Raw genomic sequence first — 288,358 nt, 5'->3', positions numbered from 1 at the left:
GTGCCCCAGAGAATCCTTGTGCCGTTCACTTCTTCACTTATGCGAGCCTGCCCAGGGACGACGTAACCATGAGTAACCAGAACTGTATTTACCTCGGCCCACCTATTGCTCACACCGTGACCTCACGCATAATTCCCCTGTTAGGTCTGGCATACCACACAGTACCTTTGGAGGGGGTTGTGATCTTGCAGTCCTCCCGACTCTGACCTTTCAACACTTGTTCCTGGGCGTCACTGAGTCCCCTAAAGTCTAGGCTATTGCATAGCCTCGTGGCCCCTCAGCCTTGCCTAGCTGAGACCACACTGACAGAGCCTCACCGGGCCTCTGTCTGCACACTCTCCAGAGTGAGACACACCCAATTCTAGAAACCAGATTAAATGGAATCCCTGGACGTGAGCATGCCCTAAGTCCCGGACTTGAGCATGGGGAACAGGCACCCACCCAGCACATTGCCTGTTCCCAGTAAAAGCCCGCCCCGGACTGGCTAGAGCCAGCTATTCTAACTATATTGGTGTCCACCAGCTAACTTAGTGGCCACCTATCTAGGGGCCTCTACTCCACCAAGGCCGAGTCCCTGTTGTCATTTGTCCTCAAACGCAACTTTCTATTCGAGGACCAATTTTATTTGCAGACATCCGGGACAGCGATGGGGTGTAACGTAGCACCTACGTTTGCCGTCCTCTATATGAACTCCTTTGAAGAAAAGGTGGTGTATCCCCACGCTATGTTCAATGAGTTTGTCTATTGTTGGGTCCGATATATTGACGACATTTTCTGTATTTGGCAGGGTACACAGGAAGATCTTCTTGTCTTTCATCAGGACATCAACTCCAGCGTCTCCTCCATCTCTCTCTCTGAGCTCCAGTCGGTCCGAAATCTCCTTCTTAGATGTCTGTCTCAAGGTAAGAGATAACACTATCATTACAGACCTATACACCAAACCGACGGATAGGAATAGTCTACTTAGGTTCAATAGCTTCCACCCTCCAGGCCTAATCCGGTCGTTACCTCGATCAAAGCTGATGAGGGTTAAACGCATTGTTTCGGATCCATCGATGGTAGACTTAAGGTTAAAATAAATGTCATCTAAATTCATTGTGAGGGGTTTCCCGGCTCATATCCTACATACACATACTCACAAAGTATCGGATATCTCTAGAGGTAATCTATTGACACCTAAACTACGTACTGAAACACCAACTCAGAAACGGATCCCATGTGTGACTACGTTCTCGCACCAGAGTATGGATATCAAAAGAATTGTAAATAAACATTGGCATATCCTTACCAATAATTTTCCTAATATCTTCAAGGAGATGCCCCTAATGTCCTACAAAAGGGCCAAAAACATCAGAGATCTACTGGTAAAATCTGACCTTGGGAGCAGTAAGGGCACCCCATTCAGACCAACATCACAGGTTCTCCTATTAATGGCACTTACCCTTGCCTTTCATGTGCCCAATGTAGCAATGTCACCAAGGGCCCTACGTTTACCCACCCAACGTCAGGTAAAACATATAATATCCAGGGCCACTTCTCATGCCAGACCAACTTTGTCATTTACCTCATTAAATGACCCTGTGGGCTTGGCTACGTTGGTCAGACTATTCAGAAAATTAAAGAACGTATCTGCCAACATAAGTTGAATATCCGCACAAAAAAGACTGACGCTCCATTAGTCGAACTTCACGGAACACAAACACGCCATCGGCCAATTACGATTTCAGGTAATTGACTGGATTCCTCCTCTGAGAAGAGGAGGTGATCGCCAGGCGGTGTTGCGGGAGAGAGAGATGGCATGGATTCGCCGGTTGTGTACCTTACAACCGATTGGACTTAATAAGAATTACCTTTAGGATGGTTAGTATTAAGCATGGCTTTTACATATATCCTGTATGTTGCTAACATTTCTATCTACTTCCCTTATAGGACCAGAACTGTCCAGTAGCGGGTGGTGACATCCGTCAAGCACATTTTACGGTCCCAGCTTCCTCCATGGTCCACCATTGTGTTAATGTTGCACATATGCTGAAAGTATGGTCAATAATTCCAATGTGCAAAGGGAGCGGGCTGGGTGAAGACAGAAGTAATTTTATTGAACATGTTCTGGTATGAACAAACACATAACCTTCAGTATGGGGATACAGGAAATGTAGCAGTAAATCCTGTCCTCCCATAAACCAAGATCTGCGTTATTCAGTTCCCCTTTGCTGTTTGTAGCTCTACTATTCAAGCTTTCGCTCTGCTGCCATCTACTGGTGGTTAATAGCAATGTCATGAATTTAATATAATACAGTCATACTTGTGGATTGTTGAAGCTAGAAATTATATAGATATTAGTTTATTCTTATGGGTTGCCTATTTTTTGACATCTCTTACACTAAGCATGCAATGCGCCAATTCCAAGTGACCTATTACTTTTGTAGAATGTGTTTCATGCATAGGATAGTGCAGTGTTATTATTTGCACAGAGGACCCTTGGTATTCTAACCCTGGAGTTACATGTAATGATTAGTGCGTCCTGCACTATATAACTCCACGGCCACATGATTCTTTATGTTCCAGTGTTTTCCTCTGTTTATGATGGCCCTGGAGCTATATATTTTTGCATATGCTTTCCTAAATATGTAGTTCCACGGTCATATATACACACATCACAAGTTTTGACACTGATTTTTTGTGTTTACTATGAGTCTCTCCTGATGCTAGTAATCTGCCCTAATGTAAGATGGCTGCCCTTGAATTCTTTTGGGGGGTAGCGCATGCGCCATGCAGGTATGGCCCTCGCTCTTTTGTACCCCATATTTCTTATTCTAATATGGGGCAACATAACATATATATATAGTGACATGTCCACCGATAGGCACTATATTGTTTTTCTTATTGGCACATTGTGACAGCTGCTTTCCCCTACGCTTCAGCGGTCCCGATTACCGACTTTGCTGAGGCGCGGTCACGTGACGGGTTTGCCACGTGATGCGCACGTCACTTCCAATCACATGACGCGCACAGCAGATCCCCGTTGCGCTAGCCAATGCGTCCCTAGCCTCGGTTTGGGCATAATACCGACCACCGAGTACATCACGTGCCGCTGAACCACCAATGAAGACCCTTCAACCACTACTTAACATGGCGCCCCGCATCTCACAGCAGGCGCCGACTGTATATTCATTGTGGTCTCGATAGTGGTGAGTTTCTCGATATTCCTTACATTCTCTGCATCAGTAGGGTCTCACTTGTGTTTTGCTTAATTTTGTTTAATTGAGTACTGTTTGCTCTTGGTCTCTTTTCGGTTTCCCTCCCCATACTTTGGAACATTTTTCCACAAGTATGAGCACTCACTCCCAGGAGTCTTCCCCTTTTTTGCTATTTCCTCATATGATTTCAGCCTGTCTACAATGATGTGGCGTGGTACTTAGAGCAGGCCTGCGGTAGGTTTCTGCCGCGGGCCTTCTCTGACTTCCCCGCCACCCCTCTCCCGTACCCACATGGATTATCCCATGGCCTGATCCTACAGCAGAGACATACTTTGCATGGCATGGTATGTTACCTAGGGCCCATTTACTGTCCCATGTCTGTGGACCCTGTCTCACTAATCATGTTCTTAATTTGGAACAGACGCGGTATAATCATGTCTTATTGAACGCTGAATAGCTTATCAACTACCAATTTATGTACTAGATGGTATACTATGACATGTGGGGGTCAACCTTCCCTTATTTATACTTTGACTTACCAATCATGCCACATTGCTGTACGGATTTTATTTTAACTATATAATCATGTCATTTTCTTACAAAATTCTATAATCATGTTTCATGTATTTATGATGTATTTCCATCCTATGAACCCCTTTTTTTCTATATTATGTTTTGTCAGCCTGATGAAGGGCGTATGTTAGCCCGAAACGTTGCACGCAACTGATATACCACTGACTCCGGCTGAAATAATATGAAACAAATCACTATTTATCATCATCACGGAGTGCTGTCTAAATATTTGTGTGATATCTACAGTTCTTGAGGTGGAGCTACTGAACACAACCCAGACGTGCACCCACCCCTGCCATTATTTGAAAAGAGTGCTGTGGCCTATTTATTTGAAACGATCTATTATTTTAGTCACCCAATCAAAAAACTCAATAAGATTAGTTTGACATGATCTCCCTGAAGTAAACCCATGCTGTTTTTCATCTTTCAATCCATGGAATTTTAGATGTTCCAAAATCCTCTCCTTAAGTATGGTTTCCATTAATTTCCCCACTATTGATGTCAGGCTTATTGGCCTATAGTTGCCCGGTTCCTCCCTACTACCTTTCTTGTGAATGGGCACAACATTTGCTAATTTCCAATCTTTTGGGACGACTCCTGTTACCAGTGATTGGTTAAATAAATCTGTTAATGGTTTTGCTAGTTCACCGCTAAGCTCTTTTAATAGCTTTGGGTGTATCCCATCAGGCCCCTGTGACTTATTTGTATTTATTTTAGACAGCTTACTTAGAACCTCTTCCTCTGTAAAGACACATGCATCAAAAGATTAACTACCATATTTTTCGCCCCATAAGACACACTTTCCCCCCCCCCCAAAAGTGGGGAGAAAATGCCCCTTCGTCTTATGGGGCGAATGCTGCCATTTTACATTGCAGTCTGCGATGCTGCAGCATCGCAGACTGCGATGTATCAGCTGGACGGGGGAGGGAGGAGGTACTTACTAAATGTCCTGTAGCAGGCAGAGCAGGGCGTGCGGCCGGCTGTAACTCACTGACGTCACGTGTCTGCGTGTAGGCGGCGCATGCACGTCACGTGACATCAGTGAGTTCCGGCCGGCCGCCCTGCTCTGCCTGCTACAGGACATTTAGTAAGTACGGTAGTACAGATGGGGCTGGGGATCGGAACGTCAATTAAAGTTATTATTATAAAAGGTTTAAGCAATAAAGCAGTGAGTGAGCGGCGGGGCCGGAGTACAGTGACCGCACCGGCCCTGCCGCTTTTGCATGACACCGGCCCCTCCACCCTCCCCCCTTCCACAGGTTTAGCTATGGTATATTAGGGCATCTGTGGATGCCACTATTATGGGGTGGGGGATATGTGGATGGCACTGTTATGGGGTGGGGGATCTGTGGGTGACACATATATAGCAGTGCCATCCACAGATCGATCCCCCATAACAGTGCCATCCACAGATCCCCCTCCATAACAGTGCCATCCACAGATCCCCCTCCATAACAGTGCCATCCACAGATCCCCCATAAGAGTGTCATCCACAGATCCCCCTCCATAAGTGTCATCCACAGATCCCCCTCCATAACAGTGCCATCCACAGATCCCCCTCCATAACAGTGCCATCCACAGATCCCCCCCATAACAGTGCCATCCACAGATCCCCCCATAACAGTGCCATCCACAGATCCCCCCATAACAGTGCCATCCTCAGATCCCCCCCATAACAGTGCCATCCACAGATCCCCTCCATAACAGTGCGTCATCCACAGATCCCCCATAATAGTGTCATGCACAGACCACCATTAGTTCAAAACACACCAAAAACACACCTTTTGGTAAAAAAAAATTTTTTTCTTATTTTCCTCCTCAAAAACTTAGGTGCGTCTTATGGGCCGGTGCTTCTTATAGGGCGAAAAATACGGTAGTCTTCCTTTCTAACTGAGGTCCTTTTCCTTAATTTTCCTTTGTAAAAACTGAACAGAAGTATTCATTGAGACAGTCAGCTAGTTCTTTATCTTCTTCCATATACCTTCCTTCTTTTGTTTTTAATTTGGTAATTCCATGTTTTAGTTTCCTTTTTTCAGTTATGTATCTGAAGAATGTCTTATCGCCTTTTCTCACTGACTGAGCTACCGTATTTATCGGCGTATAACACACACTTTTTCCCCCTGAAAATAGGGGGCAAATGATGTATGCGTGTTATACGCCGATATAAGGTTAAGAAGCCATGTTTTTACACCGCCGATATAATGTACATACCGCACAGCAGCGAGTGGATCAGTAGCAGCGTGTGGAGTGTGAGTAACGGCAATCGGTAGGCAACGGCAAGCCCAGGCAACCCGCGCCTTCCTCACGTCTAATTCTCGCCGCCGTCTGAGCGTAACCACGGTAACGCTCTGCACTGCGAGAGTTTGCAGACTCGCGAGAGTTTGCTGTCTGAGGTAGGAGAACTTGTACCCGTCAGGTACAAGTAAAGTAGTGAAGTAAACTGGAGTGGGGTTTTATGTACGGCGTAACAACTTAACGAATTAACAACTTACGGTATTAACAGATAAAATATATGGTAATTATAAAATAATTATACAAAGTGCTAACATTATTTACCTTATAAGTGGTAATAATATTAATAAAAAAAAGTTCTGAGCTACCCTTATTTTGCTTCAAAGTTCTTTATTTGAAATTTAAATTTTTTTCCTGAAATTTCCCTCTTAAAATGAAGGTGCGTGTTATACGCCTGTGCGTGTTATACGCCAATAAATACGGTAATTTATCTTCTGCCTGTGCTTTAGAAGCTCTTATAACTTGCTTGGCCTCTCTCTGCCTAATCTTATACATTTGCCTGTCATCATCGTTTTGTTTTTATAATTACTAAATGCTATCTTTTTGTTTTTAATGATTTTGGCCACTTCTGCTGAGTACCACAGTGGTCTCTTCCTTTTTTTGCTTTTACTGACAAGCCTAATGCAATTAGCTGTTTCCTTCAATAGTGCCACTTTTAAGTAGTTCCATTTTTCCTGGACTCCATTGAAACTGTTCCAATCTGATAGGGACTCGTATACCACTAATCTAATTTTAAAAAAAGTCTGTTTTTCTAAAATCTAAAACTTTTGTTTTTGTGTAGTGTGACTCAGTCACTGTACTTATAGTAAGCCAAACTGACTGGTGATCACTAGATCCCAAGCTTTCCCCTACAGTAATATCAGATACCAAATTCCCATTTGTGAATACTAAATCTAAAATGGCCTCCTTCCGGGTTGGCTCCTCCACTACTTGCTGTAGAGATAATCCAAGTAGGGAATTTAGAATATCTGTACTCCTGGCAGAACTAGCTATTTTGGTTTTCCAGTTTACATCTTGAAGATTAAAGTCTCCCATAATGATAACTTCCCATTTCAATGTATTAAATCTAATTTAATACAAGTTAGCTAGACCAATTTAGAGTCAGTTTGGGTTACGTTGCTGCTTGATAATCATAAGGTAACTCGTGTTGGTGTGATATATAGACCACCTAGCCAAGTCAAATAATTAGCTATTTCCTCAACTAGTAGATCATCTAATTCTTTGACTTGGCTAGGTGGTCTATATATCACACCTACACGAGTTACCTTATGATTATCAAGCAGCAACGTAACCCAAACTGACTCTAAATTGGTCTCGCTAACTTGTATTAAATTAGATTTTATGCTATATTTCACATACAGGACCACCCCTCCCCCTTTCTTGCCTTCTCTGTCTTTCCTATATAGAGAGAACCCTGGTATTGTTATATCCCAGTCATTCCTCTCATTGAACCATGTCTCAGCCACTAAATCTATATTCTCAGATGCCATTATAGGCTCAAGTTCATTGATCTTATTCCCTAAACTGCGAGCATTTGTAGACAAGACTCTGAGCTCTTCATTTCTTAACCTATGTGCTACTGGCATCTTCTGGCATTGTTCCGGGGGGCATTCGGATTGCTGGATTATCACTCTTTTGCCCCCCTCTCCTAGTTTAAATGCTCCTTAGAAAATACTTTGAACTGTTCACTGATGACATTCGTTCCCTTGAGAGAAAGATGCAAACCATCTTTCTTGTACAGCTCTTTTCCATTCAAACGAGAGCTAACATGAGACACAAAGCCAAACCCTTGGTTCAGACACCATTCACCAAGCCATACATTGAATTCCTTAATGCGCATCTTCCTGTCATGCTGAAGGTTATGCACAGGCAAAACTGCAGAGAATGAAACAGTCGATGCAACCTCCCGTATATCATTACCAAGTGTGTGAAAAGCTTCCTTCACCTTTGAAACCTCATTGCAAGCCAGATCATTTGTCCCAAGATGGACAATAATATCCACCTCCCTTTCCTGCTTTGCTTGCCTAACAATATTAAGGATCCGTCGTCTATCCCTGCTAGCGGTAGCATCAGGGAGACATCTCGCAAAACTATTTTCCTCAAACTTCACACCTCTTATGATAGAATCGCCCACCAACAGCTGCTTACTATCAGTTCTTACCTTATCCTTTTTGTCTTTGGCTGCAGTCTTGCATACTTTAGGCATAGGAGATGATTGTTCCTCACCCACTGTGCCTGAGCCATCCTCCATGTTGCTCTTGCGCTTTGAAAGTGCTGCAATGAATTATGGAGGGCCACAGACTGTGGGACATGTCTTCTATCCACAACTCTAAGTCTACCAGAACCTGCAGTAACCCATCTTCCATTTCTAGGGGGCCTCTGTGGCAGTGGCATTGCAACATTTCCAGACTGAGTTTGTTTAACAGTTAATTTACAAATCTCAGATTTCAAAAATGGTATTTCCTGCTGCATTATGGAGAGCTGTCTACAGATCAGACAGCATCCAAACCTCCGAAGAGTGGAGCCTGAAATAAAAGCACAATTCCTGCACAGAACCAGGTCTGCCATTTTAAAGAGGGGAAAGATTTTAAACAAACAAATCTTACTTTTTTTTAGGTTGTATCCACCTCCAGATTACCTCCTGAGTATCTCCTGAATATCTCAGATGCACTTAGTAATGCTGCACTTTGAGAATGCAGCAAGGTATAATTAGACAATCTAATACTATGTTGCTATACATACACACACTCCCACAAAAGCTCCCCCCCCCCCCCAACAACAAATTTAACACCTTAATCGCCCCATGCTCATTTGCAATCAGACAATAGCAAAAACTTGTCTAACAAATTCCTTACCTGTTTTGAAGCACAGTGTCTGAGTAGCCACCAAAAACACAGCTGAAGTTCTGCTGTTTTGAAGCACAGGGTCTGAGTAGCCACCAAAAACACAGCTGAAGTTCTGCTACAGTGGAAAAGCTCTCCTGAATATCTCAGATGCACTTAGTAATGCTGCACTTTGAGAATGCTGCAAGCATCAGAGTTAATCAGGGGGTCTTCAAATGTGACACGGCAACTTAAAATTATCCCAGTGAAATCTGCCCTCTAAAAACCATATGGCACTCCTTTTATTCTGCGCCCTGCCGTGTGCCCGTACAGCAGTTTACGACCACATATGGGCTATTTCTGTAAACTGCAGAATCAGGGTAATAAATCTTGAGTTTTGTTTGGCTGTTAACCCTTGCTTTGTTACAGGAATTTTGAAAAAACAAAAATAGGGGTGGGGGGAAGGTATAGGAAAGGCACCAAACCGAGCAGAAAATGTACTAAAAAAAATTTTTGTATCAAGGTGCTAATGTGCTGGCATATTATACATAAAGGTCAAAAACTTTTATACATAAAAAACTTTTAATCTAAATAAAAAAAACTTTTATAATAAAAAAAAAAAAAAGGAGAGGTTAAAAAATAAAATTGTTAAAATAAAATGAGGTCCCTACTGTGGTAAACACAGAGGGTAGAAGGTGGAGGTTAAAAACCAAGGTTAAAAACAAAGAATAAAATGGATGAACAAACATCCAATGAGGCACTTACTTCACTGGGGGGTCGTCAGCAGGATAAGCATAAAACACCTGTGACGATTCCCCCCTAGCCAGGATCGTGTGTAGAGTCTCAGTGAATGATGGCAGCAAGGCAGTGTGCTTCTGATCAAATCACCTTTAATAGCAAATATGTGGCTCAACGCGTTTCGGGGATCAATGTTTCCCCTTCATCAGGAGCAAGTGGCTTTGTTACAGGAAAAAATGTATTAAATGGAAAATCTGCTCAAAAAGGGAAATTCAGAAATGTCATCTACATTTTCCTTTAATTCTTGTGGAGGGTTCTTGTGAAGGGTTAACAAAGTTTGTAAAATCAGTTTCGAATACCATGAGGGGTGTAGTTTTGACAATGGGGCCATTTATGGGTGGTTTCTTTTATGTAAGCCCAACAGTGACATCATAACTGAACTGGTCCTTAAAACTGTGGGTTTTGGAAATTTTCTTAAAAATTTGGGATTTTTTTCTAAATAAAAATGAAATATTTTGACAGAAATTTTCCACTATTATGAAGTACAATGTGTCACGAGAAAACAATCTCATGATATTACCACATAGAGTGGCACATGTCAAATAAAAAAAAAAACAGCCTGGTTCCTAAGGTGAAATATGGTAGGGTCCTGAAGGGGTTAAGGACATCCTCTGGGCTACAGATTTTTGCAGCAACAAAAGACAAAGTTAGTCAGCACAACATGTAAAATATGAATGCGCAGTTGCACATCGCCCAAGGCCAAAACTGCAAAGATACAAGCAAACACAATGCAACAAAACTCTGCGAAGATAGAATATATGGACTAGCTATATTCACTATTATTACATATATGTTCAATATGAGCCTGAAGTTGGGAAAGGTACCACAACTGTGGAAATCATCTTGTGAGGTACCAGTTCCGAAGACAACTTATCTGATGGACCTTAAGAGCTACAGACCGGTGGCATTGACATCCCACTTGATGAAGGTCTTGGAGAGGTTGGTTCTCAAACATCTCCTCCCTCTAGTGAGCTCATACATGGACCCCCTCCAGCCTGCTTATCAGCCTGGCATTGGGGTGGACGACGCCATCATTCATCTTCTACACCAGGGTTGTCAACCTGTGGCACGCAGACTGCTTTCTGCTGGCACGCCGGCTGTCACCAAATGACAGCAAGACTTTTCAGTCTTGTTACCATTTGTTGGATGCCCTGCCGCCGTGCTGTACCTCTGAACATAAAGATCTTCAGACACGTCATGAACTGAATGACGCGTCTGCTAGGCCCGCCCCTCACACTTCCCGATACAGGAGCGATAGGAGAGAGTGGCACTCTGCTACCCTACAGACTGGCTTCTATTGTACCTCGCCGCTGCGCATCTCCTCCTCTTAAGGACTGCCAGAAATGCTGCCAGTGGTATTTAAATGTACTGAGAGTTTGTGTGTGACCAGACTAGGGGTGGGGAGATGAGGGAGAGATGGGGAAGCCAGCATCTGACCTGATTGGGACTGGGGCAGGAAGGTAAGCTTGGAGAGATGAGCATGTCGCCAGATTGGGGAAGGGTGTGTCAGGCGCAGCACTATGAAGTGCCTTTTGCGCTGTGGCATTAGAAGAATTTTGGTATCTCTGACTTTTAGTCTAACCAGACTGTCTGTTACTCTGTAATTCCTTTAGCGCCGTATTATGGAAACAGTAGGTTTATAGAGCAGACCAAATGCTTGAAATAACTTCTTTATTAACTTCAACTTTTCTTCATATAACACTGCCGCCTCCGCAGCAGATAGTCCATGTACATAACACGTGTTTAAAAGATATCACAAAATGGCGGTATGATTAAGATGGTGGTTCAACTGTTCAATCTTGTCATTCAACATAAAATGGTGGATATATTTCTCTCTTCAGTATCTGTATTGTCACTTTAAGTTATTTAAGCACTTTATGATCTCTCTGAGAAGTATATCTGAGATTTAACCAATAGTTCACTTGCTCAACTTGGTTTGCAGTTTGCAGTATGCAATTGCTTATGATCTGGTATAAGCAGTTCGCAGTTTGAGTCGCTTGCTTGAGTCGCAAGTAAAAAATCCTTTGATGGGAAAAAGTTGTCCCGTTCGTGGGTGACATACTCGCCTTTGATAACACTTGAACATTGAGCACAGCTCAAACAGAGAAATGTTTCCTGTCGCTGGCTCTGTAGAAACAATTGTGTAGGTAGTTTAGTGAAGCTTCCCACATCAGCTTTAACAAGTTTATCTGTAATATTATGCGGTCTTTTGTAGCATGTCAACTGAGGTTGATGGAATTCTTCTATGTTCGGTTAGGCTTTTGCGAGTAATGGCCAATGCTTCCTTAGAGCCTGATGGATTTTAGGTATTAGGGGTGGTAGGTGTGACGCAAGCTATTCTATTTTTCTTATTATTTCGTGGTGGAAAAGTTTTTTCTAATTCGGTCAATGCGGTATCCAAAAGGGATTGTGGATAGCCCCTTACAAGAAATTTCATATTATTTCATCTTTCTTTTTTAATCTCATTATTGGACACAATACGCTTTACACGCGTGTATTGTGACCGAGGTAAAGATTTATTTGTGGCTATAGGGTGGCAACTGCTATAGTGGAGGAGGCTATTGCGATCAGTAAGTTTATTTAAAAGGTCTACTGTGATATTTCCCATTTGGTCAATTTTGACCATGGTGTCTAAGAAGCTGATTTCTTCTTGACTAGTATGAATAGTAAATCCTAATTCTATGTATATCTGATTCAAATCTTGGATTGTGGACTCCGGGCCCCTCCATATGCAAAAAATATCATAGATAAAACAAAGCCAAGTAGTGGCATATTGGCAGAATAGAGGATGTATGTATACATAATACTGTTAGCATATGGAAGGGTCACATTAGACCCAATAGCGGTCCCCTTCTTTTGACCGTAGTACGTGTCCCTGTTTTTTATCAATATGATGTTTAGTAATTTAAGGCAGAACTCTTGTTGTATGTCACGTAGGTTGGAGTGGGTGTGTAATAATCTTGCTGTTGCCTGTATGTCCTTTTCGTGTTCAATCGACATCTATAAACTATTCACACCGAGTGTCATCAATGTACAATTGGGTGCCTCGTCAAGTCCCTGTAATTTTGTGAGAAAATCTGTTGTGTCTAACAAGAATGATCTAGATGACTTGATTAGGGGTGTAAGAATATTTTCCATATAAATTGACAGGGGAGAAAAAAAACGGAATCTGTAGAGGCTACTATTGGGCGTCCAGGGGGATTATTGAGTCTCTTGTGGATTTTAGTTAATGTATAAAAAAACTGTGTAATGGGATCCTGTTTGGTAAGGAATGTGTCAGTTTTGGAATCTATGACACCTTGGCATGTATCGTCATTAGTGTATTAGATATTAGTCCCTGTATATGCCTAGTAAGGTCATTGGGTAGGATTTCATATGTCTCTGTATCTGCCAGTTGTCTCCTGATTTTCTCAAGATATTCTGTTTTGTCCATTACTACTAAAGCTCTGCCTTTATCAGCCGGTTTAATAATAATGTCTCTGTTCCTCTGTAATGAACAGTGTGCGGTGCTCCACTTCCACACTATTGGGCAGGTAGCATAGATGCACTATACAGAAAGAGTCATGGCAGGCTATACCTGCTTCGGAAGCTGAGAACTTTTGGAGTGCACTTCTTAGGCCTTTTTTGAACTCTGTGGTGGCATCAGCCATCTTCATTGGAGTGATCTGCTGGGGTAGCAGCATCTCAACATGGGAGAGGAAGAGACTTTACAAACTGATTAGAAGGGCCAGCTCCATCATTGGGAGCCCCCTAGAACCAGTGCAGGTGGTAGGTGAGAGAAGGATACTATCCAAGCTGATCTCCATGCTGAAGAATAACTCTTATCCCATGTATGAGATGGTGATAGCACTGGGCAGTACCGTCAGTGACCGACTGCTTCACCCCAAGTGTGGGAAGTGTGGGAAGGAGCGCTATTGGAAGTCATTCCTCCCTGCTGTGGTTAGGCTGAACAACCAACACCGACCCAAGCAAAGATAGACTGCAGTCATCGCCCACAGGTTCCTGTAGATGTCATTCCATCCAGAGACTGAATTCTATAAGCTGTGATATCTTTATCCCTTATTTTTAACATTTTTTTATATCTGTAATCTACTGTCACTGTAATGCCCTTATTTTGGAGTTTTTGTATTTTCTGTGCTGCTGTAACACTGTGAATTTCCCCATGGTGGAACTATTAAAGGATTGTCTTATCTTATTTCAAACAACTTAGAATACTATAAAAAATTCTATATATGAAGTTATGTATAGCATATAAAAAGGCAATCACGTAACAAAAATAAACATAAAAATACCTATCTCCGTTTTGAATACAGTTCTCGAGCTCATACAGGATTACCTGTATGATGTCATTCCAGCCATATGCAATAGTTTAAAGTACTGTAAACTTGTGATGATATATAGTGCAGACGTTTTTACTACTGAAATGTTGGAATAATAGTACTTATAATGATAGTATTTATAGTAATGGAGCTGCATACTGTGATTAAAAGTACTATGAACTTTTGGTACGGTATGGTATATTTTTCAGCAATTCTCAGTACTAAAGTACTAGAGTTGTAGTACTTATAATATTGATGTTTAAAGGGGTTGTCTCACTTCAGCAAGTGGCGTTTATCATGTAAAGAAAGTTAATACAAGGCCCTTACTAATGTATTTGTGATTGTCCATATTGCTTCCTTTGCTGCCTGGATTCATTTTACTAGTCATTTCCATGCTTACAACTACCCTTAAATCCATCAGTGGTGGTCGTGCTTTCACACTATAGGAAAAAACACTAGCCTATGTGCACATCCACTAGAAAGGCTGGTGCTTTTTCCTGTAGTGTGCAAGCACGACCACCGCTGATGGATTGCAGGGTGGTGATAACCATGGAAACAAGCAGTGTATAAAGTGATGGAAAAATTATTCCAGCCAGCAAAGGAGGCAATATGGACAATCACAGTACATTAGTAAGTGCCTTGTATTAACTTACGGTACTCTACATAATACAGTAAATGCTATTTGCTAAAGTGAGACAACCCCTTTAATTTCTTAATGGTGGGCTATGTTCCATTTATATTGTCACATATGTGTATATATCGCTTTTGTGGATATTACTCACTATCCCCCGCGCTTCTCCAGAATAGGTAAGTACATAGCTAGCGATGTTGTTTGTTGAGTCAATGCTGTGGGATACTTTTACGGTTGTAGGATGATGCTGTATAGTCTCCCAATATGTCGGCCCGCATCCTCTCGGACCTCCGCGATCCTGCATCGGCCGTGCGCACACGCCACTCAGCGGATTGTGTTCCCTAGGATGGCAATTTTTTATATCTCTGTTCGCCGTGTCTTAGAGGTTAGTTGCCTTGCATGTAGTTGCTATCTGTATTATGACCTTTTTGATTGATTTTTCACTGGAGTAAGATATGATACAGAAACTGTGAATAATCTAGACAAGTTTCGGGGACCTGTCCCCCTCCTCAGTAGCTATAGAAGTTTGGGTACTGGGCGCACGGCGGATACAGGAACGCGGAGGTCTGAGAGGATTCGGGCCAGCATATTGGGAGACTATACAGCGTCATCCAACAAGTACACTGCTCAAAAAAATAAAGGGAACACTTAAACAACACAATTTAACTCCAAGTCAATCACACTTCTGTGAAATCAAACTGTCCACTTAGGAAGCAACACTGAGTGACAATCAATTTCACATGCTGTTGTGCAAATGGGATAGACAACAGGTGGAAATTATAGGCAATTAGCAAGACACCCCCAATAAAGGAGTGGTTCTGCAGGTGGTGACCACAGAACAATTCTCAGTTCCTTTGCTTCCTGGCTGATGTTTTGGTCACTTTTGAATGCTGGCGGTGCTTTCACTCTAGTGGTAGCATGAGACGGAGTCTACAACCCACACAAGTGGCTCAGGTAGTGCAGCTTATCCAGGATGGCACATCAATGCGAGCTGTGGCAAGAAGGTTTGCTGTGTCTGTCAGCGTAGTGTCCAGAGCATGGAGGCGCTACCAGGAGACAGGCCAGTACATCAGGAGACGTGGAGGAGGCCGTAGGAGGGCAACAACCCAGCAGCAGGACCGCTACCTCCGCCTTTGTGCAAGGAGGAACAGGAGGAGCACTGCCAGAGCCCTGCAAAATCACCTCCAGCAGGCCACAAATGTGTCTGCTCAAACGGTCAGAAACAGACTCCATGAGGGTGATATGAGGGCCCGACGTCCACAGGTGGGGGTTGTGCTTACAGACCAACACCGTGCAGGACATTTGGCATTTGCCAGAGAACACCAATATTGGCAAATTCGCCACTGGCGCCCTGTGCTCTTCACAGATGAAAGCAGGTTCACACTGAGCACATGTGACAGACGTGACAGAGTCTTGAGACGCCGTGGAGAACGTTCTGCTGCCTGCAACATCCTCCAGCATGACCGGTTTGGCATTGGGTCAGGAATGGTGTGGGGTGGCATTTCTTTGGAGGGCCGCACAGCCCTCCATGTGCTCGCCAGAGGTAGCCTGACTGCCATTAGGTACCGAGATGACATCCTCAGACCCCTTGTGAGACAATATGCTGGTGCGGTTGGCCCTGGGTTCCTCCTAATGCAAGACAATGCTAGACCTCATGTGGCTGGAGTGTGCCAGCAGTTCCTGCAAGACGAAGGCATTGATGCTATGGACTGGCCCGCCCGTTCCCCAGACCTGAATCCAATTGAGCACATCTGGGACATCATGTCTCGCTCTATCCACCAACGTCACGTTGCACCACAGACTGTCCAGGAGTTGGCAGATGCTTTAGTCCAGGTCTGGGAAGAGATCCCTCAGGAGACCGTCTGCCACCTCATCAGGAGCATGCACAGGCGTTGTAGGGAGGTCATACAGGCACGTGGAGGCCACACACACTACTGAGCCTCATTTTGACTTGTTTTAAGGACATTACATCAAAGTTGGATCAGCCTGTAGTGTGTTTTTCCAATTTAATTTTGAGGGTGACTCCAAATCCAGACCTCCATGGGTTGAAAAATTTGATTTCCATTTTTTTATTTTTGTGTGATTTTGTTGTCAGCACATTCAACTATGTAAAGAACAAAGTATTTCAGAAGAATATTTAATTAATTCAGATCTAGGATGTGTTATTTTTGTGTTCCCTTTATTTTTTTGAGCAGTGTATAAATGTATCCCACAGCATTGACTGAACAAACACCAACCCCCAGCTACGGTATATACTTGCCTATTCTGAAGAAGTGCTACAGCTGAAGAAAAAACCTGAGTGAGGCACAGTGAGTAATAGCCACAAAAGCGATATATGTGGCACCGGTGCCTTCTTAACCGCCTCCCGACCGCTTAACGCAGGGATGTGTCCTGCGGGCGGTCGATTTGTTCCTCCTTGACGCATCGGCGCGTCATCTCGCGAGACGCGAGATTACGAGCATAGCCGGCCCGCACATGCGCAGTGCGGGCCAGGAAAAGTTGCAGGACAAGTTCGTCATCGGCCTGCCAGCCAATGATCATCGCTGGCAGGCTGATGATTTTCATAAAAACGAATCACAAGCCAGTTAACACATTATATTTATAAATATAATGTGTTAAATGGCTTCTGTGCTCTCTGCTGGGTCCTTTTCGTCCGTTGGTCCCAGCAGAGAGCACACATCACTGTGAGTACACCAAGCACAACACATTTAGCCCCTGATCACCCCCCATCACCCCAATTAACCCCTTGATCACCCCTGTCAATCACTAGTGAAAGGTAAAAAAGTGATCAGTGTAAACTGTAACTTTTTTCCCCCCACTAGTATTGACTGTTAGGTTTAGGTTAGTTTAGGCCCCATTTGGTAGGTAGGTAGCTTCAGTTAGTTCCCAGCCCACCGCACCGCAGTCACTGATTCGCTGATTAGAGTATCGCTAATCAGCATTGGTACTTTTATAGTATCTGTAAGTGATCAGAACTGATCACAGTCAGATCTATAATAGTATTAGTGTCACCTTAGCTCGCCCTCCACCCAAAACGCAGTGTTTGCCCGATCAGGCCTGATCAGTCACCCACATGTGCGTTCACCCACGCCCGCCCCGCCGCAGTGACAACAATTTTTATTTATTTTTTATCACTGCACAATCACTACACAAGCGCTGCGGCGATCAAAAAATCTGTTTTGATATTTTTTTCAATCGCAGCGGCTTCCTGTACTTCGCTAGCCTCCCATTTGTAGGACAGGCTTGCTTTTTTTCTTGGGTAGTCTCAGGGAATACCCCCTAAATTTAGTTGGCCAAATGGCAAGGAAAGGGTATTCTTCTGAAGAGGCCTACAGGCTTCTGACCCAGTCGGATGAGGAATGGGAACCCTCATCTGACGAATCCAACGGGTCAGAATACGAACCTGTAGAAAGCAGTGGCAGTCTGACCCAAAGTTCGGACGAGGAGGTTAAGGTCCCTGATAGCACCATGCGTACCCGGCCCCGTGTCGCTAGACCACAGGTTGCGCAGGATCCGCTTCAAGGGCAGCAGAGTGGGGCTGGCGCTGTCGGATTACGTGGTGAGGCATACACCAGCAGCGCAGCCCATCCTGGACCTAGTACCAGCACTGCCGTAGAACATGGTGAAGTGGCGAGCACCAGAAGGGCAGTTGAAGCTGGTACGGTGGCACGTGCAATAGTTACCCCGTCGCAGCCACCGCACAGACAGGCCCGTAGAGCCCCTGGAGTCCCCCTTTCACCGCCCAGTTTGGAGTTTGGGTTGAGACAGCTCATATCAGATCGGCACTGGGGTTTTTTGAGCTGTTCTTCACTGCGGAGCTCTTTGACTTAGTCGTGGCAGAAACAAACCGGTATGCCACTCAATTTATAGCCGCCAACCCGGGAAGCTTTTATGCCCAGTCTTTCCGGTGGAAACCCAACCAAGTTTCCGAATTTAAAACTTTTCTGGGCCTTCTCCTCAACATGGACCTGACAAAAAAGCATGAATTGCGGTCATATTGGTCCACGAACCCAATTCATCACATGCCCATGTTCTCTGCTGCCATGTCCAGGACACGATTTGAGACCATCCTGCGTTTCCTGCACTTTAGTGATAATAACACCTCTCGTCCCAGAGGCCACCCAGCTTTTGACCGGCTCCACAAAATTCGGCCCCTCATAGACCACTTTAACACCAAATTTGCAGATTTGTATACCCCTGAGCAAAACATCTGCGTAGACGAGTCCCTGATACATTTTACCGGGCGCCATGGCTTCAAACAATACATCCCAAGCAAGCGCGCCAGGTATAGGGTCAAATTGTATAAGCTCTGTGAAAGGGCCACAGCCTATACGCACAAATTTCGGATCTATGAGGGTAAAGATCAGACCCTGGAGCCGGTCGGTTGCCCTGACTACCTGGGGAGCAGTGGGAAGACAGTCTGGGACTTGGTGTCACCCTTATTTGGCAAGGGGTACCACCTTTATGTGGACAATTTCTACACAAGTGTGCCCCTCTTCAGGCATTTGTTTCTAGAACAGATTGGCTGCTGTGACACCGGGGCTTCCCCCAACGGCTCGTTACCACCCGTCTTGCAAGGGTAAAATGACAACTTTGTATAAAAAAATGGGAAAAGTTGTCTTTTACAGAGATATTTATCTCACCCAGCATGGGTATATGTAAAAATACACCCCAAAACACATTGCCCTAATTCTCCTGAGTACCGCGATACCACATGTGTGACACTTTTTTGCAGCCTAGGTGCGCAAAGGGGCCCAAATTCCAATGAGAATCTTTACGATTTCACAGGGCATTTTTTACGCATTTGGATTCCAAACTACTTCTCATGCTTTAGGTCCCCTAAAATGCCAGGGCAATATAAATACCCCACAAGTGACCCCATTTTGGAAAGAAGACACCCCAAGGTATTTCGTGAGGGGCATGGCGAGTTCATATAAAATTTTATTTTTTGTCACAAGTTAGTGGAATATGAGACTTTGTAAGAGAAAAATAAAAAATAAAAAATAAAATCATTTTCCGCTAACTTGTGACAAAAAATAAAAACTTCCATGAACTCACTATGCCCATCAGTGAATACCTTAGGGTGTCTACTTTCCGAAATGGGGTAATTTGTGGGGTGTTTCTACTGTCTGGGCATTGTAGAACCTCAGGAAACATGACAGGTGCTCAGAAAGTCAAAGTGCGTAAATTAATTTTTTTGCACCATAGTTTGTAAATAGTTTGTAAACGCTATAACTTTTACCCAAACCAATAAATATACACTTATTGCTTTTTTTTTTTCTCAAAGACATGTAGAACAATAAATTTAGAGAAAATTTTATATAGAAATTTAGTTTTATTAGAAAAATTTTACAACAGAAAGTGAAAAATGAAATTTCGATTAATATCAAAAAAATTTAATTGTCAGCAGCAATAAAATACCACCAAATGAAAGCTCTATTAGTGAGAAGAAAAGGAGGTAAAATTCATTTGGGTGGTAAGTTGCATGACCGAGCAATAAACCGTGAAAGTAGTGTAGGTCAGAAGTGTAAAAAGTGGTCTGGTCATTAAGGGGGTTTAAGCTAGGGGAGCTAAGGTGGTTAAACAGCTGATCAGCAGGGGTCCCAGATGTCGGACCCCCACCAATCATATACTGATAACTACGCTTGAGTGAATCAAGCGTCGGATAATAGATCCAAAGTCGGTTCATTCAAAAACTTTGATGTTAATGCTGTTTCCATACATCATTAAAATGTATTGGCTCTGTAGAGCCAAACTTCATCTCGCCCGAAGTCCCGCGAGACTTCGGTGAATTCCGACTGTATTCATATCTGCGTATTTAAAAGCATTTGAAAATAGGACTCCAAAGTGGGCTTTGGTACCGAAGGACCCGCCAGTACCAAACCCGACTTCGGATTCCTATTTTAAAATGTTTTTAAATCCACAGATAGGAATACAGTAGGAATTCACCGAAGTCTTGTGCAATTTCGGGCGAGACAAAGTTTGGCTCCACAGAGCCAATACATTTTAATGTTGTTAGGAAACAGCATTAACATTGACGTTTTTGAACGAATCGACTTCGGATCTATGATTCGCTCAAGCCTGCTGATGACTAATGATGAGCGGCATAGGCAATGTTTGAATTCGCGATATTTTGAAAATTTTTGGCCGAATATTTGCCATAAATTCGAGAATTCGTGATCTCCAGTCATTGTTTACTTGATTGCGAAAATCGGCAATGTAATATATTCGCAATAAATTCACGATTAGAATATTCAACACTATTCACGAATACGAATATATAGCACTATATTCTAAATATTCGCAAATTCTCGAAGTCGCGATATTCACGATTAAAATTCGCAATTCGAATATTCGCGCTCAACGCTACTGATGACCTATCCAGAGGATCAGTCATCAGTAGTAAAGTCTCTAATACCCCTTTAAAGGGAACCTGTCACCTGGATTTTGTGTATAGAGCTGAGGACATGGGTTGCTAGATCGCCGCTAGCACATTCGCAATATCCAGTCCCCATAGCTCTGTGTGCTTTTATTGTGTAAAAAAAACGATTTGATACATATGCAAATTAACCTGAGATGAGTCCTGTACGTGAGATGAGTCCAGCATGAAGGAGCCCAGCACCGCCCCGCATTCTCAGAATCTCCTCCTTGCTCCCAGACGTCAGAAAGCTAGAGCGCCGTAATCTCGAGATGCGTGAGGTAGCGCATGAGCAGTGTCGTCATAGTGTTCCTGTGCTGGCATCAGCCTCAGGGAACAAACTGCGCATGCGCTAGCTCGCGCATCGCGAGATTACGGCGCTCTAGCTTTGTGACGTCGGGGAGCAAGGAGGAGATTCTGAGGATGCGGGTCGGTGCTGGGCTCCTTCACACTGGACTCATTTCATGTACAGGACTCATCTCAGGTTAATTTGCATATGTATCAAATAGTTTTTTTTTACACAATAAAAGCACACAGAGCTATGGGGACTGGGTATTGCGGATGTGCTAGCGGCCATCTAGCAACCCATGTCCTCAGCTCTATACACAAAATCCTGGTGACAGGTTCCCTTTAATACCAACGACTCACTGCCACTGATTCTGGTAATGGAAAAATAAAAAAATGCAATCTTTTAATTTATCTACTTTAGATTTATATAAAGCTTTTAATATCTCTGCTTGTAATCATTGAATGGGAAACGTTATTGCCTGCTTCCAGAAAATAAAAATCTGCTGTGGTCATTCAAGAACAGAAGTGCCGGGCTTGTTACAGTTAACTCTGAATCCATCACACATAGCTGTTCATTGTAGAGGCACTAGATGGCGCCCTTGCTTGTAAGATTTTACATAGTCTGTTCAAAACTAGAGTTGAGCGAACACCTGGATGTTCGGGTTCGAGAAGTTCGGCCGAACTTCACGGAAATGTTCGGGTTCGGGATCCGAACCCGAATCGAACTTCGTCCCGTACCCAAACCCCATTGAAGTCAATGGGGACCCGAACTTTTGGGCACTAAAAAGGCTGTAAAACAGCCCAGGAAAGAGCTAGAGGGCTGCAAAAGGCAGCAACATGTAGGTAAATCCCCTGCAAACAAATGTGGATAGGGAAATGAATTAAAATAAAAATTAAAAAAATAAAAATAACCCAATATCAATTGGACAGAGGTCCCATAGCAGAGAATCTGGCTTCACGTCAGCAGAGAATCAGTCTCTTTATGTCATAGCAAAGAATCTGGCTTCATGTCAGCACAGAATCAGTCTCTTCATGCCATAGCAGAGAATCTGGCTTCATGTCAGCGCAGAATCTGTATTCATGTCATAGCAGAGAATCAGGCTTCACGTCACCCACCACTGGAACAGGCCACTGTCACACATTTAGGCCCCGGCACCCAGACAGAGGAGAGCGGTCCCGTAACAGAGAATCTGGCCTTATGTCAGCGCAGAATCTGTCTTCATGTCATAGCAGAGAATCAGGCTTCACGTCACCCACCACTGGAACAGGCCACTGTCACACATTTAGGCCCCGACACCCAGACAGAGGAGAGCGGTCCCGTAACAGAGAATCTGGCCTTATGTCAGCGCAGAATCTGTCTTCATGTCATAGCAGAGAATCAGGCTTCACGTCACCCACCACTGGAACAGGCCACTGTCACACATTTAGGCCCCGGCACCCAGACAGAGGAGAGCGGTCCCGTAACAGAGAATCTGGCCTTATGTCAGCGCAGAATCTGTCTTCATGTCATAGCAGAGAATCAGGCTTCACGTCACCCACCACTGGAACAGGCCACTGTCACACATTTAGGCCCCGGCACCCAGACAGAGGAGAGAGGTCCTGTAACAGAGAATCTGGCCTTATGTCAGCGCAGAATCAGTCTTCATGTCATAGCAGAGAATCAGGCTTCACGTCACCCACCACTGGAACAGGCCACTGTCACATATTTAGGCCCAGGCACCCAGGCAGAGGAGAGAGGTCGCGTAACAGAGAATCTGGCTTCATGTCAGCACAGAATAAGTCTTCATGTCATAGCAGAGAATCAGGCTTCACGTCACCCACCACTGGAACAGGCCACTGTCACATATTTAGGCCCAGGCACCCAGGCAGAGGAGAGAGGTCGCGTAACAGAGAATCTGGCTTCATGTCAGCACAGAATAAGTCTTCATGTCATAGCAGAGAATCAGGCTTCACGTCACCCACCACTGGAACAGGCCACTGTCACACATTTAGGCCCCGGCACCCAGACAGAGGAGAGGTTCATTCAACTTTGGGTTGCCCCGCAATATAATGGTAAAATGAAATTAAAAATAGTATTGAATGAGGAAGTGCCCTGGAGTAGAATAATATATTGTTAAGGGGAGGTAGTTAATATCTAATCTGCACAAGGGATGGACAGGTCATGTGGGATCCATGCCTGGTTCATTTTTATGAACGTCAGCTTGTCCACATTGGCTGTAGACAGGCGGCTGCGTTTGTCTGTAATGACGCCCCCTGCCGTGCTGAATACACATTCAGACAAAACGCTGGCCGCCAGGCAGGCCAGCACCTCCAAGGCATAAAAGGCTAGCTCTGGCCACGTGGACAATTTGGAGACCCAGAAGTTGAATGGGGCCGAACCATCAGTCAGTACGTGGAGGGGTGTGCACAGGTACTGTTCCACCATGTTAGTGAAATGTTGCCTCCTGCTAACACGTTCCGTATCAGGTGGTGGTGCACTTAGCTGTGGCGTGTTGACAAAACTTTTCCACATCTCTGCCATGCTAACCCTGCCCTCAGAGGAGCTGGGCGTGACACAGCTGCGTTGGCGACCTCTTGCTCCTCCTCTGCCTTCGCCTTGGGCTTCCACTGGTTACCCTGTGACATTTGGGAATGCTCTCAGTAGCGCGTCTACCAACGTGCGCTTGTACTCGCGCATCTTCCTATCACGCTCCAGTGTAGGAAGTAAGGTGGGCACATTGTCTTTGTACCGGGGATCCAGCAGGGTGGCAACCCAGTAGTCCGCACACGTTAAAATGTGGGCAACTCTGCTGTCGTTGCGCAGGCACTGCAGCATGTAGTCGCTCATGTGTGCCAGGCTGCCCAGAGGTAAGGACAAGCTGTCCTCTGTGGGAGGCGTATCGTCATCGTCCTGTGTTTCCCCCCAGCCACGCACCAGTGATGGGCCCGAGCTGCTTTGGGTGCCACCCCGCTGTGAACATGCTTCATCCTCATCCTCCTCCACCTCCTCCTCATCCTCGTCCTCCTCGTCCTCCAGTAGTGGGCCCTGTCTGGCCACATTTGTACCTGGCCTCTGGTGTTGCAAAAAACCTCCCTCTGAGTCACTTCGAAGAGACTGGCCTGAAAGTGCTAAAAATTACCCCTCTTCCTCCTCTTCCTCCTGGGCCACCTCCTCTTCCATCATCGCCCTAAGTGTTTTCTCAAGGAGACATAGAAGTGGTATTGTAACGCTGATAACGGCGTCATCGCCACTGGCCATGTTGGTGGAGTACTCGAAACAGCGCAACAGGGCACACAGGTCTCGCATGGAGGCCCAGTCATTGGTGGTGAAGTGTGTCTGATCCACAGTGCGACTGACCCGTGCGTGCTGCAGCTGAAACTCCACTATGGCCTGCTGCTGCTCGCACAGTCTGTCCAGCATATGCAAGGTGGAGTTCCACCTGGTGGGTACGTCGCATATGAGGCGGTGAGCGGGAAGGCCGAAGTTACGATGTAGCGCAGACAGGCGAGCAGCGGCAGGGTGTGAACGCCGGAAGCGCGAACAGACGGCCCGCACTTTATGCAGCAGCTCTGACATGTCGGGGTAGTTGCGAATGAACTTCTGCACCACCAAATTCAGCACATGCGCCAGGCAAGGGATGTGCGTCAAACCGGCTAGTCCCAGAGCTGCAACGAGATTTCGCCCATTATCGCACACCACCAAGCCGGGCTTGAGGCTCACCGGCAGCAACCACTCGTCGGTCTGTTGTTCTATACCCCGCCACAACTCCTGTGCGGTGTGGGGCCTGTCCCCCAAACATATGAGTTTCAGAATGGCCTGCTGACGTTTACCCCGTGCTGTGATGAAGTTGGTGGTGAAGGTGTGTGGCTGACTGGATGAGCAGGTGGAAGAAGAGGAGGAGGAAGCTGAGTAGGAGGAGGAGGAGACAGGAGGCAAAGAATGTTGCCCTGCGATCCTTGGCGGCGGAAGGACGTGCGCCAAACAGCTCTCCGCCTGGGGCCCAGCCGCCACTACATTTACCCAGTGTGCAGTTAGGGAGATATAGCGTCCCTGGCCGTGCTTACTGGTCCACGTATCTGTGGTTAGGTGGACCTTGCCACAGATGGCGTTGCGCAGTGCACACTTGATTTTATCGGACACTTGTTTGTGCAGGGAAGGCACGGCTCTCTTGGAGAAGTAGTGGCGCCTGGGAACAACATACTGTGGGACAGCAAGTGACATGAGCTGTTTGAAGCTGTGTGTGTCCACCAGCCTAAATGACAGCATTTCATAGGCCAGTAGTTTAGAAATGCTGGCATTCAGGGCCAGGGATCGAGGGTGGCTAGGTGGGAATTTACGCTTTCTCTCAAATGTTTGTGAGATGGAGAGCTGAACGCTGCCGTGTGACATGGTTGAGATGCTTGGTGACGCAGGTGGTGGTGTTGGTAGTACATCCCATGTTTGCTGGGCGGCAGGTGCCAACGTTCCTCCAGAGGCAGAGGAAGAGGCCGAGGCGGCGGCAGCAGCAGCAGAAGAGGCCGCGGCGGCAGCACCAGAAGAGGCCGAGGCGGCAGCAGCAGAAGAGGCAGCAGGGGGAGCCTGAGTGACTTCCTTGTTTTTAAGGTGTTTACTCCACTGCAGTTCATGCTTTGCATGCAGGTGCCTGGTCATGCAGGTTGTGCTAAGGTTCAGAACGTTAATGCCTCGCTTCAGGCTCTGATGGCACAGCGTGCAAACCACTCGGGTCTTGTCGTCAGCACATTGTTTGAAGAAGTGCCATGCCAGGGAACCCCTTGAAGCTGCCTTTGGGGTGCTCGGTCCCAGATGGCGGCGGTCAGTAGCAGGCGGAGTCTCTTGGCGGCGGGTGTTCTGCTTTTGCCCACTGCTCCCTCTTTTGCTACGCTGTTGGCTCGGTCTCACCACTGCCTCTTCCTCCGAACTCTGAAAGTCAGTGGCACGACCTTCATTCCATGTGGGGTCTAGGACCTCATCGTCCCCTGCATCGTCTTCCACCCAGTCTTGACCCCTGACCTCCTGTTCAGTCTGCACACTGCAGAAAGACGCAGCAGTTGGCACCTGTGTTTCGTCATCATCAGAGACGTGCTGAGGTGGTATTCCCATGTCCTCATCATCAGGAAACATAAGTGGTTGTGCGTTAGTGCATTCTATCTCTTCCACCCCTGGTGAAGGGCTAGGTGGATGCCCTTGGGAAACCCTGGCAGCAGAGTCTTCAAACAGCATAAGAGACTGCTGCATAACTTGAGGCTCAGACAGTTTCCCTGATATTCATGGGGGTGATGTGACAGACTGATGGGCTTGGTTTTCATGCGCCATCTGTGCGCTTTCTGCAGAAGACTGGGTGGGAGATAATGTGAACGTGCTGGATGCACTGTCGGCCACCCAATTGACTAATGCCTGTACCTGCTCAGGCCTTACCATCCTTAGAACGGCATTGGGCCCCACCAAATATCCCTGTAAATTCTGGCGGCTACTGGGACCTGAGGTAGTTGGTACACTAGGACGTGTGGCTGTGGCAGAATGGCCACGTCCTCTCCCAGCACCAGAGGGTCCACTAACACCACCACGACCATGTCCGCGTCCCTTATTAGATGTTTTCCTCATTGTTCCCGTTCACCACAATTTTGAGAATGGCAAATTTGGGAATAGTTTTTCAACCCAGAACAAAAAGTGTGCTTTTACGGTCACTACAAATAACTTGACCAGCTAAAACAGTACAGATTTGGTTGAATAGAGATGTGAGGCCTGTTTTTTTTTGCGCTGTGTGACAGGTATAGGTTTAATCACAGAATCAGACTTCTATCTGCACGCTAGCGTGTGTCTTAGGTTTTTCTGAATGACACTATCAGTACCTTCAATGTAAGATATCCTTTTTGGGATAGATTTCAAGTAGGCCTCAAATACCAGAAACTAGTTATTTTGAGAATGGCAAATTTGGGAATAGTTTTTCAATCCAGAAAATAAAAAGTGCTTTTACGGTCACTACAAATAACTTGACCAGCTAAAACAGTACAGTTTTGGTTGAATAGAGATGTGAGGCCTGTTTTTTTTTGCGCTGTGTGACAGGTATAGGTTTAATCACAGAATCAGACTTCTATCTGCACGCTAGCGTGTGTCTTAGGTTTTTCTGAATGACACTATCAGTACCTTCAATGTAAGATATCCTTTTTGGGATAGATTTCAAGTAGGCCTCAAATACCACAAACTAGTTATTTTGAGAATGGCAAATTTGGGAATAGTTTTTCAACCCAGAACAAAAAGTGTGCTTTTACGGTCACTACAAATAACTTGACCAGCTAAAACAGTACAGATTTGGTTGAATAGAGATGTGAGGCCTGTTTTTTTTTGCGCTGTGTGACAGGTATAGGTTTAATCACAGAATCAGACTTCTATCTGCACGCTAGCGTGTGTCTTAGGTTTTTCTGAATGACACTATCAGTACCTTCAATGTAAGATATCCTTTTTGGGATAGATTTCAAGTAGGCCTCAAATACCACAAACTAGTTATTTTGAGAATGGCAAATTTGGGAATAGTTTTTCAACCCAGAACAAAAAGTGTGCTTTTACGGTCACTACAAATAACTTGACCAGCTAAAACAGTACAGATTTGGTTGAATAGAAATGTCAGGTCTATTTTTTAGGCGCTGGGTGACAGGCTCAACTTGCCCCTGATGTAATATATGGCCAAAAAATAACCACACTGTTGATGGTTAAATGCACTTGGGTGACACAGGCTCAGCCTGCACCAGATGTAGTATATGGCCAAAAAATAATCAGACTGTTGATGGTTAAATGCACTTCGGTGACACAGGCTCAGCCTGCAGCTGATGTAGTATATGGCCAAAAAATAACCAGACTGTTGATGGTTAAATGCACTTCGGTGACACAGGCTCAGCCTGCAGCTGATGTAGGATATAGCACAAAATAACCACACTATTGATGGTTAAATACACTTGGTGATAGCTTGTGCTGGCGCACCACAAGTCACAAAATGGCCGCCGATCACCCCAGAAAAAAAGTGATCTAAAAACGCTCTGGGCAGCCTCAAAAAAGTGAGCAAGTCAATATTAGCACTTCAATGATCCACAGCTGCAGATCGATCACAGAATGAAGTCTTTTGGAGGAGTTAATCTGCCTAATCTCGCCCTAACGTCGCAGCTGCAACCTCTCCCTATGCTTGAATCAGCTGAGTGACGTGCAGCGCTACGTGACCCAAGCTTATATAGAGGCTGGGTCACATGCTGCACTGGCCAATCACAGCCATGCTGTGATGGCCTCTTGGGGCAAGTAGTATGACGCTTGTTGATTGGCTGCTTTGCAGCCTTTCAAAAAGCGCCAAGAAAGCGCCGAACACCGAACCCGAACACAGACTTTTACGAAAATGTTCGAGTTCGGGTCCGTGTCAATGACACCCAAAAATTCGGTACGAACCCGAACTATACAGTTCGGGTTCGCTCATCCCTATTCAAAACTAATTATCACTAAAATCATTAGAAAATTCTATAAACCTATAGAATATAGGCTGTGACGACATTTTCCATCACCACTAGCGATAAGATAGTGAATATATTTTTTGCCCAGAGTGTTCCTTTAAAGGGGTATACCGGATATTTAATATTGATGACCTATCCCAGCATCCCCGCCAATCAGCTGTTTTAGGAGGTGGGGAGCTCCGGTGAGTATAGCGGCCTCTTTGCAGCTCTCCAAGCCCAGGACCATCCATTGTATAGTGGCTCTGCTTGTTAGCTCTTCAAACAGCTGATTGGAGGGGGTGTCAGTAGTCAGACCCCAGCAATTTAATATTGATGACCTACCCTAAAGATATGCGAAAAGGCCCACCACAGAAAGTGTGGGGAAATATCCTTTTAAAATATAACTTTTATATGGTATGCAATAAAATACAATACACCAGAGGATGCATCAACATAACACACATACATACATGTAAGGGGTCCAAATAAGGTACCCCACTGCTGGTAGAAAAAAGGTAAGTAAATAGATCTGCCGCGCCTGTGTGGACGCAAGCAGTCTTACCCGACCAACCAGGTGGCTAGGATCAGCTTGGCTTTGGTAATGCCTGGACCGGACGGTGTCTCGTGTTGGCGTATAGTCAGAGGGAGTTGTGGTACTGTGCCCTATCTCACCCTGTATACTTGGGGGAAGGGGGCTGCTCCCATACTGCCTGTCTACTCAGAGCACTCGCCCTAGAAAGTCCGACCCCGTCTGGATACCTGTCCCTAGTTATGGACCTGATCACTAGCGCTATTAAAAAATGCAGATTCTTCAGACCTCCCGACGTGGCACGTTTCTGTTGTGTCGACTCCTCAGGGGAAGATGGTACACATACTGTAGAAAAAAGCAGCATATAACATACCATATACCAGTTGAGGAACCCCTAGAACTAGAGGGACATTACCTTAAGTGAGGATCACCATATCCCCACACACCGACTATCAGAGGAACATCTATCCCTCTGCAGCACAGCACTCCAACACCAGGGGTGTCAGTCCACAGGCTCTCACTATAGTTGATAGAGCCCCCGTTTTAAATTTTCTGACTGCAGGGTCTTTTTTCACCCGCGGTCGCATATGTTATATGCAGCTTTTTTCTATGTGTACCATGTTCCCCTGAGGAGTCGACACGACAGAAACGTGCCACGTCGGGAGGTCTGAAGAATCTGCATTTTTTAATAGCGCTAGTGATTCAGGTCCATAACTAGGGACAGGTATCCAGACGGGGTCGCCCTTTCTAGGGCGAGTGCTCTGTGTAGACAGGCAGTATGGGAGCAGCCCCCTTCCCCCAAGTATACAGGGTGAGATAGGGCACAGTACCACGACTCCCTCTGACTATACGCCAACACGAGACACCGTCCGGTCCAGGCATTACCAAAGCCAAGCTGATCCTAGCCACCTGGTTGGTCGGGTAAGACTGCTTGCGTCCACACAGGCGCGGCAGATCTATTTACTTACCTTTTTTCTACCAGCAGTGGGGTACCTTATTTGGACCCCTTACATGTATGTACAGTACAGACAAAGTTTGGACACACCTTCTCATTCAAAGAGTTTTCTTTATTTTCATGACTATGAAAATTGTAGATTCACACTGAAGGCATCAAAACTATGAATTAACACATGTGGAATTATATACATAACAAACAAGTGTGAAACAACTGAAAATATGTCATATTCTAGGTTCTTCAAAGTAGCCACCTTTTGCTTTGATTACTGCTTTTCACACTCTTGGCATTCTCTTGATGAGCTTCAATAGGTAGTCCCCTGAAATGGTTTTCACTTCACAGGTGTGCCCTGTCAGGTTTAATAAGTGGGATTTCTTGCCTTATAAATGGGGTTGGGACCATCAGTTGCATTAAGGAGAAGTCAGGTGGATACACAGCTGATAGTCCTACTGAATAGACTGTTAGAATTTGTATTATGGCAAAGAAAAAAGCAGCTAAGTAAAGAAAAACAAGTGGCCATCATTACTTTAAGAAATGAAGGTCAGTCAGTCAGCTGAAAAATTGGGAAAACTTTGAAAGTAAGGGCTATTTGACCATGAAGGAGAGTGATGGGGTGCTGCGCCAGATGACCTGGCCTCCACAGTCACCGGACCTGAACCCAATCGAGATGGTTTGGGGTGAGCTGGACCGCAGAGTGAAGGCAAAAGGGCCAACAAGTGCTAAGCATCTCTGGGAACTCCTTCAAGACTGTTGGAAGACCATTTCAGGGGACTACCTCTTGAAGCTCATCAAGAGAATGCCAAGAGTGTGCAAAGCAGTAATCAAAGCAAAAGGTGGCTACTTTGAAGAACCTAGAATATGACATATTTTCAGTTGTTTCACACTTGTTTGTTATGTATATAATTCCACATGTGTTAATTCATAGTTTTGATGCCTTCATAGTCATGAAAATAAAGAAAACTCTTTGAATGAGAAGGTGTGTCCAAACTTTTGGTCTGTACTGTATGTGTGTTATGTTGATGCATCCTCTGGTGTATTGTATTTTATTGCATACCATATAAAAGTAATATTTTAATAAGGATATTTCCCCACACTTTCTGTGGTGGGCCTTTTCGCAAATAGATCTTGAAATATCAGTGAGGCTTTTGTAACTATCAGCCCCACTCAGTTATTGCTACCCTAAGGATAACTGCAAAAAAAGGGGGTCAGTCAGCACATCCCAATGCGCAGGTGCACGCTGCCATGGCTAGAAACACAAAGAAAAGACAATGCAGCAGCACTATGAAAACACAAATAAAGTACAATAATGCCATAATTATAGAAAACATTCTGGTGCTAATGCTACGCTTATTTAGCAAATTTGAGATTCTTGGGAAATAAATTTTGTACATATTTGGGCCTGTCTGCCAAACGTCAAGGCGATCTCTATAAGAGGGGAACCTAGCACTAAATACTACCTGTTATGTGCCAAAATGGCCACAATAAAATTCAGGGAGTGTAGGAGTGTTGGTCTTGCACCCCTGACTAGCCTGTCTGCCCCATAGGCTGATTTTAATTAGAGTAAGTATAAAGCTGTAGCCCGCCCTCATTGTATTTATTGGAAGCCATTTGGCACCAGGAGAAGTATAGAGTGGGCTCAGCATGCATGTTGGTACCTGCATCCCTGGATTTAATGGAGGCCATTATGGCACCAAAAATGGTAAAAAGCAGAGTGGACCCAGCATGCATGTGGAGCCTGCACTCCCTGAATTTTATGGTGGCCATTATGGCACAAAAAGGTAGTATTTAGTGTTAGGTTCCCATCTTATAGAGATTGCCTTGGCGCTGTCAGACGGGCCCAAATAATTTTTTACAAAATGTATTTGCCGAGACTCTTAAATTTGCAAAATAAGTGTAGCATTAGCACCAGAATGTTTTCTGTAATTATGGCATTATTGTACTTTATTTGTGTTTGCAGAGTGCTGTTGCATTGTCTTTTTTTTCTCTACGCTAAGGATAACCATCAATATCAAAATCTCAGAAACCGCCTTTAAGAAGGCATCATAATTTCAGTTGTATAGATGCAAGGTATGGCACTATTTGGGCATTGTATAAGGCTACATTCACACAACCGTGTTGCCTCCATGTCCGTGTTGCGGACCACAAACCGCAGGTTCACAAAACACAGGCACGGCTCGTGTGCGCTCCTCATCGCTGTGCGCACCCAATTAAGGCTTCCGTGTGTTTCCGCGGACTTCCGGGTCCACGCCTCCGCACCACAAGAGATACAGTAGGACATGTCCTATCTTTTGCCACATCTTGCGTATCGTGGACCCATTGAAGTCAATGGACCTGCACCGCAATGTGAGGTGCACCCTGTCGGTGCCCTTGATTTTCGGACCCATGAAATATACTCCAAAATGCTTGTAAATTGAAAGAATATTCCCATCAGGGACATTTACAGCATATCAACAGGATATGTCTTAAAGGGGTATTCTAGTTACATTAAGTTGGATAGGGGATAACTATTAGATTAGTGGTGGTCCTACAGGGGACTCCCACCGATCATAAGAACAGGGGCCTCATACTCCTGCTTTCTCTTAAAATAAACAGAGCAGTATGGCATGTGTAACATCCCAGAGTATGTGACTAAACTCTGTCTCCCTGTTACAACATGTCAGGTGTGTATGTATAGCCATCTTGTGTAATCTAACACTGCATTCATTATTATATGTATTTTCCAGGCCTGTTTGATATATCATGCTGTAATTTCCATGTGCACCAGCAGGTGGCAGCAATATGTTCAGCAGACCATAGCCAGTTTAGTATATCTAGACTGGAATAGTTAATTCCAGTCTAGTTCCCCCCTTTTTGAGGAGGTGTGGAGTGTTCCCACATCCTACCTCATGGGGAGGAGAGGAAGTTAGTTCAGTGTGTACCAGCCCACCTGCTAAGGAAAGGCTGTGTTGGTAGGAGCTCCCAGAAACAGGGATCCCAACCTAGGATCCAGCCTCGGCTGAGGCCAATGATCACTCTTCCCAGCCTGAGTCTTCTACCTCAGCTGGTGACAAAGCAAGCAGCACCTCCAGAACTACAGATCTCCAGGAAGAAGCCATCCCCTGCGAGCAGTCCTGTGAGTACAGATCCAGAGTCCAGGAGAAGCCAAATTCCTCCTCAGCTAGTCAGGCCCATATCAAGCAGAAGACAGACAGAGCAGAAGATAGATACCTGCCAGATTCACCAGGCATATGAATAGAAGCAGAATACATATTGATTCCTTCCACATATTGCCAATACCTGCTGGGACCCAAGACTATCGCTGTAACTCGGATGGATTTAAGCTGCCCTTCAGTAAAGACAAGTTGGATTATATTACCTGTTTGGATCTCATTCATTCCTCAATTACTCCTACTGACCACACTCAATATTTTGCAAGTGAGCCAGGATCCAGGAGTCCAGCCGTACCAAGATAGGAGACACCGTTGACACAATACCTACTACATAGAGACATTATCCCCCTCGGGCATTCCTCACCTGGTACGTGAGTTATTACATCTTAAACGGCCCTGCTACAGTACCTGCGCAAGCTGCAATTGGCATCACGAACTACTCATAGACTTATAGGCACCTATCCTGACCCACTGCATCATTGGCCACCGTACCAGTGTCCTGCTCATTGCATTAAGTGGCGTCACGAACAGGATTGGATTGAATTGTGTGCCACCCCCTGTCCAACCAAACCGGATCCAATTGTGTGTTAAAACGGACCGGATCGCATGTCTCACAGTATTGCAAGGGCTGAAGATTGTGCAAAAAACATTGAAAATTGACAATATTACTTTCATTGCGGGATCAGAGAACGCTGCATTGTGCGCGGCAGCACTGCAAGGGTTAATCGGCCATGTTTCCCTCATGGCGCAGCTTCTTTATGACTTTCAAAAGCGCGAAGATAGCGAATACACGCCCCTTCAAGAAGTTATTGTAACTGCACCCAAGAGATGGGAAGAGACAAAAACACCCCCTCAAGAGCGCGAAACTATCGAATACGCCCCCCAGAAGCGGGAAAACTTAGTAACTCCCCCTCAAGAGCAAGAAGATGCCAAATACGCCCCCCTGGAAGCGGGAAAACTAGAGACTGCCCCCAGTGAACTTTCTATTGTGAGCCGAGGGGATAAAGACTCCACCCTCTGGACTCCACCCTCAGAACTGGCAGTTTGCTCATGCGAAGAAGCAGCGATGGCCTACCCATGCCCAAAATGGAACGAGATGTCCATTGGTGGAGAGACAGTTTACCCAGAGTATCCGCTGGAGATTCAGGTCTCTCAACTATTGAAGTGACGCGGACCCTCCATCTTTGGCACTAGTCCGGAGGCAGTGGATTCCTCCCTGGTCAAAGAAACTGTGCCACCTACCTTGGCCAGTATCCCTGAGGATCCGCTGATGTCCCGGTTCCCGATGCAGAGAGCCCGGACCTAATCAAGTTCCCGGAGGCTGTAGATCCCTCCGCCCTGCCAAGTACCACCGCAGAAGGCGACGTACCAGTAAAGATGGATGTCGACGTCATGCCTGTCCCCGCGGAGGACGCCGCTGACGCAGCTGCCCACGCCATCGACAAGACGGTGTTACTCACAACGATGACACCCCTTGAGGGCAACCAGGAGGCACCGGAACCGGCCGCCCGGCCGCGACTACAGGTAGGAGCTGCCGTGCTCCCTGAGGCCCCGACCCGGTCCGTGTCCGCCCCTGCACCACATCCTGATAACCCAGCACCTGCCACCAGGCCTAGGCCTGCACCGCGACAGTCGCCTACTGGTGCGGCGGAGGCGGCTGGTATTTCCACTCCGCCACCCAGCTCCACTCCCAGCCAGTTAAAGAGCCTGAACCCTGAGGTACCCCACGAAATCACTGCGTTTGCCCAGACGGCCTGGGAATATAAGTCAGCCGTTGAAGAGTGGGTCAAGCAGGTGGTCGATGACCCCCAGCCAGGGGACCCCACCTTAGTCAGGCGAACCGGGACTGTTCTATGGTTTTCTGTGGAACGGGGAGTCGGGTTCCTGCAGGATAACCACTCCGGTTCGGAAGTGTTTGTGGGCTGTCGCTCGGTCAAGCGACACTATCTGCCACAGGCCCGGCACAACTTATATGTGAGAGACCAGGTCGAATACACTCCCATGCATTCCATCCAGGGTCCATTTGCTGCCGGCGTGACCCTGCTGGACAAGCCGTTCAACCCTGCCGTTGTCCCAGAGACCTGGCAGGAAGATCCAGGCTCTGCGGGCAAGGTGAGAGGCCTCCAAGAAACACCGGATGGCTGTTTGCGCTTCAAGGAGCAACCCCAACCTGAGCCAGTACTTCTCATTCTGGATCTGGCAGCGCCACCAACCCTGAGGGTCGGACAGATAAATAACTCAGTCCTCACATTTAACCCCAAGGTACAGCCATATGCCATGCCCCCATACGTCCTGCCCTGGAAGCAGCCCCAGCAACCTGCTTCAACTCTTCCTGGGCCCCTTCAGCCAGAGGTTCTATCCCTCTCTGTACCGGCTGGAGATCCCAGGCTATGGCGAGTAACTGCTGCGTTTTCCAGGCTGTCAGCACAGCCAGTACCTGCAGCCACCAGCAGAGGGCAGTGGCGTACCACAACGGCAGCTACACGAGCTACCACCAGAGGCAGGAGTGTCCTCTCATGAGGTTTAGTAGTTCCAGCAGCGATGAGGAGCTGGATACCTACCTCTAAAAAGTATCCTACAGAAAAAAAAAACAATGACATTTGGGACCGACTCCGTGGACTGATTCCTGACGGGTGAGGACCTGTTGGCCTTGTGTGGTGTTTTAATATTTTTTATGTTTCAGGTTGCCTGTTTAGTCCTCACCCTGATGGTCATTCTCAGTTAGGACTCCCCCCATCAGTATTTAACCCCCTCATGTCCAAGTTCATCATTTTATCCCCTTTCTCAGGTTACTTGATAGCCTGCTGCTCTTATATGACATTTTAACCCTGTGGATTACAATTAACTTTTATCAGTTTCCAGAGGATTCTACAACTTTGAGCACTTCCAGAAAACAGGACTAAAGTTATTGTTGAGCCGCATCCTGCACTAAAATTGCACTATTTTATAAAAATGTTTTATTGCAACATAAAAGCTTGCACCCAAAGAAAAGACTCAAATGTGATACCTGAGCTCTTTGTGATTTTCATATTTTAATATTTCTTGCACTAAGTATCAGTTTACAAGTTATGTAACGTTAAAGTAACATGCCCATTGTGTGTTCTTCTAGGTGCCACAATGTGAAATTATGCACTGTTTATGATGATTGCACTTAGCCTTGCACTTAACAAAAATGTAGCACCTTACTTAAGTGTGCCTTAACTTAACAGCTCTTGTTCTCTCCCCCTTTTGTACGGACTGTCATCATAGGGACGTTGATTACTAATGGCCTACACCCGGTGATATATACCCATAGGTACCCAGGGTAGGACCAAGTGGTAAGTCCAGGCAGATCCAGTTATTTCACAGGTACCCCGGCTGCTTCGGGAATCGTTAGAAGCCCTGGGCTGCTCCTTCCCGCTTGTTGAATGTTGAGGATTTTTCCCATCCTGAGGTGTCTCATTTCCAGGAGTGCACAGAATTAAAGGCCCTCCTCCTGTGACTTGCCAGAAGATACGGAGACGATAAATACCTCCCCTTCTGAGCCTTTGCCTAAGGTATGGTACCTCAAGCCTTAGAGCCATATTTTAGCTTCCCCTCAGTCATCATAGTGATCGTGCTACAAGCCAAATTTCTTCAGGTGCAGGGAAGGGAATACAGGATAAAGCCACCCTTCTATTTGCGGGCTTTGCATTACACAATGGTGGGATTACGGAGTAAAGACACCCCCATGCTTTCTTTGGTGTCTACAGAGCTCAGGACATACAAAGTCAGTCAGTGATGTTTGCTTTGTGCAGTATTCAGGTTACCTGGTTATACCAAGAGAAGGAAACTGTGTGTTGGACACCTTACTCTAGCGGGCAGGAACCTGGGGAAAGCCGTTTCATGTTTTGTCTACGTATGTCATTTTATGTAATTTCACGCAGCACTTTGTATTTATTGGGTACCCAGAGCTGATTCCTCTACTCTCCTAGACGTATGCCGAGGACGGCTGAACTTAAAGTAAGGGGGTATGTAACATCCCAGAGTATGTCATTAAACTCTGTCTCCCTGCTACAACATGTCAGGTGTGTATGTATTGCCATCTTGTGTAATCTAACACTGCATTCATTATTATATGTATTTTCCAGGCCTGTTTGATATATCATGCTGTAATTTCCATGTGCACCAGCAGGTGGCAGCAATATGTTCAGCAGACCATAGCCAGTTTAGTATATCTAGACTGGAATAGTTCATTCCAGTCTAGCTCCCCCCTCTTTGAGGAGGTGTGGAGTGTTCCCACATCCTACCTCATGTGGAGGAGAGGAAGTTAGTTCAGTGTGTTCCAGCCCCCCTGCTAGGGGAAGGCTGTGTTGGTAGGAGCTCCAAGAAACAGGGATCCCAACCTAGGATCCAGCCTCGGCTGAGGCCAAGGATCACTCTTCCCAGCCTGAGTCTTCTACCTCAGCTGGTGACAAAGCAAGCAGCACCTCCAGAACTACAGATCTCCAGGAAGAAGCCATTCCTTGCGAGCAGTCCTGTGAGTTCAGATCCAGAGTCCAGGAGAAGCCAAATTCCTCCTGAGCTAGTCAGGCCCATATCAAGCAGAAGACAGACAGAGAGCAGAAGATAGATACCTGCCAGATTCACCAGGCATATGAATAGAAGCAGAATACATATTGATTCCTTCCACATATTGCCAATACCTGCTGGGACCCAAGACTATCGCTGTAACTCGGATGGATTTAAGCTGCCATTCAGTAAAGACAAGTTGGATTATATTACCTGTTTGGATCTCATTCATTCCTCAATTACTCCTACTGACCACACTCAATTTATTGCAAGTGAGCCAGGATCCAGGAGTCTAGCCGTACCAAGGTAGGAGACACCGTTGACACAATACCTACTACACAGAGACATTATCCCCCTCGGGTATTCCTCACCTGGTACGTGAGTTATTACATCTTAAAGGGCCCTGCTACAGTACCTGCGCAAGCTGCAATTGGCGTCACAAACTACTCATAGACTTATATGCACCTATCCTGACCCACTGCATCATTGGCCACCGTACCAGTGTCCTGCTCATTGCACATGCGCGTAGCCACTTCATTCATTTCTATGGGAGTTTCGGAGCTAGCCGGAATTACCATAGAAATGAATGGAGCGGCACGCATGCACGACCAGCCACTCCGTTCATTGCAGGGGGTATGGGGCCCCATTTTTGTTATTGGTGGGGGTCCCTGCAGTAGGATCCCCACCAATGTAATAGTTATACCCCTTTAAATGTCCAATAAGTGCAGGTCCCACCTCTGAAGAACAGAGCCCCATCACACTCGGCCAGGAATGCATGTATGATTCTCTCCATTCACTTCTGTGCACTTGGCTATTTTCAGAAGTGGTACTGAAGGAAATAGAGAGAGCTGCACATACACGGTAACCTCTCCAATCCTGCTGGGCATGATGGGGCCTTGTTCTTGAAATAGGAGTAGGCAGATGGGATCTGCGCCTATTGGATATTTATGGCTTATCCTATGAAGACGAACCAGGCTGCTGGATTTTAAAAGAAAAATAAGCTGCCACCAGAGGTGTCTGGCAGTGGCTTTGTCCCCTCTCCGGAATACATGCATGCTTTGCCAAGCAGAGATGGGTTGTGATGTCATAGTGTACAGTTAGATCATACTGAGGGTATGTTATCCTAAACAGGTAGATGGCTAAGGCAGTTCTGCTTCATCAGTGTTGATTATACACAGTGGAGTCCCATTATTATGACCACTTCCTACTTTCGCCATCGTCAGCGCGTAGCTCATAAAGGAAGCCCCGTGTGGTGAGCTGGTTTGGTGGGCATATAAGGTGTGTGACAGGCTGTCTGCACACATATTCCTCATTGCGATTTATCAGAGTTGCAAAAAGGGATGATTATTGGCTTTCAGGCCAAGGGTGACAGTATTTCTGAAACTGCGCAGTTTGTGAACTGTTCATGTGCCGATGTGGTGAAAGTGTTTCGCGAGTGGACAAATGGCACCATTGTAAATAAACGACAGGGAAACTGTGCCATTCATGTGAGAGGTGAACGTCACCCACGAAGGTGCATGAGGGCAGACCGACACAGTGGAGAAGCTCACCGCCAAAATGAACCAGGGGACTACCAGACATGTGTCTAAAACAGCAGTTCAGTAAAGCCTACTGCATATGGGTCTCTGAAGCAGATAGATGGTCACTTCACCCCTGCTAACAAAGTTGCATAGGCAGAAAAGACTTGGACCTCCGCTGATTGACAGAGGGTTGCCTTCTCAGACTTTGGCGTGTCAGGTGAGAAACATCAGAGAACAAACACCCTGCAACCATTGCTGGAAGAACACAAGCTGGTGGTGGCAGTTTTATGCTCTGGAGAAGGTTTTCGTGGCATTCTCTGGGACCACTCATCCATATGGAAAGCACTCTTAAGTAATTTGGGTATGAATTTTATCCGTGCAGATCACATACACCCATAAATGCTGATTGTCTTCCTTGGGGTTGATGAGATCTTCTAGCAGGGCAATGCAATATGACACATGGCTAGAAATATCAACAATGGTTGGAAGAGCATGACCAAGACTTCCAAGTACTACCTTGGCCCCTAATTCCCCAAACTTGAACTTGAACAATCTCGATCCTCCCCCATGCATCCACCAGCAGTTGTGAGATGCACTGCAGTCAGCATGGCTCCAGATACCTGTGACAAACTACTAGGACCTTACGGAGTCACTCCCAGCTCATCTAGCTGCTGTTCATGCTAGATATTAGCTGGTGGTCAAAATAATGTGACTTCACTATGTATATGGTATCATGTAGACCATATGCTTACCATTATTGCTGTTGGTAAATTTGGGGCATGTAGGCCCCTCCCCAGGGGCTCCTAAAAACTCATCCAGAACCACCCATTTATGGGCATGGCTTACAAAGTACCACCTATTTTTAGCCCAGGGAAAGCTCAAATTTGCCAGGACTGTCTAGTCCTAAAAACTAGTAACAGTCCCTGTACATTTGGGACTGTTGGCAACTGTAAGTCCCTACAGAAAAATGAAAACATTTTAGAAGCATACTTACTTACCAACACTTAAGCCCTAAGCTCCAGGACATGTCAAGCACCATCCCAAGGGCAAATACATGAGCACCCTCTGTCTGGCTCTGCTAATCTCTGTACAGTCATGATATCGGACATGAAAATGTGATATTTATACATTCATTGGTTTTATAATAATGAAAGGTAATGGCAGTAAGGACTCATTTTTGCTTGGTTTATTCAATAAATCTTTAATAACTAATTTTTTACAAAAAAAATACAACTTTGTGTTCTGTACATTGACTTGTATGTATAACATTTTGCACTATGTATAGTATTTGCAGTTTTTAGCTATTTTACAACGATCAGCTATCATACGTAATGTATATGGTTTCGTCTAGGTAAGCATTGATATAATTTGGGGGTCACTGAATCATTTGTACGGCTTTAATTCTCTGATGTCATTCCCGCTGTGGAAATAATATTCTCTAATCAATGCAGTTACTCAATATTTGCCTCCAGTATGTGATTTACCAGATGAAATACTGTAAGTTTTTTTTTTTTTTTATAAGAAAACAATTCAAGGGTAAAGATAATACATGATCCACCCATGGCTGGTGCCAATGAATAATCAGATCATCGTGAATTGAATTGAGCTTTTACCTAAAGACTGAGGACATATTGGTTCCTAGGGAAAAATTAGCTGACAACCTCAAATGCTGTAATTGTTAGGTGCTGTTTCCCTATGGACACCAGGTTGGTACTGATGCAGATTGACAGTCCTTATGGCACTCCTTATATTAGGCTGAATTATTACATTCTAAAAGTTGGAGAGTGTACCTCTTGAAGGGTATTCGCTAGCAGGTCCACTGGTGTTTTTATTAAAATTCGGGTTACCATATTCACTGTCATAAATTTCTGGGCACAATACATCAGAGATGAAGCTATGATTGCCTTCACCCGGGAAAAGTTGAGTTTAGTGCCCTAGTTACATATCTAAATACCTTGGGCACAGCAAAGTGGCTTGTTACTGCCTCCTCGGGCACCTTAAATATGTTGAGCCCTGAGGCCCTAAGTTTGGGGAAGGTGACAAAAGTGTGGAGGGAACTTCAGAGCCCTATTCTAACAAACATATCTTTCTCTTTGAGTGGCAAGGAAAAGTCAGACGTCTTCAGCCTAACCCAGACCAAGAAGTCCCATTGTGGGATGGAAGCCAAACAGTAAGGCCTCTTTCACACGGGCGAGTTTTCTGCGCGGATGCAATTCGTGAGGTGAACGTATTGCACCCGTACTGAATCCGGACCCATTCACTTCTATGGGGCTGTGCACATGAGCGGTGATTTTCACGCATCACTTGTGTGTTGCGTAAAAATCGCAGCAAGCTCTATATTGTGCGTTTTTCACGCAAAACAGGCCCCATAGAAGTTAATCGGGCTGCATGAAAATCGCAAGCAAGTGCGGATGCGGTGCAATTTTCACGCATAGTTGCTAGGTGACTATCGGGATGGGGACCCGATCGTTATTATTTTCCCTTATAACATGGTTATAAGGGAAAATAATAGCATTCTTAATACAGAATGCATAGTAAACTATGGATGGAGGGGTTGAAAAAATAAATAAAAATTTAACTCACCTTAATCCACTTGTTCAAGCAGCCCGACTTCTCTTCCTTCTTCTTTGATGACCTGGGAGAAAAGGACCTTTGGTGACGTCACAGCGCTCATCGCATGGTCCATCACATGATCCATAACCATGGTGATGGACCATGTGATGAGCCAGTGACGTCACCAAAGGTCCTTTTCCTCCCAGGTCCTCAAAGAAGAAGAAGGAAGAGAAGCCGGGCTGCGCGAACAAGTGTATGAGGTGAGTTTAATTAATTTATTTTTTAACCCCTCCAACCCTATTGTACTCTGCATTCTGTATTAAGAATGCAATTATTTTCCCTTATAAACATGTTATAAGGGAAAGTAATAAAATCTACACAACACCGAACCCAAACCCGAACTTCTGTGAAGAAGTCCGGGTTCGGGTCTGGGTAGCAAACATGCCGATTTTTCTCACGCGGCATGTAAGGCTAGGGCTCCAAATGATCAACGTGAAGCCGTGACAGAACTAGAGTATTACCTCAACCACCTTCTTGTTTAAATGTTACCCTATGGGAAGAAGTGATCATCGCAAAATGTTATCACAACTCTCAGGTACAGCAATGTCACTATGGAGCAGAGCCTTATGGTTCTTAGGCAACCCTGTATGCCTCTATCATGAAAAGAGGTGACTGCCTACAGATATACTGCATCTCTTATTGTCTAGATTCTGATTTCTCTGAGTTGGTAGTCCGTCATAAACCAAGTTTATTATACAATCGGCCAATTTAAGATTAAAGGAAAGCAAAAAAGCGTCTTTTATCTCCTGCACGTATCTGGAGATTTTTGACTGTGCATAGTTATTCAAGGTTCTTATGCTATGGGGCACAAGTATGCCAGTCGGCTCAACCAGTTTTAGGCTTACAAAGGTGAAACATGTCTTTACTCAATATTAGGACATGTTTAAAAAGGTTAAAATCATCTTCACTTGAGCGTGTCAAAAGCAATCTTAGGGTCCATTCACACGACAAATGTCCATTTTGTGGACCACAAACCGCCAATCTGAAAAACACATCAGACGTGTGCACCCCACATTGTGGTGTGGACCCACTGACTTCATTTGTTCCGCGATCTGCAAGATGCGGCCAAAGATAGGATATGTCTTATCTCTTGTGGAGTGGCCGAATGGACCCAGAAGCACACGGGTTTGGTTTTGAACACCTTTTTTAATACAATTTTGACTTAGTGGTTAAAAAACATTTCACCTAAATATATCCTTACACACAGCTGCCAGTAAAATATAAACCGAATGCACAAGTCCAAAGTCATGTCCATCAATAGATGGTGCATGCTACAATCATAGCGTGCATCATCCAGCTCTGATCTTCCCTCAGAATTCATTCACTCAAGTGAGTGAATCTTCAAGAAAAACAGACAGGACATGGACATTATCTGTGAATAGTCCGTATAAAAATGGGTCCATGTTCACAGGCTGGAACACAAATGAATTTAACATCACTTATCTGAATGAGCCTTAGCTCTTTCTAGGTGTATGGTTACCTTTAGGAGCATTCACACGACCGTGTTGGTTTTGCGGTCCGTAAATCACGGATCCGTGTGTTCCGTATGTCTTCAGTTATCTTTCCTTTTCCGTTCCTCAAGTCCGTATAATACGGACGTGCTGCTTCCGTGTGTCATCCGTTTTTCACGGTCCGCAAAAAACTGAAATGGGACTGAAATGGGGTTTCCTAGAATGTTTTCAGTCCAGGGGTACGTTAAAAACGGATGACACACGGATGCATTTCCGTGTGCTATCCGTTTTTCACGGACCCAATGACTTTCTATGGGGCCACGGACCGTGATTTGCGGCCAAGTATAGGACATGTTCTAAAAAAAAACGAACGGACACACGGAACGGACACGGAACGGACAGCACACGGATGAGAATAAAAGGCATACCGCAATTTTCACGGACCCATAGAAATGAATGGGTCTGTGCATTGTCCGTCAAAATTGCGGAACGGACGCGGAACGGACACGGAAGAAAAACACGGTCGTGTGAATGCTCCCTTATTCTGTTGCAACTACATTATTTTTTTATACCGAGGAGCTTTACTGCTTTCTTGTCAGTGCGTGGATTATAGAAAGGTCTGCTGTATGACAGGAAGATAAATCATCTCTGCTAGTTGGCAATGTACATAACGGTCATATACTAGGTTTAACTTTCTCCTCATCTGATTGCTCTGATGTCTCTTTATCACTTACTTTTGTTAACTTGTCTTTTTTCAACTGTATTAACTATGTAACTATGGGATTTAACTCTCAGGCTACTTTCACACTTGTGTTTTGTGCAGATCCATCATGGACGGATTCGTTTAGATAATACAACCGCATGCATCCGTTCAGAACGGATCCGTTTGTATTATCTTTAACATAGCCAAGACGTATCCGTTTTCTATTGTGCTAGATTGTGTCAGTGAAAACGGATCCGTCCCCATTGACTTACATTGTGTGCCAGGATGGATCCGTTTGGCTCAGTTTCATCAGACGGACACCAAAATTCTGCTTTGGTGTCCGTCTCCAAAGCGGAATGGAGACTGAACTGATGCAAACTAATGCATTCGGAGCTGATCCTTTTCCATTCAGAATGCATTAGAATGCAAAACTGATCCGTTTTGGACCGCGTGTGATAGCCCTGAACGGATCTCACAAACGGAAAGCCAAAACGCGAGTGTGAAAGTAGCCTTACACTGCTTTCCTGAAGAGATTACTGTTAAATTAGTTGTAAGTAAGCAGTATAATTCTCCTAACTTGTAAATACAGTACAATAAAAAAAAGTTACTGATAAGGAGACATGAGAAGTTCCGACCCCCTCGACACCCTAAGAACGTGCCCTCATGTTCCTTGTTGTAAATACGGCCCTGGCTTATGTTGTTTATATTAGTGAAGGTACACATTTGAATATGCACTATATCAGTTGTATAACTTGTAATTTGAGGACCAGAATTGCTGAATATTTTGAATTCTGAACACAGAAATTTGTCCAGCTCTGTTCTGCACTTTGTTAACTATCAGGGAGAGAGATGGATTTTATGCAGGTATTAAAATGTATTAAAAGGGTGAACAGCCCAAAAGAATAGGCAATGGGAGGAAGGTTCTCCTCAGTTGTGAAGCATTTTGGATTATGACTTTTTAAGACGTTCCCCTAAGGGTATAAACTTGATTTAACTGAATTTCTATGGATATGTATTGCTTACTTGAGTGTGTTTTACTTGTTTCCCATTCCATTTATATTGTACTTTAGGTTTTCCATGTGCTCTAATGCATTTTTTCCCCAGCGTGTATTTAAACACGTAATCATTATTTTATGTTATGCTCTGACTAAGAGCGCCCTTGACATTCGAAACGTGTAAATGAAGATGATTTTAACCTTCTACATGTGTCCTTATGTTGAATAAAGACAGAATTTTAATTGAGTGCTGAACCGCTTCACCTTTGCTGGGTTGCTTTGGAATCAGCCCTCTGTTTGTGCCTTAAGAACGTACAAGGAATCATCGTGGATAATAGGTACATGTCACTGAGGTTCCTGGCCTCGGTGGAGTAAGAGCTGTTTTTTATTTGTCAGCAGCAGTTACTGTTTGACACCTTGATACTTAGTATGGCTGCAATAGCTGATCTGGGACAGCTCTTACTGGGAGTAGTCAAAGTGCTGGGTGGGTGACTACTCCCCATGTTCCAGGCTGGGTTTTGCCAGGCATAACAACCAGCCAGCACTGCCAGGTGATGATGATTACCTCAGTCTGACAGTGGAACTCAGGAGGTCTGTGTGCTGGGATCTGAGGCCTGTGCTGGGCTGGAGAGCGGAGACCCGTGTGTCAGGGGAACAGGCCGCCTAAAGCCTGTATTTGAACTTTCTGAGGCAGAACTGCCACCAAGGTGACTTTTGTTATATTAACTTGCCATTGGGTGTAAAGTAACACCAACACTGCAAAAGTGATGTTTTGTTTTTGGCATCATGTGTGAATAAGCACTGAAGTTGGAATTACGAACTTGTATTTTGCTTCTGTACTGCGCCCGCTTATCCTAACTACCAGAGCGAATCCCCACAGTGCACTGAGCATTATTTTGAGGTGACTGATCCTACTTCGTTTTATTGTACTTTTAAGCTCATCATTCTTTGGTCCACCCACAATATATTACCATTACCGTCATTCACTCAGGGCCAATATTTTATTATGTTTTCCTCGAAAGAAGATTGTGATGGAGGTCACAAAATAAGAAACTGCCCTGCTCCCTAACTTTTAAGAAAATCCTTGAAAGTATCCACTGATAGTAACAGGGTTGACAACCTCTTTCCATATTACGCATTAGGACATATGGACATCATAAAGGGGGATCTAGCACACAGCGGTTCTCGATCAGACAAACTGAGTTTCTCCTTGAAGGATAAGGAAAATAAGTAACGGTCTTGTCACTCTAACAGAAGAGCAACTTATTACAGAAGACAGAGAGGTGAGCTAGGATTTATTTGCACCGTTCAAAAGATGAGGATCCCCAGCAGAAGAGGAGACTGTATGGTGAGCTAAGGCAGCGAATATGCCAGGAGGAACATTGCCAGGCTTATTGGTCTACTCTTGTTTTTTTGGGTCAATTGATAATCTTTCCCCAAGTTTTCGAATGAGTTCTGCAAGGTCCTCTGTGTTGTGAGTCTTCTCTTCAAGGAGTTCATAGCGGAGACTTGAAATATCTTGTTTTATTTCCTTTAGTTCACCTGTAGAGAACAATGGCATTAATTGTTGGTTTTGCAGATATGCAGTTGTAAGAAAATGGAAGTCTACCCTTTGGAATGACCTGGATTTCTGCATTGATTACTAGTAACATGTGGTTTGATTGTCACAATTATAGAAAAAACACAAGTGAACTAAACTAATGACACGCAAATAGTTGTTTTGTGCCTTTTATTGAGGACTCTGAGCAAACATCCATAGTGCAGGAAGAAAAAGTAAGTGAACCTCTGTGTTAGTAACTTCTCCAAGAGCTAATTGGCAAGAAGTGTTTCATTAAGGCCTCATGCACACGACCGTTGTGTGCACCCGTGGCCGTTGTTCCGTTTTCCGTGATTTTCTGCGGACCCATTGACTTTCAATGGGTCCGTTGAAAACTCGGAAAATGGCCCGTTTGTCATCCGCCTCCGTGATCCGTGTATCCTGTCCATCAAAAAAATATGACCTGTCCTATTTTTTGGACGGACAACGGTTCACGGACCCATTCAAGTCAATGGGTCCGTGAAAAAACACGGATGCACACACGATTGGCATCCGTGTCCGTGATCCGTGTCCGTAGGCTACTTTCATGCAGACGGATCCGAAGATCCGTCTGCATAAAAGCTTTTTCAGAGCTGAGTTTTCACTTCGTGAAAACTCAAATCCGACAGTATATTCTAACACAGAGGCGTTCCCATAGTGATGGGGACGCTTCTAGTTAGAATATACTGAGAACTGTGTACCTGACTGCCCCCTGCTGCCTGGCAGCACCCGATCTCTTACAGGGGGCTGTGATCGGCTCCCTCCCCAGTTTGAATATCATTGGTGGCCAGTGTGCGGCCTCCCCCGGCCCCCCCTCCCTCCCTCTATTGTAATATCATTGGTGGCCAGTGTGCGGCCTCCAGTGTGCGGCACCTGAGGGGTTAATTGTGCGGATCACAGCCCCCTGTAAAAGATCGGGTACTGCCAGGCAGCAGGGGGCAGTCATGTACACAGTTCTTAGTATATTCTAACTTGAAGCGTCCCCATCACCATGGGAATGCCTCTGTGTTAGAATATACTGTCGGATCTGAGTTTCACAATGTAACTCAAATCCGATGGTATATTCTAACATATTGCACCATATTGTGTCAACGTCAAACGGATCCGTCCACATTGACTTGCATTGTAAGTCAGGACGGATCCGTTTAGCTCCGCACGGCCAGGCGAACACCAAAACACCATGTCCATGGATCCTCCAAAAATCAAGGAAGACCCACGGACCGCAAAAAAAAAACGGTTGTGTGCATGAGGCCTTAGGGTATGATTACTGTGACGAGGCCGCACTAGTGATCGAGTACCGTATCACAGAGATCCCTTTACCAGTCACACACTGCTAATTATGTATCGCCGTCCTCAGTGCCTGTAGCCTATCAGAGGCTGGCACAGGTGACGCAATGATATAATCATCTACACACCACCTGAGCTGGGCAGCGTACAGTTCCGGACACGGGTTGGAAGAGGCCTGCATCACACTGCTGTCAACAGCATGGAGGTAAGTATTTGGGTTTATTGTTTTTTATTTGGCACCATGCTGTTGGGCCACTATTGTGGGGGTGGAGCACTATGGGGACATCTACTGGGGGCACTAAATAGGGGCATTTTAGGGGGGCACTAAGGGGCGTTTTTGTACTGGCACACATTTTAAGGGGGCATTTTTGCACTGGCATGCATTATAAAAGGGGATTTTTTTTGCAGTGGCATGCATTTTATAGAGGTTATGTTTGCACTAGCACACATTATAAGGGGGCATTTTTGGACTGGAGCACATTATAAGGGGGTATTTTTTGTATTGGAGCACATTATGGGGGTATTTTTGTATATGGCACACATTATAAGGGGGTATTTTTGTATATGGCACACATTATAAGGAGAATTATTGCTACTGGAGGAGTATGGAGAACATGATTATTAGTATGGGCACAATGGGGACATTATTACTATTAGGGGCACTGTTAACACTAAGTGCACTCTGGCAGATAATTATTGCTATTGGTAGGGACGTTGGGGAGAACTATTACTTTAGGGGCATCACACAGTATCAGCTTAGAACAATTATATTTAGGGGACATTATGTTTGCACTATTAGTGTCAGGGACACCATTTGCTGGGCACAGTTATTTTTTAGGATACTGTATGCCAATAATTATTGCAGGGGCACTATCTGTGTGGTACTAGTATTTTCTGAGGAATTGTTTCAGCAGGATAGTATGGAGGAGCACATTGGGCACAGTATTGGGGGTGCTAGGATGGGGTGTTCAAAAGGTGGGAGATTGATGGAAAAGTAGAAAACTAAAATGTCTGTTTGTCAAACTCTGCAGAGACAAGAGAAGGCTGAAAGAAGTCATCATGGCGGTCTGGTCTGAATGGAGAAGATGAGAAAAGAGAACGTCTACATCAGAGGAGACATCGCTGGATGTAAGAGGTATGGGGTGCTGTATTACCCTGTATGTTTTGAAGTGCTGTATGTAATGTTTTCCAAGTATGTCTTTTAGGCTAGGGCTACACTGGTCGCGGACAGGATTACAGAGTAGCAGTGATTCCATACAAATGAAAGGGATTGCCGCGGCAGTCACAAGAAATCCAGCAGTGCTGCGATCCCATTCATTTCTATGGGATCACCACAACTGTGAGATCCTGGCCATGACCAGTGTCGCCATGTAGTTGTAGCCTAACAGTAGGGTTGGAGGGAAGGGTCTAGGTTAAGAATTTGGCATGAAGGGGGTACTATTTACATTTTTGCCTCAGGCAGGAGAAAGGCTAGGTGCACCCCTGCTCCCTGCAACAAAGCACTGAGGGAAGGGGGACCCAGGTTGAACTCTTGCACCGGGGCCCATAATCCTTTAGCTATGCCCCTGCGTGTGGCCATACTACTAGCCGGAGTGGATTGTAATTAAACTAATGAGACTGCATTGTTTAGTCGGTCTGCATTGTTAATGGCTGCACGGCACCTGCAACCACTCAATGCAGCACCTGAGTGGTTAAACAGAGGGAACACGCTCCCTTGGTCCTCCGACAGGAGCCTCCATCATGTAATCGCAGGGCTTGAACGATACATCACTGCACCGACGTAGCATTTTTATGACAGCATGAAAGCTATGAACACAAAACCTAAAAACACAGGGAAAATGAATTTGCTTGGTTCTTAAGGGGTTAAAAGGGTTTTCTCTTCATGGAAAGTGCTGAAAAATTGTGATCTCTTTCTGATGCTAGGGGTTTGACTGCAAGGCCCTCCACTTATGCCCTGCCGCCCGGTCACAGTCTTTCCCTGCACAGCGACGATCTTCGCCACATGGTACTTGAGACTTTTAGTTAACTCACCTTCATTGACTTCATCGTTCTCCTTGTCCACCTGAGCTTTCAGCACGTATCGCTTGATAAGACGCTTCATTATTTTCTGTGGGAAACAAAATTTCCATAAAACTGATGCAGAGCCCTATAACAGATCCCACCAAATCCTTGCCAAATGATCCAAAAGCAGGACCTTTGTGTATTAGGCGAATCCATCTGCTGTGTGTATTTTACTGCCTTCTATAGGACGCGGGTAAGGCTACTTTCACATCTGCTTTTTTGCTGGATCCATCACGGCATAATACCACCGGCTGCATCCGTTATGAACAGATCCGCTTGTATTGTCTCTAACACAGCCATGACGAATCCGGCACTAAAACCATTGTAAGTCAATGGGTGCCGGATCCGTTTTCTTTTGTGTCCCAGAAAACAGATCCGGCATAATTGATTTACATTGTGTTTCATGCCGGATCCGTCTTGCTCCACATCCCATGACGCACTCAAAAAACGCTGCTTGCAGCTTTTTTCTGTCCGCGATGGGAACGCAGCCAAACGGAAGGGAATGCATTCTGGTGCATTCCGTTCCAATCAGTTCACTTTTGTCCCCATCGATAATGAATAGGGACAAAACGGAAGCGTTTTCCTCCGGTATTGAGATCCCATGACGGATCTCAATAGCGGAAAGGGAAAGCGCAAGTGTAAAAGTAGTCTACATCTACTATCTTACCCCAACTAAGGGTCGCATAGTTACATACGTAGAAAATATGGTTGAAAAAAGACATAAGTCCATCAAGTTCAACCAAGGGATGGTTGGGGATTTGAATTTAGGGAAAGGAAGTGAGATCCTGATTTCTACACATTTTCATAAGCAAAAATCAAAGCCTTTTTTTTTTTAAACTGTCCCCTGTTCCTGCTGTGACCACGTCCTGAGGACGTCTATTCCACAGATTTACAGTTCTTACAGTAAAGAAGCTTTGACACTTCTGGAAACTGAACTTTTTCTTCTCCAGTCGGACGCAGTGCCCCCTCATCTTTTGAGGGCATTTGACATGGAGCAGTTTTTCACCTTATTTTTTGTATGGCTCATTTATATACTTGTACAGGTGAATCATGTCCCCCTTTAGACGTCTCTTCTCAAGACTAAATAAATGGAATTCTTTAATCTTTCTTCATAACTAAGACCCTCCATGCCCCTTATCAGTTTAGTCGCTCTCCTCTGTACTTTTTCCAGCTGCAGAGCGTCCTTTCTATGTACTAGTGCCCAGAACTAAACTGCATATTCCAGATGAGGCCGCACCAACGCTTTGTAAAGCTGTAATATTACATCCCTGCCCCGTGAGTCCATGCCTCGTTCAATACATGACAATATCCTGGTGGCCTTAGAAGCAGCTGATTCACATTGTGCTGTAATTTAATCTATGATCTACAAGGACACCCAAATCCTTCTCTACAAGTGACTCCCCCAGTGTTACATTCCCTAGGACAGTGGTGGCAAACATTTGGCACAGGTGCCTGAGGCGGCACTCAGAGCCCTCTCTGTGGGCACCCGCACCCTGGAAAAAGTCTATGGTGTACCAATATGCCTTAGACTTTTCCTGCCCTTCATCAGCGCAGGGCGCACTATGAACGGCACAGGCAGCGCACTGAATGTAGGCAGGCTAATATAGCTACATGATAAAGTACATGGAAGATATACCATATTAGACTGTAGTATTCAGGATAAAATACCATGTCGGCACTTTGCGATAAATAAGTGGGTTTTGGGTTGCAGCTTGGGCACTTCTCTCTAAAAGGTTCGCCATCACTGCCCTAGGACATATGATGCATGTAGATTGATATCCACATTATCCACTATTGATTATGATGCACAAAATAAGCAGTTGACAAGTTCAGCTCTGCTGCATCTGCACGTTCTTTCTTACAGGCTATGTGATCTACAGTATATGTCTCATCTGGACTATCTCTGTTAATATGTGCTATGAGAGGATCTATGGCTATGGGGGAAGGGGGTATTTTAGACTATATAACCTTCTCGGCAGTTTAGACCACCTTGGGACTCTGACCACTGCTTTGTCCTAAGGGCACAAACAGAAAAATAGCAGACACTGAAGAAAATAAAGAGCAGAAGTATCATTCACGAGGTACAGTAGTGGCTTAAAGGGGCATTCCCATTCTATACAGTCATTGTATATTGCTAAGATGTGCCCTCATTTTATAATTGTGGGGGACAATCAGCCATAGGAATGAAGGTAATGTAGTGTTGATTTAGCAATGAGTCCCCCTCACCCCTCCTGGCCATGCGGCTGTACAGGCAGGGGCGTACATAGAAATCATTGGAACCCATAGCAAGAATCTGAATAGACACTTACTCTTCCCACTAACCACCACCTGCCCTGGATCCTCCCCTGCCACACCCCAGCAGCGGCAGCCATGTAAGCATGAGGAGCGACGCGGGTGCCGGGGAGCGGGGTACGTATTAGGCTACTTTCACACTTGCATTTCTATTTTCCGGTATTGAGATCCGTCATAGGCTCTCAATACCGGGGGAAAAAAAACGCTTCCGTTTGGCCCCATTCATTGCCAATGGGGACAAAACGTAACTGAACAGAACGGAATTCTCTAAAAAGCGTTCCGTATGGTTGCGTTCTCGTATCGGAGAGCAAACCGCAGCATGATGCAGTTTTCTTTCCATCATAGGATGCGGAGCAAGACGGATCCATCATTATCCACAATGCAAGTCAATGGGGACGGATCCGTTTTCACTGACACAATCTGACACTATAGAAAACTGATCCTCTTGGCAATGGTAAAGATAATACAACCGGATCTGTTCATAACGGATGCAGACGGTTGTATTATCAGTAACAGGAGGGGTTTTGCTGAGCCCTGCCGGATCCAGCAAAAACGCTAGTGTGAAAGTTGCCTGGGCACACTGTCCTCTGTATGAGCAATTCATCAGATTTCGTTGGGGGGGCTGGAGCACACTGTCCTGAGTCCTCTATGAGCCTTATATACAGAACAGTGTTCCCCAACCCTGCAAAAACTCTGCTTGCTGAAGCCAGGCTACCTTGTACTGTGGACATTTGCCCCTATTGCTACTATGCAAAGTTATCAACTCATTACTTTACTGCACTTGAAAGGGTTAACTTGCACTATGATTTATGTTGTCGTTTACTGTGTTATATTGTTGAACTGCATTGATATCTTTATTGTAATATATCCGGTTCATTTGCACTGTTATTGCATTATATCTGCACTGCACTGTGGAAAAGGTTAATGCACAGCCAGCTGATACTGAGAGACGCTGGGACTTTCTATCTGTGCACTGAGAAGTTAGAAATCTTCCACGGTTACTATAAGGGACTATGCAAAGTTTTGGAGGGAAAAATACAGACACACTGACCTTTTGACTGTCTGGTTTAGATATGTTGTTTACATCCGAAGACGTGTTTATATGTCTGTAAAAACTGCTTAGTCATTCCCATAGACCTGTATTGAAACGCTATGCAAGTCTGACAGACTAAAATTGCAAAATTGTGTCTGTTTAGGCTGTGCTTCTCCACTCCACACTTCCCACTTGAAGGTTGTAGTTAAGTTAGAAACTGTATAGGAGAGCAGATAGAACCCCTAGATAGGGACCGGTGGTTAGTAGGAGAGAGTCTGCAGATAGGTACCAGTATTTGTTATAAGAGGAGACCCTGCCAGACTACACAAGTGACCAGAAAATGGGGCTCAAGTGACATTGAGATGGGAATACTCTGCCACAGCCCTTTGACCAGAAGGCCAGCTGCCAACTGAGCCACAGACCCTGGGCCACCAGCCCTTGGGCCGGGGTACCAGCCATTTGAGAGAGAGGGACACTAGCTTAGGCCTTTCCGCAGCACAAAGCCATTTTCTGCCAAGGAGGAGACTGGAGAAGCCAGGTCAGTGCATCGTCTATATTGGTTTGTAGTTGAGTTCCTCCAGTAAAGTAGCACACTGCTTTACTGCAGACCCTGACTCTCTGGACTTATTTCCCATGGGGGTGCACCATGCCTTACCATCCCCTCCAGAGAGCAGCAAGATATGGTGACACCTCGATGGTGTCCGGGGAACCCAGCGTGGTAGGGTCCACCCCAAACCTGGCCACTGCACATCCCCTTCTTTTGGTCCCAGCATTCGGAGTGATCATAGTGATGGCATACCCTATGGGAATACCCCTTTAAATATAATAAGAGCAGAATAATTACCTGATATCTTGTGGGTGGATGACTGATGTTGTTTAAGTTGCCATCTTCAGAACTTCTTATGCTCGAGTGTTTACTGTGACCAAGCTGTGATTCAAATGTAGACATCTGCATATTACTGTTATTACATATAATGCATAAAACACACAACATTATCTCTAATATCCTGGCCACTGCTATAAGAGGTGTAGAGATAGGAGTCTCATTTGAGGCCTTGTGCCTGCGAAGGCCCAAAGGACTCTTTGACACATAAGGAGACACTAGTATTATAAATGACACATGGTTGGGGTAAACCTGTAGCACCACATTTATCATCCAGCCTGAGCAGCTATGATAAATCTGCTGCAGGTCTAGACAGCCGGTCTAAGCTTATGCCATCTTTACGATTTAGTAAATCTGTGCCGATGTGTTGAAAAATTACCTGTCACTTTATATAACAGTCACCATGATGGATAGTGGTTCATATTCTTATAACACAACCACAATACTCTGTCTCAGTTACTTCCTCAGTTTCACCACTGGGTGGCAGTCACACACCACTGCTGAGTTACGTACATTTCTATTCTGCATATAACTTCTTGAATGGGAGGAATTGATATTAATTACTGTGCCGGGTGCATAATAATATTACCAGTAATTACTGGCAGTGGCATTATCAATACCAGAGACGCTAAAGACTACCATGGGCCATAAATGAAATACATCACTGATAAATAACTACATTAGTCCTTATTAAAGCTTATTAGTAGAGATGAGCGAACCAAAGCTGACGAAGTGGAATTAGTTTAGAATTGGAAAAAAGATTGTGGGGGAAAAAAAGAGAAAAAAAACGATTTATAAGTGCAGGGAAAGGATAGGAATCATTTCACAGCATCTTAGTGCAGGGAGAGACGTCAGAAGGCGCTAGGGACATTGATAGGAAAGTGATTTACAAGTGCAGGGAACGATTATTTGGGGATCCAAATAGTCATTAGACAGCTCAGTCATTCAAGCTTTTTGTTATTGAGCTGCAAGTCTTTTGTTGAAAAGCCTTTAGAGGCTTATATCTTAGTATCTTACTCAGTACTACAAGAAAAATATACACACATTTCACTTCTACAGCTATTTCTGTTGAAAGCGTATAGGGGCGTAGTTCAGTACAACAAGAAATATATATACGCACTGCACTGTTGCAGTTATTTCTGGTGAAAGCATATAGTGCGTATTTCAGTACTACAAGAAAAATATATATGCACTTCACTCTTTAATTGTTTTCTGGTCAAAGCATATAGTGGCCTATTTCAGTCCAACAAGAAAAATATATTCTCAGGTCACTTCTGCAGTTATTTCTGGTGAAAGCGTATAGGGACATATTTGAATAAAAAAAGACAAATATACAGTGGGATGCGAAAGTTTGGGCAACCTTGTTAATCGTCATGATTTTCCTGCATAAATCGTTGGTTGTTACGATAAAAAATGTCAGTTAAATATATCATATAGGAGACACACACAGTGATATTTGAGAAGTGAAATGAAGTTTATTGGATTTACAGTTTGTGACGCCAGTGCCGGTAACGGTGGCACACCGATTTGTATGGAATAATTGAGGTACACAAAGTTGCAGTGAACCAGAACTTCTTTTACTGAACAGTTCAACTATATACAGTCTTTAGTTAGTTCCATAGGTAAAAGGTTGGTAACAGGCAGGCTTCACATAAATGGCAGGCAAAGACTTTGCAAGATACTCAGAGGGAATAACACTTACAGATCAGGCTGTAGAGATGTCGCGAACATAAAAATTTTCATTCGCGAACGGCGAACGTGAATTTCCGCAAATGTTCGCGAACGGGCGAACCGCCATAGACTTCAATAGACAGGTGAATTTTAAAACCCACAGGGACTCTTTCTGGCCACAATAGTGATGGAAAAGTTGTTTCAAGGGGACTAACACCTGGACTGTGGCATGCCGGAGGGGGATCCATGGCAAAACTCCCATGGAAAATTACGTAGTTGACGCAGAGTGTGGTAAGTTGAATTCGCATTGCGATTACAACTTAGATCTGAGATCCTAATGGTTGTATTGCTAGAATTGACGAATATAACGGATATAGCACTATATTCTCAATCTTCGTTATATCCTAGCAATACAACCATTAGGAACCCAGCTCTAAGTTGAATTCACAATGCGATTAATATAACCTGTAATAATCGCATTGCGATTACAACTTAGGTCTGAGTTCATAATGGTTGTATTGGTCGCGCCATCACGTGGTAAAGGGGAACGGAGGTGTGACTCACTGCAGCCTGGTGAGTGGTGGGGCGCCGCAGCAGCTGCCCTGCAGGAGTCTCTGGTGCCGGGAGGAGGAGGTAGGTAGAGCGGCTCTGACTTTATAGACCAAATTATTTTAATAATACCCCAATAATAATAAGTTAATAACCTAACCCCATTCATAAATTACTGGTGGATTATTATAGAGACGGCCCCAGGCCAGGAGACATAAGGGGTTGGGTTGAACTGTGGGCTGGGGCCACCCGGCCACATTTACTAATCTTTGCTCAGGGGGGCCCTCATAAATATACACTGCTCAAAAAAATAAAGGGAACACAAAAATAACACATCCTAGATCTGAATTAATTAAATATTCTTCTGAAATACTTTGTTCTTTAAATAGTTGAATGTGCTGACAACAAAATCACACAAAAAAAAAAAATGGAAATCAAATTTTTCAACCCATGGAGGTCTGGATTTGGAGTCACACTCAAAATTAAAGTGGAAAAACACACTACAGGCTGATCCAACTTTGATGTAATGTCCTTAAAACAAGTCAAAATGAGTCTCAGTAGTGTGTGTGGCCTCCACATGCCTGTATGACCTCCCTACAAAGCTTGTGCATGCTCCTGATGAGGTGGCGGACGGTCTTCTGAGGGATCTCCTCGCAGACCTGGACTAAAGCATCTGCCAACTCCTGGACAGTCTGTGGTGCAACGTGACGTTGGTGGATAGAGCGAGACATGATGTCCCAGATGTGCTCAATTGGATTCAGGTCTGGGGAACGGGCGGGCCAGTCCATAGCATCAATGCCTTCGTCTTGCAGGAACTGCTGACACACTCCAGCCACATGAGGTCTAGCATTGTCTTGCATTAGGAGGAACCCAGGTCCAACCGCACCAGCATATGGTCTCACAAGGGGTCTGAGGATCTCATCTCGGTACCTAATGGCAGTCAGGCTACCTCTGGCGAGCACATGGAGGGCTGTGCGGCCCTCCAAAGAAATGCCACCCCACACCATTACTGACCCAATGCCAAACCGGTCATGCTGGAGGATGTTGCAGGCAGCAGAACGTTTTCCACGGCGTCTCAAGACTCTGTCACGTCTGTCACATGTGCTCAGTGTGAACCTGCTTTCATCTGTGAAGAGCACAGGGCGCCAGTGGCGAATTTGCCAATCTTGGTGTTCTCTGGCAAATGCCAAACGTCCTGCACGGTGTTGGGCTGTAAGCACAACCCCCACCTGTGGACGTCGGGCCCTCATATCACCCTCATGGAGTCTGTTTCTGACCGTTTGAGCAGACACATGCACATTTGTGGCCTGCTGGAGGTCATTTTGCAGGGCTATGGCAGTGCTCATCCTGTTCCTCCTTGCACAAAGGCAGAGGTAGCGGTCCTGCTGCTGGGTTGTTGCCCTCCTACGGCCTCCTCCACGTCTCCTGATGTACTGGCCTGTCTCCTGGTAGCGACTCCATGCTCTGGACACTACGCTGACAGACACAGCAAACCTTCTTGCCACAGCTCGCATTGATGTGCCATCCTGGATAAGCTGCACTACCTGAGCCACTTGTGTGGGTTGTAGACTCCGTCTCATGCTACCACTAGAGTGAAAGCACCGCCAGCATTCAAAAGAGACCAAAACATCAGCCAGGAAGCATAGGAACTGAGAAGTGGTCTGTAGTCACCACCTGCAGAACCACTCCTTTATTGAGGGTGTCTTGCTAATTGTCTATAATTTCCACCTGTTGTCTATCCCATTTGCACAACAGCATGTGAAATTGATTGTCACTCAGTGTTGCTTCCTAAGTGGACAGTTTGATTTCACAGAAGTGTGATTGACTTGGAGTTACATTGTGTTGTTTAAGTGTTCCCTTTATTTTTTTGAGCAGTGTAGACCCACATGGTGTGGACTGGTCATTTTTACTAAGGAATATAGTTTAAACGTTTATGTGCAAAAGAGAAAATAAGAAGTCAGCTCCAATCAGATATCTGCACATAGACCAAGACTCTGGGTCCATGCAGATATCTGATTGGAGCTGACTTAGTGACTTCTTTTTTTCTCTCTTTATCTCTTTATTATGGCTTCGGGGGGGGCGGGGGCAGGGGTGACACCATTTTCTACCGCACCGGGTGACACCAGCCATAGCAACGCCACTGTAACCATTAGGAACCCAGCTCTACGTTGAATTCGCAATGCGCTCAATATAACCTGTATTAATCGCATTGCGATTACAACTTAGATCTGAGTTCCTAATGGTTGTATTGCTAGAATTGACGAATATAACGAATATAGCACTATATTCTCAAACTTCGTTATATTCTAGCAATATAACAACCATTAGGAACCCAGCTCTAAGTTGAATTCGCAATGCGGTTAATATAACCTGTATTAATCGCATTGTGATAACAACTTAGTCAAATTTGTGACACTGCAGCTTCAGAATGAATCTAAGATGGATGCTGTCCTTGCTATTTGATAGGAGGTGGGAGGGTCTGGGAGGGAGGGTCTGCTGATTGGCTGGAATGTGTCTGCTGACTGTGAGGTACAGGGTCAAAGTTTGCTCAATGATGACGTTTAGGGGGCGGACCGAACATCGCATATGTTCGCCCACCGCGGCGAACACGAACAAGCTATGTTCGCTGGGAACTATTCGCCGGCGAATAGTTCGGGACATCTTTATTAGGCTGCACTTTCCTCAGATCCTGTCTGGCTTTCACCAAGGCCCGTATGCCGTATTGCTGGATTTATCCTTGGGTAGGGAAAACTTCCTCTGGTATATATCCTCTTGCTGTAAATATCCTACTGCCCTTCAGCTTTCTATTTTGCTGGATAAAAGTGGCTCTGCTCTGTACTTTTAAAGGTGCTAGATATCTTCAGGAGGTAACTTCTTCCCCTGGATTAACTTCTGAGCTTCTCTTGCTCAGGGACCTCAGGCAGGCTAGCCTGAGCTACTTAGCCTCCTGGATTAGACTGAACTAACTCTTTCCTGTCTGGGCCTAACTATATATACTAGGGGGTTCCCTACAGCTTGGGAGGAGAAACTACACCCCTAACAGGCCTGGTACACAGGAATTAACATGGCATTACAATGCAATACAAAATACCATTCTCCCACAGGAGGTGGGAGCAACATAACCCTTAGTAGTGCCCACCTTAACGTAGTGGGACACTACAGGTGGGCCAGTCCTTGAGCCTGTCGGAAACTGTCAAAGTGCACGGCAGCTCCGAATTGTGGAGCTGTAACTATGGTCAGGGACAATACATATCCTTTACGGCCCACTGGGTGAATGTGGTTCCAGTACATATAATATTTTCAAATGACCCACTGGACCCAGGAGGTCAAATATGCAGTTCCAATAGTCAGAGACTATAAATCCTGTTTCTGGTTGTATTTTAAAATATAACTTTTAATTTTACTTTTATTAAACAAATATTGCCATACAAAACATAAAGAGAATTTAAAAATACATATGGAGGGCAATAGAGTATTTGGGGCTGAGGGTATATTGTCACTATTTATCAGTAGGTCAGATGATATTGCTACATATCTCTCTGACAATGGAGTGCAGGTGGTGTGGAATATCTTGTGTCTGTAGTGTCAGCCGACACCAGGCACTCTGTGAATTATACTGCACTCTATTGGCTTATTACCCTGCCTAAAGTGCTATTAATATAGTATCTGATCACTGCTAAGACACTATTAGTGGCTAACTGCCACCCGCACTTCAATCTTTTGGCACTGCCCCTATAGTATACTGGTGTACACGGCGTCTGCAGTTCGGCGTGCTTCTATTAGTGCATTTGCCCTGCCATCATTTTTAAAAGGCTAAAGATACAGCTCCCCCGACATGTTTCACCGCGAGATGCGGCGTCTTCAGGGGGAAAGGATTGTTGATAGTAGCTCCTTTTCCCCTGAAGACGCCGCATCTCGCGGTGAAACATGTCGGGGGAGCTGTATCTTTAGCCTTTTAAAAATGATGGCAGGGCAAATGCACTAATAGAAGCACGGCGAACTGCAGACGCCGTGTACACCAGTATACTATAGGGGCAGTGCCAAAAGATTGAAGTGCGGGTGGCAGTTAGCCACTAATAGTGTCTTAGCAGTGATCAGATACTATATTAATAGCACTTTAGGCAGGGTAATAAGCCAATAGAGTGCAGTATAATTCACAGAGTGCCTGGTGTTGGCTGACACTACAGACACAAGATATTCCACACCACCTGCGCTCCATTGTCGGAGAGATATGTAGCAATATCATCTGACCTACTGATAAATAGTGACAATATACCCTCAGCCCCAAATACTCTATTGCCCTCCATATGTATTTTTAAATTCTCTTTATGTTTTTTGTGGCAATATTTGTTTAATAAAGTAAAAATAAAAGTTATATTTTAAAATACGACCAGAAACAGGATTTATCGTCTCTGACTATTGGTACTGCATGGTTCCAGTACAGCCACCCCAGCAACTTGGCCAGGTCACGCCACTTCCGTCTCCATGTTGTCAGGCCGTTGGTCCTGTGACAATGTCCGCCTCTGCCTCCTCATCCTCCACCATGTCCTCAGCCTCCACTGCAGGGTCAAGCCACAGTGCCCCTGTGCACATGTGCAGGGCTCGGCGGTGTCACGCTGTTCTGCACCTGGTTTACCTTGGCGAACTGAGTCACACAGGGGAGGAACTGCTCCGTGTGATGCATCAAGAAATCGAATCCTGGCATTCTCTGCGACAACTGAAAATCGGAACCATGCTGACCGACAACGGGAAGAACATGGTGTCGGTGCTGCGTCAAAGAAGGCTGAGCCATGCGCCCTGCATGGCACATGTGTTCAATCTGGTTGTCAAGCGGTTCCTGAAGTCTTCCACCCATCTGCAAGACATCCTAAAAATGGCCAGGAAACTTTGCATGCACTTCAGCCACTTGTACACATCAAAACACACCCTCCTTGAGCTGCAGAGGCAGAATGGCATTCCCCAACATAGGCTGATATGCGACGTTTTCACCTGTTGGAATTCCACCCTCCATATGTTGGACCAACTATACGAACAGAGAAAGGCCATCCACGATTTATTGATGATGCAAGCAGATAGGAGTACTCCCCTGTGTAACTTCGATGTCAGCCAGTGGCAGCTCATGCGGGACACCTGACATTTGCTCAGGCCCTTTAAGGAGGCTACGTTATTTGTCAGTTGCCAGGGCTACGGGATGAACAACGTCATTCCACTGCTTCATGTCCTGGAACAGATGCTGATAAATCTGGCTGGTCAGGGGACTGGAGACGTGGCGCCCTAGATCTCACGGCCACATGAGCCCTGTGGGGGCTGAACTGGAGGACATTGGAGCACCAGCAATGTGTAGCAAAATGTGTGTTTTTTACACAGAGGTGACAGATAAGGAGGAGCAGGAGCAGCCAGAGGAGCTACAGGGCGATGAGGAAGATGAGGCAGAGGACCCGGACACACCATGGCAGTATGCAGTGGAGATGGAGGCAGGAAAACCCTCCGAGTCACTTGGACAAATGGCCCGATGCATGCTCACTTGCTTGCGTAGTGACAGACGAATTGTCATCATTCGGTAGAGGGATGACTTCTGGCTCTCCACCTTGTTGTACCCTCGCTACCGGTCCAGAATAGGGGCCTTTTCTACACCTACTGAGAGGGAGGACAAACTGAACTACTACAGAGACATCCTATGTAGTCAGTTGGTCGCTGCCTATCTGCGCCATCGTCCATCCTCTCGCAGGTCTGACCAAGGGGGGGGGGGCTTTCTGTGCTCACGTTCCACTGCCATGGCTGCTGGGGAGGGGTGGGGTGGCAGGAGCAGTACCAGCTCCATCAGCAGCAGCCTGAGTCTAGAGTTGCTGATGAGTAGCTTCCCCCTCACCACTATGTCATAAGTCTGTGGACTTCTCATGCTGTTCCCACCATCCCCACTTCATGACTGGTCCACTATTTTGGCTTTCGGCATGGTTGACATCACCCTTTTTTTAACCTTTCTTCTGATCTGTCAGAAGGAAGGAAAAATAAGACGCATAACGGATCCTGTCTGTATAGCAGCTGTAAGGCCTGTATGGTCCCATCAGAATTGGCTTATGATTTGGTAGCCAAAAGCAGGAGTGAGTGCAAAACACAGAAGACATGCAAATATTCCATTCACGTGACATCTCTGTTTTACATCCACTCCTGTTTTTTTTGGCTTCAGCATAACTGATGGATTATTGAGCAAATGCTGATCGAGTGAAGGCGGATGCTCCACAGACAGGATCCGTTTTTTGTGGGTTATTGTTCTGACGGATCAGAGGAAGGGCAAAATAATCTGTGACGTCAACACAAACTTACTGCTGACACTCTGTCCACTCTGTCCGGGGGGCTCTACTTGTATAAGCGTTTAATAGAACAGGTTCTGTAGACATCTATGTGGAATCAGCTGGCGACGGTGTAAAAGGAGTGCACTTCTTCTTGACGCTAACATCGACCTGTAAGGCTGAGTTCATACTTTAGTTATTTGGTCAGTTTTGGCCCCGTAACTGCCCAAATAAGTGAAGTGTGCAGTGATTCTAAGAGCAACGTTTGTCATCTGCATGTCATACTGACTCACAGTATTGCTTCACTACCACAGCAGACTCCCTATGCGTGTTACTGCAAGGCACAGTGTTCTACACCCCTATAAAGGCTCTGCAGCCAGGAAATAACAGTTTTTTTAACGTAATTCGCCATGAATATATTCGGATTGAATCAAAATTTTCCTGAAAAATTCAGCGAACCGGCTAATCGAATTTTTGAAAAATTCACTCATCTCTACTTATTTGGTACATAATAAAATACATGGTTCATAGTAAAATAGTAAGTCATGAGGGTAATGACAAATTATATATAAATATATATATATATATATATATATATATGTATTAAGGCAGATTGCCTGGATTTGTGGGAGGGGCTGAGGTCCGCCTCCAGCCTATTTAGGGCACTCCCCTTACCTGGCTCCTGCATCATTGAGGTCTGAGCTTTTGAGAGAGGAGGTCGCTTGTGGAGTGTCTGGAGAGTTGCCTGCGAGTCACTGAATTCCTGGGAGTTTTTCGTTGCCATCGGTTCTGGATTTGGAGCATTTCGGTTCTATTTTTCCGGCTTTACTCAGGTTCACTGTGGGTCACGTTTGCCCGTTAAACTGCGAGTCATCCATACGGTACAGCCGGGGCCTCACGGTTGCCCCCTGTACCGGTTCAATTCATTTCACCAAACGCTGCACCAATGTCACTGTTTTCTCATACAAGTCACCAGTATTTCATTTCTGTCACGCCTTGTTCATGCACAATTTGTCTACATGGTACCACCATTCCGGTCAGCACCCCTGCGGCAAGCATGCAGTCGTTTCCTGGGCAATCCCCCATTTCTGTTCATTTCATTTCACCAAACACTGCAAATGTCACAGCTTTCTCGCCCAGGTCACCAGCATTTCATTTCTGTCATGTCTTGTTCATGCATAAATTTATCTACACCGTATCACCACTCCGGTCAACACCCCTGCGGCATGCAGGCAGTGGTTTCTGAGTCATCCACACGGTACAGCCGGGGCCTCACGGTTGCCCCTGTACCGGTTCATTTCATTTCATCATACGCTGCACCAATGTCACGGTTTTCTCATACAAGTCACCAGTATTCATTTCTGTCACGCCTTGTTCATGCGCAATTTGTCCACACCGGGCTACCATTCCGGTCAACACCTCTGCAGCATGCGGCATGGTTTCTGGCCTAATCCCCCATTTCAGTTTCATTTCATTTCATAGACGCTGCGCTAATGTCACGGCTTTCTCACAGTCACCAGCATCTCATTTTGTCATGTCTCGTTCAGCAATCTTCCCACAGGCACAACACTGCAGTCAGCACCCCTGGGGTCCAGGCTCGTTCCCCATTTCTTTTTCAGTCCATATCACCCCACAATCATCCACATTCATGCCCCCCCCCCTCCTCATGTTCATGTGCACGGCTGCAGGAGCACAAATGCGTATGAGTTATTTCATACGGTACAGCAGGGCCTCACGGTTGCCCCTGTACCGGTTCATCTCACTTCATCAATGCGCACCAATGTCACGGTTTTCATGCAAGTCACCAGCATTCATTTCTGTCACACCTGTTTCATGCATATTCATTCACAAACCGCACCACCATTCCGGTCAACAGCTCTGGCAGCATGCGACCAATGGTTCGTGGATTAAATCCCCCCCCCCCCCCCCCTTTTTTTTTTTTTTTTTTTTTTTTTTTTTCCATGGTTCTTTTCACACACACTGCATCCATGTCACGGCTGCTCGCAGCAATCACCGGCAGCTCATTGCTCATGCCTATTCTGGCGTCTCCCCACAGGACCGTCACTCCGGTCAGCCCCCTGATGGTTCTAGCCCCATTCCCCATTTCTGGGTTTTCACCCCTCAAACATCCAACATTCATGCCCTCCCCCCCCCCCCCTCCCCTCCCCTACCCTCCCCTCCTCGTTTTCCAGGTACACAGCACAGGGGCCAGCTGCGGTACACCCGGCACACCCCCCATTCATTTCAAACTTCACTGGGCTTGCCGCGGCGCGGACATCCCCTCCCCACCGCCTCCTGCCTGTTTGCCACTCCTCCTGCCGCGCGGCCGATGGCGCCCGGCCGCGTCCTGGGGCCTGGTCTGCACATGCGCGGCCGGGGTTCTGCGCATGCGCGGCGATTTCATCGGCGCATGCGCGGTGTCCCGGCGGCCGTGGGGGGACTCCGGACGAATGGGTTCAAAAATAAATGGCTTTCATTTTTCCTATGCTCCAAAATGTCACTCCTTACAAACAGTCACATAATCCTCCAAGCATGTTCCACATGATTCATTTTCACTTCACCAACAACGTTCATGGTCCCCCCCCCGGTCATTTAGGTGCGCTGTCACGGGGGCAGCGGCGGTGCAACCTGCACCCCCCCCCCCATTCATTTCACCTCCACTGGGCTTACCGCTGCCCTGACATCCCCTCCCCACCACCTCCTGCCTGGTTACCGCTCCTCCTGCCGCGCGGCCGATGGCGCCCGGCCGCGTCCTGGTGCCTGGTCTGCGCATGCGCGGCCGGGGTTCTGCGCATGCGCGGCGATTCCGTCGGCGCGTGCGCGGTATCCCGGCGGCCGTGCGCGCCGCTTCTGTTGCGGGGGGGCGCCGTCGGACGGCAGGGGAGCCTTCCAGCACGCCCCTTACAGTCATATAACACCCCAGCAGCCCACACAAAGAAAAGAAAAAGAAATAAAAAAGAAAAAAAAAAAAAAAACGCCATCAAACACCTTTTGGAATAAACATGAAGATTATAAGCCAGGCCCTCTTGTCCAAAATCAATGCATGATCTTATAAATGCTCTTCTGGCTGAAAGGGCATAACTTCCCATACACACACTCAGCTGCAAAGAGACTGTCTCAAAAGGGTTCTTCACCTTTTGCTAACAATGATCTACCCTTTGGATAGGTCATCAGCTTAAAAAAAAATAAAAAATTTAATAATGGAAGCACTGGGGGGAGGAGTCATCGTCTGGTCATCCGGAAAAAAAATAAAAAAAATAAATAAAATAAATATATATTATAATTGTTTCATCATAATCAATAAATAGGTGGAAATTGCAGGGACACGGTCCAAATATTCCATTAAATTGGGGGCACGCACTGGTCTCTTTTCACACCAGGCGCAAGCTGTGTCGTTTCATGAACAACCGCCATGATCCTCCCGGTCGTGTATATGTACCATATGCATTTGCACATTTCATCACACTATTTTATGTCTACCCTCCCCCTTTCTTTTTTCAGGCGGTCAGCCTATATTGTATTTTGCACTACCATGTATCCGGAGAATTTTTCTTACCACCAGGTACGTTCACCTGCTCATTAACAAAAGTCTTCCTTACATTTCGAATAATCCCGTTAGGGTCAGCGTGCTGGCTTTAGGGGCACCATCATCCCACTAGGTTACCCCCTTCTTGGCTTCGCCAGCAGTTAGTGGTCCCGCGAGGCCGACACCCCGCCTCAAACGTACAGAGGCACCCGCCCAACGCGCCACCTCGTTAGTAAGCCGCCTCGCGTGTTGCATAGAGAGGGCCTCACCTGTCACTCCCTTCCCCTAGTCCTGTCTTACAGTCACCGAGAGGCCAACGCTCCTGCCACTACCACAAGTGGCCTCATTAACCCCTCGCGCCAAATCATAGGTAGAGCCTCTCAAGCCGCTTGGCAATTAGCAGGGCCTCATCTGTCACCATGCAAGTATAATTTTTTCGCCGTCCGGCCTAGCTAGCCAGCACGATCCTGTGTTTCCCCAAGCTAATCAACTGTTTTGTTTTACTATGTCTCTGGAAGGGAAAGAGAACTTCTCCCTACCTGGCACCCCTGCTAGATCCGTCACTGCTACCCAGGGAGACGGTCTAGCCAGTCCAGCACCCATCAGATCCTGGGCAATCCCGCGCATAACGACGGAGTCAAGGTGACGGCATGTTCCCTTCCCCGCCAGAGCTTTTCCAGCTGCTGCGCACGCCAATCGATAACAGGGAGGCAGGGGAGGACCTAGCCAGTCCAGCACAGGGGATATACATACCATGCTGTCCTCCCTAAATGTCATCCATGTCTAAAGTCAACGCCAGGTTGGAGAGGCTGGAATCGGTCACTGCGACCCTCTCCTTGGCGGGGCCACCACCGGCAGCGTCACCGGCCGGATTGCCAGTGATCACGTCGACCGTTAGCCTGGAGGACCAGGAAGTCAGCCCGACGCACATAATACTGGAGGAGGAACCGGGGGTACCCATCGCCACCAAGACGACAGAAGGGCCAGACACGGTCATCACCTTTCCTGGGTACCCAGTTGGATTCAGCCAGTTTGCCATCCGGGAAGATCCAGGACATTCTCGCCCACATAGGCAACTACCTTCAACTCAGCACCGGCAACCGCAAAGAACTGCAGTCCCTGCTGGGCTCCCTGATCTTTGCCATGCGCATCCACCTCAGTGTCGCTCATTTATATCACGGCTCCTGCACCTCTCCCCTTTTCCTACACGACTCGCACAGGTTGTCCCTGGATGCCCACGCTGCAGGCAGGTCTGGGCATGTGGGGGAGATTTCTGTCTACCTGGAATGGCGGGAGCTTGTTTCTCCCTCAGCCGTCGGACTCTTCCCCCTCTATCTGGTCAGATGCGGCATCTACCACAGGCTTCGCGGCCATTTTTGGGAACGATTGGCTGTGGGGCAGCTGGCCTCCTGCGGTCCGGGGTTGGAAGGATTCTCCACTGCCTCAGCGCTTTTCAAGATCTACCCTATCGTGGCGGCGGCCGTAGCGTGGGGTCATTCATGGGCAACATGTCGTTCCGGTGCTATTCAGACAACCATACGACCTGCCAGTTCATCAACAGGATTGTTCCAAATCTCTCACAATCGTGAGGTTTCTGCGGAGACTTCCTTGGTTGGCCGCTTGCAATATTTTCTTCTTGCATTGTTTCTATGTCCCGGGGGTGGGCAATACGGCAGCTGACAGTCTGTCTCGCGTCAAATTTCAGGCATTTCATCCAGCTCTCCCATCAGCGTTACCCACGGCCTCCATCACTCCATCATTTCGAACAGCTCATTCTGGATTAGAAGGCATCATGCGGCATAGCCAGTCTTTGTCCCGCTTAGCACTATCAGACGATACACATAGAACATACGACAGAGCGTTCACACTATTCAACAGGTCCTGTTGGAACACAACATCACGCACCCTTTTTGTCATGACGTCTCTTCCGGGGTTGGCTTCTTTTTGCCACCTCAAACTCATGTCATACAACACCATCAAACCATATCTCACTGGCATTTCAACATCATATGCTAATCATACACCCCAATAACATCAGCTTCATGTCCTCGCACCAGATCAAATCCATACTCAGAGGTATTCAGGAAATGGAACCCGCACGTCCAGCCCAGAGGCTACCCATAATCAATCATATCTTCAAAGCATTATCCGACTTACTGGACGCCACGCCTCTGGAAACAGATACCAACTCCATCATCAATATGGCATTTACTTGACCTTCTACGGATTCCTGAGTTCCGGGAAATTCACTACAGCCTCCTCGACCCGAACCTCACCTTGTCTTCTTGTCTCCCACTTGTCAAAACACATGGTTCACTACATCCTGTCCTTACCTCACTCCAAGAATAGTCAGCACTCACCCGTCAACATTTCATATTACCCCACGCACAACAGATGGTGTCCAGTCAGGGTCCTGGATGCTCACAATCAGCGTCACAAGTTCTACCCTCTCAACCGCTACTTTTACTACATGGTTCGGTACTCACCACCACCACCTTCATGACCCATGTCGGGTCATCCCTCACACAACTAGGCCTCAACGCAGCCAACTACTCAGGGCACTCCTTTCGCATTGGAGCCACGTCCACGGCCTCCAGTGCCAACATCCTCACTCATGGCATCAGGGGATTGGGGCGCTGGGAGTCATCCGCTAACGCGCAATACATTCCCCAATCCAACACAAGAGTTTAAGAGTGGCTTTCCAAAACATGTCGGGTTAAGCATTGATACATCAATTGGCTACAATAAACTGGTTATTTCCATTTTTGCCCTCTTCTTTCTCAGGCCTACCTCATCCTCGGTTTCGGCACACCACAACCGACTACACTTATTCCCTGCTTTCCCAGGGCTCTTCACTGTACTACCGTAAGCCCCTTACACAAGTATTAAGGCAGATTGCCTGGATTTGTGGGAGGGGCTGAGGTCCGCCTCCAGCCTATTTAGGGCACTCCCCTTACCTGGCTCCTGCATCATTTAGGTCTGAGCTTTGACCCTCCCACCACTCCACTCATTTACAACTCATTTCTTCCATATCTTTTCCTTGGGTAGGCCCTCTTCTTTCTCAGGCCTACCTCATCCTCGGTTTCGGCACACCACAACCGACTACACTTATTCCCTGCTTTCCCAGGGCTCTTCACTGTACTACCGTAAGCCCCTTACACAAATATATATATATATATATATATATATACACACACTATATTATATATATATATATATATATATATATATATATATACAGTACAGACCAAAAGTTTGGACACACCTTCTCATTCAAAGAGTTTTCTTTATTTTCATGACTATGAAAATTGTAGATTCACACTGAAGGCATCAAAACTATGAATTAACACATGTGGAATTATATACATAACAAACAAGTGTGAAACAACTGAAAATATGTCATATTCTAGGTTCTTCAAAGTAGCCACCTTTTGCTTTGGTTACTGCTTTGCACACTCTTGGCATTCTCTTGATGAGCTTCAAGAGGTAGTCCCCTGAAATGGTTTTCACTTCACAGGTGTGCCCTGTCAGGTTTAATAAGTGGGATTTCTTGCCTTATAAATGGGGTTGGGACCATCAGTTGCGTTGAGGAGAAGTCAGGTGGATACACAGCTGATAGTCCTACTGAATAGACTGTTAGAATTTGTATTATGGCAAGAAAAAAGCAGCTAAGTAAAGAAAAACGAGTGGCCATCATTACTTTAAGAAATGAAGGTCAGTCAGTCAGCCGAAAAATTGGGAAAACTTTGAAAGTAAGGGCTATTTGACCATGAAGGAGAGTGATGGGGTGCTGCGCCAGATGACCTGGCCTCCACAGTCACCGGACCTGAACCCAATCGAGATGGTTTGGGGTGAGCTGGACCGCAGAGTGAAGGCAAAAGGGCCAACAAGTGCTAAGCATCTCTGGGAACTCCTTCAAGACTGTTGGAAGACCATTTCAGGGGACTACCTCTTGAAGCTCATCAAGAGAATGCCAAGAGTGTGCAAAGCAGTAATCAAAGCAAAAGGTGGCTACTTTGAAGAACCTAGAATATGACATATTTTCAGTTGTTTCACACTTGTTTGTTATGTATATAATTCCACATGTGTTAATTCATAGTTTTGATGCCTTCATAGTCATGAAAATAAAGAAAACTCTTTGAATGAGAAGGTGTGTCCAAACTTTTGGTCTGTACTGTATATATATACACACACATACATACATACACCAATGAGGAACCAGTCAATGCAATGAGAAGTCCCTGTGTCTTCCCAGGGAGTCATTTACTAACATTTTGTAAGGCAGTTTTTGGCGTTAAAATAGGTGTAAGACCCGTTTTACGCTTTTTAATGACAATATTTTTAAACAGGTTTAATTTTTTTTTTTAAACTATTCCACTAAGGACCAGTGGTAGTTTTTTGGTCTTGCACAAGGACTGTCACCTTATGTGTGTGGGTTTCCTTTAAAGGGCATCTGTCAGCAGATTTGTACCTATGACACTGGCTGACCTGTTACATGTGCACTTTTCAGCTGAAGACATCTGTGTTGGCCCCATGTTCATATGTGTCTGCATTGCTGAGAAAAATGAAGTTTTATTATATGCAAATGAGCCTCTAGGAGCAACGGGGGTGTTGCCATTACACCTAGAGGCTCTGCTCTCTCTGAAACTGTCTCCCCCGCTGGACTTTGATTGATAGGGCCAGGCGTTAATATGTTATCACTACCTGGCCCCGTCAGGGAGTGCTGCAGTTGCAGAGAGAGCGGAGCCTCTAGGTGTAACAGCAACGCCCCCGTTGCTCCTAGAGGCTCATTTGCATATATTAAAACTTCATTTTTCTCAGCAATACGGGCACATATGAACATGGGACTAACACAGATGCCTTCAGCTGCCAAGTGCACATGGAACAGGTCAGTCAGGTACATAGGTACAAATCTGCTGACAGATGCCCTTTAAGCAGTCCCATGTAAGACCTCATATTACCTACTATATCACCATATCACTAACTGAGCTCTGCTACATGTGACAAACATAGCTCTTTTACACTGGCGTACCCGTCCATTATTACCGTGAGGTCATCCCTGAGGACTTTACCACTGTAATAGCACTTTAGGGACTTATCATGGTGACAGATCCTTGTTTCCATTGCTGTATTTACCAAAATTGAGCCAAATTAAATAAATTCTAGTCCCTCCACCTAATACGGCAGATGCAGTAATGATGTCGGTCTCACAATGGAGACTAAGCCTCCTTGGTCGTTTAATTTACTGTGTTATAATGCACGTCTCTTCACGCACCGCTGCAGGTTTATCATAATCAGCTGCGGGCAGCTGTCACATACAAGTCCCACTATGCGCACAGCTAATAATCAGTGCGGCAGCTGAATACCTATGTGCGCGGAGCTCTCATCTCCCATGCAGAAAGCAATTTGTACTTGGCTTCGGATAAGCCGTTAAGTAGTTAAATATTTACACCGGCGTGATTGTGCTCCGGGCTCTTTGTTTAGCCACAATGTTCATTTATTCTGATACCGGTTTTATAGCACCGCCATGGCTTTTTATTACTTCCTTTGTTGCCTTGGGGTTATTGTCACGGCTTCTAAGAAGGAGTGGTATGAGATCAGCACAAACATGGCTGCTTTCTTCCAGAAACAGCACCACCCTTCTCTGTAGGCTGTGCCTGGTATTGCACCTCAGTCTCCCTTACTTGAACTGAAATGTTGTGCAGTCCTAGATAGAAATTAAATTTGGGGACGGGGGCATGACTTGATTCTTGGGTCTGGAATTATTCAAGGTTTTGTAGGATAGTCTTCTCCAGTTGTATAGTTGCCTATGGGACCAGAACTCCTCTGGTGCTGGTCACCACGGAGAATGAATGGAGAGGTGGACGCAGGGATGGAATGGCCATAGACCTTACATGGAAATTTCCTGGAGGGCCGATGCCCAGAGGGCCACCTGAGTACCTCTCATGGCTGGCCAGTGGAAGTTTTTGGGGATGTATTTTGTGCTGCTGGCAGTATTTTGTGATGGACTGCAGAATTTGGCTCTGTTGGGGTGGTATAATGTGCCACAACATGGTATCTCTAGTCCCACATGCTTGTGTTGGTCCTGACTTCCATCAATTTGGGCCTGACTACAAAACAGGGCCACTGTTAGTATTTTTTCCAGGGCCACTTTATGTTCCCAGTCCGCCCCTGGGTGGACGTGTACAGTATGTGCATGGCTCTCTCCATTCACTTCTAAGGGAGTTACAGCCAAGCAGAGGAGCAATTAAGAGCTTCACTCCTATTACTGCTGTCCTCGAGGAGAACCACATAAATATGTCATGGTGGGGTATGTGGTTCCATCCTGCTTTAAAGGGGTTTTCCAGGATTGAGATATTGACTAGTGTTGAGCGAATTGAGCTATCTAAAGTGGACTTTGATCCAAATTTCAGGGTAAACTTGATTCGCGGCGAAACCGAATTTCCTCGTGCTTCGTGGTAACAAATCAATTTTCACTGAAATAGCAGTAAAAAAAAAATTTATACTCACCTCATCCATTTGAGAATGAAGAGTCCGCCATGGCCATTTTGAAGGAAGATACCGTGTGCGGTGACGTAGGACATAACTACGCCGGACAGAGACTTTATCACGCACCACGTGAGATTTTGTGTGGGATCTTCAATCAAGAGGGCCATGGCGGCCTCTTTGCGCTCAAATGGATGAGGTGAGTAACCACCGAAAGCCCTGATTTTTTATCTCAGATGCCGCAATCAGCAATGAATGCGACATCTGAGGGGTACAATGACTACGGGCGGCGCAATTACCATTCCCCGTCATTGCGGACACTACCTACAAAGAAATATGCTTCGTGAAATTCGCCGATGCAGCTGAATCGAATTTTTGTAAACTTCGCTCATCTCTATTAATGACCTATGTCCTAGGTACATGTCATCAATATCAGTTCGGTGGGGGTCCTACACCTGGCAGCCCCACCGATCAGCTATTCCATGCATCCGCTGGTTCTTCAAACTATACAATAGATGGAGCTTGAAGCAAAAGGCTCCGTACACTGCGTAGTGGACATGCGGGGATATGACAGCACGGTGAAGCTGAGCTGTAGTCCACCAGTGCCGGAAACTACACAGGGTACAGAGCCTTCTGTCCTCTTCGTAGTTTCTGGTGCCAGTGGCTGCCTGGAACAACTATTTGTTGGAAGTGCTGAGTTTCGATTCCCCACCAGTGTGATATTGATGAACCTATCCTGAGCATAGGTCATCAATATCTAAATAATGGAAACCCAGTCTATGACCTCTGAGCCAGTTTCCTACCCGAACAGTATACTAAAAATGGGTCGGTTGAGAAGGGAGTCCTGCACAGCTTATCGCTACAATAGCAAAGGGAAATTGACCAACCAGGGCAGGGTTCTCTCTTCAAAAGTCTAGCACAAGCATACCTACCAACACTGCAGGTGGTAAATTTAGGTCATACAAGCACCGACCCTGGAAATGTCTCCAAACCTACCGAGGACCGACCACTTATGGGCACTATTTACATAAGCCCCATCTGTTTTTGGCCCAGGACAGCCAAAATTTGTTGGGACTGGCTCCGAAAATTAGGGACAATCCCTGCAAATTCAGGACTGTTGACGACTATGCAGCAGCCTTACACACACCCTTGATGACAATAATTTACTGCACTTGTCCATATAGGATCAGATTGACCCACCAGAGTACCAGAGGATCCTGCGGTGGGCCCAAGCTCTGATACCATGATGGGCCCCAAAGATTCATGAGGGGGAAAAAATGTTGGAACTGCCTTTGGATCCAATAACTTGCCGTTTGGGTCTATTTCTATGATTCAAATCCTATTAAACTTTATTGATGATACAGGGGTTGGGTTTCGAGAACAATTTCCTTTAGTGGGCCCCAGGAACCCCAGTCTGACACTGTTACTGTATTTATATCTTGTCTATGCGGGAAGTATGGCAGTCGAAAATGCTGAGGCAACAGAGACATTCACTTATCCTGTCAGAACAGGAGGTGAATGGGCCTGAAAAGTGACGGCCACTCTTGTAAGCAAGAAAGAGACCTCTGATGTCCTGGTAGATCACACAATGGGGCAGATACACTAAAACTGGGATTACACATGCCAGCTTTGGTATAAAGTCCATCAGCAGGTCTCTTAAAGGGAGCAGTTCTGTCCCTATGACACTGGCTGACCTGTTACATGTGCACTTGGCAGCTGAAGGCATCTGTCTTGGTCCCATGTTCATATGTGCCCGCACTGCTGAGAAAAATGTATGTTTTCATATATGCAAATGAGGCTCTAGGGGCAACGGGGGCGTTACCATTGCACCTAGAGGCTCTGCTCTCTCTACAACTGCTGCGCCCTCTGTGATGATGTTTTCATTGCCTGGCCCTGTTGAAGTGAAAAGAGAGCAGCAGTTGTAGAGAGAGTAGTGAGCCTCTAGGTGTAATGGTAACGCCCCCGTTGCTCCTAGAGGCTCATTTGCATATATGAAAACATCATTTTTCTCAGCAATGCGGGCACATATGAACATGGGACCAACACTAGAATGTAGAAACGTAGAAACCAATGACTAGGACATCATGATAGGAAAAATTCTGAATAAAAAAGGTATGCACAAAAACATTTTCCTATGTATCAGCATTCAGCTCAGGAACGTCCATGGTACTATTGATGCAAATATGAGTATTGATTGGAGCGGTTTTGAAATGATGTCCCGCCGTCTGCTCGTAATCTCGTTTTAAACAAATCACTGTCTTTGTGCTGTAAATCGTATCTCCTTCCATCTCCTCATTAGAATAACGAGCACAAGCATGCCGCAAACATTTGTATTCATCACGTCTCGGCCGGCCCTTCATACTGCGCCGCTATCCGCCTAGCAGCAGACAATGGCTGCTGACAGAAATCATCCTTCCATTAGATGGGAATTCACAGACGTGTGAATGATTTATGCTCCGGACATCTAGGAGGGCATCCGGAATTTACACTGAGCTGAAACCATGAAACCGATACCTTTATATCCAGTGCTGTATGCACCACAGCAGCCGTCCTCGGAGGTGCTCTGGGGCCCACGGAATCGGAGGGCCCCAATTCTCATTTCTTTTGCAAAATTTAGTAGGAACTCCCCTCTCTTGAAATACACCACAATGCCTCATTCATACATCAGTGTTCGGTCAGTGATTTCCATCAGTGATTGTGAGCCGAAACCAGGAATGGAGCCTCCACAGACATAAGGTATAAGGCCTCATGCACACGACCGTTGTGTTTTGCGGTCCGCAAACCGCGGATCCGCAAAACACGGATGGCGCCCGTGTGTGTTCCGCAATTTGCGGAACGGCACAGACAGCCATTAATATAACTGCCTATCCTTGTTCGCAAAACGCGGACAAGAATAGGACAGGTTATATTTTTTTTGCGGACCACGGAACGGAGCAACGGATGTGAATGGGTCCGCATCCGAGCCGCCAAAACTGCGGCTCGGATGTGGACCAAAACAATGGCCTTGTGCATGAGGCCTAAGGGAAAGATCTGCACCTGTTCTGTGTTTAGAGCCGCACCTGGTTTTCGATCAAAATCACTGATGGAAATCACTGACCGAACACTGACGTGTGAATGAAGCATAAGGGTGGCTTCTAGTGTTGAGCGGGACTTCGATACGAGTTTCAGGATAAATTTAATTCGCCGCAAATCCGAATTTCCTCCTGCTTCGTGGTAGAGAATCGATTTAACCAGACATAGCGCAAAAAACATGTAGGTTAAAGAGGTTATCGGAGCCTGGAAATGCTCCCCCATATGCCCGGGCCCGGCATATGGGGGAGCATTTCCAGGCTCCGATAACCTCTTTAACCTACATGTGCTGCCACCCAATGGTTGTTATGTGCTTTGCAGCCTGCCATATTGTATTCAATTGGTTTCATCAGAAATTGGAGTCCTTAAAGGGCTTTTCCGGTATTTTAATATTGATGATCTATCCTTAGGTCCGACACCCGGCACGCTCGCCGATCAGCTAGTTGAAAAGAAGACCACGCTCCATGCGAGCATAGCCTTCCCTTTATTGTTTACCTGCTCGTCATCGACATTGCAGCGATGAGCGGGTGTAATTACAAGAAGGGATTTTGCAGTACTTATATATAGATGGCCTACCTCAGGTCATCAATATCAGGTCAGTGAAGGTCTTTCACTAGCCACCTCCACTGATCAGCTGTTTTGGGCAGCCAGTGGACTATACAGTGGACTGAGCCAGAAGCACAATGTCCAATGTGTAAGGGCTCATTCACACGAACGTGTGATGCCCGTTGCCGTATTGCGGACCGCATTTGCGGATCCGCAATACACGGGAACCGTTCCGTTTGCATTCCGTACCACGGATGCGGACCCATTCACTTCAATGGGTCCGCAAATCCGGAGATGCGGAACGGAAGCATGGAATAGAACACTACGGAAGCACTACAGAGTGTGGGGTTCCGTTCCGTGCTTCCGCACTGCAAAAAGATAGAACTGGCTCTATCTTTTTGCGGAACGGACAGATCGCTGACCCATTCAAGTGAATGGGTCTGCGATCCCCATGTGGCTGCACCACAGACGGTGCCGGTGCATTTCGGACCGCAATTTGCGCTCCACAGCACGGGCAAGGGCTTCACACGGTCGTGTGAACAAGCCTTAAGGCCTCTTTCACACTACAGGTTTTTTTTCCGTTTTGCGGGCCGTTTTTTGCGTTCCGTATACAGTCCGTATACGGAACCATTCATTTCAATGGTATTTCCGTATTTTCATTCCGTTGAAAGATAGAACATGTCCTATTATTGCCCGCAAATCACGTTCCGTGGCTCCATTCAAGTCAATGGGTCCGCCAAAAAAACGGAACACATACGGAAATGCATCCGTGTGTCTTCCGTATCCGTTCCGTTTTTCTCTGAACCATCTATTGAAAATGTTATGCCCAGCCCAATTTTTTCTATGTAATTACTGTATACTGTATATGCCATACGGAAAAACGGAACGGAAAAACAGAATGGAAACGGAAACACAACGGAAACAAAAAATGGAACAACGGATCCGTGAAAAACGGACCGCAAAACACTAAAATAGCCATACGGTAGTGTGAAAGAGGCCTAAGGCTGTGCCACTACACAGTGGACATAACTGATGGGAGTTGTATTCCGGTGCCAAAAACTACACAGCTGTCCAAAACAGCTGATTGCTGGGTTGCAGGGTTTTTGGACCGCCACAATTGGAAATTCATGACCTATCCTGAAAATAGACTATCAGTACCTAAGTCCTAGAGAACCCTTTTAGGGTAACTGGATTTGGGGCATATCCTCAGTTTTCTGGTGTAAAAAAAAAATAATGGTTAATGATTTCCACTCCAGATTTATCACTACAAGGGGTTTTCCAGGATTAGAATATTGATGACCTGTTCTCAGGATAGATTATCAATTTTCACGCAATGCCTGCCAATCAGCTGATCGAAGAGGTCACGACCTAGGGCAGTGTTATCACGATCATCGGTCACATGGCCTATGTGCAGCTCAGTCACATTCAAGTGACTAGAGTTAAGCTGCAATACAAAGCATGGCCACTATACAATGTACCGCGGCTGTGCTTGGTATTCTGTGAAGAGATCGGTGGGGGTGTCGGGAGTCGGACCCCCACCACTCATATAGATAGCCTATCCTGTGGATAAGCCATCAATACTGAACTCAGAGAAAACCCCGGTAGTCATATGTCTAGACAAAAGTGTAATGTTTAAGTTGCGCCAAATTTACCAAACCATGTGCGGCATTTGATAAATTTGGCTCAAACTATTCCAGCGCGCACACAATCAAAAACTAAATTCAGGAAGTGCCCTGATGATAATTAAATTCACCCCACAGTTTATACAGAAATGCTTCTGTATAACATACGACGACTCATCTCCATCCAACTCAGACCTGGAAGCTGTAATCCTGCTACGTGCATGATATGGATTTATGCAAATTAGAGTGGGTTCACATCAGCGTTACGAATTCCGTTATTGTTTTCCGTTATAACATGGTTATGTAGTGTCCCACTACGTAAGGGTGGGCACTACTAAGGGTCATGTTGCCCCACCTCCTGTGGGAAATTGCTATGGTATTTTATATTGCAATGTAATGTATAATGTCATGTTAATTCCTGTGTACCAGGCCTGTTAGGGGTGTAATTTCTCCTCCCAAGCTGTAGAGGGAGCTAGGGAACCCTTTAGTATACAGTACAGACCAAAAGTTTGGACACACCTTCTCATTCAAAGAGTTTTCTTTATTTTCATGACTATGAAAATTGTAGATTCACACTGAAGGCATCAAAACTATGAATTAACACATGTGGAATTATATACATAACAAACAAGTGTGAAACAACTGAAAATATGTCATATTCTAGGTTCTTCAAAGTAGCCACCTTTTGCTTTGATTACTGCTTTGCACAATCTTGGCATTCTCTTGATGAGCTTCAAGAGGTAGTCCCCTGAAATGGTTTCCACTTCACAGGTGTGCCCTGTCAGGTTTAATAAGTGGGATTTCTTGCCTTATAAATGGGGTTGGGACCATCAGTTGTGTTGAGGAGAAGTCAGGTGGATACACAGCTGATAGTCCCACTGAATAGACTGTTAAAATTTGTATTATGGCAAGAAAAAAGCAGCTAAGTAAAGAAAAACTAGTGGCCATCATTACTTTAAGAAATGAAGGTCAGTCAGTCAGCCGAAAAATTGGGAAAACTTTGAAAGTAAGGGCTATTTGACCATGAAGGAGAGTGATGGGGTGCTGCGCCAGATGACCTGGCCACCACAGTCACCGGACCTGAACCCAATCGAGATGGTTTAGGGTGAGCTGGACCGCATAGTGAAGGCAAAAGGGCCAACAAGTGCTAAGCATCTCTGGGAACTCCTTCAAGACTGTTGGAAGACCATTTCAGGGGACTACCTCTTGAAGCTCATCAAGAGAATGCCAAGAGTGTGCAAATCAGTAATCAAAGCAAAAGGTGGCTACTTTGAAGAACCTAGAATATGACATATTTTCAGTTGTTTCACACTTGTTTGTTATGTATATAATTCCACATGTGTTAATTAATAGTTTTGATGCCTTCATAGTCATGAAAATAAAGAAAACTCTTTGAATGAGAAGGTGTGTCCAAACTTTTGGTCTGTACTGTATATAGTTAGGCCAAGACAGAAAGGAGTTAGTTCAGTCTAATCCAGGAGGCTAAGTAGCTAAGGCTAGCCTACCTGAGGTCCCTGAGCAAGAGAAGCTCAGAAGTTAATCCAGGGGAAGAAGTTGCCTCCTGAGGATATATAGCACCTTACCAAGTACAGAGCAGAGCCACTTTTATCTTGCTAAGTAGAAAGCTGAAGGGCAGAAGGATATTTACAGCAAGAGGATTATTACCAGAGGAAGTTTTCCCTACCCAAGGATAAAGCCAGCAATAGGACATACGGGCCTTGGTGAAAGCCAGACAGGATCTGAGGAAAGTACAGCCTGATCTGTAAGTGTTATACCCTCTGAGTATCTTGCAAAGACTTTGCCTGCCATTTGTATGAAGCCTGCCTGTATTCAACATTATACCTATGGAACTAACTGAGGACTGTATATAGTTGAACTGTTCAGTAAAAAGAAGTTCTGGTTCATTGCAACTGTGTGTACCTCAATTCTTCCTACAACAAATCGGTGTGCCACCGTTACCGGCACTGGCGTCACAAACTATAAGGGATCTTGCCACAGGAACACTAAACCTACAACACCCAGGGCACCGCACCTACCACCTGGCCTGGTCCCTATACACAGAGAGTGCCCCAGAGGATCCATGTGCCAGCCTCTTTATCACTGCTGTACGCCTGCCCAGGGTATATAAAAACTGTGAGTACCAAGAACAACCCTCGGTTTGTTAACTACCCCTGTGACCTCACATTCGCTCACCATGCAGGACTGGCGCACTGCAGTTATAACGGAAAATAATGGAATTCGTAAGACGGAATTCAAAACGGAAACCTTTAGAGGCACTCCATTTTGATCCGTCATAATAGAGGTCTATGGGCAAGCATAAAGGACCCGTCTAGTTTCCGTTATGCAGGATGGAATAGAAAGTCCTGTCGACAGGATAACGGAAACCAGACGGATCCGTTCTGCTTGCCCATAGACTTCTATTATGATGGATTAAAACAGAATTGCTGTAAAGGTTTCCGTTTTGAATTCCATCTTACGAATTCAGTTATTTTCTGTTATGTCCATGTTATAACGGAAAACAATAACGGAATTCGTAACGCTCATGTGAACCAGCCCTTAGTATTTGTGCTTGTAAGAAAATAACGTTTCTTCGTGTTCCTGCTGGAAGTAAATTCTCAGCTGTAAAATAAAATTTAAAAGAAATCAGGAGGAAAAAATCTAAAGAACCTCAAATGATATAAACTTCTGAGGCTGGTACTTTAGTTCAGTTTCAAAGTACATTATGAAAGTGCTCGGCCGGACCCCAGCAATCCTGAGAGCGGCAATGGTGTCCATTTTCCTTTTGTTACGAAGAGATACGATCTCCAGAAACTAAACAGGATCCAACTCTAACAAACGGGAAACCCACGAGCGGGAACACAAGAGCCCCTGATTTTAATTACAGAGCGGAGAGCAGAAACAGCTGGGCCCCTGCTTGCTGATCAAACGTCATAGACATGCCATTTCCTTCAGCCAACATGGTGTAAAGTTCAGCGCGGAGATAAGTCAAGTAATTAAGGCCATTGTGTTCTACAGAGAGATGTTCTATAGAGATAAGATTGGACTGGAATTGAAGTGAACCCATCTGTAGGTACAGTGTGGATATTACATGGGAAAATGGAAGGCCTCAAGACAAAGGTCAACAGTTTATGAGATGAATATTCCCACAATGCAAAGAACTGTAGGAGATAGCAGAGCTGGTGCAGAGTAGTGTTGAGCACGAATATTCGCATAGCAAATATTAATCGCGAATATCGCAACTTCGATAATTCGCGAATATTGCGAATATAGTGCTATATATTCGTTATATCGAATATTCTGCATTTTCTCCATCTGAACACATGATTCCTTCCTGCTTAAAATGCTTGTGGGCCAATGACTCATTGGCCCACAAGCAAGAAGCAGGGGTGAATCAAGAGTTTATATGGTAAAAAATGACGAATATTCTAAAAAACAAATATATAGCACTATATCACATATATTCGTTTTATAGAATATTCTTATTTTTTTTCCCAATTAGTACAGGTATTGCCCTTCAGCATATTCCTCCCCGACAAGCGTCCCTGTCAGCATGGGAACACCTGGTGGTTATAATATACCATCGGATCTGAGGTTTCACAATCTAACTCAGATCCGATGGTATATTCTAACCACCAGGCGTTCCCATGGTGATGGGGATGCTTGAAGTTAGAATATACCGCCAGGGTGCTGTGATCCGCGCAATTAACCCCTCAGGTGTGGGTTAATTGCGCTGATTACAGCGCACTGTGCGCCCTCCCCCCCACCTCCCCAGTATTAAAATAATTGGTGGCCAGTGCGCCCTAACCCCCCCTCCCCCCAGTATTAAAATCATTGGTGGCAGTGGCCACAGGGTCCCCCTCCCCCCCTGGCAGTGGCCACAGGGTCCCCCTTCCTCCTCCGCCCCCCATCATTGGTGGCAGCAGGCAGTTTCACTCAGCAGCATTTACTTACCTGCGGGGCTCTCCTCCTTCTGAGAACTCACAGGTCTATGCGCCGCATATGCCTTCAGCAATGCGCCGCATAGACCTGTGAGTTCTCAGAAGGAGGAGAGCCCCGCAGGTAAGTAAATGCTGCTGAGTGATTAACTAACCATGGCAGCCAGGACTTCATTAGCGTTCTGGCTGCTATGGTAACCGATCGAAGCACGGCCATTACACTGGGACTCGATCGGAACTGCCTGCTGCCACCAATGACGGGGGGGGGAAGGGGGACCCTGTGGTCACTGCCAGGAGGGGAGGGGGACCCTGTGGCCACTGCCACCAATGATTTTAATACTGGGGGGGAGGGGGGGGTTAGGGCGCACTGGCCACAAATTATTTTAATACTGGGGATGGGGGGTTAGGGCGCACTGGCCACCAATTATTTTAATACTGGGGAGGTGGGGGGGAGGGCACACAGGGCGCTGTGATCCGCGTAATTAACCCGCACCTGAGGGGTTAATTGCACAGATCACAGCGCCCTGGCGGTATATTCTAACTTCAAGCGTCCCCATCACCATGGGAACGCCTGGTGGTTAGAATATACCCTCGGATCTGAGTTAGATAGTGAAAACTCAGATCCGATGGTATATTCTAACCACCAGGCGTTCCCATGGTGACGGGGACGCTTGTCAAGGAGGAGTATGCTGAAGGGCAATAACTGTACTAATTGGGGGGGGGGAAATTAATATTCTAAAAAACGAATATATGGGATATAGTGCTATGTATTCGTTTTTTAGAATATTCGTCATATTGTAAGACAAGAATACTTAGCAACATAGCGAATATTCGTAAATTACACATATAGACTGAAATTTCACTAATTTAGTGCTATAATCTTTTTTTTTTTGTCTAATTTTTAGACAAAAAAAAAGATTATAGCACTACATTAGTGAAATTTCAGTCTATATGTGTATTTTACGAATATTCGCTATATTTTTATAACTTTGTTTTTTAGAATATTCGTCATATTCGTCATATTCTAAAACAAGAATATATAGCAATATGGCGAATATTCGTAAAATACACAAAATCGCTATACGCAATTAATTAAATCGCATATTATTTATGATAAATAGCATAATGACGAATATTCGATTTCGAATAATATAAGACGAATATTCAATCGAATATTCGCGAAATATCGCGAAATCGAATATGGCACCTCCCGCTCATCACTAGTGCAGAGGGTATGACATAAACAGAATCTGTGGGCTGCATACAAATGTGTCCTTCTTTACCTTTCCTCTTGGCTCAAGATATCCTAAGATGTGTAACACAGGATAACCAGCTTTAAAAAACCTGATTTTTTTGATACTCCGTCACAAGACGTCTATGTCTTTGTGTGGCCACCCAGTGGTTGTCCTGTGAACTGCAGCCTGCCTGAGTTTTTAGCATGCTGCAATATTGCATTGAATTTGTTTTGCGAGAAACTTGGGTCCTAAATCAAATCCAAGAAAATTTAAGACCATGTAGAAGAGAGGGGAGAACAAAAACAAAGGTCAAAGTGGTCCACCATTGTGGTGCCAGATTTTGCCACCCTAGAAGGTTTTGGTGCTCATTTTACCCTTGGGCTATGTCTTTGTTTGCTAACAATGCAGTTCCTTTGTAGAGGGGATTCCTCCACAGATTATTGTCACCCAGTCAAAAAAGAGATGAGACAAAGCAGGGCTGGACTCCGCAGCAGCTGCATGGACTTCCTCTATGATATGTTAACCGTTGCCGAGAAGGAATGACAAACTGAGGTCTGCTTAGTTCGTAAAAAAGACAGAACTATGACAAGAGGTGATCCACTAATTGTAGAGGAAAAAAGGTTTCATCATCAGCATAGAAGAGGATTCTTTACGGTAAGAGCAGTGAGACTATGGAACTCTCTGCCTGAGGAGATGGTGATGGTGAGTTCACTAAAAGAGTTCAAGAGGGGCCTGGATGCCCCGACTGAAATAAATAGTTATTTAAGTTATATGTAGTTGATTCCTAGAGATTGATTGATCCAATCTGTATGTGGTGTCAGGAGGAACATTTTTCCTCTAATATGAGGAAGATGGAGCCAGTCTCATACTGGGTTTCCAGGATTACTACAGTATTTAACAGATATGCCCATGTAGCTGCTTATCTCATCTTTTCCATGCTTTTTTTTTACAAGTTGGACTCTCCTAACCCGTTTTCACCATGTAGCCCAATCCTTCTGGTTTATTACATCCACATCCTGTATGTAGCACTTCCTGTTCCTGTATCCAACCAAACCCATGATGCACCTTAACTTTCTCTGCCACAGCTCCAGCTCCACCCCTAACAATGCCCAGCTAGTGTATAGCTCCTCCCACCCAGCTAGTTACATGGACACTCCCCTATCACTTCCTCTAACAACGCCTAGCTAGTTTATAGCTCCTCCCACTTAACTAGTTACATGGACACTCCCCTATCACCGCCCCTAACACCCAGCTAGTCAATAGCTCCTCCCACCAGCTAGTTACATGGATACTCCCCTATCACTGCCTCTAACAACGCCCAGCTAGTCTATAGCTCCTCCCACCCAGCTAGTATATAGACACTCCCCTATCACTGCCCCTAACAACACCCAGCTAGTCTATAGCTCCTCCCACCCAGCTAGTTACATAGACACTCCCCTATCACTGCCCCGCCCATGGACATAACATCACAGGAAATAAGAAAGAGCTGCATGGACATGGTCATGTGACCACAGCCCAGAATGGGAGACAGTAGCAATAAAGGAAAAAAATATATATTACAAAATTACAGTGACCTCCATAAATGATTATTAAAGGATGTTGACTTTAAAGTCTATAGTGCATTATGACATTTTTGCTTATATGTGTTTTCTCTAGCATTTTTTGTGTTTTTAGCAATATGCAGCTAGCTCCGATCCTGGAATGTCCAGCTGTTTATTATAGCTGGCTCCCATGCCAGGGCCATTTATGTGGTGTACCATCACAGGACAGGGAGGGTTTAAGCCTCCTTCTGGCACACAGCTCTTGGGGCACATGCTAGGCCCTGGCCTGGATGCATACAGTATGTATTTGTAAGGTACGAACAAACATAATGTACATAAAAAACACTGCATAAGTAGAAAAGGTATGAAAACGAGCCTCGTATACCTTGTTCATCTCGGAGTCCTCCTGTAAACCCCTTGAGTGGCAGGAAAGGATTCTCGGAAGAAAGGATTTTATTTTCAACGCAATGTAAACAAAAGACTTAGGACTTGGAACCAAGTTGAATGGCACTGGAAGGGTCCTTCCTTCCTCAAAGTACGAAAACCAAAGCTTGGCCCTGGCAAATTTCCATTCCACATCAGAGTCATCCTGAATAAAAAAAATATATGTATAAAATGTAAAACTATTAATACAAACTATAGTGGTAGGTTGTGGTGGCTCACTAGCAAGTAGTTAAGGTATGGTTCTGCAAGCTCATATAGAGGGAATCACCCCACCCTCTCTTAAAAGGCAAATGTAGTAATAGGATAATGAGCGAGCACTCATACACTTGGCAACCAAATTGACATGTGCAGAAAATATTTATTAAATCCCCATAAAATACAAGTAATAAAATTTATAAGAACAATGTAGCAATAATATACAACATTACAGTCACATATATTGTGGTAGATATGATCGATACTATATTCGATAGAAATATTCAATAAATTGAATGGTAGAAAATTCTATGTTGAAATATTTGATAGAATATTCAATACCACTCAATAGTGTCGATAAATTCAATAATATATATCACACCAAAAAACTTCAAGTATATGCTGTTATTTGGGAAAGAGAGGGTATTATCTTCTAGAGCTCTATCCCAATTTGGGAAACTGAATGTCACTGAAAATGTTGTAGGTGTATTCACTGGGAGCGCAATATGTTCATAAAGTGTCCACAGGAATCCTGATAATATGAAAAGTCTCTTATAGCATATCCTTTTATGGTCGATATGAGCTTTTAATCGAAGAAAACTTTAAATCGATATTTGGCTTACCGTCTAGCGTCTGCTGTCTCCCTATTGCTTCAATGGAGCTTTAAATATTTGCCGGCTTATTCAGTCGCTCCATACAGCAAGCTGGTTTAGATTTTGCGGGAGTTCCAAAGATCGCGGGAGTTGCCACTCTGTTCCGCAATTTCCTTTGGTGCAGCTTTCGACAATAAGAATAGTTAATCCTTTACTGTAGAGATTTTCTTCTGTATGGCCATACAGTATTATCGGAGGCTTTTCAATACAGGTACATCACTTGTTTCACCATACGCGTTTCGGGTAGATTCACTCTCCCTTCCTCAGTGGTCGAGTGTCTGCCTGCTCTGCCTCCATTTTTATCCATTCCTTTAATTGCTTCCCAAATCTCGGACACCTGTTGTTCATACTACTCCCAGTTGGCAAGGGAATCCTCCCACATAATCAGGGGATAATTCTATACAGCCTTGATTTTTTATTTTTTTTTACTTGCAGTTTCCATGCGTTTTTTTGGGGACACATGCGTTTTTTGGCCCAGATATCCCAATTGGTGTGATATATCATTGTGTGAAATATAAACTTGATATCTGATTGCTAACACTTATAAAATGACTTTTTATAATAAAATATTATTAAACAAATTTTCAAGATTAAAATATCAATATATTCATATCGACCTTATAAGGATATGCTATAAGAGACTTTTCACATTATCAGGATTCCTGTGGACACTTTATGAACATATTGCACTCCCAGTGAATACACCTACAACATTTTCAGTGACATTCAGTTTCCCAAATTGGGATAGAGCGCTAGAAGATAATACCCCCTCTTCCCAAATAACAGCATATACTTGAAGTTTTTTGGTGTGATATATATTATTGAATTTATCGACACTATTGAGTCATATGAATATAGTGTCGATCATATCTACCACAATATATGTGACTGTAATGTTGTATATTATTGCTACATTGTTCTTATAAATTTTATTACTTGTATTTTATGGGGATTTAATAAATATTTTCTGCACATGTCAATTTGGTTGCCAAGTGTATGAGTGCTCGCTCATTATCCTATTATTAATACAAACTAGTGCAGTTGCCAATGGTAACCAATCAATACCGTGCTATCACTTCCTAGCCATCACTTTCAGGAAGAAAGTTCGAACCTGATGGGTTGCCATAGGCAACACCGCTAGTGCTGTATTTTGTACAGTATTTACACAATTTTGGTTGTGGCGGTGTTGCCCTTGGCAACCAATAAGATTCTAAAATTAGTAGATGAAGAGCAGATTTCTCTCAGGGGGCCTCTGCTGTCTGTCAGTGGAAATCAACCCTATTCCAGTAACTATTGCCCGTATTAGGGTTGTGCTATCGGCTAACCTTCTGCTACCGGCATCCCGCTGATCACATGATCAGTCACATAACCACTGGGACCACACAGGTGCTGCCCCTATCCCATTGATTATTGGGGCCCAACACCTTTGAGAAGTTTGGGCCCAGGGGAAAGATGATACTGGCTGGCTTCCTAGAAGCCATCGTAGTCTCCTGATGTGTCAATAAAAAACTGGGTAGTTTGTTAAATAATCCACCCAGTTTTTAAAGGGAACCTGTCGCCAGTTTTATGGTGTCCTAACTAAGGGCAACATAAATAAGTGACAGATTCTCTTAGCAAAATGCTGGGTCATCTTCTTTAATTGACCCAGTCAATCTGCCAACATCTTGTATTGAAAAGCTCCAGCTGATAATGATAAGTCATGAATATTCACGAGCTCCTGACTCTCCCCGCCTACCTGCTGCTAAGTGACAGTTATTTTCCATATGAATCAGCAGCAGGTGGGCAGGGGAGTGGCTATAGCTCTGAATTAAATATACGCTGGACTCAATGACATCACGCTGGACTCAAATCAGCTCATTAGCATGCGGCATCTTTGTGTGTATATTATGAGGTAACCATCTGTCACACCAGTAAGTGAATACATCTAAGGTACTTTTTAGTAGTTAATGATTGTATATAATTAGTTAGATTATAATCAAATATCCACATGACAGGTTCCCTTTAAATAGATATAGGCTGGTTGAAATGCTGTGCTAGAGGCCCACCTATGTCAGGGGCCCACCGGGGGATCCACCTGTTCCCTTGTGGGCCAGTCCGAGCCTGCATAGGTCTCACAACAAGTGTTTTTTTTTTTGCTACTGGCGTATTGGTTAATTAGATGGCTTTTTTGTCTTTCTAGCTTTTAAAAAAAACTAGCATGTTGGAGCTCTTGGCAATTTTTGCAGGCATTTTCACATCTTCTCTAAAAACACTAGTGAAAGGACACCGGCATTTCTACAAGGCGCAGACATTATAATTAAAGTAGGCACATCCTCTGGCAGACCGTGTGCCTAGTTTTACTTCGATAAATCTCCCCAATGTGCCTGGTTTATCAGTGAATTAGTACATTTCCTTGTGACAGATTCCTTCTATCTACCTCTCTCTCTCTCTCTCTCTCTCTCTCTCTCTATCTATCTATCTATTTATCTAATATCTATCTATCTATATCTCATATCTATCTATCTATCTTGAGGTGGTACAGTCGTCTTCTGATGTTGTAGAAGGTCTTTCATGCTTTGTCTTTCAGCATCTCAATGGCTGATTTGAAGATCCCAGTCTGGTCAATTATCAGGCCCAGGTAGGTGTACCTGTTGGTGGCTGTAAGAGGGCGGTTGTGTAGCGTGAAGGTAGGGGGCCTGGCTGAGTTTGTTTTCCTTCTCTCGAATACCACAGTGTTGGTCTTTTTTAAATTGATGGGAAGGGCCCATGTGGTGATCAATTTTTCCAGAATGACTAGCTGGTCTTGGAGACCTTTCTCAGTTGGTGATAGTAGGAGAAGGTCATCCGCATACGGAAGAAATTTCACCTCAGTGTCATGGAGGATGAAACCCTGTGTTGAGGAGGACTCCAGAGCCGCTGACCGCTTGTTGATGTAAATGTTAAAGAGAGTTGGACTGAGGCTGCAGCCCTGTCTGACTCCTCGGCTCTGCTGGAAGTAAGTCGTAAGTCCTTTTCCCATTTACCTTCACGCTGCATCAGTTTTCTGTGTAGGAGCTTTTGATGATGTCGTATGTCTTTCCTCCTATTCCGCTCTCCAATCCTGGGTGCCACACCGAGTCGAAGGCCTTTTTGAAGTCCACAAAACAAGCGTATATCTTTCCCTGCTTTGTGTTGTGGACATGGCTCTGGATGAGGCGGTGCAGGGTGTAGACGTGGTCTCTGGTGCGGTGGTTTGGCATGAACCCTGCTTGGCTTTTACCGAGTACATTGTGCTGGGTGAGAAAGCCGAGGATTCTCTGGTACAGGATATTGTTAAATAGTTTCCCCAGATTGCTGCTGACACATATCCCTCTGTAGTTGGCCGGGTCATACCTGTCCCCGCTCTTGTGTATTGAGGTTATGACACCTTGGTTCCAGGCATGAGGGAAGTAGCGAGCACTCATCACAATGATGTACAGTTTTGCTATGGCTGCCTGTATTGCTGGTGGGCTGTACTTAATCATTTCGGGTGGGATGCCATCTGTGCCGCTGGCTTTCTTACCTCTTATGGTTGATATTCTCTCTGATATCTCCTGCAGTGTTATGGGTGAGTCTAGAGGGTTTTGGAAATCTTTAAGTATCTCTTCCATGCTCTTTAGTTTTGACTTCATTTGTTCTTGGTCTGGGTTATGTTCTGCTTTTGAGATGTCTCTGTAGAGGTCTCTGAAATACTGGAGCGTTGCTTTTCTTCTCATTTGTGCCCAGGTGGTTCCATAGTTCCCGGAAGGGGTTATCTTGGAGGGCATCTTCAAGCTGTGTAAGTTTGGTTGAGGTATATTCTTGCTTTTTCCTTCTGAGGAGGGTTTTGTATTGCCCCTGCGTTGTGTCGTAGACTTCCCGCAGGTTGGTGTTGTTGGGATCTCTATGCTTTTTATTTAAGGCCGATCTTAAAGTTTTCCGTACAGCTTTGCACTCCTCATCAAACCAAGTGTTGAGGTTATCTTCTTTTTGCTTCAGGTGGCTGTACTTTTTCAGGTCAGCCATTTTTGCCATGCTGTAAAATATATTAAGGTCTCTTACAGCTTGATTGACTCCTTCTGTGTTTATCCCAAACACCTTGTTGTTGAAGTAGTAGAGCATCCCTTGGACTTCTGGTTTATTGTGCACTTCTTTATATTTCTGAGCTGATATCTTGGACCACTTATAAGATGGAGGTAGTGTGAAGAGCCCGACCTGCTGAGGTGTTTGTCCTCGTGGTTTGTTTGTGGACTTAATATATAGGGATGTTTGGTTGTGATCAGACAGGTGTGATTGTGGGCTGACTATGAAGGCACCAATGTTTGCAGGGTCCATGTCTGTGATGACGTAGTCCACTACGCTGCTACCTAATTTGGGAGTTTAATGTTGTCCTTCCTAGAGAGTCTCCCTTGGTGTGACCGTTGAGGATGTGGAGTCCTAGGCTTCAGCAAAGATTCAACAATTTTCTTGCCACTTTTATTTACCGTGCTGTCGTAACTGTTCCTCTCTGTATGTTTTGAGCTGTCGCTGTCAGTCTGTGCTCCATATATATAGATGTTTCCATCTGTGGTCAGTTACTCTATTTCCCTGCCTGTTCTGGCATTGAGGTCTCCCATGATAAGGACTTTGCCCAGGGTTTGATAGTGGGTGGCTTCCCTTTGCAGGATCTCAAATCATTCTGGGTTGTAGTAGAGGGACTCAGGTGATGGTATTTAGGCCGCACAGAGGTAGATGTCAGACTGAGAGGTGAGGATGGAGCGGTCTATTCTGATCCAGATGTGGCTGTTTCACCGTTTCACTGGTCTTATCTGCTCATGGAGCTCCGCTTTATACCAGACTAGTATTCCTCCCGAACAGCGGCCAAGTTTGGTGGTTTTATTAATCAGGGCCGGGACAGAGATTTCCCTGTATCCAGTGGGCGCCAGGGACTCTCTCTCTGCCTTAGTCCATGTTTCTAGAAGGATTTGAATATCTATGTTTCTCAAAATCTGAGTGAAGTCTAAATCATTTACTTTACATCCAAAGGCTGACGCGTTCAGATCTTGGATGTTTCAGTTGCTGATTATAAAAGATGTCATAGCGGGTCTATCTATCTATCTATCTATCTATCTATCTATCTATCTATCTATCTGTCTCTCTATATACTGTATATCTCATATCTATCTATCTATCTTTTTTTTTGCAGACCTTTCTTTCTGAGGAACTATTATTCTTTGCTGACAACAAGTCTGTCTTAAAATAAGACTTCAAACACCTTGACATCTGTTCATATTTGGACGCTAGATCCAACAATGTTTATTTTTTTGTGCTATTTTCTGGCTTCGGTGCCTGCGCCCAGTCTTGATGCCTCCCTTTGATAAAGGTTTTATTTACCGACTGACACCGAGCAGACCCTGTAGATGTGACAAACCTACTTCCACCTCTTCACCTTCGTCAGTTCCTGGCAGCCATCGAGTATTCCTATTACAAGTGCGGCGTTTTATCATCGGCTGATTCTTATTGATGCTTGTGACTTTTGTAGCATTGTTTTATACAGACGCCGACCAAGCTGCAAACCATCGGGAATGACTTCAATGAGCCAATGTTCCTGGCGTTAATTCACAGGGCCGCAGTGATTTTTCAGACCTGATGTGTACGTTATAGAGCGGCACCAATTATTTTTAGTTCATTGGAGAAGGGAGTGGAGATAATCTGGTGCGACATAAAGTACCTTGTAATGATGTGATCACTATGTGTCATCTCCTCCCCGTGGACTGATTAATAGTCCCCAAAGAGTTTGTTAAATGACATGTATCTGTCACTTCTCCGGCTGAAGAAGATGGAAAATTGGATGTGTACGGATATAAATACATTGAGCACAGCGGGAAAGGGCAAGGACGTCAAATCTGTCTGTAAGGGCTTGTTCACACGAACGTAAGGGCCCTGTGCCTGTGCTGCGGGCCGCAAATTGTGGTCCGCAATGCACGGGCACCGACCGTGGGGCAGCCGCATGCGGATCGCAGACCCATTCACTTGAATGGGGTCCGCGATCCGTCCGTTCCGCAAAAAGATAGTACAAGTTCAATCTTTTTGCGGAACGGAAGCACGGAACGGAACACCACAGAAGCACTCTGTAGTGCTTCTGTGGGGCTCTGTTCCGTGCTTTCGCTCCGTTCCGCATCTCCGGATTTGCAGACCCATTCAAGTCAATGGGTCCGCATCCGCGATGATGCGGAATGCACACGGCTGGTGCCCCGTGTATTGGGGAACTGCCGTATGTGACCCGCAGCACAGGTACGGAGCCCTTACATTCATGTGAACAAGCCCTAATAAGGTTTCTGAATTTCAGAGTTTGAGACATATTTACGACAATGTCCCCCTAAGAATTAAATACAGTAATATCTGAGCAATGAATTGTGCTCCGATGCCCCTGAAACATCTAAAAACCAAAAGAAGCAACTTTGCAAATTATCTTCATTAGAAATCTCATCCCCATAGTTCAAAGGCTCCAGTGGTTCATAAATTTATGGTATATTGAAAAATAATCAATACCCTCATCGATCCCTTGTTCCAAGTTTGACACACAGGAATAACAGGAAATAGCAGGAGAATGATCGTGATTGGCTGAGTAGTGAGGGTATCGATTTTTTTATACCATTCTAGCCATTTGTCTAATTTTGGCCTGCTGAACCCCTTTAAAGGGGTTGTCCGGGTTCAAAGCTGAACCCAGACATACCCACACTTTCACCCAGACAGCCCCACTAAGATGAGCATTGGAGCAGTTCATGCTCCGATGCTCTTCTTTGCCCTGCGCTGAATCGCGCAAGGCAAAGGCATTTTCAGGAGATCTGGTGACATACCTGTAAAACGGCTAGGGCAGCGCTAAAGCCGGCCCATCAGAGCCGGGGACGTCACCGAGCACACTGCTGGGCGGAAGCTTCCGCCTAGCAGTGTGTTATTATAAATAAATAAAAACTTGCCCTGCGCTGTATAGAAATGCTCCGATGCTAATATCAGAGGGGGCTGCCTGGGTGAAATTCTGGGTATGTCCGGGTTCAGCTCTGAACTCCTTTAAAGGGTATGGCTATTTTTTTATTATTGCATTCTACTCATTTTTGGCAAAAATAAATAAATAGATTTTTCAATTTCCAGCTGTTTTACTACAGGGGTTAATAGAGAGTGTATCTGCAGACTATCAGTTGAGTTCTGTCATCCTGCAGAGCCGTCTGCTCAGTCTGTACCCTGTTCTTTGAACGTTTGACAGCTTATAAATACTCATTACAGCTCAGTTCTTGTCACGCTGATAAGAGTATGGCTTAAATAAGTGTTTATGAACTTCAGAAGATCAAAGATTACACCGTTAGGCCTATTTCACACAACCATTTTTTTTCCGTTTATGGGCTGTTTTTTGCATTCCGTATACGGTCTGTATACGGAACCATTCATTTCAATGGTTCCGCAAAAAAACGGAATGTACTCCGTATGCATTCCATTTCCGTATTTCCGTTCCGTTGAAAGATAGAACATGTCCTATTATTGCCCGCAAATCACGTTCCGTGGCTCCATTCAAGTCAATGGGTCCGCAAAAAAAACTGAACACATACGGAAATGCATCCGTATGTCTTCCGTATCTGTTCCGTTTTTGCGGAACCATCTATTGAAAATGTTATGCCCAGCCCAATTTTTTCTATGTAATTACTATATACTGTATATGCCATACAGAAAAACGGAACAGAAAAATGGAACGGAAACGGAAACAAAAAAACTGAACAATGGATCCATGAAAAACGGACCGCAAAACACTGAAATAGCCATACGGTAGTGTGCAAGAGGCCTAAAGAGGACCTTTCACCTGGATATCCTTAATCTAATTATTACTCTACCTTATAGTGCGGCCCCCACTGATGTCTTGGCACTTTTTTTTTTCTAAAGAGCCCCCCGTCCGTCCGCTGTGGTCCCCGTATCTTTTGGCGCCTCATATGCTAATGAGGCGACTCGGTTACACTAGGCGTGGACTTGTATCTCTCCTGGGCGCGGTTATCTTCTCCCTGGCTGCGAGCGCGTCCAATCAGAGCACCCTGCTCTTAGCCAGGGAGAAGGAGCTCAAGTTCTCGCGAGAATTGCAGCTCCTTCTCCTGCAAGAACTTGAGCTCCTTCTCCCTGACTCGCAGACTTCAATGGGAGTGTTTGGTCTGCATCATGGACCAAAGTAGTGCATGTTTCTGACCCATAGGCCTCATGCACACAAACGTGTGCACCCAGTTGGCCGCATTGCGGACCGCATTTGCGGATCCGCAATACACGGGCACTGTTCCGTGTGCATTCCGCATCACAAACGCGGACCCATTCACTTCAATGGGTCCGTGAATCCGGAGATGCGTAATGGTGCGGAACGGAAGCACGGAACAGAACCCTACGGAAGCACTACGGAGTGCTTCCGTGGGGTTTCGTCCCGTACTTCCGTTCCGTAAAAGATAGAACATGTCCTATCTTTTTGCGGAACGGCCGGATCGCGGACCAATTAAAGTGAATGGGTCCACGATCCACTGCGTCTGCCCCACGTTGGGTGTTCGTGCATTGCGGCCCGCAATTTGTGGGCCGCAGCACGGCCACGGGGAGCACACATTCGTGTGCAAGAGGCCATAGTCAGTGGAAAACCACTGATGTGTGAACAAACACATTGAAGTGAATGGATTAGCGTGATTCACTGACATGTAAAAGAGGCCATATCTGTGAACTCCTGATAGCTCATAAACACTTAAAGGGAACCTGTCACATTAAACACAGTGTCTCAGCTGCAGGCTGCATGTTATAGAGCAGGAGGAGCTGAGCACACTGATATATAGTTTTGTAAGAAAAGATTTACTAAAATCTGTTTTTCGGTCATCTAAATGTCTGTTTATTCAGAGCTTTAAAGTGAAGAAGGCGGTCCTATCAGTGATTGACAGTCTTCCCTCTATGGCTGTGTATACAGACCTAGCTGTCAATCACTGATAGGACCTCCTCCTTGACTTCAAAGCTCTGAATAGACTGAAATTTAGATGACCGAAATACAGATTATAGTAAAACTTTTCCAATAAAACTATATATCATTCTGTAAATATGTGGAGTTTGTCAGCTCACCTCCAGTGAGTGCACACGAATCAGGCCGCTTCAGCCTTCCAAAATATCCAATAAAAGGCAAATCCAGCACTGCAATAAAATGTAATAAAATGTAGCGTTTATTCCATATTTGTTGAAATGCGATACATCAAGTCCAAGTGTAGAAACATCACACCGCCTGACGTGTTTCCGACCCCTCCAGGTCCTTAGCCGTAGATAGTATATGACTAAGTACCTGGAGGGGACTTGATGTATAGCATTTTAACAAGTATGGAATAAATGCTACATTTTATTACATTTCATTGCAGTGCTAGATTTACCTTTTATTGAATATACACTACTCACAAAAAGTTAGGGATATTTGGCTTGTGGGTGAAATTTCAGGATGAAACTAAAATGCCCTCTAACCTTTACAGGCGAACTTAATTTCTGAAAAACTTCTGAATGCACATGTCAAACTGTTCAATGTTTCAGTACTTTTTGCACAACTTGCTGTTCTCCAACAATGAGCTTAACAGCAAAATTCTTAACAGCTGTTTGGTAAATTTCCTGGTTCAATTAGATTTGGTAGTTAAACAGTCCTCCTCATCATGCTGTTCACTTTTTGACATCATGAGACCAAGATGACACCTAACAATTGATCAACAGTACCTCGTCATTGCGAGGCTTCAAGCAGGATGTTCTCCGACGGAAGTGGTCACTGAGCTTAGAGTGTCACAGAGTGTCATCAGCAGTTGCAACAGAGATACAGAGAGACTGGAAGAGTCACAGAAAGGCATAGTGGACGTCCTTTGACCACATCCCACACTGATGACTGCTTCATTGTGAACAATGCCCTGGGGAACCGAGGCACTCAAGTGTCACGTCAGACCATTCGTTTACATTAGCATGATCTGCCTGCTAGACGACCTGCAAGGGTACATGACCACACCACCAGGCACAGGCGTCATCGTCTTCCATGGGCTAGGGAGCATCTACACTGGATGAGGCACCAGTGGGCCTCAGTATTGTTCACTGATGAAAGTTTATTCACGCTGAGCAGAAATGATGGCTGCCAACTATGTTGGAGACGTCAAGGAGAGCGCTATGCATCAGCCACTGTTGTCATCAGACGAGCCTTTGGTGATGGTGGATAGTGTGGGCAGGTGTGTCTAGTCAATACAGAACTGCCCTACACTTCGTGAATGGTACAGTGACAAGCCCATACTACTTGAATAACATCATTAATCCAGCGATTGTGCCTCTCATAGAGGTCACATCATTAGGGAATGGCTGCTCTTGACTGGGTTATCTCAAATGGAGTGGCCTGCACTTTCTCCAGACCTGAATTCCATTAACAACCTATGGGATCAGCTGAGTCACCATGTAGAGGCTTGTAACTCTGTACCCCAGAACCTCAATGACCTGAGGGCCTCCCTTCAAGAAGAGTGGGATGCCATGCCTCAGACATTAGGTAGAATTTTGAACAGCATGAGACGCTGTTGTCAAACTGTAATAGATGCTGTAAAGGCCACATGATTAAAGGTATTGAGACATTTTTGTGGGGGTATACCCACCACTGTTGTTGGCTTCTTTTTCAATAATTTGTTTGAGTTGAGGAAATTACCATTGCATGCTTCTACTTAAATGCCTGACTTTCATGATATAATATCACTGGAGCGGGAACTTTTTAAGTTTTCCATAAATTCCACCCAAAAGCCAAATATCTCAAACTTTTTGTGAGTAGTGTATATCAATCTGCTCAGCTCCTCCTGCTCTATAACACGCTGCCTGCAGATTGTACTGCATTTCTTGGTCACAAGGTCACTTTAAATGATGCTGCTTGTAGACTACTCACCAGATCTTGGTAGACCTAATAATGGTACACCTGTAACTATGAGGGGTGCAGATGCAGAATTTGTCCCTAGACCATAGTGCCTGGGGGAGCCCAAAAGCCTCTCTGTTACCTAAGAGAACACAAGTGTCACATTATAAATGGTGCATGGTGGGGCGGAAGCCTATTTCAAGTGGCTCTAACAACAATATACAGTAATTGCCCATATTTACTAATGTAGGGGCATCTACTGTAGATTGTGTCGTAAACTGTGCAAACAACGCAACTGTGTAAATGGAGCATCTAGGAAAATTATCTGCCCCATTTTTCTTAGGTAAAGCTAGCCTTATGTACGCACACTGGAGCCACTATGGACACAGGCACTATTATGTAGAACATTTTATGCACTACAGCCTGTGCTTTTATGTATAACTATTACTACTAGTCCTCGCAACTAATTATTTATCATCATACGATAATTATCTATAGTTTTTGGGGGCCACCATTGACAATGCTCACCTCAATCTCCTGGAAGGAGCTGTTGATCATGGCGATCAGCATGTTTAATAGAACAATGACCATAGTCACATTGTAGACCCCATACAGGACATATCCAATATTTTCTATAAATTTGTGTCCGTAGTTGATGACAACTGACTTCACTTCAGACAGTCCAAATATAGCCCAGAATAACGTCTTAAAGCTTTCTTCAACTCTTAAAAGAAGAAAAAAAAATAAGAAAATCTTAATCAGCTTGTCATCTCTCGGTGGAAATTCAGCAATGTTTGACCATAAGTAGTACAATTTTTTCTGGGCTGTGGTGACATGAACTCTATGGCCCGCAAAAGGCTTATATTACAATGTCATAAGACGCTTTGTAATGATAATTGACTACATTCTGGTGTAGAAAACAAGTAGAGCAGTGTTTCATTGTACAGATGTTGCAGAGCTGATGTAGCAGAGCTGAATTTCCTATTTAACTCGTTGTGGGGTGCAGTCTGTGTGCATTGTGATTAGAATGAGTTAAAGGCATTCTGGCACCAGAAAATTCACTGGTGCCTTGTAGGACTAGCTCAGCTGAATGTAATGATACCTTTCACTTGGCGACCTGTTACTTTATTCTGGAAACAAGTACTTTTAGTCCATATGCAAATGAATAGTTAAGTGTACCCAGGGCAGGCCTAACACATTCTGTACACCCTTGCTCCTCCTGCTTCCTCTGCCAGAACCTCCATCTCCTTTGCTTGACAGAGCCAGGCTAGATGACAATGCAGGAACCTGGCCCTGTCAATCAAAGAGAGGAAGAGGCTGGCAAAGGAAGCAGGAGGAGCAAGGGTGCAAAGAGTGTCTTAGGCCTGCCCTGGGTGCACTTAACTGCTCATATGGATGAAAAAAACTTTTTCTCCAGAATGAAGCACCGGATCACTAAGTGAAATGCATTACTATATTCAGCTGATCTAACCCTAACAGGCACTTTTTAGGCCTGGTTTAATAGTGATTTTTTTTCCTGGCAGACTAATTTTAAAGGGGTGTAAAACTTAAAGAGTTATTCAGAATATGAAAACCATGGGTACTTTCTTGTTCACAGGTGGCGTGTGGTGTTGCAGTTCAGTCCCACTCACTTCTATAAAGTTGAGCGGCAGTACCAGACACAATCAGTGGACAAGTGTGGTGCTGTTTCTTAAAGAAGGTAGCTATTTAAAAAAAAAAAAAAATCTTGACAGCCCCTTCAAGCATCTTTCTAACATAGCTTACCAAATTTCAGCTTTTCACCAATTTCAAAATTTGCTGTCGACAAGTGGAGGAAGAAGTTCAGTACTGTCCCCTTTGTTCCACAGGCCCCATATCAGTCACATGAGGTAGATGTGTGACCCATGGTAGAAATGGGCCGGTACTGAATTACTTTCTCAGCTTGTCGTGACACTACATGCAATGCTGATATATATTTATATAGCTCCCTTTGAATTCAGTCTATGCAAGTCCATATGCAGTTAGCTCCCCCTATTGGTGAACCGATGCAGCCATAATATTATCAATCATCAAGTCAGAAAAACAGAGCCGCCCTGAGATGACAAGGCAGAGAGACATTTTTCTTCCTTATAACAATTGTTAAATCAGAAGTCATCCGTAACTGGCCTGTTGTAGTAAATGAGATAAACTCTTACGTGGTGAAGGCGTCATTTTGCTTGGCTCCAAGATAATAAGAATAGAGGTTAAACATCCCAATCATGAAGGCCACAAAGACCATAATAAAGATCACCATGAACTTGAAGATGTCCTTCACCGTCCTTCCCAGTGAGATCTGTAAGGGTCCAAAGCTTTCATTGGCTGGTAGAATATAGGCAATCCGGGAGAAGCTTAGAACAACAGCAATGGCGTAGAGGCCCTCAGAGATGATTTGAGGATCTGATGGCAGCCATTTTATTCTAGCTAGAAGGAAGGATAACAAGAATGAGATATATGATATATTATCAAAAGCAATAGAAGAAAATGTCAGCATCAATGTTAAGTCAAATGTCTATGTTGGTCACCCAAGCACTACCTTTGGTTGAAGAGCATCTGCTTGGTGGCTTTTCATGCTGGTTATAATGGCTAACCAAGAGAGATCAATGGATTTTATGACAAAAGGTGCCGTAGATCAGGTTGCTGGTTTGACCCTGGAGGGTGCTCACTGTCTTATTATGTAACCTTTCTGAAGGGCCCGACGCATACTTATCAACGTTGTAGTTGGCAAATTTGGGGAAAGTAAGCTTTACCTTCAGCAACACTCAAAACACACGTCTCCGCTCAAAAATCATGTTCTGAGCGGACACCGAACGGACCCTATTATAGTCTATGGGGTCTTTAGGCTCCATTACGCTCAGTTAGGTCTCAGTTTTCTGCAGAATCCGTCCTTTCCGTTCTCCTGCTCCTCAACGAAGCCGGAGAACTGAAAGGAGAAACGGTGATGTGAACGAGGCCTTATTCATGCAGCTGGAGTCCAGCCAAACGTTCTTCTTAGTCAAGTTACAAAAGTTGCCACTAAATGCTCATTTCAAATAATGCTAATTATGCTATTGCTCCCCAAGCCGTGTCTCGACGCGTTTCTCATTCTAGTGATTCCTCAGGAACCCTACAGCAGAGTACTATATAGGAGCACAGTAGATGAGTAATAACAGGTGCACATGTATCTTTGTTGAGGAGTGAATGGTAGCCTATGAACCTATGAACTATTACTGAACTGTGTGGGGGGGGGGGGGTATAAATTAAGCAGTAAATGGTGACATTCAATTGTGTTGTCAATTTTAAATTAGAAAAGAATGGTGGCATGTAATTAAACACAAAATTGCGGAATAAATTGACCGCTACATTTACTGATTAAAAAAAGCCAGAATTAATTAAATTCTGTATGGCATTAGCTGAGTATTAAATAGTAGTAATAATTGAGCACTAAATAGTGGCGTTAATTGAGCGCTAAATGTCAGTATTTGAGAACAGACGAACTTAGTTAAACTGTGTGTGGTATGAGCACTAAATCAGGGTATTATTCAGCACTTAAAGGGGTATTCCGGTGAGGGTCACAAGAACAGGGGCCCTGTACCCCCTTGCAGACCCCTGAAATTGACAGAGCTGACAGGCATGCGTGCTGCCGCTCCGTTCATTTAGAAGGGAATTCCAGAGATAGCCGAGCTCCGTACTTAGTTCTGTACTCCCATACAAAATTAATGGAGCAGCCGCACACATGCCCGACTGGCTGCTCTGTTCATTTCAGGGGGCTGCAAGGGGGTACAGGGCCCCCCACCGATCTAATAGTTATTAATGTAACTGGAATATGCCTTTAGTAGAAGGATTGAACAGTGTTTTGGGGTACTAAATACTGTCACTATACAAATAGAGGAAATCCCAGATCCATCCGCTTTAGAGGTGAGGCTTCCCTGTGAATGTTGGAAACTTTTTTTGTTGCCTTTTTTCTTTTTATACTGTATTATTAGTGAATGCCAGTGGTGTACATTTTATGGAGGCAGACCGCGCAGCTCAGGGAGGAAGGGGAAGCCTGGCACTGAATTTATTTTTCTGTTCCCGGCATAAGAACACTGCATTTTCATGTAGCTACCACTAGGAGGAGCTCAGGGCAAAGAGATTTTTACTGCTTCCATTGCAGTCAATGGTAACTGCATAATTTCCTATTTACTTAGATTCTTATAATGTTGACAGATTTATAATACACTGTATGAGGGAATCCACAGACACAAAGCTGCATGGGGTGAATCATCAATACATCTATGCCAGTTGTCTGGTGTAAGTCAACTGAGGAATATGGTATTCAGAATAAGCGTCATGTTTATGAAGCACTTGTTCCACTTTTTTAATAAAATTTCTTCTGCTAGATAAAAAATAAATAAAGAAAATCATAAATTTGTCAGAAATTACTCTGGGGAGTCATGCTTTGCATTCCTTGTTGCCTGGAAGTGTTTGACAGCGTCCATACAAAGCTTTGCTATGGAGCCCTATGTGTACGCTCCCGATAAATGCTTGATGTATGAATAGGAGCTAATGGCCAGACTCTAGTGTAATAAGCTGTCGGCAGTTCGCCAAAAAACATCACAATTCTTTGACTATGGGATAGTGAAAGGTTAAGATGTATAGTAGGGAGGCTGCGAGACAATACCCTAAATTGGGTGTCCAAATATCTTTTCTAATTATTCTCCAGGCACATAGACCGTATTGCATTCTGCCTCCTTTATTCCCAATTTATTTGTATTGAGAAATGATTTCAGTGTATTCACAATCACTGATTGCCTTTGAAGTAACATAAAGTAAATCCAATTTGATAGACGGTTCATTTCTCGTAATATGTGAGAGCCAGGGAAGGAAAGATTGCATCTCTAAAGTCTTTTTTAGGATTTCACGCTGCTGCTCCTCTAATAGAGGCTGGGATAATAGATGCAGATGCTTATTACAATGCACACAGTAACTAAGCCCTAAGCAATCAGTCAGACAATGGGACACGTTCATCATAATAAATGGAGAAAATGTAACAGCCATGTGACACATGAGCAGGACAGGATCTGGTGCAAGTACTGTATACTGGTGTGCACTTCCATAACTCCATCATTAAAGGGGTCGTCTCACTTCAGCAAATGGCATTTATCATGTAGAGAAAGTAAATACAAGGCCCTTACTAATGTATTGTGATTGTCCATATTGTCTTCTTTGCTGGCTTGATTCACTTTTCACATTTTACACTGCTGGTATCCGAGGGCTGTGACCGGCTTGCAATCCAGCAGCAGTGGCCGTGCTTGCACACTATAGGAAAAAGCATCGACCTCTCAGAGGGCAGGACTGTGAGAGCTCACATGTGAGAGCTCACAGTTTCCTATAATTACAAGCTTTGTTGTAATTATTGGTGCAAGATGAAGAGAATATTTCTTTTATCATTAAATTAAAAATGCCCATACACATATGAGCAAAGTCTGCAGAAACTGACGATTTCGGTGGGACTGGCTGACTGTATTATGTGTATGGCTGTGTGCCAACACTCCTCTAACAGAAAAGGTCGGGGGAAAGAGGGATCAGGCCAACATGCCAATCCTTTGTTCTCAAGGGATATAATCCCATGACAGAGGTGACGTATTTGCCTATCCTCTCTGAGAACATATGCAAGCTTGTCCAAACCAAATGTGCATGTGTATGGGGTGGTGGGAAAAATAGATGTAGGAGTGTTTGGCCGTCAGTTATTAAAGGGTATGGACATCTATAATCCAGCTGTATTGTACTGCTGGAAGTCTAGATAATTGTTGCAGCAGTGGATGCTGAATCACTGTGCCAACCAACTGGTTTGACATTAGGTTAGTCCTAAGGGTGTTATCCTGGCGGTCGTCTGGTTTTCACCTTTTAACTCCAAAAGAGGGATCTGGCCTTCACTGCAGGGGACCCACCAGGCTGCTACCTCTTGAAATAGTCTCGGTGTGGTTGGCTGCTGACCCAAGGGGCTCAGAGATACCGGGGTGAAACGACAAGGGATCATGCAATACTCAAAATCAGAAAAAAGGCAGAGGTCAGGGCAGTCAGAGTTTGTGCAAATCTGTGAAACTAATCCAAGATTAGGAAGGCAGCAAAGGGCAACATGGTAAAGAGACAGTGGTCAGGTCAGGCAGCACCTCTGCTGTCAGAGTTAGTAAACAGGCAGAGGATGGTACATGGGCAGACAAACAGGAACAGCACACAGTCAGACAACCTAAAGCTCAGGCGACCTCCCACCAGGGAAGATGCCTTATATACCTTGAAACAGTCAGCCTTAGGCTAGGGAAGAATTAGGGCATGTGCACGTTAGCCCGTTAATAGCCAGGACGTGCGCTCACACCCTGTGATCGGGGAGAACGGACCAGACAGAGAAGTGCAGGATATGGCCTGCAGGAGAAAAACAAAACTCCATCAGCAGGACCTGCCATGGGGCGAGGATGAGGAGAGGCAGCAGGAAGGACAGGGAAGGTAACTAATGCGGCACCAGTGTACAAGCTGGGTACAAGCTGCCATGCTAACAATAAGGATAGGGTGGTAACACTGTATACACTACATGTTATGCTCAGAGCTATGGCTCTGTATGCAGCTCCTGAGCACTCTCTAGGTCTCTAGGGTACTCCATCACTTCCTGGAGACTTTAAGGATGGGTTTCCCTATGGCAGGCATGGAGCTGCAAAACCACAGTACATTTGTGAATTGTCACACTTTCTTGCCAAGTATAAGTGAAGTGCATGCTTTATTGTGTTTCATTTGTACTTGCTACTAAGTTGCAGCAATTTTCTGTAAACGACTGGTTTTGCCGCAGGTGTTCAGCTATGCAGAACACTAACACCCTGAAGCTGCTACCTGGAAACTCAGCCTAACAATCTGAGATTTCTCTGTCAATTGACTCCCATTCATTTCAGCTGCCATAAAGCACCCTCCTGCTGTACTGACTAAACAGGAAATATAGGAAGGAAGGGGAGTGTCTCAAATATGGCCGCCCCCAGGAAGGCTTTATAAATAAATAAAAAAATTAGATACAACACTTTATGAATGACCAAACATGATTTCTCTTTTACAGACTTACAGCTCATTAATGAAATAAAAATTAAAGGAGTTGTCCCCGAATAACAACTTATCACCCATACACAGGATAGATCATTAGTGTCTGAATCGTGGGGATCCGACCACCAGGACAACCATTGAACGAGAGAGCGGTGGTCCTGTGTTCCACATTCGAGTGGAGCAGCATCTGAGCATGCCCCTTCATTCAAACTAATTATTAATAAAAAAGGTAATTTCCATGAGTCTTGAATTATGAGTTAAGGACTACTTACCTAGAGTATAGTATTTTATTTCAGGAGGTAGGGTGGCACTTGCCACATCCTTGATGCTCTCATCATCATCAACATAGTTCTGCGCCCGGGAGGCATGCCAGAACGCCATAAATCTAGCAATGAATGATGCTGCAAAGATGGCCAACATCCCGAAATCCAGAATATTCCAGAGTTCAAACATGTATTCCCTGGGCCCTTGTGACCAAATTTCTTTACATTCAGACCAGATCATGCCTGCAGAAAGTCACAATAAGATCCTATTTAGAAATACACAATTAACGTCAAACACTTGAGAAAGAGGCTCAGTTACTAAACATAGCCCTAGAAACAAATGCAGCCTAGTCTATTTCAAGAGGATGTAAATCATTTGGGATAGGAATGCTTATGGGGTGGGGAGGGGGGGAGGAGATGGATGCGTAAATATTATGACTAATGTTGGAGATTTTTGGAAGCTACTTTAACATAACGTACTGCAAGGAGAGGACAATCACTAACAAGGCAAACCTGAAAAATGTTTACATGGTATTTATACTGTTAAACCCTTAAAGGAGAAGCCTTCAGCCCTGTCCTAGATACAAGTCATTAGATCACATTAATGGAGACCTTTTTAGAAAATTACACCGACAGAGACCACATCATAACATCTTTTTGATGGACACCAATTAAGCAAATCACATTGATGGAGACCACATCAGAATATCACATTGATGGGGACCATATCACAAGATGACACTGATGGGGACCACATCAGAATATCACATTGATGGGGACCATATCAGAAGATGACACTGATGGAGACCACATCAGAAGATCACATTGATGGGGACCATATCACAAGATGACACTGATGGGGACCACATCAGAATATCACATTGATGGGGACCATATCAGAAGATGACACTGATGGAGACCACATCAGAAGATCACATTGATGGAAACTATATCAGAAGATCACATTGATAGAGACCAAATTAGAAGATCACATTGATGGAGACTAGTGATGAGCGGCAGGGGCAATATTCAAATTTGTGATATTTTGCGAATATTTAGGCGAATATTCTCCATATATTCGAGAATTCATTATCTCCAGTCATTATTTTCTTGATTGCAGATATCGGCAATTGAAAAATTCGCATTACGAAAATTTGCAATCAACACTACTCCTAAAGTCAAATTAGAAGATAGCATTGATGGAGACCAAATACGATTACATTGATGATGACCAAGTAAGATGATTACAAGTGATAGAGATGAAATACGGTACAGAGATCCTGTTGATGGAAATTAAGCCAGAAGATCACATTAATGGAGAACAAATCAGAGGATCACATTGATGGAGAACAAATCAGAAGTTTGCATTGTTTAAGACCAAGTAAGAAGATCACAGTGATGGAGTAAAATCAGAAGATCATATTGATGGAGCTCAAGCCAGAGAATCACATTGATGGAGACTAAATCAGAAAATAATATTGATGAAGTCCTTTACTCCTTAAGCTTGGACCATCACCAATTTCCAGAACATCAGGGCTGAGACACCTTATGGAGAGCCAGAACCCCTTATGTTCCGGTTTCAGCTACAGTAAATGTCTGACAGATGATAAAGGGGTTGTCTAACCAGGACAACCCCATGCTATGAGGCTTCTGAAACCTGCCAGTTTGTCCACATGTAGTGCTAATCTATGATTGCCATAAAACATCAAAAGTTAGAAACACTCTTTGAGGTGGACCTTCACTAAAGTTAATTAGGATGTCCTTTATAATATTTCTAATCCCTAAAAATATATAGACAGAGATTGACCTATGTAAACAATTCCTGTAAGAGATCCACCTTTCACTGGGGAGGCTTACACTCTATACCACTGATTGTGAACCTTAGTACCATGGAGATGTCCTAAGAATGTTTCATTCTTGCTAAACCCCTTGGCTTAGATTTGTAGAATGACCAGGTTTCAAGGAGCCCCAAGTTACCAGAGAACCCTGGATGAGAATTGCTTCTCTATAGTTTTGGAAACTGACCAGAGCTCGCAAATGGGAGATTATTTTTTACAAGAATGACAATCAATATGGCTGCACTTCCTGTCGTAACTTTTTGAACAAATGGCGTCCACTTGCTGATTTGGTCAAGCGGTCACTTTTCTGGGTTAAAATCCTCTTTAAGAAAAAGAAACCCACTGTTTACTGTAGCACAATGTATGGTCTGACACAATAAACTTGGTATAAGCTTAAAACTCCATTAAGCAGGGGTCACCGGGACAGACGAGACCGGAGGACAGGCGGCTGCACTTTCATTAAGTTGCATACAAATGTTATTGAAATGTCAGTTCTCTGGCAGCTCCCTTCCTTCTGACATGAAATATCCCTGAGCGTCTGCTTAGTGTTGCTTGCAGGACAGATCCACTGACACACGATATAAACCTCCATCTCCTGTCAAGTGTTCCTGCCAGCCCTTTTAATTGAAGTTTTGTGGCAATGAGCATCAAAGGAGGAGACTTCAGAGGATGTCTTACGACTTCATACTGCAGTATTCCTAGCATTAACCTCCTTCCATCTGTTTATTACATCACCTTAGAGAAGATATTTTAGGGAAAGGCACTCTGGATATACTGTTCATGTTAATCCCCTTTATGAAGACAGAATTAAAGGAGCATTCCCATCCATAGTATGTGCCATTAATGTGTAATGATAGGTGGGGTCCCCACACTGATTCAATGCCATTGTCAGGGGGCACCTTTGACATCATGATCAATGGAGAGTCCTTTCCGTTGAAATCCTTGGAGGTTATAGGAATAGTCAAGCAAAAGGGTTGTCCCATCTGGGAAATTTATTGCATATCGATCCCATCTCTGATTCAGTCTCAAGATCAGGGGCCCACCATAAATGGACAGCACAGCTATGGGACTTCCGAAAATAGCCGAATGAGCACACATTATACAAGCTATTTTTCCGTCCCCCACTAGGTCACCTTCCTGGATTCAACCCTGGGTAGAGGCACTATACTTGGTAGTAATAGTAGCAGGCCAAAAGCCTAGTCTAGTTAATTCAGTCAAATTTATTAAGAGCAAAGCCTAAAAATGGTGCTTTAGCCTCAGGATGTTCCCCTCAGCCTAGTCCTTAAAGTAGACAGGGATTACTGCTCGGGACCCACTTCCATGACCCTGCAGAGGATGGCAGCTCCCGCTACCATGATTAATTCATCTAAGTAGGCACCATGCTGACCTACATGTATCATCCTCTGGATCAGGGAGCTGGACGATCAGCAGATCGCTGCCTTTTTTCAAAGATTAGAAGACACCCATTTAATGGAGTATTCTGGTTATATGAAACTTAAGGTAGGGGATAACTGTTAGCTTACTTACCGTCAGTTTGGTTGAATTGAGCGACCGTGCTCATGCTCGACCTGCCACTCCGTTCATTTCAGGGGACCTAGCAGGGTAAGAACCCTTTACTGGTGCCCAGTGGTGGTTCCAGTGGTTGAATCCCAACCAATCTAATAGTTATTCCCAATCTTGTGGATAGTGGGTTACTTGATATAACCGGAATACTCCTTTAATGTTCAGATACTGATGTATGAAGGCAAAGAGCATTGATAAATAAACTCCATTGTTTGCACTGCCCCGTTCCACTTCATGCTTTTGGCTTTTTATTCCTGAACTACTGTACAGTATTCTTGATCTTGTCCTTTCAATAAAACTACAGGCCATAAAGAGGACCTGTCACAACTCCTGACATGCCTGTTTTAATAGCTACATGCATTCCCCATGTAATGGGGGTTCCCCCCTGCACAGTCTCACTCTATCCAGTCAGTGCTGCCATTGTCAGACTGTGCAGGGACACCCCCCCAAATGGTTACCACCCCGCTGTACCCTTACTGCAGACTGCTAGCAATTCATTCAGAACTTCTAGTAGAAATAATAAAGGAATGGCACAACATAAAGCCATAAAAATAGTTACATAGTTGATACGGTTGAAAAAAGATATAAGTCCATCAAGTTCAACCAAGGTATAGGTGGGGACGCGAATCCCAGAAGGAAGTGAGACTAAATGTTAATGTTGTTTACTTTTAAGAATTCATCTAAACCCTTTTTAAAACTGTCCACTGTTCCTGCTGTGACCACGTCCTGAGGATGTCTATTCCACAGATTCACAGTTTTTACAGTAAAGAAGCTTTGACGCTTCTGGAGACCGAGCTTTTTCTTCTCCAGTCGGAGGCAGTGCCCCCTCGTCTTTTGAGGGCATTTGACATGGAGCAGTTTTTCACCTTATTTTTTGTACGGCCCATTGATATATTTGTATAGGTTAATCATGTCCCCCCTTAGACGTCTCAAGACTAAATAAATTTAATTCTTTCAATCTTTCTTCATAACTAAGACCCCCCATGCCCCTTATCAGTTTAGTCGCTCTCCTCTGTACTTTTTCCAGCTGCAGAGCGTCCTTTCTATGGACTGGTGCCCAGAACTGAACTGCATATTCCAGATGAGGCCGCACCAGCGCCTTGTAAAGTGGTAATATTACATCCCTGCCCCGCAAGTCCATGTCTTGTTTAATACATGACAATATCCTGGTGGCCTTAGAAGCAGCTGATTGACATTGTGCTATAATTTAATCTATGATCTACAAGGACACACAAATCCTTCTCTATAAGTGACTCTCCCAGTGTTACATCCCCTAGGACATATAAAGCACAGAGATTATTACTAGTGATGAGCAGCATAGGCAATATTCGTATTCGCGATATATCCCGAATTTTTGGCCTAATATTCGCCATCAATTCGTAAATTCTAGAATTCGTGATCTCCAGTTATTATTTTCTTGATTGCAAAAATAGGCAATCTAATATATTCACGATAAAATCTAGAATATTCGCGATTACGAAGATATAGCGCTATAGTCTAGATCTTCGCAAATTCTCGAAGTGCCGATATTCGCAATATAAAATTTGTGATTAGAATATTCGCGATCAACACTAATTATTACTACAAAGATGCATAACTTTATATGTATCCACATTGAACCTCATTTGCCAAGTTGATGCCCAATCACTCAGAGTGTTCAAGTCACCCTGTAGTACATGGACATCTTCCATAGACTGCACAATACTACACAGCTTAGTGTTATCTGCAAAAATAGAAATGGTGCTATTAATCCCGTCCTCTGTATCATTAATAAATAAATTTAAAAATAAAGGTCCAAGCACTGAACCTTGGGGTCACCACTTATAACCCGGGACCATTCTGAATAGGAATCATAGTAACAGTTTATAAGGCTGAAAAAAGACATCAGTCCATCCAGTTCAGTCTGTTATCCTGCAAGTTGATCCAGAGGAAGGCAAAAAAAAAACTGTGAGGTAGAAGCCAAATTTCTTCCCGACTCCAATTAGGCATCAGAATAACTCCCTGGATCAAAGACCCCTCTCTAGTAGCTATAGCCTGTAATATTATTACACTCCAGAAATACATCCAGGCCCATCTTGAACTCTTTTCGTGAACTCACTATCACCACCTCCTCAGGCAGAGAGTTCCATAGTCTCACTGCTCTTACCGTAAAGAATCCTCTTCTATGTTTGTGTACAAACCTCCTTTCCTCCAGACGCAGAGGATGTCCCCTCGTCACAGTCACACTCCTGGAGATAAATAGATGATGGGATACATCTCTGTACTGACCCCTGATATATTTATACTAATAGAGTTAATACTCACGCTTTCTGAGATTTCTGAGATGTGTTATCTAAACTAAGCAAACACCTTCAATTGCTTTTCAATGGCTTTTTTTCAAGATAACACGATGATTTAAGAAATTTGAGTTAAGAGTTTGAGTGCTAACCCTGCTACATCTGTAGTTATTAGATCTCCCCTCAGTCGTCTTTTTTCTAAAGTGAATAACCCTAATTTTGATAACCTTTAACCTCTAACTAGTGATTTGTAAAGTGGCAGGACTATGTTCTCATCACAGGTATCTATGCCCCTTTTGATACAACCCATTATCTTATTGGCCTTGGCAGCAGCTGCCTGACTCTGGTTTTTACAGCTTAGTTTACGGTTCGCCAAAATTCCTAGGTCCTTTTCCATGTCAGTGTTACCAAGTGTTTTACCATTTAGTATGTACGGGTGACTTGCATTATTCCTTCCCATGAGCATAACCTTACATTTGTCAGTGTTAAACTTCAGCTGCCACTTATCTGCCCAAGCCTCCAATCTATCCAGATCCCTCTGTAGTAGTATACTGTCCTCTTCAGTGTTAATTACTTTACACAGTTTAGTGTCATCTGCAAAAATTGATATTTTACTGTGCAAGCCTTCTACAAGATCATTAATAAATATATTGAAGAGAATAGGGCCCAATACTGACCCTTGAGGTACTCCGCTAGTGACACTGACCCAATCTGAGTGTGTACCATTAATAACCACCCTCTGTTTTCTATCACTGAGCCAGTTACTTACCCACATACAGACGTTTTCTCCTAGTCAAATGCTTTGGAGAAGTCCAGATATACGACATCCATTAATTCGCTGCGGTCAAGTCTAGAACTTACTTCCTCATAGAAACTGATTAAATTAGTTTGACATGACCGATCCCTCATGAAGCCATGCTGATATGGCGTTATTTGCTTATTTTCATTGAGGTACTCCAAAATAGCATCTCTTAGAAAATCTTCAAAAAGTTTACCCACCACAGATGTTAAACTTAGTTTCCAGGCTCTGTTTTTTGACCCTTTTTAAATATTGGCACCACAACTGTTATGCGCCAATCCTGTGGAACATTCCCTGTCAGTATAGAGTCCTTAAATATCAGAAATAAGGGTCTGGCTATGACATTACTTAATTGTCTTAGGATACGGGGGTGTATGCCATCTGGTTCCGCCGATTTGTCTATTTTAATCTTTTTAAGACGCTGTACTTCTTTCTGGATCAGACAGGGCACTTTTAATGGGGAATTTACTTTTACATTCTGCATTTCATCTGACCACATTTCATCTGAATCATTGACACGGTCCTTCAACCAGTTTTCAATTCAATGACAAACTATACTTTCCAAGCATATAGACTTTATTTTACCCACTAAACATCTATGAGGGACAGTATTAAAAGCCTTTGCAAAATCCAGAAACACTTCATCCACAGCCGCCCTCTGTCCAGGCTACTACTCACCTCCTCATAAAAACAAATCAGGTTAGTCTGACGACAACTTCTGTCCTTGGTAAACCCATGTTGGTTATAACTTATAATATTATTTTCAGTCACATACTCTTGTATATAGTCACTTAAGAGTCCTTTAAACATTTTCCCACAACAGAAGTTAAACTAACTGGTCTAGAATTACCTGTGGAGGACCTAGATCTTTTTATGAATATGGGCACCACATTTGCCTTGCGCCAATCACCTGGCACTGTACCAGTGCCTAGAGAATCTTGAAAAATTATAAACAGGGGCACAGCAATGAGTGAACTATAAGCACTCTCGGGTGGACCTTATTTAACTTATATTGGACCATATCTACAGTTAGCCAATTGAGTATATTACTGGATGTACTAACAGCCCCAGCACCACAGATATCAGCTCCTTTCTCTTCTTTTGTATATACAGAGCTAAAAACATTTAGTAACTCTGCCTTTTCCTTATCTTTAGTGACTAACACCCCTTTACTATTATTTTGGGGACCTACCTGCTCGAACCTTGTTTTTTTTATCATTTATATATTTAAAGAATTTATGGGGATTTGTTTTGCTCTCTTTGCCACCTGCTGTTCGTTTTGTATTTTTGCAAATATTTTCTCCTTTTTACAGATTTTGTTAAGACTTTTGTAAACTTCAAAGGCTAAGGCTGACCCCTCAGATTTGTATTTTTTAATTGTCCTTTTTTTTGTCATTTATTGCCCTTTTTACAGTAGCTATAAGCCATGGGGGGGGGGGTAATTTTAGCTGTTTATACTTGTTACCTAAAGGAATACATTTTTTAGTGCAATTACTCAATGTGGATTTGAAGCTCTCCCATTTATCCTCAGTATTATTATAGTAAGTAGCTGCACCCAGTCTATGCCCTGAAATGCTGCCCTCAACCCAGGGAAATTAGCCTTTTTAAAATTCAGTGTTTTTGCTCTGCCTGACAGAGTTTACTTCTTATAGTTTAGGGGAAATATAATTATATTGTGGTCACTATTACCTAGTGTTTCTCGAACAGTAACATCCAACAGAGCATCGCCCCTAGTGGGAGCTTCTACAAACTGGCCCATAAAGTGGTCCTGCAGTAAGTTGAGGAATCGTCTCCCCTTTGCAGTTGAGGCAGAACCATGACCCCAGTCAATGTCTGGGAAGTTGAAATCTCCCATTATGACAACTGTACCAGCCTGTGCCGCCCGCTCTATTTGGTTATACTGCTTCTATCTTCTCTGAGATGTTAGGGGGTCTATAGATTACACCAGGTATTATTTTTTCAGTGTTTATATCCCTTTGAACTTCCACCCATAAGGTTTCCACATCCTCACCCACAATTGCCTCTTTCACACTTGTCTTCAGATCACTCCTCACATACAGGAACACACCACCACCTTTTCTATTGACCCAGTCTTTCCTAAATAGTGTAAAACCCTCAATATTAACAGCCCAGTCATGTGAAGAGTCCAGCCATGTCTCAGCCACACCAACTACATCTATGTGTTCTTCTAGTACCATAGCCTCCAGCTCCCCCATTTTGCTAGCTAGAATTCTGGCATTTGTGAAAATACATTTTTAATTACTATTATCTGTAAAGTGAATATCTGGAATTTTTGGGTTACCTTGGTTGATGTTTGTATGTAACAGGTTCTTGTTACCAGCAGCTCTATTTTTCATCCGTTTACAGTTCTGCCCAGTCTACTCCCTACTTTCCTAAGTAACCCCAGCCCCCACTAAATCCCTACTGTCCCCTCCTATATCCCACTCTCTATCTACCCCCCTTATTAGTATGACCCCCCCCCCCCCCCCCAGAAGCCCCAGAATTGTTATTACATTGGGAATGCATGTAGCCACTAACACAGACATGTTAGGAGAGGTGACAGATCCTCTTTAAAGGTGACAGATGACATTGTCACTCTCCAGCAATTATGCAGGACCTTTTAAAGAACATATAAATTGTGTGTGTGGGGAGGGGGGGGGGATAAACATTGTGAGTTACAAATGTATCTTTTAAAAAGTTTCTATGGCAATTCTTCTATTAGCTACTAAAAGAACTATTGCCCATAGGATCTCATGCGATCTAACCCTAGGACATCAAAGCCACCTCTGACATGCACGGAGTTGGTATTACAATCCATTGGCAGACACATATAGCGTAGGGCCCCTGCACATTAACACTGTAGGGGCCCCTTGATCTCCATAGTTATCACTGAGCATCTTCTCTGAGCTATAAAATTAATTAGCTCAATCTCTTATAGGCAATGTAAACATCCTCCTGGACACAAAAATTAGCAATAAATTTGCTGCAAAATCTGCATGATTTCCATCTTGTGCATTGTAAAACCGCAGCATAAACTGACACACTGTAGATGTAAAATCCACATCACATGTCAATTTACAATGCAATTTTTTTTATATTTTGCAGTTTGTATATGATATAGTCCTGATCAAAAGTTTAAGACCACTTGAAAAATGGCAAAAAATCATATTTAGCCTGGCTGGATCTTAACAAGGTTCCAACAAGCAACAAGAAGAAATGGGAGTGAGACAAAACATTTTTTGAGCATTCAATTTAATGAAAACAATGAATAAACTGAAACAGGCTGTTTTTCAGCTGATCAAAAGTTTAGGAACCACGCCTCCAAAAAAAAAATAAACCCCCCCAAAACAGAAATCCAACTTCCAAACATGAACTCAGTAATGAGTAGCTCCGCCATTATTGCTTATCACTTCCAAAATTCGTTTCGGCATGCTTGATGCAAGCGTTTCCATGAGGTGAGTGGGAACATTTCTCCAAGTGGTGAAGACGGCCGCATGAAGGCCATCTACTGTCTGGAACTGTTGTCCATTTTTGTAAACTTCCCTTGCCATCCATCCCCAAAGGTTCTCAATTGGATTTAGATCAGGGGAACACGCAGGATGGGCCAAAAGAGTGATGTTATTCTCCTGGAAGAAGTCCATTCTCCTGCGGGCACAGACGAGGGCCCTCAGTCATGAGGAATGCTCTCTGCAACATCTGGACATAGCCAGCAGCCGTTTGACGCCCCTGCACTTCCTGAAGCTCCATTGTTCCACTGAAGGAAAAAGCACCCCAGACCATTATGGCGCCCCCTCCACTGTGGCGCGTAGAACACATCTCAGGTGGGATCTGCTTGTCATGCCAGTAACGTTGGAAACCATCAGGACCATCAAGGTTACATTTTTTTCTCATCAGAGAATAAAACTTTCTTCCACCTTTGAATGTCCCATGTTTGGTGCTCTCTTGCAAAGTCCAAACGAGCAGTTCTGTGGAGTTCAAGGAGACGAGGTCTTTGAAGACGTTTTTTGTTTTTGAAGCCCTTCAGTCTCAGATGCCGTCTGATGGTTATGGGGCTGCAGTCAGCACCAGTAAGGGCCTAAATTTGGGTCGAGGATCGTCCAGTGTCTTAACGGACAGCCAATTGGATCCTCCGGCTCAGTGCTGATGAAATTTTTTGGGGTCTTCCACTTGACTTTTTTGTTCCATAACCCTCAGGATCATTTAAGAATTTAAGAAATTCCAAATGACTGTCTTACTGCGTCCCACCTCAGCAGCGATGGCGCGCTGTGAGAGACCCTGCTTATGCAGTTCAACAACCCGACCACGTTCAAAAAGGGAGAGTTTTTTTGCCTTTGCCATTACAACTTCTGACTACCTGACAGAAAATGACAATGAATCCACATCTTTGCACAGATTTGGCCTTTTAAAGGCATGTGGTCCTAAACTTTTGATCAGCTGGAAAACAGCCTGTTTCAGTTTATTCGTTGTTTTCATTAAATTAAAGAGGACCTTTCACCTTGAAAAACATTGTGAACTAAGAATGCTGCCATGGAGAGCGGCGCCCGGGGATCTCACTGCACTTACTATTATCCCTGGGCGCCGCTCCGTTCTCCCATTATCCCCTCCGGTATCTTTGCTCACTAAGTTATAGTAGGCGGAGTCTGCCCTTGTCCTGTGGGCGTCTCCTTCTCCTAGGCTGGAGTGCTGGCCAATCGCAGCGCACAGCTCACAGCCTGGAAGAAAAAAACCTCCCAGGCTGTGAGCTGTGCGCTGCGATTGGCCAGCGCTGCAGCCTAGGAGAAGGAGACGCCCACAGGACCAGGGCAGACTCCGCCTACTATAACTTAGTGAGAGAAGATACCGGAGGGGAGAACGGGAGAACTGAGCGGCTCCCGGGGATAATAGTAAGTGCAGTGAGATCCCTGGGCGTCGCTCTCCATGGCAGCATACTTAGTTCACAATGTTTTTCAAGGTGAAAGGTCCTCTTTAAATGCTCAAATTTTTTTTTGTCTCACTCCCATTTCTTCTTGTTGCATGTTGAAGCTCTACTTGGAACCTTGTTAAGATCCAGCCATGCTAAATTAGATTTTTTGCCATTTTTCAAGTGGTCTTAAACTTTTGATCAGGATTGTATTTACCAAAATCTCATCTACATTCTTGATACTGTAAAAAGCATTGTGATCTCGGGGGGACATGCCTATAGACAAGAGGAAGCTGTTTTAAAGGTAATGTGGCCCCCTTACCTAGTGTGATCCTGGGCACCTGCGCAGGTTGCACATATGGTACTGTATGGGCCAGTTCACATAGAGTTTTTGGCACAGATTTTTGCACATTTCCACCTAAAAATCAACTTAAAAATGTGTCTTGTGAACACACCGGGGTGGGCAACCTGCAGCACTCCAGCTGTTGGGAATGCTAGGAATTTTAGTTTCACAACAGCTGGAGTTCTGCAGATTGCCCACCCTATGGTTTCTGTAAGATCTTTAGAAATGTCTCCGTTACCAGCAAAGTCTCAATTGTCATCATCGTCTCCTGAACATCAATACAGTCTAGAGTCCAGGTTACTTGCTCTAGTTTGTTATTCTGAAACTCGGCAGACATGTCACCTCCTCACAGTACATGTTCATCTGATCTTAGGCCACGGTTGGTATTCATAAGGCAGACTGTAATAACCAGCTATGAGTCTAAGTTTACGACTCCATCGGCTTTCTCATTACGAGGAATGGGACACAGAAAAGATTGCCGTTATTTACAGTTCAATGCAATTTATATAGCACTAGTGTTACAAAGAACCAGATCAGAAGCACAGCTCCTAAATATCTGGGGGAGGGGGGCTACTGCTTGTTCCTAGGGTTTTTCTTCATTAAAGGGTTTCTATCACTTCGTTTCACCTATTTAGCTTCCAGACACTAGCGATCCGCTAGTGTCTGCTCTATCTAACCATCCTAATATAAGAGCTTATTGTCCTGCCGTTTAGCTAAAAAAATAACTTATATAGATATGCAAATGAGCCTCTAGGTGCTATGGGGGCGTGATTAGCACCTAGAGGCTCCGTCTACCTTAACAAACTGCCGCCGCCCAGCGCGTCCCTCCAGCCCGCCCATCTCCTCCGGAATGCGATGCTCCTCGTATTCGGCGCATGCGCAGTGAATGTCTGATCGCTTCCCTGCTCAGACATCTCCACTGCGCCTGCGCCGATGACGTCATAGTGCTCCGAGGAACAGGCGCAGTGGAGATGTCTGAGCAGGGAAGCGATCAGACATTCACTGCGCATGCGCAGAACAGAGACGCGCACGGAGAGGATCGCTTCAGCTGGAGATGGGCGGGCTGGAGGGACGCGCTGGGCGGCGGCAGTTTGTTAAGGTAGACGGAGCCTCTAGGTGCTAATCACGCCCCCATAGCACCTAGAGGCTCATTTGCATATCTATATAAGTTATTTTTTTAGCTAAACGGCAGGACAATAAGCTCTTATATTAGGATGGTTAGATAAAGCAGACACTAGCGGATCGCTAGTGTCTGAAAGCTAAATAGGTGAAACAAAGTGATAGAAACCCTTTAATGTTCTGCTATGGAACCTGATCTTCCATGTTACTAATGAGTGACTAAAAACCAGGATATTGCACCGAGTAATTCTGCAGTTGTTGTGGACCTGGCGTCGAGAATACAGTTTTGCAGCAGATACAGATGCATCCTTCTTTACCTTTCCTCTTGGCTCGACATGTGTGGAGTGAGATGACCAGCTTTAAAAGGGTTTTCCAAGATTTTAATACTGATGGTCTATTCTCAGGATAGGTCATCAGTATCTGATCGGTGGGGATCCGACACCCAGGACCCCCGCTGATCAGCTGTTTGAGAAGGCAACGGTGTTCATGTGAGTGCTGCGGCCTTCTCTCAGCTCACCAGGCACAGCGCTGTACATTGTATAGCGGCTGTGCTTGGCATCGCAGCTCAGTCCCATTCACTTCAATGGGGCAGAGCTGTTCCTAGGCCACGTGAACAATGAACGTGTCATCACTGGCTTAGAAAAAGCTGTGAAAAGGTAGCAGAGCTAACAGGAGCGCTTCGGTGGGGTTCCCGGGTGCCAATCAGATACTGATAATAACCTATCGTGAGGGTTAAAATCTCTGAAAACCCCTTTAAAAAAAAGAATGATTATGTGATACTCTGTCATGAGTTGTTTATGTTAAATGTATCTGCATATGGCCACCCAGTGGTTGTGATGTGAACTGCAGCTCCTACAACAGCATTTTGCAATAATGTAATGAATATCATGAGAAATTGGAGTCCAAGTTGTCCAGGATTTTTATATTAATTGGCCTATTCCTAGAATAGGCCATCAATATCAGTTCGACAGGGGTGCGACAACCCTCACTTCCGCCAATCAGCTGTTTGGGAGCAGATCTAGCACCAGCAGTAGGCGCCAGGACTACAAGCTCTGTCCACTCTGTACTGGCCAGAGCTGGTTATTGCATCACTGCGGCCAGTCACTTTAATGGGAGCAGCGCAGCAGTAACCAGATCCGACCCCTATGCAATGGAAAGAGGGGTGTAGTTCCGGCACTAATTTCTATGCTACTCAGAGACGGATAATCATCTAGTACTATTCAGGGTGCAAATGTGAGTTTGATGGAGCCCTAGAGAAAGAGGGTCCTTTGGTCACCACTTTAAAGGGTTGAGAAAAACCTGTGGCCTCCAGGTGCTAAAAGGTTAATGAAAAAAATGGTGTTGGGTGTCCTGTTGCAGGTAGTTAGGAGTCTGATGGTGCCAAGCAGTAAATAGCGGTGGACTTATTTCTAGCTCTGCTATGGACTCAGATTTTTCCTTTAGACCACTGGTTTAGATGCATAAGTCTGCATTGGGGCTGCATACACAAAAGACCAGGAGATTCTTAATTAAAGCGCGGTCGCACAGTAGAGAATTAAAAAGAGAATTAAAAAGCACACTGAAGACACTCTGACATTCAGAAGGAAAAATCTAAGCGTTGGTCACTTGGCCTTTCCCTGCTCTTATAATGAACGGTCAGAGATTCTAAAAATAATTGACGCATTGAGCACTTGGGAACGGAAAAAAAAAATCTTTACCTATTACCCAGGAGATAATGAGTAATTCCATCCAGGAGAAGCAAGACGTTTTCATCCTAAATAGCTGCTTTGCATTATCTGTGATGCTTTCGTTAGGAAGGATCTTGGTGCCTTCGAATCTGTCGGCTGCATTCATCACTAGCAGACCAAGGAAAATAGTAAATGAGGCCGCGTGAGCTACAAACTTCATGAAAGGTCCACGCATTATCTTACCAAGCTGCAAAAGACAAGATATCGTATCACATAAACCAGAGAACCCAATACACAATTATCACTCATACATTATGTATTCTCCATGACAGAATAACATTACTACGGCAAGACATATTTTGCTGTGTTTTAAGCATAAATATACCTCTTTTAAGACAGTTTTGGCTACCCTGTGTCTCCTTTTGTGCTACTGCTAATCTGTGCTGCTAGAAGAGGGCTCTGGATAGAGTCAGTCTCCTTCCCCCTCTGGCAGCAGACAATATAGTCTCTTCATATGTCCAAGTCTACTTTCCCCTCTGGCAGCTGACAATATAGTCCCTTCTTATGTCCAAGTCTATCTCCCCTTTCTAGCAACAGACAATATAGTCCCTTCTTATGTGCAAGTCTCCTTCCCCCTCTGGCAGCAGATAATATAGTCTCTTCTTACGCCCAAGCCTCCTTAACCCTCTGGAAGCTGACAATATAGTCCTTTCTTATGTCCAAGTCTGCCTACTCATCTGGCAGCATACAATATACTCCCTTTTTATGTCCAAATCTCCTTCCCCCTCTGGCAGCAGACAATATAGTCACTTCTTACATCCAAGTCCCCTTCCCCCTCTGGCAACTGACAATATAGTCCCTTCTTATGTCCGAGTCTCTTTCACGCTCTGGAAGCTGACACCCCACAGAGGGAGTCTTAGCAACTATCTTGCCATGCTACTACAGAGTTTCTGCTCCTCTGACAAGCAGGGCAGAAAGCTATTTCTATTGGCTGTATGCAGAGACGATCCTATGGTGGGGTGGGGGGGTTAGTGACTGAGTGTGTGTGACGAGCAAGCATTACGCTTAGTAGCAGGACATGCACAGTGCTATCCACTTTGAACACCAGGTGACACCATACTATGTAAGCCAATGCCATAGCAAGTAAATGGCAAATTTTGTTGTCAATTTTGCATGATATACACAATGAATGACATAATTAATGGTTTCTCATCCCTTATAAAGGGTCTTCATAGGTATGGCTAGAAAATGTGCCTCCAAATGTTGAGGACCCCACTGATTGCTAGAATAAAGGGGTTGCAGCAACCTGTGGAGCATTGTGGCTCTCCTAAAATTTTTCCAGCACAGAAGCCATTATTATTCATGTGTTGTGCAGGCATTGCAACTCAGCCCAGCTACAGACAGCATGATCATGTCCTAACCATACTTCGTCACATCCTTTAAAAAAAAAAAAAAAAAAAACACAACACCATTTTTTTTTATAAAAAGAAAGGATATATGAGCAAGGGCGCACCTTCAATGAGGCCAGGTGAGGCGACTGCCTCAGGCGGCTAGACCTAGAGACAAGAGGGGGCAGTGGCAGGGCCATGAGAAATTAGTGGTACCATTGTGGAAGTGCTCATCTCTCTATATTCATGTGCATCACAGTATGCCTTTATCACTTTTTGCCTCAGGCAGCAGAAAGGCTAGGTGCACCCCTGCATATGGGTTCCAGAACTACCAGATGATCCTTGTAGTACATAGATGGCCCAGCTGCTTATCCTGCTGTGACCTGCATGGAAGCGACTGTATGGAAAGTAGCCTTACTATTAGATGTTTGATGACTGACGGGGCTAGATGGGTGCTGGATACTATGGAGATCCCGTTAAAGGGGGTCTGTTACCTAATCTGAGCCTTTTAGACCGCTCAGATCAGGTTATAGACTTCTTTGCCCTCATTACAATGGTACCTTTATTTGTTCTGTCCCTTACCGAGATCTTCAAAGCCTTATTAACCTTATGCTAATGAGGCCTGGCAAGTGCCCAGGGGCGGCGTTACTGCAGCAAGTGCCCAGGCCCCTCGGCGATGTGCCCATGAAAACCACACCTCTTTCACCCCTCTGGCTTGCCCTTGTTTCCTATTATTACCTCTCCTCTCCATCCAAGATCTTGCGCCTGCGCTGCTCCACACTTGTCCCGTTCCTGCGCACTGCTGTGCCCATTGTGGGAGGGAGAGGAGGAGGTAATAATAGCAAACAAGGACAGAGAAGTGAAAGAGGTGTGGTTTTCTGGGCACATCGCCGAGGGTCCTGGGCACTTGCTGCAGTAACGCCGCCCCTGGGCACTTCCGAACCTCATTACCATAACGTTAAAAGTCTTTTTTTTTTATATCTCGGCGAGGGACAGAACAAATAAAGGTACTATTGTAATGAGGGCAAAGGAGTCTATAACCTGATCTGAGCGGTCTAAAAATTGAAGTTCTCATATCACATACATGCATGAGAGAAAATCACACTGGTAAAAACCCATGATCTTGGACCATCCTTCATTTCCAGAACCTCAAGTCTCTCTAGTTGTTATGATAAAAGCTGCTTCCAGTAACCAGGGGAGAAGCTGGATGACAACCTGGTTTCCCTAGATTTGACTGCACATGCACCCTTACAGAACCTTTAACACTTGTATCTGTAGGCAATGAGTGGGAGCGGCACCCTGCACCGGGCTGCCTACGTCATGCCACAGGCGCCCGGCCTACCTCGCTGGATGACAGCATGCTTATTTCCAGACTTCCTCTCAAAAGCCAAGGCACCTAAACAAGTGATGAGCATTTATTAGCGCAGATAGGGCCTCTTGTAACATATGCTGCAAATCAGTCGGCACTGCAGGTGTAGCGTGGCGGTGCATTGGCGCCCCATGAAAAAAGTTTGACAAAGGCACAGTTCAGTGCCGAAACGCGTCACAGATATTGTTAGGTGGCAATAAGGAAGAATATTTACAAGACTGCGAACAGCGAGTGCCGGTCCTTTATTGCATTGAGTGCCTCTTGTAACGTGAGAAAATGATTACCTTGCTGCAAGGTGCGACCCAGTAAACCATGGCAAGAAATGGTAACCCGACTGCTACAGCCAGAACAACCAGAAATTTCACTGCTGTGGTCTGCTGACGCAAACCGGATAGATTTTCATACCAGATGGAAAGAAGTTGCTGCTGACAATTGGGATGAGCCACAAACTAAAAGACAAAATATAAATACAACATATTAATTTATAAAGATATTAAACAGGTTTTCGAGATAGATATTGATGGACTATCTTCGGGAGAGGTCTTCAACATCAGATCAGCTGGGGCCTGAAACCCGGAACCCACACCCATCCGTTGTTTCGAGCAGCTGCTGGTACCAGAAACGATGCAGCGGATTGAAGGCTTTGTCCACTTTCTAACTTCAGGCGCTGGCGTACTGTAGCTCGGCTCCCATTTATTTGAATGCTACATGCAGACCTCCCAAGTGTCCCTATTTTGGAGCGACAGTCCCTCTTTTTGACCCAAGTCCCCCTCTTTGCTCATTAAATGCCCCTCCTTTTGATCGGAGGTATAGATTTGCATTAATACATTCACAATATTGAGCCAGAAAGTGTTTCTCCGGCTCCTCTCTGAATATTAGAGCCCGTTTTATATATTATTTCATTATTTAATGCAGTTGGGATTTTAGAAATTTCTATATTCAGATTATTTTTGCGCTATTTTGGAAGAGAAAACTATTGAAGTGCAGGAAAAATGTCTCTTTCACACAATGAACCATAAGTGTGCCTCTTTGACCGTGCGTGTTGGGAGGTATGGGTAAGGGTGAGTTCAAACTTCAGTTATTTGGTCAGTTATTCCCATCAGTTTTAGTCAGCCAACTCAGAGAGAAGGTGTAATGGAAAGATCTGCTCCTATTCCTTGTTTTTGACCTAGATCTAGTTTTGGCTCACAATAACTGATGGAAATAACTGACCAAATAAGGCTACTCACACTTGCGGCAGAGTGATCCGGCAAGCAGTTCCATCGCCGGAACTGCCTGCCGGATCCGGCAAAACGTATGCCAACTGATGGCATTTGTAAGACTGATCCGGATCCTGATCAATCTTAAAAATGCCTGATCAGCCTGATCAGGCATTGAGCTCTTTTGACAGAACTCAGTGCTGGAAAAGAAAAACGCTAGTGTGAAAGTACCCTTACTGAAGTGTGAACACGTCCTAAATGAGTTGCAGTATCCCGACATGGCCACCACACAGTGGACAGAGCCTTCTTCTTCTGGTTTCATCCACTGCATAGTTTCTGACACCTACAGCTGCCCAATACAGCTGATCGATGGAGGCAGGTGTTCCCGTGATCGGATTTGGACCCCAGTAGTTAAAGCCCCAAATCTGGATAAAGGAGAAGTGTTGTTTTGGGGAAAACCCTTTTCTCAGAGGATGGTCTAAGGATTTAGAGGCAGAACCTACACCTAAGGGCTCATGCACATGGCCGTTGATCAGCCATTCCGTGCATTGGGAACAGCAATTTGCGGTCCCCAATGCACGGGCAACATCCGTGCGTATTTCGCAGATGGATCTAGGCCCATTCAACTTGAATGGGTCCGTGATCCATCCACACTGCAAAAAAATAGAACAAATTTAGTTTTTAAAGTTCTGGAATGTATTGGATAATGCTGTCAGTGGAAGGGTTACATAGCTTCAAAAATCAATATAATGCTATTCGACCCCATCAGTGCTGGGAGGTCAGGACGGGCTGCAGACTCACCCAGCGAGTCTGGAGTGTGGAATTTGTTTGGCTGATAGAGACTTTACTGCAGTGAAGGGACATTGGTAAGACACCTTCCACTTTGGACATGGTTTGGCCCACCGTATCTTAATCCCCATCCTGGTCTATATCCATATATAACTCTCTGGGAAGATTTGCACTGAGAATTATTTGGAATTGTGTTTTGATACTGTTGGATGTCCTACAACTCCCATTCTACACTTTAGTAAAGAGAGACATTTATCTTCTACAACTGGCCTGGTCACTGACTCCAGCACTATTTGCTGGCCACAGCACCTTCATCTCCTGTGGTCCACCTGTACAACACTCATAACACGAAGGGCACCTCAACTATAAACAGGCAGAAGCCCCAACATCAAAGCATGCCCTGAAGGAAGAAAAGTTGTGTCCTTCTATCACTGCTCTGGCCCCAGGAAGAATCAGTCTAAGGCTAGGTCTACACGACGACATTTTTCGTGCGACATTTTGTTGCACCTATGTCGCACGACAATTTTTATAATGATAGTCTATGGTATCGCAATGTGACATGCTGCGACTGCGACGCGACAGTCGCAAAAAATCCATTCAAGACACCATAGACCAGGGGTCAGCAACCTTCGGCACTCCAGCTGTGGTGAAACTTCGACTCCCAGGATGCACACTAGCTTAGCTGTTTTCAAAACTCCCATAGAAGTGAATGGAGCATCCTGGGAGTTGTAGTTTCACCACATCTGGAGTGCCGAAGGTTGCTGACCACTGCCATAGACTATCATTATAAAAAATTGTCGCGCGACATTGCTGCGACAAAATGTCACGCGACAAATGTTGCTGTGTAGTTGTGCCCTATCTGTCGCGCGACACATGTCGTCGTGTAGACCTAGCCTAAGGCCTTTTTCACACGAGCATGACGGATTAGATCCGGATGCGTTCAGGGTGCATTCAGTGATAACCGCGCGATTTTGATTGCATGTGCAGTCCGTTTTGTATGCGATTGCATTGCGTTATTGCATTTTTTTTCTGCGTGGGTGCAATGCGTTTTGATGCATTTTTCATAAAAAACTGAAGGTTTACAAACAACATCTCTTAGCAACTATCCATGAAAAACACATCGCATCCGCACTTGCTTGCGGATGCAATGCGTTTTTCACGCAACCCCATTAACTTCTTTGGGGCCAGGGCTGCGTGAAAAACACAGAATACAGAACATGCTGTGATTTTCACGCGACGCACAAGTGATGAGTGAAAAACAACGCTCATGTTCACAGACCCATTGAAATGAATGGGTCAGGATTCAGTGCGGGTGCTATGCGTTCACGTCACGCGTTGCACCCGCGTGGAAAAACTCGCTCGTGTGAAAGGGGCCTAAGGATTGCCACTGTGAATGATTATTGCAGCCAGAGCCACTTCCACTGCCATCCTTTACTTCTCTTCTCCAGGGCTTGCTGCACATGTACCCCAAGATAGGGGTGTTTGTAAGTATGTGACTGCTGGGTGGTGTGACTGCTGGGATTGCAAATTGTAAATATGTAATTTATAGTAACTTTTTAAAGTGGCATTTCCATCTAGGAAACTGACCTATCTCCAGAAACGGGACCCCCGAAGTGAACAGAGAGCAGCCGCCTATGTACATCTACCACTATGGGAGTACGGAGGCTGATAAATCTCCGCAGTAGTGTTCAATCAAACCACCAAGGTGACTTGGCAAATTCCCAAGGCTTATCTAAGCAAGAGTTAAAAAACAGACCTTTGCCTGCCAACAAAACTGCCATGACTCAAAACAGTTTTCCTAAAAATATACTATAATAATTGAAGGAACGTTAAGCCTACCTTTTTGACTTCATACTTAATAGCGAGCTTTAATCGGCAGAGGCTCGGCCGGCTGTTGGCTTCTTCAGAGCTGTGGTTCATGTCTACATCACCATTTAATATCGCTTCCACCTCCTCTGTGTTTCTGCACAAATCAAGAAGTCCAACAACAAAGTCCTTGCATTGCATAGACAATTTTTTGTAGTCATTCTAAAAAACACGTAAAACATATTGGAACATATAGTCAAAACATGCATAGTAATAAGGGCAGCTTATCAAAGGTTCCTGCTCATCCAGTGTGCCCGATCTTTTAAAATGATTAAAGGGGTTGTAGGACAAGTCATCGATGTCTGATCAGAGGGGGTCCAGCTCCCGTCACCTATGCTGATTAGCTGTTGGAGGGGCCCACGGCACCTGGTTGAGCGCTGCAGCCTATTTCTCATTCTGGGACGTCACGTTCATTGGTCACATGGCCTTTGAGCAGCTCGGTCCCTTTTAAAGGAGTTCTCCGGGCACCCCCACCAATCAGCTGTTGAGGAGGCCTCCACACTCCCAAGAGCAAGGCGGCCTCCTCGCAGCTCACCAAGCACAGCGCCGTACATTGTATAGTGGCTGTGCTTGGTATTGCAGCTCAGCCCCATTCACTTGAATGGGACCGACCAATGTGATGAAGGGACACCGGGCTCACAGTGCAACATGGTCCCTTTGTACAGCTGATTAGCAAGAGTTAAAGGGCTTCTGTCAGCCCACTAAACCTTTTTTTTTTTTTTGCTTACTTATAATCCCTACACTGCGATTTATGGCTACATGATCAAATTAATCATTTTGGTCCTGTAGATTTAGTTTAAAACAAGCTTTAAAAATATGCTAATTACCTTGCTACCAGCAAGTAGGGCGGCTACTTGCTGGTAGCAGCCGCATCCTCCGATCCTAATGACGCCCCCTCTGCATTGTGATTGACAGGGCCAGGGAACGGAATCGTTCTCTGCTGGCCCTGCCTGTTTGCATTTAAAATCTTGCGCCTGCGCCGCGGCCGTACCTGTCTTCAATTGGCGCAGGCGCACTGAGAGGCGGCCGCTGGCTCGAACGCTCTATCCTCAATGCGCCTGCGCCGATGACGTCACATCTACACCCGGCGCAGGCGCATTGAGGATGGAGCGGCCGCCTCTCAGTGCGCCTGCGCCAATTGAAGACAGGTACGGCCGCGGCGCAGGCGCAAGATTTTAAATGCAAACAGGCAGGGCCAGCAGAGAACGATTCCGTTCCCTGGCCCTGTCAATCACAATGCGGAGGGGGCGTCATTAGGATCGGAGGATGCGGCTGCTACCAGCAAGTAGCCGCCCTACTTGCTGGTAGCAAGGTAATTAGCATATTTTTAAAGCTTGTTTTAAACTAAATCTACAGGACCAAAATGATTAATTTGATCATGTAGCCATAAATCGCAGTGTAGGGATTATAAGTAAGCAAAAAAAAAAAGGTTTAGTGGGCTGACAGAAGCCATTTAAGGAGTCGGACCCCTGTCAATCTCATATTGTGACCTATACTGAGGATAGTTCATCAATATGTAAGTCCCAGAGAACCCCTGGGACTGAGCTGCAATACCAAGCACAGACACTATACAATGCACGGCGCTGTGCTTGGCCTACTATAAGGGCAGCCTCTTCAAATAACTACAAGGTGCAGAAAGTCGGACCCCCTCCCCCTCCCATCAGATGATCTTGAGCACAGGTCATGGATATAAAATTCCAAGAAAGCCCTTTTAAAAACTTTTTCCTAATGAAGCCTAGTGAATATTTTCTATACATTTAGTCTCACTTGCTTCGCTTTTGTCTTATGACAATAACAGAGGTAACAGGTAAGAGCATTGCCGAGACTCAAAATTAAAAAAATAAATGACACTCAATGCCAGGAACCTCATGAAAAAGCCCATACTGTATTCTTATGCAAAATATGTAATTAAATATGCAATCAAGCAATTATTAGGACCTAATGCTGAGTATCTGTCATAACTAAAGAGGAACGAACTTGCATTTTTCAACTTCAGGTTCGGGTATTTGTGCAATTCCGTTATGGATTCAGTTCTTCCGGAATATAAAGAAATGCTACTGTATGACGGAATGCACCATGGACCGGATCCGTTATGCTGCCCATAGACTTCTATGATGACGGAATGCAAAACGGAATGCCTCTGTTAGGCTTCGTTCACATCACCGTTCAGTCCTTCTCCTGCTCCGTTTAGGAGTAGGAGAACGGAAAGTATGGATTCGGCACATAACTGAGCTGAACGGAACCTAAGGACCCCATAGACTATAATGGGGTCTGTTAGGTTTCCGTTCAGAAGATGATTTTGGAGCGGAGAGAAAAGTCGTGCGTGCAGCGGAAACCTAACGGACCCCATTATAGTCTATGGGGTCCTTAGGTTCCGTTCGGCTCAGTTATGAGCCGAATCCGTCATTTCCGTTCTCCTTCTCCTAAACGGGCTGAACGGTGATGTGAACGAAGCCGTAATGGAATTGCACAAATACCCAAACTCAGACCTGAAAAATGCAAGTTCGCTCATCCCTAGTCGTAACCTATAAGAACATGCCAAACCCCAATATGTAGTCATAGGATATTACAAATCTAGTCAATAGATGCTCCAGAAGTAATTACTAAGGCAGGCTGTCCCGGCAGTTCACCATATCTGGCAAAGTCGGATAATGCCAGGAGCCGCCGGATCCCCATTGACTACAATGGGATCCAGTCGCATTCCAGCATAAAAGTCCTACATGCATAACTTTTTGTCCGGCCAAAAGCCGGCAATATGCTGTAAAATGGTCAGATCCCCGTCGGATTGTGTCTATGGAGATCAGGAGGTTCCTGCCATTATCTGGCTATGCCAGATAAAGTGAAATCCGTGAGGCTGTTCTTCTGCCGGAACAGCCTGCCAGATTTCAGAACACGAATGGGAATGTAGTCTAAGGTCTCATGCACACCGGCCATGCGCGCTCTGTATCACAGATGTGGACCCATTCACTTGAATGCGTCCGCAATGTGCAAGATACAGAGCAGAGGCACAGAGCAGAAGCCCACGGGTGCACTGTAGAGCGCTTCTGTGGGATTTCGGTCTGTGCCTCCGCAACACAAAAAAAAAAATTAAAGTTTTGTTGTGGTGCAGAATGAAGTGAACCCCGGGGCCTGTAACACAGCATCCCACTTATATCTGCAGAACTATGCAAGTTCTAATAGGGTGTGCTATACAGTTCCATATTGCACACTGTATTATTAGCCCTAATGCAATTGTCACACCTGCCTCAGAACCTCTTTAGGAAGAAGGGTGTACATCAGTCACTAGCTGTTTGCAGTCATGGGAATGAAGCTGCCCTTTGGCTGGCTATACACATCAGATAGCTGCTATATTCCTTCTAACCCCCTTGTATAAGGAGAGGGCAATAAGCCGCTGCCAGACATACCATCTACCTTGAGAAAGAAAGGATCGGGCATGTTGAAATCCAACTGTCTGATCTTTCTTTCCCTAGATTCTGCAGTTGAAGAACAGTGGGGACACCCTCATATACAGTAGGGTTCAACCGACACGTATTTAATGTGTACAAGCACATGCAGTAGCTGGAGACTTATGACTCCTGATACATGCCACAGCTGCTGAAGAACTTCTTTAAAGGCTACCTAATTACTTTTCATTACTCCAATGCATCTAAAATAGAAAATATATAAAGCATCCAGTTTGTGTATACTTGAGCATAGTCTGATCCTGCGGTCCGTTGTCCCATTTCCCAAGTTTCTTTTGAATACCCCCCACCCAGCGGAACCCGTCGAGGGAACCATACTTACCTGTTCCCTCGATTCTGGCTCTGGGTTTCCACATGAAAAACTTCTAGCATGGACGGGGTCACGTGCACCTCTGTGCCAATGACCAAGTGGCAAATCACCACTGGGTCACATTCCATTTGTGGACAAGTCACTACTGCGGCCAGTCATTGGCTGCACCAGCTCATATGACCTCTGTTAGTGCCTGAACCAGTAAGTATGCCTCCCTTGATGGGAAGCTGTCAACGGTGGGCCACATGCTGTTTGGGGACACCTAACCGCTGCGAGCAGTCATTGCACTGGCTGCAGCAGCACATGTGATCTCTGTTTGTGCCGGAACTTTACATGTTGGGACCGAAGTGGTAATGGCAGTGGCGGACCCACAGAGCCAGAACCTAGCGTCGGAGTGCAGGTAAGTATGCTTTTCACAACAGGTCCCACTGGGTGGGAGGGAAGCTGCCACTGCTTGGTAGGGTTGGCACCCGGTCGGTAACTCACTGGCAAAGCCCCTGTCGGTGTTGGTAATTATTAATTTCAGGTATTTTCCTATAAGGACTGTTACTAATCAGCACTTACATTGTGGAGCTAGTATGGCCTTTAACTAACCCTACCACCCCACAGAAGCTCAGGACAGGACCAGCTTGATGATGCTTCGCAGCTCCTGTCCTACTCATCCAGTCAGCAGCGAGTGTTCACCGCGGCGTGATCAAATGGATGAGGTGAATTCTTTTTTTTTTTTTTGCACAACCATAGAAGGGGCACTAATGGGGGCATTACTATTACTGGGGGGCACAAATGGGGGCATTACTATTAAAGGTGGGTACTAATGGGGGCATTACTATTACTGGGGGCACTAATAGGGGCACTAGTAATTCTGGGGGGCACAAATGGGGGCATTACTATTACTGGGTTGCACTAATAGGGGCATTACTATTACTGAGGGGCAAAAATGGGCGTATTACTATTACTGGGTTGCACTAATGGGGGCATTAATGTAGGGCATTATTCATTCTGGGGGCACTAATGGGGGCATTAGTAATACAGGAGGCACTAATGGGGGCATTACTATTAGTGGGGGCAATAATGGTGGCATTAATATTACTGGGGGCAATAATAGGGGCAAAAATTTTACTGGGGGCTCTAATGGGGGAACTATTCGGGGGGGCACTAATGATGGCATTATTAACTCTGGGGGCACTAATTGGAGCATTAATATTACTAAAGAGCACTAATGGGGGCATTATTAATTCTGGGGGGTACTAATGGGGGCATTATTAATTCTGGGGGGCACTAATGGAGGCATTACTGTTACTAATGGAACTAATAGGGGCATTAGTATTACTGGGAGCCACATTATGACATAGCGACTTAACACCCCATGTTAATCCACACCCCCACATCACACACCCTTTGGGGTGTGGCTTAACTCAGCTGGTATTTTTTTTTGTGAAAGGTGGCAACCCTACTGCTGGGTCATATGCTGTTCAAGAGCATGTCATCTGCATATGTGCTGGAAGCTTACATGTAGGAAGCGAACTACAGCGAAGATAGCGGTAGGCCACAGAGCCAGGAACTGAGTATTGGGAAGGAGATAAGAATGCTTTCCTCGACCAGTCCCGGAGGGTGGAAGGTGTACTTAAAATACTATATGAATTTGGACAACCCCTTGAAGGGATCTATCATTGGAGGACCACAGATTAACCCATTGTAAACGGATGACATGCGCATGTACTTTTACCATATTTCTTTATTACTATTGTGACTCCCTTTAACCCCTTCAGGACACAGCCTTATTTCACCTTAAGGACCAGGCCATTTTTTGCAAATCTGACCAGTGTCACTTTAAGTGGTGATAACTTTAAAACGCTTTGACTTATCCTGGCCATTCTGAGATAGTTTTTTTGTAACATATTGTACTTCATGACACTGGTCAAAAAAAAATATTTTTATTTATAAAAAAATACCAAATTTACCAAAAAGAATTAAAAAATTGCACATTTCCAAGTTTCAAATTCTCTACTTCTACAGTCGTGGCCAAAAGTTTTGAGAATGACAAAAATATTAGTTTTCCCAAAGTTTGCTGCTAAACTGCTTTTAGATCTTTGTTTCAGTTGTTTCTGTGATGTAGTGAAATATAATTACTCGCACTTCATACGTTTCAAAGGCTTTTATCGACAATTACATGACATTTATGCAAAGAGTCAGTATTTGCAGTGTTGGCCCTTCTTTTTCAGGACCTCTGCAATTCGACTGGCATGATCTCAATCAACTTCTGGGCCAATTCCTGACTGATAGCAACCCATTCTTTCATAATCACTTCTTGGAGTTTGTCAGAATTAGTGGGTTTTTGTTTGTCCACCCGCCTCTTGAGGATTGACCACAAGTTCTCAATGGGATTAAGATCTGGGGAGTTTCCAGGCCATGGACCCAAAATGTCAACGTTTTGGTCCCCGAGCCACTTAGTTATTACTTTTGCCTTATGGCACGGTGCTCCATCTTGCTGGAAAATGCATTGTTCTTCACCAAACTGTTCATGGATTGTTGGAAGAAGTTGCTGTTGGAGGGTGTTTTGGTACCATTCTTTATTCATGGCTGTGTTTTTGGGAAAAATTGTGAGTGAGCCCACTACCTTGGATGAGAAGCAACCCCACACATGAATGGTCTCAGGATGCTTTACTGTTGGCATGACACAGGACTGATGGTAGCGCTCACCTTTTCTTCTCCGGACAAGCCTTTTTCCAGATGCCCCAAACAATCAGAAAGAGGCTTCATCGGAGAATATGACTTTGCCCCAGTCCTCAGCAGTCCATTCACCATACTTTCTGCAGAAGATCAATCTGTCCCTGATGTTTTTTTTGGAGAGAAGTGGCTTCTTTGCTGTCCTTCTTGACACCAGGCCATCTTCCAAAAGTCTTCGCCCCACTGTGCGTGCAGATGCGCTCACACCTGCCTGCTGCCATTCCTGAGCAAGCTCTGCACTGGTGGCACTCCAATCCCGCAGCTGAATCCTCTTTAGGAGACGATCCTGGCGCTTGCTGGACTTTCTTGGATGCCCTGAAGCCTTCTTAACAAGAATTGAACCTCTTTCCTTGAAGTTCTTGATGATCCTATAAATTGTTGATTGAGGTGCAATCTTAGTAGCCACAATAACCTTGCCTGTGAAGCCATTTTTATGCAATGCAATGATGGCTGCACGTGTTTCTTTGCAGGTCACCATGGTTAACAATGGAAGAACAATGATTTCAAGCATCACCCTCCTTTTAACATGTCAAGTCTGCCATTTTAACCCAATCAGCCTGACATAATGATCTCCAGCCTTGTGCTCGTTAACATTCTCACCTGAGTTAACAAGACGATTACTGAAATGATCTCAGCAGGTCCTTTAATGACAGCAATGAAATGCAGTGGAAAGTTTTTTTGGGGATTAAGTTAATATTCATGGCAAAGAAGGACTATGCAATCCATCTGATCACTCTTCATAACATTCTGGAGTATATGCAAATTGCTATTATAAAAACTTAAGCAGCAACTTTTCCAATTTCCAATATTTATGTAATTCTCAAAACTTTTGGCCACGACTGTACAATACATAGTAATACCTCCAAAAATAGTAATTATTTTACATTCGCCATATGTCTACTTCATGTTTTGATCATTTTGGGAATGCTATTTTATTTTTTGGGATGTTACAAGGCTTAGAAGTTTAGAAGCAAATCTTGAAATTTTTCAGAAATTTTCAAAAACCCAATTTTTAGGGACCAGTTTAGGTCTGAAGTCACTTTGCGAGGCTTACATTATAGAAACACCCAAAAATGACCCCATTCTATAAACTACCCCCTCAAGGTATTCAAAACTGATTTGACAAACTTTGTTAACCCTTTAGGTGTTCCACAAGAATTAATGGAAAATATAGATACAATTAAAAAATTTCACTTTTTTGGCAGATTTTCCATTTTAATAATTTTTTTTCAGTTACAAAGCAAGGGTTAACAGCCAAATAAAACTCAATATTTATGGCCCTGATTCTGTAGTTTACAGAAACACCCCATATATGGTCGTAAACCGCTGTACGGGCACACAGCAGGGCGCAGAAGGAAAGGAATGCCATACGGTTTTTGGAAGGCAGGTTTTGCTGGACTGTTTTTTTTGACACCATGTCCTATTTGAAACCCCTCTGATGCACCCCTAGAGTAGAAACTGCATAAAAGTGACCCCATCTAAGAAACTACACCCCTCAAGGTATTCAAAACAGATTTTTACAAACGTCGTTAACCCTTTAGGTGTTCCACAAGAGTTATTGGCAAATGGAGATGAAAGTTCCGAATTTCAATGTTTTGGCAAATTTTCAATTTTAATCAATTTTTCACAGTAACAAAGCAAGGGTTAACAGCCAAACAAAACTCAATATTTATGGCCCTGATTCTGTACTTTACAGAAACACCCCATATGTGGTCGTAAACCGCTATACGGGCACACAGCAGGGCGCAGAAGGAAAGGAATGCCATACGGTTTTTGGAAGGCAGATTTTGCTGGACAGTTTTTTTTTACACCATGTCCCATTTGAAGCCCCCCTGATGCACCCCTAGAGTAGAAACTCCAAAAAAGTGACCCCATTTTAGAAACTACGGAATAGGGTGGCAGTATTGTTGGTACTAGTTTAGGGTACATATGATTTTTGGTTGCTCTATATTACACTTTTTGTGAGGCAAGGTAACAAGAAATAGCTGTTTTGGCACTGTTTTTATTTTTTGCTATTTACAACATTCATCTGACAGGTTAGATTATGTGATATTTTTATAGACCAGGTTGTCACGGATGCGACAATACCTAATATGTATACTTTTTTTTATTTATGTAAGTTTTACACAATGATTTCTTTTTTTAAACAAAAAAAATAATGTTTTAGTGTTTCCATAGTCTGAGAGCCATAATTTTTGGGCGATTACCTTGGGTAGGATATGATTTTTGCGGGATGAGATGACGGTTTTATTGGCACTATTTTGGGGTGCGTGTGACTTTTTGATCGCTTGCTATTACACTTTTTGTGATGTAAGGTGACAAAAAAATTGCTTTTTTTACATCGTTTTTATTTTTATTTTTGTACGGTATTCATCTGAGCGGTTAGGTCATGTGATATTTTTATAGAGCCGGTCGATACGGACGCTGCGATACCTAATATGTATACTTTTTTAGTATTTATGTAAGTTTTACACAATAATATAATTTTTTAAACCAAAAAAAATGTTTTAGTGTCTCCATATTCTGAGAGCCATAGTTTTTTCAGTTTTTGGGCGATTATCTTAAGTAGGGTCTCATTTTTTGCGGGATGAGATGACGGTTTGATTGGCACTATTTTGGGGTGCATATGACTTTTTTATCGCTTGCTATTACACTTTTGTGATGTAAGGTGACAAAAAAAGGTCTGTTTAGCACAGTTTTTATTTTTTATTTTTTATGGTGTTCATCTGAGGGGTGAGGTTATGTGATATTTTTATAGATACAGATGCGGCGATACCTAATATGTATACTTTTTTTTATTTATGTAAGTTTTACACAATAACAGCTATTTTAAAACAAAAAAAAATTATGTTTTAGTATCTCCATATTCTGAGCCATAGTTTTTTTATTTTTTGGGTGATTGTCTCAGGTAGGGGCTCATTTTTTGCGGTATGAGGTGACGGTTACATTAGTACTATTTTGGTGGGCAAACGCCTTTTTGATCGCTTGCTGTTGTACTTTTTGTGATGTAAGGTGACAAAAAAATGGTTTATTTAGCACAGTTTTTATTTTATGTTTTTTACGGTGTTCATCTGAGGGGTTAGGTCAAGTGATATGTTTATAGAGCCGGTTGATATGGACGCGGCGATACCTAATATGTATACTTTCCCCCCCCCCCCCCATTTTTTACCATTTTTTTTTTTAACTTTATTTGGGGAAAATTCCGTTGTTTTTTTTTTTACTTGAAACTTTTAATTTTTTGGGGGGAAAACTTTATTTTTTCAACTTTTTTTTTCACTTTATTATTTGTCCCACTTTGGGGGTCTAATCCTTTACAATGCATTCCAATACTTCTGTATTGGAATGCATTGGCTGTATGAGTAATACTGTGTGTATTACTAATACAGCTTCCGGCCTGTGAGATCCAGGGGGCTGAATCTCACAGGCTCGCCACCGGAAGGCAGCGCGATTCCTTCCTTAGGCATCTCGCTACCTTCAATGCCATCAGGTCCCCCCTACAGCCGCATGGGGACCCGATGGCATCGCCGATCGCCACCGCAAACCGCAGGTAAAGCCACAAACCACAGGTCTGAATTGACCTGCGGTTTGCGGCGATCGCCGACACGGGGGGGGGTCACGGGACCCCCCCACGCATTTAGCCAAGGTGCCTGCTCAACGATTTAAGTAGGCACCGGGTTCCGATCACCGCCCGCTGGGCGGCGGTGATCGGAAATACACAAGACGTACCCGTACGCCCTGTGTCCTTAAGTACCAGGACATCAGGGCGCACCGGTACGCCCTGTGTCCTGAAGAGGTTAACGCAAACTGAAAGGGGTCTTCAGGGGAGGAGCCGCCTATAATATTGAGAGCAGCTGCAAAATCAGGTTGAAAAAAATAAATAAAATCGCCATGTAACTGTATAATATCGATTTCTTTAAATTGATACATTCACAAAATAGAGATAAATCTGAAATTTCATATTTTTTTTCTTTCTGCAATTATTTTTACATCCAGGATGCTGTTGCCGCATTTATTAGACACATAAGTTATTATTGCCCTCACAACCCCTATAGCAATTCCATTCTGATCCGACCATAATGGATTCCGTATCGAGCAGGAGCAGAATTGTAATGCAAACATTAAGCCGTGCTCGCATATTAATGAACTACTTTATGTACATCAAATCCCTTCTTATCCGCCCGAGGTCTCTTCAGTCTTGAATGACCTTCTCAGAATCCATCTTGGCGGTAATACCTTTGTAACACCACAGAGTTGTGTTACTACACGCCTCTTCCCTGCTACTATCTCCTAAGAGTCTTTATATTGTCATCTGGTATAATTTATATTACAGTTGTGTTCAAAATTATTCAACCTCCAATGCTGTAAAGGGTTTTAGGGAATTTAGTGTACATTTGTAATTGTGTTCAGAATCTTACAAGGACTTTTTAAAGAACCAAATGCAACTAAAATGACATCAATTGTTTTTGTAATACAGTATTAAATGTTTTTTTTGTGATTTCTTCATTGACACAATTATTCAACCCCTTAAAGACTACCACTCTTAAGAACAGAGGTTCATTCAAGTGTTTTCAGGTATTGAAAACACCTGTGGATGTCAAGGAGCAGAAATCAAGCATAATAAGCACCGATTAGGCAGATTTAAAAGGACTGTGATACTCAGCTCCTTCTAGACATTTACTGGTGTGTTTACAAACATGGTGAAGTTAAGAGAATGGTTCAGGAAGACAAGAGAAGAGGTGATTTCTCTTCACAGGAAGGGCAATGGCTATAAGAAGATTGCAAAGATGTTAAAGAGACACCATAGGAAGCATTATTCGCAAATTCAAGGCAAAGGGCACTGTTGAAACGCTACCTGGTCGTGGCAGAAAGAAGATGTTGACTTCGACTGCTGTGCGCTACCTGAAGCGCAAAGTGGAGAAAAGTCCCCGTGTGACTGCTGAGGAACTGAAAAAAGATTTGTCAGATGTGGGTACTGAAGTTTCAGCTCAGACAATAAGGAGCACACTGCGAAATGAAGGCCTCCATGCCAGAACTCCCAGGCGCACACCCTTGCTGTCTCCAAAGAATAAGAAGAGTCGACTGCAGTATGCCAAAAGTCATGTGGTCGAACCACAAAAGTTTTGGGATAGTGTTCTGTGGACTGATAAAACAAAATTAGAACTGTTTGGGCCCATGGATCAAAGTTATGTTTGGAGGAGGAAGAACAAGGCCTATGAAGAAAAGAACACCTTGCCTACTGTGAAGCATGGCGGGGGGGTCAATCATGCTTTGGGGCTGTTTTTCTTCTACAGGTACAGGGAAGCTTCAGCGTGTGCAAGGTACCATGAATTCTCTTCAGTACCAGAGATATTGGATGAAAATGTGATGCAGTTCGTCACAAACCTGAGGCTTGGGAGACGTTGGACCTTTCAACAGGACAATGATCCCAAGCATACCTCCAAGTCCACTAGAGCATGGTTGCAGATTAAAGGCTGGAACATTTTGAAGTGGCCATCGCAGTCACCAGACTTAAATCTGATTGAGAACCTCTGGTGGAACTTAAAGAAAGCAGTTGCAGCGCGCAAGCCTAAGAATGTGACTGAACTGGAGGCTTTTGCCCATGAAGAATGGGCGAAGATACCCGTAGATCGCTGCAAGACACTTGTGTCAAGCTATGCTTCACGTTTAAAAGCTGTTATAACTGGAAAAGGATGTTGTACTAAGTACTAAGATTGAATGTCACTTGGGGGTTGAATAAAACTGATAATGATGTGAGCACAGAAAAGACATTTGTGGTTATTTCATTATAAATGTTATGCTATATTTGTCTGACTTACAAGGGCCTCATTGATTTAATTGTAAACAAGATGACTGAAATGATCAAAATCAATGTCAAACTGGCCAAAACACTCAATTTCAGTGGGGGTTTTGAACACAACTGTATGTCTTCCACAAATGTGCATATAAATCCATGTTAAATGTAATTGTTCATGTAATTTGCCTGGTTACCAGTAGGTGGCAGCAACTCATTGGCAAGTACAGATTAGTGTTTAGTGAATCTGAGCTGGAATGGATTATTCCAGCTCAGCTCCCCCTCTGTGGAGAGTGGGCTGGTCTCACATCCTGCAGCATGGGTGGAGAAGGAAGTTAGAGTCAGTGTAGCCCACCCCCTGCTAGGGGTAGGGTGTGTGTGAGGAGTTCCCCTGCATAGGGAAGACATCAAGGACCTAGTCCCGGCTGAGACTTGGTCATATACCCAGCTTGAACACCTTCAGCTCAGCTGGATGAAGAAAAGCAGAAACTATAGACAACCTCCAGAGTTCCAGGAAGAAAGCATCCCCTGTGAATCCATCTGTGAGATAAGTCCAGAGACCTAGGAGAAGCTCATTTCTCCTCAGCTAGTCTGTCCCCACAAAGCAGAAGGTTCAGATAAGTGCAGAATCTAACCCTGACATAGTTACAGAGCTACCAAGTAGGCGTTTTATCCTGCAAGCTCCACATTTAAAGCAGAAGTTCTCATTCCTGCCAATCATTGCCAAAACCTGCTGGGACCAAGTAAAGAAACCCAAAATTAAAATAGAAGTGCTCGCGCTGCCAACAATTGTGGAATCCAATCAGGAATCAGTTCTCCAGGTTAAGAGTTCCTTACAATGCAACCACACAATCAGACTCCAGACGTGGGGCGCACTTCCAAACGCCCGAACCCTGGAAAGAAGTTAGGTTCACAATAGTGAAGTTCCACAATGGAGCAATTCCAAAACGTGTTTATTCAACTTACAAGATGGACATTAAAACTGCATATTAAAAGTAGCTTGTCTCGTGCATCCACCCGACCTAGGTTTCGCCATTCAGCTTCGCCCCTTGTAAGTAGAATAAACATGTTTTGGAATTGCTCCATTGTGGAACTTCACTATTGTGAACCTAACTTATTTCCACTAAAAAAGAGAGAGGGTCCAGCTTCCAGATAACGTGGAATCTTTTTAATAATTCAGTGCAGAAAAAAACACAAACAATCCAGGTCTACACGTTTCGGATCCTACGATATAGATCCTTGCTCATGACAAGACTTGTCATGAGTAAGGATCTATATCGTTGGATCCGAAACGCGTAGACCTGGATTGTTTATGGTTTTTACTGCATTGAATTATTAAAAAGATTCCACGTTATCTGGAAGCTGGACCCTCTCTCTTTTTTACTTGGACATGTACCCTCACGCCCATGTTCCCGGCGTGGTCCGTGCATCCTCAATTGGCCTAATGTGAGCGCACCATTTCTGCTCTTTCCTAACTTCTTTCCAGGGTTCGGGCGTTTGGAAGTGCGCCCCACGTCTGGAGTCTGATTGTGTGGTTGCATTGTGAGTAACTCTTAACCTGGAGAACTGATTCCTGATTGGATTCCACAATTGTTGGCAGCGTGAGCGCCTCTATTTTTATTTTGGATATTCAAGTGAACTTTACCCACATCACACGGTGGATTTGCAGCCCCGATAAGTACCATAACAGCGTTATAGAGTAAAGAAACGTTTGAACTTTATCTAAAGGTCTGGACATCATTTCTTCTGAAAAATTCCTCTATTACTACACTCAAAGTTATTGCAAGTGAGCCAGGAGCCAGGAGTCCAGCCGTACCCAGGTAGGAGACACCGTGACACAACTAACATCAAGCTATAGAGACATTATAGGCCATCATACCACTCTGGCATTCCTAATCTGGGACGTGCGTTATAACACCTTGGAAGGGCCCTGGGATAGTACCCTGCACATGCTGCAATTGGCGTCACAACAAATACAGGATATATTATCCATCTGACCCTGCCACTGTATTAAAGTGGCGTCAGTGAACCCGTTCCTGGTCACTACACCTTCTGGGCCTGAAAAATTACATGTCTTCAAATTACATAGAGAGGCATATGAAAGAAACGCACAATTAAGGCTCCTCTGAGAGGTTTGGTGCTAGCAATAAATGTGAAGGGGATGAAGACGTTGATAGGTTAAGTGGCGACTGGTGCATGATTTTCTCTATTTTCAGATAGAAATCACTGGTTTGTAACTGGCTTTGTGTATTGAAATGCAGTTATTTTACAGAACAGTTATTGCTGGAACTGATCATATAATCTATTGTATCTTGTGGATCTGGGAATCTGGGATCAAGGTCCAGGTCATACAGGCTACAACCGTCCGCGCAATCCACACAATGAAACAGGCTGTGACACTTGCATTATTTAGTAGATTCTGGCACTGCCTCTCAGCCTAAGGCCTCTTGCACACGAACATTGTGTGCCCGTGGCAGTATTGCGGCCCGCATATGGCGGGTCCACAATACACGGGCACCAGCCCGTGTGCACTCCGCATCACGGATGTGGACCAAATTACTTGAATGGGTCCGCAATCACGGAGATGCAGAACGGAAGCACGGATCGGAACCTCACAGAAGCACTACGGAGAGCTTCCGTGGTGTTTCTGTCCGTGCCTCCGCACCGCAAAAAAATAGAACTTGAATTGGTCTTGATCCGTCCTGGCCGCCGCACGGACGTTGCCTGTGCATTGGGGACCCGGGGGGTCGGGGGGTCGGGGTGGCAGTGGATCTTGGGTGAGTTCCCACAGGACATAGTGAAAAAACCTTAACCTTTTTAGGAGAGCATCCTGCAAATAATGTAGCAGAAGACTGATGCCTGCCACGAGGGAGAACGCCCTTATAGGATAGCTCAAAGTAAACAGAAACCAGCATATTTAGTACCAGATTAAGATTATAGATTTAGCTTAGAAATATTATAAGAAGTCTTGCCTGTAAAGTGTCAACCCTAAAGAGAAAACTACTCAACTGACTATTGCCTAAACCTGATAAGTGGAATACAATTGTACGTATTTCTGAGTCACCACATGCCATATGAATGCACTTTATTGATGGACTATAACATCTGCCTTGAGACTATTGATTCAAGTAAATGTTCAATTGTTTTACAACAACTGACTCTTCATTACTACTACTACACTCAACATTTGCACCTTATAGTGCTGGCGTCACGAACACAGGGGCCCAGCCACCAAAGCACCTTAAACACCTACACCATCAAGGGCACCTCAACTACCATCTGGCTGGTGTTCCCCGCAGTAGAGCGTGCCTTGGAGGATTTAGTGCTGTCTTACCATCCACTGCACTGCCGGCCCAGGGAGGCTCTGCTAACCGTGAGTAAAAACCACTACTACCCCCACGTGAGCCTCACGTGTTTCCCCAGCGGGCCCAGCTCGTTGAATGTTGTTATGGTGGGGTAAAAACAGCATTGTTATTTATTTTTGCAATGTCTAATAAACTACAGTGGCATAACAGGTCAATTAGCAACCAAGTTTAAAGGGGTTGATCACCCCTGTGGTAATCACACTTTCATTGTTCCCACCGAAGCTCTAGAGGTCCCAGGTCTTCCCACATCAACAACCGATGAGCTGATGACTGCCACAGTGGTCCCATGTCACCCATGAAGCACGTCACTAGGTCATGTGCCCCTTTAAGCAGATTGGTCAAATTCTCCACCTCGGTGACAGCAGTGGCTGCTTGGAGATGCTGAGGATATATAGTGTTCTCTGATTTGATTCTGTATTTTCATGTAAAAAGCTTTTGAAATGCTGCCAGAAAAGTTGTGATTAATTATGTGTGGGCGGTGGATGCCAGGACTCATGGGCTTTCTGTAGAAGTGGGAGGGGGATTAAGGACACTGAATTTTCTGTGTGGGATAAAGCCAAAACTCACAGGCTGTGAAGTATATTGGGCAGACTGGATGGGCCAAATGGTTCTTATCTGCTGACACATGCTATGTTTCTATGTTTCTAAGTGGGTTGAGAAAGTAGGACTAATGGGCTTTCTCTATAAGTGGACGGGTAGCAGGACTCACAGGCATTCTCTATATGTGGGTGGGGTAAACAGGACTCACAGGCTACTCACAGGTTTTCATATGAAAATACTGAATCAAATCGTAGAAAACTATTTTTTTCCCAAGCTCATTGTCTTCTCCTCTATTCTTTTCTCTCTTCAGAGAGTAAACCTGACAGAGTCACCTTAATAAACTTAGCCACTTCCCGACTGCCCATTGACTATAAACGACCTGGGCGGTCGGGTTTATTTCTGATTGGACGTTTTAGAATGTTTTTTCAGAGATAGCAGCTGCACGCTCATCGTGCAGCTGCTGTGCTGGGGGCCCGCTGTCAGTGACAGCAGGGCACCCCAGGGAGAAGGCAGGGACCATTCCTGGGTGTCCCTGCCTTCTAGATTGCTGTATACACAGTGCTGAACGAGCGCTGTGTATACAGCAAGGAAGCGCTATGCTGCTTCTTGTCCCTGCCCGGTGATCATGTGACCGCCGGGGCCGGGGGAGTGCAGGAGCAGTCGGGTCTTCCATAGACCTCAATCAGCCCTGCACTGAGGCTTTACAGTGCAGTATAATGTTGTACAGCCTCTCTGGGGGTATATTTCCACTGTAACTGGGGCTACTTTGTCTGGCCCAGTTACAGGAGAATTCAATAGTGGAAAAAAAAAAAAAGTGAAGTTAAATGTCCCCAAGAGGTCTTGTATGACCTTATGGGGGACGCAAAGTGTAAAATAAAAGAAAAATGTAAAAGAAAAATAGAGTGTTTTATAAAAAAAAAAAGTTTCACATGTAAAAAAAAGAAATTTCCCCAATTAAGTCATTTTAAAAGATGTTAAAAATAGAAAAAAATAAATAAAATAGACATATTTGGTATTGCCGCGTCCGTGACGGCCAACTCTAAAGTATCACATGATCTACCCCATCAGGTGAATGCTGTAAAAAAAAAAATTTTAAATAGACATTAGCCAAAACAACTTTTTTAGTTACTGCACCTTCCAAATAACATAATGTTAATCAAAAAGTCGTATGTACTCCAAAATGGTAGCAATAAAAACGTCACCTCATCCCGCAAAAAATTAGCCCCAACACAAGACCATAGCCAGAAAAATTTTAAAAAATATGGCTCTAAGAAAATTGCAACACAAAAACATGATTTTTTTCTAATCTTATTGTGTAAAACATTAACAAAAAATAGACATATTTGGCATTGCTGCGTCCATAACAACTCGCTCTACAAAAATATCACATGATCTACCCCATCAAGTGAACGGCGTAAAAAAAACTAAAATTATGCCAAAATATCTTTTTTTTGTCACCTCACAAAAAACATAATATCAATCAAACAAAACGTTGTATGTAGCCCAAAATGGTAGCAGTAAAAAAGTCACCTCATCCTACAGAAAACAAGCCCTCACACAAGACCATAGCCAGAAAAATAAAAAAAAATATGGTTCTAAGAAAATGGCAACAAACATGATTTTTTTTCTAAAAATGTTCTTATTGTGTAAAACGTAAAAATTTTTTTTTACATATTTGGTATCTTTGAAATCCATAACGACCGGATCTACAAAAAAAATCACATGATCTACCCAATCAAGTGAACGGCGTAAAAAAAACTAAAATTATGCCAAAACATCTTTTTTTTTTGTCACCTCACCTCACAAAAAACATAATATCAATCAAACAAAACGTCGTATGTAGCCCAAAATGGTAGCAGTAAAAACGTCACCACATCCCACAGAAAACAAGCCCTCACACAAGACCATAGCCAGAATAATTAAAAAAATATGGCTCTAAGGAAATGGCAACACAAAAACATTATTTTTTTCTAAAAATGTTCTTATTGTGTAAAACGTAAAAATAAAAATAGACATATTTGGTTTTCTTGTATCCATAACGACCGGATCTACAAAAATATCAAATGATCTACCCCATCAAGTGAACGGCGTAAAAAAAACTAAAATTATGCCAAAACATCTTTTTTTTTCTCACCTCACCTCACAAAAACCATAATATCAATCAAACAAAACGTTGTATGTAGCCCAAAATGGTAGCAGTAAAAACATCACCTCATCCCACAGAAAACAAGCCCTCACACAAGACCATTGCGCAAAAAATAAGCCCTCACGCAGCTCAGTCAACAAAAAAAAAAAAAAGTTATCACTCTTAAAAACCATGACAGAGAATTCCATGTTAGAAAATCCAGATGCCGCTCCTTCCCGTCTGAGCCGTGGCATATCCCCAAATAACAGTTTATGACCACAATTGGGGTGTTACTGTATTCAGCAGAAAATGGGTAGCAAATTGTGGGGGGATATTCTCCTGTTATCTTTTGTGAAAAAGAAAGTTTGGGCCTAAAGCACCATTTTCTTGTAAAAAAAAATTAAATTTTTCATTTTCACAGCCAAGGGTTATAAATTCTATGAGACGCCTGTTTGATCAAAGTATTCGCTACACCCCTTAAAAATTCCTTGGGTGGTGTAGTTTACAAAAATGTGGTAACTTTTTGGGGGTTTTCACTGTTGGGGTACCTCAGGGTTTCTTCAAATGCAACATAGCGCCCTAAGACCATTCCAGCAAAATCTGCCCTCCAAAAATTATATGGCGCTCCTTGCCTTCTGAGCTCTGCCATGTGCCCATACAGCGGTATATAACCACATATGGGGTGTTTCTGTAAGCTGCAGAATCAGGTTAATATTGAGGTTTGTTTTGTTGTTAACCCTTGATGTGTTACGTGAATTTTCTTTAATTAAAATGGAAAATCTGCAAAATAAAGTGAAATTCTGAAATTTCACCTCTATTTTGCTTTAATTCCTGTGGAATACTTAAAGGGTTAACAACATTTCTAAAACCAGTTTTGAATAGTTTGAGGGGTGTAGTTTCTAAAATGGGGTATTTATGGGTGGTTTCTATTATGTGAGCTCCTCAAAATGACTTCAGAACTGAACTGGTCCTTAAAAAAATAGATTTTGGAAATTTTCTTAAAAATTTAAAAAATTGCTTCTTAAAATATTAAACCTTCTAACATCCTAAAAAGACAAAATTACATTACCAAAATGATGCCAACATAAAGTAGACATATGGTGAATGTTAATTAATGAGTATTTTATGAGGTATCACTATCTGTCTTAGGCCTCATGCACACGGCCGTTGCCCGGCTGTGGTCGTATTGCGGCCCGCAAACAGCAGGTCCGCAATATGCCAGCACCGGCCGTGTGCTCCCCGCATCACTGATGCAGATAGTTTGCTACGACTAACGGTGTTATAGACATCCAAAACGCGTCACAGGAGGTGCGTTTTTTCTGTGCACCATGTGATTGGCATACCTGGATTTTATGACTATTTCTCAATAAAGGATTCCATAGTTTTATCCGGAGGCTGGAATGAATTTTCTCCTCAGTTCCCATTCCTCTGTACACGCCATTTTTGAATACCTCCCTTTGTCAATCTATAATAAGCAATGTTCTTGAATCCTAACATTCTCATCTTATAGGCACATTAGCGCCATCAACCAATTAGTATTCCCATGGTTATACACATTTTTATGAATTCACTTGACTCATGCACTGCACCCACCTTGAATTCTTTTTCTATATTTGCTAATACAGCCAACTCATTGCTGAGCTCTAAAGCCGTCATAACTGGATCTTCACTAGACAAGGACAGATATGCCGGACTCGCAAGACCTTTATATGCGTTAATCCTGGACCTGGAATGGCTAAAAGAGTCATGTTTCTGTTTTTCACTACATTCATTGCATTTACAAAAATAGTCATGAGGCCTCTCAATCCTGGCTCCTTTCCTTAGAAGTGTATGAACAATCTCGTACTCCTGGCAGTGAGCGGCCAAAATGATGGGAGTGATGTCTTGAGAAAACCTTGTTCCATCTTCGTCGTAGGCGTAGAAGTCATCATGTTGGAATTCAGCTTGACTTGGACTGGTGGTAAGCCGTTTCCCTTCAGCAAATGAAGGGTGTCCCAGTATTGCTTCTACTATCCGCACGTATCCTTTGCTAATGGCTAGAAGCAAGGCATCCCCCACCCGTGCCAAGTTCTCCTTCTTAAGTAAAAGTTCTGTAATCTCCAAGTGCTCGTTGGCAACGGCTAATTGCAAAGCATTTTGACCCATGTAGTCCACACAATTGACATTTAAAGTGTGACACTCTTCCATCATTTTCCTAACTACAGGAATGTTACCATATTCTGCCGCGTCCAAAAAACGCTCTTCCTCTGCTGTAAGACTGGTGGAGCGGTCACTAAACATGTAAGCTGGTCCTCTGTTGGCCTGTCTTCTCCCCTTTTCTCGCAGTAATGTTTGCCGTCTATGAGATAATGTATTATCTGTGGCCCGCCTGTAATGACAAAAACAAAAACTATCAACCATGTAAAAAATATATATATATCAACTAGTGGAGTAAGCTACATAGAAACAAGGCACTTGACTACTTGAAAGCCTGTGGAAGGAGGAGCAGTAAGCTTCCCCTAGTGGTGGCTGACTGCATCCAGAATTATATCACTTATCAGAGTCATAAGTAAGAACAGAGCTTTATATTATGGAATGAATTGGCACAGAATTTCGGACAGAAGCGTGGTTTGTCTAGGATTAAAAAAAACATGGTGCCTTTTTTCAAAAACAGTTCCACTCCTGTCCATGGGTTGTGGTGGATTGGGCAGTGATTCTACAAGCACGCACTATGACCTGACGCTGTGTGATGTCAGGTCCCAGTGCAGCACGTGAAGAAGAGGATGGAGGATCTCTGGAGTGTCGGCAGCGACCCTACAGTAAAGATAAGTATTTTAGTTTACTGGCGCTGTGGCTTGGCACTGATGTCTAGGAGGGGGAGTGGGGGAACTTATGGCATAGGGGAGTTCATGAAAGTGGGGGCAGCTGGTTGCACTTGGGGGGAGATAATCGCACCAGGGGAGAGCTAATGGCACTTGAGGGGAGCAACTGATGGCATGGGGGGAGCTGGTGACACTTGGGGTAGGAGCTGGTGGCATTGGAGGGGGCACTGATGGCATGGTGGGGAGCAACTGATGGCATGGGGGAGTTGGTGGTACCGGGGGTAGCTGGTGGCATTGGGGGAGGAGCTGGTGGCATTGGAGGGGGAACTGATGAAACTGGGGGAGCTGATGACACTGGGTGGGGAGCTGATGGCTCTGGGGGGGGCAATGGCATTAGGGGGGAATTGGTGGTACCGGGGGGAGCTGTTGGCATTGGGGGAGGAGCTGGTGGCATTGGAGGGGGAACTGATGGCACTGTGGAGAGCTGGTGGCACTGGGGGGAGCTGATGGCATGGGGGAGTTCATGGCACTGGGGGTAGCTGCTGGCACTTGGGGAGCTGATGGCACTGGGAGGGAACTGATGGCATGAGAGAGAGATCGATGGCACGGGGGGCTGATGACTTTAAATTTTTTTTTCTTATTAGAGTACTCGATTAATCATTGGATTAATCGGTAGAATACTTGATTACTGAAGAACTAGTGATGCCACAGAAGAACCAGTACACGATGTGGCATCACTAACACCGCTCCTCAATAGTACACACATTACGTCAGTTATATGTAATAAGAACGGGCACAGTCTATATACCAGCCTCAACCTTTGCCTGTGTAACAGCACTCCTCCTATTGGTTAACATGTTTGCATATAGGGTGCTATGTATCACTAGAGGTCTGTAGTGTAATATGTGTTCCACATATCAATACAGGGCTCTATATATAGTGCTGGTGCTCCTATTCTCACTAAAGGACTACAGTGGATATAAAAAGTCTACACACCCCTGTTAAAATGTCAGGTTTCTGTGATGTAAAAAAATGAGACAAAGATAATGTGACCTATAAACTGTACAACTCAATTGAAAAACAAACTGAAATCTTTTAGGTGGAGGGAAGAAAAAATATAAAAATAAAATAATATGGTTGCATAGGTGTGCACACCCTTGAACTAATACTTTGTTGAAGCACCTTTTGATTTTATTACTCATGGCACATTTTGACTTGGCAAGATTTGCCCCCTCTTCTTTGCAAAAACACTCCAAATCTGTCAGATTGCGAGGGCATCTCCTGTGCACAGCCCTCTTCAGATCACCCCACAGATTTTTAATCGGATTCAGGTCTGGGCTCTGACTGGGCCATTCCAAAACTTTTATCTTCCTCTGGTGAAGCCATTCCTTGGTTGATTTGGATGTATGCTTTGGGTAGTTGTCATGCTGAAAGATGAAGTTCCTCTTCATGTTCAGCTTTCTAGCAGAAGCCTGAAGGTTTTGTGCCAATATTGACTGGTATTTGGAACTGTTCATAATTCCCTCTAGCTTAACTAAGGCCCCAGTTCCAGCTATAGATAGAAAAGCAGCCCTTTGGCATGATGCTGCCACCACCATGCTTCACTGTGGGTATGGTGTTCTTTTGGTGATGTGCAGTGTTGTTTATGCGCCAAACATATCTTTTGGAATTATGGCCAAAAAGTTCAACCTTGGTTTCATCAGACCATAACACATTTTCCCACATGCTTTTGGGAGACTTCAAAAGTGTTTTTGCAAAATGTAGCCTGGCTTGGATGTTTTTATTCGTAAGAAAAGGCTTTTGTCTTGCCACTCTACCCCATAGCCCAGACATATGAAGAATACGGGAGATTGTTGTCACATGTACCACACAGCCGGTATTTGCCAGATATTCCTGCAGTCCCTTTAATGTTGCTGTAGGTCTCTTGGTAGCCTCCCAGACCAGTTTTCTTCTCGTCTTTTCATCAATTTTGGAGGGACGTCCAGTTCTTGGTAATGTCACTGTTGTGCCATATTGTCTCCACTTGATGATGACTGTCTTCACTGTGTTCCATGGTATATCTAATGTATTGGAAATTATTTTGTACTCTTCTCCTGACTGATACCTTTTAACAATGAGATCCCTCTGATGCTTTGGAAGCTCTCTGTGGACCATGGCTTTTGCTGTGGGATGCGACTAAGAAAATTTCAGGAAAGACCAACTAGAGCAGCTGAACTTTATTTGGGGTTAATCAGAGGCACTTTAAATGATGGTGTATGCTGACTCCTATTTAACAGGATTTTGAATGTGATTGCTAAATTCTGAACACAGCTACATCCCCAGTTATAAGAGGGTGTGCACACTTGTGCAACCACATTATTTTAGTTTTTTTATTGTTTTCTTCCCTCCACCTAAAATATTTCAGTTTGTTTTTCAATTGAGTTGTACAGTTTATAGGTCACATCAAAGGTGGAAAAAGTTCTGAAATTATTTATCTTTGTCTCATTTTTTTTACATCACAGAAACCTGACATTTTAACAGGGGTGTGTAGTTTTTATATCCACTGTGTATATGTAATGACTTATCTAGGTGATAATCCTGCCTGTGATGATAATGGGATAACTGCTGAAAAGTGATCTATACATACCAATTGGCACCTATTATTAGGCTTAGTGGCCAGTGTGGAAAGTGCTGAATTTTAGTATTTTTAAAATATAGTGACATGGAAAATTAGAAATAAAAGACTAAATAACTTAAAAAATATTTATATATAAAGGGTATATATATTACCATCTCTGTGGGATTTTTTTTTTTGTTTTTGTTTTTTTGTGGAGGCACGATGGCCAAAAACCCCTCAGCAATCCTGACAAGTTCTCCATGCAAAAAAAAAGACAGAAACATGCAATGCGACAATAAACTGCAATATAAAGTACAAAATTGCGTAATAATAACAAGTGCTACACTATAAGTGCGAGATACTTGGCAAATCGTTTTGTACAAAATTATTTGAGCCCGTCTGCCGAGCGTCAAGGCGATCTCTGTTAGACGGGTTCCTACGCTAAATTCTACCTGTTAGGTGCCATGACGGCTACCATACACTTCAGGGAGTGTAGGTTCCACGTACCTGCATTGTATACTACCTGTTAGGTGCCATGACAGCTACCATACACTTCAGGGAGTGCAGGTTACACAGCAGGCCCACTCCACGACACCACCGGCGCCAAATGGCTACCAAGGATTGCAGTGAGAGTCCACAAACTATCTCACTCCTGGTGCCATGGCTTCAGTGAGTGAGGGGGAGCAGGCCTGACTATGTACTAACACTAATTAAAATCAGCCTATAGGGCAAACAGGATGGTCAGGAGTGCAGGACTGAGGAGGCAGCCACACCTCCAGTACAAACTGCAAAGAAAAGCCAAAAAAGGGGGTCAGTCAGCACTTACCAAACCGCAGTAGCACATTGCTATGGCAGGGAACAACATTAAAAGACAGAAACATGCAATGCGACAATAAACTGCAATATAAAGTACAAAATTGCGTAATAATAACAAGTGCTACACTATAAGTGCGAGATACTTGGCAAATCGTTTTGTACAAAATTATTTGAGCCCGTCTGCCGAGCGTCAAGGCGATCTCTGTTAGACGGGTTCCTACGCTAAATTCTACCTGTTAGGTGCCATGACGGCTACCATACACTTCAGGGAGTGTAGGTTCCACGTACCTGCATTGTATACTACCTGTTAGGTGCCATGACAGCTACCATACACTTCAGGGAGTGCAGGTTACACAGCAGGCCCACTCCACGACACCACCGGCGCCAAATGGCTACCAAGGATTGCAGTGAGAGTCCACAAACTATCTCACTCCTGGTGCCATGGCTTCAGTGAGTGAGGGGGAGCAGGCCTGACTATGTACTAACACTAATTAAAATCAGCCTATAGGGCAAACAGGATGGTCAGGAGTGCAGGACTGAGGAGGCAGCCACACCTCCAGTACAAACTGCAAAGAAAAGCCAAAAAAGGGGGTCAGTCAGCACTTACCAAACCGCAGTAGCACATTGCTATGGCAGGGAACAACATTAAAAGACAGAAACATGCAATGCGACAATAAACTGCAATATAAAGTACAAAATTGCGTAATAATAACAAGTGCTACACTATAAGTGCGAGATACTTGGCAAATCGTTTTGTACAAAATTATTTGAGCCCGTCTGCCGAGCGTCAAGGCGATCTCTGTTAGACGGGTTCCTACGCTAAATTCTACCTGTTAGGTGCCATGACGGCTACCATACACTTCAGGGAGTGTAGGTTCCACGTACCTGCATTGTATACTACCTGTTAGGTGCCATGACAGCTACCATACACTTCAGGGAGTGCAGGTTACACAGCAGGCCCACTCCACGACACCACCGGCGCCAAATGGCTACCAAGGATTGCAGTGAGAGTCCACAAACTATCTCACTCCTGGTGCCATGGCTTCAGTGAGTGAGGGGGAGCAGGCCTGACTATGTACTAACACTAATTAAAATCAGCCTATAGGGCAAACAGGATGGTCAGGAGTGCAGGACTGAGGAGGCAGCCACACCTCCAGTACAAACTGCAAAGAAAAGCCAAAAAAGGGGGTCAGTCAGCACTTACCAAACCGCAGTAGCACATTGCTATGGCAGGGAACAACATTAAAAGACAGAAACATGCAATGCGACAATAAACTGCAATATAAAGTACAAAATTGCGTAATAATAACAAGTGCTACACTATAAGTGCGAGATACTTGGCAAATCGTTTTGTACAAAATTATTTGAGCCCGTCTGCCGAGCGTCAAGGCGATCTCTGTTAGACGGGTTCCTACGCTAAATTCTACCTGTTAGGTGCCATGACGGCTACCATACACTTCAGGGAGTGTAGGTTCCACGTACCTGCATTGTATACTACCTGTTAGGTGCCATGACAGCTACCATACACTTCAGGGAGTGCAGGTTACACAGCAGGCCCACTCCACGACACCACCGGCGCCAAATGGCTACCAAGGATTGCAGTGAGAGTCCACAAGAGTTCTCCATGCAGTATAAATATACTGACAATTTTATAGTTGGGGTCATTACGGCACGGCAATACCAATTATGTGCAGTTTTTTTTTATTTATTTATTTTTTATTACTTCCAACAATATACGATAGGTATTGATGAGCAGTCTGTATAAAAAAAACAAAAAACTTTTTTTTTGTTTTTTTAGGTTTAAAATTATTATGATTATGATCATTATTATTATTATTATTGTTAATATTATTTTTAGCCCCAGTAGGGGACTTTAACATGTGATCCTTGGTCGGTTCATTCATATGATTCATTAACGGCAATACTCCTGTATTGCGGTATCTTCTACCTGTCCACATAAGATGGCAGACAGCACATAAGGCAATTATAGAATACATACAAACACTCCTGCCAAGTTTCTCTCTCATGTGATTTTAATAAGTCCTTAATAGGTGTGATTGACTGGAGCGTGGCATACGGCTCTGGGCATCACCGACTGTCCTATCTGCATTATGTAATAGAAGCCTGCAGATGCTTTCCAACCTTCACTGTCCCTTGACAGTCATCAACGTAATATCAATGAAAATACCTTCTGCTAACAGGACCAGAGCCCTCGCTCAATTATTGACAGGAGGAGATACACAAAGGTCTTGGTCAATTCTAATTAACCCCTTAAGGACTCAGCCCTATTTCACCTTAAAGACCCGGCCATTTTTTGCAAATCTGACCAGTGTCACTTTAAGTGGTGATAACTTTAAAACGCTTTGACTTATCCAGGCCATTCTGAGATTGTTTTTTCGTCACATATTGTACTTCATGACACTGGTAAAATGAAGTCAAAAAAATTAATTTTAATTTATTAAAAAAATACCAAATTTACCAAAAATTTGTAAAAAATTGAAAATTTCCAAGTTTCAATTTCTCTGCTTCTATAATACATAGTAATACCTCCAAAAATAGTTATTACTTTACATTCCCCATATGTCTACTTCATGTTTGGATCATTTTGGGAATGATATTTTATTTTTTGGGGATGTTACAAGGCTTAGAAGTTTAGAAGCAAACTTCAAAACCAGTTCAGGTCTGAAGTCACTTTGCGAGGCTTACATAATAGAAACCATCCAAAATGACCCCATTCTATAAACTACACCCCTTAAGGTATTCAAAACTGATTTTACAAACTTTGTTAACCCTTTAGGTGTTCCACAAGAATTAATGGAAAATAGCAAGGGTTAACAGCCAAACCAAACTCAATATTTATGGCCCTGATTCTGTAGATTACAGAAACACCCCATATGTGGTCGTAAACCGCTGTACGGGAACACGGCAGGGCGCAGAAGGAAAGGAATGCCATACGGTTTTTGGAAGGCAGGTTTTGCTGGACTGGTTTTTTGACACCATGTCCTATTTGAAGCCCCCCTGATACACTCCTAGAGTAGAAACTCCATAAAAGTGACCCCATCTAAGAAACTACACCCCTCGAGGTATTAAAAACTGATTTTACAAACGTTGTTAACCCTTTAGGTGTTCCACAAGAATAAATGGAATATAGATATACAATTTCAAAATTTCACTTTCTTGGCAGATTTTCCATTTTAATAATTTTTTTCCAGTTACAAAGCAAGGGTTAACAGCCAAACCAAACTCAATATTTATGGCCCTGATTCTGTAGTTTACAGAAACACCCCATATGTAGTCGTAAACTGTTGTACGGGCACACGGCAGGGCGCAGAAGGAAAGGAATGCCATACGGTTTTTGGAAGGCAGATTTTGCTGGACTGTTTTTTTTGACACCATATCCCATTTGAAGCCCCCCTGATGCACCCCTAGAGTAGAAACTTCATAAAAATGACCCCATCTAAGAAACTACACCCCTCAAGGTATTCAAAACAGATTTCTACAAATGTCGTTAACCCTTTAGGTGTTCCACAAGAGTTATTAGCAAATGGAGATGAAATTTGCGAATTTAAATTTTTGGGAAAATTTTCCATTTTAATCCATTTTTCCCAGTAACAAAGCAAGGGCTAACAGCCAAACAAAACTCAATATTTATGGCCCTGATTCTGTAGTTTACAGAAACACCCCCTATGTTGTTGCAAACAGCTGTACGGGCACACAGCAGGGCGCAGAAGGAAAGGAATGCCATACGGTTTTTGGAAGGTTTTGCTGGACTGTTTTTTTTTACACCATGTCCCATTTGATGCCCCCCTGATGCACTCCTAGAGTAGAAACTCCAAAAAAGTGGCCCCATTTTAGAAACTACGGGATAGGGTGGCAGTATTGTTGGTACTAGTTTAGGGTACATATGATTTTTGTTTGCTCTATATTACACTTTTTGTGAGGCAAGATAACAAGAAATAGCTGTTTTGGCACCGTTTTAATTTTTTATTATTTACAACATTCATCTGACAGGTTAGATCATGTGATATTTTTATAGACCAGGTTGTTGCGGATGCGGCGATACCTAATATGTATACTTTTTTTTATTTATGTGAGTTGTACACAACGATTTCTTTTTTGAAGCAGAAAAAATCATGTTTTAGTGTTTCCATAATCTGAGAGCCATAATTATTTCAGTTTTTGGGCGATTACCTTGGGTAGGGTATGATTTTTGCGGGATGAGATGACGGTTTTATTGGCACTATTTTGGGGTGCGTGTGACTTTTTTATTGCTTGCTATTACACTTTTTGTGATGTAAGGTGACAAAAAATGGTTTATTTAGCACAGTTTTTATTTAAATTTTTTTACGGTGTTCATCTGAGGGGTTAGTTCATGTGATATTTTTATAGAGCCGGTCGATACGGACGCGGCGATACCTAATATGTATACTTTTTTTTTATTTATGTAAGTTTTACCTGATTTCATTTTTGAAGCAAAAAAAATCATGTTTTAGTGTCTCCATATTCTGAGCCATAGTTTTTTTTATTTTTTGAGCGATTGTCTCAGGTAGGGGCTCATTTTTTTGCGGGATAAGGTGACGGTTAGATTGGTACTATTTTGGTGGGCAAACGCCTTTTTGATCGCTTGCTGTTAGATCATGTGATATGTTTATAGAGCCGGTCGATACGGACGCGGCGATACCTAATATGTATACTTTTTTTTTTCCTCTACTTTTTACTAATTTTTTTTAACTTTATTTGGGGAAAATTACGTTTTTGTTTATTTTTACTTGAAACGTAATTTTTTGGGGGGAAAACTTTATTTTTTCAACTTTTTTTTCACTTTATTTTTTGTCCCACTTTGGGACTTGAACTTTTGGGGGTCTAATCCTTTACAATGCATTCCAATACTTCTGTATTGGAATGCATTGGCTGTATGAGTAATACTGTGTTTATTACTCATACAGTTTCTGGCCTGTGAGATCCAGGGGGCTGGATCTCACAGGCTCGTCACCGGAAGGCAGCGCGATCCTTCCTTAGGCATCGCGCTGCCTTCCATGCCATCGGGTCCCCCCTACAGCCGCATGGGGACCCGATGGCACCGCCACACGCCGCCGCAAACTGCAGGTCTGAATTTAGCCAAGGTGCCTGCTCAATTATTTGAGCAGGCACCGGGTTCCGATCACCGCCCGGCGGTGATCGGAACAACACATGACGTTCCCGGTGCGTCATGGGTCCTTAAGGACTCGGGAAACATGCCGTACCGGTACGTCCAAAGTCCTTAAGGGGTTAAGTGAGATTTACAGCCCTTACCCTGAGACTTCGCATCTAAGTAAACACTAGAACATAGAATTCGTACAGCACCCAAGGGACTCTCCTCTACAGGTCCTTCACATTAAAAGGATTGATCAGGAATAGAAAAACATGGCTGTTTTCTTCCAAAAACAGTGCCACACCTGTCCATAGGGTGTACATGGTACTGCAACTTAATTTCATTGAAGTGAGTAGAATTCAGCTGCAATTTACCTTTTTAGAAGGAAGCATGCATGTTTTTGTAATCCTGGTCAGCCCCCGTATCCAGGGGTGCACCTAGCCTTTCTGCTGCCTGAGGTGAAAACTGAAACGCTGCCTCGAACCCCCCCATGCCAATTTCTTAACCTAACCCCTTTGCCACAATGAAAGCGCTCATTGCCCATCCGCTGCCCCCTTTTGTCCCCACCTGGTGCTGCCTCAGGCGATTGCCTCACTTGGCCTCATTGGTGGTGCACCCCTGCCTGTATCTAACTAGTACAGTCCCTTGTTTAGATTAATGACATCACAGTGGATGACAACTCCTGTCCACATGCCTTATTTAGACGTGGACATCATGGGGAGGGTTACCTCACTTGAGACTCCTGCTTTCTAAGACTGCCTGCCACTCTGGCACACTCAGCACATTAAAGCATTAAAGGGATATTGGAAGACCCACCTTATGTGGCAGCCATAGGTGGCCACGCCCATTGAAAGAGTCGAGCGGGCTTTGCTACACTATTTCTGTAACCTCAGCCACGTCTGGTCGCCACATAAGACGGGTATTCCAATCTCAGCCAGGCATGACAGACAATGGAATACCCCTTTAAAATGAACGGTCACATAACTCTACACTTCCCCTGCAGTAGTAATTATGGCTGATCACCAGATCCAACCAGGGATGCCTCAAAATCCAAATTTGCAGATCTGCATAAGCCAGCTTCAGATGAGGTACTGGCTTAGCTCTAATCCTAAATTATGTCTCAAGTACTGTTTCAAAGGTCAGATGATGACTTATAGCAGGGATGCTCAACCTGCAGCCCTCCAGCTGTTGCAAAACTATGTCCTGATAGATGTAGGCTGTCCAGGCATCCTGGGAGTTGTAGTTTTACAACAGCTGGAGGGCCGCAGGTTGGGCATCTCTGACTTATAGGATGGCTACCTTGGTAGCATCAGATGTTCAGCTTTCTTTTATTTTTGGAAATAGAGCAAATTTGCATATTCAGTATGTTTTTATTTTAATTCTGTCAAATCATTAGGTTATTACACAGACTATTAAACATTTTATTGGAAATTTGTATAGAACAGATGTGTCCATAGAATTACAAACTGCGGTAGGTATGGTATTCAGTACATTATGTTTCAGGCTAAAGAATATGGGCACAGAGCCTCGGAAGAAAGTGCCAAAAACGCCATTAAATTTGAATGACGACATGATCTATGTGGGAGCAAAATTGTTTCACAGCGTGAAATCTACGATCGCACATTCATGCTTCTTCATTCAGATTTATGGGACATTTTCGCCTTTTTATTGGAGCAATGTCTTCTCCTGATTAGTTGAACATGACCTTCTACGTTTTTAACTATATTTTCATTATGTAATCATAAGACAAAGATAAAATGCAGTTTGAAGAACTGAGCGGCTATGGTTAGAAGATTCCATTTACGGTGGAACATATGGCCATTTGAGTGCATTATTATTTGTTAAAGGGAATGTGTCCTCAGAACATTACCTACTGTCTAAATCACGTTTTTAGGTTAAACATTTTTTTTTATAGAATTGTTGGTGTTTTTTTCATACCACGATCTATATTTAAAATAAAAATGTATATCATTTGGCAATTTTCACACTGGCCACAAGGCCTAAAATATGTTAAGACTTGGTGTTCTTTTGAGAGCCGCTACATGGGCCATAGACACAATGGACAGGAGTGGACCCCATTGGCTTCTATGGGAGAATGTTCTAGGCATGCTCTGTGACCTGTGCAGAGGTCAGGAGGGAGTAGATATCACCTATTGTGAATGGTGAATCCTTTATCGATACAGAGGTGTTACTTTTCATTTCATTATCAGACCTAGTGACCAGTGTAAAAATTACAAGAATATATATATTTTTAGGAAATATAATAACATGAAAACATGAATAACAGTTGTTGTGATGCAAGATTTTAAGAAGGTAGGCTCCATAGGTATGGTTATTATCACCCGTGTGCCAGAAATGTTGCATCAAAAAGTCATAATTTGCTGTGCAAGCACCAAAGGGGGAACTTATTAAGACTATGGTGCATAGTCTCCCTGTTACGGATGAGGTAAAGGAGTAAACACCACACTGACAACCAGGGGGAAAGGGAAAAGCCACTAGGCCTCAACACTAGGGAAGGGAGAGGTCACCACCTAAATAACCCTACTCCTGGCCCTGACTCCTAACCGTATGGGCACCCCTTGAAGGTTGAAATGCCCATACACAGAAACCTGGAAGCCCTGGAGACCCTGAGGAGCCCTAAAGATATTGGCAGGGCTGAGATAACCCGTTCCTTCAAAGATGAAGGAACAAGCGTCTCCCTGAGGCCTAGTAACCACAACCAAGGGGAAAAGACAAAATACAAACAAGCGAGACACTTAGCTTCTGTTGTGGAAGGATGAGCAGGAACTCAGGGAGAACCCCACTCCAGCTCTTTCCAAAACCAAATGAAACAATCTACCGCATAGTCAGAAGGGTGGGGTCAGACTATAAAGGGTAGAAGTGATGACCACTGAGCAACAGCTGAGACAAGGGAAGTGGTCATTAACCCTATCAACACTGAATCAAGAGAAATCAAGGAGGCTGTTAGATTCCTCCACGCTCAGCCAGTCTTCTTGATCTCCTGACATCAGTCACCTGAGGGACCATGACAGTTCCACAGTCCGGAAAATTTACCATCTCACTCCAGAGGCCTCGTGTATGAAAAGCCAATCTTGACAATTTCCCCCCAGTTAGTGCACAAGTTACTGCTGCCACACTGTACACATAAATAACACTGCCATACTGTACAAATAAATAATGCAGCTACACAGTAAACAGATTATATGCTAATATAACAATAGCCAGAGTACCACCAATGATAGCTTCATCATAATAGTGCCATTATCGCCAGCAGAGTACTCCTCGAAATTCGAAAATAACAGTAGAGGGTTCTCTACATTTAGTACCAGTTGAGGAGGCATACATGCAAACATGTAAAATTGGCACATGGAAGACTTTAGAGTGAGGCAGGCAAACCAAAATATGTGTGGACGTGTCCATTTTCAAAGTGCACGCCCCCTTTCCATGACAGGCCACACACCCTCAGAGTTTGATGACAGCATCCTGGCACAACATACACTTACAGCTCATAGAGGGCTGCTTTTCAGGACAGCTCTCCATGCGCTGCTTGGGAGATATGCCATCTCTTCTCAGAGTCCAGGAGGTCTCACATTCTTCTAGGATTCTCCCAAACGAACCGGGAGATTTGGCAATTATGGTTAAATGGAACTTGTCATCTATTACATGCTGCCCAGAAAAGGTGTGGCATGAAATCCCAACAGGCTTCCTCAATATATGCTGCGGTGTAGGGGAAAAGACCTACCTATTAAACTGTTTGCATAGACACAGAGCTGTGGGTTCACCTGATTAAAACACTGTTTTTCTTTTGTTGATCCGAAACGCCCTTTCTGAGTTATGATCTTCTTTTTAATATGCAAATTAGTCCCTTGGTGCAATGAGGGCGTCACCATTGCTCTTTTTGCACCCAAGTTCTGCTCATTTGTGTGGCCAGCTCCTCCCTCACTGCTTTGATTGACAGGGGGCAGGCAGTGACAAAGCAGCGAGGGAGGAGCTAGACAAAAGAGAGCAGAGCTTGACTACAAGAGCAACGGTGACTTCCTCATTGCACCAAAGGCCTCATTTGCATATTAAGAAAACGTATCGTAACTCAGGAACGGAGTCTAGGATCAATAAAAGGAAAACAGCGTTTTAATCAGTATATATCTATACCAACAGTTTGCTGGTGGCAGATTCCCTTTAAAATTGTGCAGGACACAAGAAGAAGGGTCCGGGTATGGGGAAAAGAGTCCACTGTGTGACTTCTCTCAACACTGCTCTGCTTCATAAGGTAGGTCTTTCCCTAAGAAGGGAACATAGCTCTAAAGTATATATACTGAGGGAGCCTGTCGTGGTTTGGACATCATAGAAATAGATGACAGACTATTGTTTAAAGATGTCTCAGGATAGACACTGGAGGCACATTACTAAGATATTCTATCTTCAGTGATCTGATCGTGGTGAACCCTGTGTCACGCTTCGGTGTGGAAGGGAAACACCACACCTGTCGCGGGAACGTCCGTGACACCCTGCCTATGGCAAGAACTAAGTAGCAGCAACAGCATAAAATGTTTCTAACCTCTGTAAATGATAAAATTCTAGCCCCTTACAGCCACCACTAGTGGGACCTCTGTTCATTTAGATTTCTAACGATCCAGCTGAAATCACTGGGATCTGTATAAATACATATCTGGACAACTCATCCTGTTGGGGGGCTGCCTGCAGAGATGCTGAATACGATTTCAGAAAGGACAGAGGAGTAAAACGAGAAAAGGTTAAACTATAATATATTCAATATTTTGTTCCCAGTGTTATGGCAGGTTTATTATGTTTATTATATTTTTGCTGTGATTTTTTTTTAGCTGGTGATAGTGAATGTTTTATCAAATTTGCAAACCAAATGACGATATTCACATCCACTGGGAATTCCACTCGGTATCTTATTTTCACCGTCCCGCAGACAGCACCATTAGATGAATACATGAAGGATGGCTGCTCGCAGATATACATCTGTCCAGTTGCATCAGGAGCTTTATTTCTCCATTATTTGCAATACAAATTCCCCTGCCCCCGACAGACCGCAATCAGTCACTGACTATCCAATCTATCATCTTAGGTCAGCCATCATTTCAGCAGAAGAAATATAGGCTCCTCTCCTAGTATGTTGCTGACAGGTTTCTTGTGAAGCAGATTGGAGCTGGGATGCAATAATTTTTACGGGAAATCTTTATTTATTTATTTTTATCCAGTGTTCAGCTAATGGAATTATGTAGAGGCAAACATTTTACGTCACAGATGATCTGTATGTCTCCCCAACCACTAGTGTGCCATCCTTTTAGATTTACGTAGTGAGAGAACTGCATACAGGTGCAGGGAAAAAACATGAATCTCTGCGACCCCTTAGTTCTTTATGTTTATGGGGATCCCAAAGGTTGGATCTTCACTGATAATTAATGGGGATGAGAATAGCAGATTGTGCTGCAGGGTGGATTTGATTTAAATCACGATTTAAATCACTAGTCAGTAAGGCTTGATTTAAATCATAGTTTTCTACATAAAGACTAATTCTTGCTGGTATAACTTAGAATATGCAAGTAGATGAACATTTTTAGAATAACAACTTTTCATATTAGTTTGATTCTGTATTCATAGGTTTGTAGAAGTTAGGATTAAGGTCTTTTTCTCAACTCTGTTCATGTTATAACATTTTTGCTGTGAAGAAGAGGCATGTGATCTCTGCTGAGTCAAATTCAGTTTTGAGAACTGCAAAAGTAAACCAAGCATTTGTGATAATATCTTGTAGGTAGAGAAACTGCCCAATAATCCTACAAAAACCTCTGGAAGAGCATGACATTGTGAATGGATTAATGGAATTTATTTACCAAAAAAAATTAACATATACAGCCTTATTCTACATAATTAAAAAACTAATTTTTATTTCATGATGGAATAACCTTTGGATGTTAATATATTTTCCTCAAAAAGCATTTTATATAAAAGAAAATCTGATTTAAATAAATAAAAATCTGATTTAAATAAAAAAAATCGATTGGCTTCTAAAGTGGAATTCAATTAATTGTATTCTGTGTTATATCTGTTAAACACTATACCTAGTGTACTTTGCTGCCATCTAGTGCCCATTGTTATATTTGGTCTTATGAAGTTATCTATAGTTGTAATTCATTACTTTATTCATCCTGTAACTCCTCCTCTTCTGTAAACTCACACCCTGTGTCCTTCAGTGTTTTACTGTTTGTCAGACATGCTTCATAGAGCTGGAGAAAGGGATTTTCCTATGACCTCTATCATCATTTCTCAAGGTAAATTCACTAGAATACCTAAAGACATATACATTGTATCTCCCCTACTGGAATTCTACATGTAACTGGTGTCACTAGGGGAATGATTATAGCGAGTTCGCTATCTTACATTGCTTGTACAAGAGATTGCCACTTACACTAATCCGAGACATCTCTCATGTACATTGGCGGCAGAATACAGATATTAGGTGCTATAATACATCCTATGGCCAGGTGTGGAGCTGTTTAGGGAAGCAATAATCCATGTGGTAATCTTAGATCATACTGTACTCTTTTTTTTTTTTTACAGAAACCAAATCATATCCCTACAAGTAGCAGTTTGAGCCCAATTCAGAGTTCTGCCAGTTGGTTGTGAGATCCCCACCAGGGCTATTGTGATCCTTCAGCTCATCTGACATATCATCTACAGCTCATGAGGCTTCTGGCTCCTTCCACATGTCCTGTTGATGGAAAGTAAGAAACAACGCACCATGGCAGGGCTTTTATTGTTGTGTGCATGCACAGATCCAGTAGACAGGAGCAGTAACCAAAAATTCTGTGGTTACCCTGTTCTAGAATAGGTTTAGAACAGGAAGTGAGATGGGGCGGTGCAGTGACTACTCAGATGTTGTTTCAGTATCAAACGGAAACCATAGACACTCCCCATAAGAGATGAGCGAATCAAAGTTGACGAAGTGGAATTCAATTCAAATGTCAGGAAAAATTAGTTGTGCCTTTTTTATAAGCGTAAACAATTCGCACCAAATCCAAATTTCCTCATGCTTTTTCTAAAATGGCTGCTGCATATGTTAGGACATGGAGCAAAGAACTCTGGGACCGAGGGATCACCCACAATGCCATGCATGCAGCCAATCAGCAGCCAACCAGCCCCTGTGATGTCACAGCCCTATAAATAGCCTCAGCCATTTTGGATTCTGCCATTTTCCAGTGTACTTAGTGCAGGGAGATACGTCAGCAGGCACTAGGGACAGTGCTAGGAAAGAGTTCATTGTGCTGAAAAATGATTTACAAGTTCAGGGAAATATTAGTCAAGGTGTAGGGAAAGCATAGGGAGGCATCATCTACACTATAAAAGGAGAACAGGGTCTAATAGGGGAGTGTACATCCTGCGTAATAGGAGCGAAATTTGGATCGAATCGAATCTTTTCCGAAAATTCGGCGAATCGACCAAATCGAATTTTTGAGAAATTCGCTCATCTCTACTCCCCACTAATTCAGCACTGGATGTAAAGAAATGGAAAGAATACAAATGGTAGTAAGGGGGAGGGGGGGGGGGAGAGACTATCATCTATCATTTTATACGACAAATGTTATGTCTCTACGGTATATGATGCAGACACAAGATTTTTCTTATATTTGGTTGAACACCCCTCTAAAGGGTTAGTCAAGGTTAACAATGCTGATAACCTCTCCTCAGGAAAGTCATCAATATCCGTGCCTGTGCCTGTGCGCGAGCTATCTGAAACAAATGCGGTCACCGGGAGCAGGCAGTTCCGAGAACAGCCCGATGAAGGCCACCGGAGGCTGTTCTCGGAACTGCCTGCTCCCTGTGACCGCATTTGTTTCAGATGGCTCGCGCACAGGCACAGGTAAGGACTTACCTGTGCATCGCCGGACTTGTGAGTTAAGATGGCAGCCCGCATGTGTTTGCGGGTGAACACGGCGAACTGGCCATAACTGGTCATCTGTATCGCCATCCTCAGGACAGCGATACAGATGGATGCTGGGGGGCAGGAGAGAGGCGTCTCCCTTCCCCGTTCTTCTGATAGGCTGCAGGCACTAGGCCTTCAACCTATCAGAGGCCGGTGCAGGTGGCGCAATGACGTCATTGCGCCGTGTGAGCCGTGCAGCGCGGGACGCAGGCTGGAATAGGCCTGCATCGCATTGCTGCCAGCCTGATGAAGGTAAGTATAAGTGTTTATTTTTATATGTAATACTTGTTACTGGCACATGATTGGGGGGCATCTATGGGGGCACTTCTTATTGGCACATGATTGGGCGGCATCTATGGGGGCACTTCTTACTGGCACATTATTGGGGGCCATTTATGGGGGCACATCTTACTGGCACATTATTGGGTGAACTGTGGGGGCATCTATGGGGGCACTTCTTACTGACACATTATTGGGGGAACTTTTTACTGGCACATTATGGGGGCATCTATGGGGCACTTCTTACTGGCACATTATTGGGAGCATCTACGGAGGCCACAAGGAAGGGGTATTTTATATGGGGGTCTCTGTATAGGGGCATTTTCTACTGTGACACATTATGGTGGGTACTATGGGGAAGGTGGGAGAGGAGTACTATGGGGTCATCTATGGGGGCACTATGAAGGGATATTTTATACTTGCAAATTATGGGGGACACTGAGGGCATCTACTGGGGCACTATATATGGGGAATTTTATACTGGTACATTATGGGGGGCACTAGGAGGAAGGGGGGAGAGGAGCACTATGGGGGCATTTACTGGGGGCACTATATATGGGTATTTTATACTGGCACATTATAGGGGCACTATAGGGACATTAGCTCAACTGGGGACATTAAAATGGGGTATTATTTTTGCACTGGCACACATAAGGAGAATTATTACTACTGTGGGGCAATATGGTGGGCTTTATTACTACTGGGGGTCTAGGGGGAACATGATTACTAGTATGGGCACTATGGGAGCATTATTACTTCTGGGGCACAGTGGGGACATGTTGGGGGCACTGTAGGAGCACTCTTACTACCATGGTGTGCTCTAGCCACAAATTTTTCCTATTGGGACTTTTGGGAGCACTATTACTGTGGGGGCGCCTTGACACAGTATCAGCTTACCACAATTATTTTTGGGTGACATTATGTTTACACTATTAGTGTCAGTGGCTCTATTTGCTGGGCACAGTTATTTTAGGACACTGCGTGCCAATAATTATTGAATTATTGAAGGGCACTATCTGCATGGTACTACTATTATCAGGGGATTTATCTGTTTCTGCAGTATAATATTGGGGAGCACAGCGGCACAGTATTAGGGGTGGTAGGATGATTTGTCCAGAAGATGGGACGATGATGGAAACGTAGTAAACTAAGATTTTTTTTGTCAAACTTCAGAGACGAGAAATGGCTGAAAAATGGTGTCTGGTCTGAAAGGAGAAGATGAGGAAAGAGAACATCTACATCAAAGGAGACGTCACTGGATGTAAGAGGTATGTGGCGCTGTATTACCCTGTATGTTCTGTAGTGATGGGAGGGTGGATATAGAATTTGGCCCACCCTGTAGCAGCTCGGCCCCAGACTTCAGGTCACACTGTGCGTGTTCTGAATTCTGGGGGCTCACACCCATCTACTACATTGTCTGTACTCAGAGAGTTATTACTGTGTTATCTGTGGTGTTACGTATGACTGCAAGTGATATCTACTACATTATCTGTAAAAAGGGGGCGTGGCCACACTTTGGGGGGGGGGGGCGCACAATACTTGGCTTGCCCCGGGTGCTGGCAACCAACGCTACGCCACTGGGTGCCACACCTCAATTATTGTTCCTGGGCAGCAGATTGCACTGTCTAAACAGCAATCTGCTGCCCAGGAACAATGATTTTGTATGGGGACGAGCGATAGCAGCAGCCATCACTCGTCTTCATACTGTGGAAGTGATTGCTGCATGTAAAGGGTTATGCCATGATTGATATAAAAAATTAACATCAGACATCATATAGTACATGACAATGCCTTTCTAACATGCTAGAACCAGCCCTGTACCTCACATGGGTCCAGAGATCTCCACATTCACTGCTCCAATTGCTCTGCTAGATTATCTTCAGCCTTCAGCACCAGGACAGAGGGATCCACCTCCCAGGATAGGAAATCCACAGGTATAAATTTTCACAGACGCTCCTCCTCCTCAGTGGTTTTATAGACGAGACAAGGGACATCTTCAGTACATCCGGACCAGCTCCATCTCATGGTTTCGGTCATTATCCGAGTTTAGTATTATAATTATTATATATATTTATATATTTTTTTTTACTGCACACCCAGTGATGCAGGATCCAACACCAAAAAGAACAGAATGGAAGAGTAAGGTGGAAAGGAAACAGGGGGGGGAATTAATGTGGTGCTGTCATGGACTCCGGAAAACAACATTACCGGTACGTAATGATCATTTATCCCTTCGTCCTATGACAGCACCAGGAGATATCCCAGAGAGTGAAAAATTAGGGGGGGCCACAGCCTGAAGGACTTTGCGTTCAAAGGAAAGATTAGACACTTCTGACAGGTTTAATCTATAGTGTCTATAGAAGGTAGAAGCAGAAGACCACGTTGCTGCTCTGCAAATGTCTTGTATAGAAACCTCTGCCTTTTCTGCCCAGGAAGTTGCTACCCCGCTCTTGTAGAATGGCCGACCAGCCAGACGGGACAGGTTCCTGCATAGAAAGATATGCCAAAGAAATAGCCTGCTTGATCCAATGGGCTAAAGTACTTTTACTAGCTGACTTCCCCTTATTCTGGCCTGAAAATAAGACAAGCAATGAAGAGTACTTCCTCCAACCTTTTGTAGCCTCCAGGTACCGTAGGACACATTCTCTAACATCTAAAGAATGGAAATCTGCCTCTTCCTCGTTCCTCGGATTCTCATAGAAGGAAGGAAGAATCACTTACTGACTTATTTGGAACTCCGATACTACTTTGGGTAAAAATGCTGGGTCTGGCCTAAGACGGACAACAATCATCTTGGAAAATCGTATATGGAGGGCTAATGGAAAGAGCCTGAAGCTCACTAATTCTCCTGGCTGATGTAATAGCTACCAAAAAAATACATTTCAATGTCTTAATTGGCAGAGAGTCTACAGGACTAAAGGGAGGTTTAACCAAGGCCCTTAACACCAGATTAAGATCCCAAAGAGGAGCTTTGAAATTCCTGGCAGGGAGACTCCTAGATATTGATTTACAAAGGATGACACGCCAACCTGTAATCGAATAAAACACTGAGAGCGGCCACCTGGACCTTGATAGTACTTAGTGCTAGGCCCTTCTCCACACCTCTCTGAAGAAAATCCAAGATTTTACTTAACTGAAGAGGGCAGGATGTGCAAGGAGAGACTCCTAGAAACTTAAAAAGGTAATCCAAGCTCTAGCATAGATATTGGTAGTCACCGGCTTCCTACTTAACAGCATGGTAGCAACTACCGATTCAGAAAGGCCTCTATCTAGTAAAAGGCGCCGTTCAAAAGCCACGCCGTCAAATGGAGCCTTTTCACAGGGGGGTGGACAATAGGACCCTGAAAAAGAAGATCTGGGATCTCCGGAAGGACCCAAGGATCTGCTACTGACATCACTCTCAGCCAATAGAACCACGCTCGACGTGGCCAGAAGGGAGCAATCATGATGATTCTGGCTTTGTCTTCCCTGACCTTCTTGAGAACCCTCGGTATCAACTGAAGTGGAGGGAAGGCATATTAGACACTGAGTCCAAGGCTGAACCAAAGCGTCTATCGCATCTGGTCGATCCCTGGGAGACAGTGAGTAGAATCTTTTTACCTTCCTGTTCTCCCTGGTGGCAAAGAGATCTACTTGAGGCATCCCCCATAACTTGACAATCTTGCTGAAAACATAATGGTTCAGAGACCATTCCCTCTGATCCAGAGATCGACGGCTTAGAAAGTCGGCCTTCCAATTGTCCACACCTCTGATATGAAGGGCCGAAAGGGACAAAGCTGCCCCCTCCACTAGGGAAAAAATCTGAACCGCCAGGGACTGCAGGGACACGGACCGGGTACCACCCTGATGATTCAGATATGCCACGACCGAGGCATTGTCAGATAAAATTCTCACGTGTCGACCCCTGATCAGAGGGAGCAACTCCTGAAGGGCCAGAAAAACCGCCATAAGCTCTTTTAGATTTGAAGAACTGTCCAACATCCGGCAGTTCCACAATCCTTGAAGCAAGGTCTCTCCCACATGAGCCCCCCACCCTACTGGGTTGGCGTCCGTGGTAACTATAAGGGGATCTTCGATCCTCCTAGTGACAGCCACCACTTCAGTGTCTGACAAGTCTGGGCTGCTATCACTATATGGTTTTCCAGGTCCTCCATTTTTCCTGACCAGTTCCCCAAAATTTCCTTTTGGAGGGTTCTGTAATGGATCTGAGCCCATTGAACTGCAGGTATACAGGCGGTCAGAGTTCCCAGTACTGACATCCCCTTCCTTATGGACACACACAGATTGTTTATCAGGGTGCGAACCACTGACCTTATTTTCAGAATTTTTTCTGAAGTTAGGAAGGATCTCTGAGACACTGAATCCAGTAAGATTCCCAGGAACTGTTGTTTCTTTTCTGGAATCAGTCTCGATTTCTCTCTGTTCAGGATCCAGCCCAGGGTTGTCATGATTTCGACCACCTGTTGGACCTGAAATAAGCATCTCTGGTAAGACAGTGCGACAATCAGAAAGTCGTCCAAGTATGGGACAAACAGGATATCTCTTCCCTGATATGGGCTGCCATCTCTGAGATTAACTTCGTAAAAATCCTTGGCGCCATCGAGATTCCAAAAGGTAATACCTGGAATTGAAAGTGCTTCAGCTCCCCCTGGAATCTTAAGGCCAATCTGAGATACTTCTGGTGCCCTGGAAAAATCGGAAGGTGATAGTAGGCATCTTTGATGTCTAAAACTGCCATAAAACAGTCTTTGTAGAGAAGCTGAGTTACCGTCTTTATAGTCTCCATTTTGAAGCGTTGGTATAACAGGTACTCGTTTAGAGACTTCAAGTTTATGATAGTCCTGTATTCTCTACTTGGTTTTCTTACTAAAAACAGAGTAGAATAGTATTCTGTGCCCCTTTCCTCTTTCGGACACTGAATGAGCTCACCTTTTTTAATGAGTTTTGAAACCTCCTTTTGAATCGTTGCGAAGGAACTTTTAAACTCTAGCTTGAATCCCTCTTCTAATGAACGCAGGATCCACGCGCTGTTGGATATTTTGGACCAGGCTGGGAGAAAAGATTGTAATCTTCCTCCCACCCTGGTGTCATTGGGAGCTGTCTTTCTTAGGGGGGTCCCTGGATTGATTTTTGAACAGCAGCCCTTTGGACCTGGAGAATTTCCATCTGTCATTTCAATTTGCTGGACTCCTATTCCTATCCCTATTTCCTCTTCCTCTCTGGGGAAAACGGTCCTGTTTACGAAAGGACGACTGAAAAGAAGACGGGAACCCCTTCTTTTTATCGTCTGACTTCTCTAATATGTCGTCCAAGGAAGACCCAAACAAATATTTCCCCTCACAAGGGATACCACATAAGCGATTTTTTGAGGCCACATCCCCTGACAATTCTTGAGCCAAATAGCCCTACGAGCAGAATTAGCCATGGATGAAGCCCTAGCGGACAACCTAACTGCATCCGCAGAGGCGTCTGCCAAAAAAATCGGCTGCTTTTCCATAGCCTCGACCGATTCTAATAATTTATCTCTAGGGGTTTTATCCCGGATATGCGTCTCCAGCTGTTTTATCCACAATATTTGGTGCCCTAGCCGTACAGGTGGAAGCTATATTAGGTTTAAAAGGATGCACCTATGGATTCCCATGTTCTCCTTAAAAAGGTGTCAGCCTTTCTGTCCATCGGATCCTTAAGATTGCCCAAATCATCAAAGGGTAGGGATGGCCTTCGAGACACTTTAGCTATGGGCACATCACTTTTGGGGGCCCTATCCCATAGAGAACATTCACTTCTTCAAACTGATATTTTCTTTAATTACTGATGGGATAAAGCTTCTTTTATCTGGATGTTTCCACTCTCTATTCATCATGGCCCCTACATTCTTGTGGATAAAAAAGGCTCTTTGTTTCTTAGTCTGCAGGCCCCCAAACATGATATCCTGAATCGAGCGAACCTCTTTGCATTCTCCAGATTCATAGTTGCCCTGACTGCCTTGATTAACTGATCTACCTCCTGAACAGGAAAAAAGGGCCTACCACTGAATTCCTCATCTGAAGTGGATGTAACGTACTCCCTTTCACCGCTTTCAAGTTCTTCCTCTGAACTAGAGAGGTCAGAATTTCCAATTGAAAAAAATGCGTTATCTTTTGCGCTCTTCGCCTGCGTTTATTTGACATAAGACTCAACTCTTCTCTGATCATTTTCTTCATACATTTGACCATACTAGGGGATTCTTCTGCTATGGTACTCTCAATACACCCTTTACATAGGGGCTTAGTATATGAAGCATCTAGCTTAGCCTTACAGATACCACATTCCTTATGACGTATCTTAGCGGTAGCTTTTCTGGGTTTCTCAGTTACACCCTGGATCAGGGATGGAAAATTCTCTCGCATGTCATAGAGGTAATAGAAGAATATGGCAAACTATCAGGTTATAGAATTAATTGGTCAAAGTCATCGCTCCTCCCGCTGAACCGCAAAGCCTTAGATGAGGGGAGGCGAGTTCGTGTTTTGGCCCCTAGTGATACCTTAGATTATCTGGGGGTTAAGATTGGGGTCCCTATAAATAGGTTTTATGATCTTAATCTGGGCCCCGGTTCTGAATAAAGTCAGAGACAAAATCAGCGCTTGGCGGAAATTGATATTGGCACAAACGGACCGAATAGCTTTGATTAAAATGATTATCCTACCGATAGTTTTGTTTCCGTTGTGTGCCTCCCCCATCTGGATCGATGATATCTTTTTCATAGGTTGGAGACTATGATTACGATCTAATTTGGGGAAGGAAGAGGGTGCGTATAAAAGCAGAGGTATCTATGGTTGTCGGAGCAGATGGTGGGCTGTCATTACCTTTTTTCAAGGTTATTATCTATGTGCACAGATTCAGCGCTGTTGTTATTCAAAAGAGAGTTTACTTTCACGATATTGACAAAAGTTTTGATAAACCAGTTGATAATATTTTTGCATGTTTGGAGACTGGGTTTATGGGAATGGGGAGGTCCTTGTTGGTCCCGTGCTCACTGCAGAGGGTTTGGAACAGACTGAAGAAGATCCTTAATCTTCCGGACCGTTTGTTTTTACCCCTCTGTGGGGGAACAGGGAGCTGGAGGAGTTCTTCAAATTACAGATTTTGGTTATTGGTCACGTAATGGTATTAATAGGGTGTCTGACCTTTTCTATATGGGTCGCTTAAATCACTTTTGGAATTTGGTTTTACCGATAGCTCACCATTAGATTTATTTATGTATTCACGTTTGAAACATATATTTGAAACCTCTAGGAATAGGGGTCTTATTTTCTACGAGAGAATTTATTTTTTGATTTTTGTGATGCCCAGAAGTATGAAAAGGTGAAGTTATCTAGACTCTATGGCGAAACTCCGAATGGCACTGGCAACTGTAACGCCTTTCAAAAGTACAGATAAGTGGGAGCAAGAGCTGAATGCCCCCACTACAGTGGTCTACCATTTATAGGAACGTGAGGAAGGCGACAGTTTCCATTGCGCATAGGCTAATTCAATTTAAGATACTCCATAGACTGTATTATACGCCGAAAACACAGGGAAAATTTCCCCAAAATAAAGATCGTGATTGCTGCTGCTCTAAATGTGGATATGTTAATGCCAACTATGTCATGTGCTCTGGAGCTGCAGCAAAATAAGAAGTTATTGGATGAGGTCTTCACTACCCTGCAAAAGGAGAGTTCAATGAACTACAACCCGGGAATTTGATAGTGATCTTTGGAGATTATGGGTCAGAAGTGGAAGTCCCGCCCAGTTAGACGGATTTGGATGCGGGGATTGATGGTTGCTAAGGCTATATTGATAAAGTATTGGGGCTCTGTCTCCCCGCCCTCAGCAAGGGAGTGGAGTTCATACCTCCAAAAAATTAGGGTATATGAGGACATTGAAAGGAAACGGAGAGTTGCACGCAGAGCTGTATAGCTATAATAAATACTGATACTATTCCATATAATAATGATGGAGTGGACGGCAGCCAATGGGGGGGGGGGGGGGGTTGATATAGTTTTTTTTATATATTATTTTGTGGGTGTCCTTAAGATGCTGTGTAGAGTTTTTCTTGTAAGGATGTCTATGATTGTCATGCTGGCACACCGCTGAGATTGATATTGTTTTATGTATTAATATTTTGATTTGGAAAATAAAATATATATTTATATAAAAAAAAAAGTTACACCCTGGAATTTAAACAAACAAAAAATCCTGATCTCTAGAAACAGAAGATAAATGTAGATCATTTACATTTCTTCAGGCCCATACCCATTCCTACCATAGGTGCAGGGTGACTGGGTCCTTAGGGGTTCTCTCCAGAACTCTCCATGCTGGAAATATCCCTATAGCCCTGGATCTGGAAGACCCCAGCAAAGATAACAGAAGCTGTGTGCTGCTCTGGACGCTCTGCGCTCCTTCCTTTTCAAACTTGCCGCTTCTTCGCTAAGCTCCGCCCTTCCTGCGTCATGGATCCTCACTTCCCTGTTGTTTCTTCCGCCCTGCGCTCGCTGCCCGCTTCGCACGTGTCCTCGGGATGCCGGTCCTTTCCAGGTACAGAGCGGGGAGGGTTGAAAGGGCTTCCGCACCCGGTATTTTCAGCCGTCTGTCTCCCTCCACGGTGTGTGGAGCGGGGTCACCAGGCGCACACCTTCTCTAGCCAGCCTGCAATGTCAAAAGGGAGAAACTACTCCCCACCCAAAATAACAAACACCTGTAGGTTGTCCTCCTAGGACAGGAAACCACTGAGGAGGAGGGGGCGTCTGTGAAGATTTATACCTGTGGGTTTCCTGTCCTGGGAGGTGGATCCCCACTCCCTGGTGCTGTCATAGGACGAAGGGAATAAATAAGGAAAAGAACAAACAGGTGGCGCTATACAGATGCATTTTATTGAATAGCTCAGTGCCTATACTAAATTTTTAAATTACATTCAATTACAAAAGTATTCTGATCCATTGCTGGTTTGAACAATGGAGAATATGGTTCGTGACACAACCCCTTTAACAAGCAGCCGATTGTCGGGAAGGAACGTTTCTTTTCCGACAATTGACTGTTCCTTGCAGCATCTAAATATTGGCTTTACTCTTTTAAGTTAAAGTTGATTAAAATAAATGTAATTGAAATAAAAGCTCATTGTTTGTACACAGATTAGTGAAGGTAAATCTGAGAATACCAAAAAGCAAACATCATCTTGTATCAGGAGTAAGCAGAGAATTCATGTCTCAGTGTAATTAAAACGAAAAAAGTCTATCAGATTTTAATTTAGTTTCTGCTAATTATATCATGAAATGAAGCGTCGCACAATGAGAATACACAGTAATAAGATTGTGGAAATTATAGCGGTCGCACATAGACCTTATGGGATTTTAACACAACTTTTAATTAGAAATTTGCAATAAAAAGGGATATACAGTATTTACAGTCGTGCCGTCCTCTGCTCTTCATGCCTCTATCTAACTAGAAGAGCAAAGATGTCCCAGCCTTATTATGCCCTTTGTTTTAAAAGTGTATTCAGTTCATTCCCGTTTTTTGGAAGGGTGCAAGTGGTCAAGTAATAGTGTCACACTGTGCCAGAACTTAATAGCGCCATCCAGTGAACAGAAAAACAGTTTCCAACTAAAAGTGATATATAGAGATTGTCCTTGCGGTTCGCCCGGCGGTTCGTATTCGCGGCGAAGTTTGTGTGTTCGCGATTCACCGAACATGCGAACATATGGAGATATTCGCGCCCGCCATATTCTTTTACATTGTGAAGAACTTTGACCCATGACACATCCATCAGGTGGTACAGGACAGCCAATTGAGATGTTTCAGCCATGGACACATCCCTACCTTATAAATTAACCTGATCTGGCCGCCATTTTAACTTCAGTCTTTTGCCAGTGTAGGGGAGAGGTTGCTGTGTGGAGCATGGACAGACTCTTAGAGACACCAAACACTAGCTAATAGGGCCACAAAAGTCTTTTTAAGGACTGGTATAGGTGTGCTATCGATAGGTGTGCAGTACAGAGGGGTGTAATACACTTATATTATACTTTTATAATGAGTCAAAAACACATAGATCTATATAGTGATCACCTGGGGTCTAGGGGCTTACTAGGGCCATTTTATATAGGTTAAGGTCCGGACGGGCTCTTATCAGGGCGGTGGTCTGTGGTTAGGCTATCAGTGCCAGAATAGCACCCCTGTAGGGCAAAACAGGACAGTTCTTTGTCCACCCTGTCCTTCAATACCACATCATCATCTAGCCCAGGGATAGATGTTTTTTGCATTCCCTCCCGGATTCATGGATGTGCACTGGAAGCCCCCGGATTGTGGTAGGACATATGGTTTCTGATTTGGTGCCGCTGACACCTGTTATTACCTACCACATCTATGCTTTTTGCTTAACTTTAATAATTAAATTTATTTCCATTTTGAGGGATATCTTTTCCATTCACACGTCCGCAAAATGGGTCCGCATCCGTTCCGCAATTTTGCGAAACGGGTGCAGACCCATTCATTTCAATGGGGCCGGAATGTGCTGTCCGCATCCACATTTGCGGATCCGCACTTCTGCATCCGTGCTTCCGTTTCCGCAAAAAAATAGAACATGTCCTATTCTTGTCCACAATTGCAGACAAGATTAGCCATTTTCTATTATAGTGCCGGCGATGTGCGTCCGCAAATTGCGGAATGCACATTGCCGGTGTCCGTGTTTTGTGCATCAAGACAGCTCTGGCTAGTTGAGGCATAGACTCCACAAGATCTCTAAAGATATCACATGGTATCTAGCACCAAGACATTAGCAACAGATCCTAAAAGTCCTTTAAGTTACAAGGTGGGACTTCCATGGATCGGGCAACACAATATTGAACCTGGGCCCATGACCCTGTGACCAGTTCACCAGTTGTCTCTACTTGGACCACTTTGGTAGGTACTTACACACAAGATCCTTCTGGAAATGTTCTGACCCACTATTTGGCGTTATCAAAGTTGCTCCGATCCTCACACTTGGCAATTATTTCTTGTTCCAATAGATCAACTTCAAGAACTGAAGGTCACCTGCTGTCTAATGAATTCCATCTCTTGACAGGTGCCACTGTTAGGGGCCATCCACACAGTTTTTTTTATCGCCGCATTCTGGAGCGGACAATCGGGCCAAAAGTCCACTGAAATCCCGCCATTGGCTGTGTCCTTTCTCCCTCCCATTCTTTACAATGGAAGGCAGCACTGAAGAAAGCAGAGTAGCGGTTTAAAGCTGTGGCCACACCAAGAGGGACATGTCCGTTCTCGTGTGGCCACAGCTTTAAATGTAAACTACCGCTCTGTGATCTCAGCGCATACTACCAATGTAAAGAATGGGAGGCAGAAAGGACGTGGCTGCCAACAGGATTTTGGCGAAATTCCACTATAAAAAAACACAGTGTTGACTATGCTACATGTAATGGTTTTGTAAAGGTGGTGAAAGCCCTATATGATGGATGCACAAGGGTAGTTGTCCCTTCTTCACATGCTAATTCCTGACCCTGCACAGAAGGGACAACTACATTAAAGGGGTTCTCTGGGCTGCATATATTGATGACCTCTCCTCAGGATATGAATATCAGATTGGCGGGTGTCCAACATCCAGCACCTCCACTGATGAGCTGTTTTGGGTTGCTGCAGTGCTGGAAACGATAGTGTATGGAGCTCAAGAGGCAGACAGCTCCGTAAACTATGTTGTGACCATGCCATGGTACTGCAACTCAGCTTCCAACCAAGTCAAAGGGCGCCGAGTTTACGTATGCCAGCGCCGGAAACTACACAGTGTATGGAGCCTTCTGCTTCAGCGTCATGCACTGTATTGTTTCCAATGACGAAGCAGCCCAAAACGGCTGATCGGTGTGGTGTTGGTGTTGGACCCCAACAATCTGATACTTGATCACCTATCTGGAGGATAGGTCATGAATATTTGTAGCCAGGAGAACCACTTACCATTTTTAACATTATGCTGGTAGTATCAGTCATATGAATGGGATGAGGCAGAGCAGTAGTCTCAAGAAGAGCAGATCTGGATTCTTCATATATCTGCTTTGTTGTGGGCCCATGAACGATCAAGTGATTGATCACAAGACCTAATACAGGTAGCAAAAGTACCAAATAACTTCTGTTCAAAACACAGCTACTGCACACATCCATATCAGACAAATGGGTGCCTGAAACATCAAGGTAAAGGAAGAATCACTAAGGCCCCATTATATAAATTGTGCTGCTACCACACACCGTTAGATGTCACTCAATAATAAAGAGGTCACCCCCAGGGCCAGCTCAATTTAGATATTGGCAGTAGTTTTCTTATTACACTCTTTTATGGCTTGCTTGACCTGTTCCATCTGTCTTCTGTGCATCAGGATGGTGAAGGCACCATATCACACCAGTGAATGTTTTTACCACATTATATAATGGTAAGAGGCAGTAGCAAGAGTAAACCTGCAGTGAACCCATAAACCACCAGGGGCGCCAGCTGCAGTAGCCGTTGATTGATGCAAATTGAATATGCCGCAATCTGATTGGATTCTATAGTCTCCTACACGACCGGTTTCTGAGCACTAGCAAAAGTCGAAGACAGACTTTCCTTGTTTGTATGGCTTGTAAATACCCCCAAGGCACCCAGCTCCCAATGTAAAACTCATGTAAGAATTAGCTCTTTAACCTTGGACAATGAAGACCGCTATAACCCCCAATGACCTGAATTTTTTTTTATCCCAAATGATCAGACACTTTAGTGATTTTGATGCATTAAACTTTTTTTTTTGTGCTAATAAAATGCCTTTTACAAACTTTTTTTATTTCTGGACCATAGAGCTGTTTTCCCATACATTTTTTTTGTATAATAATTTTTGTAAAGTTATATAAATATATATTTATACATCAAATAAAAAAAATTGTATATTTATAAAAAAAAAATATAATATATAATTTTATAATTATGTAATATTAATTATAATTAGAGATGAGCGAATCGAAGCTGACGAAGCAGGTCGATTCGCACCGAATATAATTTACTCGCGCTTCGTGGTAACGAATCACATTTTTTCCTAACATGGCTGCTGCACAGTGAGGAGGACATGGAGAAAGAAACTCTGGGACCGAGGGATCACCCACAATGCTATGAATGCAGCCAATCAGCAGCCAGTCCTGTGATGTAACAACCCTATAAATAGCCTCAGCCATCTTGGATTCTGCCATTTTCCAGTGTACTTAGTGCAGGGGGAGACGTCAGCAGGCGCTAGGGACAGTGCTAGGAAAGACATCATTGTGCTAAAAAAAACGATTTACAAGTGCAGGGAAAGATTATTCAAGTGTAGGGAAAGGATAGGGAGGAATTTTCCACAGCATTTATGTAGAACAGGGGTTCAGTAGGGGAGGTTATAGCCTGGGTAATGGGAACAATCCTATTACACCTTGTCTGCACCGACTGCGGGATCCAAATTAACCATTATACAGCTCTGTTATCTGTTCTAAAGCCTTTTGTGTCGTGCATAAGTCGAAAAAATTAATGTTAATGAAGCCCTTTTTGGCGTGTATTGGTGGCACAAAAAAGTATTTGCCGTTGTGTGGTGAAGTGAGAAAATTACAGCCCTTTTTGGCGTGTATTAGTAGCAAAAAAAAAAGGGCTTAATTAGTCGTTTGAGCTGAAGTGAGACAATTACAGAGTTTTTTGGGTGTATTTAATTTCTTTATTATTTATTTATTTGATCTAACAGTATGTCAGACAGAGAAAGCCAGGCCCTGCACAGAGGAGTGGCAGAGGCCTAAATGTTTCTGGCGCAGGCAGAGGTCACAGCAGAGTAAGAGGGCGTGGCAGCAGTAGTCACAGCGAGAGGCCTGAGCTCCCGGTGTCATCTAGCGGTTGTGTCTTGACCAGCAACCCAGTGGTTCTTGAATGGTTGACTCGGTCATCCACTTCGTCCCAAGTGACATCAGACACCCCCAGCCAAGAGTCGGTGGGTTCGTCAGACCAGGGGCGTACACAGAAATCACTGGGCCCCATAGCAAGAGTCTGAATTGGGCCCCCAACCCTGCCCACTACCCACCCCTGGCCCATCCCACCTCCTGGCTCCTCCCCTGCCACACCCCCATTTGCCAATAAAAAAATGTATACATGTTCTACTGAAACCGTTAGAAACCTTTAAGAAATAGGTGCTGAATTCAGGTGCTTATAGCGCTTTATAATCCATACTCTCTCTGTATGGGAGTAAGGATCTCCGCCATGTACAGCACACATCACTGCTCCTGCCTGTCTGCTTTGGTAAAGTTGGGCATAAATGGGCGATGTCAGGCTTTAGCAGAGTGGGCACAGGGCGCCATATGTATGCGAGCACAACTGAACGAGTGCAGGGAAGGAGCCCGCATATATATCACTCCTCCTGCCTGTGCCCACTGCGGTAAAGCCTGACACAGCTTTGTTACCAGCGCCATTTTTTCATCACTTCTCTCACCCCCAAAAATGTAATAAAATGTGATTTAAAAAAAAGTCACACACACTCCAAAAGGGTATCAATAAAAACTACAGTTCATCCCGCAAAAAATGAGCCCCCACACAGCTCAGTAGATCATATAACTATAAAAAAGTTATGGGGGTCAGAATATGGTGATGTAAAAAAGTACATTTTTTTTTTTTTATCAAAGTATTAATGTATTTTTACACTATTTAGACATAAAAAACCTATACATATGTGGTATCGTTGTAATAGTACTGACCCAGAGAATGAAGGGAACAGGTCAGTTTTGCCACAAAGGTAAAGCTGTAGGAACAAAACCCCTAAAAAGGTGGAAAGATTGTGGGGTTTTCCCACAAAAAAAAGTTATGGCTCAAGGAAGATAGGGAAGGAAAAATAAAATGCAAAAATGAAAAAACCTCTGGTATCCTAAGGCTGGGTTCACACTTGAGCGTTTTACAGCTGTAAAACGCTCAACACATGAAAACCAATGCTTCCCTATGGCCCTGGTTCTCACTTGAGCGTTTTACAGCGCTGAAAAACGCGCTGTAAAACGCCCTACGCTCAAACAAGTACTTGAGCTTCTTTGGGGCGTTTTGACGCGCGTTTGTGGCCATAGGACATTGCAGTCAATCACACAAACGCGCGTCAAACGCGCGTTTACTATTGCAAAAAACGCTCGTCAAAAACGCGCGTCAAAAACGCGCGTTAAACGCGCATATCAAAGACGCTCAGGTCTGAACCCAGCCTAAGGGTTAAAGGGGCTATCTAATCCCTATTATGTCCCCCAAATTGCCCAGGCACCGCATACAGTTAATACTTATGCCCAATGGGGGGGTGCAGACAATAGCAGGCTGCGTTTGAAATGAGCCTCCCTAGCGTCACCCGCGATGCTAGGGAGGCTCGTTCCCATTGTGGCCTGCTATTGGCTGCTCCCCCCTATGTCGCTGGATGCATTAATCTGCGTGACGGGAGGGAGGCAGTGGCGGCTGTGTGGGCATCAGGAGCAATGCGGGTGCTGGGGAATGAGGTAAGTAAGGTGCCTGGCCCGAGCATTTTGGGGGGGCATTATAGGGGTTGGATAACCCCTTTAACTCATTGCTGCTGATGCTAAGTGTGCACATAGCCTCCAATCATATTCTTCCCCCGCCCCTGCAAGGTGACTGATATGCTGGGGGGTCCTGTAGGATCATAGAGGACTCAGGAGGACAGTGTGCTTCCACCCTCTTCTCCCCGGGGGGGGGGGGGGGGGGGGGGGAGTAGGAGGAAAGCACACTGTCCTCCTGAGTCCTCTATGATCCTACAGGGCCCCCTTCCCCCCAAACCCCACTGCTTGCTGCTGCCCTCCCCCTATCAAGAACACCCATATCCAACCAATACCATATATGAGCTTTATATTAAGTCTGCTGCTGTCCTCTTACTGTGGCACACTTCTGTGTTCACTGACCAGTCCTTCAGTATGGGCCAGGGGTGTGGGGCACTCACTGGCTGATGACTGTCTTGAGGGCGGGCGGCAGATGGCGGGCAGCACGTGAGCGCAGAGGATAACTCTGCCACGCCGGGTGCAATCCTCTATTAGGATGACCAGACGTCCGTTTTTTAGACTCCTGGTCCTCCGTTCGGAACAAGGCCAGGACGGACAACCAGAAGTCCTCCTTTTTTGTGGTCATCAGCGACTCTAGACTCGACGAGTACGGGGCACTTTAAGGATCACTCACATCACGGCGTAGAGCGCACCGACATCGCGCCAGTCAATTCTGGTTTGTGCAGGCGCGGCCACGCAGGAAGTGGAGGAACAGACTCGGAGGAGCGCAGCTGCGCTGAGGTACTCCCTGGTCTGTGCTGTGGGCCGTCGAGGATTGCTCAAAGGGGGGAAGGGCAGGCACTGGTAATTTTGAAAGGGGTTAATAATACCTACTGTGTGGGTCCTGGGAACAGCTGAAAGGGGGAAATAAATAAGTGTGAAGAGGGGACTGAAAGGGGTTAAATACTGTGAATGAGGGACTGCTGAAAAGGGTTTATGTGAAGGCCCTTCACACTTTCACAGTATTTATTAACCCCTTTTCAGCAGTTCCCCATTCACAGTATTTATTAAGCCCTCAGGGTACTGCTGAAAGGGGTTACCGTTAATAACTACTACTGTCCCTCCAGGACACCCATGACCCCTCCACAAGTTCTTACCTCTCCTCCGCCCGTTTCCCGGCAGGCGATGGGGGGCGCGGCTTCGCGAAGGTGGGCGTGGTTTGTAAGTTTTGGGGGCGTGGCCGGCGAGATCCGTGAAGCCAGTGGCCACCCTAGTCTCTATGTGTGCCTGGCTGCGCTGCGCCTGCTGCCTGATACACTGGCCAATCAGCAGCAGCAGGATCCTTGCCTGGGAGGGAGATGCAGCCCGAACAATGGGTGGGGTTGGAGCCGGAGGGAGAAGTTCAAGAATGCCGCCTGAAACTATGAATAAACTGTCACTGTCTTGTGCAGAGTAGGGGGCGGAGCCTTTCATGCGCTCCTGGCCCCCCTGTGCCGCGGGCCCCATAGCAACGGCGTGGTCTGCCTATATTGGCAGTACACCACTGCGTCAGACACAACCCTTAGTTGGCATGTCCCGGGAGAAGGCCCTGTGCCCCCAACTGTCTTCAACTTTCCTCTGTCATTTTCAGTTCCCTCACCTCTAGAAGTGTTATATGCTGTAGGCTCGGCTCCACTTTTCAGCGAGGACGAGCTACTAGAGGACAGTCAGCAGCTACTGCCCAGCCAAGATCTGGAGGAGACATCCGCCGCTTCCTCCACTAGACGGGCAAGTAGTGATGAGGAGAGAGGTGTGGGAGCTGGTGTTGCGAGCGGTCAGGCTCCTGATCCAGAGACCGTTGAGGAGGACATCAGTGACGTGCAGACAGTACTTGATGATAATGATGTAGCTGATCGCACTTGGGAGTCGGGTGACGAAGGGGCTTCATCATTGGGAGAAGAGGGTGGGCAGCTTGCCTGTGAGGCAGCAGCGGAGCCAGCAAGTAGCTAGCGTGGCTGGGAGTCAGCAGGGTGGCAGCAGTGGGAGGTCGGGAGCCAAACGTGCCCGGGGTAGACCACCCGCTTTGCAGGAGCCTACCTGCCTGGGAAGTAGCGGTGCACGGGTTCACAGAGGCAGCGGCGGTAGCAGTCAGTCAGTGCGTAGTGTTGTGGGTAAAGTTACTAATCAGCGGTGTGGCAGTTTTTTGTTAAGTCGCCGGAGGAGGTGAACATGGCCATATGTAGAATCTGTGGGCAGAAGGTGATGCGTGGCCCTGCGTCAACATATGCAGCATCACCATAAAGTGGCCTGGCAGAACTGTGTTTCCGATGTGGTGGTCCAGCCTGCCGCAGCAACCACTGCATCCCCCAGTGGCACGCACCCGGTTTCAGGCAGTCAAGGCTCCATCACCTCAGCCGAAGGGAGCTGTCTGTCCTTCCCATCATCTGCTGGTCCTGATGCTCCTGCTCCTCCTCCTCCTCGTCAGTCAACAGTATGCGTGCACTCATCCAACGGCGCAGAAGCTGAATGTGCTCCTGTCCAAGTTGCTGGTGCTGCAGTCCCTCCCTTTTCGAAGTGGTGGACTCTGCACCTTTCAGAGAACTGATGGCTTGTGCCGAGCCGAGGTAGAGAGTCCCAAGCAGTCATTTCTTTGCCAAAAAGGCAGTACCAGCCCTGCACACACATGTAGAACAGAAGGTGGGCCAGACCTTGAGCCTGTCGGTGTCTGCCAAAGTGCACGGCAGCGCTGACGTGTTGAGCCCACTGGGTGAATATGGTTCCTGCACAGCCACAACTTGGCCAGATGACGTCGCTTCCGCCTGCACGTTCTCACGCCGTTGGTCCTGCGACAGTGTCCGCCTCTGCCTTCTCATCCTCCGCTTTGTCCTCAACCTCCACTGCAGGGACAAGTCACAGTGCCCCTCCAGCATACCATATGTGCAGGGCATGGCGGTGTCACGCTGTTCTGCACCTTGTTTGCCTGGGCGAACGGAGTCACACAGGGGAGGAACTGCTCCATGTCCTTCATCAAGAAATCGAATCCCGGCTTTCTCCTTCGACAACTGAAAATCGGAACCATGGTGACCGACAACGGGAAGAACATGGTGTCAGCGCTGCTTCAAGGAGGGCTGAGCCATGCGCCCTGTATGGCACACGTGTTCACTCTGGTTGTCAAGCGGTTCCTGAAGTCTTCCACCCATCTGCAAGGCATCCTAAAAATGGCCAGGAAATTTTGCATGCACTTCAGCTACTCGTACACTGCAAAGCACACCCTCCTTGAGCTGCAACGGCAGAACGGCAACCAACATAGGCTCATATGCGACGTTTCCAACCGTTGGAATTCCACCCTCCATATGTTGCACCGACTGTATCAACAGAGAAAGGCAATCAACAATTTCTTGATGATCCAAGAGGACAGGAGTACTCCCCTGTGTAACTTCGATGTCAGCCAGTGGAAGTTCATGCGTGACACCTGCCGTTTGCTCAGGCCTTTTGAGAAGGCCACGTTATTTGTCAGTCGCCAGGACTACGGGATGAACAATGTCATTCCACTGCTTCATATCCTGGAACAGATGCTGGTAAATCTGGCTGGTCAGGGGACTGGAGACGTGGCGCCTAGATCTCACGGCCACATGAGCCCTGTGGGGGCTGAACTGGAGGAGGAGGAGGACATTGGAGCACAAACAATGTGTAGCAAAATGGGTGGTTTTTCTACACAGGTGACAGGAGAGGAGGAGCAGGAGCAGCAGTGGTGTTGGAGGCAGGGAGTCCCTCCGAGTCACTTCCACAAATAGCCTGACTCACTTGCTTGCGTAGTGACAGCCGAATTGTCACCATTCGGCAGAGGGATGACTTCTGGCTCTCCACCTTGTTGGACCCTTGCTACCGGTCCAAAATGGGGGCCTTTTTTACACCCGCTGAGAGGGAGGACAAACTGAACTACTATAGAGACATCCTATGTAGTGAGTTGGCCGCTGCTATCTGCACCATCGTCCATCCTCTCGCAGGTCTGACCGGGGGGGCCCTCTGCGCTCACGTCTGCAGGGGAGGGGTGGGGTGGCAGGAGCACTACAGCTCCATCAGCAGCAGCCTAAGTCTAGAATCGCTGATGAGTAGCTTTCTTCACCGCCTAGTGATAAAACTACTCACCAGCAGCAGCATCTAGACCTGGAGCAGAACCTGAACCATCAGGTGGTGACATACTTGGACTGCACCCTGCCCCCCACATTGAAGATCTGCTAGAGAGGACTCCAGCATAACGGAAACGGGACGGATCCGTTATGCAGGCCATAGACTTCTATTATGACGGAATGAATAACGGAATGCCTCTAAAGGCATTGCAATTCAGATTATACCACAACCCGAACCCAAATTTCAAAATATGAAGTTCGCTCATCCCTAATAATGTCATAAAAGGCACAATACTGGCTGAGCTATAACAGAGCATACACTAGTCTGTGATGGCTAACCTCGTAAAACTACGACTCCCAAGATGTGCACTTGCTTGGCTGTTCTCAGAACTCCATAGAAATGAATGGAGCATGCTGGGAGTTGTAGTTTTACCACAGCTGAAGTGCCGGAGGTGTAGCTCCTCAGGCACAAGTGATGGGGCATACAGAGGCAAATGTTATATCATCAAGACTACTGCTACCGGACGAACGGCCATGTAGTTGTAAGACTGCAATCTTTCCACTTGGTGGCACTGCAACATTTCTAAGATATAGGGCTATAAAAGATCAAGGTAAAGGTGTCAGACTGGACAAAAATGATGCCAAATGATGCCAATACTGCCTGCCGCAGTCAGGTAGATCTAAAAATACAACTGCTAAAGTCTCTCTACAACTTTCTTTGCCGTTCGCCAACACAAAAAGGCAAAGCTCAGCATTTTACATCTCAGCTATTACCTGTACTATTTCCTGTGAAGAATCTGAGAATCAGCGAGCGGTGGAAGGGTCGCTTCGGAGTCATCGCCTTCCATTGTCAGAAGGACGGTTCCCCATTATTAGAAGGTAGACAGCTCCTGACAGCCATCCTGGATTCCTCTGAGCAGAATAGATGCAGACATCAGGATGACAGCTGAGCATCACATCACACAGAGCGCGGCGCGAGCCGTCACAGGCTATCATAGGAAGAGCCGGGATACATAGAGGGGATGGATTGGAGCTCTCTGCACAGGGTGACACATATCGGGAGAGGGTAAAGGATAGTCTGGATGAGGGGCAAGATCAATAGGAGATGGAAGACTGAATGCATCTGTCCAGGGGGCGATCCTTGATCGATGACTGAGATTAATGTTAGACATGTAATCAGATAGGAAATTCGGACAATTACTGTACCAGCAATTGTGAGACACTATGAACCTGAGAAGAGGCTGTAATTTAGTGGATAATACATGTAGACTGAGGAAGATTGACTACTGCCGAGTGGGTGTATCCAGGGCACAAGGCTGACTAAAGCTCCTAGGCCTCAATGCAAAATGTGAAACCAGGCACTTAAAGGGGTTATCTAGGAATTGATAATGAGGACCTATCCTCAGACAGGGCTCCCGCCAATCAGCTGTTTCAGGGATTCGCCACAATTACCGGAGCTCTGGTAAGTAATGCAGGCTTCTGTAAGCTCACCAAGCACAGTGCCGTACATTGTATAGTGGCTGTGCTTGGTATTGCAGCTCAGCCTCATTGACTTGAATGGGGCTGAGCTGCAACTAGGCCATGTGACCGATGTAGGAAGAGGCCGCGGTGCTCAGAGAGAGCCCGGCCACTTCTGACAGCTGATCGGGGGGTCCAGTGAATTTTTTTTCAAGTTCGGCTGAACCTGCCGAACCCGAACATCCAGGTGTCCGCTCAACTCTACTCATGACATTAAAGGCATTGTCCCACAAAAATATTCTACAGTTTTCAACCAAGCACCGGATCTGAATACTTTTGGAATTGCATGTAATTAAAAATTTAGCATAGGCACTGAGCTATTCGATAAAATGTATCTGTATAGCGCCACCTGTTCTTTTTTTTGTTTCTTTGTCCAACTCACTGAGATGGTCGCAAATGCTCAGTTTCATGCTTCAACTGCCTTCTGAGCTGTGATCGGATGGAGATTAGGCAGAAAGGACACGCCCCCTGAGCTGCAGCAGAAAGGACATTCTCCTTGAGCTACCAGCTTGATATAAATCTAGCAGAGCAATCGGAACAACGAATGTGGAGATCTCTGGATCCACGTGAGGTACAGGGCTGGTTCTAGCTTTGTTAGAAAGAGATTGGCATGTCCTATATGATGTCTGATTTAAATTTTTTACATTAAACATGGGATAAAACCTTTACAGTAGACCAACTGTCAGACAGGAACTCACAGCATTATAAGTAATTATGATGCTGTGAGTTCAAGTCAGAAAAAAAAAAGAAACCCTTTTGCAGGGAACGAGTGCACTCCACATCCTCTGTCCCAATTTCTTGCTAACCCACACCATACTAGAAGAGGGCAGATACAAGGAAAAACCAATGACAGCAGAATCAAAACCACATAAGGGTGTTATTTGTATGCTGTAACCATGGAGACACATTGTACTGCATAGGACATGCATACAAAACAATACATTTTACTCAGAGTATTGAAAAAACAACAACATATATATCTATATATTGATTTTTTTTTGTTTGCAATACCCTTAGGATCACATTTAAAGGGAACCTGTCATCAACTTTGTGCTGCCCATACTAACAGCAGCATTAGGGTCCATTCACATGTCTGCATTTTGCGGAACGGAATTGCGCATCCATTCATTTCTATGGGGCAGCACGATGTGCGGTCCGGATATTGAAGTGCGGACCCGCACTTTCCGGGTCCACATTTCCTTTCCCGAAGAAAATAGAACATGCAATTGCGGACAAGAATAGCATATTCTATTAGTGCCCGGCGATGTGCGTCTGCAAAATGCGGAACGCACATTGCCGGTGTCCGTGTTTTGCGGATCTGTGGATCTGCAAAACACACACGGGACGTGTGAATGGACCTTAAAGTAGAGACAGTGAGTTGATTTCAAGGTCTGTCATTATAGTTTAAAAGTAAGTGGTTGCCGAGAACCAAAAACACAATCATGCAGACTGGCCCTGGAAAAGAGTCACAGCCACCTGAGAAGAGTCACGGTTATTCATAATCCCCTCTCTCGCCTTCCCACCTGCTGATGACTGACTGTCTTGTACCTAGTTTTCCTTCCTCCTTTCTCTCTAAGAGAGAACTGCCAATCATCAGCAGATGGGCGGGAGAACAGGAGATTAGGAATAACCAGGACACTTCTCAGGTAGATTTTGACTCTTTTTAAAGGAACCTGTCACCCGGATTTTTGTGCATAGAGCCGAGACATGGGCTGCTAGATGGCCGCTAGCACATACGCAATACCCAGTCCCCATAGCTCTGTGTGCTTTTATGTGTAATAAAAACAATTTGATACATTAACAAATTAACCTGAGATGAGTCCTGTATGTGACTCATCTCAGGGACAGGACTCATCTCAGGTTAATTTGGCATATGGACAAATCGTTTTTTTACACAATATAAGCACACAGAGCTATGGGGACAGGGTATTGCGAATGTGCTAGCGGCCATCTAGCAACCCATGTCCTCGGCTCATGCACAAAATCCCGGTGACAGGTTCCCTTTAAGGCCTGAGCTGCAATGATTATGATGCTGTTCTCGGCAACTACTTACTTTTAGCTGATGTGTGACACACCGCGACATCAGCATTTCTGTCACTATTTATGCTGCCCTCAGTGAGGTCAGCATATCGTTGATGACAGGTTCCCTTTAATACAGGCCTTATTAGCTGCCCACCTGTCACTGCGCCTCTTCTTTCACTCAGCTACAACTTTTATGTACTCGAGCAGTTCTGTTTCTTGGCGGTTATAAGAAATTTATCTCGTGGCTACAATCAACCTGATGAGTTGGAAGGGGCAACCCACTGAGCAGATTCCAGTTTAACAGCCAGTATGATGCTTTACATCCAACACCCTGGATAGAAACTCTTACAGGAACGACTATTCAATGCCTTCTCATGTTCACTGATACCATCTGAACAAATAACCATCTGTCAAAAAGATTTTCCAACAAGTCAATGAGGTCGATTAAAAATGTTGCCCATTACCTAGACATAGTACAATCTTACAAAATTCATGCTCCATGTTAGTATATTGTGCATTCATTGGATTATTGGGAGGCAGAAAGGGCAAGTTGACTAGGGGTTCCCACCAATTAGGGGCCTTCACCTTCCGAGTTCTCTCCAGAACTCCCTGAAACTCTCGACAGCAAGACACAGATAGGAGTAAGCAGATGCCATACGCCTCTGGCTTTGCTGGGTCGACCAAAGGAATGTGCATGTTAAAATTAAACATGCTAAATCCAACTCTGTTAATTTATACTGTTATATTTCTTGTTTTACAGACAGAATAAACTGAGAATATTGACATATGTTGGAAATATTTAGGGCTTCTGCCCAACAGAAATGAACTGTATGTATGTGTTGTAATAAAAGGAACTCTGCAGACACAACAGATTCTCTGTGTTATGTTTAGCACAGGGAGTATGGGCTCTAATAGTCATAAATGGTATTATTACATGGCTGATGCAGGCCAAGAACAAGTTCTGATCCATGACATTGAGTGTCCCCACTAGGTAAATGTGGGCACTACGCAAGTGGTCAATTGGTCCACGTGGTACTCTTACTCCTGAGGGACAGTGGCATTGTATTTCACAGTACATTTTAATGCATTTTTAATATGTATTTAATGTGTATTTTTCCTGTGATATGTGCAGCTAGGCCTATTTTGGTGTAGTTTAGCATCCTGGACACTAGAGGGAGCTAGGGAACCCCTGGTATATATATTTAGACCCAGACAGGGAGGAGTTAGTCTGTAGTCAGGAGTCTGTGGAGAGACAGAAGTGAGAGGGCACCAGCCAGAGATATGCTGAGGGCCTCCTCCTGACATGCAGCTAGACAGCCCAGGCTTCTACTTGCCACCAGGAGGCTAGTGAAGGAGCATAGCCTGCCTGAAGTGTTCCTGAGCCTATGTTAGCTCAGAAGATTCACCCCAAGAGAAGAGTTTGCCTCCTGGGAGAACCTGCAGTTCCCACAAGCCAAGCAGAGCCAGAATACCAGCTAGACAAGTAAGCTGAAGGTGCAGAAGGATTATTAATTGTTGAAGCAAGGATAAATACCTGAGGAAGATTGTTTACCAAGTATAAAAGCCAGTATTAGGGCATCCGGGCCTTGGGATGAGACCAGACAGGAGTTCTGAGGAACAGTGTACAGTATCTCTGAGGAGAATGTACAGGCCTGATCTTGTGTGTTGTTTGTTGTTACCCTCTGAGTAATCTTGCAAGGAACAGTATACCTGCCATTGATGTGAAAGCCTGCTTGTGAAGAGAACCTGCTTTATGGAACTGTATTGACCACCAACTGTACAAAGTTGAACTGTTACTAGTAGGGATGTCCCGATACCAGTATCGGTATCGGGACCGATACCGGACATTTGCACGAGTACTTGTACTCGTGCAAATGTCCCCGATACCACTGCCGATACCTGTGCGCCGCTGCTAAATGTGTCTGTGTCCGTCCGCGGCCTGCCCCTGCATCTCGCACAGCAAAAACAGCTTCTTCTTGCTCCCAGTCTCCGCCCCTCGCCCTGATTACCAGCGGCCTCCGCTATCCCCGGCTCCACGAATGTTTAAGACTCCGCCCACAGCCATCCGACGTGACCAGTTCTGCATGTGATGTTAGGAGGTTGTCTGGAAAGAGACTTTTCCCGCGGCTGCTCTGATTCACACTTTTTGCAGCGGCCGCCACCGTCCCCGACTCCTCCCCCCATGTTCCCGATGACTCCACCCACAGACATCTGATCTCCGAATCGGAGCACAGGAGCAAGCCAGGCCGCGGGAAAAGCCTCCTGAGTCCAACACCCTCCGGCCTCCTCAAGACAGAGTTCGCCTGCCAGTAGTTTTAAAAGTTATAGAACCGACCTAGTAAGTGTATAAAGCTTAGTTAGAAGATTATAACCAGCCCAAGTGGTCACAGACAAAGAAATAAAGGTGTTGTGTCTGTCTTCTATGGCCCTGGTCCTTCCCTTCCTGCCTGCAAGCTGCACATTGATCTCTAAAAGCAGGCATTAGGGCAAGAAGAAATATACATTACTGTATGATGGCCACAAGACTATTATACTGAGGAGGGGGGCTTCAAAAATTGTTGCCTGACTCCTTACAGTAGCTTCTCCTTGTGGCCCCATACAGTATAACGTCTCCTTGTAGTTGCCCCCCATACAGTATAACGTCTCCTTGTGGCTGCCCCCCATACAGTATAACGTCTCCTTGTGGCTGCCCCATACGGTATAACGTCTCCTTGTGGCTGCCCCCATACAGTATAACGTCTCTTGTGGCTGCCCCCATACAGTATAACGTCTCCTTGTGGCTGCCCCATACAGTATAACGTCTCCTTGTAGTTGGCCCCCCATACAGTATAACGTCTCCTTGTGGCTGCCCCCCATACAGTATAACGTCTCCTTATGTGCTGCCCCCATACAGTATAACGTCTCCTTGTGGCTGCCCCCATACAGTATAATGTCTCCTTGTGGCTGCCCCATACAGTATAACATCTCCTTGTAGCAGCCCCCATACAGTGAAACGTCTCCTTGTGGCTGCCCCCATACAGTATAACGTCTCCTTGTGGCTGCCCCCATACAGTATAACGTCTCCTTGTGCCTGCTCCCATACAGTATAACATCTCCATGTGGCTGCCCCCATACAGTATAACGTCTCCTTGTGGCTGCCCCCATACAGTATAACGTCTCTTGTGGCCCCATACAGTATAATGTCTCCTTGTGGCCCCCATACAGTATAACATCTCCTTGTGGCTGCCCCCATACAGTATAACGTCTCCTTGTGGCTGCCCCCATACAGTAAAACATCTTCTTGTGGCCCCCATACAGTATAATGTCTCCTTGTGGCCCCCATACAGTATAATGTCTCCTTGTGGCCCCCATACAGTATAATGTCTCCTTGTGGCCCCCATACAGTATAATGTCTCCTTGTGGCCCCCATACAGTATAACGTCTCCTTGTGGCCCCCATACAGTATAACATCTCCTTGTGGCTGCCCCATACAGTATAATGTCTCTTTGTGGTGCCTTACAGTATAACGTCTCCTTGTGCTGCCCCCGTACAATATAACATCTCCTTGTGGCTGCCCCCATACAGTATAATGTCTCTTTGTGGTGCCCATACAGTATAACGTCTCCTTGTGGCTTACCCCCATACAGTATAACATCTCCTTGTATCTGCCCCCATACAGTATAATGTTTCTTTGTGGCCCCCATACAGTATAATGTCTCGTTGTGGCTGGCCCCATACAGTATAACGTCTCCTTGTGGCTGCCCCCGTACAATATAACATCTCCTTGTGGCTGCCCCCATACAGTATAATGTCTCTTTGTGGTGCCCATACAGTATAACGTCTCCTTGTGGCTTACCCCCATACAGTATAACATCTCCTTGTATCTGCCCCCATACAGTATAATGTTCTTTGTGGCCCCCATACAGTATAATGTCTCTTTGTGGCCCCTATACAGTGTAATGTCTCCTAACTCTCCTGGAACCTCAAGTGTTTTTTTTAATTCATGTTGCCCGTGACTTTGCCCACAGACATCTGATCTCCGAATCGGAGCACAGGAGCAAGCCCAGCCACGGGAAAAAGCCTCTCCAGAGTCCAGACACCCTCCTCACACAGAGTTTGCCAGCCAGGAGTTTCCAAAGGTAGAGGAACCGACCCTAGTAAATATTAATAAAGCTTAGGAGAAATTCTGTAAAAAGAGAATATAAAATAAGGTTACATAAATAGTTGATACACTGCCTCTTGTACTTAAACAACGTTATAGTTCTGTTTTTAAGCCTTTTGGTTGGTCAGTGGTCACAAAATACATGTGTGTGTATTTATTGTTAAAATTGGTATCGGTAATTGGTATCGGTGAGTACTTAAATAAAAGTATCTGTACTCGTACTCAGTCTTAAAAAAATGGTATCGGGACATCCCTAGTTACTAGTAAAGAAAAGTTTGGTTCACCACAACACCGTGTTCCTCACTTATTACTACTACCAACCGGTGTGCCACCGTTACAGCACTGCGTCACGAACCTTAAAGGGACCTTGCCTAGGCACATTAAACATCTGCAACACCCAGGGGCACCTCACCCACCATCAGGCCAGGTCCCTATACAGAGAGTGCCCCAGAGGACTATTGTGCCAGCCTCTCCATCACTGCTGTACGCTGCCCAGGGTCATCCTACAAACTGTAAGTTAACCCATAGAAAACTCTTGTTTGCCTAAGTAACCGCGACCTCGACAATCGCAATACCCTGCAGGCCTGCGTACTGCACATGTATGTCGAGCCCCTACCACTAACTCCTCTCACTTCTCAAACCTCATACCTGACACTGCTCCACCAGTCTCTTTATACAGACCCTTATGGAACATTCCATTTGCAATAAACTTTCCTAACATCTACAACCTCGTTGTTTTCCAGAACCTTATTTTCCTTGATGTCAAAGAAACAGGGCTGACACCCACCGAAACAGCCTGACATGCCACACTCCTCGCTCAGACAGACATGGAGGTGGTGGTGTTGGTCTCATCCCGTCAGATAACCGATCCTACAACCCATCTCCTCCCTTTCAAACTTCCCTTCTATTGTCAGCATCTTCTCTCCCTCCAACCTCCAAATGGTCATCTACCAGGCCCTGCAAACTGCCTTTTTTCACAATTTCAATATCCGCTTCCACACTTCTACTCCATGGACATCCCCACATCATCATGGGTGATTTCAACATCCCTACACTCCACTCAACTGCCTCAAAACTCCTCTCATTTCCTCCTTTGGCCTCACACAATGGTCCTCCAAAGCCACCAACAGAGATAGACACACACTAGAGCTTGTCTATAACCCACTTCTCTCCATATCTAATCTCTTGAATGTTCTTCTCCTCTCTGACAACAATATTCTTACATTCTCAACACTCTCTCTTCACTGAATCCTTGTAGAAACCTCAAATACTCTCCATTCACACACACACTCTCTCTCACACTACTGTCCACCATATCTTCTCTTTACGATGCCCGACAGAGCTGCTGTTTTTCTACAACTACACAATTACTTCAGATCTTGACTAAGTCACTACTCCTCTCACATAGAACCCGGCAAATCATCGACAACACTGGTACACTCACCAGACAAAAAACTGAGAACAACACTGGAAGAAAACTCACTCCAAGAAAGACTTCATCACATACAAACAAGCTGTTCTCAGCTTCAAGTCTGCACTCAGTCTGCTAAACAGGAATACTTCTCTACTCTTATATCATTCCTTTCCCACAACCCAAACATTAAAGGGGGTTGTTTCACTTCAGTAAATGTCATTTATCATGTAGAGAATGTTAATACAAGGCCCTTACTAATGTATTGTGATTGTCCATATTGCTTCCTTTGCTGTCCTGATCCATTTTTTTCCATTGCATTAGAAACTGCTGTAGTGTCCCACTAGGTAGCCGGTGGGCACTACACAAGGTCAATTGGGTCACGCGTTACTCCTACTCCTAAGGGACAAGTGATATTATATTTAACCATGTCTTTAATGTATTTTTATATGTGCTTTTGTCTATATTGTTCCCCCGTGACATGCATAGCAGGCCTATGAGGGTGTAGTTAGGCATCCTAGACACTAGAGGGAGATAGGGAGCCCCTAGTATAAATGTTCAGACCCAGACAGGGAGGAGTTAGGCCTCTTTCACACTTGCGTTGTCCGGATCCGGCGTGTACTCCACTTGCCGGAATTACACGCCGGATCCGGAAAAACGCAAGTGTACTGAAAGCATTTGAAGACGGAACCGTCTTCCAAATGCGTTCAGTGTTACTATGGCACCCAGGACGCTATTAAAGTCCTGGTTGCCATAGTAGGAGCGGGGAGCAGTATACTTACAGTCCGTGCGGCTCCCGGGGCGCTCCAGAGTGACGTCAGAGCGCCCCATGCGCATGGATGACGTGATCCATGTGATCACATGATCCATGCGCTTGGGGCGCCCTGACGTCACTCTGGAGCGCCCGGGGAGCCGCACGGACGGTAAGTACACTGCTCCCCCGCTCCCCGCTACACTTTACCATGGCTGCCAGGACTTTAGCGTCCCGGCAGCCATGGTAACCACTCTGAAAAAGCTAAATGTCGGCTCCGGCAATGCGCCGAAACGACGTTTAGCTTAAGGCCGGATCCGGATCAATGCCTTTCAATGGGCATTAATTCCGGATCCGGCCTTGCGGCAAGTTTTCCGGATTTTTGGCCGGAGCAAAAAGCGCAGCATGCTGCGGTATTTTCTCCGGCCAAAAAACGTTCCGTTCCGGAACTGAAGACATCCTGATGCATCCTGAACGGATTTCTCTCCATTCAGAATGCATTAGGATAAAACTGATCAGGATTCTTCCGGCATAGAGCCCCGACGACGGAACTCTATGCCGGAAGAAAAGAACGCAAGTGTGAAAGAGCCCTTAGTCTGTAGTCAGGAGTCTGTGGAGACAGAAGTGAGAAGGCATCTTAGCCAGAGATATGCTGAGGGCCTCCTCCTGACATGCAGCTAGATAGTCCAGGCTGCTAGTTGCTACCAGGAGGCTAGTGAAGAACTATAGCCTGCCTGTTGATAAAGCGAGCCTCAGTTAGCTCAGAAGATTACCCCAAGAGAAGAGATGTACTTCCTGGGAGAAACCTGCAGTTACCCTCAAACCAAGCAGTGCCATTGCATCCAATTAAGATAAGTAAGCTGATGGGCAGAGGAACTATAAAGTAGGAGCAAGGGTCAATACGGGAGGAAGATTATTTTACCAAGGATTAAAGCCAGCATTGGGGCATCCGGGCCTTGGGATAGAAACCAGACAGGAGTTCTAAAGAACAGTGTACACTATTTCTGAGGAGAAGGTACAACCTGATTCTGAGTGTGTTGTTGATTACCCTCCGAGTATCTTGCACAGAATTATACCGGCCAGTATCTGACATAAGCCTGCTTGTGAAGCACATGATATAAGGGACTGCATTACCATCTTGATGTACAAAGTTGGACTGTTTTAAGTAAAGCAACGTTTGGTTCACTATACCACCTGTGTACCTCACTTATTGCTACTGAAAACCGGTGTGCCACCGTTACAGGCACTGGCGTCACGATCCTTAAAGGGACCTTGCCCCAGGCACTCAAAACACCTGCAACATCCAGGGCACCTCATCCACCATCAGGCCGGGTCCCTACATACAGAGTGTGCCCCAGAGGTCTACTGTGCCAGCCTCTCCTTCACTGTCGCATGCCTGCCCAGGCAGGGTTCTCCTATGAACAGTGAGTAACCCTCGATTGCCCATAACCGTGACCTCACTATCGCAATACCCTGCAGGTCTGGTGTGCTGCACTGCTCGTATCTGAGGGTTACAACCAACCTGCAATCCAACAGTGACTATGGCATGCTCACTATAGGAAAAGGCACCGTTCTCTCTGGTGTCTGGCACCGCGGGAGTGCACATAGGCCGCCACTTTTTCCTATAGTGTGCAAGCACGACCACCTTTGCTGGATTGCAGGATTGTGTTAACCATGGAAATGAGCAGTGTATAATGTGATCTCCAAATCACACCTCACCACCTGTACCCTGGACCCAATAGCATCCCACCACATCCTTAACTTAACCACCATAGTTATCCCTGCCCTAACCCTCCTTTTCAACCTATCGCTAACCACTGGCCTTTTTCGTTCCTTTCCAAACATGCCACCATCACACCCATACTCAAGAAGTCCTCCTTGGACCCATCCAGCTCTCTATTCAGCTACTGCCTCATCTCACTACTTCCATTTGCATCAAAACTCCAGCAGTACAGATAGCGGCTGGTGACTGGCTCATGCAGCTCCCCTATTTTCCCAAGATGGCTGCAAGCACTTTTACCTTTTGTGTCACGCCTACCTCCTCATAGATTGTAAGCTCCTACGCGCACCCCCCTCATTCCTCTATTTTATTTATGAGTATTTGTACATGAACCCCTGAACTGTAAAGCGCTGCGGAATAAAGATGTAATAACTGGAATTGGTGGACTACAGTACCCTGAAAGATTATCAAAATTAGAGTTATTCACTTAAAAAAAAGACGACTGGGGAGATCTAATTACTATGTATAAATATATCAGGGGTCAGTACAGAGATCTCTCCCATCATCTATTTATCCCCAGGACTGTGACTGTGACGAGGGGACATCCTCTGCGTCTGGAGGAAAGAAGGTTTGTACACAAACATAGAAGAGGATTCTTTACGGTAAGAGCAGTGACACTATGGAGCTCTCTGCCTGAGGAGGTGGTGATGGTGAGTACAATAAAGGAATTCAAGAGGGGCCTGGATGTATTTCTGGAGCGTAATAATATTACAGGCTATAGCTACTAGAGAGGGGTCGTTGATCCAGGGAGTTATTCTGATGCCTGATTGGAGTCGGGAAGGAATTTTTTATTCCCCTAAAGTGGAGAAAATTGGCTTCTACCTCACAGTTTTTTTTTGCCTTCCTCTGGATCAACTTGCAGGATAACAGGCAGAACTGGATGGACAAATGTCTTTTTTCGGCCTTATATACTATGTTACTACTATTATAATTATTATTATAAAGTGGGGACCAACTCCATATTATTCTCTATGGGTTTAGAATGGAATCTCCTAAATGCTCCTGTAGATGAAATATGTAGCAGTCCCAATACTTTTATCCATATAGTATATTTAGTAACAGGCTGTTCAGATTGACACTGGCTGCTTACCCGTAATTGCCATTATAGAGGTGTGTCTAAAAAATGGAAACTTAATATATAGTAAGGTGCCTAGCTTTCAGATACACGTACATCAGGCAGACTACATGGCCGTCAAAAAGAATCATTGCATATTATTCCCCTGCTTTTTCCCCTTTATTATCCTAGAAGTCGTCCATGAGCTGAGTTGCAGATGATGGATGACAATTTACCATCTATTGATCCAGCTCTCTTCTCTGTTACTCCTCGGGTTTTGAAGAGCCCTTTCTTTGAACTGTATTGTTCATTTGTTTTCATCTACGAGACGGTTATAAATTGGAGGGGGAGTTGTGCATCTGCCGTACCACAAAGCCATTATCCATCGAGAAAGTTTTCATTTTCTGGTCATGTCTGTGAACGGGGCACTAAATGTTTGCAATACATTGTTGCCATGCATGAGCGGAGAAGCCTCATCAAGCTTGTAATGAAATATTATGGTCATGATTCCGAATTCAGTCCGAGGATTTTTAACCCATTGTAGGACCCATTTTAATATCTATCCTTCCATCACAGTGAGCAACATGAAGGCAGGAAACAATGCCTACATCACCCAGCAGAGGACCACTAGGCATCACCCTAGACCTGTGATGCCTAACCATCGGCACTCCAGCTGTGGTGAAACTACGACTCCCAGCATGCTCTATCAATTTCTATGGAGTTCTGAGAACAGCCAAGCAAGTGTACATCTTGGGAGTCGTAGTTTTACAACAGCTGGAGTGCCGGAGGTTAGACATCACAGCCCTAGACCACCAGGGAGGCATTCTCCATTACCCTAGACCAGGGGTGCACAACCTTTTCTGGTTGGGGCCACATTGTCAGACTGAAAGAATCCCAAGGGCCTAAAATAAAAGTTAAAGGGTTAGAACCGACTTATGGCGTATTGTACATATAATATATACTACAAATGTCTGGGGAGAATACATGAACAATGTATGTGAGCAGCCACAAGACATAGACATGTCTGTCACCAGATGGTGGGGGGCCGCACAGAATGATATTGAGGGCCGCATTTGGCCCCCGGGCCTTAGGTTGTGCACCCCTGCCCTAGACCCTATGCTTCCAATGGGTACATGTCATGTCTCTAGGGATGCTCACATATATGCTATGATCATAGGCATGGAGTATTGTTAAGTTATTTCTTTGAGCAAATTGTACTTGGTTTGGAAGGTAAGAAAGGCTGTCCTAGGCCTAGACCATCGGGGAAGCAGATTTTAGCCCTTCCACTACCCTATATTGCAAGGAAATCAGGCTTTGACTAGATAATCAGATTAGTTGTGCATTATCCTCTCCATTACTCAGGAAACAGTCATTAGAGGGGTTTCTCAGGGCAACAGATATTGATGACCTATCGTCAGGCTAGGTCATCAACATCAAATCGGTGGGAATCTGAAACCAGGTGCCCCCGCTGATCAGCTGTTTCGTGCTGATGCAACCCCAGAAATTAACAGTACGTAAAGCAAGCACAAGACTCCATACAGTAACCCCAGCACAGCCACTACACAGTGTACGGAGCTGTCTGCCTGCAGCTTGTAACAGCTGAACGTGGTCGGACCACCACCGGTCTGATACTATCCAGAGGACATGTCATCAATATTTGCAGCCCGGAGAACTCCTTTGATTATTCCAAAACTCTAGGCCACCAGGGTAGCTGAAATTAACAACTCCCCTTGATGATCACCAGGATATCAGACATGAACCCCTCCTTTAACCTAGACCCACATGTTTTCATGTACCCTAAGGGGTACTGACTAATTTTTTAGGGCTATTGGACTGTCCTCATCACAGCCTTGGGGGTATTTTGAATTTATTTGAGTAGTGAGTACTATCAGGGAAGCAAGCATAAACCCCTCCACTAACCTACCCTTAATGTTTTGTTGTGTCATGTTAGGTATCGTATGTCTTATATTCTGCTGCGTCCAATATATATATATTGTGGGGGGATAAGCTCGGGATCGCCTTTGCTGGGGTCAAAGGACACTTGTCTGTTTCACACAATTCCGACCAGCCACCAAGGTATAAGTTTTCAGCTGGCCTGGAGCCAGGTTTATTGAGCAGGTTGCATAAATAAAATAAAACAAAAAAAAGAAAAGTCTTGCCTGTCCGGCACTAAACATTAAAGGTTCCTATCTATCCGCTGGAGGGCTTCTCCCAGCCAGCTCACAAAACCAGGCTTCAGCAACCTAGGACTCACAGTTTGCTCACTCACACAGACATGCTTTCTGTGTCCCCAGCCAGAGAGAGAGAGACTGACCTCCTGGCTCTGTTATATCCCCACCCTCAGTGCTGCTTCATTAATTACCTCACAGGTGAGAGTCTTTCACCTGCTACTTACATAGGAGAGGAATCTTGGGGAAATATACATCTTCCACACCAATCCAGCATTGGTATCACATATCCCCCCCCCTCAGCAGACAATACACACGTGACAACACATCCGCATTTCCTTGCCACTTTCCTGGCCTGTGCTCAACTGTAAGCCTGCAGGGCCAAAAACCATCTTGTCACTCTGCTATTTTTCTCTCTGTTCAGGTTCATCCACTTCAGAGGGGCATGATCAGTGACCAGGCGAAACTTCCGACCCAGCAGTATTTGAGTGATTCTAAGGCCCACTTGATGGCCAAACACTCTTTCTCTACAACTGCATAGTTCTTCTCATGCTTTTTAATTTGCGACTCAAGTAAAGCACGGGATGCTCCTCTCCATTAACAGTCTGTGACAACACTGCCCCTATTCCTGAGCTGGAAGCATCTGTCTGTACCACAAATTCATTTCTAAAGTCAGGGGTCATCAATGCTGGTTGGGAACAAAGAGCCTGTTTTAGAGTCTGAAAAGCTTCTTCTGCCTCATAAATCCATTTTACCATCACCGACCCATTTCCCTTGGTGAGATCTTTAAAGGAACTGCTATAGCTGCAAAATTGGGTATGAACCGCCTATAATAGCCAGTAATCCCCAAAATGCCTTCACTTGTTTTTTATTTACAGGCCGGGGCCAGTTCTGTATAGCTTCAATCTTGTCAACTTGGGGCTTGACTACCCCTCTACCAATAATGTAACCCAAGTACTTGGCTTCTTCTAGGCCAATGCTACATTTCTTGGGGTTTGCAGTCAACCCTGCTCTCCTCAATCATCAATCATTGCCTGTACTTTGAGTAGGTGTGTTTCCCAGTCTGCACTGTGTATCACTATATCATCAAGATAAGCAGACGCGTACTGTCTATGTGGTCTCAACACTCTGTCCATTAGCCGCTGAAATGTTGCAGGAGCCCCATGTAGTCCAAAAGGCATAGTTACATATTGGAATAGGCCGTCAGGTGTGGAAAATGCTGTCTTCTCTTTGGCAGCGTCCGTCAGGGGTATTTGCCAATAACCCTTTGTCAGGTCTAAGGTCGTAATGTAACGGCTGTACCAAGTCGGTCTATAAGTTCGTCCACTCGTGGCATAGGGTATGCATCGAATTTGGACACAGTATTTAACCTCCTAAAATCATTACAGAACCTTTGGTACCATCAGGCTTTGGAATTAACACAATCGGGCTTGACCATTCACTATGAGACTCCTCAATTACTCCCAACTCCAGCATATCTTTTACTTCTTTTGAGACTGCTTCTCGTCTGGCCTCAGGAATCCTATAAGGTTTTACATGGACCTTAACCCAGGTTCAGTTATGATGTCATGTTTTATGAGTGATGTTTCCCCGGCTTCTCTGAAAAAAATTCTCTGTTCTGAGCGACCAACTGTCTAGCTTCCTTCTTTTGGACATCGGACAGAGTTTCGGCTATTCTGACAGCAGGTATTGCTGCCCCATTATTGATGGGTGGAGCAAGTGCTGCTGCCAGGACTGGCCGGTCCTTCCAAGGTTTTAACAGATTTATATGGTAAATCTGTTCTGGCTTCCTTTACCTGTTGGTATACTTTGTAGTTCACCTCACCTATTCTTTCAATTATTTCAAACGGACCTTGCCATTTAGCCATGAATTTACTCTCCACGGTGGGGACGAGAACTAGTACTCGATCCCCTGGCGCAAATGTTCGAATCTTGGCCCCTCTATCATAAATCATTTTCTGTACTCCTTGAGCCCGTTCCATATGTTCCTTAACAATTGGCATGACTGATGAAATCCTGTCCTGCATCTGGGACACATGCTCTATTACACTTTTGTACGGTGTGACTGTCCTTCCCACGTTTCTTTAGCCACATCTAATAAACCACGTGGATGTCTACCATATACAAGTTCGAAAGGTGAAAACCCTGTGGATGACTGCGGTACCTCCTTATAGCAAACAGCAGATATGGGAGCAAAAAGTCCCAATTTTTGCCATCTTTATCTACCACCTTTTTCAGCATTTGTTTTAGGGTTTTATTAAATCTTTCCACCAATCCGTCAGTTTGGGGGTGATAGACTGACGTACGTAGCTGGGTAACTTTAAAAAGCCTGCAAAGTTCCTTCATGATTAGACATAAAGGGCGTCCCTTGGTCTGTGAGTATTTCTTTTGGAATACCAACCCGACTAAACACCTGGACCAGTTCTTTTGCGATGGTCTTTGACGAGGTATTGCGCAAAGGTATGGCCTCGGGGTAACGGGTAGCATAGTCCATTATGACTAAGATATGCTGGTGACCCCGAGCTGACTTTATTAGGGGACCCACCAAATCCATCCCAATGCGCTCAAAGGGTATTTCAATAATCGGCAGGGGCACCAAAGGGCTACGGAAATGGGGCATAGGGGCTGTAATCTGACACTGAGGGCAGGATTCACAATATGCTTTAATGTCTCCATGCATTCCAGGCCAGAAAAACCTCTCTAAAATCCTTTCAGTAGTTTTCTGGATCCCCAAATGGCCACCCATAATGTGTCCATGTGCCAGATCCAGAACAGTTCTCCGGTAGGGCTTTGGGACCACTAACTGCTGTACCACCTCCTCTCCCTTTTGTCTATCTGATACAACAATTCATTCTCTAGAGCCATGTAGGGAAAAGCCAGCCTAGCACCGGACTCCACAGGATTCCCATTTATCACTTTTATATTCTCTCTGGCTCGTGTAAGGGTGGGGTCCTTCATTTGCTCACTTTGAAAGTCGTCTTTCCTAATCTAGGTCAGGCATACCCTGAAGTGTTACCCCTTCAGTCTCAGTCTCTGATGTGGACTCATCTAGGTCCCCTGCCATAACAGAGAATGGAAAAGGGGTGGAGCTATCTGCGATACCTCAACTACATCCCCTAGTGGGGAATCCTCTAATAGTTCTGGGCCTATATCAGATGCTGTCAATATCTGGTGTACTTTTTTTTGTTTCCAACTTGGATTCCCATAATTTCCAAAAATATGGAAAATCTCTCCCAAGAATAACCTCATGCAGTGCTGGGACTACTCCAACTTTATGACACACAGACCCATAGGGGGTGGTAATATAAGCAAGAGTAGTCTGGTATTCACATGTATCCATGCACACAAGTCACAGTGAACGTGTCTGATGACTGTCAGAGGGGGCTATAAGGCCTGCTTTCACCAGAGTTACTACACTCCCTGAGTCTAGCAGCGCAGTCACACTCTTATTATCCACTTTTATTCACACAAATGTTTTTTCGCACTGTCTGAACCTGCCGCAGCAAACACACTTGCGCAAACATAGACATGCGTTTTTTCATAAAGGCAACATCACATTGCATAGGTTCAGTAGTCATAGGACAGTTCACTGCAATGTGTCCCAACCCATTACACCGAAAACATCTTATGGGACCTTTGTTTAGTCCAACATTATACCCTTTGGGCTTTCCTGAGCCCACAGTCTCATTATCTTCTTCACTTAAAGTCTTTACATTTCTCCCAGTTCCCTTAAACCCTGGAACAGTCTTACCCGGAACCCTTGGACTCGTGGGGTTGAGAGCTGAGAGTTATTTAGAAGATCCTCAGCCGCAGAGTATCGCTCCACCAGGTCAATAAGCTGGTCTGCTGTATTAGGGTCCCCGTGGCTCACCCACTTCCTTAGGGCTGGGGGTAGCGACCTAGGAACTTGTCGAGGACCACCCGCTGCACGCGTCAGGTGCTGATAGCATCTCGGGTTGTAGCCATTTTCGGGCCAAATGGATGAGATCGAACATCTGCGAGCGTGGAGGTTTATCCATTTTATATGTCCACTGATGTACTGGTAACACCTAGCCGAGCCAGGATCTCCGATTTAAGTTTATCATAGTCCTGGGCAGCCTCAGGTTCCAGGTCAAAATAAGCTTTTTGCGCTTCACCTGCAAGAAACGGGGCTAGCAGTCCTGCCCACCATGGCTTTAGCCACGCTTCCCGCACTGCTGTCCTCTCAAATGTAGCCAGGTAAGCTTCCACATCATCCTCTGCTGTCATCTTTTGCAAAAAATTACCCACATGGAAAGTTGTCTGCTCTTTTCCTGGCTGTACCACTGGAAGACTTGCCACACGCTGCACCACTTCCTGCAAGATTTGGCGGTCTTTATTTGCGGCCTCTATCAGGTGGTTAGCTGTGCAGACAGTAAGCGGTTTGCTTCTTGCTGGGCTGCATTTGTACGCTGTTGTTCTCTGGTTGCCTCCTGCTGGGCTGCTGCAGACTGTATCAGGGCCTTTACCACGTCATCCATTTTCAGACTTTAAACGTGTTGCCCGCATCCTCCACCACTTGTGGGGGGATAAGCTCGGGATCGCCTTTGCTGGGGTCAAAGGACACTTGTCTGTTTCACACAATTCCAACCAGCCATCAAGGTATAAGTTTTCAGCTGGCCTGGAGCCAGGTTTATTGAGCAGGTTGCATAAATAAAATAAAACAAAAAGAAAAGTCTTGCCTGTCCGGCACTTACTAAACATTAAAGGTTCCTATCTATCCGCTGGAGGGCTTCTCCCAGCCAGCTCACAAAACCAGGCTTCAGCAACCTAGTACTCACTGTGGGCTCACTCATACAGACAGGCTTTCTGTGTCCCCAGGCAGAGAGAGAGAGACTGACCTCCTGGCTCTGTTATATCCCCACCCTCAGTGCTGCTTCATTAATTACCTCACAGGTGAGAGTCTTTCACCTGCTACTTACATAGGAGAGGAATCTTGGGGAAATATACCTCCCTTCCACTACCAATCCAGCATTGGTATCACAATATATATTCAATATCTCAAGGAGATGGATACTGGTTTTTCAAAAGTATTATAGAAAAATCCATAAAAAAAATAAACATCAAACAATTTATGGAACGTTTTCTACAAAACTCCAGTGGGTCAAAATGTGCAGTACACCCCTTGATAAATGTCTTGAAGGGTGTAGTTTCCAAATTAGGCTTTATTCACACAACCATATTTTTTTCTAGATCTAAAACGGACACATTCTTTTCAATGGACTGCAAAAAATGCAGACAGCACAGCATGTGTTGTCTGCATCTGTATGTCCGTTCCGCAGCACCACAAAAAGATAGAACATGCCCTATTCTTTTCTATTTTGCAGACAAGAATAGGCATTGTCACAATGAGTCTTCAAAAAAAATTATGCATCACGAATGTCACACAGACGTCATCTATATTTTTGGCGGACCACAAACTACATATGGTCAAGTAAATGCAGCCTTAGGGTCACTTTTAAAGGGGTCCTGGAACTCCAGATCCTCTGCAATTGTTAGCACAGGCTGTGCAATCATCACTCAAATGTGACATGTTGCCCACAAACCATTCTACCCAAATCTGCCCTAAAAAAGCAAAAATCACCCTTCCCCTTCTGAGCCCTCCTATTTCCCCAAACCACATATGAGGTATTTCCATACTAGGGAGTATACTTTTTCTTCATATTACCTCCTGTGAAAATTACATTTTGGGGGCTAACACACCGTATTACTGGGAAAAAAATGTAATGTTTCATTTTCACGGCCCAGTATTAATAAATTCTATCAAACAACTGTGGAGTCAAAGCCACCACTACATCCCTAGATCAATTCTTTGGGGTATAGTTTCTAAAATAGGATCACTTCTTTGGTGTTTCCACTGTACAGGTACCTCAGGGGCTCTGCAAATGTGACATAGTGTCCAAAAAATATTCTAGCTAAATCTGCCCTGCAAAAGCAAAATGGAGCTCCTTCCTTTCAGACCCCTGCTGTGTGCCCATGCATTACTTCACAAGAAATTATGTAGCATTGGTGTACTTGGGAGAAATTGCTTTGCAATATGTGGGGGGGCTTTTTCTTACTTTTATCCCTTGTGAAAATGAAAAATTGTGAGCCACAATTACTTATTAATGGAAAAAGGTAAATTTTTTATTTCCATTGCTCATAAATATTAATGAATTTTGCGAAACACTTGTGAGGTAAAATGGACTTTGGACAACATCCAAATAAAAAGATAGCCCCAAAATCCCTAGGGACTTTTTCTACAGATTCCACCACATGGGCGGACCTTCAGTGATACTTACCTGATCCCCGCTGCTGGGTTCTGGCTCCAAGCTCCATTGCTGGCCCACCAGTTCTGAGAGTCCTGGGTCTCCCTGGGTCAATGACTGGCCGCAGTGGTGATGTGTCCCCCTATACATCATGTCAGTGGGTCACGTAACACATGGGTAACACATCACTGCTGCAGCCAGTCATTGGATGGTGGGGCAGTGATGGAGTTGGAATCCAATGGTGGGGGATCAGGTGATGCTTGTGTTTAAGTCATGCTGCACACTAGGGCAACATATGGGATACTTGGAGACACTGCAGAATCAGGGCGTAATTATCGCAAGTCTAAAACTCAACATATTTAGATTTAGTTTTATTTGATTCCTGTGAAACGCCTAAAGAGTTAAAACATTTCCTAGAAATGGTTTCGAATACTTTGAGGGGGGGTTCAATTATATAGACCTGACCCCTCAAAGCCACTTCAGAATGGAACTGGTTCCTAAAAAAAATTTGTTTTAAAAATACTCTTGAAAATTTGAGAGACTGCTCCTAAACATATAGGCCTTATAACATCTCTTAAAAAAAATGTTAATTGTTAAAGGGGTTATCGGGGAAAACATGTTGAAGACTTATCCTCAGGACAGATCATCAATATCAGATTGATGGGGGTCTGACACCCGGAACCCCCCCCCACTGATCAACTGTTAGAATAACTCTGGCGCTCCATGAGTGCTGCAAGGTCTTTCTAGGCCATGTGGTGCCACCGTACATCGGTCACGTGGCCTAGTTGCAGCTCAGTACCATTTAAGTGAATGGGGCTCAGCTGTGATACTAAGCACAGCCGCTATACACTGTACGTCGCTGTGCTTGGTAAGATGTCAGGAGGCTGCAGTGCTCACTAGAGATTCTGTGAGTGCCGCAGCTTCCCGAAACGGCTGATTCGTAACCCCACCATTGTGATATTTTTTCCAGAATAACCCTGTTAACCTTTTTTGTGTGATAGGATTATCTGTATCAAAAGAAGGAAAAAAAATCATGTTCAAAATTGCTAATTTTCTAAATTTCTGTGGAAGTTCAGATTTTTATTTTTTTTTGCAAATTACAATGCTGATGAAGTACAATATGTCATGAAAAATAATATTAAAGTGACATGTGAAATTTGAAAAAAAGGGATGTGTCAGAAAGGCCAAAACTGCGGCGTGAAGGGGATAAACATATGTCTAGCCCAAGAGAAAAATAAAAAGGAAATAATTTAAGGGCAAACTACAGATGGGCCATGTGGTCTTTTACTGATGTCAGTCTTGTATATTTTCTCTCTCCTCGCATGAAAGCAAATGTCTCCCTTTCATTTTATATGACACATCCTACGAGCCAATACTGTCATTTTTGACACTACAAGGTGATACTTACAGCGCCATTCACATGCACTGAAGTGACGTCGATATCAGATGAGTAATTTGTGTCAAGTAGTAGCTGCAGACAATAACTCAACGCATTAATCACGGCATCATTGGGTTACAATCAATTATTTCAGATTCTGACCGGACAACGCTACCTAAGGCTAATTACTGTTTTTCAGGGTTTTCCGCTTGGCCACTTATTTCCAGGGGAGAAAGGCTGATTGAAAGCTGCATCTAGCATCAGTACCTGCCCCCAAAAATGCTCTTTTTGGCTGAATGTGCTCCAAAAAGCCACAAACATAACCCAAAATCTAGTGGAAACCATCCCACGGTGTGTCAGCACCACGTTGTACGAAGGGTAGGGGCACATCACCCATCTCCCTCCCACTCATATAAATAAAACGGAGGATAGCGGAAGCGCAGAGTAGAAAATGAAGCATCCTGTGTAATCCAACATTTGACATTTCTGCCTTGATAAACATTGCATATTGGATTACAGAGGATTATCACTTAAATTAAACTTTCCGCTGTGTGCGGCTGATGTTCTCTCCACTGGACATAACATACATAGTAACATAGTACATAAGGCTGAAAAAAGACATCTGCCCACCCAGTTTGGCCTGTTATCCTGCTAGTTGATCCAGAGTAAAAAAACCTGTGAGGTAGAAGCCAATTTTCCCCACTTAAGGGGAAAGAAATTCCTTCCCGACTCCAATCAGGCAATCAGAATAACTCCCTGGATCAATGACCCCTCTCTAGTAGCTATAGCCTGTAATATTATTACACTCCAGAAATACATCCAGGCCCCTCTTGAACTCTTTATTGTACTCACCATCACCACCTCCTCAGGCAGAGAGCTCCATAGTCTCACTGCTCTTACCGTAAAGAATCCTCTTCTATGTTTGTGTACAAAACTTCGTTCCTCCAGACGCAGAGGATGTCGTCTTTTTTCTAAAGTGAATAACCCTAATGTTGATAATCTTTCAGGGTACTGTAGTCCCCCCATTCCAGTTATTAGATTAGTTGCCCTCCTCTGGATCCTCTCCAGCTCTGCCATGTCTGCCTTGTTCACAGGAGCCCAGAACTGTACACAGTCCTCCATGTATGGTCTGACCAGTGATTTGTAAAGTGGTAGGACTATGTTCTCATCACGGGCATCTATGCCCCTTTTTATTATCTTATTGGCCTTGGCAGCAGCTGCCTGACACTGGTTTCTATAGCTTAGTTTGCTGTCCACTAAAATTCCTAGGTCCTTTTCCATGTCAGTGTTACCCAGTGTTTTTGTCACGGAACCATGAACCAGACGTACAACAAGAGATAAGTGAAAATAAGAAGGCTTTATTGAAAATAAAGCTGTAAAGCAAAAGTCCAAACGGATGGTGAAACCGAGCAGAGTCTTTGCGAAGCCAGAGGTCAGGAACCAGAAGGGTAGTCAGACGAAGCCAGGATCAGGAACCAGCAGGGTAGTCAGACGAAGCCAGGATCAGGAACCAGCAGGGTAGTCAGACGAAGCCAGGATCAGGAATCAGCAGGGTAGTCAGACGAAGCCAGGATCAGGAACCAGAAGGGTAGTCAGACGAAGCCAGGATCAGGAACCAGAAGCAGCAGCAGTCTTAGAAGCATGTGAACACAAGAGGACCAAGCAAGGAACTGAAGCCACAGACCTCCTATATATATGAGCTAGGCATCCAGCTCCTCCCAGGGGAAGGAGGAGCCGCAGGGTGGAAGGCTACAAGAAACCCAGAAACCAAGATGGCCGCCAGCACATGTCAAACGAAGGAGAGCAGCAAGCAGGTAAGACCATGACGGTACCTCCCCCTCAAGGGCCCCTCCTCCGCGGAGCACAAAACGGTTTCTGAGGGAAGCGTGCGTGGAAGGCTCGGAGCAAGGCAGGAGCATGGACATCTGCGGAGGGAACCCAGGAACGCTCCTCTGGACCATAACCACGCCAATGGACCAAAAACTGCAACCGACCGCGGACCAGGCGTGAGTCCAGGATATTGCTCACCTCATATTCCTCACGATTGCCCACTTGGACCGGACGAGGGCCGAGGAACCGAGGAAGTGAAACGATTACACACCAGTGGCTTCAACAGGGAGACATGAAACACGTTGGAGATCCGCATGCCAGGAGGAAGCGCAAGGGCATAGGCTACCGGGTTTACCCTGCGAAGCACTCGGAAGGGACCAACAAAGCGAGGCGCCAGCTTGGGAGTGGGCACTCGAAGGTTGAGGTTGCGGGTGGACAGCCATACACGGTCTCCGACCTGGTAGGAAGGAGCAGGCGCTCGTCTGCGATCAGCCTGGAGTCTCTGGCGCTGCGCAGAGACCTCAAGGGACTTCTGGATCTGTACCCAAGAAGCACGTAGGACGGAAAGGTGATCCTCCACAGCCGGAATATCCTGGGGAGAGAATACCTCCGGTAACACGGCAGGTTGGAACCCATAATTGGCCATGAAGGGAGACGTCCCAGAGGAAGAGTTCACCGCCGTGTTCCTGGCAAACTCAGCCCAAGGCAGGAGGTCAACCCAATTGTCTTGGTGATCGGAGACATAGCAACGAAGGAATTGCTCCAAGGCCTGATTGGATCGTTCTGCGGCCCCATTGGACTGAGGGTGGTAGGCCGAGGAGAAGGAGAGATGAATCCCCAACTGGGAGCAAAAGGCGCGCCAGAACCTGGACACAAACTGACCCCCCCGATCCGACACAATCTCCTTAGGCAAACCGTGCAACCGGAAGACCTCCCTGGCAAAAATCGTGGCCAACTCTTGTGCAGAGGGTAACTTCTTGAGAGGAACACAGTGGCACATTTTGGAAAACCGATCCACAATCATGAGAATGACCGTATGGCCTCGGGATGCAGGGAGGTCCACAATGAAATCCATCCCCAGGTGTGACCATGGACGCTCCCCGGTGGCTATGGGTTGCAGAAGGCCCAACGGAAGGTGCCGAGGGGACTTACTCTGGGCACAAACGGAGCATGCCGCTACATATGCGGCGATGTCGGAACGTAGGGAAGGCCACCAGAACAGACGTGAAACAGCCCAGGACAGCTGATTCTTTCCAGGATGCCCCGCGGTCTTGGAGTTATGGTAGGTTCGCAACAACCGAGTGCGCAACTCCTCAGGCACAAAACATCTGCCGTTGGGTCTCCCAGAGGGAGCACCAGATTGAGCCGCCAAAATCTGCTCACCCAGGGGAGAGGTCAGGCTGGTGCGAATGGCGGCCAGGATCTGATTCGGAGGTATGACCGAAGTCGGAATCGACTCCTCCCTGGACAGCTCGGAGTACTGCCGTGATAAGGCATCCGCCCTGATGTTCTTGGAACCGGGTAGGTAGGAGACCACGTAATTAAAATGTGACAAGAACAGAGCCCATCTGGCCTGACGTGGTGTCAATCTCTTGGCCTCAGAAAGGTAGGTCAGATTCTTGTGGTCCGTCAGGATGAGAACCGGAACCACCGAACCCTCGAGCAAGTGCCTCCATTCTTTAAGGGCCTGCACGATGGCCAATAACTCCCTGTCACCAATCTGATAGTTGCACTCCGCGGAAGACAGTTTCCGGGAGTAAAACCCACAAGGAAGCAGAGGACCCTCTGGTGTTCTACGCTGAGACAGAAGGGCGCCTACTCCCGTCTCAGACGCGTCCACCTCGAGGACAAAGGGCAACCCAGGGTTGGGATGCGACAGAATCGGAGCCGACACAAAGGCGGACTTTAGGGCCTCAAAAGCTCGGATGGCCTCGAGCGGCCAGACCTGGGAATTACTGCCCTTCCTGGTCAGATCCGTGAGAGGCTTGGCCAGCATGGAAAAGTCCCTGATGAACTTCCGATAATAATTGGCGAAGCCCAAAAAAGCGCTGCAGGGAACGAAGACCACTGGGCTGGGGCCACTGTAAGACAGCCGAAACCTTCTCAGGATCCATGGAGAACCCCTCAGCGGAAATGATGTAACCTAAGAAGGTTACCTGGGATCGGTGAAATTCGCATTTCTCAAGCTTACCGAACAGCTTGTTCTCTCGTAACCGTTGCAACACTCGTCTGACATCCAGAATGTGGGCCTCCATGGATTCAGAATATACCAAGATGTCATCCAAATAGACTACCACACACTGCTGCAACAGGTCACGGAAAACATCGTTGATGAATTCCTGAAAGACTGCGGGCGCATTGCACAACCCAAAGGGCATAACCAAGGATTCGTAATGACCGGTCCTGGTGTTAAACGCGGTCTTCCACTCATCGCCCGCCTTGATCCTTACCAGGTTATATGCCGCCCTCAGGTCGAGTTTGGTAAAGACCGTGGCCCCTTTAAGGCGATCGAACAGCTCGGAAATCAAGGGTATCGGGTAAGCGTTCTTGATCGTGATGCGATTGATACCCCTGTAATCGATGCAAGGCCTCAACTCACCGCCCTTCTTTTTCACAAAGAAAAATCCAGCCCCTGCCGGGGACGAAGATTTGCGAATGTGTCCGCGTGAAAGCGCCTTCCTCACGTACTCCTCCATGGCCTCATTCTCCGCTACCGACAGTGGATAGACTTTGCCACGAGGAGGAACGGCACCAGATTGTAACTCTATGGCACAATCATATGGGCGGTGCGGAGGTAGGGCAACCGCGCGCACCTTATCGAATACATCCCGGTACTCCTCATATTCAGGAGGCAACAGAGAGTCCGAGGAAGTACACAGCAACTTGACAGACCCATGGATGCAACTAGCCCCACACTGCGGTGACCACGAGAGGATCTCGACCGATCTCCAATCGAAAGTCGGATTATGCTTCTGGAGCCCAGGGGTACCCCAAGGACCACCGAGTAGTGTGGAGACGAATAACCTGTGAGTGCAGGACCGCTCTCTGTGAACGGCACCAATTGCTTACCCCACTGGAAGGGTCTCATGAGTCACGTGTGGCGGCAGAAGGGTCTGCCGTCTTTCGCCTCAAGAGCCAGTGGGGAACCTCGAGCCTGCAGAGGAAATGGAATTGGCGGCAAGCGAACACACTAATCAATGAACAAACCACCAGCCACCAGAGTCCACCAACGCCTGGTCGTCACCGAGCCCCCGACCCAGGAGAGGACAACAGTGATCAGTGGTTTGTCAACACGGGAAACCGGTGGACGAGGAGACTCCACCCAAGATCTGCCCCCGACAGGATGCTCAGGGTACGAGCGTTCCCGGACGGTTCGGACATGCCAACCGAAAATGCCCACCGAGACCACAGTACATGCATCGGCCCTCACGTCTCCGGAGTGCCCTCTCCCCCTCGGACAGGCGAGCAAACCCAGCTGCATGGGTTCACCCCCAGACAAGTCATCCCCAGGAGCGTGGGAAGAGAGGGAGGCACGGGTGGGACAGCAAACGTAGGCACCAATCTGTTAGAAGACCCTCCGCAGGTTCTCCTTAAAGGATGGTCTCTCCCTGAGTCTGGTGTCAATCAAAATCAGGAAAGAAATAAGAGACTCGATTTAACTGGTAGGTCCTTAGCTGCAACCTCATCCTTCAAGGCATCCGAGAGGACCATGAGAGAAAGCAGCGACCAGAGCCTCATTATTCCAGCCCACCTCTGCTGCCAGGGTACGAAACACATGGCGTATTCAGCTACGGATCGTGAACCCTGTCTGATGGACATAAGGAGCTTCGCAGCAGAGGCAGTACGAGCCGGCACATCGAATACCTTCCGAAGAGAAGCAACAAAACCGGAAAACTCGGCAACCACCGGATTGTTGTTCTCCCATAAAGGGCTGGCCCAGGCCAAGGCCTTGTCCGACCGATCAGCGAGATCAAGAAGCCCACCTTTGATCTCTCAGTAGGAAAGGCATGTGGCAGCAACTCGAAATAATGCCCACCTGGTTAAGGAAACCTCGGCACTGAGTTGGCTCTCCCCCAAAGCGCTGTGGAAAGGGTGCAGAACCGGTCATACCCGAAACACCGCAGCGCGCAACAACAGGTGTCGGGGTAGACTCTGGCGCAACAACCGGAGCGGCAGTAGGAGCGAGCCCAGGAGCGACAACCGACCCATCGGCAACGGAGAGCGAAATGAGCCGTGCGTTCAAGCAGGGTTTGCAACGCCACAGCGAACCGACCCAACAGGTGATCCAGCCTGACTCAAGTCTGGCAACCAGCGTGGGTAGCGAGGATGGCCCTGTACCGTCAGAATTCATGGCTTGGTCCTAATGGTCACGGAACCATGAACCAGACGTACAACAAGAGATAAGCTGAAAATAAGAAGGCTTTATTGAAAATAAAGCTGTAAAGCAAAAGTCCAAACGGATGGTGAAACCGAGCAGAGTCTTTGCGAAGCCAGAGGTCAGGAACCAGAAGGGTAGTCAGACGAAGCCAGGATCAGGAACCAGCAGGGTAGTCAGACGAAGCCAGGATCAGGAACCAGCAGGGTAGTCAGACGAAGCCAGGATCAGGAACCAGCAGGGTAGTCAGACGAAGCCAGGATCAGGAACCAGAAGGGTAGTCAGACGAAGCCAGGATCAGGAACCAGAAGCAGCAGCAGTCTAGAAGCATGTGAACACAAGAGGACCAAGCAAGGAACTGAAGCCACAGACCTCCTATATATATGAGCTAGGCATCCAGCTCCTCCCAGGGGAAGGAGGAGCCGCAGGGTGGAAGGCTACAAGAAACCCAGAAACCAAGATGGCCGCCAGCACATGTCAAACGAAGGAGAGCAGCAAGCAGGTAAGACATGACAGTTTTACCATTTAGTATGTACGGGTGACTTGCATTATTCCTTCCATGTGCATAACCTTACATTTGTCAGTGTTAAACCTCATCTGCCACTTATCTGCCCAAGCCTCCAGTCTATCCAGATCACTCTGTAGTAGTATACTGTCCTCTTCCGTGTTAATTACTTTACACAGTTTAGTGTCATCTGCAAAAATTTATATTTTACTGTGCAAGCCTTCTACAAGATCATTAATAAATATATTAAAGAGAATAGGGCCCAATACTGACCCCTGAGGTACCCCACTAGTGACAGTGTCCCAATCTAAATGTGTACCATCAATAACCACCCTCTGTTTTCGATCACTGAGCCAGTTACTTACCCACATACAGATATTTTCTCCCAGTCCAAGCATTCTCATTTTATATACTAACCTTTTATGCGGTACAAATGCTTTGAAGAAGTCCAGATATACAACATCCATTGATTTGCCGCTGTCAAGTCTAGAACTTACCTCCTCATAGAAACTGATTAAATAAGTTTGACATGACCGAACCCTCATGAAGCAATTGCTGATATGGCGTTATTTGCTTATTTTCATTGAGGTACTCCAAGATAGCATCTCTTAGAAAACCTTCAAAACAGTTTTTCCACGACAGATGTTAAACTTACCGGCCTACAGTTTCCAGGCTCTGTTTTTGGACCCTTTTTGAATATTGGCACCATTTGCTATGCGCCAATCCTGTGGAATGCTCCCTGTAAGTATAGAGTCTGCAAATATCAGAAATAAGGGTCTGGCTATGACATTACTCAATTCTATTAGAATACAGGGGTGTATGCCATCTGGTCCTGGCGATTTGTCTATTTTAATCTTTTTAAGGCGCCGCTGTACTTCTTCCTGGGTCAGACAGGACACTTTTAATGGGGAATTCATCTCACAGTTTATTTTCCTCAGTCAATACAGTGGAGAAAAAAAATATTTAATAGCTTTGCTTTCTCCTCATCACTCTCTGCAACTCCCCCCTCATTACTCTGTAGAGTGCCGACACCTTCAGATTTATACTTTTTACCAATTATATAGTTGTATGACATTTTTTGGTTAGTTTTGCTCTCTTTGGCAATTAATCTCTCGGTCTCTAGTTTTGGATGCTTTTATTAGTTTTTTACATATTCTATTTTTTTCCTTATAGTTTTTCAGTGCTTCCTCACTACTCTCCTGTTTTAGTGATTTAAATGCTTTCTTTTTGTCTTTTATTGCTTTCTTTACAATTCTATTAATCCACATAGTTTTTTTTCTTGTTCCTTAACCTTTTATTCCTATAAGGTATGTACTAGTGTTGATCGAGTACCAAAGTGCTCCGGTGCTCTGGCCGAACACATCGGGATGCTCGGGTGCTCGGTAGTATAATGGAGAATCCGAGCATTAAACCAGGCACCCCCTGCTCTGAAGAGGGGAGGGTGCCTGGTTCATAGGAAAAGGTCAGAAATTGATGGAAACACCACCGAAATGGTTTGGGAACAGCATGGGGAGGATGTCTAGATGCATCTTGGACTCCCAGGTTGCTGCTGGGAACGATGTTGTCCCAGTAGTACGCCACTTTTACAGACTGACAATAATACGCACAAAACCAAAGATAAAATCGATTTTAGAAGAAAAATTGTTAGGAAACATTCTTTCCTGTATATCACATAAAGGAGGCCCTCATTCACATTGTGTGTGTGCAATTGTTCATGTATTCGGACTCCTACACTCATAAAGCCTATGCACTAAGTGAAAGGGCTGCCAAAAATTACAAGAAACCGGCACTACAATACACCATTTGTTACACATAAAGGAGGGCATCATACACACCCTTGAAAAATTATGATTTATGGCCTGCTGGTGACCCTCTAAAACATTTGGAGCAAGGGCCTGCTGATCTGACCATCTAAAACATTAGGGGTGAGGGCCTGCTGCTGAGCTGACCCTCTAAAACATTATGGGTAAGGGTCTGCTGCTGAGCTGACCATCGAAAAAATTATGGTTGAGGGCCTGCTGCTGAGCTGACCCTCTAAAACATTATGGTCGAGGGCCTGCTGCTGAGCTGACCATTTAAAACATTATGGGAGAGTGCCTGCTGCTAAGCTGATAATTGAAAAAATTTACAGTGTTCAAAGCAGGCTGGGTCGCTTGAATACTTCAGCTAGGAATAATGGAATAGGACTCTGGTTCTATTTTGCTGGTTTTCAGGACTGGGGCCAAGATTAAGAGCGACGGCCGGGGGCATCCGTATTGCGCCGCTAGAGGTGAAATTCTTGGACTGGTGCAAGACGAACCAAAGCGACAGCATTTGCCAAGAATGTTTTCATTAATCAAAAATGAAAGTCGGAGGTTCGAAGACAAATACAGTCGTAGTTCCGACCATAAACGAAGCCAACCCGGGATTCGGCGGCGTTATTCCCATGACCCGCCGAGCAGCTTCAGGGAAACCAAAGTCTTTGGGTTCCAGGGGAGTATGGTTGCAAAGCTGAAACTTAAAGGAATTGAAGGAAAGACACCACCAGGAGTGGAGCCTGCGGCTTAATTTGACTCAACACGGAAACCTCACCCGGCCCGGACATGGAAAGGATTGACAGATTGATAGCTCTTTTTCGATTCTGTGGGTGGTGGTGCATGGACGATCTTAGTTGGTGGAGCAATTTGTCTGGTTAATTCCGATAATGAACAAGACTCCTTCGTGATAACTAGTTACGCGACCCCCGGCGGTGAGGATTGTGTTGACCAGACTCTTGGATAGTGAGACTGGACTTGTAGGTGAGGGCCTGCATCTCTAAAGCGTAGAGCGCCAGTTCGTACCACGTGTCTAGCTTGGACACCCAGTAGTTGTAAGGCACTGAGGGATCATTGAGGACGCTGACACGGTCTGCTATGTACTCCTTTACCATCTTCCAAAATTTTTCCCTCCTTGTGACACTAGGCCACGCATCAGCGTGAGGGTGTTGGCGGGGTGTCATGAAACTGTCCCAGGCTTTGGAGAGTGTTGCCCTGCATCTTTTGAAACTGCTATGTGTTCCCCTTGTCTCCTTTCCTCGTTTGGCCAAGGAACTACGGACTCTGCCGCCAGAGTTGTCAGATGGAAATTTTTGGAGCAATTTTTCAAATAGGATCTTCTGGTATTGCACCATTTTGCTCGTCCTCTCCACCTGAGGAATGAAAGATGAGAAGTTATCTTTGTAGCGGGGGTCGAGAAGGGTGAACAACCAGTAATCCGTGTTGTCTAAAATGCGTATAACGTGCGGGTCGCTGGAAAGGCAGCCTAACATGAAGTCAGCCATGTGTGCCAGAGTACCAACAGGCAAGACTTCACTGTCGTCATCAGGAGGATCACTCTCAATCTCCTCATCCTCTTCCTCCTCTTCTGCCCACTCATGCTGAACAGATGGAATTAAACTTCCATTGGTACTACCCTCTGTAGCGGAGGCAACGGTCTCCTGCTCCTCCTCCTTCTCCTTTTCATTGTCCAATTCACGCTGAGAAGACGAACTGAGGGGTGGTCTGGCTATCACCCTGTGCAATGTCTTCCCCCATTTCCACCTCTTCCACATGCAAAGTGTCATCCTTAATTGTGAGCAGCGAGCGTTTCAGAAGACACAGAAGTGGGATGGTTATGCTGATAATAGCGTTATCGCCGCTCACCATCTGTGTTGATTCCTCAAAGTTTCTTAAAACCTCACAAAGGTCAGACATCCATGCCCACTCCTCGCCTGTGAATAGCGGAAGCTGACTGGAAAGGCGACGACCATGTTGCAGCTGGTATTCAACTACTGCCCTCTGCTGCTCACAAAGCCTGGCCAACATGTGGAACGTCGAGTTCCAGCGTGTGCTCACGGCGCACAACAGCCGGTGAGCTGGCAATTTCAAGCGCTGCTGCAGCATTGACAGACCGGCTGAAGCGGTCGATGACTTGCGGAAATCTGCACACACGTGGCGCACCTTCACCAGTAGCTCAGGCAAATTGGGGTAGGTTTTGCGAAACCGCTGAACCACTAAGTTTAAGACGTGGGCTAGGCATGGGATGTGTGTCAGCTTGCCGAGCTCCAAAGCTGCCACCAAGTTACGACCATTATCAGACACAACCATGCCTGGTTCTAGGTTGAGTGGCGAGAGCCACAGCTCAATCCGGTCTCTTATCCCCTGCCACAGCTCTGCAGCGGTGTGCTGTTTGTCCCCCTAAGCATATCAGCTTCAGCACAGCCTGTTGCCGCTTCCCCACTGTAGTGCTACACTACTTCCAGCTACCGACTGATGACTGACTGGTGCTGCACGCGGATAATTCGGAGGTGGAAGTGGAGGAGGAGAAGTGGGGGTTGGAGCCATTAACGTAGGTGCTGGTGGAAACCCTGATTGATGTAGAGCCCGTAGTCCTTGGTGTCGGTAGCACCTGTGCCATCTCAGGGTACGACTCGCTCCCGAGCTCCACCACATATACCCAGTGTGCCGAATGCACTTGTCCATGTGCCTGTGTTTAGGTGGACCTTCCAAGTAACTGCGTTGGTCAGGGCACGTGTGATGTTACGGGACACATGTTGGTGTAATGCGGGCAAGGCACACCTTGAAAAATAGTGGCGGCAGGGGACTGTGTAACGTGGGACGTCCGCCGACATCAGGCTGTGGAAGGCCTCAGTGTCCACAAACCTAAATGGCAACATTTCCAGGACCAGTAATTTGGAAAGCTGCGCCTTTAGTGCTATGGCCTGTGGGTGGGTGGGTGGCTGGGAATTTGCGCTTCCGTTCAAAGGCCTGGGGTAAGGACATTTGGATACTGCGCTGGGACACGGAAGTGGATGTGGTCGCTGATGGTGCTTGCGAAGGTACAGGTACAGGGCGGGAGGCATCCTTGCCTGCGCCTTCGACAGGGGATTGGCCAGCATGTAACATAAGGGAAGAGGAGGCAGTGGTGTGACCCGCAGACAGATTGTGGACCCAGGCGTTCGGCCCACTTATTACGCTGCTTGGATGCCATGTGGCGGATCATGCTGGTGGTGATGAGGTTGCTAGTGTTCACGCCCCGGCTCATTTTGGTGTGGCACAGGTTGCAAACTACTATTCTTTTGTCGTCCGCACTTTCCTCAAAAATGCGCCAGACTGCGGAACACCTACCCCTTGGCAAGGGAGATTTCTGCAAAGGGGTGCTCCGTGGAACAGTTGCAGGCCTGTTTGGTGTGGCATGCCTTCTCCCTTTTGCCTCTTCCAGCCTGTTGCGGTGCTGCAAATCCCTCCCTCTATGTACTGCTGTCACGGATGTAGTAGGGGAGAACACCAAAAGACAACAAGAAGGAAGGGAAAAGACACTAGGCCTCACCGCTAGGGAAGGAAAAGGGTCACCATCTATAAAACCCTGCTCCTGGCCCTAACTCCTATCCGTATGGGCACCTCTCGATGGTAGAGATGTCCATACACAGGAACCTAGAAAACCCTGGTGGCCCTCGAATGCCCTAATGTTAATGACAGGGCAGAGACTACCTGCTCCTTCCCTGGTGAAGGAACCAGCATCTCACTGAGGCCTAGTAAACAACAAAGGTGGGGGGGAATACAAAATACAACAAACGGAACACTTAACTTCTGAGGCTGATGGATGATGGCTGAACAGGACTTCAACTAGAACCACACTCCAGCACTTCCAAAAACCAAATGAAGCTATCCAGAGCAAGGAGCGATGGGTAGAGTCAGAATAAATAGGGGGAGATAAAGGTCACATGATCCACACCTGGACAGGAGGTGTGGACATACAAACAACACACAGACAAAGTGAAACCAAAACCAAAAGAGGCTGTCAGATCACTAATATGCAGATAATCTTTCAGACCTTCTAAAACCTGTCACCGGTGTGACAACTGCTTTCCTCGCTCGGCTTTCCACCTTCCCAGGTTGGGTCAGTGACTTCATCGTCCATCACCTCCTCTTTCACACTCTGCTCATTCTCCTGACTTGTTGACCTAACCACAACCTCAGTAATTGACAACTGTGTCTCATCCTCTTAATCAACCTCTTGAGACACTAACTGCCGTGGACTTATTGGCAACTGTGTGTCATCATCATCATCCACCTCATTTAACAGTAATTGCCGTTCCCCACCGTCATCTTCTTGTGACTGTGGATGCTCAAGAAGTTGGGAATCAGGGCACAAGATCTGTCCCTCTTCAAGTGTGCTTGGCGAGAGGGCCAAATCAAGGAATGGCGATGAAAAGAGGTCCTTGGAATATCCGAGTGTGGGATCACTTGTTTGGCCAGACGCTCCATAGTGGGAGGAAGGAGTATCAAGACTGGACTTGGTGGAGGATAGGGTGGTGCTTAACCGACTGGAAGCATTATCTGCTGCAATCCAACCGATCACCTGGTCATACTGGTTTGACTTCAAGAGTGGTGTCCTGCGCCGCCCTGCAAACTGGGACATAAAGCTAGGTATCGTGGATTAGTGTGTTTCTTGTGCTCTGGCATCAGGCACAGTTTCACCTGTGGCCTTTGCGTGCACCATCAGCATTACGGCCACTTCCCCGTCCCTTACTGCTTGTCTTCTTCATATTAAATGTTATATATGCTTGAAAGTATGTCACATGTACAGTAGCGTAGGATTTGGAAGTGTATGCGCAAATTTTTTTAAAAGGTATTTGGGATGTGGAAACGTCACACAGGAGATATCCCGCAGATAATGTCAATGCTGTCCCCAGCGGCTAATAATAAAAATTACAGGGAATGTCACAGGTATTTGGGATGAGTAAACGTTATACAGGAGAGGTACCACCGGCAGTGATGGCCAGTTCGCAGTGTTCGCCCACGAACACATGCGGGCTGCCATCTTGACTCACAAGTCCGGCGATGCACAGGCACAAGTCCGGCGATGCACAGGTAAGCCCTTACCTGTGCCTGTGCCGGGAGCCGTTCTAAAACAAATGCGGTCACCGGGAGCAGGCAGTTGCGAGAACAGCCCGATAAAGGCCCCCGGCGGCTGTTCTTGGAACTGCTTGCTCCCGGTGACTGCATTTGATTTCAGACCGGCTCCCGGCACAGGCACAGATAAGGGCTTGCCGGACGGGTGAGTCAAGATGGCAGCCCGCATGTGTTCGCGGGCGAACACTGCAAACTGGCCATCACTGACCACCAGTAATGTCACTGTCCAAATCGTCTACGTATAAAGTACACTGTATGTCACAGATACATTTTTTAAGTGCACACTTTACACAGGAGATGTGGCGCAGCTAATGTCACTGTCAGAAGCGGACACCATCTATTGACAAAGTACACTGGATATCACAGAAAATTTTTGGGATGCGCACACTTTACACTGGAGATGTGACCCAGCTAATGTCAGTGTCCGCAGCGGACACCGTCTATGGAAAAAGTACACTGGATGTCACAGATATTTTTTGGATGCGCACACTTTACACTGGAGATGTGGCGCAGCTAATATCGCTGTCTGCAGCGGCCTAACTACTGTACGCTATTTAGCGCAGGATGCACTAAAAATAGATATTGCTGCCATGCACAATAGTACTTAGAAGGACTTTTGGGTCTGTAAAGTTTTAGCTTTATAGCGGAGTTTGCGCTAAAAAAAAGATATTGCTGCTGCCACACACAATAATCCTTAAAAGGACTTTTGGGTCTCTGAAAAGTTTTGGTGGTAAAAATATTCTTAAATCACTTCCTACACTGTCTGTTCCTTCCTCAGCACAGCTGGCCCTGACTGAGGCCTCATGCACACGACCATTGTGTGCATCCGCGGCCGTTCCGTTTTCCGTTTTTTTTGCGAACCCATTGACTTTCAATAGGTCCGTGGAAAAATCGGAAAATGCACCATTTGGCTTCCGCGTCCGTGATCCGTTTTTCCAGTCCGTGAAAAAAATATGACCTGTCCTATTTTTATCACGGATAACGGTTCACGGACCCATTCAAGTCAATGGGTCTGTGAAAAATCATGGATGCACACAAGAAAGTCATCCGCGTCCGTGATCCGTGTCCGTTTTTCCTATTATTTTCAATGGAAACTTTTTTTTTACTTTTTATGTCTGTGGATCCTCCAAAAATCAAGGAAGACCCACGGAAGAAAAAACTGTCACGGAACAACGGAAATACGTTTTGCGGACCGCAAAAAAAACCGGTCGTGTGCATGAGGCCTAAGAATGAGCTGAACATGCGTCATCGGGTGCTTTATAGCACCCAATGACGCATTCCGGCCAGCCAATCACTGTAATGCCAGCAACCAACATGGCTATGGCTATGGCTATGGCATTACAGTGAGGGCAGTACTTACGTGCACGTTTATTGGCTGCGTAGCAGGGGCGGAGACTCGAGCATTGCGCTCGAGCACATTCGGTAACTGGTGTTCGGCCGAGCATGCTCGATAATCACTAGTATGTACCTCTCACAAATAGATTTTAGGATGCTTTTAAAACTATCCCATTTTGTGGCTGTATTTCTATTTGTGAGGACTTTGTCCCAGTTAGTTAGGACTATGGCCTCTCTTAGTTGGCTAAATTTAGCTTTTTTGAAGTTTGGTATTTTTGTTCCTCCCTGTAGAAACGCTCGTTTAAATGATAATTGGAAGGTTATTACTTTATGGTCACTATTTCCCAGGTGTCCCCCAACCTGGACAACCTGGTCTATTGGTTAATACTAAGTCCAGTATGGCCGTCCCTATAGTCGGTTCCTGAACCAGTTGGGAGAGGTAATTGTCTTTGGTTATTGCCAAGAACCTGTTTCCTTTATGAGATATACAAGTTTCAGTTTCCCAGTCTATATCTGGGTAGTTGAAGTCCCCCATAATAACCACCTCATTATGATTTGCCGCCTCGTCTATCTCGTTTAGTAGCAGATTTTCTGTGGACTCTGGTATATTAGGTGGTTTATAATAAACTCCTATTAGTAATTTATTGTTCTTTTTGCCTCCATGTATTTCTACCCACAGTGACTCCACATGTTCATGTCCCTTAACTTCTTGGACTGTGGGCTTTAGACAAGACTTTACATAAAGGCAGACCCCTCCCCCTCTCCGGTTTTGACGATCCTTTCTAAACAGACTGTAACCCTGTACATTAACTGCCCAGTCATAGCTATCATCCAGCCATGTCTCAGTTATTCCCACTATGTCATAGTCCTCCTCACACATCACTAATTTCAGTTCCCCAGTTTTATTAGTCAGGCTTCTGGCATTAGTATACATACATTTGAGAGGTTTATGTATATTTTTTACCCTACACCTTTCCTTCTGAACTGTTCTAGTCCCTCCTTCCATTCCTCCCCCAGTCCCACTACCTCGCCCCCGGTCTCTATTTGCACTATCTTCCCCTCCTATAACGTAATTTCCCTCCCCCCAGCCCTTAGTTTAAACACTCCTCCAACCTTCTAGCCATCTTCTTCCCCAACACAGCTGCCCCTTCCCCATTGAGGTGCAGCCCGTCCCTACAATAGAGCCTGTAGCCGATAGAGAAGTCGGCCCAGTTTTCCAGGAACCCAAACCCCTCCTTCCTACACCAGTTCTTGAGCCACTTGTTAACCTCCCTAATCTCCCGCTGCCTTTCTTGTGTGGCTCGTGGTACAGGTAGTATTTCGGAAAATACTACCTTTGAGGTCCTTGCCCTAAGCTTGTGACCTAAATCCCTAAAATAATTTTTAAGGACGCTCCACCTACCTCTAACTTTGTCATTGGTTCCGATATGGACCATGACCGCTGGATCTTCTCCAGCCCCTCCCAGTAATCTGTCAACCCGATCCGCGATGTGTCGAACTCTAGCGCCAGGAAGACAGCACACTGTTCGGCGATCACGGTCTTTGTGGCAGATTGCCCTATCTGTTCCCCTAATAATGGAGTCTCCCACTCAATAAAGGAAATCTGTCACCACACACTGTACCTCACCAGAGTAGATTTGTTATGGTCTCCTTATTCAAATGTCCAGATTGTTGCCTCTGTTGGAGAGAAATCGTCCCTTTTGTGATATGCAAATGAGCAGTTTGGTGCAATGAGGGCGTAACTATTACACCTCGTCGCACCAAAAGCCTTATTCTGTATTGTGGAGTGACAGAGCAAGGCTCACAAAGTAATCTCGTCTGACTGTGTTCTCACACATACAGCGGCACTTTAGGGATTGGCGCATGCGCAGTATAGACTACTTCTGCCTGGGAAAGCATCAGGCTAGTAACACTGCGTGAACAAAGGGCCAAGAGAGATTACGTTGCCGCCTGGCCCTGTTACTCACAGCTGGAGTGCAAGGCTTTCCAAAATACAGAGCAAAGCTTTTGGTGCAATGAGGTGCAACGGTGATGCTGTCGTTGCACTAAACAGCTCATTTGCGTATCACAAAAGACTTGATTTCTCTGCAACTGTGGCATTGATCTGCATGGGGACAAGACCACTTGAATAAGGAGACCATAAGTTCACTTGGATTACTACTGAGGTATCTGCTGACAGATTCTTTTTAATAGGCCTGAAGATGCCAGTACAGAAGAAAACTTTTTCTTTGCTTACCATACCTCAAATCCAAAAACTCTATGATGATCTTAGAGAGAGTTGACTATCTAGATCAAACGAAACCTCAGGCTGAGATGTGATCTAGAAATTTAGGCATAAAGCCATCATTTAAAAAAAAAAAAAAAAAGATCACACATTTTTGGGTAAATCCAAGTCAAGAATCTTTTTTTTTACCAAAGGTCACCCAAATGGACACTAGGTGAGGACACAGGAACTGATCCTGTATTTCATATTCCTGGTCAACTACATATTGTAAGACCTACAGTATATCTCACAATAGTTGTAAGCAAATATACAAAGCATCCAGTCTGCTTCATCACAGATAGAAAGTGTACAGATAGATGGATATATAGATAGATAGATAGATAGATAGATAGATAGATAGATAGAGATAGATAGATAGATAGATAGATAGATAGATAGATAGATAGATAGATAGATAGATAGATAGGAGATAGATAGATAGATAGGAGATAGATAGATAGATAGATAGATAGATAGATAATAGATAGATATTAGATAGATAGATAGATAGATAGATAGATAGATAGATAGATATGAGATAGATACATAGATACATAGATAGATAGATAGATAGATAGATATGAGATAGATACATAGATAGATAGATAGATAGATAGATAGATAGATAGGTAGATAGATAGATAATAGATAGATAGATAGATAGATAGACATATAGGTTCAGATAGATGGATATATAGATAGGAAGTGTTTAGACAGATAGATAGAAAGAAAGATAGAAAGAATAAAAGATAGATAGATAGATAGATAGATAGATAGATAGATAGATAGATAGATAGATAGGAGGTATACAGATAGATGGGAATATAGATAGGAAGTGGATAGATAGACAGAAGATAGAAGAAACTGTACAGATGGACACATCTAAACTGTATAGATAGATAGATACTGCATGGAAAGCAAGACAGAAAGAGAAAGAAAGATAGTGAAAGAGAGAGAAAAAACAAAGAAAGAGAGAAAAAAAGAGAGAAAGAAAGAATCCACAGATACAGCTTACAGGTGTCCTGTCTGGGAGTTCACGTCTCCAGGTACTTTTCCTAGAGATCCTTCGTTCTTCAGCGCTGCTACTAATAAATAATGGTCAGATCCTCCGGAATGACTTGGATTTTGAAGATTTCTCTACCTTCCGCTATCTTACAGGATGTCTGACTGCTGCCGACCTCTCCATGTGCCGCGGCATTTTTCAGCATATGCTTTGAAACCTAACTTGGCACAACTAATTGGCATATCATCCTGGCGCACACACGGGTAAAACATATGTTACGTCGCTGGTAGCTTTCGCTCTAATTGTTCTGTTCTCCCCGAGCAGATACGTGGAGACACAAATCCCCTTCACTGGGGGGTATTTTCCACCTCTGTGAATTTATTTTGGGCTTGTTTGTTTCTCTCCCCTCTCCACAGGCCGAGTGATTACAGACATAGAAGAACTGTGGGCTTCTGTACTTCTAATGGTTCTGCCACCTTCAGCTTCTGCGGGGCCCGCACCAGTTACTGCATTATGAATCTGAACGTCGCTCAATCCCTGGCGTTCAATGCGGGACCAGCTGAGGACTGAATGGATCTGGAACAGCAGGGAGACTCCTGTAATTACTGTACCGCCCAATGGGAAGCAATTCATGAAGACGTGGATTATTTGTACATAAAGAGAACCTTTCCTACGTGACACGTGCGTCTCATAAAAAGAGGACATTAATTGCAAACCCAATCAAGGCCGTACTTTACAGTTTGTGAATTGTGGGCCTCACTATCCTTTGTTGCACAAGATTATTTGGCCCTGGGTGCATACTATAGCCTTATGTTCCACAGCCCACTCCCCTAATCCATAACTTCTTAAAGGGGTTGTATCATGAAACACATTCTACATTTTTCATACCAGCACCTGGATCTGAATTCTTTTATAATTGTATGTAACTAGAAAATGTAGTATAGCCGCTGAGCTATTCAATAATATGTATCTGTATAGCGCCACCTGCTGTTTGTTAGTTTCCTTATTTCTTGTCCACCTCACTTAATTTAACTCTTCAACTGCCACCAGCCATATCTTCTCTTAGAAGCTGTGACAGTTAGGCCCCCTGCACGCGAACGTGTGCGCCCCGTGGTCGTGCTGCAGCCCGCAAAATGCACGAACACAGTCTGTGGGACAGCCACAGCGGATCGCTGACCCATTCTCTTGAATGGGTCCGCAATCCGGCCGTTCCGCAAAAAAGATAGGACATGTTCTATGGCCAGTGTGGAAGTACGGAAGTACGTAACGGAAGTACGGGACGAAACCCCACGGAAGCACTCCGTAGTGCTTCCGTAGGGTTCTGTTCCGTGCTTCCGTTCCGTACCATTCCGCATCTCCGGATTTGCGGACCCATTGTAGTGAATGGGTCAGCGTCCGTGATGCGGAATGCTAACGGAACGGCACCTGTGTATTGCGGATCCGCAAATGCAGTCCGCAATACGGCAACGGGAAGCACACGTTCGTGTGCAGGGGGCCTTAAAGGAAGAGGAAGGACATGGCCCCTGAAGAGAATCTAGCAGAACAATTCGAGCAATGAATGGGGAGATCTCTGGATCCATGTGAGGTACGGGGCTGGTTCTAGCTTTGTTAGAAAGAGATTGTCATGTACTGATTTTCATTTTTTTAACCTGTCACGTACAGGAACTCACGTGACCCAGGTGCGACTGCCAAGGGTCGATCTATTTCACGCACTCAGTCTCTCGCTCCCCAACATGGCACTCTGTACCAATGCCCAGGGGGGTCTTGTGACCCCCCGATGTCGGCGATCGCAGAAAACCGCAGGTCAATTCAGACCTGCAGTTTTCTGCTTTTCCGAGTTATTCGGGTCTTTGATGACCCGATAACCCGGAAAGGATGGTGATCGGTGGTAAGTATGATGCTTCTAATATTGCTAAGTAACCATGGCAACCAGGACTGCAGTCGCGTCCTGGTTGCCATGGTTACCGATCGGAGCCCCAGCGATTAAACTGGGACTCCGATCGGAACTCTTCACTGCAACCCATGATCGGGGGGGGGGGGGGGGGGGGGGGGAGGCCGCACACTGGCCACCAATGATATTAAAACAATAGAGGGGGGGCCGGGGGGTGGGGCGCACACTGGCCACCAATGATAATACAATAGAGGGAGGGGGGCCACACACTGGCTACCAATGATAATACAATAAAGGGAGGGAGGGGGGGCCGGGGGGCCCGCACTGGCCACCAATTAAATTAAAACTGGGGGGGGAGGGGGGTCTGCCCCCTGCTGCCTGGCAGCCCCTGATCTCTTACAGGGGGCTATGATACGCACAATTAACCCCTTCAGGTGCGGCACCTGAGGGGTTAATTGTGCTGATCACAGCCCCCTGTAAGAGATCGGGTGCTGCCAGGCAGCAGGGGGCAGACCCCCCTCCCTCCCCAGTTTTAATTTAATTGGTGGCCAGTGCGGCCCCCCCTCCCTCTATTGTATTGATATCATTGGTGGCCAGTGCGCCCCCCCCCCCCCCCCACCCCCTCTATTGTATTAATATCATTGGTGGCCAGTGCGGCCCCCCCGGACCCCCCTCCCTCCCTTTATTGTACACAGTTCGCAGTATATTCTAACTAGAAGCGTCCCCAGACTCCCCATCACTATGGGAACGCCTCTGTGTTAGAATATGCTGTCGGATTTGAGTTTTCACAAAGTAAAAAACCCAGCTCTGAAAAAGCTTTTATGCAGACGGATCTTCGGATCCGTCTGTATGAAAGTAGCCTACGGACACGGATCACGGACCCATCCGTGTTTTTTCACGGACCCATTGACTTGAATGGGTCCGTGAACCGTTGTCCGTTAAAAAAATAGGACGGGTCATATTTTTTTGATGGACAGGATACACAGATCACGGAGGCGAGTGACAAACGGTGCATTTTCCGAGTTTTCAACGAACCCATCGAAAGTCAATGGGTCCGCAGAAAATCACGGAAAACGGAACAACGGCCACGGGTGCACACAACGGTCGTGTGCATGAGGCCCTAAGCAAAAAAAAAAAAAAAAAGTGCAAAAAAAGATTTTTTTTTGTCACGTTAAATAAAAAAAAGTGTAATAGCAAGCGATCAAAAAGTCATATAGCCCCCAAAATTGTGCCAATAAAACCGTCCCCTCATACCGCAAAAAATGAGCCTCTACCTAATACAATCGGCTAAAAAAACTTAAAAAAAATGACTCAGACTATAGAGATACAAAAAATGTCTTTTTTTGTATCCAAAAAGATAATAGTCTAAAACCTAAATAATTGTAAAAAAAATACCCCATGACTTAACCCCCCAGATTAACACAGTCAAAAAAAACGGTGCAAAAAAAGAATTTTTTTGGTCACCTTACATAACAAAAAGTGTAATAGCAAGCTATCAAAAAGTCATATAGCCCCCAAAATAGTGCCAATGAAACTGGCCCCTCATCCCGCAAAAAATGGGCCCCTACCTAATACAATCGGCTAAAAAACTATAGTCTAAGGCCTCATGCACACAACCGTTTTTTTTTGCGGTCCGCAAAAACGGGTTCCGTAGTTGCGTGATCCGTGTCCGTTTTTTCTTCTGTGGGTCTTCCTTGATTTTTGGAGGATCCACGGACATGAAGGAACGTAAAAAAAAAGTTGTTTTGGTGTCCGCCTGGCCGTGTGGAGCCAAACGGATCCGTCCTGACTTACAATGCAAGTCAATGGGGACGAATCCGTTTGACGTTGACACAATATGGTGCAATTGCAAACAAATCCATCCCCCATTGACTTTCAATGTAAAGTCAGGAGTCCCTAGTAATATACCATCGGATCGGAGTTTTCTCCAATCCGATGATATATTTTAAATTGAAGCGTCCCCAGATTTCACAGGAAATCTTGCGTCTCGCGAGAGGACGCGCCGGCGTGTCCACTCAGAATAACAGGGCCGCCGCAAAGATGCAATCCTGCGTACCGAGGTCCTGTAGTGGTTAAACTGAAAGAAATTTTAAGGAATAAAATCATCAATTACTAGAAATCATTGTCCCAGGACACTGGACAAAAGATCCATGGGTCGTGCCACTAGTGCCTGGAACCTAACCATACCTCAGTGACAGAACTAGCTGACTGCCTCAATGAATACTTCTGTTCAGTTTTTTCAAAGGAAAATTAAGGAAAAGGACCTCAGTTAGGAAAGAAGACTAATGAATCTTTTGATGCATGTGTCTTTACAGAGGAAGAGGTTCTAAGTCAGCTGTCTAAAATTAATACAAATAAGTCACAGGGGCCTGATGGGATACACCCAAAGCTATTAAAAGAGCTCAGCGATGAACTAGCAAAACCATTAAAAGATATATTTAACCAATCACTGGTAACAGGAGTCATCCCAGAAGATTGGAAATTAGCAAATGTTGTGCCCATTCAGAAGAAAGGTAGTAGGGAGGAATCGGGCAACTATAGGCCAGTAAGCCTGACATAAATAGTGGGGAAATTAATGGAAACCATACTTAAGGAGAGGATTGTGAAACATCTAAAATCCCATGGATTGAAAGATGAAAAACAGCATGGGTTTACTTCAGGGAGATCATGTCAAACTAATCTTATTAATGTTTTTGATTGGGTGACTAAAATAATAGATGGCGGAGGTGCAGTAGACATCGCTTATCTGGACTTTAGTAAGGCTTTTGATACTGTCCCACATAGATGGCTTATCAATAAATTGCAGTCTTTGTGCTTGGACTCCCATATTGTTGAATGGATTAGGCAGTGGCTGAGGGACAGACAACAGAGGGTTGTAGTCAATGGAGTATATTCAGACCATGGTCTTGTTACCAGTGGGGTACCTCAGGGATCTGTTCTGGGACCCATATTGTTTAATATCTTTATCAGTGAAATTGCAGAAGGCCTCGATGGTAAGGTGTGTCTTTTTGCTGATGACACAAAGATTTGTAACAGGGTTGATGTTCTTGGAGGGATACACCAAATGAAAAAGGATTTAGGAAAACTAGAGGAATGGTCAAAAATCTGGCAACTAAAATTTAATGTTGATAAGTGCAAGATAATGCACCTGGGGCGTAAAAACCCAAGAGCAGAATATAAAATCAGTGATACAGTCCTAACCTCAGTATCTGAGGAAAGGGATTTAGGGGTCATTATTTCAGAAGACTTAAAGGTAGGCAGACAATGTCATAGAGCAGCAGGAAATGCTAGCAGAATGCTTGGGTGTATAGGGAGAGGAATTACCAGTAGACAGAGGGAGGCGCTCATGCCGCTCTACAGAGCACTAGTGAGACCTCATTTGGAGTATTGTGTGCAGTACTGGAGACCATATCTCCAGAAGGATATTGATACTTTGGAGAGAGTTCAGAGAAGAGCTACTAAACTGGTACATGGATTGCAGGATAAAACTTACCAGGAAAGATTAAAGGACCTTAACATGTATAGCTTGGAAGAAAGACGAGACAGAGGGGATATGATAGAAACTTTTAAATACATAAAGGGAATCAACAAGGTAAAAGAGGAGAGAATTTTTAAAAGAAGAAAAACTGCTACAAGAGGACATAGTTTTAAATTAGAGGGGCAAAGGTTTAAAAGTAATATCCGGAAGTATTACTTTACTGGGAGAGTAGTGGATGCATGGAATAGCCTTCTTGCAGAAGTGGTAGCTGCAAATCAAATTCTTAACAAATATACACATTTAACCCTCTAGATGCCGTGGCATGACAGGAAGAGCGCTGTGTATATGAGGCATTAAAAGGGTTGTCTCATCTCAGACAATGGGGGCATATCGCTAGGATGTGCCCCCATTGTCTGATAGTGGTGGGACCCGCACCTATATCGAGAATGGAGCCCTGAAAGTGGTTCAGGCGCAGCAGCCCTCAATTCATTGTCTATGGGGCCGCCGAAAATGGCAGAGCACTGGCGGACCCATAGAAGTTAATGGGAGCTGGGCCAGTCATGTGCAGTGCGCTCCCATTCACTTCTATGGGAGGAGCGCTTGGTAGTGGCCGGACTGGAGTCCTCCAGCCACCACTTTGAGGGGCTCCATTCCTGATAAATGGGACCTGCTACTATAAGACAATGGGGGCATATCCTAGCGATATGCCCCTATTGTCTGAAATTAGACAATCCCTTTAAAAAAAATACTGATGAACTGAAACACATTTGCAGGGAGGAAGGGTTTAAAATTCCGCCTCAACATTTTGCAAATCTTTGCCGCTCAAGGGGGATCAACAGGTCATTAAATTCAAGGGATCACTTACTTTTTTCCCTGGGCTGTCAACGTTTACTCAATGTCCTCAAAAAAAGACATACTACTTTAGTTAGATTGTGTCTATAACTGTACCATTTGTTAGTAATCAATGCAGAAATCTGCGTAGTTTCAAAGGGTTCACTTACTTTTTCCCCTGTACTGTGGATGTTTACTCAATGTGCTCAATAAAAGACATGAACGATACAAATTATTGTAAGATCGAGTCTATAACTGTATCAATGATCAGACCACATTTTATTAGTAATCACTGCAGAAATCCGGGTAATTTCAAAGGGTTCATTTACCTTTTCTTACAACCGTGCATCTTATCATATAGATAACATAACTTGCAAATGAGCGGTTAATAGTATCGCCACATCCATATCTTAGATGTAATATTCAGCAAATGTTCCTTCTGTAAGTGGAGCTTAATGTACCAGTGTCTGACAGGACTTACGGTGACAGCGATGAACCCTAAATGGATTATGTTAGCATCGTGACAGGCCGTGATCAGCATTTACATTACTGCTAAACATAGCAACTGCAATGCAATTAAAGCAAATGAGCTACAGAACATCATATCTGGTAAAGAATATGTAGAAAATACATCATTGGCGTCAGTACGGGTTATAGTGCATTTTTAGGGGTAGAATTTGCAATATTTTGTATAACAAAAAAAGTAATATTTGAAGGGGTATTCTGATAATTTCAAGTTATTCCCTGCCCACAGGATAGGGGATAACTATTAGGCTGAGTTCACATGGGCGTTGCGGGAAAATGTGCGGGTGCGTTGCGGGAACACGCGCGATTTTTCCGCGCGAGTGCAAAACATTGTAATGCGTTTTGCACTCGCGTGAGAAAAATCGCGCATGTTTGGTACCCAAACCCGAACTTCTTCACAGAAGTTCGGGCTTGGGATCGGTGTTCTGTAGATTGTATTATTTTCCCTTATAACAAGGTTATAAGGGAAAATAATAGCATTCTGAATACAGAATGCATAGTAAAATAGCCCTGGAGGGGTTAAAATTTTTTTAAAATAATTTAACTCACCTTAGTCCACTTGATCGTGCAGCCCGGCTTCTCGTCTGTCTCCTTTGTTGAACAGGACCTGTGGTGAGCATTCATTACAGGAACAGGACCTGTGGTGACGTCACTCCGGTGATCACATGATCCATCACATGATCCATCACCATGGTAAAAGATCATGTGATGGATCATGTGATCACCGGAGTGACGTCACCACAGGTCCTGTTCCTGTAATGAATGCTCACCACAGGTCCTGTTCAACAAATGAGACAGACGAGAAGCCGGGCAGCGCGATCAAGTGGACTAAGGTGAGTTAAATTTTTTTTTTTTTTTTAACCCCTCCAGCGATGTTTTACTATGCATTCTGTACTCCAGCGATGTTTTACTATGCATTCTGTATTCAGAATGCTATTATTTTCCCTTATAACCATGTTATAAGGGAAAATAATAATGATCGGGTCTCCAGCCCGATCGTCTCCTAGCAACCGTGCGTGAAAATCGCACCGCATCCGCGCTTGCTTGCGATTTTCACGCAACCCCATTCACTTCTATGGGGCCTGCGTTGCGTGGAAAACGCACAATATAGAGCATGCTGCGTTTTTCACGCAACGCACAAGTGATGCGTGAAAATCACCGCTCATGTGAACAGCCCCATAGAAATGAATGGGTCCAGATTCAGTGCGGGTGCAATGCGTTCACCTCCCGCATTGCACCCGCGTGGAATACTCGCCCGTGTGAACTCAGCCTTAGATTAATAGGGGTCCTATTGCTAAGACCCCCACCAATCATGAGAACAGGGGTCCCAGAACAAAGCAGACTGCAGCATCATTCATCTCTATGGGCCTGCTGGAAATACCCAAGCACCTTATACTCCTCTATCTCTGGCAGAGCCATAGAGATGAATGGAGAGGCAATGCTGCTCTGTTTTTTTTCAGGGGGATATGTGGGGTATAGGGCCCCTGTTCTCATGATCAGTGGGGGCGCTACTGCCTGATCTAATAGTTATCCCTTATCTACTGCATAGAGGATGACCTGAAATACTGTAATACAGCTTTAAGTATTAGTATGTTACTATTTATTAAAGGGGTTTTCCAAGCTGAGTAAAAAAAAAATTTGCCTTTTTGGACAAAACAATAAAAAATGTGAGAGCCCCTGAGGAGCAGAAGATGGGAGTGGTAGTGGCCCTGATGTTGTGTCACAGTGTACTGCCTCAGGACGTCGCTCTCTTGGGTCAGTGCAGTAAAGAAGGCGCACCCCCTGTGTTCTGTCAGGGCACTCACGGAAGCTGTGGAATCTCTGCCTGATGGTGGTTCAGGGCCCTCAAATCCACAAATCTGGGGTGCATTGGGTGTCTTAACTTGTTTCCCCAAAACAGCAGCAAATTCTGTAATGCTTTACGCTGCGTACCTTGCTGTATCTCACGTTGTAGCCATGAAAATTCTCCAAAATCTTCTCTCTTTCTCTCCCTGATAGTAGCGGAAGACACACAGGGCTCTGTTAGTCTCCGGAAGCTTTGAAGCTGAGTGCTTGAGAAGGGGAATAATAGAAAAAATACAGCAGCACTATTTATCTTTCCAATATCAGTGAAGGAGGTTTATTCACCAAGTGAGCACTGCAACGTTTCAACTTCAAACTGTCTTTGTCAAATAAACATCCTTCACTGATACTGGAAAGACAAAGAGTACTGCAGTATTTTTTCTATGATTGTTTTTTGCGGGCTCGTGGGTCAGAGCCTAACACCGCAAGCACGGCCACGTAATGATCTATTAGAAGTGTTCCATTGACCCGTAAGTGCTGCTACTTCTTTATACTTTTGGATTGCTTGATAAGAGGAACACATGCTGTTTGCTCCTGCTTCCTCCAGGTCCATCCTCACACTTCCTACTCCTACAACAACTAGAATCTTCTCCTGGAACTAGGGGGAGGGTCCAGCCCACACCCTACGATCTAGAGAGGACTGGGCCAGGATTGTTAACTCTGGCCATGCCTGTCTCATGCTTGAGCATACTGGGTATGTCCCATTACATAGAAGTATAGAACATAACATTACACTACAGTACATTACCAAACAATTGCAGACACCCCTGTCCTCTAGGGTACTGCATATTATTTACCCATTTATTCTCACACTTCCAGTGCCACCACTCTCAGCCAGTCACTTTCTACTAGGAGGCAATAGTCTGCCTTCTTAACCCTTTCCCGACCAGTGCCGTAATCGTATGGCGCTGGCCGGGTCTTTAAAGATGACACCCTTTACAGCAGACACCCACGGTTAATGTCAGCGACTGGCGGTAATGCCAATCGCGGACGTTTAACACTTCAGATGCCGTGGTCAATCCTGAGCTCTCTAAATACTGGAAGCGCTCGCTTCTGGTTATGCTTCGGCTCCACTGTGCAGTGATCGGAGGAACCGGAGCTTGTGTGCAACAGCCCCTGTCAATACATTGGAGTCTATGAAAATACTGTAGCAATCTAATGATTGCTTGTTATTGTTCCCCATGAGCCCCAACACAGTTCAGTACACATAATTACAAAACAGTTATAGGGTCAATATATGGAGACAAAACAAGAAAACAGATTTTTACATTTTTTTTAAATTATTTTATAAATACCAAAACACAAGAAAAACTATACATATAGTGACCTGTAGAATGAAAGTTACTGGTCAGTTTTATCGCACTTCGAATGTTAAAAAACTGGTAAAATTGTGTCGGAATAACTTTTTTTTCTAATTTCACCCCATTTGGATTTTTTTCCCCCTACATCATATGCAATATTAAATGGTGGCGTTGGAAAGTACAACTTGTCCAGCAAAAAAAAATCCCTCCTATGGCTATGTGAACGGAAAAATTTAAAAAACTGATGGCTCTAATAAGGCAGGGAGCGCAAAGTGAAACCGCAAAAATGCTAAAAACTCTGGGGTAAAAGGGGTTAAATCAGCTTCACTTGCAGTGGCCATGCAATATGTAGTCTTTGAAATGAATCGACAAAATCTATAACACGGCTGGTCCCACCAGACCAATAGCCGATGATGTGAATCCCGGCTCCCCAAACAGGCACCCCCATCTTTCATGTCCGTATGCCCCGAAGACAAGCCCTTTCAATACAGTGCCGTCCTCATCCACAGGCCCCATGGCAGCATCCTGTTGCCTACCCTATGATATCAGGAGGAGCGCATGGCACCATCAGCGCAGTCGTTTTCTGTCGTTATATATTATGTGCAGACGCTTTCAATCTAATTGCTTCAAATAATGAGCTCAAGGGAATACGTGAAGTGTAAACTTGTAATCCAAGTGACCGGGAGCGGCCGGAGCGGCTTTGACATTTAATAACATAGAAATTATTATTATTAAGCCTTAGCAATAGTCATTATATCAGAGGGCGAGTCACTTACTGCCCTGTGTGCATCCTGCAGCTTTTACAGCATGCATTCATCACAATTATTGTCCTGCAAGGGGACATGGAAGAAAATACAGTATGGGAAGAGGGCTGGGTATTATATAACATGGGAGAGTAGCTGGCAGACAATGCTGCTTCCCAATGAAATAAATAGGAGGTTTTTTTTTGGAGCTGGTTTTAAGGCGGAAACAGTAGAATGTGTGTGTGAACAGGCCCTAAGCCTTTAGACCTCATGCACTCCGCCGTTGGTCGGCCGTTCCGTGCATTGGGGACCACAATTTGCGGTCCCCAATGCACGAGCAACTTCTGTGCGTATTCCGCAGACGGATCCAGACCCCTTCAACTTGAATGGGTCCGTGATCCGTCCGCACCACAAAAAAACAGAACATGTTTTATTTTTTTTTGCGGTGCGGAGGCATGGAGAGAAACCCCATGGGAGCACTCCGTAGTGCTTCTGTGGGGTCCTGTGCCTCTGTTCCGCACCGCACCTTCCGAATTGCGGACCCATTAATCAGGGATGTGGTGCAAAAACGCCCGGGGCCCGTATATTGCGGACACGCTGTTTGCCGGGCACGGCCGGCACACGTTCATGTGCATGAGCCCTTAACCAGAGGTGGATTGGGAACTCAAAGTGGCCCTGGAAAAAAACATAGAAGTGGCCCCATGTTGTAGGCCAGGCATCCTCAAACTGCGGCCCTCCAGCTGTTGCAAAACTACAACTCCCACAATGCCCTGCTGTAGACTGATACCTGTAGGCTGTTTGGGCATGCTGGGAGTTGTAGTTTTGCAACAGCTAGAGGGCCGCAGTTTGAGGATGCCTGTTAGCCAAACTGGCAGAAGGTGTGGCCAACACAAGTTTTTGTGGGGCAATCTGTAGTTTTTATTGATACCATTTTGGAATATGCCTTTTTGACCATTAATTTAATTTTTTTTGGATGCTAAAGAAACAAAAATGCGGCGAATCCGCAGATTTTATTTCCCATTATGAAGTTCACCATATGGAATAAATGCATTTATATTTTCATAGTATGAGCGTTTTGTGCTCAGCAATGACAATGATCTTTATTTTTATTGTTTATTTTTGTTATTCATATGGGGATTTGCATTTTTATACATTTTTTATTTTTTTATAGTTTTAAAAACTTTTTTCATTTATGTTCATTTATTTTAAGTCACCCTAGGGGTCTTTAACATTCGATCATTTATTTGCTGCTCCCACAGACTGTACATGTATAGCAGAGGACGGGAAGGGGTTAAAACAAAAGTCATTCTCCATATAACTAGGGCCTTGAGCATTAAAATATTGATTAAGAACGCCCCTGTGTATTTAAAATCTTCTATTCCTCTTTTATCCAAATTGTCACTGGCAGGTCTTAAACAATGGACCTTCTGTATCAGAAGCAAATGCCTTACTAGCTGAGCCACAGGCTTGATAGCTGTGGGTGAATGTCATTTCTCTAACTAAAAACCTTTACTGGTATTCCTGTACAATGCACTGGTATCTACAGATACATCTCAATATACCAGGACTAGAGAGCTAAACTTTGTTTATTGTTAATTTTTTTTGCTCCATTACATTTTTGTGATTAATAAATAAATAAATATATAAATAATTTATTTTGCTACAGAGTATTTGTGTGATTACTAAATAAATTAGTCTTTTGCTCCTACCGTGGGACTTGAATTTTGTGTAAAAAACTGCTGCCTTACCAGGTGTGCTACAGTTTGACCGAATTTTTCCAGCTAAAATGTACTGGGATATAGAGCATTGTACAGGAATACTAATGAAGGTTTTAGGCTACTTTCACACTAGCATTTTTGCTGGATCCGGCAGGGTTCAGCAAAAACGCTTCCGTTACTGTGAGTCATGACGGATCCGTCTTGCTCCGTATCCCAGGACGGAAAGAAAACTGCAGCAGCTCTCCGGTATGAGAACGCAACCAAACGGAACAGAATGCATTGACAATGAATGGGGACAAAACGGAAGCGTTGTTTTTTCTGGTATTGAGACCCTATCTATGACCAATCTCAATACCGGAAATAGAAACGCTAGTGGGAAAGTAGCCTAAGTTAGAGAAATTCATCCCCTAGACGACAGTGTGCTTTGTGGCATAACTGGTAAGGCTCCTCTTGTGAGTTCAAACCCTGCTTATAACCAGTGATGCATTCATTGGGCTGTTCTCGGAACTGCCTGCTCCCAGTGACCGCATGTGTTTCAGAGCGGCTCGCGGCGCAAGCACAGGTAAGGACTTACCTCTGCATCGCAGGACTTGGGAATAAAGATGGCAGATCGCATGTGTTCGTCGGCGAACACTGCGAACTGGCCATCACTGCTGATAACCGCTCAAGAGTAGAAACAGGAAAAATATAGAGGGGTGTCCTCATACACTGTGAGATAAGATGAAGAGGCCCACTGAAGGGTAAAAAGCCCTGGGAAAATTTACAGTAGTCCAGCTCTGCCTTTCACTGTTCCAGTAACATATTCCAGCCATGTTATCTTTATGGAACAGGGAATTAGAATTAGCAGATAATTTGAAGGTGAAATTCAGGTCAGATGAGTCAGGTGTTTTCCGTCAGTGGTGTTTGTGGAACTGTATCGTGGCACAAACAAAGGACATTTCTGAGGACCTCAGAAGAAGAGTTGTTGATGTTCAAAGGGCTAGAAAAGGTTCCAAAATCATCTCTATAAAATTTAGCCTCCACCAATTCACAGTCAGACTGTGTACAAATGGAGGAAATTCAAGACCAATATTAACCTCCCAGGAGAGGGCGACCAACAAGAGCAAGGTGTTCTGAAACCCTGGACGCTGGCAGCCGTGACTATCAACAAGTGGCAGCACTGGCATCCAGTTTCCGTAACAACCAGGCCGGATCTCAGAGCTCAGGAGATGCATATAATGTCATGCAGGTCATGTGACTCATGGTGCATCATGTGAACTGCAGGAAGGGGTATTTAAACAGGCAACTACTGGCCACAGTTCCATGTGATGTGTACTTCTAATCCACGCTAACCTGTTTGTCTCATTGTTATTCTCTGGTTTTGGACTTTGGACTGCATTTCTGAACCTCCCTCTGACTGCCGATTTTGCAATTGTGAATCCTGTTGCCTGACTTCTTCCTGGATCTTGACGCAGCCTCCTTTGAGACCTTGAACGTGACCCTCTGTGTTTGACCTGGCTTGATAACATTACTCTTTTTGTCTATTGATCTGGCTCTGTTGTTATCTCCTGGATTTGACCCACCCCGTCAGTTTATTCCTCCTGGTTTGCTATTTTCACCTGCCATTTTAGGTGCCTGTCTGTCTTTACGTTTTTCTTCCTATAGGCCCCTGCACCCAGTCAGAAAAGGACCTCCATCTAGTTGTGGGTCATTGTTTAGGACGGATCGTGCAAATAGGTTGGGACAGTGGTGTAGACAGAGCTTTAGGACTGCACTGTACCCTACCGTGACACAAGGAGTGTAATAGTCTGCGCGGTCACAAAGGAACCCAAGGTAATCTCTAAACAACTAAATGCCTTTTTTACATTAGCTAATGTTAATGAGTCCACCATCTGGAGGACACTGAACGACAATGATGTGCATGGCAGCAGGGCTGGCTCCAGGTTCATGTGCTGTAGCTGGCCAGCTAAGACCTGTCCTAGGTTGCTAATATAGCTTATATGTTTATACAGCTAAACCTGCCAATGACCTTAATACAGTTCCTATGTTTGTGTGTTAAAGACAAAAGCAGAATTATTTACAGTGACTTCATGTTTGGATGTCATATAACTGTTATATATATTGTGTTCACAGAAGCAGAAAAGATAATATGCCTTTAAGATTCATTATATTAATGTGAGGTAAGCTCAATGACACAGCAGAAACAACAGAAAGCATAGAGTTAAACTGTTGCTGCTGGGCAGGAGTCTAGACTAATCACAGCCAGCTTCACACAGCTCAGGAGTTTTGACCAATTACAGCCAGCCTCACACACAGCTTGTGTGGGAAATTCCCCTAGCAGGAGCTGCTGGAATTACTATTCACCAGAGAGAGAAGCCTAACAGACACACACTCCACTAAGAGCTGTGTTTTATGGAAGGAAGAGGCCAAAATTGTTTTTTTTAAACAGGTATATAATGTTCCTACTGTTAATATAGTGATTAGAACTGTATACTGAACCAGTTATATTTGTGTTTTCTTACAGTTCCACCAATTGCAAGCTACAAAGTTCACATACAAATTCAAATTCCATATTGCAATCCAAATTGCATACAACCATACCAGATCATACTCAAACAATCTGCAAATAGTTGCTGCTAACGTCATACTGCAAATTGCGACCAAATTCAGCAAGTAGAACTATTGGTTAACCTCAGATATACCTCTCAGAGAGATCATAAAGTGCTTAAATAACTTAAATTGAGAGTACAGATACTGAAGAGAGAAATATATCCACAGTTTTATGTTGAATGACAAGATTGAACAGTAGAACCACCATCTTATGCATACCGCTATTTTATAAATCTTTATGCAACACGTGTTTTGTACATGGACTATCTGCTGCGAAGGCGGCAGTGTTATATGAAGAAAAGTTGAAGTTAATAAAGAAGTTATTTCAAGCATTTGGTGTGCTCTTCAAAGGGTTTCTGTCACCTGAAAAATGGGTATTAAGCTGGCTGACATTAGCGATGTGCTAATGTCAGCTGAACATAACTATATTAGAAAGCCTTTATTGAGAAAAACAAACGTTTATAATATGCTAATTAACCTCTAGGCGCAGTGGGGGGGGGGCGTTGCACCTGCTCCTAGAGGCTTCATTTGCCCACCTCTTTTCACGCCCTTCTCTTGATTGACAGGGCCAGGCAGTGCTGCTATCCTCCCGCTGGCTGTGTCTGCAGTGTAAATCTCTGCGCAGGCGCAGTGAGGAAAGGACGCTCGGCGGCTGCTGGCTTCCTCACTGCGCCTGCGCCGAATACTGAACGGCGGAGATTTACACTGCAGACATGGCCGGTGGGAGGAGAGCAGCGCTGCCTGGTCCTGTCAATTAGCATATTATAAAAGTTTGTTTTTCTCAATAACGGCGGCAGGCAGTGAGATGGCACTAATATAGTTATGTTCAGCTGACATTAGCACATCGCTAATGTCCGCCAGCTTAATATCCATTTTTCAGTTGACAGAAACCCTTTAAACCTACTGTTTCCATAGAACGGCGCTAGAGGAATTACAGAGTAATAGACAGTCTGGTTAGACTAAAAGTCAGAGATATCAAAGTTCTTCTAATGCCACAGCGCAAAAGGCACTTCATAGTGCTGCGCCTGCCACATGTGGGTCCTTGGGCGATAAATCTCAGTGGGCCCCCCACACAGTATAATGACCCCATAGTGGCCCTCCATTCAGAATAATGACCCCCCAGTCGACCCCCTTTCAGAATAATGACCCCCAGTGGCCCCCACACTGAGGGTTAGGCCTCATGCACACAAACGTATTTTGTTTCCGTGTCCGTTCAATTTTTTTGGCGGATAGGATGCAGACCCATTCATTTTAATGGGTCTGCAAAAAATGCGGACAGCACACGGTGTGCTATCCGCATCCGTATGTCCGTTCCGTAATCCCGCAAAAAAAATATAACATGTCCTATTCTTGTCCGTTTTAGGCATTGTTACAATGGATCCGCAAAAAAAACGGATGCCATACGGATGTCATCCTTTTTTTTTTTTTTTGCGGACCGCAACACACATACAGTCGAGTGCATGTAGCCTTATACTGTATGGAGGGGGCAGTGGCGGTCATTATACTGTATGGGGGTCACTGGGGGGTCATTATAGTGTGTAAGGGGCCCTCACTAGCTAGAACTGACTGGGCCCCACAGCAGTCCAGTAAAAAAATACATACGTTAATAACATATATGTTTTTTTTTACTATGGGACTGTATGGTGAACAGCTGCCACTGTATAGCATCAGTCTGAGGCATCTGTTAATGTATATGTTTTTGGTATACATTAACCCCTTAAGGACTCAGCCCTATTTCACCTTAAGGACTTTTTTTGCAAATCTGACCAGTGTCACTTTAAGGCCTCATGCACACGACCGTTGTGTGCATCCGTGGCCATTGTGCCGTTTTCCGTTTTTTTTTCATTTTGCAGCCGCATCCGTGATCAGTGTTTCCTGTCCGTCCAAAAAATATGACCTGTCCTATTTTTTTGACGGACAACGGTTCACGGACCCATTCAAGTCAATGGGTCCGTGAAAAAACACGGATGCACACAAGATTGGCATCCGCGTCCGTGGTCCGTGGCCGTAGGCTACTTTCACACAGACGGATCCGCAGATCCGTCTGCATAAAAGCTTTTTCAGAGCTGAGTTTTCACTTCGTGAAAACTCAGATCCGACATTATATTCTAACACAGAGGCGTTCCCAATGTGCAATGCGCCGCACAGACCTTTCACTTACAAGTAGGAGGAGCGCCCGGCCGGTCACAGACATCGCAGCTCGCAGGTAAGTATAATGCTTCTAAAAATTGCTAAGTAACCATGGCAACCAGGACTGCAGTAGCGTCCTGGTTGCCATGGTTACCGATCGGAGCCCCAGCGATTAAACTGGGACTCCGATCGGTACTCTCCGCTGCCACCAATGATAGGGGGGGAGATTTTAATTAGGAGGGGGGGGCCCACTGGCCACCAATGAATCTACAGTACTACAGTATACTTTTTTTTATTTATGTAAGTTTTACACAATAATATCATTTTTGAAACAAAAAAAATGATGTTTTAGTGTCTCCATATTCCCTATTTTTTACCAATTTTTTTTAACTTTATTTGGGGGAAATGACGTTTTTGTTTATTTTTACTTGAAACTTTTAATTTTTGGGGGGGAAAACTTTTTTTTTACTTTATTTTTTGTCCCACTTTGGGACTTAACTTTTGGGGGTCTAATCCCTTTTACAATGCATTCCAATACTTCTGTATTGGAATGCATTGGCTGTATGAGTAATTCTGTGTGTATTACTCATACAGCTTCCGGCCTGTGAGATCCAGGGGTCTGGATCTCACAGGCTCGTCACCGGAAGGCAGCGCGATGCCTTCCTTAGACATCGCGCTGCCTTCCATGCCATCGGGTCCCCCCTACAGCCACATGGGGACCCGATGGCACCGCCACACGCAACCGACAGATGAGGTAAAAGCCGCAAACCGCAGGTCTGAATTGACCTGCGGTTTGCGGCGATCGCCGACACGGGGGGGGGGGGGGGTCACGGGAATCCCCCCCGGCGTTGTGACAAAATGCCCGCTGAATGATTTCAGCGGACATCCTGTTGTGATTAACCCCCGCCGCGCCGCAATCGCGATTCAAACTTAGGATGTAGCGGTACGCCCTAAGTCCTTAAAGGGTTAAACAGATGGAAAAAATGTGATGTGAGCCCAGCCTTGGTGTCAGAATAAGCACCAGTACACAGCGGAGTAGAGAGGGAAGGCCGCCATGTACTGACAGAGCACACCCTGGTCCTGGTGGTCGGCAATCTGCAACTTTTCTCCGGTCATGCCAGGTCTAAAAAAGGTGGCGTGGGCAGGGAAGGGTATACAGCTATGGCCATACAGTGACCAGATAAAACCGCAATAGAGTAACTGGATAACACTGCCATACAGTGACTGGATAGCACCACCATATAGTGATCGGATAAAAAGGTATAAGAGGGCACAGTACAGGGAATGACTAGGGGCACTGTACAGGGTATGGTAAGAGGGCACAATGCAGGGTATAAGGGGCACAGTACGGGGTGGGGGGCACAGTGACGTGACCCTGTGACATTAGAAGGTCCTTATGGTGCATGCAGTTTAGACACCACCACAATGAGAGTCAGAGGAGTGAGACAGGTGACCAGGGTCCTGGATGGATAGGAGGGGTGGACACAGCACATAGGTGGAAGAGGCTGTGAGGGGGAGTGATACAAGAAGTAGGGGGCAGGAGGTCTGTGCAGGGCAGCAATAGGAAATAGGAGGGTGGAACAGGAGCTCTGGATACATGAGGGAGGAAAGTAGGTGGCAGGGGCCCCATGAGGATGAGATAGGACAGGATATGGGGGGCAGGGGCAGGTGTCATGGAGGCAAACTGCTTAATGAGGCAGTAAAACAACTAAATAGCATGAAGCTGCTGGTCTACTACAGCATCCAGCAGCAGCTCCAAGAGTTCCATAACATCCCCCTCCTGTCCCACAGAGAAGAGATAGTCACAGTGCAGACTCACAGACTGTCTGCATCTCTTCACACTTCCGCTCCGCTGGGGTCTCTCTCCTCCTCAGGCAGTACGTCCTGTGTAGAGGGGCGTGTCTGAAGCTGGTAAGGTAATGTGCTGCTCTGCTGGAGTGAAGAGGGGGACGTGTCTGAAGCTGGTAAGGTAATGTGCTGCTCTGCTGGAGTGTAGAGGGGGCGTGTCTGAAGCTGGTAAGGTAATGTGCTGCTCTGCTAGAGTGAAGAGGGGGCGTGTCTGAAGCTGGTAAGGTAATGTGCTGCTCTGCTGGAGTGAAGAGGGGGTGTGTCTGAAGCTGTTAAGGTAATGTGCTGCTCTGCTGGAGTGAAGAGGGGGCATGTCTGAAGCTGGTAAGATAATGTGCTGCTCTGCTGGAGTAAAGAGGGGGCGTGTCTGAAGCTTGTAAGGTAATGTGCTGCTCTGCTGGAGTGAAGAGGGGGACGTGTCTGAAGCTGGTAAGGTAATGTGCTGCTCTGCTGGAGTGAAGAGGGGGCGTGTCTCAAGCTGGTAAGGTAATGTGCTGCTCTGCTAGAGTGAAGAGGGGGCGTGTCTGAAGCTGGTAAGGTAATGTGCTGCTCTGCTGGAGTGAAGAGGGGGCGTGTCTGAAACTGGTAAGGTAATGTGCTGCTCTGCTGGAGTGTAGAGGGGGCGTGTCTGAAGCTGGTAAGGTAATGTGCTGCTCTGCTGGAGTGATGAGGGGGCGTGTCTGAAGCTGGTAAGGTAATGTGCTGCTCTGCTGGAGTGAAGAGGGAGACATGTCTGAAGCTGGTAAGGTAATGTGCTGCTCTGCTAGAGTGAAGAGGGGGCGTGTCTGAAGCTGGTAAGGTAATGTGCTGCTCTGCTAGAGTGAAGAGGGGGCGTGTCTGAAGCTTGTAAGGGGAACAGCGACAGCCGGACTCTGCATGCCACTGAAAAAGGCTTTCATGTGACTCCAGCAATGAGCACTTCCATCTGTATTCATGGAAGCGCTCATAGCAGCGCAGTGGGACCCAGAACTTGCCCGAGTATGCCGGGTGCTGATGCCGACCCTGCATGGCAGGATTGCAAGGAGAAAGCAGCTGCTGTCTGAAAATAAGTCTGCAGTTTTCTAAAGATCACCTGGACAAACCAGAAGGCTGGTAGAACAATATTTTGTGGATGGATGAGACCAAAATAGAACTTTTTGGTTTAAATGTGTAATGACCCAGAGTGCCATTACCACTCTTTTGCACCTTGCTGCTATCTCTAATACGCTAATAGAGATGGTGAACATATGGTGATATTCGCCCCCGCCATATTCTTTTACATTGTGAAGAACTTTGACCCATGACACATCCATCAGGCGGTACAGGACAGCCAATTGAGACGTTTCAGCACATGGACACCCCCCCTACCTTATAAATAAACCTGATCTGGCCGCCATTTTACATTCAGTCTTTTGCCAGTGTAGGGAGAGGTTTCTGTGTGGAGCAGGGACAGGCTGTTAGGGCCACAAAAGTCCTTTTAAGGACTGGTATAGGTGTGCTATCTATAGGTGTGACATACTGAGGGGTGTAATATACTTATAATATACTTTCTAACATAGAAAGTATATTATAGTGCAATTGTATGATAGTGCAATTGCAGCAGTTGTGTGCAGTTCTACTGCGATACTGCAGCCACACAGAGTGACAAACACTATTTGAACAAATAATTTCTACTGGTGTGATTTACCAGTTGCCCCCAAAGAACCTTATTGAGGCAGGGGTGTGATATACCTTCTTCCACAAATACTGCTCTTCTATAGGGACTTTGTCATAGGGTCATTTTGAAAATGACAGGCAGAGGAAGAGGCAGGCCATTCCGCAAGGGTGGTAGGGGTCGGGCAGGTGCACCAGGCCGGAGCCTAAGTGGGAAGTTGCAGAAGGTGCGTACGATTATGTCAAAGGACGCACCAGACTTTGTTGAGTGGCTCACTCAGCCTTACGCTTCTGCACCCTCCTCATACTCTCTATTTGCACCCTCTTCACTCTCTGCTGTGTGCACCCCAAAGACCACCATATCCCCTCCGCTCGAGTCAGAGTAATTATCTTCCCATACATTCCAAGACCTTACCAATGCGCAGCCATTCTTGGCATCGGATCAGGAAGAGGAGGTATCAAAGGTTGCCACCCAGCGGTCTGACGACAGTACCCAGATCAGCCCAAGGAGGGTGGTCCCCGCTGTTGCTGTCTACTCCGAGATCTCTAATGTCAGTGGTGATGAAGGTGACGAATCCGATGATGACGTGTCGATGGACGTCACGTGGGTGCCCACAAGAGCGGAAGAAGAGGGGAGTTCAGAGGGAGAGACGGAGCAGGAGATAGGGAGGAGACGGAGGCAGAATTTACAGTGCACAGGAGGCAAAAAACAGACTGCTAATGTATCTGGAACGAAACATCCACCATGCACGGTCACATCTGGCGCTCCCAGGACGTCGGCACATGGCTCCGCAGTGTGGGCTTTTTTTTAACATGTCAGCTGCTGACAATAGTGTTGCCATCTGCAGCCTGTGCTGTCAACGCATAAGTCGCGGTAAGCCCAACACTCACCTAAGGACGACCGCCTCTTATCACCGAGCCCAGTGGGAGCAACACCGTCAGAACCCACAAAGCCACACTCCCGGTGCCCCACGTCCTGCCTCTTCTCCTTTTCCTCTCTCCTCCCATTTGTCCTGCACTCCACCTTCTACCGTGCCGTCGTCGCGTTCATCTGGCAAAAAGCAGGCTTCCTTGCCCCAAATGTTCGAGCGAAAAAAGATGATGAAGCCGGATAACCCTCTTGCCCAGCGGCTGACCGCTGGCTTGTCAGAACTGCTAGCCCGCCAACTACTGCCATATAAACTGGTGGACTCGGCGGCCTTTGGAACACCACAATGGGAGGTCCCCGGAAGGAAATATTTCTCCCAGAAGGGCATCCCAGAGCTAAATGGCCACGTTCAGCGACAAGTGAATGTATCTCTGGCACACAGTGTCTGTGCAAAGATACATCTGACCACAGACACGTGGTCTAGCTAACATGGGCAGGGAAGGTACATAACTTTTACTGCCCACTGGGTGAACCTTCTGACGGCCGTCAAGCATGCAACCCATGGCACCCGTGTACATTTGGTGTTACCGCCACGGATTGCATGCAGGCCTGCCTCTTCTTCTCCTCCTCCTACTTCATCCTCCCTCTCCTCCTTGGCTGACTCCTCCTTTTCCGCTGCTACCGTCTCTTCCGCTGCGCCCCCCAAGATTCCCAGAACCTATTCGACGTGCCAGGTGAGACGTTGCCATGCTGTGCTGCTGCTGTTATGCCTGGAAGCCAAGAGCCACACCGATCCTGCACTCTTTTTCAGCTTTGCGTTCACAGGCAGATCAGTGGCTAACCCCGCTCAATTTGACAGTTGGTAAAGTGGTGTGCGACAACGGTGCCAATCTGCTGAGCGCGCTGAAACAGGGGATTTGTGACTGCCCGATGCGATGGAACTCCACTTTGTATATGCTTGATAGGCTGCTCCAGCAGAAACATGCAGTTAATGATTACCTGTACGAACTCTGCGGCAGGACAGGTTCTGGGGAGCTTGTTTTTTTTCACCGCGCCAGTGGCTGCTCATGCGCGATGCATGTAGACTTCTGCGGCCATTTGATGAGATCACCAAACTGGTGAGTCGCAGCCAGGGCGCCATCAGGGACGTCGTACCTTACGCCTTCTTTCTGGAGCGTGCATTGCGTTGTGTCATTGATCAAGCCGTCGAGGAGCAGGAAGATGAGGAAGTCGCAATGCTGAATGAATTCCGAGGGGGGCTACTCCATCTGAGACAAGTCAACAACAGGAGTCTGAAGAGGAGCAAGAGGAGGATGGTGCCGGGGCGGAGGAGGAGCAAGAAGAGCATGCTTTAAACGTTACTGGGATCCCTGGTGTTGTTCGTGGATGGGGGGAGGAGAACGAGGACGACATTATCCTGGATGATGAGCAGGAGCCAGGCTACTCCACCGCTTCCAGTTTAGTGCAAATGGGGGCCTTCATGCTCCAATGTTTGAAGAGGGACCCCCGTATAAAAAGCATAAAGGGCAAGGACCAGTACTGGATGGCAACGTACTTAGACCCCCGGTACAAACACAAAATGGCGGAAATGTTACCACCATCACAGAGGGCTGTCAGAATGCAGCACTTCCAGGCGTTGCTTCGAGAAATGCTGCATTCTGCTTTCGCGGGCGCTGGCAGAGGAATTTCCGCTCACAGAGAAACAGTTGCAAGTACCAATCCAACAGCGCATGGCAGAAGAGGGCGGTTTGAAGATGTGTTGGTCACTTCGGATATGAGATCATTCTTGCAACCAACCCATCGACAGCCGTCCGGATCCAGCCTCAGGGAACGCCTACACCGACAGGTGTCCGACTACATCGGGTTAACGGCCGATGTGGACGCTCTGAGAAGCGATGAACCCCTCGACTACTGGGTGTGCAGGCTTGACCTGTGGCTAGAGCTGCTACAATTTGCCATGGAACTGTTGGCTTGCCCCTAGTCCAGTGTCCTGTCCGAAAGGATGTTCAGCGCAGCAGGGGGGTTCGTGACCGATAAGTGCACTCGCCTAGCTCACGACAGTGTGGACTACCTCACATTTCCAAAAATGAATGAGGCATGGATCTCAGAGGAATTCAACACATGTGACGAGTCGACCATGTTTGATTGAAATTCCTCATGACAGCCCACAAATATCCGCCACCACCCAGAACAAATCATGGTCCCTGTCTTAGGTAAATACAGCAGCATAAAAGGCCTTTTATGTCAGATGAATGCCTAATTTTTGAGGCATGTACTGGCCGACAGTTACATATTTATCCTGTAAACGCCTAATGTACCTTCAGCCACAGAATCCCAAATTCTTTGCTGTCAGGTGAAGCCTATCGGCTAATTTTTGGGGCCTGCACTGTCCGACAGTTACATATTTATCCTGTGACCGCCTAATGTACCTCTAGCCACAGAATCCAAAGTTCTTTTCTGTCAGATAAATGCCTATCGGCTAATCTTTGGGGCCTGTACTGGCCGACAGTTAAATTTTTATCCTGTGACCGCCTAATGTCCCTCCAGCCACAGAATCCTACAAAGTTGTGTGCTGTCAGGTGAATGCCTATTGGCTAATTTTTGGGGCCTGTACTGGAGTGGCAAGTTCTCACAACAATACTTAGTGCACCAATCACTAATATCTCATGAGACCTTAAAAAAAATGTGAAGTTGTGTGTACCGCACAAAAGTAAATCGTATCATTAGAGATTTTCGCAATGCTGCTTTTTTAAACACTCGATCTGCATATACAGCGATTGTTATAACATGCATGTGAAATGTAATAAAATACACTGCTTTAATGTCAAATTACTTACAGTGATCAGAAATTCTTCCTCAACGTCGCGAAAATTGTTGCCAACCATCTTTTCTGATCGCATCTAACTTCGGTCTGGTGGAAACCCAGTTGCTGTAGTAGGCCGCGCATATTTTGTGCATGCGCATAGGCGAAAATTACATTGCCGATATTTCGCATTGATAAAAATAATGAATGGAGATCGCAAATTCGAATAATACATCTGGTATGTCACTGTCCATATTGTGGGACTATTTGTGCACTTCTAGTATTTGGTGGCTGCAAATATGACCTGAAGGTATTCCAGGTTTGCCTGCCTTTAAAGTGAATGGGGCCCGCCGCGAACTTGCGGTTCATGAACATTTGATCGCGTTCGCGAACCGTCCCGGACGATGTTCGTCCATCACTATACGCTAACTTATGTCATCTAAATGTATTTTATGTCATCCCTGAATAATGTGCATATTTATCTCTATGTAACTGTTAATGTTCATGAAATTGCCAAGTTCACCAGCAGGTGGCGGCGACATTGGCAGTGTGATAGTTTCCCTGGAGAGGAACCTTCCAGTTCCTTCCAGCCCTCTCTAGAGAGGGAGAAGTTTAGTATTAGTGAGTCAGTGTCCAGTCTACCCTCCTAAGGGAGAGGTTGTGTGCTGGCCAGCAGAGCACTGTCTGCTCTGCTGGGCCCACAGGCTCTGCCTGCAAAAGTTCTCCATGGTTGCTTGTCCCCTCCTGGGCTTGCATTGCCTTAAACCCCAAGCTAAGAGAGATTGATGCCAGGAAGAAGTTCCTAGAACTAAAGCTAAAGTAAGAGACAGACTACAAACAGCTAAGTTCCAGCAGAGGAGGAAAAGTTCCTAATTAACCTAGCTAACATAGCAGAGCTGAGAAAGCTACAGTATAGAAGAGCTGAGATTGTTGCAGAAGTGTTTGCCTGCCAAAATTAAGCCAATACCTGCTGATGACCAAGATACAGTTTGGAAACTGTTTGAATTACCATTCATGCCAAGTAAAGCTGTGTTCAACGTTACTACAAAGTCTGGACTCCATTTATTCTACTCCCTTGACCATCCAAGTTATTCATCCCCTTTTTGCACTGCTTCGGACCACCACGTCTGGGATCCAAGGATATCCAGGTAGGAGCACAGTGACACATGCTTATCATAGCTACAGAGACACTGTAGACCACTCTACACCACTCTGGCAATCCTACCCTGGGTACCAACACTACCATCCACAAAGGGGACTCCATGTCCTTGTTGCTTAACTGCAACTGGCATCACGATTACTTGCTCTATAGGGACATATTTCGTAGAAACCTCCTAAGGGGCAAGGAATACCTCAGACGACCCTGGTCGGCTCATTGCAAATAAGAAGCATTATGTTTGGAGAAAGGAAAACACTGCATTCCAGCAGAAAAACCTCATCCCATCTGTGAAACACGGTGGCTGTAGTATCATGGTTTGGGCCTCTTTTGCTGCATCTGGGCCAGGAGAGTTTGCCATCATTGGTGGAACAATAAATTGTGAATTATACCAGCAAATTCTAAAGGAAAATGTCAACACATCTGTCCATGACCTGAATCTCAAGAGAACATAGGTCATGCAGCGAGACAATGACCCTAAGTGCACAAGACGTTCTACCAAAGAATGGTAAAAATATTTGAAAAAGTTAGGCCATGGTTTATGTGAGGGATACCACCCCTCGTGCCCGCTTGATGTCAACTACGTTGAGCTCATGAGACGCGGTATGGTCACTGGTTACCAAGACGTGACGTTACACCCTCCCAGAGGAGCATGTAAGGTCCGCATGGTACAGTTTATACCGACTCCTTCTATCCACACGGGCACAGAGTCAACAAGCTGGGGGAGCCTGGTCACTGCCCCAGTGAAACAGTGCTTCCTCAGCCAGGGAAATCTGCCACCAGCTTCTTGTTTGATATAAGCCCGGTCCGCTAACGGGATTATATAGGGTGAGAAACCAACCCGCGGTATCTTATAACTAGGCTGAAACACGGACGTAGGGATTTGTAATCGAGATACAAGACAGCACAAGATTAAATTATCTATTTAATCGCCTTAAGGGCACACTAGATAACACACTATACACAAAGAATATATACAGTGGTCTGAGGTTACGAATACAGGTAGTATGGTACAAACAGGATTTCACAGAGTACAAGTCAGTTACCGGGTAGATGAATGTTCCTTTGGGTTATGATGGTGGAATAGTCCTTAGGCTGCGGTCACGTGGGGGGCATTGATGTCAGCAGTTTCCAGGTCTCTCCAAACACATGGCACGATGTGACCCCCTTTCAGAGCAAGACCCCGCCCGCTGGCTTGCATGGGTTTTTGACCTGTAGCCGGTCGCACCCCTCCCCGCCTCTGGGAAGGGTCCCCTCCTCCTCTTCTGGGCTGGCAGCCAAGGACCCACAAAACCCATTAGGGTCCATAGCTCCAGACCAGGAGGTCACAGGAAGATTGTTCTGTGACCAACAGACCTGCCTGGGTTCCGGCTACAATTTCAGTCCAAGCATGGTATCGTTATTGGGTTTCTGTGGGGAGATATGTATATCTCCCTTCCCTGGCACCCGACCTCCAACCTATGACCATGGGCATGTTCATCGTGGCCACAAATATATATCTGGTTTATGCCTGTGATGGCCGGGCGATTCATAATTTCTTATAAATCGCCGGTTCCATGCTGTCTGCTAGATTTGATTGAACTGGGGAATGGACTAGACCTCATGCTGAGAGATTCTTCCTGTCACATCATCTTGGTTCCTTGCTGACTGGTTAAGGTGTGAATTTGTACGCATGTGGCCGCCTTGTAGCCAGAACCCCTGTGGAGTTCACTACCTCCGCTATCTGACAAGCAGAGGGTTGAAGCGAGAACTTATTTTGCATATACACTGACAAAGGTGAATCAGATGAAAATCATAGCTGCCAGTAAATTATGATCCATATTCCTGACAGTTTATAAATTCCCTTCTTAAAGTTTTGGAATGGTCAAGTCAAGATCTTGACCTTAACCCAATAGAAATGTTGTGGAAGGATCTGAAAGAGAAGTTCATGGGAGGAAACCAGCAATATAACAGAGCTGAGGCTGTTTTGTAGGGACGAATGGGCTATAATTCCTCCAATCTGACATGCAGGACTAATCGACAATTACCAGAAATGTTTAGTTGCCATTAGGCTTTAGCGAAACGGGTTTGGATAGCTGTATCCGAACCCAATTTGTTTGAAGACTTAGTTTTCAATATCTCCTTCGTAGCGCGCTAAAATGTATGGCCTCCGCTGAGACCTGGCAAATCTTGATGCAAATAATGCGAGACTTGCTTCGTTTCGCGTCTATGACATTACAGTTCGTTTGTGCACATAAATTACAGTTCCAAAATCCGAAGCTGAACTCGGCTTCATTAAAGGTGACACTAGGGAGGCTTGTCCCCGTCTTCCACAATGTTTTCATCTGTGTACAGGGAGAAGCAGCAGCGGCGGTGCGGGGACCAGGAGCGCCGCGGGGAGCCGGGTAAGTATATTTCCTCTGAGGGGCCCGGCACATGGCCTGATTTGATCAAGCCTAGTTGCAGTTATTGCCACACAAGGGGGTCACACCAGATACTGAAAGCAAAGGATCACATACTTTTGTTACTCACAGACGTGTGATATTGGATCATTTTGCTCAATAAATAAATGACCAACCTAATATTTTTGACTCATTTGTTTGATTTGTTTATCTTTATCTGATCTTTGTGCTTCTATAAAAATCTGTTGTAGTTTTAGATCAAATTTATGCAGAAATACAGAAAATTCTGAAGGGTTCACAAACTTTCCAGCACGACTCTATGCATCAATATCTATGTACTAGTTTATATTATCACTCCCATAATTAATTCAGTGGGAAAATCCATTTGTAGCATCCCCCGAATAAAGATAAAACAGTAGTTTAACCGGCAGTCCTATGTAAAACTCAGATAACACACTCATTTTAAAGTAAGCTGTGACAAATAACTGCGACATCAGTTTAGGCCTCATTTACATTTCCATGTCAGTGTCACATCCGTGAAAAAAAGCTTACGTGTTTCATCCGTGATGATGTCCGTGAAGGTCCATGTGTCCGTTTTTACCATCCGTGTGTCATCCGTAATTCACGGAAGTTGCTGGGGCTGAAAACTCATTTCCAAAGAATCTCCTATTAGTCTTCAGCGAAAAACAAACGCAACACGGATGCCATCGGTGTTGTGTCCGTGATTTTCACGGATCCATAGACTTCAATGGGCGTGCTTGGTCCGCATCACGGATCAAAGCAGTGCATGTTCCCGTGATTTTTTTACTGACCCACGGTCAGTAAGAATATATTGAAATGTGAACAGACACATTTAAATCAATGGGTATGTGTGCTGTCCGCAGAAAATGCAGACAGCACACGTCAGTGAAAAACGGAAATGTGAACGAGGCCTTATAAACCCTTCCCCCATCCTGAAATCAGATGTTTCTCATCTCAGAGTCTTATGGGAGAAGATTGGAAATTCTCAGCGTTTCTAGCTCTGTTTATCAGAGAGTGACCATTGACGTGTCTGCTCCTCAGCCGATTCCTCCCCAGCTCCCTGGACGTCTCTGTTTCCGAAGAATAAAAATACTTCATTTGTAGTCATTTATGTAGAAGCAAAACTCATTGTGGATGTGTGATGTCTGCGGAGACGGCGGCGGGTTATTTGGATTCATTCTGCCATTAGAATAGAGTGTAACACAGAAATCTGAGGGGAGGAATGTTTAAGGGAGGGTTCACACATACTGCAGGTATTTTGTGCAGTTTTTCTGTACCTTTGCATTTTTAGTGCCATTTTGGTGTGTTTTTGTTTTGTTTTTTTTCAGTAAAAAATCTATCTCTAGTCCAGATTCCAGCTGAAAGTCTGAAGGAATCATGAAACATAGAATAAACATGATTTTCTTTTGGCTATGGGTGTATTTAATTATTAGGTGGCAATTTTGTGGTCTCTGACAGCATGTTGCAGCTTTTGGCGTTCTTTTTTTCTGTTTCTGTGTTTTGACGTCTCCTTCTCTTATAAGGGAAAAAAAATGCCAGAAAGAATAAATATGGTTCACATACTGTAGTCATTTGGGAAGAAACGCCATACAGAAAAAAAACTGCAAGCAGTTTCTATGTTTTTTTTTTGTTTTGTTTTGTTGTAAGAAATGGCAGAGAAAATTAATGTGATTTGGAACCCCAAAAGCTTATGTAAAATTTACAGGAGTTTTCAGTTTTTTGGGGGGTTTTTTCCCCCACAAAATCCATACCCAAATAAAAGCAGCCAAACTAGAGACCGAGAGATTAAGGTAATTGCCAAAGAGAGCAAAACTAACCCTAAAATGTTTTTCAATTATACAAATGGTAAAAAGTATAAATCTGAAGGTGTCGGCCCTCTACAGAGTAATGAGGGGGGAGTTGCAGAGAGCGACGAGGAGAAAGCAAAACTGTTAAATATTTTTTCTCCACTGTATTCACTGAGGAAAATAAACTGTCAGATGAAATGCAGAATGTAAAAGTTAATTCCCCATTAAAAGTGTCCTTTCTGACCCAGGAAGAAGTACAGCGGCGCCTTAAAAAGATTAAAATAGACAAATCGCCAGGACCGGATGGCATACACCCCCGTATCCTAATGTCCCTTTCACACGGGCGAGTATTCCGCGCGAATGCGATGCGTGAGTTGAACGCATTGCACCCGCACTGAATCCTGACCCATTCATTTCTATGGGGCTGTTCACATGAGCGGTGATTTTCACGCATCACTTGTGCGTTGCGTGAAAATCGCAGCATGCTCTATATTCTGCGTTTTTCACGCAACGCAGGCCCCATAGAAGTGAATGGGGTTGCGTGAAAATCGCAAGCATCCGCAAGCAAGTGCGGATGCGGTGCGATTTTCACGCACGGTTGCTAGGAGATGGGCTGGAGACCCGATCATTATTATTTTCCCTTATAACATGGATATAAGGGGAAATAATAGCATTCTGAATACAGAATGCATAGTAAAATAGTGCTGGAGGGGTTAAAAAAATAATAATAATAATTTAACTCACCTTAGTCCACTTGATCGCGCAGCCCGACATCTCTTCTGTCTTCATCTCAGCTGTGTGCAGCAACAGGACCTGTGGTGACGTCACTCCGGTCATCACATGATCCATCACATGATCTTTTACCATGGTGATGGACCATGTGATGACTGGAGTGACGTCACCAAAGGTCCTGTTCCTACAATCAGCAAAGAAGGAGACAGAAGGAGATGCCGGGCTGCGCGATCTAGTGGACTAAGGTGAGTTAAATTATTTTTTTTTAAAATTTAACCCCTCCAGCGCTATTTTACTATGCATTCTGTATTCAGAATGCTATTATTTTCCCTTATAACCATGTTATAAGGAAAAATAATACAATCTACAGAACACCGATCCCAAGCCCGAACTTCTGTGAAGAAGTTCGGGTTTGGGTACCAAACATGCGCAATTTTTCTCACGCGAGTGCAAAACGCATTACAATGTTTTGCACTCGCGCGGAAAAATCGTGCGTGTTCCTGCAACGCACCCGCACATTTTCCCGCAATGCCCGTGTGCAACCAGATTAAGGGAATTAAGTAATGTCATAGCCAGACCCTTATTTCTGATATTTGCAGACTCTATACTGACAGGGAATGTTCCACAGGATTGGCGCATGGCAAATGTGGTGCCAATATTCAAAAACAGAGCCTGGAAACTATAGGCCGGTAAGTTTAAAATTTTTTGTGGTTAAACGGTTTGAAGGTTTTCTAAGAGATGCTATCTTAGAGCATCTCAATGAAAATAAGCAAATAACGCCATATCAGCATGGCTTCGTGAGGGATCGGTCATGTCAAAATAATTTAATCAGTTTCTATGAGGAGGTAAGTTCTAGACTTGACAGCGGCGAATCAATGGATGTCGTATAGATTCTGGACTTCTCCAAAGCATTTGACACTGTACCACATAAAAGGTTAGTATATAAAATGAGAATGCTCGGACTGGGAGAAAATATCTGTATGTATGTGGGTAAGTAACTGGCTCAATGATAGAAAACAGAGGGTGGTTATTAACGGTACATACTCAGATTGGGTCACTGTCACTAGTGGAGTACCTCAGGGGTCAGTATTGGGCCCTATTCTCTTCAATATATTTATTAATGATCTTGTAGAAGGCTTGCATAGTAAAAAATCATTTTTCGCAGATGACACTAAACTGTGTAAAGCAATTAACACTGATGAGGACAGTATACTACTACAGAGGGATCTGGATAGACTGGAGGCTTGGGCAGATAAGTAGAGATGTCGCGAACATTTAATTTTCCGTTCGCGAACGGCGAACGTGAACTTCCGCAAATGTTTGCGAACGGGCGAACAGCCATAGACTTCAATAGACAAGCGAATTTTAAAACCCACAGGGACTCTTTCTGGCCACAATAGTGATGGAAAAGTTGTTTCAAGGGGACTAACACCTAAACTGTGGCATGCCGGAGGGGGATCCATGGCGAAACTCCCATGGAAAAATTACGTAGTTGACGCAGAGTGTGGTAAGTTGAATTGATTAATATAACCTGTATTAATCGCATTGCGAATTCAACTTAGATCTGAGTTCCTAATGGTTGTATTGCTAGAATTGAGGAATATAACGGATATAGCACTATATTCTCAATCTTCGTTATATTCTAGCAATACAACCATTAGGAACCCAGCTCTAAGTTGAATTCACAATGTGGTTAATATAACCTGTATTAATCGCATTGCGATTACAACTTAGTCAAATTTGTGACACTGCAGCTTCAGAATGAATCTAAGATGGCTGCTGTCCTTGCTTTTTGATAGGAGGTGGGAGGGTCTGGGAGGGAGGGTATGATGCTGATTGGCTGGAATGTGTCTGCTGACTGTGAGGTACAGGGTCAAAGTTTGCTCAATGATGATGTATAGGGGCGGACCGAACATCGCATATGTTCGCCCGCCACGGCGAACAAGCTATGTTCGCTGGGAACTGTTCGGGACATCTCTACAGAGAAGTGGCAGATGAGGTTTAACACTGACAAATTTAAGGTTATGCACATGGGAAGGAATAATGCAAGTCACCCGTACATACTAAATGGTAAAACACTGGGTGAGGCCTCATGCACACGAACGTATTTTGTTTCCGTGTCCGTTCCGTTATGATGCAGACCCATTCATTTCAATGGGTCCACAAAAAATGCGGACAGCACACCATGTGCTTTCCGCATCTGTAGGTCCGTTCCATAGCCCCTCAAAAAAAAATATAACATTTCCTGTTCTTGTCTGTTTTAGGCATTGTTACAATGGATCCGCAAAAAAAACTAATGTTTTTTTTGCGGATATGCAATTTGCAGACCGCAAAACACATACGGTCGTGTGACATGGAAAAGGATCTAGGAATTTTAGTGAACAGCAAACTAAGCTGCAAAAACAGTGTCAGGCAGCTGCTGCCAAGGCCAAAAAGATAATGGGTTGCATCAAAAAGGGCACAAATGCCCGTGGTAAGAACATAGTCCTACCACTTTACAAATCACTGGTCAGACCACACATGGAGTACAGTGTACAGTTCTGGGCTCCAGTGAACAAGGCAGACATAGCAGAGCTGGAGAGGGTTCAGAGGAGGGCAACTGAAGTAATAACTGGAATGGGGGGACTACAGTACCCTGAAAGATGATCAAAATCAGGGTTATTCACTTTAGAAAAAAGACGACTGAGGGGAGATCTAGTTACTATGTATAAATATATCAGGGGTCAGTACAGAGATCTATCCCATCAGCTATTTATCCCCAGGACTGTGACTGTGACGAGGGGACATCCTCTGCGTCTGGAGGAAAGAAGGTTTGTACACAAACATAGAAGAGGATTCTTTACGGTAAGAGCAGTGAGACTATGGAGCTCTCTGCCTGAGGAGGTGGTGATAGTTAGTACAATAAAGGAATTCAAGAGGGGCCTGGATGTATTTCTGGAGCGTAATAATATTACAGGCTATAGCTACTAGAGAGGGGTCGTTGATCCAGGGAGTTATTCTGATTGCCTGATTGGAGTCGGGAAGGAATTTTTTCCCCCTTAAGTGGGGAAAATTGGCTTCTACCTCACAGGGGTTTTTTGCCTTCCTCTGGATCAACTTACAGGATAACAGGCCGAACTGGATTGAGAAATGTCTTTTTTCGGCCATATATACTATGTTACTATGTTACTTCCCACTGCTCTGTTCCGACTCCCTGATTCTCTTCACTGGTCTTCCGATCCCCGCCTGTCACCTTCCATGTGGACAAGGTGACATGTGCCGGTGCAGCCAATGACTGACTTCAGCGATCAAGTGGCATGTCGCTGCTGGTTCACGTGTCTCTTGGGACACGTCACCGCCGAGGCCAGTCTTTGGCTGCAGCAGCTCACATGACCCCGTGAGCTCCCAGCTTGATATAAATCTAGCAGAGCAATGAATGAGGAGATCTCTGGATCCATTTGAGGTACAGGGCTGGTTCTAGCTTTGTTAGAAGGAGATTGTCATGTACTAAAAATGTTTTTTTTTTTTACTTCATTTTACCACTGTCATGAAGTACAATACAGTATGTGACGAAAAAACAATCTCAGAACGGCCTGGATAAGTCAAAGCGTTTTAAAGTTATCATCACTTAAAGTGACACTGGTCAGATTTGCAAAAAATGGCCAAGTCCGTAAGGTGAAATAGGGCCGAGTCCTTAAGGGGTTAAGGGGTTAAAAGGTATGTGGCCTATGTGGACAGGGACGTTGTTGACGGAAAGGGCATATTTTTCTGATTCATTAGGCACAGCACATCTCCAAGATGGAAAAAGTTGACAAGAATTATTTAAGCACAATATGGCACCATTATGTGAGACATGAATCTCTGTTACCGTATGTTAGAAATACATGGCAACAGCGTCGGACTGAATTTCGTTGGGCCCACCAGAGAAAATGATTCTGGAGGCCCTTCCCCTTCTAGACCTTAGCGGCCCTGCTTTATAAGGGGCCCTGTTTTATGAAGGGCCCATTATTGTCAGCGCTTGGGCGCACCGGAGGATCCTTTGGCACTCTGGTGGGCCATTCCCATACCTCCCAACCATCCCGGATCTGGCGGGACAGTCCTGGATTTCAGTGGCTGTCCCACTGTCCCAGTATGGGAGAGGTATGTCCTGCTTTCTGGCAGCTCTCTCTGCATCCATAGGCTCTCCACACCTCTGGTCTGTGCGGGGGGTCGGGCCGGCTGGCAGTCAGCCTCGGCTCCACCTCCTCCACAGACCAGAGCAGCCGATGTCCTGCTGCTGCTGCTGCTAGGAACAAGGTAAGTATGTGGTGTTTTGTTTTTTATTTTCTGTGAGGGGCACAATGGGGGCATATTACTGGGGGCACAATGTGGGCATATTACTGGGGGCACAGCTGGGCATATTATTGGGGACACTGCTGGGTATATTACTGGGGGCACAATGTGGGCATATAACTGAAGGGCAATGCTGGGCATATTACTGGGGGCACAATGTGGGCATATTACTGTGGGCACAATGTGGGCATATTACTGGGGGGCACATAACTGGGCATATTACTGGGGGCACAATGTGGGTATAAATACTGTGGCAGTGGCATGAAGGGGGAATAATTACTATGTGGGGGCATTAAGGGGACTGGGTGGGATTAGGTGTATAGTTATGTTATGGGGGGAGTTAGAGTCGTGGCCTAGTGTGGAAAACATTTAGTGCTCATTCAGACGGCCGTGCGCTGTCCGCAAAAATGCGTATCCGTTTTTTTGCGATTAGATGCTGTCCCATTCATTTCTATGGGGCCCTTTTCTTCCATTGCACGGCTCAGCAAAAAAATGAAATATGTCCTATACTTGTCAGTAAAAATCAGGACATGGCTCTATTGAAGTCTATGGATCAGCAAAAAAACGGAAAGCAATCCGTTTTTTTGCGAACTTACCGAACTGTCCGCAAAAAAACGGATCCGCATTTTTGCGGACAGCATACGGCTCATCTAAATGAGCCCTTTTGTGTCCCTCTTTGTTTGTTTACCAACTTGGGAGGTATGCAGTCCAACCCTGCATGGCAGCATTCATTTGTACTATAACTAAGATTTGTCCACCACAATTTAGGCATTAGAGGGAGATTTATCAAAACTAGTGTAAAGTAGCATTGGCTTAGTTGCCCATAGCAACCAATCAGATTCCACCAATCTGATTGGTTGCTTGGGGCAACTAAGCTAGTTTTCCCTTATACCAGTTTTGATAAATCTCACCCTTAGTCCATTCACACGTCACATTCATTCTCTATGGGCCCGGATGTGAAGCGGAAAGCACACTATGTGCTCTCCGCTTCCGCATTTGCGGAGTGCAGCCCCGAACTTCCGGGTTTCGGCCCTGAAATTCCGGTCCGCAGCTCCGCAAAAGATAGAACATGTCCTATTCTTGTCCGCAGCGGCGGACAAGAATAGGCATTTCTATAGCGGGTGCCGGCCGGGTGTGTTGCGGGTCCGCAATACACCACGGACGTGTGAATGGACCATGTCACTAATGTCTGATGTCACTAAGGCTGGATGAGGTCCTTTTGCAGGTCCTCAAAGAAGAAGAAAGAAGACGATGCCGGCTGCGCGAACAAGTGGATGAGGTGAGTTATTATTTGATTATTTTTTAACCCTCAATTGACCTTTTACTTAGCATTCTGTATTAAAGAATGCTATTATTTTCCCCTATAACCATGTTAGAATGGAAAATAATAAAATCTACAGAACAACAAACCCAAACCGGAACTTTAGTGAAGAAGTCCAGATTTGGGTACCACATTCTTTTTTTTTCTCTCACGCGTGCAAAACGCATTGTAGTCTAAACTGACTGCAATTGCGTGCCTACTGGCGCGGGTTTCCCGCAATGCACCCTGAGCGCATCCGGCCCTCACCCGCGACGCCCGTATTGAAGGGGGCCTAAAGATCAGTGTAGTATAGGGAAGAACAAGAAGTCATACCAGAAATAATAATTGAGCCTTGAAACCAACATAATTAGAGGCCTCATTAGATCATCTCATTTCTCAATTAGTTGATTTTAAGAAACATTACTGTACATTACAGAATCGGACGCCCGCTTCCTGCCATTCGTAGGCTGGGTACAAGTAATTTCTACCACAATATAAAAAAAAAATATTAATGGGATCTTTGCAATTTACCGTAATCACAAGAAAACCATAATCTGAGTATGAAAGACAAAGCGAAAGAAAAGCCATGTGAATACAGTGTATTGAAGGTTAGCTAACCTATATAAGATGTCCTACTAGTACAGGTTGTCCAGATGTCATTGTTATTTCAGAAACAGCGCCACGCTTCTCCATAGGTTGTCGCGGGGATTGCAGCTCGGCTCCATTCACTTCAATGAGGATGAACTGCAATACCGGAAAAAGCCTATGTATGAAAATCCAACAATTTATTCTAAGCCTGGGCAACACCTTTAATAGAGGGATGCCCCCAGTTTGGGATGTTCTGCCACTGTTCCAGAATAGATCAATCGTTCTCAGTAAAAGCACAGCATGAGGAATATTATGAGGACAAGTACCACGTACCCTCTGGGAACCTAGGTGCTGGGACCCAGACCTATACATTACATGTTACATGGGCTCTATGTAATTTGTCATTGACATAAACAGCTGTCAACAACAGCTTCTCAGGGGTTCTTGCAGCGCTCCGGCCAGCATGGGGAAGTGCTAGGGCGGTGGAAAGCAGAGAAGATGGGAGTGGTGTACATGAGGGTGTTTGTAGTCCCCAAAGTGGCTAACCCTGCTCCAGTGCTCTCACCCAGGCCAGGAGTTTAGTTCTTGGAGGAGCGCAACCCCTCTTCCCTCGCTGGGCACACCCAGGACTTTGGGGTCTCCTGCCTTGATATTGGGTTAATGGGTAGTGGGGTGCAAGGCTAGAAAGCAGGGTAGCGGGTGGAAAGTGGAACCCATTGACCAGGTCAGCCTGGTCATAGTAAAATACCTACAGGAGGCACATTTCTCAAGTAGGTCACAGAGTAGGTTTTTGCCAAAGCCTGTATGTAGGGATGGCTAGGTTAGTAGTCCTCCCTGAGTCTTTTTCTATGCATACATGCAATTTTCCCGAATGGCCAAAGGAATGTAATTACTCTCAACATTTCTCTGCAATGCCCAACTGTGGGGTTCAGCATTCGATTGGATGGGAAGTCCATCTCAGTTGTGTGGCGGGCGCCAGAAGCAATTAATCCTAACAGCATGCAGTAAAGTCTACAGCTGTATGTGTTCATTACCTGTCTGTCTCCAAGCACTGTCCCTTCAATGGTCCTCAACATGCTGCAAAAATTCAATACCTCTTTGCCTCAGAGGTTAGGTCTTAGTAAAGTTGATTCTCTGACAGCTTTCCCTCACAGGGATGGTGTGTCTCTGGAGAAGAAGTCTTTTCTCCTGCTTTAGCTTGTCTGGCTTTCACACCAACACGAGCACAAACGTCTATGCTCTTTGCTGACTTACCAGGAAATCATTACTAGCCAGAGGAAAAATGGGGGCAAAACACTACCCAGAAACTATTACAAAGGACTGCCACTTGACTATTTCCTCCCCATAGCTAGCCTTTTGGAATACCGGTGCATAGACCATAGTTAGCATCACAGTAAACATGTTATCGGTTATAGTAGTGAACCATAATATTAACCCTTTAGCAGGGAACCAGTGGATGACATTCTTAACCAGCTATATGGTCTTCACTAGTCTATGAATAGCACTGTCACACATCACAAATATCACACATTGCCAAAATTACTTATTCAGCTCTGCTGCATCTGCACATATTTCAAATGTCTATTTTCTATCTGCGTCAAGTGATCCCTTGCTGATTGATTTAAAGGATATAGTGATATTTAAAATGTCTGCTAGGAGCATAGTTCATGTCCTGTGAGCCTCAATGCAAGATATGGATTGGAGCACCAACGTTGCTATGGGCACTGGTTAGTGGTCCTCTTTACACATCATAGAGATGCTCACAATACCATACCAAGGTTTGTACAGCAAACTGGGACTCTACCCCTTTCCAGTGCCCACTTCTGGCTGCTTCTAAGCTCATGTGTGTCCATAATGGGAAGCACTGAGGAAAACATCACCATTGCCACAGGTAGATATTGTGGCAGAGACATGCCATTCCCGAAATACTCAAGAACTATGTCTAGGGTGATGATGCTGAACTTGGAAGACAGGTGTCTAGGCCGTACAACAATGGTCAAGTCATTGCCAACATGTAAGGGCATAACAAGCAACCACTGGGCTCCACAGCAAATCTTGTAATGGGTCCCCACTGCACCAGGACCACCTGCAGAAGCATATTAAGTACACAAAAAGCTTATGATTACTTTGGTTTCCTTAATGCACAGGGACAATGTACACAGTTATGTCAGAATAGTTGGATATTTCATACAGTGATGTCACTTTAGAGGGATAGCACACATCATGACATCACAGAACAGGCATATTGCACTCAAAAAAGGTCATGATGTGCACACAGGATCAGGCAGACATCACAGCGCAAAAGAGAAAAACATAATGATGTCACAATGCTGGTATAATGAACACATGAGATCACAGTACAAGGACAATGCACATAGTGATGTCATAATAGTGGCATTATCCACACAATCATGCAGTGATGCCCTCTGGTAGGCGTCTTAGAGCCCTACATGCCCACACCACTAGGCTGAAGAACAGCTTTTACCCCAAAACAATCAGTCTCCTAAATGCTCGGAGATTATTGCCCCTTACTAGGATAGAAACTACCACAGACTAAAAAATTGACTGCTGCATTCATGAACCCATGATGATCTCTTGTCTGCAGTGGTGTCTGAATCAGTGTGTATATATACTCATAAGCACTTCATACTTTGCTCTTGCTATATACACTCACCTAAAGAATTATTAGGAACACCATACTAATACGGTGTTGGACCCCCTTTTGCCTTCAGAACTGCCTTAATTCTACGTGGCATTGATTCCACAAGGTGCTGATAGCATTCTTTAGAAATGTTGGCCCATATTGATAGGATAGCATCTTGCAGTTGATGGAGATTTGAGGGATGCACATCCAGGGCACGAAGCTCCCATTCCACCACATCCCAAAGATGCTCTATTGGGTTGAGATCTGGTGACTGTGGGGGCCATTTTAGTACAGTGAACCCATTGTCATGTTCAAGAAACCAATTTGAAATGATTGGAGCTTTGTGACATGGTGCATTATCCTGCTGGAAGTAGCCATCAGAGGATGGATACATGTTCTCATTCTGTTTACACCAAATTCGGACTCTACCATTTGAATGTCTCAACAGAAATCGAGACTCATCAGACCAGGCAACATTTTTCCAGTCTTCAACAGTCCAATTTTGGTGAGCTTGTGCAAATTGTAGCCTCTTTTTCCTATTTGTAGTGGAGATGAGTGGTACCCGGTGGGGTCTTCTGCTGTTGTAGCCCATCCGCCTCAAGGTTGTGCGTGTTGTGGCTTCACAAATGCTTTGCTGCATACCTCGGTTGTAACGAGTGGTTATTTCAGTCACGTTGCTCTTCTATCAGCTTGAATCAGTCGGCCCATTCTCCTCTGACCTCTAGCATCCACAAGGCATTTTTGCCCACAGGACTGCCGCATACTGGATGTTTTTCCCTTTTCACACCATTCTTTGTAAACCCTAGAAATGGTTGTGCGTGAAAATCCCAGTAACTGAGCAGATTGTGAAATACTCAGACCGGCCCGTCTGGCACCAACAACCATGCCACGCTCAAAATTGCTTAAATCACCTTTCTTTCCCATTCTGACATCCAGTTTGGAGTTCAGGAGATTGTCTTGACCAGGACCACCCCCCTAAATGCATTGAAGCAACTGCCATGTGATTGGTTGACTAGATAATTGCATTAATGATAAATAGAACAGGTGTTCCTAATAATTCTTTAGGTGAGTGTATATGCTGTGAACTGTGAATAGTAATGCTTTCTAGTGCAATGTTTTTTTTTTTTTCTAGTGTAATGCTTTAGTTTAAATGTCAGTTCTTGTTCCTCTGTCCATGGCATCTAGGATTGCTCCAAACAACATTTCATTGTATTGTACAGTGACAATAAAGGCATCTTATCTTATCTAGAGGGATAACACATCATGACATCACAGAACAAGCATATTTCCCACAAAAAGGTCATGATGTGCACACTATGACATCACAACACAAAAGAGAAAAACATAATGATGTCATCATGCTCAGATAATGAACACATGGTGTCACAATACAAGGACAATGCACATAGTGATGTCATAATAGTGGCATAATTCACACAGTGATGTTATCATACAGTCAGTACTGGAATCATACAGTGATGTCACATTAACGCACATCATGATATTGCACACAAAAAAGACATGATCTACATGCGTCGAGCCCCTGAGGAGCCAGTGCAGAGGATCGGAGTGGTAGTGACCCTGATGAGATGCTGTGTCACAGAGTATTCCTTCAGACTGTCAGTCTCTCGGGTTCAGTGCAGTGAAAAGGTGGTGAAAGGATCAGGCAGACATAGAAGAACATGAAATGTTTTTCTATACTGAGTGCAAAGGATGAGTTACAGTACATCCAACTGTCATCTGTACAAGGTGCAATGTCTCTATCCCCAGATGATGAAGTATAGTGGCAGGCAAGATGGCAGACAGTAGCACTCTAGAGTAGTCCTTTTCTCTCTTCTTATTTCCCTTTGCTAACAGCAATAAGCTGGCATTTGTGGCTTCCCTGAACTGTGGTGACGGGTGTCTTAACTTGTTATCCCCTCACCTGCATCGGATTCTGTATAGCTGTAGTGTTGATCACTCAGTTGTCTGTGAAAGCTGCAGCTTGCAGATCTTCTGGGACCTTGCAGTCTCCCTGGAGTAGTGGTCAAAACAGAACAGCTGTTTTCGTAGTCCCAAAGACCCTTGGAGCGGGAGGAGAAGGTTGTTCACCCTCACTTCAGGCTTGCTAAGCTAACTCTGAAACTCTCTAGAGCTCCCCCTCGTGGCAGGAAGTCGGACCAGCCCACTCCTACCAAGAGGGAAGGGATGAAATTATAGGTTCCATTCCTAATGCCAACCATACCTTATCATTGAAGCATACAGCAGATAGATAATATGACATACAATATCTAATAAACAATTGCAGATACCCCGTTTGGGGTATTTTATGCACACTATGATGTCACAGCACAGGAGAGAAAATGTTACCATGCTTGTATAATGAACACATGATGGATAATGCATAAAGCAATGCCTCTTGACATGGCTGCATCTTATGTCTGAGAGGAGATGGGCCCCCTTAGTTGTTGGGCCCCACAATAGTTGCTACACCTAAGATGCACAGGGCACCATGTCCTTCTCACAACCAGTCGTTGTCTCTTTAGTACCTGCCACAGAGAGATTTGGCCATGATGGGAGGCTTAGCATACACGAGTATAAAAAAACATACAATTCCCATGGAAAATTGAATTTTGGTACTGCCCCTACAAGGGAAGTCGCTACTATTAACATCTGTCTAGACCGATTGCCATAGAACAGGGATCAGCCACCTCCTGCTCTCCACAACTTCTATTGAAGTTATTAAAAACAGTCAAACATGTTTGCATGCTGGTCATTGCAGTTTCCCAGCAGCTGGATTGCCGAAAGTTGTTGATCCCTTCTATAGAAGATAGGGGCTCATGTAGGTCAATGGTTAGCACCTTGCTATAGGTTTGAATCTGACCAAGGGCAACATCTGCTTGGAGTAGAATCTAGGTTGTAAGCCCCACTGCAGACAGTGAGTAATGATAATGTCAGCAAAGTACTGCGAATATGTTGGTGCTAGAAAAGATCAAGTTTCCCCCCATCAATCTGGACCTCATAATGAGAAAGTGAAAATTTTGGAAATGTTTGCAAATTTATTAAAAAGGAAAAACTAATTTAGCACGGACATTCAGACCCTTTGCTACGACACTTGAAATTTAGCTCTGGGGGCCTCTGATTTCTCTTGATCATCTTTGAGATGTTTCTATACCTTGACTGGAGTCTACCCGTGGTAAATTCAGTTGATTGGACATGCTTTGGAAAGTCACAGCCGTGTGTATAAGGTCTTACAGCTCTAAATGCATATCAGAGCACAAACGAAGCCACGAGGAGGAAAGAGCTGCCTGTAGAGCTCAGAGACAGGATTTTGAGGAAGCACAGATCTGGAGAAGGGTACAAACAAATTTATGCTGCACTGAAAGTTCTCAAGAACACAGTGGCCTCCACAATTCTTAAATGGAAGAAGACTAAAACATCCAGGACTCTTCCTAAAGCTGGCTACCTTGGTAAAAGAGATTATCAAGAACCCAATGGTCACTCTGGCTGAGCTCCAAAGATTCTTTGTGCAAATGGGAGAAACTTCCAAAAGGTAAACAATCACTGCAGCACTCTACCAATCTGGACTTTATGGCTGAGTGGACAGAAAGAAGCCTCTTGTCAGTAAAAGACACCTAGAGTTGCAAAAAAAGCACCTAAAGGACTCTCAGACTGCAAGAAACAAGATTCTCTGGTCTGATGAAACCAAGATTGAACTTTTTGGCCTCAATTCTAAGCGTTATGTTTGGAGGAAAGTCGACACTGCTCATCACCTGCCCAACACCATCCAGACAGTGAAGCATGGTGGTGGCAGCGGTATGCTGTTGGAGTGTTTTTTAGTGGTTGGGACAGGGAGACTGGTAAGGGTAGAGGAAAAGCTGAATTGAGAAAATTACAGAGATATCTTAATGAAAACCTGACAAGAGAGTGGTCTGGAACTCAGACTGGGCCAAAGGTTCATCATCCAACAAGACAATAACCCTAAGCACACAGCCAAGTCAACACAGTAGTGGCTTATGGACAACTCTGTTAATGTCCTTGATTGGCTCAGCCAGAGTCCTGACTTGAACCCAATGAAACATCACTAGAGAGACATAAAAATGGCTGTCCTTTAACGGTCCTCATTCAACCTGACAGAGCTTGGGAGGATCTGCAGAGAAGAATGTCCGAAAACCCCCAAATCCAGGTGTACAGACCTTGTGACATCATACCCAGTGGCATAACAATCATGGTCGCACCTGGGCCCGATAGGGGGAGGTCGATGCTGCTGCGATGAGCGCTCTGATGGGCCCCGGCATGAAGTAGAGCAGGCATGCTCAAGCTGCGTCCCTCCAGATGTTGTAAAACTACAACTCCCACAATGCCCTGCTGTAGGCTGATAGCTGTAGGCTGTTCGGGCATGCTGGGAGTTGTAGTTTTGCAACAGCTGGAGGGCCGCAGATTGAGCATGCCTGAAGTAGAGTGACAGTGCCAGGCCCCGTTACATGTGAGTGAAGACTAGGGGAAAATTACTGGGGGCACTATAGGGAGATTACTGGGGGCAGTGGAAGGACATTACTGGGGGCAGTGGAAGGACATTACTGGGGGCAGTGGAAGGACATTACTGGGGGCAGTGGAAGGACATTACTGGGGGCAGTGGAAGGACATTACTGTGGGCGCTATAGGGACATTACTGGGGGCAGTGGGGGACATTACTGGGGTCAGTATAGGATATTACTGGGGGCAGTGGAAGGACATTACTGGGGTCAGTATAGGACATTACTGTGGGCGCTATAGGGACATTATTGGGGGTAGTGGGGGGATATTATTATTACCAGTGACCAGGGGTGTAACGATCGTCGTCGCAGCAGCGCGTAAGACAACTACTGGGCCTAGCGGGAGGGGCCTGATCCAAAGTTTGCACTGGGGCCCATATAACTCTAGTTAAGCCACTGATCATACTCAAGAAGCCTGGAGCTTGTAATCACTGCCAATGGGGCTTCAACTAAGGCCTCTTGCACACGACCGTGTGTATTTTTCTGTATTTTGCGGTCCGTTTTTCACGGATCCATTGATCCTTTTTTTGTTTCCATGGTGTTTCCGTTCCGTATTTCTGCATAAACATCTCTGTATGGTTTCCGTATGCGATCCGTTTTTTGCGGATCGCAAACGGAAACATAGAATTTGTCATCATTACTGTAATGTCTGTAAACAGTAAACACCTGGGCAAAGTGGGCATGGATCTGCCAAATACGTATTTTTTGCGGACCCGTTGACTTGAATGGAGCAACGGAACGTTATTTGAAGGCAATAATAGGACAAGTTCTATCTTTTAGTGGAACGGATATAAGGGAACGGAATGCATGCGGAGTACATTCAGTTTTTTTTTTTGCGGAACCATTGAAATGAATGGTTCCGCATACGGACCGCAAACGGAACTCGCAAAAACTGAACGGAAACGGAAAAAATAAACGTTTGTGTGCAAGAGGCCTAAGTCATGAGTAAAGGGTCAGAATTCTTATGTCAATGCAAGATTTTTGGTTTTCCTTTTTAATAAATTTGCAAAGATTTCAAACATTCTGTTTTTACTTTCTGATTATGAGATATTTATAGGGTCAGATTTCACGCCTCCTGGTCCCTGGGGGCCCGTTCATTGCTGCCATTCCAGTTCTTACACCACTACTACTCACTGCAAATTGCCAGGGAAGAACAAGCCCGAGAATGGTGAGGATATTAGTAGCGAATCTCCTACTGCCCTAGAGGAAGAGCTTTGTGCTATACATTACTTACTCTTCGCCCTGATTTTATCTCCTGCATCTGTAGTATTGACAAATGGCGAATGCTTCAAAGTCCAAATCATTCCAGAGAACGACTTTCCACAACACCATATTCCACAGCCACATTGCCATGTACGGTAAAAATATATTTCCACACAATATATTCTGCAGATGTAGCAGAGCTGATTTTGTCATACAGTCGTGTTGCAATCAGAATGCACAAATAATCTAGATGTCAGAAATGATTAATTCAGTTCTGCTCTTATTTTCTCCCCAATTCTATGAAAACTTGAGAGATCTATAAGGGCTTAAATGTCTCAAAATGCTGTATCTTACAGACAAGGAAGCACAGTGCTGCCAATGTGACTTGGGCTCCACTAGTTAACTGATTTTAGGCAGTATCCCCCCCCCCCCCCCCCAAAAAAAAAACGTGTACTTTTTTCCCCCTGGAAACAGCGCCACTCTTGTTTTTGGGCCATATCTGGTATTGCAGCTCATCGACATATTAGTAAATTTGGATAAGGTGCAATACTGTTTATATCTCATAGACGAGCTGTTACTAGAAATAGATATTCCTAGATAACCCCATCACAACATGAAATGAGTGCAGAGATGGCAGCTGCACACAGAGAGTCAGTTGTCAGTGACTGTTTATTACCATCCCTGCCTTCCCCATCACTATATACACGTTGCTCAATGAGTGGCGTGTATACAGATCAGGAACAGCCATGACATTTCCTGGGATTGCCAGGTGACAGGTAACTGCAGGAGCTGCTGGGTCTTAGCACACCCAGATCAGCTCTGCAGTGCATGTCAGGAGGTTGTATTCCCCCTGCAGATTGGGCTAATATGTCAGCCCTATTTACAGGAGAAATCGTCAATAATTTTATTTTTTTTAATGCATGACTTTATGGGAGAGGGGAGCGAAAAGTGTAAAATAAATGAAAAAGGAAAAAACAAAAAATTAAATTAAATAAAAAGTATGTCATCACCAGCCTATACTGCAGCTTCTATTGCCACCGTGGCAGCTAAAAAAAACGTATGTACGGTAAACTAAATACAAAGACCATAACGGAAAGACGACGGAATTGAAAAGTGTATTTTATTTGCACTTTTTGCTACTTAAAAAAATAAGTAAAAACAAGCAAAAGAATGCAAAAATAAAAATAGCATAAAAATAAAGTGTGTCACAGAAAAAGATGGTTGTTATAAGCTGTCCCACTATTAGATTGGTGGGGGTCCTACAGCTGGGACTGCCACTGGTATGAGATCCCTGTACCGTGCAGAGACCCCTGAAATGAACGTAGCGGCAGGTCGCGCATGCGCAGTGCCTCTCCTTTTATCTCTGCTGGAGTCACAGAACTCGACTATTTCCGGAACTCCGTACAGATGAATGGAGCAGTAAGGTGCATGCCCAACCTGCCCCACATTTCAGGGGTTCCTGAGGGGTGTGACGTCTTTTTCTTGTGATTGGTGGGGGTCCCAACCGTCAGACCCCCATTAATCTAATAGTTATCACAACCAGAATACCCCTTTAAACGGAATCTGTCACCAGTGACCTCCCTACCCAACTGTTTGCATAGACACAAGGCTGTGGTTCACCTGATTAAAACGCAGTCTTTGGTGCAATGAGGGCGTCACCATTGCTCTTGTGGCACCCAAGCCCCACTCATTTCTGCAAGCAGACCCTCCCTCGCTGATTTACAGCTGCCTGGCCCTGTCAATCAAAACAGCCAGGGAGAAAAGGAGTGGAGCTTGGGTGAAACAAGAGCAACGGTGACGCCCTCATTGCACCAAAGACCTATTAAGAAAAACTATCATAACTCAGGAACGGAGCCTCGGATCAATAAAAGAAAAACTTTTAATCGGGTAAACCACAGCTATGTGTCTATGCAAACAGGTTGACTGGGAGGTCACCGGTGACAGATTTCTTTAAGGCTGCATGTACTAAAAACAAAAAATGTCTGTGGTCATGAAATGTTCCCGTCTTGAACTGGTTAATTTCCACTCCAGTCGTCTCATGCATCACCGCTTTCCATGCACCTGCCTGCTGACGTTTTCCTCTGTACAGTACAAGTTGTGTAATGGTGGTAGTATTCAGTTACATGGCTGCTGAAAAGAGTAGTACCTAGTCCAGTATTCACCAACCTGGTGAACAACTACAACTCCCAGAATGCCCTAACTTGTTTGGAAAGCCACAGGTTGGACACCGCAGACCTAGCCTGCAATATTCATAGGAATAGAAATAATACAGTAGACGGTTACATCCTCTGCGGGTTTGCCTCCACGTCTCCATGCCTAAAGAGCGGACTTTGCTGCAGGTTCAGTGCAGATCTCACCGCTCTACATACGCCTTTGCACTGATTTTTTTTTCCACGGCCCGTGGATGAGATTTGTTAAAGGGGTATTCCGGCTGTTAGAAATGATCCCCTATCCACAGGACAGGGCATATAGCTATCAGATCAGTGGGAGTCTTACGGCTGGAACCCCTAGCAATCACGAGAGCGGAGACCCCCATCCACCTCGGAGCCCCTAGAAATGACGGTCAGCCGTGGAAATAGCCGAGCGCCGTACTCTGCCGTCTCCGGAAGTCCCGTAGAGACGGATGGAGCGGCAGTATCGGCAGTGAGCATGCTCGGCCGTTCATTTCAGAGGGCTCCGAGGGGTACAGGATCCCTGGTATTCCGGTGGACCACAGCATAGGGGATTAACTATTAGATCGCTGGAGGTCCTACTGCCGGCGATCTAATAGTTAATCCTTTATGCTGTGGTCCACCGGAATACCCGTTTTAAAATCTCATCTGCTTTGCTGCAAATGTGTCCCCCTGCGGAGTCTCTACCTGCAAATCCAGCCGGAAAATGGGCAGCTATATAAGAACCGGATATACAACGTGTTACATGCACAGAGTTCTGATTCAACAAGTCCCAGATACGGAGATCACTAGCAGGCTACGTTCACGCCGCCCACAGAGGGGTCATTTGAAGTGATCCCCCCCCCCCCAGACGTGTGCCTGTACATTTGCATACGTCTGCCTTGCACTCCCATACCATGCATTGTTTTCTGCATACAGATGTATGACAAAGCGCGGTCGGGTGTCACGGTCACATACACAGTCCTTATCCACCCTTAGCTTGAGTGCGGTGACAAATACACTGTGCAAATGATATTACACAGTCCGTCCCACCTGCCATCCCATTCTTTTAGGCTCGTCAGATGGCCCGTGAACAATTCTCCTACAGGCTCCAAATCCTAAAGCACGCTCCCGTTCGTCACACAATAGTATTAGCCTTATTGATTGATTGTGCTACCCCAGGGCAGGATCAATGGCAACAAGTCACCTGGGGTCACATCATGTCACATCACATCACGCATCTCCAGGCAGAAGCTGCTGAGAGTTGAAGTTCTACAAAGGCTACCTTAGGTACTTACATGTGATAATAGCCATAGTGACGAGAAGACTTGTCAGCCCCATCCTCCGCCTCCATAAGCAGGTAGTCCTGGCTGTCATTTCTGGCGGCTGTGATGGGACAGTTGTTATTCCTTGTCACATGAGGCTCACAGTGGCTCATGGTAATTCCAGAAATTCTCTTGGAAAGCTCTTCTCCCCAGCACAGGCATGCAATTAGACAAGGCAACTCAAGAGATGCTTCTTGTGTCCTGAGACACAGGCAATTTCTGCTCCTTCACAAGCCCCTTGCATGCTTTTTATTCCCTGCTATCTGGTCCCCCCAGCTGCAGCTTCTGACTTTCTGTCTTCATGCGCCCTCTAGTGGCAGTGAGTAGAAGGCAGGATTTTTTGCAGCTGCTCATGATTGTTTTTCCTCGTGTTGTCCCTAAACACATTTTCATTTCCCCCCCCCCAATTTGCAACACGATTGGAAAGATAAACTTTAATCAACAGGCAGCCATAACTGATCAATTCTGAACAAATTGCGACTGAGCCAATGTTCTATATGGAGATGAATTTGCATTAGGCTCATTGCACACGACCGTATGGTTTGCGGCCCGTTTTTCACTGAACCGTTGTTCCATTTTTTTGTTTCCGTTGCGTTTCTGTTCCGTTTTTCCGTATGCCATATACAGTATACAGTAATTACATAGAAGAAATTGAGCTGGGCATAAAATTTTCAATAGATGGTTCCGCAAAAACGGAACGGATACGGAAGACATGCGGATGCATTTCCGTATGTGTTCCGTTTGTTTGTTTTTTCGGACCTATTGACTTGAATGGAGCCCAGGAACGTGATTTGTGGGCAATAATAGGATATGTTCTATCTTTCAACAGAACGGAAAAACGGAAATATGGAAACGGAATGCATACGGAGTACATTCCGTTTTTTTTTTGCGGAACCATTGAAATGAATGGTTCCGTATACGGAACATATACAGAACGCAAAAAACGGCCCGTAAACGGAAGAAAAAAAAACATTCATGTGCATGAGGCCTTAGGGTGGCGTTAGGGTTAGGGTCCATTCACACATCCGCAATTTGCGGACCCATTCACTTTCAATGGGGCTGGAACGGATGCAAATCCGCATTTTCGGGATCCGCATCCGTTTTTTTTCGGGGATCCGCAAATCCGTTCCTGAAAAAAATAGAACATGTCCTATTCTTGTCCGCAATTGCGGACCAGAAAAGGCATTTTCTATTATAGTGTCTGTGATGTGCGGTCCGAAAATTGCGGATCGCACATTGCAGGTGTCCGTGTTTTTCGCGGATCCGCAAAACACTTACAGACGTGTGAATGGACCCTTATGCTCACACATGTTGGATCTGCTTAGTGCAAATCCAACTATTTACTAGCAGAGCCACAGCAGAAATCCAAGGGCGCTTTCACACGTGGCAGATTTTCTCGCAGAAATTTCTGTGGCTGAAAATCAGTGCCATTTATTTGGGGTTATTTTAGCAGCAAGCACGTTTATTTCTGCAAGCAGAAGAATGAATCTGATTTTGAGTGGTAGAGAATGACTGCAACAAAATCTGCCATGTATGAAGGCACCCCGAAGCTGACACTTAGATTTATATCACGGATGTGCAGGAGGATGGGAGTGGTAGTGGCTCTGGCTGTTCCAATCAATCCCAGTGGCTTTTCTCAAACCGTTGCTTCCTAGGACCGCGCAGTGATAGGAGGGTGCACATGTAGTACCCCAAACCTGGGGGTCTCTGCAATTGTTTGTTGTGCATTGTAAAGTTATGTTAATGCCCTGTACACCAGCAGGGGAGGTATAGTTAGCAGGAACCGGGTTAATCACCCCGATCCTCCCTTTTTGGCAGGTGTGGGCTGGTCCTAGTTCCTGTCAGGAGGGAGAGTTCAAGCCCGGAGAGATTGCAGATAGAAAGCACATTTTCCCCTCCCAGCGTCTGGGGTATCCCTTACACTTTAAGAGGTTTTTACGATATAAGTCCCTCTGATAGAGCTAGTTGTCGTAACGCCAGTTGCATTGAAGCAACGAGGACATGGAGTCCCCTTTAAGTATTGTGGTGTTGGTAACCAGATGTAGGATTGCCAGAGTGGTGTAAGGGTTGCCTAAAGTGTGCCTTGGGTGTGGCTTTAGCACTTGTCATGGTGCTCCTACCTGGAAATCCTTGGATCCCAGACGTGGTTGTCCGAAGCCGTGCTAAAAGGGTTGATTAACATGGATGATGAAGGAATAATTGAGTCCAGACTTTTATTAACGTTGAACACAGCTTTACTTGGCATAAACTTGCATCAAGGAACAATCTTCCAACTTTATCTTGGTCATCAGCAGGTTTAGGCTTAACTTCTGGCAGGCAAACACAATAGGCTCTGCTATATCTGTCCTCATTCAGCTCTGGCTATGTTGGCTGGATTAATTAGAAACGTTTCCTCTTCTGCTGGAACTTAGCTTTCTGTAGTCTGTGTCTCGCTGTAATACTAGGAAAACTTCTTCCTGGCTTTAAGCTTACTTAACTTGGCTTTAGGCAATGCAAGCACAGGAGGGGACATGCAACCATTTAGAACTCACAGACAGGGCCTGTCCAGCAGGGACAATGCCAGCTGCTTTCCCTTACAGGGGGTAAGCTAGACTCTGCACAACCTGTCCCCAAGGAGGGGAAGGCTAGACTGACCTTTACTAACTAAACTCCTCCCGCTCTAGAGAGGGATGGAATGCAACTAGAAGGTTCCTCTCTGGGGAAACAAGCTCTGCCAAGATTACCGCCATCTGCTGGTGAACCAGGCACATTACACTTAAACAGTTGCAAAATCAGGAAATACATACGCATAATGCAGGACATGGAAATAAATATATGAGCTGACACAGGATGCACCGTTGAAGATAGTGAGGACTAGACAAAGGTGGTAATGCCACTCTGGGGTATTACACATGCGAGAGCTCCAAGTCCAAGAACCCTTAACCAGTTAATTTAGCAGAATCCAAAAGCCTGGTTTCCAAAAAGCTACAGCGTACAAAGTCATCAGAGTGACAAGCAATCTCAACTTTAAAGACACTGCTGCAGGTGAGGAAATACAGATCGAACACCCATCACCTAGCTAACATCCAGGCTAGTCTAGCTCCAGGCCTTTTTTATAAAGTGGACACCCATACCCACAAGTACCTGCAAGTGCCACTTAATTGCCATCTAACAAGCCGCCATACCTCATAATCTGGTGACAGGAACTGCACCTTTTACCTACTATTGCTGGATGTACTACAAGTAAAATTTTGTAGTAAGTAAAGAGAGACTTTTATACTTTTACTTCTGGTCTGCTTCTTCAAACCACTTTTGCACAGCACCATTCCGAGTGAGCAACATCTCATTTGGGCCACTACTACCCCCATCTTCTGCACTAGCTCCTCTGGGGTTTGCTGCACACCCTGATGTTGGTGCAGTGAGCCTCTGTGGGAGGTGGTGTAGAGGATGGGAGTGTTAGTGGCACTGATGTAGTGTTGTAGTGTCACGGTGTCCCACTGCTCCCTAGGGTTTGATGCAGTCAAAAAGGTGGTGATGAAACCAGGCAGAGATAGTTGAACAAATAATGTCTTCGTTTACTGAGTGCAAAAATTGATATCAACACATTCATAAGCAGTTCGTACAAAATTCCCTTTCTCTCCTCCCACATGATGGGGTATAGTGGCTGACAATGCGGCAAAGATGACACTAAGAAACTTGCTAGCTGATACTGTCTCTCTCTGGATTACTTTCCCTACAGCAGGCATGGCCAACCTGCGGCTCCCCAGCTGTTGTAAAACTACAATTACCACCATGCCCTCCTGTAGGCTGATAGCTATAGGCAGTATGGGCATGCTGGGAGTTGTAGTTTTGCAACAGCTGGAGAGCCGCAGGTTGACCATCCCTGCCCTACAGCTTGAGGTCTCATGCACACAGCGGTTCCAAATGCACGTACAACGTCCGTGCAGCGGCCAGGACGGATCGAGACCCATTCAACTTGAATGGGTCCGTGATCCATCTGCACCGCAAAAAAATAGAACATGTTCTATTTTTTGGCGGTGCGGAGGCACGGACAGAAACACCACGGAAGCACTCCGTAGTGTTTCGTGGGGTTCCGTGCCTCCATTCCGCACCATAGCTCTGGATTGCGGACCCATTCAAGTGATGCGGGGAGCACGCGGCCGGTGCCCGCATATTGCAGACCTGCTGTTTGCCGGCCGCAGTGTGGTCACGGCCGGGCAACAGCCGTGTGCATGAGGCCTTACTCTGGCACCTGTGACTGTAGGTGTCCACTGAATGATGCAGGCTTCTAGCTATTCATAAAGACCGCGCAGCTCCAGATAGATACAGATCCGACCAAATCGTAGTAGATAGACAACTGTCTCGATATAGTCAATCACTGTTATGTCAAGCGTGGACTCCACAATAACTCTCGTCTGCACCTCCTATATTGGTAATGACAGAATGGCCAAGAATAGTGAAGTACTGCTAGCACTTGATATCAAACCAGTATTTATTATACTTACAAGATTCCATACAACATAGACATACAAAATGTAAAATCAAATTAAATTGTTGTGTATAGATGGAGGGCACACACAATATCTGGGGCAATGTGGACTGAACAATAAATATTTCTTAATATATATAAAACCTATTTATACATAGATAGATAAAAAGTCAGCAATCCATACCATAAGGGATAAATATTAAAACCAGAGTCATATATCTGCAGAATAAATATGATACTTCAATAGTTGGTCAATGTCAAATAATTTTGTGTGCCCTCCATCTATACACAACAATTTAATCTTTTTGCTACAACCTGGGGTGGGTTGTGGAGTGAGCACCTATATATATCCACTCACCAAGTGTAGCCACTACTACTGTACCTTTTTTAAAAATTTAAAATCAGTCTCCTGTCACTCGCCCGAGTTTCGTCTCTGCTTCGTCAGGGGCATATGTAACACCCTTCGGGGGTTTGTCTCTTACACCTTGCTGGAAGTAACTCCTCCTTCTATTTACATAAATTACCTTTCATACTTTCATTTTAATTCATTCCATATCTTCTCATACATAATTGCATACCCATATCTAATTCATATTGTACAATCAAAGAAAAAATAAATATAAAATAAAACTTCCATGTAAAACTAGGAGTTCATACCCCAAAACATTTATATTTCCTCAAACTATTCAAGTTACCTAGTTCTCCTTCTTCAATCACAAGGGGTGTGAACACTAGTCAAGATCCATATCCACATATTTTATACAGGATCCCACTTATTACCCAGCCAAACACAGGTTCGTTTTATATTTCCATTCTTAAATCGACATAAGTAATTTATCCACAAATGGACTCCCGCTATCACTTCTCATTCACATAGATCGAATCTCATGCTTAGTTTCTAAATCTAACAGCAGTCAAAGTTTGGGAGTAACCCAAATAGTTCAGCTGCTTTTTTGCAACTAGAGTATACACCAGCCTTTTGTATCTGCCTAATAGCAGTCTGGGCTTGGGAGTGACCCTAATAGTCTGGCTGCGTTTCTGCAACTAGAGTGTGAAGCCGTTGTGCTGCCGTTCCGTGCATTGGGGACCGCAATTTGCGGCAGCCGGGACGGATCGAGTCCCATTCAACTCCGTAGTGCTTCTGTGGGGTTCCGTGCCTCCGTTCCGCACCGGAGCTCCGGATTAGAAGAACAGACAGAAAAGTACAAAACACCACAAAAAAGAAATCTAGCAGAGGAAGTAGGGGAAAAAGAGCAGCCCCAAATCCAAGAAAATGAAGGGGAAGTAAAAGGTATTTACAAATTAAGCTCCTATCAATTAACACAACATGAAAAATTTGTATTGAATAAAGGTTTAAAATATGCCCCTACTAGGAAACTGAATATGTTTGAAACTTTCTGGACGTTCACAAATACATAAGGAAGCTGAATTTGGCAAAATATGCCATTACCAATCCCAGACCATTGGGCAATACTTCGATTGAAACAAGAGTTGTCCACACGGATTCGCGAGAGAGATCGAAGTTCTTCCCACAGGTGAAGGATAATGAGTGTGTAGAGACTTTTAAAAGGGGAATTTTGAAAGAATTGGAAAAAATAGATACAAAAAAATATCCTGTGATACCTGTGATTTATCAGCTCCCAAAAATACATAAAAGTGTTACTGACCCCACAGGGAGACCTATTGTGTCGGGGATAAATTCCCTGACGAGTAGGCTCACTGAGTATGTAGATTGGTGTCTGCAAAAATATGTGTATAATACCCCGCCGTATTTAACGGACACGGGAAATGTGATAAGTCTAAGCAATTTTGGGTTGCATACTAATAACATGGTTTTGGCCACGGTGGATGTGACATTCCTATACACTGTGATTCCTAAGGAAAAAGGAATGGCAGCAGTAGAATATAATTGGAAAACAGATCTGGATATAACTATAGAACAAAGAGAATTCCTGTTGGAGTGCCTATACTTTTGCTGGAGTCACAATTATTTTTGGTTCGAAGATGTTTTATAATTACAGTGGACTGGAATGGCGATGGAGGCGAAATTCATGCCCAGTTTCGCTAATTTGTTCATGGCCCACTGGGAAAAAGAGTTTATAGATCCAATTAAGAATAAACGAGGGAAAGGAAAATTGTGTTTTTGGAAACGTTATATCGATGACTGCCTTATAAGCTGGGAAGGGGAACTATTGGGGTTGGAAGAATTTCTGCAATATATTAACTGTACTACGTGGAATTTGAGGTTCACTAGTAATAGCAGTCAGGCTACGGTCAATTTCTTACACTTAACGGTGTTCGTGGAGAAGGAGGAAATAAAGACTAAAACTTACTTTAAGCCTACTGATGTAAATGCTTACATAGGAACTACCAGTTGTCGCTTTGCACCATGGATAAAAAACATTCCGCAAGGGCAGTTCAAAAGACTGTATCGTAACTGTACTGATGTAGAAATGCATAGGGAGCAAAGTGAAGTTCTGTGTCATCATACCTTGGCAAGTGTGGAGACAAAGGAGTGGCCCCTCTAACTAAACTAATGCCCTGGCTGCCAGGCTAAGCTGCATTTGAGTCTGATTAGCTGTCTGCGGCTCTGATCAAGCGTCCTGGAATCACAGACATGCCACCGCGCAGGTGAGTTAGGTGTGTTTGGGTCTATTCCTTTGGTAGTGACCTTCAAATGTTGTAAAACCCTCTCAGGCAAGGTGTTGAGATTACCTGAGAAGGGGAAGGAAGGGGTGCAATAAGTAAAACTTGGGTTTTGCTGAAAAGGGAGTCGCTTTCATGAAGAGGCAGGAGGGTGGCTAAAGTAGGGCCCTACATAAGACAAACAATCAGTGGCCAGTCTGTGTCACCCATTGTCAACCTCCCAGGACTCCTGTATCTTCTTAGATTAGGGAGAAGAACTCTTCCTCTCCCAGATCAATAAGGCTGAGGGTGTATGGCTTTTTACTGGAGGCACCCGTACTTCCTCAATTGCTTTTTGAGGTACGGGGCCGTAGATCCACATCATGGCTTATGTCTTTTCTCTGTCATCTTACAGCACGTGGCAGGTCTTCTTTGCCTTCGGTCTCCGCACCTCAGTGAGACGGCAGCTTCTGGAGACGGGCAAACTCTTTTGCCTGAAAAAAACACATTGCCTTCTTGGCCCGATAACCTTTGCCTTGGCAAAATAACAAACGTGAACCCAGTTGAAGGTGCCAGACTCCCACGCTCAGAGCAGAATAGGGCAGACAAGTCTTGCCTGCTCCTTTGCTGGGAGTTCTCTCTGATTTCCCTCTCTGAAGGGTCGGAGCTTTGGAACAAATGGCACGTATCCAAGATGGCTGATTAACCCCTTCTGTGCTTATGCACAGTGAATGGAGCGTTTCTAGGCTTTAGTAGCAAACATTGAATGTAAAACACCCACACGGAGTCTTTTTAATATGATGTGGCTATAGCTTCCACTGAATTCCTTCCAACAACACAATCAAGTCTCTTTTAGGGTCCACACAGCAATTAGGCCAACAATAGTAGAGCACGGAGGCACAATCCTGTTTGTGATGTCAATTTCATGCAGAGATACCCTGAAGAGCCGGTGTAGAGGAAGGGAGTGGTAGTATACAGGCATAACATTAAGGCCTCCTTCACGCGAACATATGTTTTCCGTTCCATGCATTGGGGACAGCAATTTGCGGTCCCCAATGCACGGAGAATGTTTGTGCGGCTTCCGGGATGGATCCACACCCATTCAACTTGAATAGGTCGTTCATCCGCCCATTCCGCAAAAAGATAGAGCAAATTCTATCTTTTTGCGGAACAGAAGTACGGAACGGAACCCCACAGAAGCACTCCATAGTGCTTCCGTAGGGTTCCCTTCTGTGCTTCCGTTTCCCTTTTCCGGATTTGCGGACCCATTCAAGTCAATGGGTCTGCATCTGTGATGCAGAATGCACACGGAACGGTGCCCGTGTATTGCGGATCCGCATATGCGGTCCGCAATACGGCAACTGGACACCTACGGTCGTGTGCAGGAGACCTAACACATAAAACAATTGTAGATACGCCTAGGTCTGGGGTACTGCACATACACTGCTCAAAAAAATAAAGGGAACACTTAAACAACACAATGTAACTCCAAGTCAATCACACTTCTGTGAAATCAAACTGTCCACTTAGGAAGCAACACTGAGTGACAATCAATTTCACATGCTGTTGTGCAAATGGGATAGACAACAGGGGGAAATTATAGGCAATTAGCAAGACACCCCCAATAAAGGAGTGGTTCTGCAGGTGGTAACCACAGACCACTTCTCAGTTCCTATGCTTCCTGGCTGATGTTTTGGTCACTTTTGAATGCTGGCGGTGCTTTCACTCTAGTGGTAGCATGAGACGGAGTCTACAACCCACACAAGTGGCTCAGGTAGTGCAGCTTATCCAGGATGGCACATCAATGCGAGCTGTGGCAAGAAGGTTTGCTGTGTCTGTCAGCGTAGTGTCCAGAGCATGGAGTCGCTACCAGGAGACAGGCCAGTACATCAGGAGACGTGGAGGAGGCCGTAGGAGGGCAACAACCCAGCAGCAGGACCGCTACCTCCGCCTTTGTGCAAGGAAGAACAGGAGGAGCACTGCCAGAGCCCTGCAAAATGACCTCCAGCAGGCCACAAATGTGCATGTGTCTGCTCAAACGGTCAGAAACAGACTCCATGAGGGTGATATGAGGGCCCGACGTCCACAGGTGGGGGTTGTGCTTACAGCCCAACACCATGCAGGACGTTTGGCATTTGCCAGAGAACACCAAGATTGGAAAATTCGCCACTGGCGCCCTGTGCTCTTCACAGATGAAAGCAGGTTCGCACTGAGCACGTGACAGATGTGACAGAGTCTGGAGACGCCGTGGAGAACGTTCTGCTGCCTGCAACATCCTCCAGCATGACCGGTTTGGCATTGGGTCAGTAATGGTGTGGGGTGGCATTTCTTTGGAGGGCCGCACAGCCCTCCATGTGCTCGCCATAGGTAGCCGGACTGCCATTAGGTACCGAGATGAGATCCTCAGACCCCTTGTGAGACCATATGCTGGTGCGGTTGGCCCTGGGTTCCTCCTAATGCAAGACAATGCTAGACCTCATGTGGCTGGAGTGTGTCAGCAGTTCCTGCAAGACGAAGGCATTGATGCTATGGACTGGCCTGCCCGTTCCCCAGACCTGAATCCAATTGAGCACATCTGGAACATCATGTCTCGCTCTATCCACCAACGTCACGTTGCACCACAGACTGTCCAGGAGTTGGCAGATGCTTTAGTCCAGGTCTGGGAGGAGATCCCTCAGGAGACCGTCCGCCACCTCATCAGGAGCATGCACAGGCGTTGTAGGGAGGTCATACAGGCACGTGGAGGCCACACACACTACTGAGCCTCATTTTGACTTGTTTTAAGGACATTACATCAAAGTTGGATCAGCCTGTAGTATGTTTTTCCACTTTGATTTTGAGTGTGACTCCAAATCCAGACCTCCATGGGTTAAAAAATTTGATTTCCATATTTTTTTTTGTGTGATTTTGTTGTCAGCACATTCAACTATGTAAAGAACAAAGTATTTCAGAAGAATATTTAATTAATTCAGATCTAGGATGTGTTATTTTTGTGTTCCCTTTATTTTTTTGAGCAGTGTATATGCTAAATAAACAAAGCAATGAAACAATAGGGAAAAATGTGCAAGAATTCTGGCTCAAATTGTACTAAAAAAATAGAATGCGGTACATTCAATGTAACAAATTTATTATGTGTTTTAGATATTTTTTATGCAACTTTTTAACACTGAGATTATCGCACAGCTATCCCTACTATGATAAATGTGGTGCTTTCTTGTCTTGCCTTTCTGTCTTGTTTTATTCTGCCTAAATTTAGGACTATAGTTCAATAAATTGGCCCAAACGTTTCCAAGAAAGTGCAACCAGTGCATGTGACCCCTGGTGTCATTTGTTTCTGGAGCCTATACTGGTTAGAATGCCGAAATAACATTGTAAGTACTGTAATTGATGAATGAGATGCTGGGAGACTGGGAAGTGGCTGACATAATGTACGTGCAGCAGAGAGAACAGGCCCATACGTAAATGAAATAATCAGGTCCAGACCCAAGTAGGGTGCTCGGCGCACATAGACGGGTGAGGGACTGGTAGGGACAGCTGCTTCCTGTAGTGACAGTCTCATTAGACGAGGGAGGTTATGAGACAATTTTATTTTAGGCATAAATGTTCAATTACTGATGTGTCCTGCATTGAGGCCTGGTATGTGAAGACTGACAATGGCTGCATTGGGTATATGGAAGTATAAAATATCATCATATTATTGTGCAGTTGTAAAGGACCTGTCATCTCTCCTGACATGGGCCTGTAAGGAGTTCCCTGATGAGGCCTGTTAGAGCACTTACCACCGGCAAACGGTCTCCTTAAAATGTAACCATCAGTGAAGTATTCAGGGGTGCACCACCAATGAGGCCAGGTCGCCTCTGGCAGCACCAGGTAGGGGCAAGAGGGGGCAGCCGAAGGGCCATGGGCTGAAGGGAAGAGGTTAGGTTAAGATATTGGCATTGGGAGGGGGGGGGCGCCATTTCAGATTTTTTTTCGCCTCAGGTAGCAGAAAGGCTAGGTGCACCCCTGGAAGTACCTGGTGTCCGCCATATTGTTATGGGCTGTGCTAGACAAGGATATTTTACTGTGTGTGAAGCCTAAAACACATTTCTTTGCTGACACTATATTTGAGATATATTGCACCTTTAAGACTGTAGCTGAGGTCAGGAAAGGGCGTGAAAGGTGAAACAAATACCTCCTGTCCTGAATGGAAAAACCCAGTTTTATAATGAGTAATCCATTTTTATTTTTCCCATTAAGCCCCTGTTCATAATAATGACCACTGATCCGCTGCAGGTTCTTTAATACTACAGAAATAAGGAGCAAAATAAATTATTTGCAGCAAAATAAACTTTACTGTAATTTCTGTAAAGTGCTGCAGAACATGTCAGCACTATATACTGTATTTTTTGCCCTTGGTAGACCACAGCTCAGACCACCAATGTAAATTAGAGCTTAACGCAGAGCCCCTATCAGACCTCAGATCAGACCACCAATGTTAATCAGACCTCAGCTCAGACCCCCAATCAGACCTTAGTTCAGACCCCAATGTTAATCAGACCTCAGATCAGACAAAAAAAATGTAAAAAATAAATAGTAAATAAATAAAAAATATAATTAATAGTAAATAAATAATCTTGATAACTCCACCGGAGGGCACAATACATCTAAGTGTTTCATCACTAACATATCTACAGTCCATACACTTGACAGTACTCTTGGTGGTTACAAACTCTTAGGCCTCTTTCACACGGGCGTTGCGGAAAAATGTCCGGGTGCGTTGCGGGAACACCCGCGATTTTTCCGCGCGAGTGCAAAACCTTGTAATGCGTTTTGCACTCGCGTGAGAAAAATCGCGCGTGTTTGGTACCCAAACCCGAACTTCTTCACAGAAGTTCGGGCTTGGGATCGGTGTTCTGTAAATAGTATTATTTTCCCTTATAACATGGTTATAAGGGAAAATAATAGCATTCTGAATACAGAATGCTAAGTAAAACAGGGCTGGAGGGGGTTAAAAAAAATAAAAAATCATTTAACTCACCTTAATCCACTTGCTCGCGATGCCGGGCATCTCCGTCTGACTCTTTTACTGTCTAGGACCTGTGGAGAGCATTAACTATAGTTTAAGGACCTGGGATGACGTCACTCTGGTCATCACATGGTACGTCACATGATCTTTTACCATGGTGAATCACCATGGTAAAAGATCATGTGACGTACCATGTGATGACCGGAGTGACGTCATCCCAGGTCCTTAAACTATAGTTAATGCTCTCCACAGGTCCTAAGACAGTAAAAGAGTCAGACGGAGATGCCGGCTACGAGAGCAAGTGGATAAAGGTGAGTTAAATGACTTTTTTTTTTTTTTTAACCCCTCCAGCCCTGTTTTACTATGCATTCTGTATTCAGAATGCTATTATTTTCCCTTATAACCATGTTATAAGGGAAAATAATAAGGTTCGGGTCTCCATCCCGATCGTCTCCTAGCAACCGTGCGTGAAAATCGCACCGCATCCGCACTTGCTTGCGGATGCTTGCGATTTTCACGCAACCCCATTCATTTCTATGGGGCCTGCGTTACGTGAAAAACGCACAAAGAGGAGCATGCTGCGATTTTCACGCAACGCAAAAGTGATGCGTGAAAATCACCGCTCGTGTGCACAGCCCCATAGAAATGAATGGGTCGGTATTCAGTGCGGGTGCAATGCGTTCACCTCCCGCATCGCATCCGCGCGGAATACTCGCTCGTGTGAAAGGGGCCTTAAAGGGTTTCTATCACTTGGTATGACATAATTAGCTGTCAGACACTAGCGATCCGCTAGTGTCTGCTCTGGCCAACCATCCTACTATAATCACTTGTGGGGCAGCGGTTTTGCTAAAAAACTAACTTTTATAAATATGCTAATGAGCCTCTAGGTGCTATGTGGGCGTCATTAGCACCTAGAGGCTCCGTCTACCTTCATACACAGCCGCCGCCCAGCGCGTCCCTCCAGCCCGCCCATGTCCTCCTCCGTGTGACGCAGCGGACGAGTTCTCGCGCATGCGCCGTGCGCGGCTGTATTCGGCGCATTTGAGCTCTCAGCTCGGAGCGGTCAGACATTCAATGCGCATGCGCGGCTGTATTCGGCGCATGCGCATTGAATGTCTGACCGCTCCGAGCTGAGATCTCAAATGCGCCGAATACAGCCGCGCACGGCGCATGCGCGAGAACTCGTCCGCTGCGTCACACGGAGGAGGACATGGGCGGGCTGGAGGGACGCGCTGGGCGGCGGCTGTGTATGAAGGTAGACGGAGCCTCTAGGTGCTAATGACGCCCACATAGCACCTAGAGGCTCATTAGCATATTTATAAAAGTTAGTTTTTTAGCAAAACCGCTGCCCCACAAGTGATTATATTAGGATGGTTGGCCAGAGCAGACACTAGCAGATCGCTAGTGTCTGACAGCTAATTATGTCATACCAAGTGATAGAAACCCTTTAAAGGGCACTGTTGAAGTCTCTCAGTGAGGGCACAAAGGGCAATGGTTGAAAATAGTAAAGGAAGGGTCCCGGAGACAGATAAAATCCTCTTTCAGCTCTTCTTTATTAGTTATGGACATCGACAGTCATGACCATCAGGTGCACGGCAAGGTTGACGCGTTTCGGGTGAGTGCCCTTAGTCGTAACTAATTGCTAACTGTGGCCCCTCAATATAAAGGGGTTGAAAGCACCCCTCCTCCAATGGGGAGGAACTGGTTTCAAGCAACATCCGTTGCACCACACCTAGACACACCTTTTTTCTTTCAGCTTGCATCAATCAGTTTGTAATTGGTAATACACTGTGCGAACCTGTCCTTGACATCTTAACCCCAGGTTGCCCTGTGATTTCTTTCAACAGAAGTCGCACAGTGTGAATACTTCATTTCATAGAAAACATAAAATATATGTAAAAAAACCTTTGATACAAACATGGACATACTAAAACAAATACAAATACAATGGCCCCATGTATTCAAACAAGTTCTAGTTAGCAGCCTGATATTGACAATCTCATAGTAGATTTGTCTAAAAATATAATGGTATTGATACATTGTTGCATGTCAGTGGGGCTGCAAAAACACCACTTTCCCAGTAAAAGGCCGGACGTTTTGAATATAATTGCAAGATAGATCAGGTCACAGATGGAACATGACAAGAAATTGCTGCAGTCCTGCGCAGGTTCGTTGAAAATCTTTTCTTAACATCTAAAATAGAATAGGGAGATGAAAGCGCTGTATGATGTCAGCGCTATAGGAACAGTGACGAACAGAGATGTGCAACCCTCATAGTAGTAAGGACTCTCACATGTACAATATTGATGTTATGATCATATACATCACGCTAATACCCCTAAAAATGGCAAGAAGGACATCAGAGATGTGTACCCACCAGAATGTGGATAGACCTAACATAAAATGCTAATAATGACACACATCGATATTCTGCTGTATGTGCCAAGCATTTTATTGATATATATAGATGAGTTCTTTCTTGAGGTTGAGACCCCCTGGTACCCTGGTACCCAATCTAAAAATCCAGTAAGCCTCACGTAACAAAATTTTCTTACGATAATCCCCACCCCTTTGAGGAGCTAATACACGTTCGATGGCATACGCCTGAAAAAATGATACTTGGCGGGCATGAACGTGTATGAAATGTTTAGCTATATTTGAAATATTGAGGATATTGGGGTTACTGATATAGTTGAGATGTATATTTACAATCTGGAGAACCCGTTTATGCCTGGTTTGGTCTGGTACGGCAGGTACATCGATGACGTGCTCATGGTATGGGCGGGCGGTGTATCTGCCGTCCCAGACCTCCAGGCATACCTAAACAACAACAATTATAATTTGAGGTTCACTTGCTTGGCACATGAAACCCATATTAATTTCTTAGATCTGACACTCCGCGGGGTAGCTGGAGAGATAGTGCACACCATGACCTATAGAAAAGAGGTGGCGGGTAATACCATACTTAATGCTAAAAGTCACCATCCAATGCATACCGTCAGAGCAATTCCCGTGGGTGAATTTATCCGTACCGTCAGGAATTGTAGTGTAGTAGAGAGAATAGGAGAAGAATGTGACAGAGTAGAAAAAAGGCTGAGGGACAGAAATTACCCAATGTGGATGATCAACAGAGGAAGGGAGATAGCCCTCCAAAAAGATAGAAGAGACATACTATTTGGGAAATCTAAATGTAAATCAAATGTGCCAACTTCTGCTGGCGGTGTGGAGACACGGGCAGACGGTGACCTGGATAGGGTCCCTACTCTTTCTCTAACATATAGTAATGAGTTCAGTACAATCAGCTCCGTAATTAAGAAGTGCCTACCTATTTTGTTTGACGATGCTATTCTTTATGAAGCACTCAAATCAGGTTGTAGAATTGTTTCCAGAAGGGCCCCCACCCTGTCTAGCTCACTGTCCCCGTCTCTTTACACTGCCAGCGGCAGTGGTATACAATCCAAGCCTAGTTGGCTTATATACAAAGGATTTACGAGATGCGGCAGTGCTCGCTGTAGGACCTGCGAATATGTCCTGCTCACAAAAACATTTGACAGTGCAGACCATATATATAACTTCCCAATTCGTATGTACATCAATTGCAATACGGAAGGCGTCATCTACGTAATTCGATGCACCAAATGTGACCTTATGTATGTGGGCAGCACTGTTCGCAAGTTCAAAAACAGAGTATTAGAACATCTCAACTATATCAGTAACCCCAATATCCTCAATATTTCAAATATAGCTAAACATTTCATACACGTTCATGCCCGCCAAGTATCATTTTTTCAGGCGTATGCCATCGAACGTGTATTAGCTCCTCAAAGGGGTGGGGATTATCGTAAGAAAATTTTGTTACGTGAGGCTTACTGGATTTTTAGATTGGGTACCAGGGTACCAGGGGGTCTCAACCTCAAGAAAGAACTCATCTATATATATCAATAAAATGCTTGGCACATACAGCAGAATATCGATGTGTGTCATTATTAGCATTTTATGTTAGGTCTATCCACATTCTGGTGGGTACACATCTCTGATGTCCTTCTTGCCATTTTTAGGGGTATTAGCGTGATGTATATGATCATAACATCAATATTGTACATGTGAGAGTCCTTACTACTATGAGGGTTGCACATCTCTGTTCGTCACTGTTCCTATAGCGCTGACATCATACAGCGCTTTCATCTCCCTATTCTATTTTAGATGTTAAGAAAAGATTTTCAACGAACCTGCGCAGGACTGCAGCAATTTCTTGTCATGTTCCATCTGTGACCTGATCTATCTTGCAATTATATTCAAAACGTCCGGCCTTTTACTGGGAA

General features: G+C 45.0%; 1 protein-coding gene across 1 annotated transcript; it reads right to left on the bottom strand.

Moving 5' to 3' along the window:
- Positions 1-46,023: 46,023 nt before the first annotated feature.
- TRPC6 (transient receptor potential cation channel subfamily C member 6) lies at positions 46,024-272,112 on the bottom strand. Its single transcript, XM_040426299.1, has 12 exons — positions 271,909-272,112; positions 145,338-146,112; positions 125,399-125,587; positions 121,856-122,020; positions 118,845-119,061; positions 104,319-104,552; positions 99,162-99,426; positions 97,516-97,711; positions 85,220-85,423; positions 54,326-54,409; positions 50,127-50,202; positions 46,024-46,774 (listed from the first exon to the last, which is right to left on the bottom strand). The coding sequence occupies exons 1-12, from the start codon at positions 272,046-272,048 to the stop codon at positions 46,632-46,634; spliced, it is 2,688 nt and encodes an 895-aa protein (XP_040282233.1). The 5' UTR covers positions 272,049-272,112; the 3' UTR covers positions 46,024-46,631.
- Between the last annotated feature and the right edge of the window lie 16,246 nt (positions 272,113-288,358).

This window comes from Bufo bufo, chromosome 3 (genome assembly GCF_905171765.1).
Source record: "Bufo bufo chromosome 3, aBufBuf1.1, whole genome shotgun sequence".
NCBI lineage: Eukaryota > Metazoa > Chordata > Amphibia > Anura > Bufonidae > Bufo > Bufo bufo.
This window is presented reverse-complemented; position numbering and strand designations above follow the sequence as displayed.

Excerpts from the sequence above, each read along its gene's own strand:
- TRPC6 (XM_040426299.1), bottom strand. The coding sequence starts at position 272,048 with ATGAGCCACTGTGAGCCTCATGTGACAAGGAATAACAACTGTCCCATC. Across the intron at positions 146,113-271,908 it reads CACTATGGCTATTATCACAT|GCGGGCCACAGATAATACAT; the intron begins GTAAGTACCTAA and ends TTGTCATTACAG. Across the intron at positions 125,588-145,337 it reads ATATAGAAAAAGAATTCAAG|AATGACTACAAAAAATTGTC; the intron begins GTGGGTGCAGTG and ends CGTGTTTTTTAG.